Below are 275,804 nucleotides of genomic sequence, written 5' to 3' on the forward strand. Positions count from 1 at the left end.
CATACCAAAGACTTTTTAAAAAATGATCCTAAATTTGCTCAAAGAGCTAAAGGAAAACAAGGGCAAAGAACTAAATGAAATCAGGAAAATGAAAGATGAACACACAAAGAATATCAATGGAAAAATGGAAATTATGTAAAGGAACCAAGCAGAGCTAAAGACTTCAGTAACAGAAAGTAAAACTTCCCTAGAAGGGTTCAACAACAGATTGGAGCTAGAAAAAGAAAGAATTAGAGAACTTGAAGATAAAATCATCTGTCTGAAGAGAAAAAAGAAGAATGAAGAAAAGTGAATATAGTTGTGGAAGCCATGGAACACCATCAAGCATACCAATATATGCATTGTGGGAGTCCCGAAAGGGAGAAAGAGAGAAGGGCAGAGAGAATATTCAAAGAAATGGTGGCTGAAAAAATGTCCCAAATTTAATGAAAGACATGAATATACTCATCCAAGATGCGCAATGAACTCCAAACAGGATAAACCCAAATAGATCCATGCCATGGCATATTATAATAAAACGCCAAAAGATTATTGTCAAATGCCAAAGGCAAAAAGAGAATCCTCAAAATTGTAAGAGAGAAGCAATGTGTCACATAAAAGGGGGCCTCAATAAGACTAAGTGCCAATTTCCCATTGGAAACCATGGAGGCAAGAAGGCAGTGGTATGACAGATTTAAATTGCTGAAAGCAAAAAAAAACTGCCAATCAAAAATTCTATATCTGGCAAAACTGTCTTTCAGAAATGAAGGAGAGATTCAGACATTCCCAGATAAACAAAAGCTGAGGTAGTCTGTCACCATTAGATCAGTGCTTCAAGAAATGCTAAAGAGAATTCTGTAGGCTGACAGGAAAGGACAATAGACAATAGATCAAAGCCACAGGAAGAAATAAAGATCTCCAGTGAAGGTAACAACATGGGTAAATATAAATGTCATACTATTTGTGCCACTTTGAATGTATTATGTCCCCCAAATGCCATTATCTTTGATGCAATCTTGTGGTGCAGACATTTTAGTGCTGATTAGATTGGAATTCTTTGAGTGTTTCCATGGAATTTGCCCCACCCAACTGTAGGTGATAACTCTGATGAGATATTTCCATGGAGGTGTGGCCCCACCCATTCAGGGTGGGCCTTGATCAGTGGAGCCATATAAATGAGCTGATGGGCAGAGGGAACTCAGTGCAGCTGTGAGCGATGTTTTGAAGAGGAGCTACAGCCAAGAGGGACACTTTGAAGAAAGCACAGGAGCTGCAGATGAGAGACAGTTTGAAGACCGCTGTTGAAAGCAGACTCTTGCTCCAGAGAAGCTAAGAGAGGACAAATACTCCAAGTGCAACTGAGAGTGACATTTTTGAGGAACTGCAGCCTTGAGAGGAATGTCCTGGGAGAAAGCCATTTTGAAACCAGAACTTTGGAGCAGACACCAGCCACGTGCCTTCCCAGCTAACAGAGGTTTTCTGGACGCCACTGGCCATCTTCCAGTGAAGGTACCCGATTGCTGGTGTGTTACCATGGACACTTTATGGCCTTAAGACTGTAACTGTGGAACCAAATAAACCCCCTTTTATAAAAGCCAATCCATCTCTGGTGTTTTGCATTCTGGCAGCATTAGCAAACTAGAACACTATTGTAGTTTGGTTTGTAACTCCACTTTTTACTTCCTATAGGATCTAAAAGGCAAATGCATAAAAAGTTATGAAAAATCAGTGGTTTTGGATTTATAATGCCTAAACATGTAATTTGTGGCAAGAACTACATAAAGGTGAGGAAACAAAGGGGTCTAAGAACATAGTTTGTTTATACTATTGACTGTACGTTAGTATCAAAGCCAAGGAAGATTGTTATAGATTTAGGATGTTAAATTTAAGCTCCATGGTAATTAAAGAAAATATCAGAGAATATACAAACTCATAAGACATAAATTAGAGTACAGGTTGCCAGGTGGGGGTCATGGGGGAATGGGAGTTAATGCGTAATAAGTGTAGGGTTTCTGTTTGGGGAGATGGGTAAGTTTTACTAATGGAAAGTGGTAAGGGTACTGTGATATTGTGAATGTGATTAATCCCACTCAGTGGTATGCTTGGGAGTGGCTGAGATGGGAAAGTTGATATTGTATATATGTTCCCACAATTAAAAAAAAAAAAAGAAAGAAAAAGCAACTAAGGAGACAGTGACAATTAAATACAATACATGATCCTGGATGGGATCTAGCAAGGGAGGAGAAAAGGCTTATAGGGACATTATCAGGATAGATGAAAAATTAGAATAAAACCTGTAAGCTTTATATCAATGTTAAATTTCTTGAACTTTATATCTGCACTTAAGGTGGTAACATGAGTGAATATCCTTGTTCTTAAGAAATATACATGGCAATATTAAATGTATACTAAGTATATATCAAGGAGTACAATGTATACAACCTACACTTAAGTTTCAGAAAATGGATGGCAGACAGATAGAATGATATGACAAATGTGGTAAAATGTTAAACTGGTGGATCTGGGTGTCTGGGCGTGGGAGAGGGGTATATTGTATGGGGTTTATAACATTTTTGTAACAATTCTGTAAGTAGTTCACAATAAAAAGTAAAGGAAAAAAAAACAACTGTAATTGTTTCATTCTTTTATTTTGAAATATATTTTAAAACACTACCTAGCAAAAGTATTAAATTCTATTTTGTTATTTTTACAAGTCAGTATTTGTTTCCTCATTATTTTATTTTTATTTAAATCCACAATTACAAACTTACTGCTTCACCTACACGACTTCTCCTGAATTATGAGTCAACCATCATACAGAAAAATATCCAGCAAAAAGAATCATGTTGTGTAATTTAACTCAGTAGTTAATTCCCAGACAACCAAATGGTAAGAAGAATAAGGCTGTGGCTTTTGGCATGCAGTGTTGTTTTCAACTGATCTTCTGAATGAACTAGAAACCAAGACATTACATGGAATCAACAGGAAATGATGGCACTTTGGATAATCACAGTAACAGGTAGGTCAGAAAGGCACAATTATCATGCACATATTCCCAAGGTAATACCCTGAGAAGGACACAGAAGAACTGGAAAATGTTCAAATGAAGCGACCAGGATAGTGGAGATTTTCTTGTGATTCTAAAAGGTTTGTCTTTTTTCCATCCTACAGGTTTTATTTTAATGGCATTTGGGAAATTCTGAATTTTGTATACTAATTTTGTACCTTGACACATTACTACAACTTATTAATTCTAATAATACCTCAGTTTTATTCTCCTGAATTTTCTATGTATACAAACAATATAAATAATTACAATCTTCTCTCCTGCTTTCCAATATCTATAACCCATATTTTATTTTCTTATTGCATTGGCTTGAAGTTCTGTTAGGATGTTTCAGCAGGAGTGTGGAGAAGGAGTTTAAGCAGATGTATTTTTCTGGCTCTTCAACATACACAGTAATAAGAGTTTATTACAAAAATAAACTTTGTATAGTGAGGAAGGGATATTTTGTAATTTTTCATCAATATCTTGGGTCTTTTGGCTGCATCCAATATGGGGTACTCCCATTGGATAGGGTTTTAAGACAAGAATACTCTGAGCCACTGACTTTCTTCGAGTCCAGTAGTACAGCATTGCATTTGGCTCATAAAATAAAACATAGTCTAGTCAGCAGTCACCAGGAGGGAAGGGTTGATTTTACTCACTAACATACAGCATGAGCCACAGCTTCCCAGATTTACTGAATTATAGTCAACATACAATAAACGGCACGTAGGTAAAGCGTATAATTTGTTAAGTTTTACAAACCACTCCTGAAACCATCACCACAATCAAGATAATGAACATATCTATCATCTTCCAAAATTTCCTCACATCCCTTTGTAATTCTTCCAACTCTCCCCTCTCTGGCCCGCCTCACCTCCGTTCCCAAGCAACCACTCACCTGCTTTCTGTTCAGATAGATTATCACTTTCTGGAATTTTAGAAATGGAACTATACAGTACTCATTTTTTTTGTGGGTGGAGTCTGGCTTCTTTCACTCCAGATAATTATTTTGATATTCATCCATGTATGTATGTATGTATATCTATTCATGAATATATACATAGCTTGTCCCTTTTTATTGTTCAGTAGTGTTCCATTGTATAAACATAAAATTTGCTTATCTCTTCTTCTTGGGCATTTGTGCTGTTTCTAGTTTTTGGCCATTACAAGTGAAGATGCTATGTATATTCATGCATAAGACTTTGTGTGGACATATGCTTTTACTTCTCTTGGAGAAATACCTAGGAAAATAATAGTTAGGTCATATGGTATGTTTATGATTAACTTCTTAAGAAACTGCCAAATCATTTTCCAAAGATGTTGTACCATTTTACATTTCCTCAAGGCACATATGAGGGTTCCAGTTGCTCCAAATTCTCATCAACACTTTGCACACTCAGTCTATTTACCCATTCTAGTGCACAAGTACTGGCAGCTCATTGTTGCTTTAATTTCCACTTCTCTAATGCAGGATTTCTCAGCCTCATTACTATTAACATTTTGGATAAGACACTTCTTTATTGTGGGGGTCTCTCCCGTGCATTATAGGGAGTTCAGAAGCAACCCTGGCCTCTACTCTACTATGTGCCAGTAACATCCCCCACCCTAGGTGTGACAATTAAAAATGTCTCCAGATATTGCCAAGCATCTCTGGGGCTTGGGACAAAAGTGCCCCAATTGAAAACTGCTTTAATGACTTATGACATTGAATATCCTTAAGTACCTATTTGCTGTCAGTATATCTTCTTTGGTAAAATGTCTTTTGAAATATATATTTCGTCCATTTAAAAAATTGGGTTGTTTGTCTTGTTATTGTTAAGTTGTGAGAGTTCTTCATGTATTCTACATAAAAGTCATTTGTGGGATATATGTTTGAAAATAATTTCTCCCATTCAATGCTTTCCTTTTTTAGTTTTATAACATTTCCTTTTGAAGAGCAAAAGATTAATTTTGGTCAAGTCCAGTTTATTATTTTCTGTTAATATTTGTGATTTTATGCCCTATTTAAGAAAATTTGCTGAATTCAAGGTAACTAAAATTTTCTTCTATGTTTTCTTCTGGGAATTTTAGAGTTTTAACTATTATATTTAGGTCTATGATTGATTTTAAGTTAATTTTTGTGTATAGCGTGAGGTTAGGTCAAGGTTCATCTTTTTACATATGGATATCTAATTGTTTCAGCACCTACGTTGGGAAAAAAAATCCATTTCCCATTGAATTGCCTTGGCACTTTGGTTGAAAATACTTGACCATATATGTTTGGGGGTTTATTCTTGGACTCTATCACAGTGTCTTCATTACTGTAGATTCATAGTAAGTTTTGAAATCAGATAGCCTTCAAGTAGTTCCCAATCTATCATGGAAATCAAACAAGTCATTACAATAGTGCTTTTGATAAGTGCCATGATAAAGAAGGAGCAGGGCACTTTAAGGGGTAACAGAAAAAAAAGGTGTTGAGAATTAGGCAAACAGAAGAGAGGTAGAGTGTTAACCACTCACTCCTGCATGAAAAAACTTCTCTAGGTTCAATGACACCACATTTCTGAGTTTCCTCCTCCTTCTATGCTGATCCTTCTCAATTCCTCCTCCTATACCGAATGGTAAATGTTGGCAATTCCCAAGTCTTTCTCAATTTATTCTTTAGGCTATCCCCTTCATTCCCATGATTGAAAACAGCACTTCAGTGCTGAGGATTGCCAAGTCCAGCTCTCTCTTCTGAGCTCTGATTTCATATATTCAACTGCCTACTTCACAGCTCTACCTGCAAGTCTCACAGGTATCATATACTTATTATACCATGTCAACTCTTGCTTCTTCCCCCCACACCTACTCCTCCCACAATCTTCTCCCTCACAATAAAGGTTAGCACCATCCACCCAGTTGCTCAAACCAGAAACCCATGAGTCATTCTTAACAACTCCCTTTCCCTTGCCACCCACACCCAATATATCACCAAGTTGTACTGATGCACTTCCGAGTATCTCTCAAATCCATCCACTTCTCTCCATCTCCACTGCTACCACTGTGGTCTAAGCCACTGTTAACCCTTCTTGTGATCACTGGTTACTTTCTAACTGAGCTTCACTTCCACTCCTGCCCTCTCCACACAGCAGCCATAGTGATCTCCTAAAAGCATAAACAAGAATTGCTAAATATCCTTCAATGGACTGCATTGAATGTAGGTTAAAATTCAAAATGCTTAATATGACCCGCCAGTTCCTGTCTAACTGAGCTCCTACATACTTCTCCAACCTCATTTCTTGATGCTTACCTTCCAGTCTTTCCAAGATTCTTTGTTGGTCATCTCCAATTTATATTTTAAGTCTGAGTTTAATGTTACCTCAAGAGGCCTTCCCTATCCTTCTATCTAAATTACATTCCTCCATTCTTCTCTTAGATAGCACTTTGTTTTTATCCCTGTGACAGACTGCAAGTTGACCCTAAATTTCAAACTCTTTTCCTTTTATAATAATAGAATTTATCTGAGCATATGGCTACTCAGCTAAAGCCTATGTTTCTCTCCTTTGCATCCAGATGTGGCCATGTGACTAAATTCCAGCCAATAGGATATGAATGGATATGATATATGCAAATGCTGGGATTTCCCTTTAAGTGATTGAACTTGTGCTTCCCATCATGCTAGATCAGAGATTGAATTCATGCATTCTGCAGATGGTGAGGCCACACCAACAGCTTTGGACCCCCTGCTTCTGGACTATTACATGGGAAATAAATAAATTTCTAATCCTATTTAACTACTGGATTCTTGAATCTCTTTGTTAAAGTAAAGGGGACCTTGGATGCATTTTTTTCAATTAAGTTTTATTGAGATATATGCATATACCCTACAATCATCCACAGTGTACAATCAATTGTTCACTGTACCATCATATAGTTGTACATTCATCACCAAATTCAATTTTTAAACATTTTCATTACTCAAAAAATAATAAAAATAGGAATAAAAATACAAGAAGAACCACCAAACACTCCATCCTCCATCCCTCCTATTATTCATTTAATTTTTGTTCCCATTTTTCTACTCATCTGTCCATACACTGGATAGGAGTGTGAGTCACAAGGTTTTCACAATCACACAGTTGCATTGTGTAAGCTACATAGTTATACAATCATCTTCAAGGATCAAGGCTACCGGGTTGCAGTTCAACAGTTTCAGGTATTTCCTTCTAGCTATTCCAATACACTAAAAACTAAAAGGGATATCTATATAATGCATGAGAATAGCCTCCAGAATGATCTCTCAACACCATTTGAGATCTCTCAGCCACTGAAACTTTGTTTCATTTCTCTTCCCCTTTTTGGTCCAAGAAGACTTTCTCAATCCCACAATGCCAGGTCCAGGGTCTTCCCTGGGAGTCATGTCCCATGTGGTGGGGAGGGCAGTGTATTTACCTGCCGAGTGGGCTTAGAGAGAGAGAGGCCACATTTGTGCAACAAAAGAGGTTCTCTGGGAGTGACTCTCAGGCACAATTATAAGTAGGCTTAGCCTCTCCTTCACAGTAACAAGCTTCATAAGGGCAAGCCCCAAGATCAAGGGCTAGGACTTCTAAATTGGTAGTCCTCAATGTTTGTGAGAATATCAGTAACTCCCCAGGAGGGAATGTATATTTCTGCATTTTTCCCCAGTCCCTCAAGGGGGCTTTGCAAATATATTTTTATTCTCTGCCCAAATTACTTTGAGATGTATTGGAGTTTCACACTAACCTGTACAAACCAACCAGATCTCACTCCCTATTCAAAGTTCCAAGTAATGATGGTGTTTGAATAAACTTACGATACAAGTTAACTTATTTAGTGCACTATAGAAAATACAGATTTTGCACCAAATACACATCTCTCCCTTTGGTCTCACATAGAGGTGGAAGTTTTAAAATATGGTCAGTATCATCCTTTACCCTTTAGTCTGATTTACCTTAGGCCTAACCAGATCTGCTTCAGTCATATCTCTAATTGAAGTCTGAACTCTTCTTCAGCTTTTTTTAAACAGTTGCTTTATGGGGTTGGAGGGTTTTAAGTAGAGGAGAAAGGCTGCTGATTGCACATCTAGAAGGCACAGTACAAATGGGAATGGCATTCCCTTGAATTATACAACCCTGTGTAGCTGCAAAGAAGTTACATGGTCAGATGTATTTAAAGATAACTTTGGTTGCAAAACGGAAAATTTATTGCATAAGTGCACACTGAGGCAGAGAGGCCAGAGTAAAAGTTGTCACAAGGCAGAGGAATGAGAGCAACTTCACCTCATGGATTAGTGTAGCACAGGGATGGAGAAAAAAGCACAAATTCCAGAGTTATTTCAAAAGATGCATTCAAGAGTGCTTGGCATTTTGCTAGCTGAGATAGGCAGAGTAAAGGTCTCTAAAGATGTCCATGTCCCAATCACCAAAACCTCTGAATATATTACTTACATGGCAAAAGAGGTCTTGCAGATGTGATTAAGTTAAGACTCTTGAGATGGGAGAGTATCTTGAATTATTCAGATGAGCCCAATTAATCATAAGGGTCCTAATATGAGGAGGCAGGAGGGTCAGAGAGCAGGAGATGCAACTGAAGCAGAGGTCAGAGTGACGGCTGGCTGGGGGTCATGAGCCAAGGAATGTGGGCATCCTCTAAAGGTGGGAAACAAATTCTTCTCTAGAGCCTCCAGAGGGAATGTGGCCCTGCAGACCCCTTAATTTTAGCCCAATAATACCCATTTCTGACTTCTGATCTCCAGAACTCTGAGATGATAAATTTGTGTTGTTTGAAGACAATGAAATTTGTGATAATTTGTTACAGCAGCCATAGGAAACTAACACACTAAGTGTGGGGGTTAAGGGTAAAGGAAGCATCATGTATAAGGGCCTTGAACACCGGGGTGGACAATGGTTTGGGAACACAGAGTATGGGAATCCAGACGGAAGAATGAGTTGGGTAGTGGGGAGGAAGGGAGGTGTGGGAAGATGGTGGCATAGGGAGCTCCAGGACTCAGCCCCTCCACCAGAACTATACCAAACAGGCAGGAGCTGACTGAAACAACTATTTTGAAACTCCGGAGGCCAGAAGACCACCACTATACAGCATCCAGGGAAGAGCAGGAGGAAGAGGCAGATACATTATGATACAGAACAGTAAATTGCTCTCTCCACACAGCAGCTACCATGGCACATTTCCCACACTCGTGGCAGACCACAGTGGGATCCAGCCCCTGAGAAGCTCACTGGGGACAGAAACAGACATAGTATCCTCTTCCCCAAGACCCAGGGCAGGCACAGCCAATCACTGATGAAGGCTTTTGATTAGCAACTTTGGATCACTGGGGGCCCAGCTCTGAGGCTGGCCATTGTTTTAACATGTCCCAGACGAAGGCCATAGTAGAGGAGACTTAAAAATGCTAAGCTTCCTTAGGGCTGTGGGGGACAGTTAGTTGAAGGGCTACATTTTGTGGGCAGGCCAAGAAAGCTCAGCTTTGTGGAGCTGTGGGAAAAGGTTTGGCCCCCTTCCTGATCCCTTCCCCAGGGCATTTTGGAGCTAGTCTGTGCCCTCTTTGTGGGTCTCTGGCCCTGTTTCAGCTGGGAAAAACTGGCTTGGGAAAGTCTTCTCTGGCATGCTCCTCCTTCCAGAATTTGCCCTATGGCAAAAGCAGGTTGAGACAAGAAAAGAGTATAAGGAACTACAGAGGCAGATAATCTGGGGCAAAGACTTGCCTGCTTCAAACACCCAGGAGAGGGAGGTCTGTCTCCTGGGAAACAGAAGGGACAACCAAACTCCTGTGAACATGGGAACTCCAAAACAACTAACAAGCAAAAGCCCAGGACAAGACAGAATTCCAGAAATATAGGGAAGACCCTGCACACGGTATTTACCTGGGCAGACCTTCCTGATAGGAGGGCTGAAGCCCAAGAAAATATCTGTCTTATCACCAGCTGGTTACAAAATCAAGAAGCAAACATCTCAGGGAATAAATCCCAGAGTTAACATTTAAAAATATTAAAATGCACAGTGTGCAACAATAGATTACAGAAGAAACAAAGAAACAGTAAATAATGGTCCATCCAAAGGAAGAAGATAAATACCCAGAAAACATCAATGAAGAAGACCAGAATGTGGACATACTGAACAAAGCCTTTTAAAAAATGATCTTAAAAATACTCAAGGAGATGAAGGAAAATACAGAGAAAAAACTAAAGGATATCAGGAAAACAATGAGTGAGAAATAAGAGAATCTTAGAAAAGAGATAGAAATTTTAAAAAGGAACCAAACAGAACTACTGGAGTTGAAGGCCATAATAATTGAAAGAAAAATACCCAGGAGGGTTTCAAGAGCAGACTGAAGTTGGCAGAACCAGTGAACTTGAAGACACTCAAAGAATCCGTGGACTCAAAGACAAAACAATTGAAATGAATCGGGCTGAGGAGCAGAATGAAAAAAAAAGAGTTAATAAAAGAAAAACAGCCTAAGAAACCTCTGGAACACCATCAAGCATACCAATATATGTATTTTTGAAGTCCCAGAAGGAGAAGAAAGAGAGAAAGGGGCAGAAGGAATAGTCAAAGAAATAGAATGAAGGAAAGAAAAAACACCATCTCAGTTGATGCAGAAACAGAATTTGACAAAATCCAGAACCCCTTCCTGATAAAAACATTTAGAACACTAGGAACAGAAACTTCCTCAACTTGATAAAGGGCATTGTACCAGTTTGTATATATTATGTCCCCCAGAAAAAGCCATGTTCTTTGATTCAATCTTGTCGGGGCAGACATATTAGCAGGGATTAATTTGGAATGTTTGGATTAGGTTGTTTGCATGGAGATGTGACCCACCCAACTGTGCGTGATGACTCTGACTGGATGATTTCCATGGAGGTGTGGCCCTGCCCATTCAGCATGGGCCTTGGTTGGTTTGCTAGAGCATCATACAAGCTCAGGAAGAAGGAGTGAGCTTGCTACAGCCAATAAGGGCACTTTGGAGAATGCGCAGGAGCAGAGAGAGGAGCTTCAGCTTGCAGAGACACTTTGGAGATGGCCTTTGAAAGCAGACTTTTGCTCCAGAGAAGCTAAGAGAGGACAAACACCCCAAGAGCAACTGAGAGTGACTTTTTTGAAGAACTGCAGCCTAGAGAGGAAGGTCTTGGGAGAAAGCCATTTTGAAACCAGAACTTTGGAGCAGATGCCAGCCATGTGCCTTCCCAGCTAACAGAGGTTTTCCGGACACCACTGGCCATCCTCCAGTGAAGGTACCCGATTGTTGATGACTTACCTTGGACACTTTATGGCCTTAAGACTGTAACTTTGTAACCAAATGAACCCTCTTTTATAAAAGCCAATCCATTTATGGTGTTTTGCATTCTGGCAGCATTAGCAAACTAGGACAGGCATATATGAAAAGCCCCCAGCTAACATCCTACTTAATGGTGAAAGACTGAAAGCTTTCCCTCTAAGATCAGGAACAACACAAGGATGCTCACTGTCATCACTATTATTCAACTTTGAACTGGAAGTTCTTGCCAGAGCAATTAGGCAAGAAAAAAAATAAAAGATAACCAAATTGGAAAGAAAGAAGTAAAACTTTTCCTATTTGCAGATGACATGACAGAAAATCCTGAAAAAATTCACAACAAAGCTTCTAGAGCTAATAAATGAATTCAGCAAAATGGCAGGGTACACAATCAACATGCAAAAATTAGTCATGTTTATATACACAAGCAATGAACAATTAGAAAAAGAAATCAATAGAAAATTCCATTCACAATGGTCACCAAAGGAATCAAATATCTAGGAATAAATCTAACTAAGGAAGTAAATGATTTGTACACAGAGAACTACAAAACACTGCTAACAGAAATCAAAGAAGACCTAAATAGATAGAAGAATATTCTGTGTTCATGGATTGGAAGACTAAGTATCATTAAGATGTCAGTCCTACCCAAAGCAATTTATAGAGTCAAAGTAATCCAAATCAAAATTCCAATAGCCTACTCTGGAGGTTATTCTTATGGATTATATAGATATTTCTTCTTAGTTTCTAGTGTATTAGAATAGTTAGAATATTTAGAAGGCAGTACCTGAATCTGTTGAACTGTAATCCAGTAGACTTGATTCTTGATGATGATAGTATAACTATATAGCTTTTATCATGGGACTGTGTGATTGTGAAAACCTTCTGACTGACACTCCCTTTATCCAGTGTATGGGCAGATGAGTAACAAAATAAAGACAAAAAATAATGGGGGGGGGTATGGAATGTTTTAGGTGTTCTTTTTTATTTTAACTTTTTTATTTTTACTTTTTGAGTAATGAAAATGTTCTAAAATTGATTGTGGTGATGAATGCAAAAATATAATGATACTGTGAGCTACTGATTGTATACTTTGGATGAATTATATGGTGCATGAATATATCTCAATAGAACTGCACTTAAAAAAAATCCAAAAGCCTTCTTTGCAGAAATGGAAAAGCCAATCATCCAATTTATACAGAAAGATAAGGAGCCCCAAATAGCTAAAGCCATCTTGAAAAAGAACAAAGTTGGAGGACTCACACTTTCCAGATCTTAAAACTTATTACAAAGCTACAGTAATCAAACCAGCATGGTCCTTGCACAAGGACAGCTATATAAACCAATGGAATAGAATTGGGAGCTCAGAAATCAACCCTCACATCTCTGGCCAACTTATTTTTGACAAGTGGCAAAAACCACTCAATTAGGAAAGAATAGTCTCATCAACAAATGGTGCTAGGAAAACTGGATATCCATTTGCAGAAAAAAGGAGGAGGACCCCTACCTCATATCTTATACAAAAATCAACTCAAAATGGATCATAGACCTAAATATAAGAGCCAGAACTATCATACTCCTGGCAGTAAATGTAGGGAAGCATCTTTAGGCCCTTGGGTCAGGAAAATGTTTCTTAGGCTTTACACCCAAAGCACAAGCAATAAAAGAAAAAAATAAGTAAATGGAACCTCATTGTGCCGAGTTGGATTTTTTAACCCAATCTTCTTGAGTGAAACCTCTTGATTGTGTGTTTCCATGGAGATATGACTCACCCAACTGTAGGTGATACCTTTGATTAAAATTATTTCCATGGAGGTGTGGACCACTCACTCCGGGTGGGTCTTGATTTGTTCACTGGGTTACTTAAGATAACTCAACAGCTGACACAAATGCTTGCTGACACTCAGAGACACTTGGAAATGCAGACAGAAGGATGTTTGGAGATGTTAAGCTAAAGATGAAACCCAGAGTTTTCCCTGGAGAAGCTTAGAGAGGAACCCAGACATTTAGAGAGAAATGCCCTGGGAGAAAGAAGCAAGGATGCACAGGAGCTGAGAGAGAGCTGCTGAAACACAACCCAGACCAGCAGACACCAGCCACGTGCCTTCCCAGCTGACAGAGGTGATCTGGATTCCATCAGTCTTTCTTTAGTGAAGGCATCCTCTTGTTGATGCCTTAGTTTGGACACTTTTATGGCCATAGAACTATAAATTTGTAGCCAAATAAACCCCCTTTATAAAAACCAATCTATTTCTTTTATTTTGAATAATGGCAGAATTGGCAAACTGGAACATTTGTCAAAATAAAAAACTTTTGTTCCTCAAGTGACTTCATCATGAAAGTCAAACAACAGCCTATACAATAGGAGAAAATATCTGGAAACCATATAACTGATAAGGGTTTCAAAGACAGAATATATAAAGAAATCCTACAACTTAAACCAATTTTAAAATGGGCAAAAGACTAGAATGGACATCTTTCCAAAGAAGATATACAAATGGCCAAAAAGTACATGAAAAGATGCTCAACATCATTATCCATCAGGGAAATACAAATCAAAACCACAAAATAAGATACCATTTCACACGCATAAGGATGGCTGCTACTTAAAAAATGGAAAATAAGTGTTGCAGAGGATGTGGAGAAATTGGAACACTCATTCACTGCTGGTGGCAATGTATAATGGTGCTGCCACTGTGGAAGACAGTTTGGCAGTTCCTCAGAAAGATAAATGTAGAACTATCATGTGGCCCAGCTAACCCACTACTAGGTGTATATCCAAAAGAACTGAAAGCAGGGACTCAAACAGGTATTTGCACAAAAATGTTCATAGAGGCATTACTCACAATTGCCAAAAGATGGAAGCAACCCAAATGTCCATCAACTGATGAACAGATAAATAAAAGGTGATAAATATGTACAATGGAATATATTTCAGCTGTAAAAAGGAATGGAGGCCTGATACATGGAACAACATGAATGAACCTTGAAGATACCATGCTGAGTGAAATAAGCCAGACACAACGGGGCAAATATTGTATGATCTCACTGATTTGACATAATTAGAATAAGCAAACTCATAGAGCCAGAATCTAGAACCCAGGTAACCAGAGAACTGGGTGGGGGTGGAGTATGGGAAGTTAAGGTTTAAAATATACAGGGTTCCCAAATTAATTTGGAAGGGAAAGGGACCTCAAATAGCCAAAAAAAAACCTTGAAAAAGAATGAAGTTAGAGGACTTACACTTCCTGAATTTAAAGCTTATTATAAAGACATAGTGGCCAAAACAGCATGCTACTGGCATAAAGATAGATATATTGATCAATGGAATTGAATTGAGAGTTCAGAAATAGACCCTCAGACCTATGGTCAATTGATTTTTGACAAGGTGCCAAAATCCACTGAACTGAGACAAAATAGTCTCTTTAACAAATTTTGCTGGGAGAACTGGATATCCAAACCCAAGGAAAGGAAAGAGGACCCTGACCTTATACCCTACACAAAAATTAACTCAAAGTGTATCAGAGACCTATATATAAGAACCAGTACCATAAAACTCCTAGAAGAAAATATAGGGATGCATCTTCAAGACCTAGTAATAAGAGGTAGCTAATTAGACCTTATACCTAAAGCACAAGGAAGGAAAGAAAAAATAGATAAATGGGAACTCCTCAAGAATAAACACTTCTGTGCTTCAGAGGACATTGTCAAAAGGTTGAAAACGCAGCCAACTCAACAGGAGAAAATATTTGGTAATCACATATCAGATAAGGGTTTGATATCCAGTAAATATAAAGAAATCCTACAATTCAACAATAAAAGGACACACAACCCAATTATAAAATGGGCAAAAGACATGAATAGACATTTCTCCAAAGAAGAAATACAAACGGCTAAAAAGCATATGAAAAGATGTTCATCTTCATTAGCTAGTAGGGAAATGCAAATCAAAACCACAATGAGATATCATCTCACACTTACAAGAATGGCTGCTATTAAACAGGAAACTACAAGTGTTGGAGATGATGTGGAGAAATAGGAACTTATTCACTGCTGGTGGGAATGTAAAATGGTACAGCCACTGTGGAAAACAGTTTGACAGTTCCTCAGAAAACTAAATATTGAGTTGCCCTATGACCCAGCAGTTCTGCTACTTGGTATATACCCAGAAGATCTGAAAACAGGGACATGAACAGACATTTGCACACCAATTTTCATAGCAGCATTATTCACAATTGCCAAAAGCTTGAAACAATCCAAATGTACATCAACCGACCAATGGATAAACAAATGTGATATATATATATATACATAATGGAATACTATTCAGCAGTAAGAAGGAATGAGGTCCCAAAGCACGCAACAACATGGATGAACCTTGAGGACATAATGCTGAGTGAAATAAGCCAGACACAAAAGGATAGATATTGTATGATTTCACTAATATGAGCTAACTAGAATAAGTAAACTCAGAGTCTTAAAATGTAGAATACAGGGTACCCAGAGATAGAAGCTAGAGAAGGGGAGCAGTTACCTAATATGTACAGAATTTTTAACGAGGTTGACCTTAAACGTCTGGAAATGGGTAGAAGTGATGGTTATTAGGATTGTAAGTAATAGTGCTGAATTGTAGGTTAATTTGGTTGAAAGGGGTTGTTCAAAGTCTTGTATGTCACTGATTAACACTACAACATTTGTACAAAGGCTTAATAATAGAATGGTATATAGTGAAAAATTACCTAATCCAAGTTACAAACCAAAGTTAATAGCAATACCTTAATATTATTTCATCAACAGTAACAGGTATAACACACCGATACTAGGGGTCCATAATAGGGGGGAGATAAAGAGTAAAGGGTATTTTGGATTTTTTTAATATGTATCTGTTATTTTTCTTTTGGGAGCAATGAAAATGGTCTAAAATTGAGTCTGATGATGATTGCACAACTAGGTGATGATATTGTGAGACACTGATTGTATACTTCAGATGGATTATATAGTAAGTGAATAATATATCTCAATAAAATTTGCATCTTTAAAAAAAAGTACAGGGTTCCAATTCGGAATGATGGAAATATTTTGGTAATGGATGTAGTGATGGTAGCACAACATTGTGAATGTAATTAACAGCACTGAAATATATATCTAATGTGATTAAAGGGGGGAAATGTTAGATTATACATATGGTAACAGAATAAAAATCTTTAAAAAATCCATGGAACTGTACTACACAAACAGCAAACCCTATGTTAACTCATAGACTATAGTTAATAGTACAATTATAAAAATGTGCTATCAGTTGTAACAAATGTTCCACACCATTGCAAGTTGTTAATAATAGGGTGGCATACAGGAGTCCTGTATTTTATTGGGAAGAGGAAGAAGGTAATGAAGTGTTGATGTGGGACTTGGTGAATCTGAGGTGCTTGTGAAACATCCCACTGTTCAATTGGTCATATGCATCTGATGCTCAGAAAAGATGCTGCTCAGAGAGAGGGATTTTTTTGAGACATCCTCAAATATTCTGTTACTGAAGCCAAGGGAGTGGGTGAGAGCACTCACAGGAAGGACAGATGAAGGAAAACTAAAACCTAAGTGGAGCATACCAAGGGGGAGTGGCCAGAGAGGAAGAAGAAAACCCCATGGAAGGAGTTTCAAGACTGGGACAGTCTACAGTGTCCAGTGTTGCTGACAGGTGGAGAAAGAAAAGTGGATGACCCCATTTGTGTTTAAATAAAATCCCCAACCCTCTCTATGTGTATATACATGTTTATAAGTGTTTAAATGAGCAAGGAAGGAGGAGTGGTTAAGAGTGAGGGCCCTGAAGCCAGACTACCTAGGTTCAAATGCAGGCTCTGTTCCTCACTAGCAGGCTGATTGACTTGGTCAGGCTGCTTCGCTTCTATATGCACCAGTTTCTTATTTGTAAAAAGGGATAAAAATAGTATCTACCAATATATGACTGTAGTGAGAAATTAAGTGAATAAATATACTGAAAGTGCTTTGAACAGTGCCTGGCACATGGCAAGTCCTATATGTATTACTTATTGTGGTGGTTTGAAGCTGTGTGTACTCCAGAAAAACATACTCTTAAATCTAATCTATTCCTGTGAGTGTCAACCTATTCTAAGCAGGACCTCTTAATGAGGCTACTTCAGTTACAGTGTGACCCACCTCATTCAGAATAGGGCTTAATCCTATTACTGGAGTCCTTTACAAATGGAATGAAGAGAGAGAGAGAGAGAGAGAGAGAGAGAGAGAGAGAGAGAGAGAGAGAGAGAGAGAGAGAGAGGGAGAGAGAGAGAAGCTAAAAACAATAACCTGGAAGGGAAGGGAGAGATCAGCAGATACCACCATGTGCCTTGCCATGTGGCAGAGGAGCCAAGGATTTCTGATTTCTGGCAGCTAGTCTTCAGGAAGAAAGAATCACCTTGATGATGTCTTGATTTGGACATTTTCTCAGCCTCAAACTGTAAGCTAATAAATTCACATTGTTTAAAGCCAACCCATTTCATGGTATCTGCTTTAAGCAGCCTAGGAAACGAAACCAGCTATTATTACCCACTGAAATACATTTCCTTTATTATTTAAGAATACTCAAATCCATCAAAGGAAGCAAGAGAAACAAACACTATAAGGAGGATAAGTGAAATTAAGAGGGATGGAAGGACCAAGTAGGCACCAAATATTTTTGATACACTAAATATCTGCAGGGCAGTCAGTATTCACAAAGACTTAAAATGATCACCCACTGGTTATATTCATGTGGACTCCATTTGTCCTGTGCCTGAAAAATTCATATAAAATCCATAGCTACTCATCCGGCTAACTAGCAAGCTAGAACTGGCCAGGCATGCTTGCTTCTGTGTCTTTTAACAGAGCAGACGTGTTGGCTCTGGCACAGGCATCTTCTCTCTGCCAGGCCCCCTTATTCAACTCACTTCTGCTCTTCTTAACCATACCATCGGCAGGGAGTACTGATGAAGCAGAGAGAGGGAGACAGGATTGACGAATATTGCATAAAATATATTACCTGCTTGTAGCCTATCCTAAGTGTGTTAAATCTATCCATCTCTTTCCCCTTGCTTCTGTGTTTTAAATGGATTCAATAAACCATGTGATCTGAAGATCTTAATTTTATCTTTGAGTCTTTCTGTGCAATGACCTGTGGGAAAGCCTGACTAGCAGTGCACTGGGAGACTGATTTCCCACACCACGCCCATAACCTCGGGCTAGCTCATAGAGGGTGGGAATGTGGGAGAGGAGTGGCAGATCACTTTTTATTTATGCATACTGGCAATTTATCTGTTTTGTATTCAAAACATTAAGAAAAATTTAAATACAAAAATATTTAGTATATACATGATTGGAACAATGGCATACTGGGCGTGGCCAAAGAATCTGAGGATATTAAAAGGGATGTGGTTGTCAGGAAGAAATCCCTACCCCAACAATGCCCTCCACTATGTTGACCCTTGAGATTGACCTGTCCTATCTGAAAGAGAAATGCCCGCTCTAATCTCTGTGATCATTTGTCTTCACTTTGCAACATGATGCTGCTTTTGTGCAGCTTTAAATCAAGAACCACCATTTCGTGCCCGAGGTTCTTCCTGTTCTTCTTCTTCACCTTCTGCATACAGGAGAGAATGTAGTACCTGAACCTTGGTAGACCTGGGGTCTGGACACTCTTTTTTCTTTTTCTTTCTTTTTAAAAAAGTTTCTTGTTTAACAACAGGACAGATAAGAAGAATGATAACTCTATTATGAAAGCTACCATCTGGGTACTGTATGGGCCACTCAGTTCCAAGAAGTGCAGTAGGAAGCTGTCTCTAGGCCAGGCCAGCTCAGAGATCAGTCATTCTATTAAGTCCAAAAATCGTGAATAATCTTTCTTTGAAATGCCAGCACTCACTGTCATTAGCTGTTTCGCTTTTGTGTGTCAACACTGCCAGTGGATTTACCATGAGGCTAAAAGCTTAAGCTTCAGGGACACTTCCTAGGTTCCAGGAGGGGCTCTAGCGACATCCTATTTGTAATTTTGTTTTATTCTTCCTAAAGAAGAATTGTTAAAGAATTATAAAGCGTCAAGGCCTATTAAATCCCATGTCACTATGATTTAGTGATTAAGAGCTTAAACCCTGGAGTTAAAAGAAGCCTGCTCTCCCTTTTACTATTTAGTTACTTTGGATAGATTACATTACCTTCAGCCTTGGTTTCCTTAGCCGCAAAATGGGAATATTACCTATTCCATAAGATTATGGTAAGGCTCAAATAGTACCTAAACAGTGTTTCATATATATGTTCATAAATGTTAGCTGCCTTTATAATTACAATTATTGTTGTTACTGCTGCAAGAACCAGACCATAAACTCCCTGAAAATAAGGGGAGTCATTCCTGCCGTACCACGTCGTAGGCATACAAAATACTTGGTGAATGAATGATACTTTTTACAATTAACTCCACTCTCTCCACCCTCTCTGGTGTCTAACCAGAAAAACAGCTTTAAGTTTTTAGTGTGACACGCGGTCACCTCTTCAGCGAGGTGCCAGATACTCAGTAGCACCTTCCTAAAAACAGGTCTTTTAACCTCAGTATACCCATCCCTGGTGAGTCCTGAAATTTCCCCGTTATTTGCCTCCTGTCCTGCACCCAGTTTCTCTCTCCCAAGTCAAATGAGGACAGTCCGCCAAGGCTGGGCAAGAGACACTGAGATAACGCATTAATAGCGTTAGCATTGTGTCTGGGACATAATAAGCGCTCAATAAATGATGGCTCTTATTATTATTACAAACTCCAGATTAAACCGCGATCTCTCCTCCGCCCCGTCCCCAACCCCCCACCCCCACCCGCCATGCCCCAGCCGCGGTCCAGGCCTGCATCTTTTGCTCGGGTTCTCAGCCTTGAGCCGGTGGGGTATGTATGGGTGGAGGGAGGTGGGGGTAGGTCCTCGCCCGTCTGCTTTCCTCTTCCCAGAGCGCTTCCCCATCAGGGCTGGTCCCAAACGTCCCCCGGGACCGCGAGCAGGCGGGGAGACAGGGAGGAGGCGGCCGTCGCCGCATCCGCCGCCGCCGCCGCAGGAGGCGGAGCGCTGCACCTGGCGGCGGGTCCTCGCCACTCAAGCCCTGAAACGGGTCCAGCCGGCACAAGCGGCGGCGGCGACGGCGTCTGAGGGCCTGACCGGGAGAGGAGGAAGAAAAAAGGAGGTTGCGCCGGCGTGGGCGTCCAGCCTACCGCATTCCCTCGCCCCACCAGGCCCGCATCGCTTCGCCGCGCTGCGCCCCGCCTCTCCCGCTACAGCCCCGGAGGAGCGAACAACCCGCCTGAGATGGTGCGTGCCGCCCCGACAGCCGCCTCCTCGGCGCCCCGAGCCGCCGCCCCGCGCCCCGGGAAGGGGGCTCCCCGCGCCCAGCACAGCTGAGCGCCGCCGCCGCCCGCAGCAGGTGAGTCGCAGCCCGGGCCGCGGCCGGCGCGCTAGGAGAGAGGGCGCGCTCGGCGGGGGCGGCCCGACAGGCCCACCCCGGCCTCCTCCCGCGGGGGACGTGCCAGCCCCGGGAGCGGGGAGATCCCTCCGGCGCGCACAGCTGCTGTCGGAGGAAGGAGATTCAGGAAAGGGGCCCGGTAGAAGGGCGTGTGTGGGCGTCACCACTCCCTGCGCGGCTTCACTGCCGCTCTCTCCCCTAGGCTTCTGCGTCTGTTGTCATCTTTGTGGGTGCTGGGGGAGGCTGCAGGCGGCTCCCCCAGGGCGCCCGGCGCGGGCGGCACTTCCGCAAACGTAACTGGAGTCGGGAAAACAAAGGCGCTGCCCAGGGAGCCCTCGCCGGGCGCCGGCAGCTGCTGCCTGGGGTGGGAAGGGTGGGAAGGGTGGGCCCCAACGTGCAGGCCCTTCTTGGCCCAGCCCCACGCGCGCCTTGACATAAACATCCACGGAAAAAAGGGGGAGGCGAGAATGTCTTGTCTCCCCACGCTAGACAGACCCAATGACAAGGATATAGCCACTTGCGTGGCAAGAGGAGGAAATTGACACCGTCTGCCTTCCCAGGTGAATAAATACCAAACAGACCTTTCCACCAGCCTGCGGTCATCCTACGAGAAATCCCCCACCTCGCTCTTCTCCAACTTGATTTAAGACCTCCTGGAGTCCTTCTGAGATACTAATGGGGGGTGCTAGTCCTTCTGGGTCCTATTTAATTCCTTCACAGTCCCCGGTAAACTTAGGTAGGAAGGTGAAAAAATTCAAACCAAACTTTCTCCCTTATTTATGCCATCCCCACGAGGAGGGGCAGGTGGATTAACTGCCTTAAGGCCGGCACACAGTGCATCTTACCTCTCCCACACACATTTGCTACCACAAACACATCCTTTCATCCAAAAACTTTTAATAAGCACCTTACAGAGCTACTAGAGCAGATAAAGCCTTGCCTGTTAGCCATTGGAAAGAACCTTAAAGAGTTGAGGTTCTAATCCCAATTGGTCTAAATAGTTTTGCGTCCTGGGGCATGTCACATCTTCCTGAGCCCTAGTTTTCTCATACGTAAAAGGAGATAGTTGGGTAGTACCACTGCCAAGTTTCTTCCTAACAATTCTGAAAGTCCCAGGTTTGTGGAAATCTAACCTCTTCAATGTAGATGAATGTAAGGGGGTGGGGTTTGTGGACATACAGTTGGCCGACATTTAATAAAAGCATGCATCTTTGGTAGGTCCCTGCTATTGGCAGAACATTCTTTGCCAATAGCTAGCTAAGGTGTATACATCATTGATGGCCTTAAGTAAAAGGAGAAGATAGGAAGCCTCGTCTTTAGGTGGGAAGTATGACTTTTGCCACTTTAAGATGCTGATCATTAGCAACTATGGAGGATCTTTTCAGTTATTTAGTGGTAGTCATAGGGCTTTTGTTTACCACAAGTTTTAAATAAAATTTAGGATTGCTTAGGAGAAGGCTGAGACATTGCTAATGAGCCCTGTGCAAGACACCCTGAGGGAGTAGGAGGAGAGATCATATTTCAACAATGCATTCAACTACTAAGCATGTTTACGATAATTTATTTCTAAGGCACTTTCGGTGTTTATACAAATACGGGAAATATAAAAGCATGAAGGCAAACTAAGTCAGAAACCACAGCAAGGTTTCAGGTTTTGGGTCGTTTGGGATATTGGGTCCTCAAGTCCAACATCTAATTTCTGGATTATTGATATAAATAACGTATTTGGGGGGCACTTACTGTGTTCAAGCCACCATCTTAAATACTTAATTTCAAAATCTCTGTAAGGTACCTCCTTTTCCCCAGTTTTGTGGATGCTGAAAAGGGGACTCAGAAAGGTTAAACAACTTAAAACAAAACAAAACAAAACACATAATCAGTAAGAGTTGGAGTTAGATTTGCCCTTAGTCTCTGGCTGCACAGCCCAGGAAATTTCCACAGTATCTCTCCCTACTCAGGACCCATTGAGCCTCACCACCTTTACAGATACCTTCCTTTTTTTCTTGCCTTTGAAAATTAACTTCATTTCAATGTACTTATATTATAAATAACATTTATCTGTACATAACAAATTTATATATTTACAATGCATGCATATTAATACATGTTTACCCATTCGATCTCACCATTTTTAGACTGAAGATGGGTTTAAAATTAATATAACCAAAGATGTATTAACAGGTTTTTGTTTTACTCTCTTTTAATATTCAGTAAAGCTTGATTTAGCAATTCCTTGTAGGGCAGATGGATAAACGGAATAAATTTAAGTGTTTTTGCTAGGTGTTATGGCACATTGGCTTGGGAAAAATCAAGATATAGTAAGTGAAAGCAAGTTGCTGAAGAGATTTATATGCATATACTCTAAGCTGCATACAGGCACACATATACCTCTCATCTCCAAACTGTTAACAGTGGCTACCTTAAGGAAGTGGATGGTGTGGAGGGAAGAGGACACTTTAACTTTTTACCTTATAAAGTTATGTTTGGGCTTTTGCTTTTTAATTTTGCCACAAGCATGTGTTCTTTTATAATATAAACTAAAAAAGGAAAAATAGTAAGAATGTAATTATTTTATTAAAAAATTAAAAATTAAGTATGAATAAACTCTAATGTTAGGAAAGTGAAATGAGATTCAGGGAGATCAAAGAGAAACATAGTGTTCTGGGAATTGCAGGTGTGGGGGCAAAAGATAAAGAGCTTTAGATGACTGATTTTTGCCGTTTCTAATAACATCTACAACTTGTTCTTCAGTACCCTGATTTCCCTACTCAATAAGAATGCCTCAGTGCACACCCCAATGTCTCTGCTAGACTAAGGGGATAAGAATTTCTTTCCTTCTTTCACCACTTTTCTAGTGGTGGCTGTCTGTGGAAGCATGATTTTTCTCTACTTAGAAGGTAGGAGTAGGCGAAATCAATTTACCTGCTGTGTCATCTCATGAAATTATAGCATTATGGATGACTGCAGGGATAATTATTTTTAGTAACATAATTTCAGGAGCAGCAATTTTTCATCAAGTTAATCCAGTGTAATCCATATATATTTATTCTATACAATCCCATAATTCTGCCCAGTTCTGTAAAATTAACAAGTCACTGTTTATAATCTTTAAAAATTAATACATTTCCATGCTCAGACTTAGAAATCCAGAGCCAAATACATTCAGACTTTTTAGAATCAAGAAAAGAAAGCACATGCTTCTTGTGTTTTATCCATGAAGGAAATCTGAATAAACTTGGTCCACTATAAATGCAGGTAGGTAATGCTGAGAAACAGATAACTAAACTTATTTTATTTCATTGAAGATTCTAGTTATGTTTTAGGCAGTAAGAAATCTCAAACCTTTGATTTAGAAAGTTCTGTTTGTTCAACAGGTTCTCCTTAAACAGAGAAATCAAGTTCAAAATCCTACCTTCATACAAGTCAGTCGTGGTAAAACTTTGTTCCTCACTGCAAAACCAACTTGACATTTCACAGGACACAGCATTTTGTATTCCTGGGAAAAGCAAACATATACATCCAATGTGAAACTTGTGTGGGGCAATTAGAACACCTTAATGCCTCTGTCAAGAATGTTCCATTTGGGTTTATGATTCCTCCATTATCAATTGTCCAACATTTGCTGTCTGTGCCATTTGCTATACTTCACTGGTATTGAGGTGGGGGGCAGGGTAGGGAGTGATGAGAGGAACCTGTATCAGCCTGATTTGTTGTCCTAAATTCTGAATGGCATATTGTCCAGTACTTAGCCCCTTTGTTGAATTTCAGTAACATTTGCTCTGTAGCTGATTTTATTTCTACATATTTAGAAGATGTTTATTTACTGTTTTGTATAATGGGATTGTCTCAATGAAGTTGGCTAGGCAACTTTTGGAACTCTGAGAATCATTAGCTAAAACAAGTGACATTTGATGTACTGGTGCAGAGGCCAAAACCAGAAAACCAAACCAAACCAACACAAATAAAAAAAAACAGTGTAGAACCTAAATATTGAGAATATATATTAATATGTGTCTGCTGTAGATATTGCAACTCTAGATGCTAGTTTGTGGCTCTAAAGAGCACACATGCACACACACATGCCCATCCTTGCACAAACCCCCAGTCCTACCTCAGCACCAATAAAACATACCTCCAAGCATTGTGTGGATTAAATGTAGCCTCTATCTGTCTTGGTCAAGCATAATGTAATTGTAGCTGCATCATGGATATGCTGATGATTTTGTTGCAGGTATGTTAAGGCTTGGGAATGTGAAGGAGAACTTTGTATTACATTGGGACCTGGTGGTCTTGCTGTATATTAGGACAGGAGAGGTGTATTTTAGGATGGGAGAGAATGAGGCAAAAATGGGAAGAAATTAAGGCTTTTAGAAAAACGAAAATCAAGAAGTAGGAAAGAGGATTGAATTAAAGGGGCAGAGACATCTTTCTTTAACGTTTGTTCGGCGTGTATTTAAAGAATGGGAGACAAATTCAGGGAATATTCTGCAAGCAGAAAACAGTAAAGTCCAACTTTGAATGACTCTGAGGAAACGTTCTGATCTGAGAGTGAGCGTGGGACTTGGCGCGGAGTGTGTGTGAGGAGGAAGGGAAGGCCCGGAGACACCAGTGAGTCAGCAGTGGCCAAAGGGAACTCTGGTGTGGCTTTGCGGAGGATAAAAAGGAGAACTAGAAAGGGGAATTGGTGCTGCCTTAACATGTCTGATTTGTGTGTTAATTGTGCCAAGGGAAAGTGAGAAATAAGACAGGACTGGTAATCGCCTACCTGTGTGGTTAAGTAGAGAGACGGCCACTCCCCAGTCGGGTGACCTCCGCTGACCACGTGGCTGGCTGAGTGTGTGCGCAGGCGCAGAGAGATGTGTCCAGCAGAGCCTAGGACTCCCAGAGGAACTCCAATCCCTGGGGCAGTGGCAGGAATGGATCCCTCTGAGCCACATGGGGAATTCTCCTCTCATAAATGCTCTGGGCCTCGTAAAGTCAAGGTTGAGGTAGAACAGCCTAGGCAAACAAGACCTCTCTAGTACAAAGAGCAAAGCAGGAAGCCCCCAAAACAATGAACGATTAAAGCAGAACCACACAGAGAGAGACTTGCAGGTATCTATGACTTTTAAAGAAATGCACTGATGAACACAAGCTGATCCAGCATAGGCAAGCTTCTCTAGCTATCATGGAGCGTCTTAATTCTGTTTCGAAATAATTTCTTTGGAATTGCATTTAATTAATGAACAAATATGCCCAAATTCACCTTCTTGAAGGTGTTTAAATAAAAGACTCTATTGTTTTAGTTTCAAAGGGTAAAAATGATACACATTTAATTTTATTTTCTATATAATGCGGTTCCCTTTAATTTGAAAGTCTAGTATCTTGTAAGAGTGTCTCCAAGCCCTTGTAACAGTCTCTTCCAAGGAAGCACTAGGCATTAGGTGGATAGACTTCAATTAGGCAGCTCCATATCAAGCTTCAGGAACTCCAGGATCAGGGTCACTTAAATGCCAAATATTTTTAAATAATGCTTTTTAAAAATGTATATTATTAAAGCGATAAATGCTTATTGAGGAAAAATCCAGCAAAGTATAAGAAAAAAACAAAGTAAATCATAATTTTACCACTCAGAGAAAGCCCTAGTAACATTTAGTATATTTTTCTCCAAGATTTTTCTAAAATATGTGTCATATAAAGTACAGCATATCAATTTACAAATAAAAACTCTCGTTTCACATAGAGGCTTGTGTTTTGCCTTTTTCACTTAATGTGATGCATAGATTGTGAGCATTTCCCCATTTAATTAAGTTCTATTTTTCCTTCATATAGATATGAAACTCTGTTTTTCTCTTGTATATCCAAACCATAATTTACTTAATTGCTGCCAGTGGTGATCACTTCCTTGATTTATAGTTTAGATTATTATGAAAACTGGCTGTAATAGATAGCCTTACACTTATCTATTTGCCTTCTAGAAGGTTTATACTACTCTCAGCATGTGAGTGTGCCTGTCAATTCTCATTTTCACCAGCATTGAATTTTATTTTTATAATGTATAGGAATGGCATGTAATTAAAGTATCTTTTTTGAGTAATGGGCTAGGTAAAAAAATCTTTTTCTGAAAGAAGTCGTACCATTAGAATTGATAGTCTATGGTAACTCAATTTATCAGAGCCATGACAGCCTAAGAAATAAGTAAAACAAATTTTACACTACATCTGCAGTCTAGATACTGTTCTAGAATGTAAGGATATAAATTATTGTTTTAAACTTTAGTGCATTTAAGGGTTATAATTTAAAATCAAATTAGTAAAAATTATTGATGGTAGCTACATGAATAAAGAAAAACCCAATGTTATGATATTAATACCTGAAATTGTGTTTTTATTCCTCATTGCAATTCTTATTTTTCCACAGTCTGATTTTCCTGTGTTCATAATATTTTTAGATCTTGGATCCATGTCCTATATTCATTGTATTTACCTAAGCCAGTCCTTCTTTGAAAGGATTTTGAAGGGAAAAAAAAAAGACTACGTGTGTATAAAACACAGATTCACATAACTAAGTTGAAAAACAAACCAAAACATAAACCCAAAAAACTTTTAAATTGAATTTGTAATTTATATTTTACTAATATGCACTCTCTAGAAATTTCTTTTTAAAATATAGCAAGCAATAATTTATTGAGGAAGATCTTTCTGTAAAACCTAAGTTATGTAACTGCTTTCAATGTCAACTTTCAACAGCAACATTAAAAAAAATCCACTGTTTTATGTTGTGAAGAGATAAATCTGAGATTTTTATGTTAGTTTCTTGACAAAGACACATTTATTTTTTCATTAAAATGGTAAATAATTTGAAAATAAACGCAGTTTCCAAATGCTAAGTGTTAACTCCTTGCTGTGGCTCCCAGTTTTGCTGTGGCCTGTGTTGGTGCTGACCGGGTTTTTTCCTTCCCTTTTGCTCTTCTCTCCTAACCCTTTACTGATCCTATAGTAATTCTAAGGCACCACTTCAATGTTAAATAGATTTCCCAGGCTCCCACATGATTGTATTTGCCCTTTTAGGGTCTCCTAAGCTAAGAAAATGCATAATGATAGAAAGCTAATAAGAGTTCTAATAAATTATCATTTATTAGAGAAATAAATGTATGATGATAGCACTAATATACATTTGAAAATGAGTAGAACATATATGTGTGACATATTATTTGTTTAGGGCTTTCAAAGACCCCTGGCAATAACTTCCCCAGATTGGAGCCCTTGCCCTGGAGGAAGCTGGCATCTGGTCACCCCAGGTCCCATCCTCTCTGCTGTGGCTCAGGCCAGAGCGCAGTGAATAGGGCTCTGACACTCTGGGTGGGGCTGCCTTGGTGAGATATGTTGCTGGCATACCAGATTGAAAAGTAGAATTTCCTCTTAAAAATTATTCACTCTGTGACCTTTAGGTTCTTTTAGAACTCTTTGTTCAGTAATTTGAAGCATTCTGGGTTAAATGGGCTAAGCGCTGGACTGGATATCTACCACTATTTGTAATATTATTCCAATGGGGAAATGGTTTCCAAGCTTCAGGAATTGAAGTACATTGCATGTTGGAAACCTGGCCTGTTCATCAGTTTGGTTATCTTAAACAAACAGTTTCATTGCTCCTTCTTGCTGTTGGTGTTCGTTTAGTGAGAGATGACTGTGCATTGGTTCCGTTTTCACAAAGCTGCTGTGACTCCCCCACCCCCACCCCCAAATCGCTACATTGTATTCCTTCTTGACAAATAAATGCGGGGTATCAGCAGCAAATTAAATTAATTTCACTACCTATCTTGAGCATCTATTTAATTTTTGAGTTGGAGAAACTTGCCAGATGAAAATGTCTTTTTGCTTTGCTTTGATTTTTTTCATGCTGTAATACGAACTGTTACTTGTTCCTCTTGCCAGGCTTGTTTTAAGACAGGAAGTTTATTTGAGAGGTAGAAGGAAAATAAAGTTCTGGGGCCTGCCTCAAATTTATATTATAAGCTGTATTGGCCCAATATTTAATTCAAAACCTAAAGCAAATAAATAGGAACCAGCTTTTGTTATGGCTGAATAAGTCCAAAGGAACTTGAATTATAAAATGTTACTGACATTTAATTGTTTCTTTCCGCAAAGTGAAAGCAAAAATCCATTTGGCTTTTATTACTGAAACCACCTTTATGGTTAAAGGCTACCCACCTACCCCAACAGGACACTTTTAAGCGAGGAAAATAATTAGTTCCTTTTACCCTTTTTTCAAGTTGAAGGGAAGTATGTGAGAGAGGATTTCACTCCTTACTATGTCACAAATATAATTAAAATGTTCCTGCAGGGGACTATATTTTAAATGAATAATGTTTTCAGGTCTCAAAATAGTTATCATTCTAGTCTATAATTCGACAAAGTATTCTCAAGTGAGTTGAGTGCAGTCCCTCCCATCCTGAGCTGTTAGTCTCTGGACATGGACGTGAACATGAGTATAAATTCACGAGCACTGATGGATAAAATGCTACCCTTGATTCAGTGGTGAATGTACTAAAGAATTCGAGTACACACTGACTTGGGAAGAATAGTTTTGAAATAATAGCAAAATAAGGTCTTAAGAAGTATTAGGAATAAGATTACCAACAACAAGATGCTAATATGTTGCTTTTGAGTTTACACAACACTTTTTCATACATGACTTCATTTAAGCCTTACAACCCTTCTCTGAATTAGTTGACTTGGCTTTGTATTTTTATCCCAACTTTACAGATGAGGTAATGGCAACTCAGAGAAGCATTGATTTGTCCAAGTCAGGAGAAGAACTGGAACCCCTCTCTGCTGTACTCCCTAAACTTAATCTCTGATCAGATTAAACTTCAATAAAATCTCATAGGTCGGTCACCAGGTACTTGGCAAAATAACCAGTATTTATTGAGATTTTACAAGAGTAAAGGACAATATACTAAGTACTAGATTCCTCTGTCAAGGAGTTTATAATCTAGTTGGGCATACTGGAAATATCTATAAAAAGATGGCTGTAAAGTGACTCATACATCATGTAAGAGCTCAGGTGTGAGAGCAACCTAGAGAAAAAAAGGAAGAGTCAAGAAAATGCTGTAAGTTTATTCTATTTTCAGATGTTTTGAAAGGTTGCGTTAGATTCATAAAGTACTGTTTGTTCTAAAATTACACCATTGTAGGACATTAATACTTGCAATTAGTGTCAAGAGCAGGAAACTAAAACACAAGTTCAAATATTAGAAAATCCTTAGTAGGGGTTGTAGTAGCAAAACCCTGCCAGTCTATTTTCCATACTGTAATGATCTTTGTAAAATACAGATATGGCCTTCCCACTCTCCTGCATGATTCCCCATTGCTCTCAAAATAAATAATACCCTCTGTTCTCATCCCATATCTGTCTTCCACTGTCTCATTCTGCTCCACCTGGTCTTTTGTCTGTTCCTCAAAAATTCAACAAACTTGTTTTGTCCTCAAAGTGTCTACACAGTGTTGCATCTCCTTGGAATGTTCTTCTCCCAGATCTTCTCATGGCTGACTTCTTATTTCACTGCCAGCTCAGCTATAACCTTCTCAGAGAGGCTTTCTCTCCTCAGTCAGCATTAACGTATCATGTGTCCCCACATTCATGCTCTCGCATTAGCTTGACATGTTTTTTCCATACCATTATTCTTACTGAAAAGCAAGCAAGCCTACAAGTTCTTAGTGTCAGGCACTGTGCTAAGAGCTAAACACACATTATGTTTTTTTAATTCTCACAGCTACCCTGAAGGGAAAGTGTTATGATGTTCCTCATTTTGTAGATGAGAAGACAGAAGCTTAGAGAAGTTACTAGCTTTCCCAGGGTCAGAAAGCTAGTCATCGACAGAGCTAGGATTCACAGCTCTGCCAGTCTCTCGTGTCCACTCTTCAGGAACCCCCTGTGTTGTGTAAAGGCCCTTCGTGATCAGGCCTCCACCTGCTCCTCTTCTGGGTTGCCCTTACTCTGCTTCAAGATTTCCCTGAGGCCCCACCCTAGGGGCCCCTGGTCACCTGTGCTTGTTCATGCCTTAACATTTAGGACTCTATGTGACAAAGGCCGCCTTACCCCTGTCTCTCTTGCCACTGGACCTGACGACAGGGGCTATGTCTCCTTCACCATTGTGAACCGTTGATCACCAGGCGTGCATCCTATTGAGTGGTTGGTGCTAAACATGTATTTGTTAGAAAAAAATAAATCAATGTCTTTTTATTTTCAATATAACTCCTTAACATAGTGCTTTGTGTTCTATCGTCCCTTGGCCTGAAATTCAAGGCTCTCCATCATCTGGTGCTGTCTGGTAGCGTCATAGGCCTCCCAACCCCAGTATAAACCTTTCAAGGTTTATTTTCCTCCTCTTGGAATAGTTGTCTTACTTATCTCTTCCAAGGCAAATCCTACCCATCTTCCAAAGTTTAATTCAAGTCCCTTGTTCTCCGAAGTGCCCCTATTCTTTTAACGCTTTTTGGCAAGTATCCATGCAGTTCTATGTGGCTTCTTCTCTTTATCATTTTTTGACTTATTTAAATCTTGCACATTATTTAACATTCCCTTGTGTTTTAGGCTTATCTGGTCAATTACAAAGCAAATCTTTGTGGCCCGATGACCACATTTTTGGTCTCCCCATGTAGAAGCTGCATCAAGAGGCAGTATCTGCTGAGAGTCAGCCTCTGATGCCAGATGTCTGGGTTTGAATCCCAGCTCTGCTACTTAATACCTGTGTGACCCTGAGGTGATTATTTACCTTCTCTGTGCCTCAGTTTCCTCCTCTGTCGACTGGAAAAAGTAATCATACCCATTCCGGAGAACTGTTGTGAGGGTTAAATGAGTTAATTCACATTAAACCCATAGCAAATATTACTTAAGTATTGTGTTGTAGTTAGTGATAATGATAATGATTATATATCCCACTGAACCCCTATTAAAATACAAATATTTTGCCAAGATGAGGCAACCATAGGGTATGTATTAACCTCTTGTATGGATTGGTTTGTTACCCAGCAGACAAGTTTCCCTGGAAGCCTGAACAAGGTCCACCAAAAATGTCCCATATGGCAGATTCTGAGAGGAGTTTCAATACAAGTGGAATGCTGTTGGCAGCACCTGTGGGGTGCGAGGTACTGAGTGCCTGAAGGATTCAAGATGGAAACAGAAAAATCAACTGGGCTAGCAGAACTAGGACCAATTTTAACTCTTTCATGATTTACCTTCGCCGCAGCCATAAAGAAACCATGTCAGGTAGAGAAACTAAGATGGCGGCTAGATGAGACAGGGCAAAAAACACCTCGTGAAAAACACTAGCTAAAAACCAGAAGTGACCCAGAATACCGGTTACAGCGATGCGCCAGCTGGATGAGTTCTGCTAGTATCACAGGGGCCGTATACTTGGTGAAATCAGGAGTCTGCATTCTTAAACGAGTGAGTAAGCTGGCTGGAAGTCCTGCAGCCACGTGGTGTTGTGGGGAAGTCAGGGCTTGGCATTTGGAGACCGACTGGCTCTTTAAAAAAAAAAAAAGGGAAAAACCCAGGAGCGGCTGCAGTTGTGGGAGTGGGAACCACGCAGTAAAACACAGCAAGAGGGGGCTGGGCCAGCCTCTCGGTGTCTGGCCTGGAGGATAGTCTGCTGCAGATACCCTCGGGGCTGGGGGAATGGAGGGGAGAGCCGGAAGCTGAAAGAAACCCCGTGGCTCACAGCTGACTCCCCAGAGGGCTGGATAAACTCCTGCCCGGGGCCGTGCCCACAGCCCAGAGCCCCACCGGTTGTCCCGGAGCTGGGAAGGAGGAACTGTGCAAGGAGGAGGGGGTTGAGACACCCCGTTCGGCCATTTTTGCTTCAGGCTGAGAGCGCCGCTGCACGGCCCAGCGGCCTGGGGCTTCCCTTGAGGGACGGCGCACACTGGTGATGTAGCATGGCATTCCCTTGGCTGAGCTCCTGGAGGATTGCAGCTGGGAGGGGGGACCCACTCGGAGAACCCAGGGACGCTACGCCAAGTCCAGTGGTTTGTGGGACAGCGAGACAGAGGGTCTGGGGCTGAACTGAAATGAAGGTTTAGACTCTTGCAGCGGCCTTGAATCTCTGGGAACCTGGGGGATTTGAATATTAAAGCTGCCCTTCCTTTCTGGCCATCCGTACACATGCCCCACATCCAGGGCAGACGGCTCCAGCAACACACCCAAACTGAGTCCTCCAACTGAACCCCACAAGAATCATTTCCCCACACACTGCTGGAACAAGGTTGAGAAGTGACTTGAGGGGTATAGGTGACTTGCAGACGCCATCTGCTGGTTGGTTAGAGAAAGTGTACGTCACCAAACTGTGTTTCTGAAAAATTAGATCGATATCCCTTTTTTTTTTTTTTTACAACTTGAAAGAACCCTATCAAGCAAAACAAATGCCAAGAGGCCAAAAACAACAGAAAATCTTAATGCATATGATAAAACCAGATGATATGGAGAATTCAACTCCAAACACACAATTCAAGATATCGGAAGAGACTCAGTACTTGGCAGAATTAATCAAAGAACTACAATCAAGGAATGAAAACATGGCAAAGGATTTAAAGGACATCAAGAAGACCATGGCCCAGGATATAAGCGACATAAAGAAGGCCCTAGAAGAGCATAAAGAAGACATTGCAAGAGTAAATAAAAAACAGAAGATCTTATGGAAATAAAAGAAACTGTTGGCCAAATTAAACAGACTCTGGGTATTCACAATACAAGATTAGAGGAAGTTGAACAACGTCTCAGTGTCCTAGAAGTCCACAGAACAGAAAATGAAAGAAGAAAAGAAAGAATGGAGAAAAAAACCGAAAAAATTGAAATGGATCTCAGGGATACGATAGATGAAATAAAATGTCCAAACTTAAGACTCATTGGTATCCCAGAAGGGGAAGAGAAGGGTAAAGGTCTAGAAAGAATATTCAAAGAAATTGTTGGGGAAAACTTCCCCAACCTTCTACACAATATAAATACACAAAGCATAAATGCCCAGCGAACTCCAAATAGAATAAATCCAAGTAAACCCACTCTGAGACATATTCTGATCAGACTCTCAAATACTGAAGAGAAGGAGCAAGTTCTGAAAGCAGCAAGAGAAAAGCAATTCACCACATTCAAAGGAAACATAAGACTAAGTTGTGACTACTCAGCGGCCACCATGGAAGCGAGAAGGCAGTGGCATGACATATTTAAAATTCTGAGAGAGAAAAATTTCCAACCAAGAATACTTTATCCAGCAAAACTCTCCTTCAAATTTGAGGGAGAGCTTAAATTTTTCACAGACAAACAAATGCTGAGAGACTTTGCCAATAAAAGACGTGCCCTACTTCAGATTCTAAAGGGAGCCCTACCAACAGAGAAACAAAGAAATGAGAAAGAGATACAGAGAATTTTAACAGACATATATAGTACCTTACATCCCAAATCACCAGGACACTCATTTTTCTCTAGTGATCATGGATCTTTCTCCAGAAGGGACCATAAGCTGGGACATAAAACAAGCCTCAATAAATTTAAAAAAAAAAAAAAATTTGAATATACTCAAAGCACATTTTCCAACCACAATGGAATACAAATAGAAGTCAATAATTTTTGAACTGTAACTCCACTATTTACTTCCTACATGATAAAAAATACACAAACTCTAATGACAAATCAGTGGTTTTGAACTCAATGTAACATATGTAATTTTAGACAACTATATAAAAAGGTGGGGGAATGGAGAAGTATAGAAACAGTTTATGTGTCCTATTGAAATGAAGGTGGAATCAAAGAAAAACAAGATTGTTATGGATTTAAGAGGTTAATTTTAAGCCCCACAGTAAACACAGATAAATTATTAGAGAATATAACCATAGAGATGAAAAGTAGAGTATGGGTTAAGAGAAATGGGGGAAGGGGCAATGGGGAGTTAAGAAATGAGTGTAGGGTTGCTGTTTGAGGTGAAGGGAAATTTCTAGTAATGGATGGTGGGAAAGAGCATTACAACATTCTAAATGTGATTAATCCCACATAATGGAAGGCTAGGGAAGGGGTGGAATGCGAAGATTTAGGCTGTATATATGTTTCCACAATTGAAAAAAAAAAAAAAAAGACAGTCTAAATAGATGACAATTAAATGCCAAGGATGAAACTGGATGGGATTGGAGGATGGAGGACAGAAGGCTCAAAGGGTCACAGTTGAGACATAAGGAAAAGGAAGTATAGAATGTAAGCTTTGTATCATTGTTGAATCTCTTGTACTTCTTAGCTGCGCTTAATGGGATTGCATAAAAGAATTCTTATTCATGGGAAGTGTATATGTTAATTATAGTGTTTGTTCAAGGGTGTGAGCAGCCAGCTCTTATATGTTCAGAAGACAGAGCAATAGATGATGGATGATAGATAGGGAGGGAGGGAAAGAAATAGCGATGTGACAGCATGGTAAAGTTTGTGGATTGGGCTATTGGGGGAAGGGGGTCAGGGTATGATGGAATTCTGTGTATGGGGTTAGTATTGTTTTTGCAACTGTTCCTATAACTTTGAATTTATTTCAAAAAAAAAAAAAAAAAAGAAACCATGTCAGAATGTCCCAAAAAGAAGAATATTCCAAAAGTCATTCACCTTTGAACACTTTAAAGCCCTTGCAGCATCTGTGGCTGTTAAAACCAACCTTATATTTCTTTTTTATGATATTGGCTAAATGTCTAACAGATGGTAAAGGAATCCTTAATGAAAAAAGATCTGTTGAAACTGACTGAGCACTGTGCCTCCAAAGAAAACTCTTATTCTGGAAAATGCCGGGGGTTGAATCGAATGTTCAAGAGAGTAGTGAGTAAGTACCAAGACTCTGTATCTTAGCTGATAATAAATTGCGGCAGTAGTTAAAGACCTTTTCTGGTACTCACACATCACTCTAAGGCACAGAGAATGGCCAGTAGCAGCTGACAGGGTAGAGCCACCTCTGAGGGCTCAAGAAGTGGATTTCCTCTTTCCGCAGCTTCAGTCCTGGCTTCTTGGCAACACTGAGTTATGATGGCAGTGGTGTAAAGAAAGAGTGTCCCCTCTGTGGTTAAGTCACTGCTATGTTTTAGCAAACATTATCTTCGTGTTTGTAAATCTGACCTTTGGCAATTATTATTCCTACTAATATAATCAGGCCTAAGTTTGTTTTTTTTTTCCAAAACTTGAATACATTTTCATATTCTTATATCATATATATGTGGATAACTCAATATATGTTTGAGTATTTTTAATTTAAATATTTAATGAAGAAAGCTATCAATTTTAAAAAGAATGATTTCATTGCCTGTCATCAATAATTCAGATATACCTGCTATTTGAGTGACTCAGTATAGGCACTAGTAGAATCTTTTCAGCTTTTAAAGCAGCTGTTTTATATTTTTACAATGATGGTGTAGATTACTATCATTAGAGAGTACGAGGTGAGAAAATTTATCTGCTTCCTTTCTAATAAAGTCCAACAACCGACCTCCTAGGACAATTAGGATTAATGGCAAAACTACAACAAAGAAGATTCCCCAGAGAAGGTTCATAAATTTAATTCTGTTAAAATTTGAAATGTCTTCTATTTTTTTTTTTTTTGGTCTTTTTTTTAAAGTTTTACGATTGAGAAGTTTAAACAAAATATTAGCCGAAGTGCTGCATCACTTAAACAAAACCCCCCTCATTTTGTATTTGTCCAGCATATAAATATTTATAGTGCTCTTTATACTTGTTCTACCAGAACTATGGCAAGTTAAATCTAATCTAATTCATCCAAAGCCTGCCCTGCTTTGGGACTTATTTTAATATTATTAAAATACAGAGGTTTTTTGTTCGTTTTTGTTCCTTATCCTATGATTACACAGATGGCTGTGGTTAGTCTTTATTTCATTACAATCTTTACAATGTGATTTCTCCGTATTTTGTTTTCTCTCTTCGTTAAAATCTAAATATGACCTGAAAAGTTTGAGTCTAAAAATTCATGTGCTGAATTTAAATTCAAAGTTTTTATATTTAGATTTGAAATTTATATAAAAGTTACTGTGTGTGAATTCATATAAACTGAATTTTACATTACAAGAACATTTCCTTAGCTACTTTGCTTTTGTTGATACTTAGAAATCTACTTCTCATCTGGATTCATGTAACAAGAGGAACCTTGCATAACCTTATAATAAAAAAAAATCATTTGAATAAGATAGAGAGGAGAGCATGGTTAGAGAGAAAGTCACTTATCAAGTTTAAAGTAACATTCTAATGTAAGATATTTTGCAGCTTTGAATTAATATTTGGGCATCAGTTCTTTGTCATCACTTGGGCATTCAGAGAGTTATGCCCTTTAAAGACGACATTGTGTCCTTCTCTGACCTACTTGGTAAGAACTTGGCAATTGATTTCTGAGGATAATTGAAGGCCATTATAGGGCACCTGATTAGAATTCATGCAGTCAGACATTCTGTACAATTTCGAAAAATATTTTTAGTCAGTGACAGAAGGGTACTTAGTAGCTGGTTTTAATTGTTGTCTTTCACAAAGACATAGCTCATGTGACTATATATTTCTTTTTTAGTTTTAACTTTAATTTTTAAGTGAAGGTTGTGCATGTACGAAGTTTTCAAAAAATGTGTTTACAAGGTTTGTTTAAAAAAAGAACATATTTCTATACCCTCATTTCCTCTCCAGAGGCAATTACCTTCTCTGCCTTTAGGTGATTTTTTAAATGTGCACATATATGTCTTTAAATAAAATGTTAGTATTATTTCTTCTTGATTTTTAATTAGGCATTATCTATTGTCTTCCCACTATGGAAGGTAGAGAGGTACCCCTCTTTCCTGCCCCTGACTTTCTATACCTGCTCAATGTTCTCCTTTCCCCATCTTCCAGTGTAGGTACCTGGAATTTTGGTTAGCTCAGTATTGACTATTTACAGTAGTATGACTATGTAAACACAGCTGAGACATGTAGTAAACTCCGATTATTTTTCATTTTTGGTACAATTCTTTTTTTCCCATATTTATCAATATACCTATCTCCGTACTTATCACTTGTCACTAATTCATCCCTAAACTCTTTGCCAATTGTCTAAATTTCCTCTTAGGACTTTCAAATGTATTGGTATTATATGGTGTCATTTTGCTAAAAGATTCTCTCGTAGGTCCTTCAGGTTTGTTCCAAATCGACTGTTGCCCTTTGTGTCTGGTGCACAGTTGACATCGTGAGATCTCCAGTCATCATTATCCTTATAATCCCTTGGCCTCTCTCTCATGTTAGAACCCTTATTTTCTAAATGCCATATCTTATTCTTCTTAGTTTATTTCCTTCTTTGGGTGGAGTACAGCCTGAGAAAAGGTACATGAGAGGTACATTTTTTTGAGAAATTGTATTTCACCCATAAACTTGGATGATAATTTGGCAAGGTATAGCATCCAGTGTTGTTGAGAATCTGAAGCCTTCTGGTTCCTGACCCTTAGGATGTGACACATTTTATTCTCTTAAGAGCTTGTAAGGTCATTTGTTTGTCCCCAGTATTCTGAAATTTTGATGATGTGCTTTGACTTAGATCTATTTTTTATCCATTGTGTTAGATACTTAGTGGGTCATTTCAATCGTTTCTTAGAAAGTTTCTTGAAATTAAAACAAATTCCTTCCTTTGATTTTATCTATTCTGCCTTTTTGAAGTTCCTATTTTTCAGATATCCAAACTCCCAAGATGATTCTCTGTCTTTTCTTTTCTTCTCTATTTTCATGTCTTTTCTTTTCCCTCCATATTCTAAATCTTTCAGTTCACTTTTTTGTCAAAGAATGATATAGTTCAGTAACATTTTATAAAGTAAACACTTCCATATATTCAGAGCCCAGATTTTTAAAAAAACATAATATTGTCAGCACCCTGGAAACCCTTTTAGTCACTACCTCCTCTCAGGGTAACCACTACCCTAACTTTTTTTTCATTAAACTTTTTATTTTGAGATAGTTGTAGATTCAGATGCAGTTGTAAGAAATAATACAGAGATATCCCATGCATCCTGTACCCATTTTCCCTCAGTGTTAACGTGTTGCAAAACTGCAGTACACTAGCACAACTGGCATTTGGACACTGATACAGTCAAGACACATAACATTTCTATCACCAAAAGGATACCTCATGTTGCCCTTAATTAGACACCTCCACTTCCCTCCAGACCCCACTCTGTACTTAACCCCTGGCAATCACCAGTCTGTTCTCCATTTCAATAATTTTGCCATTTCTAGATTATTACATGAATGGAATACTTTAGTATGTAATCTTTTGAAATTGTCATTTTTTCACTCAGTATAATTCTCTGGAGATTCATCCTGGCTGTTGATGCATCAAGTGCTCCTTCATTTCATGGCTGCATAATATTCCACAATGTAGATATACCACCATTTGTTTAACCATTTCTGTATTGAAGGACATCTGGGTTGTTTCCAGGTTTGGGTTATTATGAATAAAGCTGCTATAAACATTTGTGTACAGGTTTTTGCATAAGCATAAGTTTTCATTTTTATGGGATAAATGCCCAGGAGTGCAATTGCTGTATTATATGCTAGTCACATAATTAGTTTTATAAGAAACTGCCAAACTGCTTTCTAGGGTGGCTGTACCATTTTACCTCGCCATCAGCAATGTATGAATGATCCAGTTTCTCCATATCCTTGCCAGAATTTGTTGTCACTATTTTTATTTTAGCCATTAGCTGTGATATCTCATCATAGTTTTAATTTTTATCTTCCCTAATGGCTAATAATGTTGAACATCTCTTCATGTGTTTACTTGGCATCTGGACATCATCTTCAGTGAAAGGTCTATTCATGTTTTTTGCCTATTTTGTAACTGAATTGTTTGTTTCTTTACTGAAGTTTTGAGAATTCTGTTTTCTAGATATGAATTCTTTATTGGTTATGTGATTTGTAAATATTTTATCCAAGTCTGTACCATGCCTTTCATTCTCTTAGTGGGGATTTTAATGGTGCAAAGGTTTTTAATTTTGGTGAAATTTAATTTATCAGTTTTCCTTTTATGATTTGTGCTTTTGGTGCAATGGCTAAGAACTCTTGGAGTCTGAAGATTTTCTCCTATGTTTTTTCCTAAAAGTTTTGTAGTTTTACATTTCACATTTATGTCCATGATCTAATTTGAGTTAATATTTGTATAAGGTTGAAGACTTAGGTTGAGGTCCCTTTTTTAAAAAAAATAAAAATAAAAATAAGAAGTTATAGGTATACAGAAAAGTCATGCAGAAAGTAGAGTTCCCATATAACCCTCTCAGACACAGAGTTTTCCTTATTATTAACACTTTGCATTACTCTGGTACCTTTGTTACAATTGATGAAACAATATCATTATATTATTAATTATAGTCCATAATTTACATTAGGCATTACTGTTTATGTTGTACAATTCTATGGTTTTCTAAAAATTTTTTTTCTGATAATATATATACAACCTAAAATTTCCCTTTTAAGCATATTCAAATATACAGTTCATTGGTGTTAATTACATTCACGATGTTGTGCTACCATCACCACTATCCATTACCAAAACTTTTCTATCACCCCAAACAGAAACTCTGTATTAATTAACCATTAACTCCCCATTTTCTATCCTACCCCGAGCCCTGGTATCCTGTATTCTAGTTTCTGATTGTGAATTCGTGTATTCTAATTACTTCGTATCAGTGAGCTCTTACTTTTGTATCTGGCTTATTTCACTCAACATGATGTCTTCAAGATTCATCCATGTTGTCATGTATATCAGGACTTCATTCTTTTTGACAGCTGAATAATATTCTAATGTATGTATATACATGTTCTTAATCTGTTCTTCAGTTGTGGGACACTTGGAATGCTTCTGTATTTTGTCAGTTTGAATAATTCCACTATGAAAATTAGTGTGCAGATACCTGTTTGGGTCCTTGCTTTCATTTCTTTTGGGTACATACCTAGAAGTGGGATTGCCAGGTGATATTGCCAGGTTTCTGAGGAACCACCATAGTGCTTTCCAGAGTGGCTGCACCATTTTCCATTCCCACTAACAATGAATGAGTGTTTTTATTTCTCCACATCTTCTCCAACGCTGATATTTTCTGTATTTTTCAAAGTAGCCATCCTAGTGGGTGTGAGATGGTATCTTATTGTGGTTTTGATTTACATTTCCCTAATGGCTAATGCTGTTGAGTATCTTTTCATGTGCTTTTTGGCCATTTGTTTATCTTCTTTGGAGTAAGGTCTATTCAGATCTTTTGCCCATTTTTAAATTGGGTTGTTTGTCTTTTTATTGTTGAGTTATAGGACTTCTTTATATACTCTGGATATTAAACTCTTATCAGATGTGTGTTTTGCAAATATTTTTTCCCATTTTGTAGGTTGTCTTTTTACTTTCATTATAAAGTCCTTGGATACAGAAAAGTTTTTAATTTTGATGACATTTCATTTATCTATTTTTTTTATTGTTGTTGCTCTGCTTTTGGTGTAAAGACTCAGAAACTATTGCAAAACACAAGGCCCTGAGGATGCTTCCCTATGTTTTCTTCTAGGAGTTTTATAGTTTTGGCTCTTAAATTTAGGCTGTTGATCCATTTGAGTTAATTTTCATAAATGGTGTGAGGTAGGTGTCCACCTTCATTCTTTTGCATGTGGTTATCCAGTTTTCTTAGCACCACTTGTTGAAGGGACTATTCTTTCTAAATTGAGTGGACTTGGCACCCTTGTCAAAAATCAGTTGGCCATAGATGTGAGGGTCTATTTCTGAACTTTTATTTTCCCTGTGTTGGTTTTGTTTGCTTCTTTCATTTGAGAGACTTTCCCTAAATGTATGTGTAATCCTTGGTGATGCCTCCTATTTAGTGGCAGGGCTTAGTGACTCTAAACTCCAGTGTACAGTGATCTGGTTGGGTTGTTTAGTTAGGGAGATTTCACTATCAGTATCTAGATGTCATTCCTCCTGAGTTAATCATATTCGCCACACAAGAGCCTTCCAGTTGCCTGCCTGGAGCCTGAACGTCTTGTCAGCCTCTGGGAACCAGGGAGGGTAGAGAGGCTGGGGAGAAAGCCAGGGCTCAGGGTCCAGGATGTGTATGTTCACTTCATGTCCCTGTTTTCAGCACCATGATCCTACTCTCAACTCTACCTGGTACCCCGTTACCTTAGACCTTCTGTTTTATCCTCTCCAGTAGAAAAATACTTTAGTTGTTTGGCCAGCTATGTGGAGAGGAAAAGGGGATTGGGCTTTCCTAGCTTGGACTCAGACTTTCATTCAGCTGTGTTTTAGCAGCACTCCCATACACACACAGATACTCTTAGTTGCAGATGAACCTAATATGGCCAACTCCTGAGTTTTTGAGGGATTCTGAGGAGTAAATTTTGGCTTTCCTGCTGTTAATTAGGGTTTCTGTTTTCTCAGATGTACTAAGTCATTTACCAACTGTCTTACTACTTTCTGGCTTCCAGAATTTTACTTTTATTATTTTGTGTCCTTTAATTCTCCCTGGCTTGGGTTATGACTTTTAAAATGTGTGTGTGTGTGTGTGTGTGTGTGTGTATTTTCAGTTTAGTAGCATATAGGGAAGGATTAAAATTAGTTATGCTCAATCTGACATCTTCATTCAGAACTGTCAGATAATTTTATACATTTCAAAAATAAGTATTTGTTTCAAGTTTGAGCTCAGAAATGAAAGCAATTTAGAAATTTAAGTCCAAAGGAGAAGTATTTGGTCTTTCTGGGTGATAAAATAGAGTTGGAGCTTTGTGCACACAACTGATTTAAGTGGGTAAAGGTAGTAATAATGAAGGAAAAGTTAGTGGGCAACATTGAAGGAAATCTTTCCTAGCTGGCAGCAAAACATTGGATTTTACTTTTCTTTAAGGTTTTCTGGGAGGAAAAAGTTTCCTTCCACCATTAAGAAAGACATGAACATTCTCAAAGCATATAGCTATGTTAATGCCTGGCTTTTGGGGACAAAAGATAAATTGACTCACTACACAAGCGTCGTTAATTAGTATTTCTTTTGGCTGCCTAGGAGCTTTGTAGAGATTAAAAAATGTTTGCAAGTGTGATTCTGGAAGATTTTCAGAAAGTTATGCTTCAATTTGAGGAAAGGGAGAGCAATTTGGGATAAAGGGTGGCAAGTGAAGTCAATATGTCTCTCTGGTAAAGAAGGTAAAAAATTAATTATTTTATCGAGGGGTATGTGGGGAAAATTGTATCTATTGCAAACTATGGACTATAGTTAACAGTAATATTTTAATATTCTTTCATCAACAGTGACAAATATATCACACCAACACTATGGGTGAATAATATGGGAGGATAAGGGGTATGGGAGGATTAGGGTTTTCTTTCTTATTTTTATTTCTTTTCTGGAGTAATGAAAATATTCTAAATTTGGTCATGGGGCTGTAGGCACAATCGTGATGATACAGTGAACAAGTTATTATATACCATGGGTGGTTTCTGTGCTGTGTGAATACATCTCAATAAAATTGCATTAAAAAAGGAATTAATAATTATTTAATGTATAAACCTCTTAACATCAGAATATACTTACACAGGCGGGGCAAGATGGCAGACTGGTGAGCTGTATGTTTTAGTTACTCCTCCAGGAAAGTAGGTAGAAAGCCAGGAACTGCGTGGACTGGAAACCACAGAGCAATCTGACTTTGGGCATACTTCATACAACACTCATGAAAACGTGGAACTGCTGAGATCAGTGAAATCTGTAAGTTTTTGCGGCCAGGGGACCCGCGCCCCTCCCTGCCAGGCTCAGTCCCGTGGGAGGAGGGGCTGTCAGTTCCGGGAAGGAGAAGGGAGAACTGCAGTGGCAGCCCTTATCGGAAACTCATTCTGCTGATCCAGACTCCAACCATAGATAGACGGAGACCAGACACCAGAGAATCTGAGAGCAGCCAGCCCAGCAGAGAGGAGACAGGCATAGAAAAAAGACAACACGAAAAACTCCAAAATAAAAGCGGAGGATTTTTGGAGTTCTGGTGAACATAGAAAGGGGAAGGGCAGAGCTCAGGCTCGAGCTCAGGCCCTGAGGTGCATATGCAAATCCCGAAGAAAAGCTGATCTCTCTGCCCTGTGGACCTTTCCTTAATGGCCCTGGTTGCTTTGTCTCTTAGCATTAAAATAACCCATTAGATCTCTGAGGAGGGCCCTTTTTTTTTTTTTTTTCATCCTTTTTTCTTTTTCTAAAACAATTACTCTAAGAAGCCCAATACAGAAAGCTTCAAAGACTTGCAATTTGGGCAGGTCAAGTCAAGAGCAGAACTAGGAGAGATCTGAGACAAAACGCAATAATCCAGTGGCTGAGAAAATTCACTAAACACCACAACTTCCCAAGGAAAGGGGGGTGTCCGCTCACAGCCATCATCCTGGTGGACAGGAAACACTCCTGCCCATCGCCAGCCCCATAGCCCAGAACTGCCCCAGACAACCCAGTGTGACGGAAGTGCTTCAAATAACAGGCACACACCACAAAACTGGGCGTGGACATTAGCCTTCCCTGCAACCACAGCTGATTGTCCCAGAGTTGGGAAGGTAGAGCAGTGTGAATTAACAAAGCCCCATTCAGCCATCGTTTCAGCAGACTGGGAGCCTCCCTACACAGCCCAGCAGCCCAGAACTGCCCTGGGTGGATGGCACTCACCTGTGACATAGCACAGTCTTCCCTCAACAGAGGACCCGGGGTGCACGGCCTGGAAGAGGGGCCCACTTGCAAGTCTCAGGAGCCATACGCCAATACCAAGGACTTGTGGGTCAGTGGCAGAGACAAACTGTGGCAGGACTGAACTGAAGGATTAGACTATTGCAGCAGCTTTAAAACTCTAGGATCACCAGGGAGATTTGATTGTTAGAGCCACCCCCCACTCCCTGACTGCCCAGAAACATGCCCCATATACAGGGCAGGCAACACCAACTACACACACAAGCTTGGTACACCAATTGGACCCCACAAGACTCACTCCCCCACACACCAAAAAGGCTAAGCAGGGGAGAACTGGCTTGTGGAGAACAGGTGGCTCGTGGACGCCACCTGCTGGTTAGTTAGAGAAAGTGTACTCCACGAAGCCGTAGATCTGATAAATTAGAGATAAGGACTTCAATTGGTCTACAAATCCTAAAAGAACCCTATCAAGTTCAGCAAATGCCACGAGGCCAGAAACAACAGAAAATTATAAAGCATATGAAAAAACCAGACGATATGGATAACCCAAGCCCAAGCACCCAAATCAGAAGATCAGAAGAGACACAGCACCTAGAGCAGCTACTCAAAGAACTAAAGATGAACAATGAGACCATAGTACGGGAGACAAAGGAAATCAAGAAGACCCTAGAAGAGCATAAAGAAGACATTGCAAGACTAAATAAAAAAATGGATGATCTTATGGAAATTAAAGAAACCGTTGACCAAATTAAAAAGATTCTGGACACTCATAGTACAAGACTAGAGGAAGTTGAACAACGAATCAGTGACCTCGAAGATGACAGAATGGAAAATGAAAGCATAAAAGAAAGAATGGGGAAAAAAATTGAAAAAATTGAAATGGACCTCAGGGATATGATAGATAATATGAAACGTCCAAATATAAGACTCATTGGTGTCCCAGAAGGGGAAGAAAAGGGTAAAGGTCTAGGAAGAGTATTCAAAGAAATTGTTGGGGAAAACTTCCCAAATCTTCTAAACAACATAAATACACAAATCTTAAATGCTCAGCGAACCCCAAATAGAATAAATCCAAATAAACCCACTCCGAGACATATACTGATCACACTGTCAAACACAGAAGAGAAGGAGCAAGTTCTGAAAGCAGCAAGAGAAAAGCAATTCACCACATACAAAGGAAACAGCATAAGACTAAGTAGTGACTACTCAGCAGCCACCATGGAGGCAAAAAGGCAGTGGCACGATATATTTAAAATTCTGAGTGAGAAAAATTTCCAGCCAAGAATACTTTATCCAGCAAAGCTCTCCTTCAAATTTGAGGGAGAGCTTAAATTTTTCACAGACAAACAAATGCTGAGAGAATTTGCTAACAAGAGACCTGCCCTACTGGAGATACTCAAGGGAGCCCTACAGACAGAGAAACAAAGGACAGAGAGACTTGGAGAAAGGTTCAGTACTAAAGAGATTCGGTATGGGTACAATAAAGGATATTAATAGACAGAGGGGAAAAATATGACAAACATAAACCAAAGGATAAGATGGCTGATTCAAGAAATGCCTTCACGGTTAGAACGTTGAATGTAAATGGATTAAACTCCCCAATTAAAAGATATAGATTCTCAGAATGGATCAAAAAAAATGAACCATCAATATGTTGCATACAAGAGACTCATCTTAGACACAGGGACACAAAGAAACTGAAAGTGGAAGGATGGAAAAAAATATTTCATGCCAGCTACAGCCAAAAGAAAGCAGGTGTAGCAATATTAATCTCAGATAAAATAGACTTCAAATGCAGGGATGTTTTGAGAGACAAAGAAGGCCACTACATACTAATAAAAGGGGCAATTCAGCAAGAAGAAATAACAATCGTAAATGTCTATGCACCCAATCAAGGTGCCACAAAATACATGAGAGAAACACTGGCAAAACTAAAGGAAGCAATTGATGTTTCCACAATAATTGTGGGAGACTTCAACACATCACTCTCTCCTATAGATAGATCAACCAGACAGAAGACCAATAAGGAAATTGAAAACCTAAACAATCTGATAAATGAATTAGATTTAACAGACATATACAGGACATTACATCCCAAATCACCAGGATACACATACTTTTCTAGTGCTCATGGAACTTTCTCCAGAATAGATCATATGCTGGGACATAAAACAAGCCTCAATAAATTTAAAAAGATTGAAATTATTCAAAGCACATTCTCTGACCACAATGGAATACAATTAGAAGTCAATAACCATCAGAGACTTAGAAAATTCACAAATACCTGGAGGTTAAACAACACACTCCTAAACAATCAGTGGGTTAAAGAAGAAATAGCAAGAGAAATTGCTAAATATATAGAGACGAATGAAAATGAGAACACAACATACCAAAACCTATGGGATACAGCAAAAGCAGTGCTGAGGGGGAAATTTATAGCACTAAACGCATATATTAAAAAGGAAGAAAGAGCCAAAATCAAAGAACTAATGGATCAACTGAAGAAGCTAGAAAATGAACAGCAAACCAATCCTAAGCCAAGTAGAAGAAAAGAAATAACAAGGATTAAAGCAGAAATAAATGACATAGAGAACAAAAAAACAATAGAGAGGATAAATATCACCAAAAGTTGGTTCTTTGAGAAGATCAACAAGATTGACAAGCCCCTAGCTAGACTGACAAAATCAAAAAGAGAGAAGACCCATATAAACAAAATAATGAATGAAAAAGGTGACATAACTGCAGATCCTGAAGAAATTAAAAAAATTGTAAGAGGATAGTATGAACAACTGTATGGCAACAAACTGGATAATGTAGAGGAAATGGACAATTTCCTGGAAACATATGAACAACCTAGACTGACCAGAGAAGAAATAGAAGACCTCAACCAACCCATCACAAGCAAAGAGATCCAATCAGTCATCAAAAATCTTCCCACAAATAAATGCCCAGGGCCAGATGGCTTCACAGGGGAATTCTACCAAACTTTCCAGAAAGAACTGACACCAATCTTACTCAAACTCTTTCAAAACATTGAAGAAAATGGAACACTACCTAACTCATTTTATGAAGCTAACATCAATCTAATACCAAAACCAGGCAAAGATGCTACAAAAAAGGAAAACTACCGGCCAATCTCCCTAATGAATATAGATGCAAAAATCCTCAACAAAATACTTGCAAATCGAATCCAAAGACACATTAAAAACATCATACACCATGACCAAGTGGGGTTCATTCCAGGCATGCAAGGATGGTTCAACATAAGAAAATCAATCAATGTATTACAACACATTAACAAGTCAAAAGGGAAAAATCAATTGATCATCTCAATAGATGCTGAAAAAGCATTTGACAAAACCCAACATCCGTTTTTGATAAAAACACTTCAAAAGGTAGGAATTGAAGGAAACTTCCTCAACATGATAAAGAGCATATATGAAAAACCCACAGCCAGCATAGTACTCAATGGTGAGAGACTGAAAGCCTTCCCTCTAAGATCAGGAACAAGACAAGGATGCCCGCTGTCACCACTGTTATTCAACATTGTGCTGGAAGTGCTAGCCAGGGCAATCCGGCAAGACAAAGAAATAAAAGGCATCCAAATTGGAAAAGAAGAAGTAAAACTGTCATTGTTTGCAGATGATATGATCTTATATCTAGAAAACCCTGAGAAATCGATGATACAGCTACTAGAGCTAATAAACAAATTTAGCAAAGTAGCGGGATACAAGGTTAATGCGCATAAGTCAGTAATGTTTCTATATGCTAGAAATGAACAAACTGAAGAGACACTCAAGAAAAAAATACCATTTTCAATAGCAACTAAAAAAATCAAGTACCTAGGAATAAACTTAACCAAAGATGTAAAAGACCTATACAAAGAAAACTACATAACTCTACTAAAAGAAATAGAAGGGGACCTTAAAAGATGGAAAAATATTCCATGTTCATGGATAGGAAGACTAAATGTCATTAAGATGTCAATTCTACCCAAACTCATCTACAGATTCAATGCAATCCCAATCAAAATTCCAACAGCCTACTTTGCAGACTTGGAAAAGCTAGTTATCAAATTTATTTGGAAAGGGAAGATGCCTCGAATTGCTAAAGACACTCTAAAAAAGAAAAACGAAGTGGGAGGACTTACACTCCCTGACTTTGAAGCTTATTATAAAGCCACAGTTGCCAAAACAGCATGGTACTGGCACAAAGATAGACATATAGATCAATGGAATCGAATTGAGAATTCGGAGATAGACCCTCAGATCTATGGCCGACTGATCTTTGATAAGGCCCCCAAAGTCACTGAACTGAGTCATAATGGTCTTTTCAACAAATGGGGCTGGGAGAGTTGGATATCCATATACAAAAGAATGAAAGAGGACCCCTACCTCACACCCTACACAAAAATTAACTCAAAATGGACCAAAGATCTCAATATAAAAGAAAGTACCATAAAACTCCTAGAAGATAATGTAGGAAAACATCTTCAAGACCTTGTATTAGGAGGCCACTTCCTAGACTTTACACCCAAAGCACAAGCAACAAAAGAGAAAATAGATAAATGGGAACTCCTCAAGCTTAGAAGTTTCTGCACCTCAAAGGAATTTCTCAAAAAGGTAAAGAGGCAGCCAACTCAATGGGAAAAAATTTTTGGAAACCATGTATCTGACAAAAGACTGATATCTTGCATATATAAAGAAATCCTACAACTCAATGACAATAGTACAGACAGCCCAATTATAAAATGGGCAAAAGATATGAAAAGACAGTTCTCTGAAGAGGAAATACAAATGGCCAAGAAAGACATGAAAAAATGTTCAGCTTCACTAGCTATTAGAGAGATGCAAATTAAGACCACAATGAGATACCATCTAACACCGGTTAGAATGGCTGCCATTAAACAAACAGGAAACTACAAATGCTGGAGGGGATGTGGAGAAATTGGAACTCTTATTCATTGTTGGTGGGACTGTATAATGGTTCAACCACTCTGGAAGTCAGTCTGGCAGTTCCTTAGAAAACTAGATATAGAGTTACCATTCGATCCAGTGATTGCACTTTTCGGTATATACCCGGAAGATCGGAAAGCAGTGACACGAACAGATATTTGCACGCCAATGTTCATAGCAGCATTATTCACAATTGCCAAGAGATGGAAACAACCCAAATGTCCTTCAACAGATGAGTGGATAAATAAAATGTGGTATATGCACACGATGGAATACTACGCGGCAGTAAGAAGGAACAATCTCGTGAAACATATGACAACATGGATGAACCTTGAAGACATAATGCTGAGCGAAATAAGCCAGGCACAAAAAGAGAAATATCATATGCTACCACTAATGTGAACTTTGAAAAATGTAAAACAAATGGTTTATAATGTAGAATGTAGGGGAACTAGCAATAGAGAGCAACTAAGGAAGGGGGAACAATAATCCAAGAAGAACAGATAAGCTATTTAATGTTCTGGGGATGCCCAGGAATGACTATGGTCTGTTCATTTCTGATGGATATAGTAGGAGCAAGTTCACAGAATTGTTGCTATATTAGGTAACTTTCTTGGGGTAAAGTAGGAACATGTTGGAAGTTAAGCAGTTATCTTAGGTTAGTTGTCTTTTTCTTACTCCCTTGTTATGGTCTCTTTGAAATGTTCTTTTATTGTATGTTTGTTTTCTTTTTAACTTGTTTTTCATACAGTTGATTTAAAAAAGAAGGGCAAGTTAAAAAAAAAAAAAAAAAAGAAAAAGAAAAACAAGGAAAAAAAAAAGATGTAGTGCCCCCTTGAGGAGCCTGTGGAGAATGCAGGGGTATTCGCCTACCCCACCTCCATGGTTGCTAACATGACCACAGACATAGGGCAGTGGTTGTTTGATGGGTTGAGCCCTCTACCACAGGTTTTACCCTTGGGAAGATGGTTGCTGCAAAGGAGAGGCTAGGCCTCCCTATGGTTGTGCCTAAGAGCCTCCTCCCGAATGCCTCTTTGTTGCTCAGATGTGGCCCTGTCTCTCTAGCTAAGCCAACTTGAAAGGTGAAATCACTGCCCCCCCCCCCCCATGTGGGATCAGACACCCAGGGGAGTGAATCTCCCTGGCAATGTGGAATATGACTCCCAGGGAGGAATGTAGACCTGGCATCGTGGGACGGAGAACATCTTCTTGACCAAAAGGGGGATGTGAAAGGAAATGAAATAAGCTTCAGTGGCAGAGAGATTCCAAAAGGAGCCGAGAGGTCACTCTGGTGGGCACTCTTATGCACACTTTAGACAACCCTTTTTAGGTTCTAAAGAATTGGGGTAGCTGGTGGTGGATACCTGAAACTATCAAACTACAACCCAGAACCCATGAATCTCGAAGACAGTTGTATAAAAATGTAGCTTATGAGGGGTGACAATGGGATTGGGAAAGCCATAAGGACCACACTCCACTTTGTCTAGTTTATGGATGGATGAGTAGAAAAATAGGGGAAGGAAACAAACAGACAAAGGTACCCAGTGTTCTTTTTTACTTCAATTGCTCTTTTTCACTCTAATTATTATTCTTGTTATTTTTGTGTGTGTGCTAATGAAGGTATCAGGGATTGATTTGGGTGATGAATGTACCACTATGTAATGGTACTGTAAACAATCGAAAGTACGATTTGTTTTGTATGACTGCGTGGTATGTGAATATATCTCAATAAAATGAAGATTAAAAAAAAAAAAAAAGAATATACTTACGGCAAATGGGCATTATAAATCTTGATGCAATCCAGACCCTGTGACTATTTAATAATTTGTATAATGGAATGTGGCACACTTCCTATAAATGTATACCATTGATATGTTACTAATCTCTCATATGACTCACCCTGTCTCTTAAAAAGTTTTGATAGCATTTTATTATCCCACACATGGTGTTTGGCAGTTTAGTGTGGTATATAAGAGCATACATCCTACAGCCAGAATATCAGGGTTCAAATCCTGGCTCAGCCACTGTGAGTTATTTAAACTCCCCATGCCTCAATTATCTCATCTGTAAAAAGGAAAAGATAATAGTGATATTGTGATGATTTGAATTAATACATATAAAGAACTTTAAATGGTACCTGGTACAAACAAAGTGTTCAGTAAATGTTATCTACTATTTTTCTTTCTTGAGGTTCTCTAGTACTGCAATCCACAAAAGCACATCTGGAGAAATATATGTAATATAAGCAACACGAAAACTGTATTTCCTTACCAGGATGTCTTTGTCACGGCTGTAGTGACCTAGTCCAGTGACAAATATGCAGTTGCTCCCTCTTTCTCATTACATTTATGGTAGTGGTTAAGAGTTTATTTCTATTTATTTCTAAAGAAACTGCATGGTTTTAGTTACATTTATTTACAGTGAATTCTAGACTTCATTGTGCAATGGATTTGTTTCAACAGTGGAATTGAAAAGAAATTAAATTTTACTTTTTGTTTTCAACTCCCCATCTTTAGTTTAGACATAATCCCTAGCATTTGTACATTTTCCCTAGGAATCAATGAAAAGATTGGGAGTGAACCTGAGCTATAAACATGCCATGTCATTAGTCAGTCACTGGCTCCGAGTATTGATTTTTTGAAAGCTGTTTTTCTTTATCAGTGTTTTGTGGCTGCAAATGATAAATGATAAGGATTCTTTCTTACAATTATTATTTTTTGGCTGTCATTTGAAACTCCTAAATTTTCCATAAGACGAAGCACAATGTTTAAATGGTATAATTTTCATCACTAAGCCATCTTTTAAATTTTACTTTACAGATCACAATCAAAATTCTGAAGGTCATAAGCTTGCTAATGGTGGTGGTGAGCCATGGCGACAGATGATAAAGTTGCCATCTTAACTGACGATGAAGAAGAGCAGAAGAGAAAATACGTGCTTGCTGATCCCTTTAACGGTATTTCCAGGGAACCAGAACCACCTTCAAATGAAACACCCTCCTCCTCAGAAACACCTGCTATCCCTGAGGAGGAACTAGATTGGATAGAGAAACACTGTGTTAAAATAAACAACGATCTTCTAATTTCCAAGGTCTTTTATTTTTTCTTTTACTCTGCATATGGCTCTCTTTACCCACTTTTGCCTGTGTATTATAAACAGCTGGGAATGTCGCCCAGCCAGAGCGGCCTGCTGGTAGGCATTAGATACTTCATAGAGTTCTGCAGCGCTCCCTTTTGGGGTGTAGTTGCAGATCGCTTTAAAAAAGGCAAAATTGTCCTCCTCTTTTCTCTTTTGTGTTGGGTTTTATTCAACTTGGGCATCGGATTTGTCAAACCTGCTACCTTGAGATGTGTACCAAAGATTCCCCCAACAGCTCACCCCACTAATTCAAGTCACCTGCTAACCACCCTGCCAACCAATTCTTCTGTTATATCTTCTCTTACCACACTTGGCTCCACATCACCAAAAATGCGTGAGAAAAGGAGCCTGCTTCCTTCCTCTAGCCCAGTGATGTTGGAAACAGGGCCCAATGTCTCAGAAACTGTTCTCTTATCAACAGCTCCAAACAAGATCATCGCACCCACTCTGCAGCCTCACACAGATGAAATTACTGACCATATTATGGACTTGACCTTGATTCCAAGCACAGCAACCCCCACCCCACCAGGAAATGTAATCAGGGAGACAACCACCTCTACTGTCACTACCCCCAAATCTTTACCTTCTGACCAGGTCATTCTTGTTTATGATCAACAAGAAGTTGAAGCTATATTCTTGGTAATCTTGGTAGTTGTCATAATAGGGGAATTTTTCAGTGCCTCTTCTGTCACTATTGTGGATACAGTAACACTTCAGTATCTGGGAAAGCACAGAGACCGCTACGGATTGCAGCGCATGTGGGGCTCCCTGGGCTGGGGCCTGGCCATGCTGTCTGTCGGCATCGGGATCGACTACACCCACATGGAGGTGCTCATCGATGGAAAGGGGTGTAAGCCCCCCGAGTACCGGAACTACCAGATCGTCTTCATCGTCTTCGGAGTTCTCATGACCATGGCTTTGATCGTCGCTACTCAGTTCCGGTTCCGCTACAACCACTTCAAAAACAATGATAACAAAGGGAAGGAGGTGGAGATCCCTCAGGTGGAGAGAAACAACTCCACAGAGTCCTCTGAGGAGACACCAACCACCACAAACTACTCACAAGCCTTCAACTTTTGGGACTTAATCAAACTGCTCTGCAGCGTGCAGTATGGTTCCGTGTTGTTCGTGGCTTGGTTTATGGGTTTTGGATATGGTTTCGTGTTCACCTTTCTCTACTGGCATTTGGAAGACCTGAATGGGACCACAACCCTCTTTGGGGTCTGTTCGGTCCTGAGTCATGTGTCTGAGCTGACAGCTTATTTTTTCAGTCACAAGCTTATTGAACTGATCGGCCACATCAGGTAAGAGAATACTTACTAACGTTGCCCATCAGTAGTTGAACTTCATCTTTTATAGTTTCTATCTCCTTTTAACACAGTTAAGGGTATTACAATTTGTGTTGGGCGTAGCGTTGGGGTGGGATTGGGATTTTCTGTTGTTCTTGTTCCTTAAAAGAGAAACAAAAGAGAAGGATATATTGAACTCAATTGGATTATCTACAAACAACCAAATAAATGGCTGTTGCCTTGCTCCCACCCCTCAGAAAAGATCTATGGATCACTTACTTGTGTGCTAAGACTCTAGAGTAAATGCTTTCATGTATAGGAGGACTAACTTAGCGAACTGTGTTACTACATTGACCTTGAAGGTCCATGAAGGTCCATATTACATGGACCTCTCAGGCGTTTATGAAGGAGGACTTGTTTAAGTGGATAAAACAGACTGTTTTTTCCACCTTCATTTATTCTCAGCCACTTGCTGTCACAGATAAAGCTTGACGAGATTGTGTATAAAGATGTCCATTATATTTAACAAGGCTGTGATCCATGGTAGTACATTAAGGAGATTCTTACATAATTTTTTTTAATGTTTCTTGGGTCTCTACCTTCTTGTCTGTCATGAAGACATGGGACATTTAAAAATCTTCCTAATACATAAAATTTTCCTAATCCTTTCTGTCAAAAATTCTATAAATGCCTAGTGTTTCTTGTTGTGTCATGTATCTCACCACTAACGTTTGCCTAAAGCTGGTAGAAGAGTACCTTTCTTTTTCTTGTCTTTCTGCTTTATGGTGGACTCTAAAATGTGGAGCCAGCTACAGTCATAGAAGAGGATGGCATGGCTGTCTTTAAAATTTGAAGTTACAGTAACTGAAAGAAAGCAACCGTGTGTGTGTTTGTGTCTGTGTATGGTAATCTTTAAATCTGCTGTTTCTCTGAGAAATTAAAAAGGAGAATTAGACATAGTGACAAACAAGAATTGAGAAACATTGATCTTTTTTCTTTTCATTTCTGTTCTCCTAAAGAAAGAACATATTTTCTAATTTAAAGTGTCAACCCTGTATCATCCTTTTCCCCAAACAATTGCGAATAATTTTCTTGTTTGGCTTGGTTTTGCTTTGGGAGACCATGGCCTGTTTCTTCTCTTTCTCAAATCTGTGACCCCTTTGTTGTCACTAAACAAAGTCAGGCACTGTGTGGAGGCTTCTCAGACCCATAGACAGCCCAAGGCGCATTTGGCAAGACCAATCTGAAAAGAGCCCTCTGATGTTAAGGACTTGGGATGTCCTTTGTCCTTGTTCGGGCGGTGTTTATATTCTCTGAGCTGTGTGGACTGATCATGATGCATTAGATCCTTCTCTTCAGCTTGGGTATATGAGCAGCATCTCACCTCAGCTGAGTGTATTTGAAATCACAGGTATTTTTTCCCTCAAATATATCCATTTACCAACAAGTGAATTCCTGAAAGTTATTATTTAAACGTCAAAACCATTAGTTGAACACTAACTCTCTAAAGAGTATGAAAATAGGTTGTATTTTCAAAGAAATTGTTAGGGTTTTCTCACATAGTAAAAAAAGAAGATTCTCATCTGCCTTTGCCTTTTGTCTGGGGTAGATATTTTCATATTAAAATCCTGGTAGGTTTACTCTTACTTTGGGTAATTACATGAGCTTACACTTGTGTTTGATTTCCTTTCCTGCCTATTATTAGTTAGTCATTACTTGAAAACCTAAAGTTCACTTAATAGGGGCAGTAACCTTATTCTGGTTTTGTGTAAAAAAAAAAAATCTTCCTTTTCTTATTTAATATGATTCATTGTGAAGGAAGAAGTTGGTTCCTGTAACCACATTGTTGCTCCCAAGAGTCTGTTGGCATCCATCAATATGTAGTCATTTATCTCTTTGCATTTTAATTCTGTCCACTAAAATTTATTAATTATTTAAAAATATATTTAAAATTCTGGTAACTGAAGTGAGATTATGATCGCATACCCCAGTAGAATGGATATGATACTTTTGAAGTAAAGTTTGGGAGTCTAATCAGGTTGCGGCTGTTGAAATTTGGGGGTTTAAAAGTGTAACGGTGACAGTTTAAACTTTTCATCGGAAGGAAATCATACATTAAACAGTTGATGAAAACAAAAATCTTTCTATGACTTTTAGTCTTTATGTATTCCTTGTAGGATCATAAAGAGAGATCTTTCTGAGGCCCTCATTGTTTTTCAGTATTATGTGCTTTATTGAGAGTTTGTTTTTAGGAGTCAGCACAACCATAAAACTTGTAAATATCTTAATGTATTCAGAAGTGGGTTTTAATGTATTCTTTATATAGATTAATAATGAACATTTCAAGTTTTTAAATTTGCATGTTCACTTTTTTAATCATTTTTATTGTGGAATATAACATATATACATAGAAGTAATAACTTTCCACGTGAAATTTAACAAGTAATTAGAGAACAAATTTCAAAGAATATTATAGGTTACAGTTCCACAGTTTCAGTTATTTCCTTATTGTGAAATATTAACATATATACAAAAATATATAGCTTTCAAATTACAATTTAACAAGTAGCTATAGAATAAATTTCAAAAGATGCTATGGGTTACAGTTCCACCATTTCAGTTCTTTCCTTCTACCTATTCTAATACCCTAGCAACTAAGAAAAATAAAATTATATAAAGATTCAGTGTTCATAATCCTTTGTTAAATTCCATCTTGTGTGTTGCAATCCCTTCCTCTAGTTAAATCACTTTCCTGATCTTCAGGGATGTCTAGGCAGTGACCACCTTAAGTTGTTCATGTTAAAAAGGGGTGTCAACTTTATGAGAAAATCTAGTTGATGTTCTTGAAGAGGCTGTTGCCTTCAAGAACTTAAATTCTTCAGAGAACTCCTATACATGTTCACTTTTGAGCCACTTATTATAACAATTTCAACCCAGTTTTTCAGGGAATAACCTATCGGTCTAAATACACACACATACACGCACAAATATGTGCAGAGTAAATGATTTTGGGTTTTGACCTTGGATTTTGTCCTTCTCTGAAAATGGTTTTCTTTGACAAGTAGTTAAATGCTTAATATTTCCATTTAAAAAGTAAATTTCTTTTGATTTTAAATCATAAGACTTTGGAATTTACCGAAAGTATATTTCTAGGCTGAATTATCTAAAGATAACTAGTCTTATTTAACTAGAGATAGAAATGGGTTTTAAGGAAGCAGTTACCCTGCTGAATGTTTCAGCAGCAATGAGCAGGGTTATGATCAAAATGAATTGCAATGAATCATTTATAATTTTGTAAGATGTCACTGTCAGTGTTAAGCCATCACCTATGCTGTTTGATTTAAATTTGTTTAAAATTTAAGATACACACAAAAAATCTACTGAAATAGTCTGTGACACTGTCCTGAAATTTTTACACTCAAAGGCAGTCTTATGTAGATGTTACCTGGATATTAAGTTGATATTAACCATTAATTAGTACTTAATAGTAGCTACATCAGGTAGTACATTTCCAATTTAATATTATTCCATCGCATAAACCAAAATGTGATCTTAATGATTAATCTCATCTGCTTAACGTTAATCAGTGCTAGAAAATGCAGTACTTTTATCTTTTAGATTTTGTAGTGTGTGTGTAAAAAACTGGCTATTTGCTCTTGTCTGGCTAGTTAATGAAGTAAAATGTACGACTGTTCTTTGTTACTTGGTAAAATAAGGCCCATGTTGTTGGCCTGTGTTTTCTCTGCCGAAACAGTACACCTAATTGATGTGGCTTGTAGCCAAGTTTATGATTACTCTTAGTCATAGCACCAGTTTTTAACAGAGGTAGGAACTTTCCATGTGAGCAGCTGCCAAGCTTCATATAGACATTATTTCTTATTGAAAATTGAATAGACCACTGTGTCCCCATGACTGCAGAATGTAGTTTAACCACAATATCATTTGTGCTGTAACATCTAGTGGCAGTTTTAAAAACTTGAAGTAAATGAGTGCTGTATTGCAGCAGACTGGGATTTTGCTCGTAAGATCTGAAGAAGGTGGATTTTCAGATTTAAAGTGACTCTGTTCTTTGCTTTTCAGTGTAAGTCATCATTACACTTCTATCAAAGTCATTAGTATCCACAGCAGTCCACATTTTCCACACCTCATTTTTGTTATTTTTTGAAAGTTGCTGGTCTTTGTTGTACAATTACAATTTTCTTAAAAAGAAAAAAGAGAGAACACATTTTCATTATGTATTGAATATTATATATTTTTTAAATAATGATAAAAAAGGATGGTTAAGTGCAAAAGAAAACAAATATAAAGCCACAATGTAACTCCTGAAATAGGTTATTAGCCAATAATTTCTATAAGGTTAACAATTATATCACTATGTGTTACTTTGTTGCTACAGCTATGAAAGTGGATACTTAAAATCAGCTGGATTTCTTTAAAAAGTAGTTGTTTCATAGTGATAATGTTTTCAGTCCTATTTTAAATTCATACCCTTTTGTACAAAAATTACATAATGAAAAGAAGTAGCATTACTGTTTTCCCTTTCTTCACACTATGTGTTTTGATAAATTAACTCTATCATGCTAGTCTGGAATAGATTAGAGATGAAGTAATTCAGACCCCATATTTGCAGCTGAGAAGTCATAGCTCGCTGAAGACACAAGGCCTGAAGCCTCCACCCCTGGTGAGGCCTCGGTACTAAGTGTGGCCTTTTGAGTTGAACTGACCTGGCTTCCATCCTGCTCCTGCTCCTTACTTAGCAGGGAAACCTTGAGCTTTAGTTTTCCTCGTTGTAATTGGGGATGGCAATAGTTATCTCACAGCGGTGTCAGAGAATCACATGGGAATTTCTGTAAAGCAGTTAAGCATGGAATCAGACAAATAGCAAAGATGTTGTAAGCAGCTGCTGCTGCTGCTGTTATTATTAGTGATGGGTATTTTTGAGGGGAAATGTTAGTTATTTGAAAACCGCAAACATCTTTTGTTGCAGCCTTAATGATCTGTATACGTCTTTTAATGCACTGTCTCTTATTCCAGCAGAGGAACAAGAGAATGTAGAATTTACTTATTTTACATGTTGAAAAGTAGAACCCAGATATGCTCTATGTTCCTATTCCAGAATATGCTTTTAAAGAAAAAAAAAAATTAAAGCGCATCACATTCTGTTTAAAGGACTAGAATCTTTTTGACTCTACCAGCCTTTCTCAAGCAGTGTTCTTCACCTGAAACACTGGATATAGAGGATGACTTGAGTGACTATTTTTTCAATTCCCCCAAGGATGGTACATAACTAAGTACTATTTTAGATGCATAAAAGAGAAGTTAATTCATTTCATACAGTAGATGCCTTAGAACATTAGGATGTATTTCACTCCAAGAATCCTGACTTAGAAAGATCTGCAGAGTCAGTTGGACAAAATGATTTAATGCTTCTCTTTTCATTAGAATTATTACCTTAAATTCAAATTAACAGCATGGTAACGGGTAAGGAGTTGACACTTCCTGTATTTGACTCTATGGACAAAAGAAGATCATTCTCCCCCTCCCCCCTTTCCCTTTAAGCCCTAAGGATTACTGCATTCTGATTTGAAAATAGTCTTCTCTTTTATGTGGGTAGGTGATTTGCCAAAGGAGATAGAACCACTCCCTCTTGAGTGGTTAAAGGATATGAATTCTAATATTTCTTAAATTTCCTTGTGAATTATGTTGTTTAAAAAATCCCACTCGTATAGTAGCACTTTCCAAAAATGATACAACTTTTAGTGACATCAAATGATCATTATTCTCACTTGTCCTATGATAAGGTTTAGTTCTTTGAGCCCTACTTTAGATTTAGCCTTGCTGAACTTTATCTATGTTTTAATCATAAGAGAATTATTACAAACTCCAAAGGAATTTTGAGATTGTAAGAGTACACTATTTTATAAACAAGAAAGCCAAGGTGGAGGCGGGCTATATCCAAGGTTGCACAGCTTGGGCAGCTCCCCAAATCTCTTGATTCCCTGAAAGAGTGTTCTGTATCTATCCACCAGTGAGGATATGGTGTTACTCCGTTCACTCTATTAAAGGCTTTGGTTCCAACTGCTGCAGCTTTCTAGCTTCCAGAAAAATTAAACAATTGAAAAAGTAGTTCTAACTGGGAGAGATATGTATCCCTAATAAGATCTGCCTAGTGACTCAGTGCATTGTGAATTTGAAAGAAAATTATTTGGCAATGTTATGATGCTTCTAAAACTGGGGGGAGGGAGCACATTCCATTTATAAAGAAGCTAATGAAATGTGGATTGTGGACTAGAAATTCCCAATTGGCCAAAGAGGGGAGATCTATAGTAGCTAGACATTTATTGATGTTTTCTCTGAACCTTCCCAACCCAGGAAAAGATACTGGTGGGAATGCAGGAGAGAAATACTTGGTTCTGGTCTTTCTGGCATTTATACTCGAGCTTTAAAGCTGAGCTTAAATGTCAGCCATCTAGAGACCATATAAGACTGTACTGATTCTAGTTTAAAATGGGCCAGATTTTATGGGGTCAGGGATTTGAGGGGGTCTGGGGATTCTCCCAGTTTACTGCTCTGATAACATGGCAGGCCCCGGGGAGCCTAGTGGAGAGACCCTCAGCCATCACTACAAATGCTTATTAAGAGACCCCATGGGCACAATGCTACACATTTTGGGGCTAACCAAGCAGATGCCCTCTCTCTGATTGAAATGCACAGTACAAAATAATTTTAAAAGGATGTCTTGACATGCAAGGTATAAAGATATTAGTGTTTTGAGGGGAATTGAGATGGAATTATTTTTAACACCATGAATATGAGAGAATGGAACTATTCCAATCAGAGGACACATAGTTAATGATTTCAAATTTTTTTGTTTTGTTTATTTCTAGCTGATGTCCAGTCAGCAGTGTTCTCTTGGACATGGGTGATAGGGTAAGAAAGTGAGGAGAGATTAGTGTGAATCTTTCACCTCTGGGTTTGTTTGCTGGTTGGTTGGTTGGTTTCTGTCCGTCTGTCTTTTCTGTCTTCCCTTTCTTTTTTTTAATTTTGCACAAACTGGAGGGCATAGGAGTTGTTAAAATCTGAGCAACTCTGGATTTTTCCTGTCTTGCTAAGTCCTCAAGGACTTATAAGAAGGACATGTGGGCCGTATCTCATACATCTAGTCCGTATCATAGTACTTAACAAAAAAAATAACCTTTCTAGTGATATGAAGAAGCTACATAAAAAGTAAATGTTCATATACCCCTTAATGCCATTTTTTAAGGTTTGGTGATTGTAAATTACCAACTCCTTAATAACTGGCATACAGAAATGATTGTAATTGTTGCTATTATTATTTATACATGGGTTGATTTCTGTTTTCCTATTTCTTTCCCACTTTGTTACCTTCAAAGATGTTGGCATCCATTTTTATAGGAAAAGCCTTTTAAAGCTATTTTGATTATAGATTCTCATTATTAAGGTATAAACCATAGAATCTCAAAAATAGAAGAATTTATGGTCAGGAGTTGGAAGAGTATAATTTAGCTTTTATAGTCCCTTGAAAAGAAGAGCATCTTTGCAAAGAAATATATTATATCATAGCTACCAAGCTGACTTGTTAATAACACCAATACTGATAATTGAGCTATTCATAGTTCAGAACAAAAGGCCATTGTTGCAAGGAAGTGTAAGTGAATCCAAGGCTTTTAGTTGTTGGTGTCACTTTTGGTTTTTCTCTTCCACCCTTTGTGACTGGGTTGATTGCAGCACTGAGTTAAAAAGAGCAGGACAAATTCCATATGAGCTCTAGCTTTTGTGGTTGCAGACTGAACCCCTCATCATCTCACTGGCAGAGATGGTGGTTGAGGAATGTCCTGGCCAGAGCAGAAGTGGCATCTAAAATTCATTACCTAGACAGCCACTGAGGAGACCAGCTCAGCAGTCTCTTATAATGCTCAATTTGGACATACCCTTTGGCTAGAAAATAGTAATATACCTGCATAGAGAAATTCTTGCATGCATGCAGAAAGGGCTATGCACAAGGAGGCTGACTGCAGCTTTATAAGAGTGAAAAAGAGAAACTGTCTAAATATCCTTAATTTCAATACTATATAGTTACAAAATGGAAAATTATGTAGCAGTTAAAAGGAATACACTACCTCAATATGTCAACATGGAAAGCTATCAAATATATGATGTTGAGGAAAGAAAAGTTTCAGAATGATATGCAGTTTGACACACATTTAAATTTTAAAAACATTTCAAAAGTTATACATATATATATTTATGGATACATTTAATGTATAGAAAGAGATTTAAATTTGGAGAGGAGGGATGTATTTTAAATTCATATTAGCCCTAGCTTTCAGGGCTGTGTATAAAGAAAAGAAGACCAGGATGAGGGACAAAGAGAACCTCAACTTTATCTGTAATATTTTATTTCTTTAAGCAACTATGGCAAAGTATTAATATTTTTCCATTCTTCGTGCTAGACACATGCATTCTCTAAATCTTTGTGTGTGTGTGTGTGTGTATTTTCTATTAGAAAATATTCCAAAGCCCAATTCTACATGTAGTAGATCAATACAATCATCCTCGTATAGAATGTATGTGTGTATATATATACATTATAATAATTATTTCTAGTATATTTGTTTTAAACAGACATAGATCCAAATATATCAGGTATGATTTTGTGTCCCCAGATGTATACTGCATAATTTTTCCCTAAATAGCATGACTATGAATGATTAAATTTCTGCTTTATATAATTACCATGGCCTCAAGTCTTATTTCCTTCTCCTTAAAATGTGATCAGGTGCAAAATCATAGTATCTTATTAATAATTAATATCAAACTGTGCTCAACAACCCTAATTTGGGCAGTCATTATGTCATCTCTTTACATAGAAATAGAAATTGTGATGCCAAAACCAAGTGATATCCCAAAGATCCCAAAGTATCTTCCTGGTCCTGTGGGTCCAGTCCAAGTGTGAGTGTTTGCACCAGCTATTTAAATATCTTGATTTCAAGTGTCTAGTTTACTATGTTTTTATTGTGCAAGTCAAAAACATGTAATTTGGCTAATTATATTTCTACATATCCATGGAAATATTTGATAGACTACATTTTTATGTATTTAATTCTGTAGGATACTTTGGAAAAGTGAGTAAGAAAAGAAATTCTCTTGGAGTTTGCTTCATAGCATAGCTTACCAAAGCCTTTCCAACTTGAAGAAAGAACACCGTCCCAGTTTTATTTATGAAATATTAAACATCCTTTCTTTGTCTTTTCTCTGCTGACAGCATCTTTGAATAGTAATCTATTACAACAAGCAGTAACTTGCTACCTTTTTCTTTCCTTGAAAACTTAACATATAGATTGAAGCCATGGCATTGACAAAAAGAATTAACTTAGTTACATTTGCCTAGGAACTCATTCTTTTGTTCATACTACTGCATGTTGTGACTGACTGCCGAGTGCTGTGTGGACTCCTCAGTGAGGGAGTGTTGGAAGATGGTCCTTGCTTGTAACTGTGAGATGTTGGCCAGGCATTTCATTCCTTTTAAGAGAATGAGAAAGAGAAGTGAGCAAATTGGTCTAGCCTTGACTCCGGTCATCTTCCTAAACCCTGGCTGGAGTGTTGGATAGTCTGGTAACTATCCTGTATCCTTTTATTCCTCTTGCCAGTTTACCTGTAAAGAAAGGATGTGGGTGTGCATATGTTTGACGTGGTTTCAAATCATACTCTTACCACATGTCTGACCTTGAATGAGCTAGTAATTTAACTTTCTTAAGCCTCAGGTTCCTGATTTGTAAAATTGGGGTCATAATTGTGCCTAACTTCATAGGATTGTTGTTAAGATTAAATGCTCAACCGTAAATGGTAGATGCTATTATTGGTATGGTTATTCATTTACTCCTTCAACAAGTGTTTATTAAGTACACATTAGATGACAGGCACTTTTCTAGGTTCTGGGGATATGTAGAGTGTGTAATTAGATAGTCAAAGGCCAGTCCTCATGTAGCCAACATTCTAGTGGGATAGAAAATAAACAGTGAAGAGATTATTTTATTTCCAATAATGATGAGTGGTATATGGCAAAAATTAGCAGGACAAGGGGTCCCCGAGTGATTGAGGAAAGGTGGCTGTTTTAAATTGTGTGGGCTGGGAGGCTCTTTGAGGAAGTGACGACTGAGTAGAGCCCTGCATGAGAAGCTGCCCTGTGACGAGCTGGAGACACAGGAAACCGTGGGTTTCTCCAACTGCAGGCCCTTAGGCTAGAGGGAGGGAAGTCAGCAAGGTGGGCAGAGGTCAGATCCCAGGGCCTTGAGGATCACGCCAAGAGTTGGTATGTTATTCTAAGAGAAGTGGGAGGCTGTTGGTGAGTTTGAGCAGAGGGTAACATGACCTGATTTCTGCTTTTACATTTTTAAAAACCTTCAGGGTAGCTAATTGCAGCAGAGTAAGCATGAGAGTAAGGTGATTAAGCTAATCCACACTGAATAGAAGTGACAAAACTAATGTTTCTAATGATTAGCACGTATCATAAAGAGAGTTAATTCACAATGAAATATTAAATATGTTCATTCAATATTTCTTTAAAGAAGGCTTTATTAAAAGCCCAGGTTCTGCTCTAGGGATACAGTGTTGAACAAGACAGACAAGATCCCTCTCTCATGGAGTCTACCTTCTGGCGGGGGTACAAGACAATTAACCGAAAGAAAATATCAGGTACTACAGATATTGCATTGTATATTGCATATACAGATATATGGCTAAGTGTTGAAGGCACTGGGAGTACAAATGGAGTAAAGCGAAAAAAATTGAGAGTTCTTTTGGGCAAGAACTGTTGTAGGTGGAGTGAGGGAGAAGAGTTGGAGTAGGAGGAGGGAAGGAAAGACGGGGTATCAGATGGGTGGTCGGGCCATTCCCCAAGGAAGGGAACCCCAGAAAAGATATATGTGTTTGGGTGGGAGAAGATGATACTTGAGATTGAAAGTTGTGGAATTCCTATGAGTTGGTGCAGATGCCCACTGATAAGTCTAGATCTTGGAAAAAAGGATGAGGCTGCTGATGTATTTTGGGAAACATTGGCACGGAGGTGGATCAGTCAGCTCTACCCCATGATGTCAGGTTATCCTTGATCATCTTAACCATCTTTCTTTCCCCCTCTCTGCTCCCCTTCCTTCGCTTCAGCTAGTAGATCCGTTTGTGAGGAATCTTCTTCCTCAGACAAGGACTGTGTTACTGTCAGTGTTCACACTTCTGGAAGCAGTGCCAGTGCAGCAGGACTGATGGCAAGAGACAAGTTCAATGTTCAGAGCCTGTAAGATAAGGCTAAGAATTATATCCTAAAAGTCAGAACATAAAGTCTTAATGAATATAGTTTTAATGGTCTCCTGATATTATTCATTTATAATTGAAGGCCTTCACGTGGCCTCGGGAATGTTGTTGAGGAATTTCTGTGGGATTGGAGAAGCCAGAACTGGAAGAATGTGAAGCCCAGAATAGCTGAATGACTTAGATGTGGTTTTATGTGCCTAGGGCTTACCTGATAAGTGCAGTGAAAACTGAGAAAGAAAACAAACCAAGGCTAGACCAGCAAACAAATCAATTATTGTTTTTTTTTAACACACAGGTATGAGAGTCAAATTGTTCTTCGCTGCCTTATCTCAAGAGTGCTACTGGTAGCAGACATATACCTTATTCCACAGAAAAATCTTCCATCTTTTACAGGGGACAATTTTATGCTCAGTTTCCCAAGGAGTCAGGCTAAAATCCGATAATCACTGTTTCCATTCCTAATTTCTAGATCACCAGTAAAAATAAATAAAAATAATATTGTGGGCTTTAGAGTTTATACAGTTTTTACAAATATTTTCATTGTTACCACAACCTCGTAAAACAGTTAAGTTTTATCATACCCATTTTATAGTGGCTTGATGACAGCCTGATATCCCCCACCGCTGGAACGATCAGGTTGATACCTGAGGCTGGAGTGGGATACAGCAGAATCTGCAGCCAGGGTTCATGGGACCCCAGGATAGGTCTGAAGATGAAGAAACCTACCTAAACTGGTAGTCAGAGCAAGAAGAGGGTGAGGCTATGGGAATAGAGTGCTGGGATTCCCGAAGATTTCAAGAGTTAGAGAAGACTGCAGTCGGGACCTGTGGCTTAACATGAGTGGAACAATAGTAGGAGGAAGTCCAGGAGTGGCAAACTTTTATTTTTCTGCACATGTTCACATTCCTTGTACATTGGTTGGGCAGCTCCACTCTGTAAGCCTAGAAAGGAACAGATTGTGACTTGCCCAAGATCTACCCTTCCGAGTGGTGGGACAGGATCTTCACCCAGGTTTTTTGTCTTATAATCCCTTTGTTTTTCAAAATATCAGATAGTAATGCTAGTGTCATTAAAGTAGATGAAAACTGGTATATTGTTACTACTAATTAAATTATTCTTTATTTTTGTTAGACTTTTTTTAGAAATCTAATTAGTTTTAAACATAGGTAGAATATTAAAGCAAACTTCTGTGATACAAGATTTTGGAGAAGAGTGGACATCAACCTTTTTGTTGAAAAAGAGCACCTTTAAAATTTCCCCACAGTTCTTATGATTGGGGGGGGAGGTTCTGCTAACAGTGGAAAGGGCGTGGAATTTGACAGCAGAAGACCTAGCTGGTTCTGCAATTTGTATAGCTGCATGACCTTGGCAACTTGGTTAGCTTTTCAGGGTCTTGATTTTCCTCAGCTGTAAAACAGGATTAAGGATAACCCTTGCCTTTCCTATTTCACAAGATTGTTGGCAGGAATAAGTGAGCTATAAGATGGAAAAAATGGTAAGCAATTGAGGAACATTATAGAAATGCTAGTATGGAGATGGGTTTGGGGAGGGGCCTGTTCAAGACCACTTATTGATGCTCTTTCCTCCTTAATGTCACAAAAAGAGGGACAGGACTGGTTTGATCAAAACCTGTTCTTCAGTTAGAGTTCCCTGTTTTAAAAAATAACAGAATAAAATTCCTATTCATAAAAGTTTGCCATTGACAAGCTTGGGGTAGAGGTTTATTGTAATTATATTTACACTATTTTTTCTTGCTTGCAAAATTCATAACTTAATTTTCACTTCAGACAGAGTGTTTAGCATTGTGAGTGTGGATCAGATTGAATTAAGTCTGAAAGCTAGTGAAAGGTCAAAAAAAGAGAAAGAGAGGGAGAGGACCCAAATATCTCAGAACTGGTTAAGACTCTCCACAGGGGGTTCTCTGGAACTGCATCTAGGGTCAAAGAGCGGAAAAGATCACCCAGCTCTGGAAACTTCCCAGACAGGTCTGGAGACTCTAGTGGGACCAGACCCTTTAAGATGGAGACTCTGGAGCAGCCCTTGTCTTTGCCGTTCTCCCTGTGGCCTGTCCCACTGCTCTCCCCTCACAGTCCTGTTTGAGTGTGTTTGCCACCCCCTACTTTCTGCTCCAAGTCCAAGCCCAGCAGTCAGCTTCTGGTTATTTGATTTCAGTGCCTGCCTGATGCAGCCTAAGACCAGCCTGGGGTGGAGGGTGGAAGCTCTGGCCCACACTGGGTCTGGCCTCGGCACTGACACCTGCAGTTCCTAGGGCTGCCTCAGGAGAAATCATCATTTGGCCCATTTCATTGCATAACACTACATTTTGCTTCTGGGTAAACTTTTCTTCTGTGACCCAGAATATTGCACAGCTGTTGGATGGCATTTGCTTTTCTACTTTGCTGTTTACTCCATTCCTCCTAAGGATTTATCATGCTTTAAAATGTTAACCATCATCTAAAGCCAACTTACACATACCTTCAACTTCCTTAATACAAATGCACGGCTGTATCAGCGGCATAACCACACCAGCACTGTCAGACACTGTCTCCTTTGAGTCAGTCTAGAGGTGTTTCTTTCTTCAAGCCCTTGTCTAATTTTGACTTTGTGTCGGGACCTTGGAGGAGGAACATGGCATGTTGTCACTACCTACAGAAAGAGCACCATGGGACGAGCGGGGCGCGGACGTGGACCTTCTACTGGCCGTCTGATTTTGTGGCCCATCCACAAAAAACTATCATTTTGTGGAGTTGAGAGGACATTCTGGAGGTTATTCTTATGCACTATATAGATATCCTTTTTTAGTTTTTAGTGTATCGGAATAGCTAGAAGGAAATACCTGAAACTTGAACGGCAACCCAGTAGCCTTCTTGAAGACGACTGTATAACTGTGTAGCTTACATGGTGCAACTGTGTGATTGTGGAAACTTTGTGGCTCACGCTGCCTCTATCCAGTGTATGGACAGATGAGTAGAAAAATGGAGACAAAAATTAAATGAAAAATAGGAGGGACTTGGGGGGTGGAATGTTTTGGGTGTTCTTTGCTTGTATTTTTATTCTTATTTCTGTTTGGTTTTTTTTTTTTTGGAGTCATGAAAATGTTCAAAAATTGATTGTGGTGATGAATGCACAACTATATGATGGTACTGTGAACAACTGAACACTGTGCATGATTGTAAGGTATGTGAGTATATCTCTAAAATTGAATTGACAAAAAACAAAAAACAAACAAACAAGAAACAAAACCTATCATTTTTTCCCTATAAAATGAGGGGATTGAACCTAATAATTGGGCTCTTTTGGCTCGGAGTCTCATGACCGAACTTTCTGCTTTGGTTGGCTTTAGTATGTTAGAAAGCACACCTCACCTCACCCTCCCTGCCTCCTTCCCATCCCCCAGGACTCCACCTTTGAGTGGTTTTTGCTGGTGGGTGGGAAGCGTGCACCGCTGTTCATTCACACAGTCCAGGCCGTGACGTGACAGCAGACCGCCTGGCCGGTCGTAGGGGCTGTGATCTATGATTGCAGTTTTGGGATCTCTATAGAGAAATTTCCTTTCTTCCAAGTCAGTTGACCTGAATGGAAGTTGGAATCCTCAACCTTAGGCCCGTCTCCATGTACTGGCTCAGACTGGATTTGTGAAAAGCCTGGCTGCTCCCCTAAAATATTTGCATTTTATTTAATGGCAAACTTAGCTATTTGCATGATGTTTTGTAGTTTGTCTCTACATGCTTTTTTGATCCTTCTAAAACTGCATATTTGGCGTCCCTGTGCCACAGGTTCCATCACCTCAGCCAAGCACACGCCCCACTGCACTGTCCACTGTGGAAGCGCACTCATCAGCACTGTTTGTAAAAGCCTTTCATTTTACATCAACCACAGGAAAAGTAAATAGCAATCCCCTAGATAACACAAATGAGTAAATATGGCCAGGTTAGGTTATACAAACTGCAAATAATCCTCCTTTAAGGATGCAGACTCGCTCTGACTTTAGAGGCCCGGGGAAGCTGCCACTGGCATCACATGCTGTATTTCTGGTCCACGAGTTAAATGGCTCTTGGAAAACATTGGCATTCTTTACTAAATCTTGCTTTATGTGGAAGTGGCTTCAAACTATCCCATTTAATAATAACCTGTCCCATTTAACAGCAATCTTTTGTTGAAACCACATTAAATGTTGATTCGTGCAAGCTGAAGAATAAATACATGGTCATTGAAATCCTTAATTTCTACTTTATCCATTTTTATTTATTGGGTTTTAGTGTTTTCCCACTAGCTTAAATCAGTTTGTTAGGATGTACTTAAAGTTTTTCAGCTCTAGATAACCTATGGTAACACAAATATATATTTAAGCTATACTGGAGTTGTTTCATAGTAACATTGATTGAAATGTTATTTTTTATTTGGAATTTAAATGGCGTTTTTATTTTCCTTATCCTTTCCTGCCCCCAAGTTATTCATATTCTCTATGTTTTTAAAAAATCCTTAATAACAATTCACTAATTGAGTGTTTCATTTCCTAAAGCATTCTGCAAGAAAATGTTTGACCTTTATATCCAGACTTTTTATTATTATTAGAGCAATTGTGAGTTTACAGAAACAACATGCTGGAAGTAGCGAGTTCCCATATACCCCCCTCTCACACACACAGCAGACTTGTTTCTGAAACCAGTTTTCTGGGTCTTTAACATACATGTGCCATGTGTTCTTTCAATAAAACAGAGTCAGCTAATTCTAAAGCTCAGGATGGGTAGGTTCTTCTTAATTTATTTTTCTGGTTAACTGAAGGCTACCAGTAAAACCTTTCTTTCAAGGATATTAGAAAATCTATCTAGAGTGTGAGTCTAATTTTTTATTTTAGAAAGCATAAGTATAGTGAGAATAGTTGAAATTTTCCTTGCTGATTCAGGGTCTTCTGTGTTTGGGGGCTTTAAAACATCATGGAACCTGGGAGTTGTAAATAACCTTGGCGAGCTTGTAGGCCTGGCTTCATTCCCGTGAGGACCCCCTCCCTGCCTGCCTTGACTGACGGCTACTCAGCCTTTGCTTGACCTCTCCAGTGATGTGTAACTTGCTGCTTCACAACATAGCTAAGATTTTGTGTCACTTAGGACACTTTCAGTTGAGGTGGCAGAAAACCTTACTCAAAGTGGCTTAAGCAAAGTAGGGAATGTGTTGTCTAATGGAACTGAAAAGTCCAGTGACTGGCCTGAGGCATAGCTTTCACCCAGTCTTAAAAGATGTGATCAGAACTCAGGTCTATCCATCTTATTAGTGCTGTCTCCTCTTGGGAAGGCTTCAGACCTAGGCCCACCCTGGAGGTCCCAGGCAGTTCCAGGCTCACATTTTTAGGTTCCAGACCCGCTGAAAAGAGGGAGTGCTGCTCTCCCTCACTGTCCATTCCCAGGTCTGACTTTGGGCTGTCAGAATGAGCCCCCACCCCCGCTTCAAAGGTAAAGTCTTTCACATACTTGAATGTCCCTTCTGTGTCTTTGCTTCTCTAATTCCCTCAGGGATTTTTCTCAGAAAACATTTTATCCAGGTCTCTCCTCTTTTTTTCCATTCCCCTCCTTATTCTGGGTGCATTTTTGTTTTGTTTTGTTTTTTTGTCAGTGATCTTCTGTAATTGGACGCATTCCTGCTGCAGTCTGGCCAGCATCAAATACAGTGGGATTATGATCTCCTTTTGATCTGGTCATGATATTCCCACAGCCTGAATTTTCATGAACTTGTTTAGTTCCTTCAGGTTTCTCTTACGGTCAACTAAAATCCTTGAGGCCTTTTTCAAATTAATTTCTATGCCGAAAGTTAGTGATTCTTGTGTGGAACTGCTGATTTGGCGTTCCAGAGTATTGTATGTATACCTCAGGCCACATTATGGAAAATAATTGTTTTTAACAAAATCATGTTGTGTGTGTGTAGGGGTGTATTCTGATTTGCTAAAGCTGCCGTTATGCAACATACCAGAAATGGATTGGCTTTTATAAAGTTACAGTTCTAAGGCCATAGAAGTGTCCAGACTGAGGCATCAACAAGATGATGCCTCCATGAAGAAAGGCCGATGGTGTCTGGAACACCTCTGCCAGCTGGGAAGGCACGTGGCTGGCATCTGCTGGTCCTTTGCTCCTGGGTTGTGTTTCAAAATGGCTATATGTCTCTGGGCATGTCTCTGTCTTAGCTCCTCTCTCTCAGATCCTCTGCATCCTTGCTTCTTTCTCCCAAGATGTTTCTCTCTAAGCATCTGGGGGTCCTCTCTTAGCTTCTCTAGGGCAATCTCTGGGCTTCATCTCTTAGCTTAGCATCTCCAAATGTCCTTGTGTCCACATCTCCAAGCATCTGCAAGCGTCAGCAAACATCTGGGTCTGTGTTGGCTCTTAGCTTCTCTCGTAAATACTCCAGTAAATTAACCAGGACCCATCCTAAATGGGTGGGGCCACACCTCCATCGAAATAATTCAGTCAAAAGGTATCACCCACAGTAGGGTGAGCCACATCTCCATGGAAACACTCAATCAAAAGTTTCCACCCAAAAAGATTGGATTGAATGATCATGGCTTGTCTGGGGTCTGTAACATTTCAAACTGGCACATTCCACCGCCTAGACCCCAGAAACACATGTTCCTTCCAAATGCAAAATTACTTTCATTCCATATTAATAAAGATAAGTACAAAATCTTATCAAAATCAGTTACAGGTGTGGTTTGTCCTAAGGCAGCATTCTCCTCTGTGCAACTTAGAGCAAGTTATCTGCTTCCATATACAAAGGAGCGACAGTCATAGGATAAACATTCCCATTGCATAGGGAGAAGCTGGGAGGAAGACAAGGTTCATGGGACCAAAACAGTTCCTAAAACCTGCAGGGCATACTTCATTAGATTTCAAAGTCTGAGAGTCATTTATAGAATGATGTTTTATCCTCAGGGCTTGAGAGAGCAGGAATCCAACCCTTTCCAAGGGCCTTCGCAGTAGCCCTTTTCTCTCCAAATGCTGGGGTGAGTGCTCCAATATATCCATGCACTGGGGAGACTACCTTCTTCTCAGCCTCACCCTCCTCAAGCTTTGGGGTGCCACCCGGACTCTGCCTCTCCAAGGCAAAGTCTCTTCCCTCTCAGAACCATGGAGTGGTAGCCAGGATCTCCCCAATCCCCAGGGAATATGCCCCACCCTCCATGAGGCCTGGGGTGGCAGCACTCTTCCTGAGCATCGAGGTAGAAAGCCCACCCTCTACCTCCAGGGCAAACTCACCCTGTCCACATGCATGGGTTGCTTTGCTCTCCTTGCCCAAGATTTCTTGGCTTCAGACCATGGCTCCCATGGTTCTGCCTTCTCTGAAGAAATTTTTCTTTCAAACTGTCCCTTTTCTATCCCTTTTAGTCCATATTGGCAGTGGTTCCATCTATACAGATCTCACAAAAAATTTGTTGGCTTGGCATGCAGCATACAGTGGTCAAAATCATCAGACAATAGGACTTTCCACAAATCCTTTCTTGATAACTCCATCTCCAATCCTGGCTTGTACTGAAATGGCTGGCTGGTTCTAGGTTTCGTTAAATCCTCATGTGGGGCTCTGGCCTCTGGGGTTTTACTTTCTGGAAGCCCAGAGTTTTCCAGACCATCAGTTCTTGTTTCTTTGTACCCAAGAGTTCAGTCCTCAGCTTATCTCTTTCATCACATTGTACTATAATCTGCAAGGAGAAATCAGGCTGCATTTTCTACACTTAGTTTGGAGATCTCTTCAGCTACTTATCCCAGTTAGTCATTTTCAAATTCTGCCTTCCATCTAACACAAGGACTCAATTTTTGCCTAATTCTCTGCCACTGTAAAACAACGATCACCTTCATTCCAGTTGGCAATGACACATTCATCATTTCTGTTTAGGGACATATCAGAAGTATCTTTAGAGTCCATATTTCTACCAACAGTCTCTTCAAAGAAATCTAGACATTTTCTATCAAGCTCCTTACAAGTCTTCCAGAATCTTCCCCTTATCCATTTAAAAGGCCATTCTAACATGTTTGGTATTTGCAAACTTAGCAGCACCCCACTTCTCTGGTGCCAAAATCTCTTCCTGTTCGCTAAAGCTGCTGTTATGCAAACTACGGGAAATGGGCTGGCTTTTATAAAGGGGATTTATGAGGTTACAAAGTTTCAGTTCTAAGGCCATAGAAGTGTCCAGACTGAGGCATCAACAAGATGATACCGTCACTGAAGAATGGCTGATAGCATCTGCCAGAATGGCTGGCATCTGCTAGTCCTTTCCTCCTGGGTTGTGTTTCAGAATGGCTTTCTCTATATGTCTCTGTCTTAGCTCCTCTCTCTCAGATCCTCTGCATCCTTGTTTCTTTCTCTCTAAGTGTCTGGGGGTCCTCTCTTAGCTTCTCCAGGGTAAACTCTGTGCTTCATCTCTTAGCTTAGCATCTCCCAAAGTCCTTCTGTCCACATCTCCAAGCATCTGCAAGCATCAGCAAGCATCTGGGTCTGTGTTGGCTCTTAGCTTCTCTCGTAAATACTCCAGTGAACTAATCAAGATCCACCTTGAATGGGTGGGGTCACACCTCCATGGAAGTAATTCAGTTGAAGTTATCACCCACAGTTGGGTGAGCCACATCTCCATGGAAACACTCAAATCAAAAGTTTCCACCCAACAAGATTGGATTAAATGATCATGGCTCATCTGGGGTCCATAACAGTTTCAAACCAGCACAGGGTGATCATTTGACTTTTCCTAAATGGAAAACATGATAACAAAAAAAATAGCATATTGTGTCTTCCAAGAGGCTGGGTTCCATTAATCAAAGTTCTATTTTGCTTTGAATGTTCTTCAGTTTCTACCTGGAGATATATACAATCTAAGAAAAAGTAGACAGATAAACTAAAAGAACAATGGAGAGCTAAATACAGCCAGGAACTAGCACATTGACCCAGCTGTCGCGGCAATAATCACACTCTTGGTTCAGCTTTTAGACCACTTAGAGAGGAAAGTTCTGAAGGCAGCCAAACAAAGAATGATTTTAAACCAGCAGAGACTTAGACTTTACTTTTACCTTTTTTTTTTTCCTACCAAAAACAATAGAAGGAAGTATTGGTAGCTGCATAAAATATACACAGCTAAATGAATATTCTTTTTCCCCCCATTCACTCTTCTGGCATACAATATGGTTCTTAAGTTCTGAGCCACAAGGATGTGCTAATGGCCCCTATACCTGGAGATAGAAACTTGGTGGCTTCCAGGATCTCTATGGGTGATCCCTTCAGCTATGCTACGGTTAGTTGCTGTGGGAATGCTACTGATTCTGGGCTTTGTGGTTTGTCTATTAGCTCTCACTCTTCTGGTGAGATAGGCCTGTGGGTACCCAAGAACCCTGTTATCTGCTAGGGCACATGTGTTGAGGTTTCATTGCACAGTGCTTCAGGATGCCCTAAATAAGCAGACGGTAGACAGCTATCCATTGAGCTTTTGCTTGTCCCTGTAAATGACTTAATATTTATCTTCAACCATAGCCTATTTTCATAGTAAAAAATGTTGCCAAATATGGGCATTTAAAAATCATCCTATTTCTAGGTCTGTTTTATAAGTCAGTTCATTCTTTCATATACTCATCATTTATTCCTATACTGTAAACAAGTATCTTAATACACATATGCATCTATAAGTATAATACAGGTATAGTATATATTTATATCTTGTTCACCACTGTTTGCTAACAGCACAGAGTGTGTTCAATAAATATTTGTTGAGTGAGGTTCTACGTAAAGTATTCATTTTCTCCCTCCAGTCCATGAACATACATTGAGTCAGGAATATATATGTGTCAGGCACTGCGGATGAAACTGAGCCAACACAATACAAAATGGTCCCCCATCCTCCATGGAGCATACAATCTGGTTGTAGATGTAAGGTTAGAACTGAGGAGGGGTGTGTGAAGCTGTGATCACAGATGATGCTGAGTGAGGCTTGAAGGGGGAAGGACAGCATGACACAATCAGGGAGGGGTGGTGGCAGTGGCACAGGGGGTCTGGTTGGCGTTTGTGTGACTAGGGGACAGAGACCTAGGCAGAGGATTGTGCCATATAGGTGACAAGGAAAGACATCATATGACAGTATCTTGTTTCTATCATTTGTTTTGATCCAAAGGTTCCCATTATGTAAGATATGCTTTTTGATGATCCTGAAGCAAACAAGCACTTTTCTTAAGCCTATCTCTAAAGACCATTGTTTTCTTTTGCCCTGAAATAATAGGACACTTAATACAATGGCAACAGCAATCATTCTTTCATGTGCCTTTCTTAACTCTTTGGAACACTATATGGTTTACCCACACCCAACCTCACAATGGATTCATGTTGAATATTAATATTAAAAATTAACTTAGCTAGGGTTCTTAGGTTGTTTTTAAGTCAAAATAGAAACCTAGATAATGATCCGTTCAGGCTGGAGAACCATGAGTCAAACATCATTGGCTGTATCTGGTTATAGCTACAGGGAAAACAGTGACTGCTTTTTATTCATTCTTTCAAAAGGCAGTATATGCACAGTGGAAAAAAGAGTATTAAAAGGTATCCAGTAAAGTCTTTATCCCACCCTGGGACAATCTCCCAAGTCCCCCCAATCTAGAGACAGTCAGTGATTCGAGGTTCAAGTGAATCCTTCCAGAGAGGTTCTATTCACATAGAAGTGCATCCATGTATATGTAAGTCCCCCTTTCCAAATGCTGGAATAGTCTAACTATAAATGTTAGAATGGTATACTTACTATTCTGCAGTGCCTTTTAGCTTGCTTCAGGTGAGAGCACAGAAAATGAGAAGTGGTTAATGATTGGATTAATGATAAAACATAACATATTTACATCTTAAACATTTTAAGGTTTGTCAATCTTTTGCTATAGGGCTAAAGCTTTTCTTTCAAAATAAGCCTGCTGATTGAGTTCAAATCACCTTTAATCTGTGATTTCCTGCAGTTTTGGTTTCTTTAGTGTGGAACAAGAATTTAAAGATACTTTTAAAACAATCTGAGAACAGAACTCTTAGTTTTTTATAAGTTTACTCCAGATTTTTTATGGTTGTCTTTCCCATGCCTAATTTGACGTTATTTACCTTTTAAATCTTTATTGTTATATGATTGTCAAAAGGTACATAACTCACTATAGAAACACTGAAAATCTACGGAAACAAACTCCTTAGAAAATGAAGGGCCCTCTAATGAAAAATCTCCAAGATAACCATTGTTCATGGTTTGGTGTCTGTCTCCTTCTAGATTTGGTTTTGTACTAATATAATTTGAATATGCACATGTACACATAGACATTTTAGGAAAAAAAAAATGGGACCAGAATAGCTGTCGTTTCAAGAGACTCACCCACTGGTTCTTAACAGGGGTGTTTAGCAATGTGAGAGGCATTTTTAGTTGTTTCAGAAATTGACATGTAGCACCCAAGGGTCAGAGATCCTAAAAGGCCTGCAGTGAATGGATGGGACCCACACAATAAAGAATCGTACCATCCAAAATTATGATAGTGGCCCATTGAAAAAACAACTTTTTCATGAGAACAGTGCTGCTTTTTGCACTCATATTTTATCAATTTACATAAGCTTGTATAAATTACATTATGATTGATCTATTGAGCACCTGAGCAAAGCAGCCTCCTTTTGAGTACAAAGATGAAAAAGACACAGCCTCCCCTCTCGGGAACTCACAATCTTCTGGGTGCAACAGTTGTAGACTGTGATAAGGACTCTAAGGAAGTGTGACAGAGGAAACAGTGGCAGATAGGGTTAATTATGCCTGGAGGTATCTGGGAAAGTTCTCAGAAGGATAATCCCTTTCAAGAGTAGGATTCTCACAATCAAAGGTGTGGTGCTTAAAGTTGTATCTTGGAAAAAGGGAGAAGCGTGTCATCAGCTCTGCCACCTGTAAGCACTTTTTCTGAGTGTGTGTGGAGGTGTTCATTAGAAGACTACACCATGGTGGGAGCTAGGACCACCTCTTTTGTGTCATATCTCCTGACAGTTCCAGGAAGTGCCAGCTGTGATCCATTCAAACCAGCCCACCCAGGGAGTGGAGCACAGGATGGCAGGAGACACCATGAAGAGGACAGGAAAGGGGAGGGAGGACAAGTTGTCCCAGGCAGTAGCAGTAAAACCCTATTCTGCTGGACAGGGACGCAGAAACCCTGGGCAGCGCACCCACTGTCACATCGCAGAGGTCGGTTGGGATATGTTTTCTTATATCCATCACAGAGGCTGGTCTGGAAGTAAAAAAGGAGACACAGGTTTGGGTAATTGTCTGTTTGTGTAGTGATTTTGCCTTTTAATTTCTTATGTTTTCCTTTTTTTGTCTAACAGGAGGAGGTCTGTAGCAAATTTGTTCAACAAATGTTTTCTCAAACAGGAATGAAACAAATACTTTTTTCTAGAACACGCAAGTGTCCACAGAATGAGATGACCCAGACCTTTTCAGTACTTGACTGAGGCTCTCCTAAATCCCTTCTAACAACCATTTCCTATCCCAACCCCTCCCTTTAACACTTTTTTTGTCTTCCCCCATCCTTTTGTTCCCTATTTACAGTTAATACCTGTTGGGTGCCTCAGAGCATTTTCTTTCCTTGATTCAATGTTGGAAAAAGAGTGTTTATAGGAATGATTTTTAACATAAAAAATTAGTTGGGCAAGATTAGGAAAATTACCACTGATTGTCATATTGGTGTATTTCTTCTACCCTTTAGTTTTCATCCACATGGGTTCAGAAAACAAAAAGACCATTAAGGTTAGGAAAATTAATAGAAAATGGAACATGACTGAGAAACAGAAATCCCTACCATCAGTTGTGTTTTGCTCAGAAAAGCAGACACCATTTGCTTCCAAACCAGCTTGTCCAGTTCAGAATGAGAGAGCAGCCTTAAAGTGAGAGATTTCTGTATCTTTATTAGTTTTGGATTTCTGAATCTTTATCAGTTTTGTAAACATATGATAATTTGAATCATGGATTTTAAAAATAATGAACATGTATCAATTGAATTGATAATAAAAAGTGTTTGATTTCCAAATGGTTTGTTATTCACCAATGGATGATAACGTTCAATGACCTTGAGGGTCTCCTTGTGAAACTGCTTTGTGTCTTGGTATTACGAGCAAGGCCACATTCAAGCTCACGTGGTCTCTTCTTTCTCGCATCCTTCCCCCTTCCTAGTGAAGCGGCTGCAGTCCCTGGCATATTTATCCCACAGCCACCTGGAAGGAAGTCAGTAATGTCATTACAGATGGCAGTGCGCCCAGACTATCTTAAAAAAGCATCATCTCTGCTACTAATTAAGTTTCAGAAACGGTGATGTTGGCGTTTATATTAACAAGCGTTTTGAAAAGGCTGAGGGCAGATATGTTAGAAGCAATGTTTTTATTCCTGAGAATTCATAGTTAAATTTAATTGTCCATTAGCTTCTCCACTCCTAAGTTCGGAACACTGTCTGCTGGATGACAGATGGCTTGGGGAGAGAAACAAAGGAGGTAATATTTGCATATTTTGTACATCATACCAGGCCCCAATTTCTTTTCCTTTGCTTTTTTAGGGTGCTGTACATTGGCCTGGCTTGCAACACTGCTCGCTATATTTATATTTCCTACTTGGAAAATGCCTGGACTGTTCTCCCCATGGAAGTTCTTCAAGGTAAGTTCACAGCTGGAATTAGATTAATTTCTCTACCCACCTTAGCTATCTGTAACAGCTCAGTGCCCTCTGACATCTGATTCTACAAAGGAAGGGGGGACCTACTGTTTTAGATGACTTTGAAATCATTGTTAAGGAAGAGGTGACGTCAGCGAGGTTGGTTCCTCAGTTACCCTGAATGCTATTCTGTATTTGTGGATCCAGCACAGCTAGATTTGACCCACACCCTGTGATTAAACAAAGACAGAAGAACTCTAGAATAAATTCCCACGTGCAGTTGTTAGGCATACACATCCAAAGGTGGTTTTAATATAAAAAAGGACTTATCTTAAAGGTTTTAGGGTTTGCAGAGGCTAAATACATTTATTAGAAAAAGTTTGTTCTCACGGTTATTTTATAGCCTTGATTATTTTTATTACACCTGATGATTTATAACTAATGCTTTATAGTATGGCTATTTTTTTTCCTGTGAACCTTATAAATATCCTCACCTGAATTCTCTTTGCTTTGGTATATTATTTCCCTTGAAGATGTAACTTTGAAATGATTTGTAGGAGGTTCTTGCTATGTGGCTTAAGCACGCTGAAAACATGGATTTCTATTCAAGGCTCATTGATTAGAGTAGAATAGATAAAATCCAGACTATTTCCTGAAAACCTCTGTTAGCAGGTTGGCTAAAACTTTTGATGGTTGGTATTATGATTAAAATACAGTTTTAGTACAAGATCATGGAGTTAAGGTTCTCCGGTGACAGCCCAGACCCCCAAATCATTAAACATAATAGTCTGTGATTGTTTACAATTTCATTGGCTTTATGGATGACCATTATCATTTTCCCTAACCCTCAAGGGTGCAAATGTAGCAGAATCAACATAATTAATTTCTTGTCATTTAACCCAGATGAAATATTCACAATTATACATCTGTATAAAACGTACAGAATGCAAGCGCATTCATTAAAGTCCATCATTGCAATGGTGAAAAAAAAACTATCCTAATTGAAAGGAGATATAATTTATGTTCACATTATTATTCTAAAATTCAAATATATACACACTAATAAAGGTGCTTTTTTTCAGATCTGATGCAATGGTGTAATTGATGAGGTGATTTTGTTTACAGGTATATAGAAAATGGAAATTTGGTTTTAAAATAGAAATTATTGTTTGTAAAAATTAAAATTTTTGCAAAAGTCTTTAGGTGGGGTACATGTTTCAGGATTGTGTCATTTAAGATTAACAGAGGTAGGGAATAGGGAATAAAGGCTTAAAATTTACAGAATTTCATTTGGGATGATAGAAAAGTTTGGTAAAGGATGGTGGTGATGGTAGCACAACACTGTGAATGTAATTAACAACACTGAATTATATATTTGAATGTGGCTAAAAGGGGAAATTTTACATTGTGTATATGGTACTAGAATAAAGAATTTTTAAATCCATGAAACTGTACAACATAGTGAACCCCAAGTTAAACCATGGACTGTGGTTAATAGTACAATTATAAAAATGTGCTTTCCTCAGTTGTAACACATGTACCACTCCACTGCAAGGTGTTAATACTAGGGTGGTATATGAGAATCCTGTATTTTATGCATGATTGTTCTGTAAACCGACAACTTCTGAAAAAAAAATAACAAAGCACTGAATATGAACCACAGGAAAGAATTGTGCAACAAGAAGGTATATGCAACACAGTTCTTAGAAGTCCCACTTCTAGTTTCTTTTCTATTCTATAAGGCAGGATCCTTGCCTGGCCTAACCACTTTATTTACTGGTTATGCCATGATGTGCCAACCCTATAAAAAGACTTGTATGCCTACAGAAAAGAAAGTGCATTGCAGTAATATAGGCATATACATTTCTCTTCTCTTCTCCTTTTAACTTAATATGAATTAAAATTGAATTTGTGTAAATGACTCAAGAAAAGAGAACATCCATGAAATGATTAAGGGGAAACAGATTTTTATAAGAAGGAAAAAATATATTCTGTTGTAAATTGAAAAACTCTTTTTTTTCTTGTTAGTCTATCAATAATATGTTAAGTGGCTCCTAAGGGCCAGGCACCATGCCTGCTGGGTGCTGAGAACGTAATGGGTAAAAAACAGTAACACATCAACTTAGGACCCAGCATCTCAAAGCCAGATGTGTAAATATAATCACTACACAGTGTGTTTGATAGAATCATAGAACCTGTACCAGGTACAGAGAAGGAGCTCTGCAGAGGGAGCGGTTAGCTTTGTGAATCAGGGAGGGGGAGGATGAGGATATTGTTGAAAGTCTCCCCTCTGGAAATCATGTATGAGCTGGATTTTGAAGTGTGAGTAGGAATCCACTAGGCGTCCTAAAGCGAGCAGGCATTCAGGCATAGGAGAAAGCCATGTGCCAAAGCACAGAAGCGGAAGCAGAATGTCACCGGCAGGGACCTAGCAGCATGACATGGCCAGGTCTCGATCGATTTGTCATTCCAAACTGCTGACCTGGGACGTATTTTATAATAACTTTTGTGCACCCCAGGGTATATTATCTCTGCACCTAGGGACCTGGCCATGTTCTGGATCTAAACAGGACTTATGCTTCCTGTGGCAGGCTACAATTTGTTCTTCTGTGTTTCATTTTATTCTCCCCTGTACCAGTAGAAACCTGGTTACTGATCTGAAGCAAGTAAAGGGGGGAATCTGTAAATATCTAGAGTTTCCTAGTCTGACAGAATGCTCGGTGTAACTGGTTTCCACAAAGCAATTTGTGTCTAAAACTGGAAGAGATGGTTTCATTCCCTGGCAGAGGTGACTGCTGAGTATTTTGGCTGCACAACAAAAATAAAATCCCTTGCTTTTGTTTGATCCATGCCCACCCCACGAAAACAGTGGATCATCCTTGTGGAATAAATCCTGCTCCACAGCAATACCCTTCTGACTGAAAAGGTTTGTTTTGCCAGCCTGGATCTTCCACCTTTCTAAGGCTTGACCAAATAACATTAAAGTCCCTATGCTTAAGGAGGTTCTGCTTAGGATGCAGAAAGGCAGGAAACAATAACAAAACACTGAAGGGCTTAATTATGGGACAGGCCCACTGTCTTGTTAGGCTCCTGTTAACTCCTTAACTGGAGTTGTTACCCAATGATTGCCAAAGATCTAGATTTGGCAGAGGAAGGATGAGGGGAAGGAGATGTTGTCTCTCATCACTGATGATTTTGACACTGAACAATCAGCACTTACATTATCTGATTCCCAACTTGCACAAAATATAGGTGACAAGGTCCATTTCTTCATTGTATTACCCCTTGCCTCATCCCCAAAACACCATGAGAACTAGTACTATGTAGTGGGCAGTCAAGGGGGAGGAGACAAAGGATATGCTGTGTTCCGTATCTCTGGCTACCCACCTCTTTCCCTTTTGAGTTGCATATAGCTAATGGCTGAGGATTCCTTGTTATCCTTCATTCCTTGGAATCCTTGATTCTCCTCTCAGCGTTCTGTCTCCTGAGGCCATGTTGGCAATAATTAGCAGATGGGATGGGGAAGAAGAAAGTTTCCTCCTCTAAGCCCCTGGGAATGAACGAAACAGTCATCTATTTGGGGCTCAAGGTAACCCAGCTGGATGCTATTGGAATTGTAAGGACATTTGTTTCCTGTGATCTTTCTCACATTTGCTAGCCAATATCCTCTTGCAGCCTTATCCTTTTAGCAGTTCAGCTATCATTTGCAGCAACTGTTCACCTTATAAATCATACGCTGTTCAGTAGGCAACTGGTGGCACCATATAAAGAATAAAAGACACATCCTCTGCCCATGGGGAGCCTGCAATTTATTTTCAAAAGAGACAGAGGGCGCAGGTGCCTTAAAATGTTGCTGGGTTGAAGGGAATAGTTTGTTTTTTTTCTCAAGATCTAACTAGAGAACTTGTAGATCTACAGAAAAATCATGTAAAAATACAGCATTCCCATAATCCCTCCCCTATTATTAACACTTTGCATTAGTGTAGTACTTTTGTTACAAATGATGGAAGAATAATATAATTGTAGTATTAACTATAGTCCATAGCTTACATTAGGGTGTGTTTTTTCCCAGTGTAATACCCTATTATTAACACCTTCCATTAGTGCAGTGCATTTGTTATAATTCATGAAAGAAGATTTTTATAATTGTACTATTAACTATAGTCCGTTGTTTACAGTAGGGTTCATTGTGTTGCACAGTCCTATGTTTATCTTTTAATTTTTATTCTAGTAAAATTTGCATTTAAACATTCATGTTTAAAATTCATGATTGTGATCAGGAATATAAACATTTGAGAAAATCAAGCCCAAATTTATTATGCTCCTTTCTCCCTGGGTACTGGTTGTGAATCTTTGAAAGACCCTTATATGACTGTGATCAAAATTATTCTTGCTAATAAAATGCATTAAGGAGAGTAAAGCCAGCCCAGGGACTGCTGTAACTAAAGAGGTCCTTTTGAGGTACTTGAATTAATGGCTCAAGCCCTGATGGGTGAAAATGAAGCCTGTGTCAGCTCAGTCAGTGGGAGCAGGGTTAAGATTTTGATGAAAGATGGCTTTTTAATGTCACCAGTAGGAGGGCTTGAACTGACATTTATGATCTGTCTTATTTAGCCTATTCAGCCAAACAAGAAACATGTTTTCCTTGCTTTTGGATTCTAGAAAAGCATGGAGAAATTGTAAGAGGATTACTATGCAGCCCTTATCTGACAGATGGAATTCTAGATTCTTATCCAAACCAAAATTCCAGTCTGCTATCCTCTATATTGGATGTTGACTGTTTAGACTGCTATGTGTATGGCTTAACCCTTTTAATGCAGATAGCTTGCTACATGAAAACATATGATAGACAAATGCCCTAAGACTAGCATTTAAACTGATAAACTGGCATATGAAAGTCATTGGTCTTACTATTAAAATTATTTTTTAATCAGCATAACCTTATTAATTGTAAAGAGCAATTTTATTCTTAGCTACCCTGTGGTTTATAATTACTAAAAGTTTTTATATAACATTTTCTTAAAAATAGAAATTACTTTGCCCACTTAGAGTCCATTTTAAATGTTTTCTGCTCCAATAATTCTTTTCTGGCAACTGCAGCCCACACTTGGTTCTCCCTTTTCTAAACTGTTCTCAGGCTTATGGACTATGTTACATAGTTTAGCACTTAATTGCTCCTTAATCATTTTACAAATATTAGTTTTACTTCCTAACTTAGTTTAAAGTCCTTAAGTGAAAAGACCGTGTATAACTTTCTGAATTCTCCAAATAGATGTGCACTAGGAAGGTGTACTATAAATGCTAGTAGTTTGATTGATTTTTACAGTCCCCTTTGTCATATACTATTGTTGATATTTTCTAATTTTTAAAGCTCTTGAGTAATACAGTTTTATTTCAAAAACTTCTAAGTATCTGAAGAAAATTTGTAAATATAAATTTAAAAGTGAACCTTCAAAACAAGGGTTCTTTTCCTTGGCTGATGTCCTATCATCCATTGCACATCTGTAAAAACATCAGTTTATTTTAATAATTTATTTACTTATGCTCCTACTTCATTCCACAAATTACTTGAGGCAGCTTACCAAAATATGCAATAATCTGGAAGCCATATGGTGTTCAGGCTTGAGTCACACCCTTTGGGTTTGAATTCTAGCTCCTCTACCTGCAAGCTCTGTGACTGGGCAAGATGCTTAATCTTTCTAAGCCTCAGAGGCCTGAGTAATAGGTCAAGTATTAAATAAACTAATCCATGTAAAGTATTTAGCACAGTACCAGGCACATAGTTTTAGTCCTCAAGAAATGTTAGAGTATATAAAATAACAATAAAGTGAAATAAAAATTATAAATAAATAAAAATCAGAAGGGACATAAGATCTTGGAAAATTCTATTTCAAGAAGTGAGGCTGCAATCATGCATTAAAGCCTGGCCATAAATTAGACTCTGAGGCCTGGTGACCATAGGGGAAACATGACTAGTCAAGTCACACTGTTTTTAAAGATATCATTGGGGGATTGAAATTTTTCCTGGCTTTGATATAAAAGCATATCTCCTAAGTGATTTTGTATGGGGAAACACAGAGCATGTGATAAACAGTGTTGCCAAGTCTTGACAATAAACACAGTCATTTTGGGGTGGTAGTTTCTTAAAAGCTGCTTTAAGGTATGCTGAGGGCATAATGCCAGCACTTCAGGAGGAGCTCAGCCCACTGTTGCATCAATTATAGAATAATTTGCTTATTTATTTATATTTTATTTTTTTTCTCCCCAAGGAGCTCAGTCTGCTCCTCCTTCAGGTAAATGCTTTCCCCTTTCACCCACCTGACTGTAAGTTCTGTGGTGACTGGGGCCATTTTTGTATACCTTCATGTTCTTAAAGCCTAGCCGGGTATTTGGCACATGGAATAGGTGCTCAATAAATACTGTTGCATGAAGGGGATTCTTCTTACAGTGCTGCATATTGGTGAATGTGGTAATGTTGTAATTCAACAATAGTTGTACGTCATATGAAAAGTCTCTTTCATGTGGTACACACAAGATCTGTGCAGCTGCTGCTGGGTTCCCTGCTCTTTGTTGGGTCCTCTGCCCCTTGGAAGGATCACTGCTGCTGCTCTGTTTCCTCTTCTTCCTGGATCCACATCTAATCTCTATTTCCCAGCCTCCCTTGCAGTTGGGTCTGACCATGTGACCAATTCTGGCCTGTAGAATATGGGCAAACTGATATGTGCCACCTCTTAACCTGGCCCATACAATCTCCCATGTGCCATCATCTCCTCCCTCCTCTGCCAGCTGGAAGTTGACATCCAGGGTGACCTTGAAAGCCATGTATTGAAGGTGGCAGAGTCTCTGCAGCCTCGACCCCTGAATGTCTATGTGGAGCAGAGCGGCCAGTCCTCCTGCCCCCTACCCATGGGACTTTATGTTAGCAAGAAAGAAACAAAAAAAAATCTAATTTATGAAGCTGCTAAGGTTCTGAGGTTTATCTAGTACAACAGCTAACATTTGACATTAACCAACCCAGATTCCTTCTCTTATTGCCTGCCTAGTGGAGGCATTTTCTTAGGAAGAACATTCTCTTATTGATTTTTAACCAGATTGATCTTTCAGAAGCTTTTTTTTTTTTTAAATCCCAGCATTTGAAAACTACATTAAACTAATTGAAATGTATGCTTTGGTCCATCGATGGAAAAGGTTTGTCACAGCTGATTCATGGGGCCAGTGCTAAACGGATACTTATGTTTTGTTCAGAGAGCCCAAATCAGTGGCAGAAGCAAGAAAAATAAACCAAAAAATCCGAGTTCTCCAATACTTTGTCATTTTTCACCTTTCCCAGTCATTATGATGTGACTTCCCCAAGCCATGCAGCATTTTATAAAGAGCAGCTGTCTACTCAGGAAGAAAAGTGTTTTGGTTTTTTTTTCTTGTTCATACATGCCATTTATTGCAATAGAGTATCTTGTGAGCCAAAACTGAATGACATGTTGCAGAATCAGAAACCAATGTTGAATATTATAAGGTCAGGAGTTTCCTGGAGCATATAAAAAACTTGATTAATTTGTATGTTATGATGGCTTTTTAGGGAGGAAGGGGAAGAAGGTAATAAGAATATCCATTTTCTGTTGGGTTAGCTATTTTGAGTTGATTTTTCAGAAGATCCTGAGGCACCCCAGTAAAGGTAAAGAAAGATTGAGAAGCTAAGTTTCTGTGACCTATTTGATCTTTAAGAGTCAACACATTTATTAAGCACCTATTTTGTGAGTTGTATTGAATTACCACTCAAGGTATATTAGTAGTTTTGTGACGATAGCCAGGGAAGGGTTAACACATTTGCAAAGAAAGCCAAAACAGTGTGCCCTTATTAATACTATCAGTCAAGGGGTAACATCTTTTTAGTCTTACTGCTGGTTCTGCCAACATAGTTCTCTCATACTAAAACATTTAAAAATTTATGCTCTTGTGTAAACACATTTACCTGTGCACTGAATAAAGGTGCATATTTATTTCATCACATAGAGAAAAATCATATACTACTTCCTCACAGTTCTCTAATAAGAAGTAAAGAAAGTAGAAGCATTCTCTTTGATGAACTTACATCTTTTTCTCCCTAAATTTTACAGGAAAATTGTATTAGGTAGCATAATTGACAAAATTTCCTTTCTTCTCTTATAAATATGGAAAATGGTGGAGGACTTTTAGATTTCTAGAATGGTTTTCTGTTATTTTAAAATTAGAGGATCAGAACACAACTTCAGCAAGAAATGGAATTATTAATAATTTCTCATATTAATATTATTAGTAGTATGTGATTTTTATTTGTATGAACAGTCCTTAGCTCTTGACTTAGCTTACAGCTTTTAAAAGAGCAGAGACTTTACGTATTTGATTGTGAAAAGAGTTTCTGCTATTAATCAGAAATAAGCCTTTCTTTCTGGCTTATTCCCTTCACAGAGGAATAGAATAAGCCAAAAATAAAATCAAAGGATACATTTCTTGACAGATAGATGAGAAAACAATAAAAGGAACATCCTGAATTCTAGATTTGACCCTTGCTGGTGAAGTACACCTTCAGCTTAGTCCTTTCTCCCAACAAAACATGAGGGAAAATCCTTAACACCCAATTCTTTGTGGGAAAATGATCTACTGGCCACTTCGCAGGCAACAGAAAAAAATAGAATTGGGTATCTTTCCCTGTGCAGGAATTTCTTATTATTAACAATTATTATTAATATGGTAACTAGAAAATTGCTTATGCAAGTTTAAGAACAAGAACCACAGCTGTCTTTTGGATACAAGTTGATGTGACCAACCCCATCCCTTCTTATGAATTGTTTCCTTTTGCTAATTGCTTTTCTAGGAGTGGGATGGATTTAACAGATTGTTCCATTTACATGATATTTTGAAATAAGTTATTTAAGAGAGATCAATTTTAATCCTACATCTGCCTTGGCAAATGTTGGAGTATACAAGCAGAGTGGCTTTCATTATTCTACTTTTAGTACTACAGAAATTTTTTTTTACTGTATACTTCACTATTTTTCCTTCAGTTAATGCCGAGTTGCTTTAAATAATATAGTTCCCAATTATCTTATTTGTCCCCCAAATCAATAAGGAAACCCTAGTTATCTAACTGTAGAGAATCTTTTACAATTGCCACTTAAAACCAGCCATCAAATTCTAAGAATAGTTTAAAAGCATCCTTAGTCATCTTGCTGAAAAAAGCTTTTCAGAAGATTCAAAATTTTAGAAAACACTTAGCTTTGGGAAAAAAAGAAAGAGACCCTGTTATTGGAAGAACTTGCCTGTGCCCAAGGACCTTCATACTTAGGAGAAAAACTTCTAGAATTATATTTGATCTGAAATTATAGCAACAATATGTTTTAATGTTTTGTTCACTTAAATACATAGGCCCATCTTTATCTACTTGTAAATCCTGCAATTGATGGTTCAGACAGAGACATGAGAATAGATTTGGAACCACTATTAAACCATTTGATGTGGTTTCAGTTCTTAAGTGATCCATCCTTAATGAAACCTATGTTGGACTTGATTATTGAATCTAATTAAATTTGAATAAATTAATTTTATTTCTTGGAATATTTTTTAGGGTTTTTTTAGTGTTATTAATGGAAAAAAATACACATATCTGAAAAGAAATGGAGTTAGCAACATCTTTTATAATAGAAATGAAAGTATTTAAAAATATTTCCATTGTGTACTACTATGTCAGCATTCACAATGAAGACTCTATCCAGGCATTATTCAATTGAAAAAGCTAGCATTATCTAGGGTTTTGCAGTTGTTTAACTAGGAAAAAATCAAGTACTTTATTTGACTTCTGTGGAAATTAAGTGTGCATACTATCTCTAATCATCTAGTCCATCTTTCTAGTTATAAAATAACCTAGTTGAAATGATGACTGAAACATATATAAGACCCATGAAACACTGATTTTGATGTTTTTCAGTAACTGACACTGACAGTAACAAGGCGTATAATCTAATGTAGTAAGTAAAAACAGTGTTTATTCCATTATGGATCTAAAGTATTATCATGCCTGGTGATTTCTGATTGGATGTCAAACACTGTGCATTTTCCCTTGTTGGGTGCTGGATATTTTTGTATGCTTTTATTCTTGAGCTTTGTTCTGGGACACAGTTAAGTTACTTGGAAACAGTATATTTTGGGACTCTTTTGAGTACTTTCTATCAACGGCCCATGCATAATGAGTTTTACCATTCTGGCTGGTGGGAATAGGTACTATTCCCAGCCCTGCTGGGTTCTGAATACTGACCTCTGTAATTCTTTTGGGGTGTTCTTTTTCTGGCTTTGGGTTGTTTCTTCATATACAAGAGGAGGGAATCCTGCAGCAGGGGCTATCAGGAAAGGTTTCACAGAGGAAGCAGAATTTGCACTAATCACTGAAGCATTTAGAGAAGATCATGTTTTTTGTGTGTGTGTTTTTTTTTTTTTCCTTCCTTTTCATCCTTCACCTCTGTGTGCCATCTTTGCTGATCCTGGATCTGCTGGCTCTCAGATCCTTTTCACAGCCTACATGGTGGAGGGCTGACTTCTTGCAGACTGTGTTTCTCTAGACCTGGTCTCCTGGCTTCTGCCTGAGTTCAGTTCAGCTAGTGCAGTGGTTCTTGACTATGAGACTCACCAGGAGAGCTTGTAAGGCTCCCGATGCCCAGGCTGCCCCCAGACTAAGTACATCAGAGTCTCTAGGTGTGTACACAGGCATTGGTACTTTTAAAGCTCCCCAGTTGTTTTCAACATGCAGCGAAGACTGATAATCACTGAGCTAATGAGAAGCACTGGTGGACTATTAGGAGAGAGGAGGGAAAAACAGGGCATTTCCCTTTTTCTAGCTCAAGCAGTGTCTTTGTGTGAGTTTTGGAGATTGTTCACTCTAATCCTTTCAGGTGCTTCCTGTATAGTTTCCGCACATGCACGTGCTGATCAGTACTCAGCTGAAGACTTGAGGGGCCCTCTGCAGATCTCTGGGGGTTCTCTCTTTCTGTCAAGTGCTCTTTCTGGTACTATGTCCTCTGAACCCCACCTGCCTTGATCACCCCAGACTCCTGCTCTATCACCTCCTCAACTCAGTAGTTCCCCTTCCTTGCCCTGTGGCCTGGAAATTCTACCCAGCAGTAAACTAGGGCTTCTTATTTGTTTTCTGTCTCTCAGGGATCACTGCCCTTGTTATCTGATGTCTATTGTCTTGGGGGCCATTGTTTCATATGTTTTGTCTGGTTTTTAACTGTTTCAGGAAGGAGGATAAACTCAGTCCCAGATACTCTATTTTGGCCAAAAGCAGACTAATCTCAGGTCAAATCTCGAAATGAATGTTGATCTTTTAGTTGAATTTTCCAGAACAAAAGTGAAGAGTTTTTGATGATATTGTCTCCAAATGAGAATATTTTTAAAGGAGTGAGCCCATGACAATCTAGGTGGAACCAGATGATATCGTAATCCCTTCTGGCTATAAAATCCAATGCAACAATATCTCTCTTACATTTAAAGCAGTGGCTTCCTAAGGATTTTAATTCAGACAGTGCACAATTACTGTATATTAAAATAATGACCAAAAAATTTTTTTTCACCTCTTATCTCCATTCACCACCACCCCATCCCCATCCCTTATATGGTGAAATGATAATGAAACTGATAATGAAGAGATTTATAAATTACCACCACACTCTTTTGGAAAACTAATTAGAACTATATATTAAAAGGGATAAAAATTATTGTATCATTTGTATCATTAACCCTGCTTGTAGAGTTCTAGCCTATGTAAATAAAGTATGTAAAAAGCTGTATCTCCAAAAACGTTAATCGTGGTGCTAATTATAATGAGGAAAAGGTTGAAAATAATCTTAATGTCAACAAATTGGTGCCTCGTTAAATAAATAATAGAATTCACATTTCAGAAAAGTAACCGCAGGCTGACCGGACAGTCCCTCCTTTCCTCGCCCTCTGCAGGAGTGACTCACGCGGCCATCTGGGCGGCATGCATTTCTTACCTCAGTGCAGCGGTCCCCCCTGAGCTGAGGACATCTGCTCAGGGCATCCTGCAGGGCCTTCACCTGGGTTTGGGGCGAGGCTGTGGTGCCATGATCGGAGGCGTGTTAGTCAATTATTTTGGTAAGAGTGTCTTTCTCTTTGTTTGGTTCATTGATGAAAACTTATGATTTTCAGCAATACTTCAATAAATACTCAGATTATTCCTGAAGACTGCAGAAACTAAACTCCAGTGTTCATATTCTCTTTCTAGTTTCATGATTGTCAGTTATAAAGCAGCGTGCTTAGGTGGTGAGCATGGTTAGAGCCAGCCTGAAACGGTACATTCTCCTCTGGCAAGTTGCTTAATGAGATGTTACAGATACCTCAGAGGAACCCAACATATGAATGAGTACATATGCTCTTGGTGTGAAGTAAGGTAACCTACACCTGCTGGTAATAATGCTAGGGGAAAGAAAATTCATCACTGTTATTCAATCAGGAGATTTTGAACCAGAACAATCTAACCGTTTGCTGGCTTTGGTAATATCAGTACATCGTGGTAACACAGACTGCCTTGTCAGGTAAACCTCATTGGAATATAGGGGCTGGGGTGGAAATGAAGATTATTCTCCTGTGGATTTTGACTATTCACTTATCTGTGGAAGGTGTCTGAATTTATAGCACCATTTGTGCTCTGCTTCAACTGCAGATTAATAGAGCTGTTTCTTAATAGTTGGGTAACTGGTCTTTATGAAGAGGTGAACACCACTGAATTTTACTGTGAAAGGCACTCAGAGACAATCTTTTGTAAATATGGTTAGATAATTAATCGGCAACAGATCCTGACATCTACCCATCCTTCTGTTTTTCTGCTATATAAAACTAATGGCCAGTTAGCTTTCTTCTGGCTCATCCCAAGCTCTGCTACCTTTGCCGTATACTTTAAAATTTAGATCATTGATAGCTTGAGAGGAGAGCTCTTTGGGTTTCCTGGAATTATCTTAGCGTGTGCTCTGTTTTCACAGGGGCTGCTGCAACCTTCCGAGGAATCGGCATGGCCTGCCTGGTGATCCTCCTGCTCTTTGCCCTGATCCAGTGGCTGGCAGTGCCACATGAGGAAGAAGGTAAACATTCCCATTCTTAATGGTTCTAAAGGTTCAATTCCATGGGGAATTCCAGACATATCCTGCAGAAACCCAGAAGTGGTAACAGGTGTACGACAGTTCTACTTAGGTTAGATTTTCTCAGTGTGTCGGTGAACTCATACACCATTGCTGGAGAAAAGCCACCTACCATGCTGAAAAGAATATGGATTATTTTGAGTAGCTTAGGGTTTTCTTGTTTTTGTTTTGTCTTATGGTACAGAGTTTTAGGGATGTATTGGTTTTAAATTTCTCTGGTAGTCTAAAGGGCTTTCAAATTTATGTCAAATGCATATAAGGCTATAAAGTAATTTTACCACCAGGGATAGGTAGCAGTATTAATCACTGTGCCTTTACCTTCATTTGAAAAATGTTCCAAGCCTTAAATCTGAAGTTTTCCCTGAACTAGGCATGGCCTTTATTAAAATTGCTATACAAAAAAGAGGTTTATCAAATATGAAGTGTAGATGAGAATAAATTGAATTAACTTTTTTTTTTTTTTTCATGTTCCTCTTTTCTATTGAGTTTTTTAATGCATTTTTAAATTGTGAACTTTAACATATATACATAACAGTGAAAACTTCCAAAGTATGATTTAACAAGCAGTTAACAAATTTCAAAGAATGTTATGGGTTACAGTTCCACAATTTCAGTTATTTCCATTATTGTAAAATATAACATATATACAGAAAGGTGTTAACTTTCAAAGTACAGCTCAAGAAGCAGATATATAGCTAATTTCAAAGAATGTTATGGCTTATAGTTCCACAGCTTCAGTTCTTTCCTTACTGTGAAATACAGGGTATTTACAGAAAGGTGAAAACTTTCAAAGCACAATTCAACGAATAGCTATAGAGCATGTTTCAAAGAATGTTATAGGTTACAGTTCCACCATTTCAGTTATTTCTTTCTAGCCATTCTAATACCCTAGCATCTAAATATATATCTATGTTTACATAAGGTTTCAGTATTCATAATCCTTTTTTTTTTTTTTTTTTTAATCATCATTTTATTGAGATATATTCACATACCACGCAGTCATACAAAACAAATTGTACTTTCGATTGTTTACAGTACCATTACATAGTTGTACATTCATCACCTAAATCAATCCCTGACACCTTCATTAGCACACACACAAAAATAACAAGAATAATAATTAGAGTGAAAAAGAGCAATTGAAGTAAAAAAGAACACTAGGTACCTTTGTCTGTTTGTTTGCTTCCCCTACTTTTCTACACATCGATCCATAAACTAGACAAAGTGGAGTTTGGTCCTTATGGCATTCCCAATCCCACTGTCACCCCTCATAAGCTACATTTTTATACAACTGTCTTCGAGATTCATGGGTTCTGGGTTGTAGTTTAATAGTTTCAGGTATCCACCACCAGCTACCCCAATTCTTTAGAACCTAAAAAAGGTTGTCTAAAGTGTGCGTAAGAGTGCCCACCAGAGTGATCTCTCGGCTCGTTTTGGAATCTCTCTGCCACTGAAGCTTATTTCATTTCCTTTCACATCCCCCTTTTGGTCAAGAAGATGTTCTCCATCCCACGATGCCGGGTCTACATTCCTCCCCGGGAGTCATATTCCACGTTGCCAGGGAGATTCACTTCCCTGGGTGTCTGATCCCACGTAGGGGGGAGGGCAGTGATTTCACCTTTCAAGTTGGCTTAGCCAGAGAGAGAGGGCCACATCTGAGCAACAAAGAGGCATTCAGGAGGAGACTCTTAGGCACAAATACAGGGAGGCCTAGCCTCTCCTTTGCAGCATCCGTCTTCCCAAGGGTAAAACTTATGGTAGAGGGCTCAACCCATCAAACCACCAGTCCCCTATGTCTGTGGTCATGTTAGCAACCATGGAGGTGGGGTAGGCGAATACCCCTGCATTCTCCACAGGCTCCTCAAGGGGGCACTACATCGTTTTTTTTTTTTTTTTTTTTTTTTTCCTTGTTTGTCTTTTTTCTTTTTTTTTTTTTTTTTAACTTTCCCTTCTTTTTTCAAATCAACTGTATGAAAAAAAAGTTAAAAAGAAAACAAAAAAAAAACAAACATACAATAAAAGAACATTTCAAAGAGACCATAGCAAGGGAGTAAGAAAAAGACAACTAACCTAAGATAACTGCTTAACTTCCAACATGTTCCTACTTTACCCCAAGAAAGTTACATACTATAGCAACATTTCAGTGAACTTGTTCCTACTACATCCATCAGAAATTAACAGACCATAGTCATTTCTGGGCATCCCCAGAACGTTAAATAGCTTATCTGTTCTTCTTGGATTATTGTTCCCCCTTCCTTAATTGCTCTCTACTGCTAGTTCCCCTACATTCTACATTATAAACCATTTGTTTTACATTTTTCAAAGTTCACATTAGTGGTAGCATATAATATTTCTCTTTTTGTGCCTGGCTTATTTCGCTCAGCATTATGTCTTCAAGGTTCATCCATGTTGTCATATGTTTCACCAGATCATTCCTTCTTACTGCCGCGTAGTATTCCATCGTGTGTATATACCACATTTTATTTATCCACTCATCTGTTGATGGACATTTGGGTTGTTTCCATCTCTTGGCAATTGTGAATAATGCTGCTATGAACATTGGCGTGCAGATATCTGTTCGTGTCACTGCTTTCCGATCTTCCGGGTATATCCCGAGAAGTGCAATCGCTGGATCGAATGGTAGCTCTATCTCTAGTTTTCTAAGGAACTGCCAGACTGACTTCCAGAGTGGCTGAACCATTATACAGTCCCACCAACAATGAATAAGAGTTCCAATTTCTCCACATCCCCTCCAGCATTTGTAGTTTCCTGTTTGTTTAATGGCAGCCATTCTAACCGGTGTTAGATGGTATCTCATTGTGGTCTTAATTTGCATCTCTCTAATAGCTAGTGAAGCTGAACATTTTTTCATGTGTTTCTTGGCCATTTGTATTTCCTCTTCAGAGAACTGTCTTTTCATATCTTTTGCCCATTTTATAATTGGGCCGACTGTACTATTGTCATTGAGTTGTAGGATTTCTTTGTATATGCAAGATATCAGTCTTTTGTCAGATACATGGTTTCCAAAAATTTTTTCCCATTGAGTTGGCTGCCTCTTTACCTTTTTGAGAAATTCCTTTGAGGTGCAGAAACTTCTAAGCTTGAGGAGTTCCCATTTATCTATTTTCTCTTTTGTTGCTTGTGCTTTGGGTGTAAAGTCTAGGAAGTGGCCTCCTAATACAAGGTCTTGAAGATGTTTTCCTACATTATCTTCTAGGAGTTTAATGGTACTTTCTTTTATATTGAGATCTTTGGTCCATTTTGAGTTAATTTTTGTGTAGGGGGTGAGGTAGGGGTCCTCTTTCATTCTTTTGGATATGGATATCCAACTCTCCCAGCCCCATTTGTTGAAAAGACCATTATGGCTCAGTTCGGTGACTTTGGGGGCCTTATCAAAGATCAGTCGGCCATAGATCTGAGGGTCTATCTCTGAATTCTCAATTCGATTCCATTGATCTATATGTCTATCTTTGTGCCAGTACCATGCTGTTTTGGCAACTGTGGCTTTATAATAAGCTTCAAAGTCAGGGAGTGTAAGTCCTCCCACTTCGTTTTTCTTTTTTAAAGTGTCTTTAGCAATTCGAGGCATCTTCCCTTTCCAAATAAATTTGATAACTAGCTTTTCCAAGTCTGCAAAGTAGGTTGTTGGAATTTTGATTGGGATTGCATTGAATCTGTAGATGAGTTTGGGTAGAATCGACATCTTAATGACATTTAGCCTTCCTATCCATGAACATGGAATATTTTTCCATCTTTTAAGGTCCCCTTCTATTTCTTTTAGTAGAGTTATGTAGTTTTCTTTGTATAGGTCTTTTACATCTTTGGTTAAGTTTATTCCTAGGTACTTGATTTTTTTAGTTGCTATTGAAAATGGTATCTTTTTCTTGAGTGTCTCTTCAGTTTGTTCATTTCTAGCATATAGAAACATTACTGACTTATGTGCATTAATCTTGTATCCCGCTACTTTGCTAAATTTGTTTATTAGCTCTAGTAGGTGTATCGTTGATTTCTCAGGGTTTTCTAGATATAAGATCATATCATCTGCAAACAATGACAGTTTTACTTCTTCTTTTCCAATTTGGATGCCTTTTATTTCTTTGTCTTGCCGGATTGCCCTGGCTAGCACTTCCAGCACAATGTTGAATAACAGTGGTGACAGCGGGCATCCTTGTCTTGTTCCTGATCTTAGAGGGAAGGCTTTCAGTCTCTCACCATTGAGTACTATGCTGGCTGTGGGTTTTTCATATATGCTCTTTATCATGTTGAGGAAGTTTCCTTCAATTCCTACCTTTTGAAGTGTTTTTATCAAAAACGGATGTTGGATTTTGTCAAATGCTTTTTCAGCATCTATTGAGATGATCAATTGATTTTTCCCTTTCGAGTTTTTAATGTGTTGTAATACATTGATTGTTTTTCTTATGTTGAACCATCCTTGCATGCCTGGAATGAACCCCACTTGGTCATGGTGTATGATTTTTTTAATGTGTCTTTGGATTCGATTTGCAAGTATTTTGTTGAGGATTTTTGCATCTATATTCATTAGGGAGATTGGCCGGTAGTTTTCCTTTTTTGTAGCATCTTTGCCTGGTTTTGGTATTAGATTGATGTTAGCTTCATAAAATGAATTAGGTAGTGTTCCATTTTTTTCAATGTTTTGAAAGAGTTTGAGTAAGATTGGTGTCAGTTCTTTCTGGAAAGTTTGGTAGAATTCTCCTGTGAAGCCATCTGGCCCTGGGCATTTATTTGTGGGAAGATTTTTGATGACTGATTGGATCTCTTTGCTTGTGATGGGTTGGTTGAGGTCTTCTATTTCTTCTCTGGTCAGTCTAGGTTGTTCGTATGTTTCCAGGAAATTGTCCATTTCTTCTACATTATCCAGTTTGTTGCCATACAGTTGTTCATAATATCCTCTTATAATTTTTTTAATTTCTTCAGGATCTGCAGTTATGTCACCTTTTTCATTCATTATTTTGTTTATATGGGTCTTCTCTCTTTTTGATTTTGTCAGTCTAGCTAGGGGCTTGTCAATCTTGTTGATCTTCTCAAAGAACCAACTTTTGGTGATATTTATCCTTTCTATTGTTTTTTTGTTCTCTATGTCATTTATTTCTGCTTTAATCCTTGTTATTTCTTTTCTTGTACTTGGTTTAGGATTGGTTTGCTGTTCATTTTCTAGCTTCTTCAGTTGATCCATTAGTTCTTTGATTTTGGCTCTTTCTTCCTTTTTAATATATGCGTTTAGTGCTATAAATTTCCCCCTTAGCACTGCTTTTGCTGCATCCCATAGGTTTTGGTATGTTGTGTTCTCATTTTCATTCGTCTCTATATATTTAGCAATTTCTCTTGCTATTTCTTCTTTAACCCACTGATTGTTTAGGAGTGTGTTGTTTAACCTCCAGGTATTTGTGAATTTTCTAAGTCTCTGATGGTTATTGACTTCTAATTGTATTCCATTGTGGTCAGAGAATGTGCTTTGAATAATTTCAATCTTTTTAAATTTATTGAGGCTTGTTTTATGTCCCAGCATATGATCTATTCTGGAGAAAGTTCCGTGAGCACTAGAAAAGTATGTGTATCCTGTTGATTTGGGATGTAATGTCCTGTAGATGTCTGTTAAATCTAATTCATTTATCAGATTGTTTAGGTTTTCAATTTCCTTATTGGTCTTCTGTCTGGTTGATCTATCTATAGGAGAGAGTGTTGTGTTGAAGTCTCCCACAATTATTGTGGAAACATCAATTGCTTCCTTTAGTTTTGCCAATGTTTCTCTCATGTATTTTGTGGCACCTTGATTGGGTGCATAGACATTTACGATTGTTATTTCTTCTTGCTGAATTGCCCCTTTTATTAGTATGTAGTGGCCTTCTTTGTCTCTCAAAACATCCCTGCATTTGAAGTCTATTTTATCTGAGATTAATATTGCTACACCTGCTTTCTTTTGGCTGTAGCTTGCATGAAATATTTTTTTCCATCCTTTCACTTTCAGTTTCTTTGTGTCCCTGTGTCTAAGATGAGTCTCTTGTATGCAACATATTGATGGTTCATTTTTTTTGATCCATTCTGCGAATCTATATCTTTTAATTGGGGAGTTTAATCCATTTACATTCAACGTTAAAACCGTGAAGGCATTTCTTGAATTGGCCATCTTATCCTTTGGATTATGTTTGCCATATTTTTCCCTCTCTCTATTAATATCCTTTATTGTACCCATACCGAATCTCTTTAGTACTGAACCTTTCTCCAGGTCTCTCTGTCCTGTCTTTGTTTCTCTGTCTGTAGGGCTCCCTTTAGTATCTCCAGTAGGGCAGGTCTCTTTTTAGCAAATTCTCTCAGCATTTCTTTGTCTGTGAAAAATTTAAGCTCTCCCTCAAATTTGAAGGAGAGCTTTGCTGGATAAAGTATTCTTGGCTGGAAATTCCTCTCACTCAGAATTTTAAATATATCGTGCCACTGCCTTCTCGCCTCCATGGTGGCTGCTGAGTAGTCAGTACTTAGTCTTATGCTGTTTCCTTTGTATGTGGTGAATTGCTTTTCTCTTGCTGCTTTCAGAACTTGCTCCTTCTCTTCTATGTTTGCCAGTGTGATCAGTATATGTCTCGGAGTGGGTTTTTTTGGATTTATTCTATTTGGAGTTCGCTGAGCATTTATGATTTGTGTATTTATGTTGTTTAGAAGATTTGGGAAGTTTTCCCCAACAATTTCTTTGAATACTCTTCCTAGACCTTTACCCTTTTCTTCCCCTTCTGGGACACCAATGAGTCTTATATTCGGACGTTTCATATTATCTATCATATCCCTGAGGTCCATTTCGAGTTTTTCAATTTTTTTCCCCATTCTTTCTTTTATGCTTTCATTTTCCATTCTGTCATCTTCCAGGTCACTGATTCGTTGTTCAACTTCCTCTAGTCTTGTACTATGAGTGTCCAGAATCTTTTTAATTTGGTCAACAGTTTCTTTAATTTCCATAAGATCATCCATTTTTTTATTTAGTCTTGCAATGTCTTCTTTATGCTCTTCTAGGGTCTTCTTGATTTCCTTCATATCCCGTACTAGGGTCTCATTGTTCATCTTTAGTTCTTTGAGTAGCTGCTCTAGGTGTGTCTCTTCTGGTCTTTTGAGTTGGGTGCTTGGGCTTGGGTTATCCATATCGTCTGGTTTTTTCATATGCTTTATAATTTTCTGTTGTTTTTGGCCTCGTGGCATTTGCTGACCTTGATAGGGTTCTTTTAGGGTTTGTAGACCAGTTGAAGTCCTTATCTCTAATTTATCAGATCTACAGCTTCGTGGAGTACACTTTCTCTAACTAACCAGCAGGTGGCGTCCACGAGCCACCTGTTCTCCACAAGCCAGATCTCCCCTGCTTAGCCTTTTTGGTGAGTGGGGGAGTGAGTCTTGTGGGGCCCAATTGGTGTCCCAAGCTTGCGTGTGTAGTTGGTGTTGCCTGCCCTGTATGTGGGGCGTGTTTCTGGGCAGTCGGGGAGGGGGGGTGGCCCTAACAATCAAATCTCCCTGATGATCCTAGAGTTTTAAAGCTACTGCAATAGTCTAATCCTTCAGTTCAGTCCTGCCACAGTTTGTCTCTGCCACTGACCCACAAGTCTTTGGTATTGGCGTATGGCTCCTGAGACTTGCAAGTGGGCCCCTCTTCCAGGCTGTGCACCCCGGGTCCTCTGTTGAGGGATGACTGTGCTATGTCGCAGGTGAGTGCCGTCCCCCCAGGGCAGTTCTGGGCTGCTGGGCTGTGTTGGGAGGCTCCCAGTCTGCTCAAATGATGGCTGAATGGGGCTCTGTTAAATCACACTGCTCCCCCTTCCCAGCTCTGGGACATTCAGCTGAGGTTGCAGGGAAGGCTAATGTCCACGCCCAGTTTTGTGGTGTGTGCCTGTTATTTGAAGCACTTCCGTCACACTGGGTTGTCTGGGGCAGCTCTGGGCTATGGGGCTGGCGATGGGCAGGAGTGTTTCCTGTCCACCAGGATGGTGGCTGTGAGCGGACACCCCCCTTTTCTTGGGAAGTTGTGTTGTTTAGTGAATTTTCTCAGCCACTGGATTATTGCCTTTTGTCTCAGAGCTCTCTTAGTTCTGCTCTTGACTTGCCGTGCCCAAATTTCAATTCTTTGAAGCTTTCTGTATTGAGCTTCTTAGAGTAATTGTTTTAGAAAAAGCAAAAAGGATTTAAAAAAAAAAAAAAAAAAAAAAAAAAAAAGGCCCTCCTCAGAGATCTAATGGGTTATTGAAATGCTAATAGACAAAGCAACCAGGGCCATTAAGGAAAAGTGCCCAGGGCAGAGAGATCAGCCTTGCTTCGGGATTTGCATATGCGCCTCAAGGCCTGATCTCCGCCCTTCCCCTTTCTGTGTTCACCAGAACTCCCAAAATCCTCTGCTTTTATTTTGGAGTTTTTCGTGTTGTTTTTTTTCTGTGCCTGTCTCCTCTCTGCTGGGCTGGCTGCTCTCAGAGTCTCTGGTGTCTGGCCTCAGTCTATCTATGGTTGGAGTTTGAATCAGTAGAATGAGTTTCCGGTAAGAGCAGCCACTGCAATTCTCCCTTCTCCTTCCTGGAGCTGACAGCCCCTCCTCCCCCGGGACTGAGCCTGGCAGGGAGGGGCGTGGGTCCCCTGGCCGCAAAAACTTACAGATTTCGCTGATCTCAGCAGTTCCACGTTTTCATGAGTGTTGTATGAAGTATGCCCAAAGACAGATTGCTCTGTGGTGTCCAGTCCACGCAGTTCCTGGCTTTTTACCTACTTTCCTGGAGGAGTAACTAAAACATACAGCTCACCAGTCTGCCATCTTGCCCCGCCTCTCATCTGAATTAACTTTTGTAATGAAGAAAGTCATCCAGGAGAGTAGAAATATTCTTGCTTAGCTCTTGAATCCCAGAACGGGGCTCATCTTTGGGTGTTCTATCCTTTGAGGAACCTTTGCCTCAGAACCTGAAGTGCTTCTGTTACGAGAAAAATTACCTTATTACAGAAACTCCAGAGACAGATTTTAATTCCGAGTAACTCAGAAGGGAAGATCAAACTGGTTTTTCTAACTCTTGCTCTTTTATAATCCTAATTGGATCATATCTCTTAAATAGCCTTGGTCCATGCCTTCCTTAAAAGGCCAATAAAACAACTATCACATGGCTTTTCCTGTTTTGTATTCACCTTTCAAATCACAGTCCTGTAAATGGGTTTAATACTCCAATATAACAGTGATGTTATATCTAAATACAATGAATAATAGATTTCATAAGTAAATGTAAACTTAATATAAGATAGTTCTCATAAGTTAATATAATTTATTCATAAGCTCTATAAAGGAGACCCTGAAAGATAAATGTCTTGTATATTTATTGAGTACTTGCACCAAGTAAAAAAAAAAAATCCCGGGTAAACAGCAATTTATTAATGTTGCTAAGCACACTAAAATACTTACAGTAGTGTTGGTTTATTTTATTATTATTTTTGGCTTTGTTTAAATATGAAGAAAACTCTGAAAAAGGATTTAAACATTATTTTCCCTCCAGACAAGACAATGTTGGCAGAAAGGATTCCTGTGCCCTCAAGCCCTGTTCCCATTGCAACCATCGACTTGGTACAGCAGCAGACAGAAGATGTCATGCCACGCATTGAGCCCCGACTTCCGCCCAAGAAAACCAAGCACCAGGAAGAACAGGAAGATGTGAACAAACCAGCCTGGGGAGTCAGCTCTTCTCCCTGGGTGACCTTTGTCTATGCGCTGTACCAGATTAAAGAGATGATGCAACTAACGAGAGAAAACCGTGCTTCAGAGATTCAGCCTTTACAGGTAAAATTCCTCTGCTGGGCTCTCAATATTACCCGTCACCGAGGACACCTTAAGCAGGCTCAGTGGTTTTAGTTTTTCAATTATTCATTTAAGATTTATTGAAGATCTGATGGGAAAATAGAGATGCAACAAATATTTCAGTTCTCTGCGATAAGTACATTTTAGAGGTAAATACAAGGTCCCATGGAGGGAAAATTCTGCCTTCTGGAACTCAGGAAGACTTCACAGAGGAGACAGTATTTCTTGAAAGAAATAAAATCCATTCTGATTTTGTGGATTTCTTAAACATTTCAGTGTTGGGGACATCAGTGGCTGTGAAATATGTAGTCTGCCTTGGGGCACCATATTTATTAATCTCTGTAATTCCAAAATTCTAGTGTTGGGGCATTATATATAATAGGGCCTCAATAAATGGAGTCAATAACCTGAGCCACTGTATGGATCTGATAGGACACCTAACCCAGTGGAAGTGTGGTTTAATTGGTGACCTCACCTGAAAAAAATTTAAAGTGTCATTTTTCTTGTCCCCAGAGGTATGTTCTCTCCTTAGTAAAGTCAGATCGTGCTGATAAAATGTATAGGCAATTGTGTATCTAAAGCTATATTCAGACTGGGAAAATGAATGTGAACTCTATGAACAGTTTGGCCTAAGTAATGAGTCTACTTTCTCCTTTTTTATATTAAATCACTCCCTTTTATTTGTATCATTATGTCATGTAAGCTCTATATTTAGTATAGCTTCAGAGGACACATAAGAAAAAAATTAAAAGGGACAAACTTTAAAGGGTGATTTGAGTAATTTCCTTTTTATAAAATTTGTTTGAACTACCTTGATTAAATTTATCATGACTCTGCAAACTAACATATAATCTTTGCATAATTTCAACCAAATCTGATTCTTCATAATGGTGGTTCATGCATGGTCCTATTCATTTATTTATTTACGTATTTTCTATTGAGATGATAAACTCACATGATTGCAGTCAAGAACTGGAATACAGAGTTGGGAGAAGCATATGAAAGATTTTAATATCTTGAAGCAGGGAGGTGGAGCAGGTGGAAGGATGATATCTGCTGCTTGAATAGCAATGTTTTCATTAATTTGGGTACTCATCCTTACTTTCACAAAAGCACGTTAGGCTTGAAATTTAAAATGTTATTTTTTTTTTTCCTGGTTGGTTAAGATTAAGCAGAACTGTCAGGTATGGCTTGGTTATTTTTATGAAGTCATCATACTAAGATTTTTTTTACATTTGAGAATCAAATCACAAAAGTGATTTACTTTTTCCCTCTGGTGCTCAGCTATTTGAAGCAATGAGTACTAATTCAGAGGAAGAATCTGTTGTTGTTTTTTTTTAACAAAAAAATAAAAACAAAGGAAAAAAACATGTTTCCTGGCTTGTAAAAACCAATATTGCATCTTATAGAAACTGCTGCAGGTAATCCACTGCAGCGAGTGTGTACTCACGGTTACATAAGTGCTTGTTTACATTCCCGTTAATGTGGACATTCTTATTTAACTTTTAAAGTGCACTGCGAAATACAAATATACATTAGGACTCTTAACTGTATGACATGCTTTTCCTGGCTCTGCCATACTGACTCACTGTTAGACAATGTGTCTTCCAGCTCCTGAATTCTGTGGTCCTAGCCAGTGGACTGCCTTTCAAATATTCAGTGACTTGACACAGTAGCTAAAGGGGCCTCAGTAAATACTTGCTGATGTAAATTGTTTGCCTGGTAGTAACTTGTATTTTGGTAGCAATGTTCCTTTGTCCACAAGATACATCTACTTATAGTGTTTGTGTTTTTCATGCGGCTCTGGCAGTTGCACATAGGGAAAGAGATGAAAGGTAAGACATTCTATCCTTATTCTGTTCCCTGAAGTGGGTACTCCAAGATGATTTCCCTCCCGTATCTTACTTGAGATCATATTAAAAAAAAGGTTGGATATATTTGCTGTCACTCACCGTGGGACATTTCCTGTTTTTCCCACCCAGGGGGCCAGTGAGAATCGAGAAAATCCTCCAGTTGGTGGAGCCCAGCCTGTCCCACCTGAGACTCACTCGGACTCACCTAAAGGTCGGCCAGCCCCTAAAGCAGCAGCATCCCACAACCAGGCCAGCCCCGCTCACCCTCATGTGCATCAGCGCATGGAGGAGAGCCAGGCCCAGCAGGCCTTGCCTGACCCCGGAGGACACTGAGGGATCCTGCTTGTCAAACTCCCTGCATGGAATTGGGCTCCTCCGCCAGGACACAGGGGGTGAGGCACCCCAAAGCCAGGACACACCTCACCTCGAGGATCACAGCACCGCATAAGCTTCTAAATATCTAAACTCATTAACATAGAACACACACACACGCAGGAGCTACAGTACATATTGGCAGGAATAGGTAAACTTTCCTAATCCCACTGGAGTTTCAGAAGGGAAATGGGGTTCAACGAGGACTTTCAGTTTTTGTTGGTTAGGTTAAAGTGCTACAAGATTTCTCTGCCAGTGCAGTTAAGAGTTGGAACCAGCAGTTACACTGAGTGGAGGGAAACTGTTCCAAAGTGAATGTTGATACAATTTCCCTTTTCTGATTACTTACTTGAATTACTTGATTCTTAAATCAAACTGGGAAGAAACAGAATGCATCTATAATTTTGTTTCTCTTGAGAATCATTTAAAAAATTATAAAACATTTAAAAAGTAACCAGATAAAAATTAGTAGCATATATGCTTTTGTTTAAAAAAAAGAGAAAGTTTCATGAGGAACTTTGCGTATCGCTAGCAAGTATATTTTTGTATGTCTATGGTGTATAAGGAAAATAGTTGATTCTTTGAGCAGCATAGCTGTTATTGACTACTGCAAGCTAAGCTGAATTCTAAAAAAAAGAAAAAAGAAAAAGGGCTTTAAGAAGGACCAGAAATTAGGGAGTATTTCAAATTAACCAACTCAGTATATCTTGTGGCTTGTTAGACAAGAGTTTACTAAATATACTGATACTGTAAAGAGCCTCTGTCACTATTTACACCATTTTATATAGTGATTTGGGCTCTGTTTAGCTGGTGGAATAAAACAACAACAAAAATCACTGTATTCCTAAGGGTGTCTTTAATTAAGCAGCACTATTTACAAATAACAGTATAAGATTTAAGTGCCTGGGGAAGAGATACAATTTTTAAAAAATTACACACTGGATCACTTTTTGTTTTGTTTTTGATGAGGGGAAAGGGCGGTGAATGGGATATCAGGAATTGGAAGGAAGAACATAAGAACTATTATTTCTAACTACTAAAGAAACAAATCTCAGTGCATTCTTTCCCACAAAGGTGTAGTCAGACACTGGACAGTTCAGATATGGGTATGCAAATGTAAATATTACAGCTACAGTCAGAACAATGGCTGGGTGAATCACGCATAAAGCTTGCTGCTAAAAATGAAAGCTGAGGTTAATAGGAAGCCTTGGTGGGGGGGGGGGAGCTGTGGAAAAGGGAACAGTACTCTAGCTGAAGGTCAATTATGGTGCATATCAGAGCTGTGGATAGGCACAGGTGAGAGTAAAGAAAAGAACAGCATTGAAAATGAGCCACTCATCTTACTCTCTGACCCTGATTAGTTAGGATCAGTTGTAAAGTGAGGGCCCCTCCATGACACCATAGTTCTGCCCAGTACTGCATCTGGGAGAAGGAAGTTCTATATTTGGATGTCCAGCTTCACAAAACACAGCTTAAAAATAAAATAGCTGAAAGAAATAGAATTAAGCAAATAGTTATTTTTGCACTTGAACTGAAACGTACTGTACTGTATATTATCATGACTCATTTTAAGTGACCTTTAAAATCAGATGTATTTATTATGCTTATGTAATTTCAGAAATAAAGAAATGGGTGACAAGCTGAACCTCACTATGAATGTATAGTAGTGGATTTGTGAAACCGATTGTAGGAAGTCAAAAACTTATACTGTATCTTGTGTTTACAGTTCTGATTTATTCTTTTGAAAAGCCTGCTGTTTTGGAAATGTACTGTTGATATGCTGAAATAAATATAAATACCATTTTTAAATATTTCTTAATGATAAAAGATGTGACCAAACAAAAAGTTCTTTCCTCTATAATGAATGAGACCAAATTCAACAGGCCTTTGTAATGAAATGTTTACTGTGAGAGCTTAATACTGCAGTAATCTCCAGTCTTTTTGGAGCTGACGTGCTCCTAGGTTTGTGGACTTTGTGACATTTTCTTCCTGTTCTCAAAATGCCATATGTCATTCTAAAAAAAAATTAAAGTGAATTCAAATTAAATTTTGATTTGAGAATTTTATAACCCCTCTTGAGATCCCTGGAAATACTCAAGGGTGTCACAAAGCCCAGGCTGATCATCACTGCCTTAATGACTTATTTCACACTGTTTCCCCAATTGTGGAAAAAGTAAATTACTCCTGAGTCCTGAGCTTGTGTGGATCTGAAGAGGTTAGAGGCTAATTATTAAACTAGTCCTCAAAGCCTTAAATAGGATAATAGATGATTTATGTCATCCAGTAGCCAGTAAACCTCGTGGAAAGCCTAAAGAATTCATAGGAAGAACAGTGCTCTTGGGAAAAAAAAAAAAAAGCTAGCTTGTTAATCTTGCCATGGTCCACATGAAGCTGACAGCTGGCAGAGTGTCCCTCTGATCTGCAGTTCCTTCCAGTTCTCCTGGGATGGTGGTGACCATTACTTAAGCAATATGCCTCTCAGCTGAGGTGGAGTGATGCAGAGAATCTGGGAGAAGGGGAACCATACCCATAGTTATTGGGTGCTTATGTGCAGATGAAATTATTGTCCTTACAACAATCTCATGTAGTACATATCACAATCCCCATTTTAAATATGGGGGTTCTGAAGCTAGCTTAAGTCACAAGACCAAGGTGTCCCAAAGCTAAGATTTAAACTCAAATCCGCCTGCAGATAAAGCCCAGGTCTGCCCAGCACCTCCGTGAACCCCAGGAAATAGGGAGGCCATTCTGTTTCTGCTGTGGTAGAGCAAGCCCCGGCCTGAACCACTCACTACCTCGTGCCTGATGCACTTATGTGTGTGGGTTCTATTTCTATTTAGGATTTCTAGATATTCCTAGATACCTAGAAATCTAGCGTCTTCAAAAGAGACTTCTACACTTTGTGAATTTTGGAAGAGGGCCAGATCCCTTACCTTCTGGAGGTGGCTTGGCTGGTTTTGCAACCCTGCAGAGAAAATCCAGAGGGACTCTGAAGACCAGTATCACGGGAGGCAGGAAGGGCAGGCAGATACTTCCACAGCCTGCGCCCCCAGCCACGGCACTGTACGGAGGAGCACTGCCCAAGAGAACTTTCTGTGACGATGGAAACATTCTCTATTTGCACTGTCCAGAGGAGCCATTAGTCACAGGTGACTGTAAGCACCTGAAATGCGGCACATACACCTGAAGAATCGGATTCTCATTTTATTTATTTTTATTTAAATTTAAACAGGCACACCCTGTGGCAACCACAGGTATAGAGGAACAGAGCACCTTGGGCAGATCTTGGGCCTCACAGCCTTCACTATGAGGCTGGACTCTAAACTTCAGTAGTTCTGTGAAGATGAGGGTGTGCTTGTGACAGAGCTGACTGCAGGAAAGTAGAAGATGGTTTTCCATTCAGTTGTTCTTCTGCCCTTGGGTGCATGGTGACAAGGTCCAGGTTACTTCTGAAGCCCCAAACCACTCCTACGCTATTTCAGCAAGGCTCTAAGAATATCTAGCTCAAGAATCCCAAACTATCGAGCAGACTGGAGAGAGGTTGGTGCTGGGATAGGGAGAGAACAAAAGAGATGGGAGAGGGGAGATTGGTTTCTCAAATCAGAGAGTGACTTACCTCAGGCCAGGACCAACTGTGGCTTAAGATAAGGGAGTAACTAGAAATTGCTGATGGCAAGGATGGGGAAGAAGCGAGCTAGTCCAGGTGGGTACCTAACTCTCACCTCCCACCTTCCTTTGGCTGCTAGTGGGGGACCACTTGCCCCACTGTAGCTCCAAGAAGATCCCAGTTTTTAGGTGGCAACTTGGGAACCTTACAGTCCTGGGTTCAGGAGGGGAGGCTCTGGAGTCAGACTGTCTGTACCTGAGTCCCATCTCTGCCAGTGAGAACTCACATATACCTGAGTCTGGGTCTCAGGTCTCTCCCCCTTAAATTGAAGTGATTGTGGTATCGATCTTTTAGGTGGTTTTGATGTTTAATTGAGATACTTGACACATAATGCAAGTGCCATAGACCATTACTGTTTTGTGGCAAATAACCCAGGGCAGGAGAAGTTCTTGCTCATTTTCCCAACCAGTAACTAGCCACTGGCTCTTGGTATTTTGTTGATGTTTAGATCTATAATCATATTCCATTCCTCCAAACTTCAGCAGCATGCTAAATATGTTTACCTAATAATCTGTACAAGAAAACATTCATTGCCAACATTTAAGTGGTTGGAGATAAGAGTTGGTTAAAAGACATGTTATAGGAAATTTGTTCCACAATTTCAACTTTTCTTTTTCTTCTAAGAGGTGCTAACAAATGTAAAAGCAGTACTTTATAATAATTTAACAAATTCAATACTGTGTTCTTTCCCCCAAGACTCAACTGAGGATGCTATTCTTTTCAACTGTGAACTTACATTTTAAAAAGGTCATGAATTTTTTATCCCCCGAAAAGATCAATATGGTCTCAGAAAAATAGCATCTAGACCCGTGCAACTCAAAGTATGGTCATGACTGGTGCTGTCCATACACTGTTCCTGGTGTGTGATGAGATAGAAATCAACCATTTGGAAACATTTAAGGCAATTTGATATGACACGACATCCCAGTACATGATTTTGGGCTTCTACATTTTATATGTCTTCTAAAAATTATTTCATTTTCCCAATAATTCAGTGTATTTTACAAAAGTAGTCTTCTGTACTGGATTGGGGGAGGGACTGGTCTATTGCCCCAGAGAGTTTGCATAGCTATAGAAGTCTATAGTATACACAGCTATAGTAGACATATACTTACTGTGCACAGACCACAATCTACAGTGTACATAGCTACGAGGCACATATGGTTGGCATGTGCAAAACATCAGCAGATGTGGTCCTCTCTTGAGTGGATTAGTCACCGGGCCATTTTCTTAACTAACTAACTTTTTTGTAAGATGGCACAAAGGGAAGTAGAAAGAACACAGGCCCTGGTAGCAAATACGCTTGGGCTGAGATTCTGATTCCACCACTTTAGCTAAATATCCTTCAGCCACCTCTCTTGCCTTCTCTGAGTCTTTCCTCAGCTGTAAAGTGGAAATAATACTAACACATTTTATAGAGTGGTTTTGAGATTCAAATGAGGAGGCAGGGAAAATGCCTAGGATAGTACCACAGGGACCTCCAGTAAATGTTCGTACTTTCCCCCTTTCCTCTTCTGATCACTGCCTTTTATGGAAAATGGACCACATCTAAAAAACAGATTCCCCAAATTATTTAAACAATAAAGAGCAGCTACCTCCACTGAATACATCTTCCAAGAATTATCCTGGTAAATATATACTCATCCCAAATTTCCGGTGAACTATTAAGGTATCACAGGCAGGGATCATAGCAAAAATATGCAATTATCTTAAAAAGACAGCCAATGTCCCCGGCCAGAGAAAAGTATTAACACATCTGCATAAAGAACAAAAGATTAGAAAAATAGCAGTCACAGAGAAGCAAACGTTGGCAGGGCCTCTGTTAAGGAAGGGTGGTCAGCAGACTGGGTATCACACAACCTTATCAAGGCTACCTTTAAGAGGGAGTAGATCCATTAGACTCTTTGACATGATGACACTAAACATGTGAATTATATAATAAACCCTCTTTATTCTGTTTCTGTTCACCAAGCAGCCTTCTTATTATAATTTGACCTCATGGATCCATCTTCCAAGAGAGAATCTGCTGGTTATATCAATTCAAGTATTTTTATCCTTATGTCAGTTATATATTTTTTTGCTGTGATGTATTAAACAGACAGACTCTATGACTTGGCTAATGTGAGACAGGTCTTCTGAAGGTGCAGTGATAAAATCCAAGGTTCTGAGTCAATAAGGCCAAGGTCACATCTGAATGGTTAGCTCATCTGTGTCATGCCACCCAGTGAAGCCTCTGGGAGCAGCTTGCTCCTGGGGTTGTCAAAAAATACCTTTGTCTAACTGCAGGCTTTTTCAGAATTCCACATCCATTATGTTATCTATGCATAGTATCCTTCTTTCAGTTGGACAAAAAGACCTGATTTTAAAAAGTGTATGTCTCTTAATTCTGGGAAATAGTCACACACAGAAAAATTTAAGATCCTATTCCTTTCCTTGACTTCATTTCAGGTTCTTACTTCATCCACATATTTAGATATAGTGATGCAATCCATTGTCTATTCCAAACCTCTTAAAATCTAAAATTGTTCAAACTTCCAGATTAAAAAAAAAGTCATGAATTCAAATATTGTCCTAAATGTCAGATGGATACTCCCCTGTAATTCAGCCCAAGTATTACTGGCAAACTACTAGTTCACAAAGCATTTTTTGTGATATGTAAAATGTGTTTTAAAACCTTTTAAAATAACATTTGAATGATACAATTGTTTAAGCATGGCCACCTACTCTATATCTCACCGACACATTTTGGTGTAGAATAGTCCAACTTGCTAAACAGTAAGCTTTTGAGGCGCCCAGTGTAAGCAATAACACAACAAAGGGTTCTGTTATGTTCGGTAATTGCACACCTACGGCGGTATGGAGCACGGAGGCAACTTTCAACTGCCTATGAAGGGCAGAGCCATTTCAATGAATGGTCATTTAAACTCTTTAAAAGCTTGAAGAATGAGAGAGAAACGGAGGAGAGGGGAGAGAGAGAGAGAGAAAAGGGAAGAGAGGGAAGGAGGGAAGAAAGATCTCTTAAAGAGTTATGGTTTGGTGGGGATTAGAACTCTGATCTATGGATCCATGTATTTATCTCCCCACCCTATAATAAACCCCAAATCAAATGAACAGAATGTAAGCACCACCACCCCCAATCATACAAGTAATGCTTTTAATTGTTTAGCTCCCACAGTTCTCACATAACAAAAACTGACAAATCCATGATTCCCTCCAAAAAGAAACACGAGAAACAAGATCCTGGAAGACTGTTGCTCCTTTCCTCCTTCTCTGGCTGTTTTATGGAGACGGCTGCACCCAGCTGCCCGCCCACGAGGAGCTGCTTCCTTCCATCACCAGCACTCCCCGCCCAGGTGGGGCCAGGCACTGCCTCGGACTGCAGGTCCCTCGGGAACGCACACAGCCTGTTTTCCAGTTTTCACACACCATTTCGTCCTAGACAAACTTTCTTTGGGAAGGTGAACGTGGTGGCCATAAGCACTGCTACATTTGACACTTTTATACCATATCACATTCAGAAAAAAATAAAAATCAGATTAAACTACAGCAAAAATGTTAGAGCTGTACTTTTGTTTATACAAATAAAACAGTCATTGTCATCGTAAGTCTGAAAGGAAGATGCTTTCTTTGATTTTTCAAAAATCAAAGTCTATGTAAGGCTCAGACTGAATTAACTGCATTTTAGAAAGAGAGCAAAGCTCCTAATAATAAAAGGTGCCCAACCCAAAGACTTACAAAGCACTAACGCTATGCTTTAAAGAGGAAACGTCATTTGAAAATCTATCTATGAAAGTTTCAAATTTTGGTAGCCATGCCCTTATTCAATAATTTAGAAAAACTCTACTAAATTTGACTCAGGAGAGCAAGTCTTTAATTCTCTGTATGCCACTCTCCATAACCCTTCCACTAAAAGAGGATTACTCAGGAATAGTTCTATTCGTTATGATCCCATCAGAGCAGAAAATGCCCAAGTTTGAGTCTGAAAGGGGATCAATTTATCAACACTTTTAACTCTTAAGGTTATTTTGCCATGTTCTCTTTTCTCAGATCTATCTTTTGGCCTCCTTTCCTCAGGATGAAACATACAATTAGTGGCTCATTTCATTCTGGAGTTGAACATCATGAACCAAGAAAAAGGATTTGTTCTCCATAAGAAAGATCACAAATCTGTTCTGTAGAAAATTGTTACAAAATGTATACAATCAAACAATTTAAATAAATGTGCCTGTCAACCCAAAATGTCACAAGAGGTTAAATGCCTTCAACTTTGTAATACAAAAACAATATAAAAAGTACATCTAATTTCTAATCCTTATATTTGTCTATAAAAATCTTACCAAAACTTAAAAAAAGTCTTAATACATGTTTCTCTTTGTAACAGTTATCAAGTAGCCAGTTTTCCATTATTTAAAAATAAATATTAAAAATCACCGCTGTTGTGAGACTTAAGGATCTAGGGAAATGGCCCCTTGGCTTGCCTGTAAGGGTCTCTATTTCTACCTGAGTCATAGCACCTGCTGGGGCTGGAGTTCTAGTCCAGTGCTGCTTTTAAATAGCTCTGTGGTCACGGACAAGTTATGTAACCTTCCCAAACCTCAATTCCTTCATTAGTAGAACAGAAGAGTGGGAATATATTAGCATTTGTGCTCTAAGGACTATTAATCTTCAGAAAAAGCATTCTATGATCAAATTAAATTGAAAACGACTGCACACAATATCCCTCCCTCTAGGAGATTCACAATGTGCATTAGCATTGGTAAAGGCTCTGGGAAGTCTTTCAACACTTAACTTGAACTTTGTATAAAACTTGGTTGACCTCAGAATCCCTTTACTGACTGGCACCTATGAGTATCCTGTAGACTATACTTTGGAAAGCACTGGTCCAGCACATCTCAGGCCTCCTCTAACACTTATATTGATGAAATGTAGGAACAGCAATGCAGTCTTTTGATACAAATTCTGGGGATTAAGAGAAGATTTAATGCCCTGGTGTTGACAAGGTACCTGTTCATGCTAATCGGTCCTTTGAAGAACATCAAAATTCCCTTGTTCCTAATGAAAGTCTTCATTCAATGAAAGTGGGAATGGCTCTGTCACTGGATCTTGACAGCCACCTACAGTATAAGTAGTAGAACTTGCCAAAAATAAGTTATCTTCAATATAGTTTAGCTTTCCTTTCCAATATAACCTGATTTTTCTCCATAGCAAATGCTTGTGCCACTGTGCCCTAGTTCTGCCAGCTTTAATAGGGTCCCTGCCTTTTATCCATTTCCTTGTCCAGAATGAAGTAAACTCGCAGGTAGCATTGTCAGGCAGTCCTCAGGTTAAAGAGCTGTTCTTCCAAGAAGGCACCTCCAAGGCCATATTGTTCTTCATGCAGACTAATTTCTTCAGGCGATAAGTGGCTTGCTCCAAGAACAAAGTCTGCAAATCTAATAATTTTTTTTGTTTTAAATAAAGTTAATGTTACCACAGAAAGGTTTATTTGGAAGATAACATGTTCCTTTAGTGCTTATCCCCTTTAATTAAATTTGACTTTGCATCAGTAGAGGATGGCATTTACACAGTGAGTTTAAAAACAGGAATGGCTTATGTGATCCTTCTAGAAATAGCTATTCAAGTAAAGGGTAGAGAAATAAGCAGACTTATAAGCACTGAATGCTTATAATGCATTGAATGCCACCAAATGTACTCATTCCTGTTTTCTAATTCCTTTGCTTCATTTTTCATTAGTTTTGATTTGTTTTGGCTTTTTTTTTTTTTTAACTGTCAATACTTTCACCTTCAATCTGCAATTTGAAGGCACTGTTATTTGGATTAAGCTATGAAGAAGAGAAAGCAGTAAGGGAAGATGTTGGGCAGAGATGTCTTTCTTGGTTAACTTAAAAATTATTTTCCACACCAGAAGAAGCCAGTTACTTATCCCATGCCACCTCTACCTTTCTCCTCCCCATATGGAAGTTATCTTTATAACTTTCCCTATAAAACATATCATGTCAATATTTAATGTAGCATCAGCAGTTTTACTGTGCAAGGGAGAGGAATGAAGAAAAAAAAAGTACTGCTGATAATGTCCACATACTCTGTTGTCCAGGAAAGTCATCTTTTCTAATCTCAAACATCTATTCCAAACTACCATATTATTTTCAAAATAATTCTAACCCATGCTATAGTCTAAGACACCGAGAGGGATTTATGAACCTTTAAATGCTTGCTTACTTTTTAGGCGCCTGGAGTCTGGACACCGCTAGCCAAGATGGGAAGTCAGGCCTGCGGCAGGCTTGGCGCAGGCCCTCCAGAGCGCTGGCCGTTTCAGCATCAGCTTGTTCCCTGTATTCTTCTTCAGTAATGTATTTAACCACGGGCTTTTCTGAAGTAAACCACTTCTTCACTTTCCTAAAACACGTAGCATTTGGTTATTAGATTCCTGGTTATATTTGATTGCTCAATTCAATTGCTAATATGAATAAAAATGTACTTCTTAAATAGGAGCAGTAATACTTTTCAAACTTCCTTTATGTATTATTGTACTTTTTTATTGTTGTTATCATTACTGAGGTATACAGAATGTATCATTTCGGTCTCACAGCACCCAAACTGTTAGAACTGTCTAGGAAGTTCCCTCTTCCTAGACCATCCTAAATTATATCCTAAGGCATTTGAGAATCAGTTGAGAGAGATGTTAATTGTATTTTTCTTCCTTGCTAATTTCTAATCACAAAATTGGAAGTCTGGTGTCTTTGTGTTTGGCTTGCTGATTTTCTAGGACATTAAAAGAAGCAAGCCTTTGAGCTGTCCTTCTACAGAGACCCAATGGAATCATTCACCACTTACTCCCTATACTGTAAAGCTGGGAGGGTTTATGAGGTATCACCTCCACCTAGTGGTGGTGATACTGACTAATCCCAGATAGAGGGAGTACATATTTTACAAGGGTCTTATATGTGCAATAATTTATTCTTCCTTTGCCACATGCTGAGGGGCTTACAACTGGAATATTGGTTTTACAACCAAGAAAGTCCTATATCTCATAAAAACAATGATGATGATAAGGTTTAAAAACTTATATTTGTCAATGAGTTTTAAAAAATGTTTTTGGATGATTTTAAATTTAATTTAACCAGAGATTTGAAAACCTGAATAAGCATCAAGAAAATATATTTCCTTGAGGGTTGGGACCTAAAAAACTTATATTTTATCTTTTAAAGCTTATATGGTGATTGATAAGCTGGATTTGGGAAGCGTTAACATTATTTTCTTCTTCTTTTCTGAATTCCCAGCCATGTTTTCCCTAAAAGAAGAAATTCCGTGGCCTCTGAGCCAGAAGATGGGGACAAAGTTCTGGCTTTGAGGTTTACTCACTGGGTAAAGTAAAGCAATTCTTTAACAGTTCTGAACCTCACTTTGCTCATCTGAAAAAATGAAAGCAATAATATCTATCTCATGCTTTGCTGTAAAAATTAAATGAGATATTGTGTATAAAGGGCCTAGGCACAGGGAGTTGCCTATTTTATCAGTTTTATCAGCTACCATATATTATTAAGATATATGGAAACAAGTCTTTGTAACCTAGAAAGGACTATACAAAATCGAGGCATTATTTCTCTGCTTTATTACTTAACCTAAAAGTTCCTGTTTTATCCCCTAGCTTTTCAAATAATTCTTAAGTAGCTAAATGGAAAGTTGAGCAAATCATAGTACATTTTGATTATTACTTGAATGTTATTAGAATACAAAGCATAAAAGAATCATTGTGCAGGTGACAGAACACACTTTGCTCTTGGAGAGCAGTTGGACAGTTAAACGGAAGGAGAAAGGAGTCCCATTCAAGGTTCCGCAGGCCCCAAGCTTGGCAATGGGCCAGAGGCTATTGGATGCAGAATGCACAGCCTCTTCCTAGAGGAGGGAACTCCAGGTTATCCCAGTCAACTGTCAGCCTCTGGAGGAAGAACCAGTCAGCATCAGCCCCTCCAACCCTGCCCGGCTACACTTCAGCCTCCTCTGGCATCCTCTGGATATGGGATTTCCTGTCACTGGTTTATTTTTAATCCTATTACATACACCGTCACCAGATCCATAAACTGCCAGTTATCACAGTCTTCTGCTTCCTCACAGTCAGTCAATTTTACTTCTTAAATACTGTCCAACTCCCTCTTCCAGCCCTTGGTCCCACTGCCCTACTCCAGAGCCCCTCATCATCTCTTGCTTGGACAACTGTGAGGTCTGATGACTGGTCTCCTGCCACAGAACCTCCCCTTATGTTCATCCTCTGTGCCAGAAGACAGACAAGCCATATACTGCTGGCTGTTGAGTGTTCGTGGTATCTAGTTTGATTTTTGCTTTTGGAATGTATTTTTGTTTTCAATTAGACTAGTTGCCAGCATTTAAAAAATAAGACTTCACATTCTAATCCACATTTCTGGCTTTTCTAGAAAACCAGAAGATCTGGAAACACAGGGCCCATATTCCCACATGGCAGCAATCTGCTCAAGCTGCATGGAAACTGCCTCCTTTTAGATGAGGCTGCATCGTAGAATTTCCCACCATCCTCATAATCACCCCACTTAACTGCCCAGGCCCTAAGCATTTGAATTTAGAACGCCTCTCAAGGTAGCAGTCAGAGAGGGCTAACTCAAATGCATACTGCTTAACCTCCACTGTGTCCAGGATCGGACTAAATTCTTCAGCATGGCCAGCTTGGCCTCCACGGTCTGGCCCATGCCCACCTCACTGGCTGCATCAGCAGGACTGCCTGCCTCGTGATGGCACCAAACTGGGTTTTCCCCAGTCAGGGAACACCCTTCCCACATTATTCATCTGGCTATTTTCATTCCTTCTTTAAGATTCAATCCTGTAATATCTCCTCCAGGAACAATTTCCAGAACTTCCTCTATATGCTCTTAGCTCCTGGGGAACCCTCTATTTTAACACTTAAAAGATACAGAAATTTATACCTCTGTCTCAGCAAGTGTACCTCAAAGGCACGTACCGTCTCCTTCATCTGTGCACCTGACCCAAAAACAGGTGCTCAAACTCAATGACTGCGACAAAAGAAGTTACCTCGTCTTGCTGTAGTTTGACAGAGATAAAGTCTTAACTTTTTTAAAACCTGAGAAGAGAGTCCTAAACGTAAATAATAACTTCTAATCATTTATGATTCATTTGTTTCCTAACTCTTATCTCATAAACACAACCAAGACCACTAAAGTAGCTTTGACTCATAATGAAGGAACTGCAGAATGAAAGTAGAAATTTTAGGCAACCCAGAGCCTGAGTAATTTTGCCACTGATTTTAGTAAACTCCGAGTGACTGTAATCACCTGGTGCACCTCTAAAAGATTAATGATGGCTAGAAATGGAGACAGAATCAGATACCTGAAGTTCTCTCTCCTTCCCCTTCTCTCATAGTGAAATCTCCAGATAAAATGTAATTATGAGATTATGATGTATTCAAAAAGTTCTCCAAAGCAATAAATAAGACCAAGGTCTAAAATGTCAATTTATCAAGGAAAAAAAAAATGATACGCACCAGCTCATATAAAAGAATACTTTCAGTGGGTAGCACAGCCTTCTGGAGGATGTGAGGAGGATCATAACTGCATATGCAAACTGAGGCACATTGACACCAGAATAAATCAGGACCAGGGAGAAGAACTGCAGTGTCCATGTCAAAAGATTTATGTTCTTTCTGTCAACAAGGGGTCCATGTTTGTAACAAATAGCAAAGCTGAAAAATCCAACTATCAAGACATAGCCTGTAAAAGCAGAGGGATATAAAATAACATAAATTTTAACTTGAAAAATTATGTGAAAAACTTGGCCAGAGCCTTGACTTAAAGCTAAGAACTTATCAGAAAACCTCATTTTTTATTTTCTTTTTCCAATGAAATAAGGTTGAAAAATGGATACAGAGCTAGTTAATCCTCCCATGTGAAATAATGGATTGACCTTTTTAATAATTTTGGATATATAATAATAAATTATTATGCTTTTTAAACATATCTGGTTTTTAGTTCAGTGGCCTCTATGGGCAAATGCTATCATGACTGCTTTGGTCAGGAATAACCCTTAGTATATGTCAATGTCTACTACAACCTTATTTTTTACTTTTACTTTCTAGTCACAAAAGGAAAATGTAATTTTATAGTGGAGGGATCAGGCTGTTGCCATCCTAATGCAGTGTTCAGTCTCAAGGTTACTAATGGTGGACTGTGAAATATTCTGGGTCTCCTGCTGTGAGCTATTGTAAAGTGCAAAACGTCACCTCTGATGTATTCCTCCAAAAGTGTTTAATTTGTATGTAAGCAAGCCCTAAGATCTAATAACCAGTTTATAGGAAATATGGGGGAGAGAGGAACAATTAAATTATACTATGAAGGAGTAATCAGAGAAATACAGAAAGTGGGACATTCTATAGAACAAATATCCTATTAACCATTAAGGATTAATAGAGACATATGGGCTATATCCAGGCATAAAGGATATTTGGGAAATTTGAACATGGCCTGGAGAATAGACGATTTTAAGGAATTATTGATTTTGTTAGATTTGATAGTTTTTTACCCTATAGAAAAATCCTCTTGTTCTTTAGAGATGCCTGGTGGAACACTTAGGGAACACCATGCTGGTGTGAAGCTGTTACGTACCCCATAAAAGGCCATGTTCTCTTAATCCATACCTGTGGGGGCACACCTATTGTTGGTTGGGACCTTTTGGTTAGGTTGTTTCCATGGAGATGTGTCCCTCCCCACTCAAGGTGGGTCTTAATCCCCTTCCTGGAGTCCTCTATGAGAGGATAAAAGACAGATGAAACTCAGAGAACTCAGAGAAGCTAAGAAAGAAAACACCCTGGAAGAAGCAAGAAGGACCCATAGAAGCTGAGGGAGCCATTTTGAAACCAGGGCTCAGGAGAGAAGGACCAGCAGACATTGCCGTGTGCCTTCCCATGTGACACAGGAACCCTGGATGCCAGCAGTCTTCCTCACAGAAGGTTTCTTCCACTTGATGCCTTAATGTGGACAATTTCCTGGCCTTAGAACTATAAATTTGTAACCTAAAAAACTCCACTGTAAAATCCAACCCATTTCTGGTATATTGCATTCTGGCAGCTTTAGCAAACTGAAACAAATACCATGGTGTCTGTAATTTACTTTAAAAATACTTTTGCATAAAAAGAAAAAATAGGATAAAACCATAAAATCTTCAAGTAAAACAAAAAATTAAATGCTTTTACTTTGGGGGAGGGCTTATTGTGAGAAGTTTGGTGCTAAGGGTTAAGAGAAAATCAGTGCCCTCTTTCTTCATTATATCCTGGTTAAAATGAACAAGCAAACAATGAAAAAGGTATCTACTTTTGTAATATGAAACAAGGAAAATGAGTGGTTTCTTAACAGGTTTTCTGTTTCTGAAAAGTCAAATTTTCAATTGTCATTTACAATTAGGATTCTCACCTTTCATACTGAATACATTAAGAAAAAGAAGAGTCACAGTTTAGAGAATTTGTTACTTTAGAAGTTAGATGAATTTAGAGTTTAATCACAAGTCAGAAGCATATGCAGACAAAGGGGACAAATAATTTTTTGCTCTTTTGATCATTATACAGAAAACTAAGAAAGAAATGGGGAAATAGTCTAAACTGAGATTATGAACTGAAATCAATTGTGGAAATAAACAAAATATTATTTTTAAAAGTACTGTATCTCTAGTTCAAAATGGAAATCTGGACATTGGACAAAACCATATGTCAAAAGAACTCCTCTAGTTGTACCTTTCAGTTTTCCCAATAATAGAATGTATTTTTTTTTTTAAATTTACCTACCTAATATATATATTCTCTTTTCATACCACAGCCACTTTAGATCTTCCAAGAATTGGCACACAATGCAAACTGAAGCAAACCAACAACCAACCATTAGAGCCCAAAACGTGCTATACTGTGTGAAAGAAAATAAATGACTTATTTTTTGGTGCATTTACTCTCATAAAAATAGAAGTAAATAAATAAACTCTTTGTTTAAACTTCTACATTAAACTGAATTGATAACTCAATTTAGATACTTTGTAGAGTCTCACTACTCAAGGTGTGGTCCATGAACCAGCAGCAGGGGCATCATGTGGGAGCTTGTTGGAAATGAAGTATCTCAGACCCACCCCAGACCTGCTGAATCAGAAACTGCATTTTAACAAGATCCTCAGGTGATGTGCATGCACAGTAAAGTTGGAGCAGCACTGCTCTAAAGAATAAATTTATCTCAAAATAATGCTGGGGTTACAACCTTCATCAGAGTAACTATGACATTATCATCATGTATTTTTATTTACCCTCAACTAAATGCAGGGTCTTGTTTTATTGAAGGTGTTTGGGGGAACTAATTACAATGAAGAAATCCTCAGATGTGGCAGTGCTATAATTCAAGGCCCTAATGGTTCAGTGTCATGAAATTCCTAGGCTGTCAAGATAAGTGAAATTTTCACTCAGTGTAGAAACAGACCTTAACACTCTTAAGCAAAAAATGCATTATCTAGAAAATAAAAGGGTCCCCCCAAAAGGGTCACCAAAACTTAATACTTAGTTATTTATACATATACAATGTTATTTGTAAACATATAAAACAAAGGCCCTAGAAAAAGATACATTTTAAAGCCAGTTTATATAATGAAGATTGAATTAGGAACCATCAAAATCAATGCAAATAAATTTTGATCAATATTTTGTGTCTACGATATCATGGTTTCCATTTTTTATTAACATGCACATAACATGCCCACCTTTGGAATACACCTTTTCACCAGCAGCAGGACAAAGACTAATGTCATCAGAACACCGAGCACGGTCCCTGAAGAGTAGTAGAAAATAGGGCTTCTGTCAAGACAAGCAGATAAAAGCTATGTAAATGCCATGTAGTACTTTAAGTATTAAAAACATGTTTAAATTGATGACAGTAGCAATAAATAATACTCAGATAGTAGCTCTAATTATATCCTGTACTCAAGAAATGATATCAGGAGAGGATTATGGGAAGATGGCAGAGTAGGAAGCTCCAGGAATCAGCTTCTCCACCAAAATAACTATTTTGAAACTCTGGAGTCTAACAGAAAGCTGTGCAGCATCTGGGAAGGAGTGGGAGGATGAAGCTAGTAAACTGTGATAAATACAGGTTGAGTTTCACCCTCCCTGCAGTGACTACCATCCCCATTCCCCCAGCCGGTGGCAGGCAGCAGTGGGGACTGGAGCTTGGGCTCTTGGTGAAGCTTGCTGGTGCCAGGGTGGGGCATAAAGACATAGTTCTCCAAACTCCAGGGGTACGTGGACTGATTGATATCTCTACTTTCGATCAGCTACTTGAGATCAGACAATGTTTCAGATTCCTAGGACACAGGCAGCAGAAGAATCTTAAAGACAGTAACATTCATCAAAACTACAGAAAACAGTTAAATGGCTGCATTAACTGGGCAAGTGAATAAGGAAAACACACCTAGAAGAAGTTCCTGGTGCCATAGTTGGCCCCCTACCCTCACCCTCCACAAAGCAGGGTAGAGCCAGCTTGCATTTCCTGGCTCTGTTCCAGAGGGAGCAGAGTGGCCCCTGTGCGCCTACTGAGGTGTACACATGCCATTGCAAATATATCCATGGAGGTCTGAGAGACTGAGCTGGGGAATATGTCTTGGGCTTTCCTGCAGAGAGTTTGTCCTGAAGGAAGACAAAAGGCTTGCAGACAGCTGGGAGAGTGTGAGAATTGATTAATCAACTAAGTTTAAGCCCCTGGGGCAAAGGACTACCTGCATTAAGTCACTCAAGAGAGCACCCAAGAAGGAAAGGAGGTCTATTTCAAAGAAAATAGAGGGGACACTCTCTCAAACTACTATAAACTGTAAACTGGGAATTCCTAAGGCCTCTAGCAAGCACAAGCCCAGAAAAAGAAGCAGGCTCCATGGCTCCCACTCCAGGCAGGTTCAGATAAGACAGAGAGGACCCTACACTTCCCATTTGCCTTGGGCTGATCTTCTGGATAGGAAGGCTAAGTGCTGAAGGAGACCATCCACCAAAGTAGAGACAATTTGCAGAGACAGTGAATCATGTTTTCTGCTTTGGTTTGTTTGCTTTGATTCCCTCCTGGCACTCAAGAAAATCTCTATCATAGCACTAGATGGATACAAACTAAAGTAATAAAAAGCTCAGGGACTAAATCTCAGAGTTAACACTTTAAAATATTAAAATATACAGCGTTCAACAAAAGATTACATGACAAACACAGGAAATGATGGCCTAGCCAAAGGACCAAGATAATAATCCAGAAACCGTCAACAAAAAGGACAAGACTTTGGACTTGCTGATCAGAGACTTTAAAAAAACGATCCTCAGTATGCTCAAGGAGAAAAGGAAAACATGGAGAACGAACTAGGATATGAGGAAAACAATGAATGCGACTCTTCTGAGAGTCTCAGCAGGAACGAAACAGAAATACTGGAGTTGAAGAACACAATAACTAAAATGAAAAATTCCCTAGATAGTTTCAACAGCAGATTGGAGGCAGCAGAAAGAATCAGTATCTTGAAGATAAAACAACTGAAATTATTCAGGCTAAGGAGCATAAAGAACACAGAATAAAAAAGAACTAACAGTCTAAAAGACCTGTGGGACACCATGAAGTGTACCAGAATATGCATTATGGGAGTCCCAGAAAGAGATGAAAGAGAGAAAGGTGCAGAAGGAATATTCAAAGAATTAATGGCAGAAAACTCCCCAAATTTAACGAACATTCAAGAATCCCAATGAACCCCAAACAGATAAACTCAAAGAGAACCACACCCAGACACATAGACAAACTGTTGAATGCTGAAGACAAGGAGAAAATTCTGAAAGTTGCAAGATAAAAACAATGTGTTATATACAAGGGAGTCCCAATTAAATGCCAATTTCTCATGGGAAATCATGGAGGCAAGAAGGCAGTGGGACAAAATATTTAAAATGCTGAAAGAAAACAATCGCCAACCAAAAATTTTATAATCAGTGAGACCACCTTTCAAAAATGGGGGAAAGATTAAGTCATTCTCAGATAAACAAAAGCTGAGGGAGTTTGTCACCATTAGCCCTGCCCTACAAGCACTGCTAAAGGGAGTTCTTCAGACTGAAAGGAAGGGACTATAGACACTAGATTGAAACATCATAAAGAAATAAAGACTTCTGGTAGAGGTAACCATTTGGGTAATTATAAATGCCAGTACTATTGTATTGTATTTTTTGTTATGTAACTACACTTTTTCTTCTTACAGGTGCTAAAATGCAAAGACATAAAAGTAATGATAATTAATGGTTTTTGACACATAATGTACAAAGACATAATTTGTAGCAAGTAAAAAAATGATGGGACAGAGGGGTTTAGGACAGTATGCATATGTTATTGAAGATAATTTGGTATTAAATCAAATATGATTGTTATAGATTTAGGATGTTAAATTTTAATCTCATAGTAACCACAAAGAGCATATATGAAAAACATATTCAGAAATATATTTTGAGAAGGGACTCAAAATGATGCAATATAAAATTCCAAATAAATATGGAAGTAGGCATTAACAGAAGAATTGAGGGTCAAAAAAGGTGTAAGACTTATAAAGACAAAATAGCAAAATGGTAGAAGAAAATATTGCATTATCAGTAGTTACTTTAAATGGATTGAACTCTCCAGTCAAAATAGAGTTTGGAAGAATGGAAGAAAAAAAACCATGACCCAACTATTTGCTCTTTACAAGAAACTCACCTTACATTCAGAGACATAAGTAGGATGAGAGTGAAAGGATGGAAAAAAATACACCATGTAAGAAGTAACCAGGAAAAAGCTGGGGTAGCTATACTAATGTCAGAAAAAAATAGACTCTAAGTAAAAAACTGTTACAAGGGACAAAGAATGTTATTATATACTGATAAAGGGGTCAATTCAAGATCAGGTGTAACAATTATAAGTACATATCCACCTAATAACAGAGCCCTAAAATATATGAAGGAAATATTGACAGATTTGAAGGGAGAAATACACAGTTCTACATTAACAGTAGGAGATTTCAAACACCACTTTCAACAATGGTTAGAACATCTTGATAAAAAATCTGTAAGGAAATAGAGGACTTGAACAATACTCTAAACCAGCTAGACACAACATACCAAAACTTATGGGATACAGCAAAGGCACTGGTGAGAGAGAAAATTATAGCTCCAAATGCTTATGTCAAGAAAAAAAAAAAGAGAGAAAGAGCTCAAATCAGAGTCCTAACCTCAAAACCGGAGAATCTAGAAAAGAACAAACTAAACCCAAAACAAGCAGAAGGAAGGAAATAACAAACATTAGAGCAGAAATAAAGAAAATGAGAATTTAAAAAAATAGAATTAAAAACCTGAAAGTTGGTTCTTTGAAAACGGTCAATAAAATTGACAAATCTTTAGCTAGACTGAAAAAGAAAAACAGAGAAGGGATGCAAATAATTAAAATCAGAAATGTATGGGGGGCGGGGCATTACTGCCAACCCCACAGAAATAAAAAGGATTTAAAGAGGATACTCCGAACAATGAACTGTAGACCAACAAATCAGATAATATAGATGAAATGGACAAATTTCTAGAAGCACACAAATTACCTACACTGACTCAAGAAGAAAGAGAAGACCACAACAGACTGATAATAAGTAAAAAGATTGAATTGGTCATCAAAAACCACCCAAAAAAGAAAAGCACAGGACCAGATGGCTTCACAAGGAAATTCTATCAAACATTCCAGGAAGAATTAACAACAATCCTGTTCAAACTTGTCCAAAAAATTGAAGAGGAGGGAATGGTCCCTAACTCAATCTATGAAGCCAACATCACCCTAATACCAAAGCCAGATAAAGATACCACAAGAAAATTATAGACCAATACCTCTTATGAATATAGATGCAAAAATCCTCAACAAATTGCTAGCAAACCTAATTCAACAGCACATCAAAAGAATTAATACACAGTAATCAAATGGGATATATCCCAAGAATGTAAGGGAATCAATTAATGTAATATACCACATTAACAGGACAAAGGGGAAAAAACATAGGATCATCTTAATTGATGCAGAAAAGGCATTTAACAAAATCCAGGATCCCTTGTTGATAAAAACACTCATAAAACTAGGAATAGAAGGAAACCTCCTCAACATGATAAAAGCATATATGAAAAACCAACAGCTAACATCATACTCAATGGTGAAAGACTGAAAGCTTCCCCTGTAAGATCTGGAACAAGACAAGGCTGACCACTGTCACCACTGTTATTCAACATTATACTGGAAGGTCTACCCAAAGCAAGAAAAAGAAATAAAAGGCATCCAAATAGGAAAGGAGGAAGTGAACCTTTCTGTATTTGCAGATGACATGACTCTATATTCAGAAAATCCTGAAAAAAGCCACAACAAAGCTACTGGAACTAATAAATGAATTAGCAAAGAGGTACAGTACAAAAATCAACATGTGAAAATCAGTAATGTTTCTATACACTAGCAATGGACAATATGAAGAAGAAATCAAGAAAAAAAATACCATTTTCAATAGTAACTAAATCAAATATCTAGGAATAAATCTAACCAAGGAGGTAAATGACTTGTACACAGCAAAACACAAAACACAGCTAAAAAAAAATCAAAGATGACCTAAATAAATGGAAGGACATTCCATGTTCACGGATTGAAAGACTAAATATTTTTAAGATGTCAATTCTACTCAAAGCAATTTACATATACAATGCAATCTCAATCAAAATGTCAACAGACTTCTTTTCAGAAATGGAAAAGCCAATCATTAAATTTACATGGAAGAGTATAGGGTCCCAAATAGTCAAAGCTATCTTGAAAAAAAAAAGAATGACGTTGGAGGACTCACACTTCCCAATCTTAGAACTTAGTACAAAGCCAAGATAATCAAAACAGCATGGAACTGACACAAGACAGATATATAGACCAATGGAGTCAAACTGAGACTTCAGAAACCCTTACATTTATGGACAACTGATTTTTGACATAGGTGCCAAGTCCACTCAATTGAGAAAAACAGTCTCTTCACAAATGGTGGTGGGAACTGGATACCCATATGCAAAAGAATGAAGGTGGACCCATACCTCACACGATATACAAAATTCAACTCAAAATGGATCAAAGACCTACATATAGAAACCAGAACTATAAAAGAAAACACAGGGAAGCATCTTCAGGACCTTATGTTAGGCAACTCTTTCTTAGACCTTACGCCCAAAGGACAAGCAACAAAAGTAAAAATAGATAAATGGGACCTCATCAAATAAAAAAATTTTGTGCACCAAAAGACTTTATTATGAAAGTAAAACAACAACCTACACAAGGGGAAAAATATCTGAAACCCACATATCCAACAAGGGTTTAAAACACGGAATAAAAAAAGAAATCTTACTACTCAACAATCCAATTTAAAAATGGGAAAAAGACTTGAATAGACATTTCTCTAACGAAGATATACAAATGGCCAAAAAGCACATGAAAAGATACTCAACATCATTAGCCATAAAGGAAATGCAAATCAAAACCACAATGAGATCCCACTTCACACCCACTAGAATGGCTACTATTTAAAAAATGGAAAATTAAAAATGTTGGAGAGAATGCAGAGAAATGAAAACTCTCATTTATTGCTGGTAGGAATGTAAAATGGTACAACTGCTGTGGCAGACAGTTCAGCAGTACCTAAGGAAAGTTAAGTATAGAATTATCTTGTGACCTGGCAATCTTACTTCTCAATATATATCCCTCCCAAATTGAAAGCAAAGACTCAAAAAGATATTTTCACAGTGATGTTCATGGTGGCATTATTTACAATTGCCAAAAGACAGAAGTAACTCAAGTGTCCATGAACCAATGAACGGATAAACAAAATGTGGTATACACTTAAAATGGAGTATTATTCAGCTGTGAAAAGGATTCAAGTTCTGATCCATGTGGCAACATGGATGAACCTTGAACACATCATGCTGAATGAAATAAGCCAAACACAAAAGGACAAATATTGGATGGTCTCACTGATATGATGTAATTAGAATAAGCAAACTTATAGAGTCAGAAACTAGAATATAGGTTACCAGGGACTGGGGCGTAGATAAGGAATGGGGGGTTAATGCTTAAATTGTACAGTTTCTATTTGGGTTGATGGAAAAGCTGCAGTAATGGAACAGTGTTAAACAGCACTGAATTATATATTTGAATGTGGTTAAGGGGAAATTTTACTTTCTAAATGGTACTAGAATAAAAATTAAAAATATAAAAGCAAAAAAACAGGATTGTATAACACTAACAGTGAACCCTAATGTAGACCATAGACTATAGTTAACAGTACAATTATAAAAACATTCTTTATGAATTGTAACACATGTACAACACTAATGCAAGGTGTTAATTATAGGGTGGTATATGGGACTATTTTATGCATGATTTTTTGGTAAACCAACAACTTCTCTACTAAAAAATTTTTCAAAACTGAAATCAGTACTTGAAATTTATGATAAATAGCTCACCACTAACTCCAAACAGAAGATCTGAATTACCTTCTATACTCACAATCTGATTCAACAATGATTATTAAGCACCTGTTACATAGCAGGCCCTCGGCTGAGAGCTTTATATGCATTCAGAAACACTTGAGACAGCTATTCCTATCTAAATTTTACAACAGGGAAAACCAAAGCATGAAGAAGTTAAAACACCTTCCAAAGACAGTATCTGCTAAGTGGAGAATTCAAGGTTTCAACCCAGCTTCTCTGATTCCAAGCTTTACTCTTCATGCTGTGTTTGCATCATATGGTTTATAAAGACCATGGATGACATTAAACACACTTGATTACTATAATGAAAAGCCAAAAATGAACAATGTTAAGAATAGTTAACAAATGTTTGGTCCCAATTAGCATAAGCAAGGTAAGCAGTAAATTATTATCAGAAAAGAGATTCTTTTTTTCAGGATAGAAATGGTAAGAAACAAAGTATCAGAAAATATGTTTATCCAGGAGTCAGGTATTTGTTAAATTCACCCTTCTGTGTCAGAGCCACAAATCTAGGAGGAATCTCTAACATATTTAAGAGAATAAGGCACTTGGCACCAAAAAACCTGACTATGTATCTTGGCCCAGGCAAGAATTAGTTGTGTGACGATGGACATTGATTTTCTCATCTAATAAAATAAGAACAATAATACAGAGCTCGCATAATTGTTAAGAGGATAAAATCAAATGAGAAATGTACATCAATATATAAAATAAAAGAATGAGTGTGAAATCACTTTATAACATATACATATCATGCTATATGAATATCTCTTCCTGTTTTAAAAGGCCTTGCAGCACTATCTTCAGACCTATCCATAAAACCTAAAGTAAGAAGCTGCAAACAAGAACTACAAAAGCACACTAATGTAGAAATATAAAGCTATAGAGTCAAAAACGTCCTATACTTTTTTGATTCACAAAATTAAGAAAGTAAAAATTAATACTTACTGACTCAAGGTCTTTGCATAAAAGAAGAGGAAAACACCCGCCACAAACACAAGGAAGAGTTTAAAATCCATGACTGGCATAAAAGAAAAAAAGAGAAAAAGAAAAAGCAGAACAAACATAAAAATTTTGTGTCTGTAGGATTAGGGAAAGACGAGAAACATCAATTTATTAAAATGTCACCCCAGAAAAACTGAACCCAGAAAGTCAAGTATAACAAAAATAGACTTACTGTTTCGATTCACTTTTATTGTATAGTCAAATATATTCCTGAGAGGCTTCACAGAGAAACACACAGTCTCCCCAAATGGATTGACAATTATGGTTATTTCATTAGACTCCTTTGGTATCCAAAAGTTATGAATCACACATTTGATAAAAGTTATAATGGTTTCCGGATACTGGCATTTATGACTTTCTGTAATATGTACAATACTGAGCAGGCCTGAACTGGCAATTTTCACCTATAAAACATGAACAAACAAATCCATTAAAGACATAAGTAAAAGCTTCCTAAAAACGAGCAGAGGAGTAAAGAGAACCCAGAATTGGCTGAGTGAAGAGCACTCAGGTACAAATGAGCACAGTCTGCTCCCAAGAACGAGACCTGTGTTTAGTACCAAACACACACCAGACCACACACACTTCTGAAAGTGAATGTTTTGTCTCCTGGATTGTGATAGACTTAATTCCTTCTTCTAGCAAGTTACTATGGCTAAGGGACATGTAAAAAGGATAAGACAGAAAGCAACAGATAGCAAACTACTTGGTAATAAACATAACGAAAACAGGGTTTACATCTCCACTGTGATTAAGAAAAACCATTTCCTTCTTCTGTATCAGTTGAGCACATATAATTCAGGCTTCTGTCACCACGCTTCCTGAAGAAGCACCAGAACCCAACCTTGGGTCCTATGCAAATCTCACAATGGCAAGCAGATGGTGACAACCCACTGATCATTACGACTCTGCTGCTGCCCTTCTCTGCTTCTCTCTATATATATTCCTCTTCTTTGCCCAAGAAGAGAGCAACCTTGAAAAGGGTAGTGAAAGCACCAGCTTTGAATCTCAGCCATCAGATGACAGCACCATCTACCAGCCCCAGGTCATTCCCCCTCATCTCTCTCTCTTTTTTTAAATTCAATTTCATTGAGATATATTCACAAACCATATAATCATCCACAGTGTACAACTGTTCACAGTATACCATTATATAGTTGTGCATTCATCACAATCAATTTTTAATTCAATTTTATTGAGATATATTCACACACCATACAATCATCCAAAGTATATAATCAATTGTTCACAGACCACAATTTTTCAACATTTTCATTACCACACAAAAAAGAATAAAAACAAAAATTAAAGTAAAAAAGAACACCCAAAACATCTCATACCCCCATCCCTCCCTATTATTCATTTACTTTTTCCCTCATTTTTCTACACATCTGTCCATACACTGGATAAAGAGGGTGGGAGCCACAAGGTTTTCACAATCACATGGTCACACAGTGAAAGCTATATAGTTACATGATTGTCTTCAAGAACAAGGCTACTGGATTGCAGTTAAATAGTTTCAGGTATTTCCTTCTGGCTATTCCAATACACCAAAAACTAAAAAGGGATGTCTATATAATGCATAAGAATAACCTCCAGAGTGACCTCTTGACTCTATTTGATATCTCTCAACCACTGAAACTATTTTGTTTCGTTTTTCTTCCCCTTTTTGGTCCAAGAAGGCTTTCTCAATCCCACAATGCCAAGGCCAAGCTCATCACAGTGAGTCATGTCTCACGTTCTCAGGGAGATTTACACTCTTGGGAGTCATGTCTCACGTAGGAAGGAGGGCAGTGAGTTTACCTACAGAGTTGGCTTAGAGAGAGAGGCCACAAAAGCAACAAAAGAGGTACTCTGGGGGTGACCCTCAGACACAATTTCAAGTAGGTTTAACCTCTCCTTTGCGGTAACAAACTTCATGAGGGCAATCCCCAAGATAGAGGGCTTGGTCTTCTAAATTGGTAGTCCCCAGTGCTTGTGAGAATATCAGTAATTCCCCAGGTGGAGAAGTTTAATATTTCCACATTTTCCCCCAATCCCTCAAGGGGCTTTGCAAATACTTTTTTACTGTCTGCCAAAATTACTCTGGGATGTATTGCGGCTTCACACTAACCTGTACAAACCAACCAGATTTCACTCCCTATTCAAAGTTCCATGTAATTACAGCATTTGAATAAACTGACCATACAAGTTAAATTATAGTGTGCTACAAGAAATATAGATTTTGCACCTAATAAACATCTCTTTCTTTGGTCTCACACAGAAGTTGAAGTTTCAAAACACCTTCAATATCTTCCTTTACTCTTTAGTTTGATTTACCTTAGTCCTATCCAAGTTCATTTCATTCATCTCTCTAATTGAAGTCTGATCTCTTTTTCAGACTCTTTAACATTTGCTGTATGGGGTAATGCTGACATTCATAGCTGCTGGACTCTGGCTCTGAATCTCAGGTGTCACACAGATAACCAGCGTTCCAGGGACTGACCAGTTTATACACAAAGAGCTCAGCATCTCAGAATTTAGAAATAGCCATTACAACACAGGAATAGATGTAACTGCTGTAAGAGCTTATAATTTAGGAACCTTTACCATAAGCCTTTCCTTTATAACCTATGCTCTCAGTTTCAATTCTCAGAGTTTGCACATTATAGCTAGTCCATATTAGTGAGTTATTATAATGTTTGTGTTTTCATTTTTGGTTTATTTCACTCAACATACTATCCTCAATTCCATTCACCTAGTTGCATACTTCACAACTTCATTCCTTCTTGTAGCAGCTCAATATTCCATTGTATGTATACACCACAGTTCTCCATTCCGCTCATCAGTCCATGTACCCTTAGGGCACCCCTATCCATTGTGAATCGTGAATACTAACACCACAAACCCTACTGGGCAAATGTCCATTCGAGTCCCTCTTTTCAGTTCTTCCAAGTATATACCCAATAACAGGGTTGCAGGACCATATGGCAACCCCATGAATAGCTTCCTGTGGAACCACCACACTCTCCTCCTTATGGGCTGCACCATTCTACTTCCCTACCAATGGTGATTAGGCACATTCCACTCTCCACATTTTCTCCAGCATTTGTATTCCTCTGTTTATTTTTTAGACAGTTTTACTGATACATCACATATTCCATCCTAAGTAAACAATCAATGATTCCCTGTATAATCACATAGTTATGCATTCACTGCCATTATCTGTAAGAGGCATTTCCATTTCTTCCACAAATAAAGAGGAAGAAGCTAAAAAAAAAAAAAGAAAGAAAAAAAATGACAACTAAAAAGCAACAAAAGAAAAAATAAAATTAAAATACAATACAATAAAAAGCTCAGACAATAACACCAATCTAAGAATCCCATGCCCCTTCCATTTAGCTTTGGTATATTGCCTTTGTTATAATTAATGGAAGCATATTACAATGTTACCATTAACTGTAGACTCTAGTTTGCATTGATTTTATTTTCCCCCAAAACCATCCCATTTTCAACACCTTGCAAAGTTGACATTCATTTGTTCTCCCTCATGTAAAAACATTCTTATATTTGTACATTTAGTCACAATCATTGACTACTCTAGGTTTCACTAAGTTACACCATCCCAATCTTCATATCCTATATTTCCTTCTGGTGTCCTACATGCCAGTAACCTTTCTCTTTCAACTATATGCACAGTCATCTCTGTTCAATGTACTTACAATATTGTGCTACCATTACCCAGTATTGTGCTATCCATTTCTGGATCTATATAATCAATCCTCTTGAAAATTCTGTACTCCTTCAGCATCAAATGCCCAATCTTTACCCTTTTTCTATCCCCTGGTATTTTCATTTCTATACTCTTCTCCAAACCTCTCTCTCCAGTCTTTTCCTGTCTGCCTGTAGCACTCCCTTTAGTATGTCTTGTAGAGGAGGTCTCCTGGTCATGATCAATCTCAGTATCTGTTTATCTGCAAATATTGTAAACTCTCCCTCATCTTTGATGGACAGTTTTTCTGGATATAGGATTCTTGGTTGGCAATTTTTCCTCTTTCAGTATCTTGAATGTATCATACCACTACCTTCTTGCCTCTGTGGTTTCTATTGAGAAATCTGCACTGTCTTATTGAGATAACCTTATATGTGATGGATTGCTTTTCTCTTGCTGCTTTCAGAATTCTTTCTTTGTCCTTGACATTTGACAATCTGATTAGTAAGTGTCTTAGAGTAGGTCTATTTGGATCAATTCTGTTTGGGGTACACTGTGCTTCTTGAACCTATAATTTTATGCCTCTCTTAGAAGTTGGAAAATTTTCATTGATTATTTCTCTATTATTCTTTCTGCTCCTTTTCCCTTCTCCTCTGGGACATGTATAACAAGTATATTTGTGCACTTCATGTTGTCATTCAGTTCCCTGAGCCCCTGCTCCTATTTTTCCATTCTTTTCCCTATCTGTTCTTTCATGTGTAGCTCTTCAGATGTGTTGACATCTAGTTCTGTAATCCTTTCTTCTGCTTCTCTAAGTCTGATGTTGTATGTCTCCATTGTGTTTTTTATCTCTTCTATTGTGCCGTTCACCCCCATAAGTTCTGCCATTTGTTTTTTGGAGCTTACAAACTCTTCCTTATGGTCACCCAGTGTCTTCTTTATATCCGCCATCTCTTTTGTCACATTTTCTTTCAACTCGATTTTATTTAGATTTGTTTGAACATCTTTAATTAGTTGTTTCAACTCCTGAATCTCAGTTGAAGTATTAGTTTGTTTCTTTGATTGGACCATATCTTTGTGTTTCCTGGTGTGGCTTGTGATTTTTTTGCTGTCTAGGCATCTGATTTTCTTGATTAGTTTAGTATGGAGGTTGTTTTTTCTCTTTTGCCTTGGGTTTTCTTGTTGGTTTTCTGTGATCTCTGTATTTCTTTGTTTCTCTTACTGGTCAGTTGCCAGATTAGCTCTGCCCCCAGTCTTACCCCCAAATCAGGCACCCACAATGGCCTGCCACAGGGATGGGAGGTAGGCACTGCACACCTCAGCAAGTTCTCTGTGTGTGGTGATGGCTCTGCTGGCTTCCAATGCTGCTCTGTTTTCTACTGTTCAGCAAGACCTGGGTTTGTTTTATAGCCCTGCTTTGACAGTTGGGTTGTCTGTATTTCTCAGCCAAAACCAGGCTGAGTTTATGTGCAGGGCATACAGACCAGCTTCTATGGTCCTACTAAAGAGTCTGGAGCATCTTTTTTTAAAGTGTTTTTTTTCCCTTGCACTTTCTGGACTTCCATCACAAGGTGCTGTTCGATAACTTAACGGTTCTCAGAGGCTGCTTTGCCTCCAAGCACAGGCTACATGTACACGAGTAAGCTGAAACTGCAGGATCCCTATGCCCCTACTTTGCTGGCCAAAATCTGGCTCAATGTGGGTACTCCCTCAGCTAACCCAGTACTCCAGTTGTCCCCAAGGTAAGGATATAGCCACTGGCTGCTGCTTCCCTCAAAGGTGGGGAAGGGTTTTCAGACCTAGTGCTAGAAATGTAGTCTCTGTCCCCAGGTCTTCAAACAGTCAGGTTGTCTCACTGTTATGAGAGATTTTAAAATCTGTGTCCCTGGTGGGAGGGTTCCCATCTGCTGATTCTGTGCCTTTTCCACACTGAGCCCGAGTGAGGGGGAGGGGAGAGGACCAGCTGGTCTGGGATGGAAGATTCCTACCTGATATTTTTTCTCTTTCTCCAATTCAGCATCTGCAGGGTCTTTCTCTAGTCTATATCCTCCTCCAGAATTTCAACCAATTCAGAACAGTCCTTTTTTTTAGTTGAATCTCTGGAGGAGTTTTAATAGCTGTTTACATCACCATGTTGTCAACGTCACCCCCTCCCCCCCATTTCTCTTTGATTTTAGCTGCTGGCTCACTGTTGCTTCCTCTCCACTACTACTCCCTGCCCTACTTCTTGAGGGTTTAAAAATATATGATATATACACCAAAACTCCTTCCAATGCCCTGGCCTCTCAGTTCCTTGAATTCCCCTTTTATTCTCTCACCCTCCACCCTGCCTCAGCTAATCATTCCCACGGTCATACTCTAGGCCTTGTTAGTCCCAAAACTGCAGCCCCTCCAAATGCTGTTTCATGCATCCCACTGGCTGACCACTACCCCCATCTTTCCAGCTGCTCCCTCTTGCACCCTGACCCAGTATGTCTTTGATACCACCAAAGATCCAATTATCTTCCCACTGTTCCTCACCCCTTGATGTCCTCAGCCCCTTCTTTCCAAGTTAAATTTCCCAATCTGTCATTATAAATGACTCCTTTGCTTGAATCCTTTGCATATCTTTTGCTTTGACACACTCACCTGCAAAATCATACCTTGGTTAAATACAATTCTCCACCTTCTCCACTCTTGCATTTGTACTACTGAATGTGCTGGAGAAACCCACACTGGTTTCACTTCAAATCTATGACTACAAACCTTAAGTGGGTCTTGAAAGCTGAGACAATCATACTGCACACTGTTGCCCATTTACTCTTCCACTCTCTTCAACAATGATTTCAAAACTTTTCCTTCCTCAATACCCCAACAGCTGCTCCCCATCCTTACCTGTCATTCTACCTTCCTGCTTCTCTATAATAATGGATGAAATCAGAAGAGAATGTCCACTGGCTCCTTCTTCCACATCCACCCACCTGTTAGCATCTGCAGGGACATGCTCTGCTTCCTTCCTGTTTCCAGAGAGGAAATTTGCATGTTCTGTTCTAAAGGCAAGCCCCAGATCTGGGCACTGAATACTATCTATTTCTGCCTACTCAAAGGCATCCCACCAGCATTCCCTCCTCTCTCTCTCTCAACTCTCTACAAGATCTTTTTTTTAATCAACACAGATATTTTTCCCATTAAAAACACAAAAACAAAAGCATTCTATCAACCCCAATTGCCCCTCCAGCTATCATCCCATTTCTTTGCTTCAGGTTGCAATAAAAGTTCCTTTAAGAAATGTCTTTATCTGCAGCTTGCAATTCCTCTTCTCCGTCTCTCTTCAAAGCACTCCAAATAGGCCTTTGCCCCCAAAGGGTTTATCAAAACTGCCCTTGACAAGCTTACCAATGCCCTCCACATTGCTAAATTTAATAGTCAATCAATTCTCAGTCACCTTACTTGACCCATCAAGGGCATCTGGCACTCCTTCTTTTTGTTACATTTTCTTCCCTGGGCTTCCAGGATATCACACTTTCTTGGTTTTCTTCCTTTTTCACCGTTGCTCTCTCTCTCTCCTCTGATGGCTCTTTCTTTCTCCCAGGCCTCTTAATATCAGTCTGACCCAGGCTCGATTATTGGGCCTCCACTCCTTAGTGAGCACATCAAGTTTCATGGCCATAAGTGCCTACTATATTAACATACATTGCTCTTTACTTTTGCAAAAAGAAACATAGGAAAGACATACCAGAAATTAATAAGACTGATTATCAACAGAGATTGGATAGAAACTGGGTAGCAGGGATGAGGGGGAGTAAAAAAAATACCTTTCTGTAAGTTATGACTTATGAGCAATGTTAATGCTGTACATATTCAAAAATGATGATAATAAAATCAACCAGGATGTGGAAAAATCCTGAAATGGAATACAGACAGAAACAAACCTAACTATATTTCAAATGAATAAAATAACCACATTGAAGGGAAGTACTTGGTGGGAAGAAATTAATCTAAGAAACTTCTGAGCAAGACTATGTACACTCAATCTACAGATAAAAATATACTGTAAACAAATACTGAATTCCAGTTTCTAGGTTTGTCTGTCACAGTGGTATGGCTTAGCAATTCTGAAACTACTTTCATATTCTAGGATTAAGCAAATAAATATCTTGATGCTAATGGGAACCAGGTTTCTCATTAACAGAGAAGGGAGTTACAAATATGGAAAGGGGGAAGACTAGAACAAACTCAGAGGTTTGCAGAGCTCAGAACTCATTGTTTTTGATAGTTAGACAGACAGATAGGTGTCAGAAATAGATATGTATATAGGTGTATGGGTGTGTATGTGTGTGTGTACACACATATGATAATGATATGCCAGTAGCCATAAAACACCTAGCACCAAGTTCTGAAAAAATTATTCCAGAGCTGGGTCTAAGAAAGTACAAGATAAGCCAGGAACGTCTTATTGCCAGAAAGTAAAGAAGTGTTTTTACAAAATGGTAAAGACAAATTAAAAGGACACAGCTTGTTTGAAGGGGCTCCTACTGGCCAAATATGGGACAATCTGAGTATCAAAATAAATAACGAGAGTACAGGTTTGTAGTCTACTGAATGGATTAGCAATCCCTGAGACTATATGGATGTAAATAAACAAACAAACAAACAAATAAATAAAACTCTAGCTTACAGAAGAATGCCAACAAATAAATGCAGAAGAAATAATGGCATTAGAAAATCAGCATTTGACAAACATCATGACAATTGATTCAGACAAGGATCATCAATGGATGATAAAACTGATGGCTGAAAAGTTTGATGAGGAATAGGATATCTACACACTGTCAAATTATCTTCTCAAAACACTCATTCATTATAAAGTATAAAGAGTAATTTATAGTGGAACAACCTAGCAGATACTACCTTAACCAAGTGATCAAAGTTTGTATCATCCATAATGGTACAAATCAACATCATGTGCCTCCTGTTATAATGCTCTAGCTATTCCCTTAGCCCAGAATATTCCCCCACCCCCACCCATATTCTCTTGGGTACCTTGTTCACATCCTTGAAATCTTTCTCAAATGTCACCTTCTCAATAAGAAATACCCTAACCATTCTTTTTAACAAAGCAACTTGCCCCCTACTCTCCACCTCTCAATCCCACTTATCTTACTTTATATTTTCTTTTTTCATAGCACTTAATAGTTTTACAATTTTCTTCTCTATTATGTTTATGGTTTATTATCTGTCCCTCCTCACTTGCCTCCTTGCTCCAACATAAACATCCATAGTGGCAGGAATGTGGTTTATTCACTGATGTATTCCAAAAGCGTAGAACAGTTCCTGCTACTTATATTAGGTGCTCAATACATATTTGTTGAATGTTGTGTGAAGGAAAGTACTAGGCTTCTGAAAGCAACTGCTATCTTGTCCATACCTAGGATTAGAGGTAATTCCAGAATTTTTAGGGAGAGACCTGGGATAGCAATTATTTTGTAAAGTAGAAGGATGGGTGTTGTCTTGAGCTGTGCTTGAACAGCAAGCCCACTATATTCACTTAGACAGGATATTTATTTGAAGCGGCTTGGGGAGGAGCCGATGAAACGTATTAAGGAGTTCATGCTCCTCCAGACCAGCTACCCCTTGGAACCACTGCTTGTGATGCCCAAGCCCACTTTCATTCTGATACCAGCTCTGTATCATAATAAACCTATTTTCTATTCTTGAAATGGTATATTTTAATTCCCTGCCCCTAAGACATGATTTAAAAGTACCCCTTACCTTCACAGTTGACCACATGTATTTCCACTTCATTTGGGCATTTCGATTGTAGCAGTAACAATCTGACTCAGAAGTTGTAATTAAATCCATTTCCTTCAAAGTTTTACACCTTGGAACTAAGAAATGAGAAAGAAAATATATTTCTTAAATATTTAATTGCCCAGAATCTTATCTTTTTCATCCTCCACACACGCACACCTCCCACAGGGCTAATGGTGGCAGTTTTAACATTCTATGACCAACAAAGTCTTCTCCTCAGTAACTATAATACTTGAGCATTTCCAACCTAGTAGGAGAAAGACAAAAAATTACAGTCTGATATCAATATTCTTATGACATACAGAGGGAACTATCAGAGCACAGAGAACAGGCACTTTCACCATTCTGGAGCAGAGGGCAAGAAGGGAGAGCAGCTTCCCAGATGACAAGTGAAAGGCACTCTAAAGTATAAATAGAAAGCAACATGATGGAAGTTGGGAACCAGAGGTATGGGTATGGAAGTGTATACACTATCATGGCAATGAGAGAAATCATGTTAGTGATTCAGCCAATCACAAGGATGGAGTGTAAAGAATATCTGAGGACACTTCAACACCTGGAACTAGAGAGGTAAGCAGTGGGCACTACTACACTAAGGAATTCGGACTTCATCTTGAAAGCAGAGCACGGAAGAATTTTAAGTAAGGATGAGTCCCAGCAGGAAACTGCAGACACTCAAAAGGGTTTAAGTGAAAAGAGTTCAGAGAACGTGTGGGCAGGATTAAGAGAACCCGTAAGGCACCGTGAAGCTCTCAGGGACCAGCAATAGTAGGAAACCTTTATCACCCTAGGCTGGAACCCACAATGGGAGGTCCTGATGTCACTGAAGCTAGTAGAACCAAGAGAACAACAGTCGAAGGCAATGCTGTCACTGCCAGAACATCAGTGAAATGGTGAGGGGATAAGGTACCTCAACCTCTGTCTCCTGTCCTCTTCCCAGTGCTTCTCACTGGTTAAACCCAAGAGAAGTCAGAGGGCAAAGAGGCCCAGGTGATGCAGTTCACAGAGATCAGCTTCCAGGCACAGAACAGAAAAGAGAAGGGCTGAGAATGAATCTGTGGGAACAAAGAATAACCAGCTCAGTAAGGAAGTGACAGGAGCACTTTTGTGTTTTAGAAAGAAAATTCTATTAGCAATGTGGAAATATTAGAGGGGAAGAAGACTGAAAGCAACTACCAAGGAGACTACTGAAGAATCTAAGCAAGAAATGAACTAAATGAGGAGGGAGAAGGAACAGATCAAAGACCACTGAGGAAGCAGAATAGACTTTGGAGATTTATTAGATGAGGGAGAATAAGATAACATGAAGGTTTCTGGTGAGGAGACAGATGGTGAGGCCCTTCACCCAGATGAGAAATAATGGAGAAAAAAGCAAGCTTGGAAAGGGAAGATGAGTTCAATTTTGGACATACTGAGTTTTGATTGGTGGGACTAAGTAATGATTGGACAGATCTGTAGCTCAGGAGAAATTTGGCTAGAGACAGATGTAGATACATAAATCTGTGTGTATATAAATATATGTGTGTGTTATATGTAATATATAAATACTATAAAGTAATACAACACAATATATAAAGTAATACAACACAATAAAATTACAGAGAGAGAGGTGCTGTAGTACAGTATGGACAATTAGGTTATTTCAATTGAAATGTGATATACCTTATTCGAGGTAGGTCTTAATCCCCTTACTGGAGCCCTTTAGAAAAAGATAGAGGACACATAGAAAAGGCCTAGAGAGCTCAGAGAAACTCAAGAAAAGCTGAGAGATGAGGACCCACCCACAGATACTGAGAAAGGAAGACAGTGAAGCCAGAAGATGGAAGCAATGAAACCCGGGAGAGAGGGACCAGCAGATGTTGCCATGTGCCTTGCTACCTGACAAAGGAGCCCAAGCTCGATTGTAACCAGTCTTCAGAAAAGGTATCATCCTGTTGATAACTTAATTGGGAAATTTTCACAGCCTTAGAACTGTAAATTTGTAAGCTAATAAATCCCCATTGTTAAAAGTCATTCCATTTCCAGTATATTGCATTCTGGCAGCTTTAGCAAACCAAAAAAGGTGGCTATATAAAGCAGGTAAGTTACAGGAGGACCTGGTATATTCCATTGTGACACTGTCAAATTATTCAGTCTTCACTCTTAACATTGTGAGGAAATGCCTAAATATTTATACTTACAAACAAATTTACAGAGCTTGAGAGTCTGAGAAGCAAATAAAGAATACAGTTTAAAAGGTGGTTTCAAAAAGATATGAGAAGAAAGCTCTTAGGGGACCTCTGTTAAATACAGGATTCTAAAAATTACAAATGCATTCCTGCATGGTCTATCTATACACTAGAGTCGGCAACAAAATGCAGAACCAGTGCTACCAAAACACAAAACAACCATTGCTGAGGTACATTCTTGGGTATATCTGAGATGCAAATGACTCCCAGTCAAGGCTACACAAGGAAAAGGGCATTGCGGGACATCAAAGTGCTGGCAGCTTGCTATATAAAAGATGAATGTCAAAGAAGGCAGCACAGAAACTGGAAGAGCCTGAGTAAACTGTGATGAGAATACATTAAAACGCATTAAAGCCCTCAGCTAGTGAACAGCAGAGGTGGGACTAGAACAAGGCCTCCTGACCCGCCTTCCTATATCCCATGTTCTGCCTCTGCAGGCCTCCTCTGGGGTCTCTGAGAGGAATGAGGGCAAACATAAGTGGCTAGAGTTGAGAGCTTTATACTGGGAGTTCTGAATTTTGGAGCGGAATGCCTACCTATCACTGGAGTGCATTCCAGCTGGGCAAGGCAAGAGCAGAGCCCCAACAGCCCCAGATGCTTAGAAGAACTTTACTTACAGCCAGTTCTTCAGGGTTACTCCTAAGTTTGTGCAATGCTCTGGTGGTGGCTGTTTTTGTCAGTGCCTCCAGGGCCCCTCACTGTAATCCCTCTCCTCGTGGACTCTGTTGCTTCAAGGGCTTGAATCAATTGCCAGAACAGTGAACTACTCTAATGTTAGTGGTCCAAAGGGACATCCTTCGTGGGCCCTGAGCTTTGCAAATAAATGCTACCTTCACATAAGGTTTCTCCATTTGGTTCCAAGACTGTCTCCTAAATCATTTGATACTAGTAGCTCTAAAATAAGACCAATTTAAGTACTGAGCAGTTAATTTCCACAGCTAACTGCCAGCCCTTTGATATCCTAGTTTTAGTTTGAATTTATGACTAACTGTTTCTCTGTTGTCCGAGCTGCTGCCACCTTGCCTGTGGATTACTGTTAATAGCCTACTAGCTGAGGTTTCTGATTCCAGAATTTCCCTGATTCCTCTCTACAGCCTATTCTCTGCTCAGCACATAGATCTTTTAAAAGCATCAACAGCAGCACATATTACCTGCTCAGAACCCTCCAAAGACTTCCCATTGCACACATAATAAAATCCACCCTCCCTTCCAAGGACCCCTGTGTACCTCGCCAACCTTTCTCTACACTTCCCCTACTGCTTCACCTGCTCCAGCCACACCTACCCTCCTGCTCCTCCTCAAAGTGCCAATCCCACTCCACTCAAGTTTTCATACTGCCCCCAAATCTTGACAAAGCTTGCTTCTTCTGGTAATTTATGCCTTTGCTCAAATGTCACCATTTCAAAAAGACCTTCTCTGACCCCACTGTCTAAAACAGCACATGCCAACCACTTTTACCCACTTTCTTCTTAATCAGCTTTATTTTTTCCTTCATATTATATATGAATTTGTTTATACTGCCTCCCCATGAAGTCAGAGTTCATTGCTGTATCCCAGCATTTAAAAAGCACTGAACTGAATATTTTTGTGTGTGAGGTGTCATTTGAGAGGATTAGTGGATTATTTGAGCATGCAAAGCCTAGCTGGTGAAAGTCGGGCCAATCTTCATGAGCCTTGCTAGTGCCAGTTAGTACCACAAAAGGAGGCTCCCTCTGGCCGTCCCTTGAGACAATATGATGTAATAGTACACTCTTTCCAATCTGTACCATCCTACCTAAAGAACCTGCAACACAATGAGGACTATTTGGAAACACATGGGCTACAGACATGGACCCCTTACCCTACCCCAATATCAATATACCTTTAACTGGAGCGTTGAGAGTTGTGCCTATTGGGCTAGAGACCCTTCCTCTTCTCCCCATCAGGAGAGGGAGTAGGGGGAAGCAAGAGGTGGCAGTAAGCTTGTTTTTGATTTACTCACATACGGTTAATCACTGTATTGTGTAAGGGATCTCCAGGATTACACCTTAGTCTTCAACCAGATTAAGGAAAGCACAGCTGGAATAAGTTGCCCTAACTAATGATACCTATGGGAACACTACAAAAAGCATGCTGCAAACAGTGTTCACCCTGGAATTCTCCAGAGTGGCCTCTGGCTTTTGAAGTAAAGCTGATACAGAGTTCACACAATATGTGAGAACAGAGGCACAGACAAGTTGTCAGCATTTTGTAGCGTTCTCTAGCTGCCATCCAATCTTATTGCTCCTGAGGTGAACACACCTCAATCAACTCACGCAAAAGTTCCTAAATATCTTAAGGACTAGAAACTCGTCAGCCACAAGAAGCCACAAGCCTCACTCCAAATAGATTCAAGTGAACCTTGAACCATGGGCTAGTTGGACTAGGCAAGAGACAGTGACTTGTGACAATCAAGACTGTCATCATAGCTGGACTACTGCCTTCCTAGAGAGAACTAGATATTTCCATCTTAGATTGACTATAAAGGTTACGTCTTTCCTAGACCTCTCCTCCCTTGAGCAACCTGCTTCTGGAGGCATTTCACTATGCAGTTTCTACTTCCTCTACCTCTATCTGAGTGTGGAAAATAGAAAATGTGGCCAGTTGGCTTATTTGCAATTTATCACCTGATTTACCCAAGTGAAGGCTATGAGGCTGCCTACATGTCTGTAGGTTTCTTTTACTCATGCTGCTCAGTCTTTGCTGGTTAATTCTTCTGGGATGGAACCTCCCATCAGTAGCTGTAGGCGAACACAAGTATATCACACCAACAATCTCCTTAGGATGCAATGATGAAAATAAAACAGACTTTCCAGGAACTTATAAAAATGTTATAATAATCACTCATTTAGTCAGAAGACAAGGATACTTGCCTAGGAAGAGCTACTGTTCCCACGTGACGCTGAAACATGTCCCTACGATGTTGGGTGCTCTATAACCTAGCTATTCACATCCTCAAACCTGATTCAGATCAGGAGAAAGATCTGGAAGTGTGGATTATCCCGGCTCTAATTTATTCTCAAGCATTTAGTAGTATCTGTGGGACCAACCCTGCATGCTATCCTCACTATGGCTACTCTAGGAAGGCTGTGTCTCCAAGCCCTGGAATGAGAATCTCCTTCCTTAACTCCTGCAGTCCTCAGCAGGTTCTCTTGATATTTTCACAACAAGCCTGACTTCTGGAGAACAGTGTATTTCTGGACATTTGTGCCCAAACTGCTAAGACAAGTACAAGAGCCATGTACTTTTTATATTATCAAAGGATACAAGTTAGGTTTACCTTAACCAGTGAGATCCCTTATTTCATTTTAAATACCAATCAATTAATAAATATTCAATTAATCTAATTTTAGGACTGCATGTCTTATATAAAAAAGACAGCTGCATATCATCTGCTTCAATTAACAAATTAAATTTAAAATTACTCCTCTGAAGTACTTTTGCCATTTATTAGTTTTCCTAAATGCATAGGATATATTTAAGCTAGAGTTTAGTCATACATAAAAATATTAAGTCAAAACTTCAGAAAGCAGCAAGGTAGTACTTAAACCTGCTTATAGAATATACTCAAAATGAAAAGTGCTAACTCTTGTCAAATCTTAGCAGATCTTAACTTTCAACATAAAAATATTTTAGCAACGCTCCTCCTAAAAACTTAACCCTTAGATGGGCCCTCATCTTCAGATGAGACTATTATAGAATACTATAATTACTTCTTAATGGAACCATTTCCCCTATTTAACCTGTAACTTTTTCTTTTAGGGAAATAGAAGGGGAGGGAGAAGAGTAGGAAAAAGACAAGAAAAAAAAACAAAAAAACCTTGCTTGTGAGAGCTCAAATGGAAGAAGGATTTCTCTTTCTCTCTTTTTTTTTTTTTTTGGTAAATTCTCATTTTCAAAGGAGTCAGCATGCAGTACAAAAGTTACACATTAACTTCTATATTCTATTAAACCCAGTTTTTAAAAACCTGACTTCGACAGAAATCTTGATTTTATTTTTCCAAGAACATGCATAAAAAACGAAACTGAAAGTAGTATATGCTAATGGTCTGATTTTAACTTCAAGCACAGATTGTTGTTCTCCACCGATGAATTTGAACTCTGTGGTTTCCAACAGCCTATCATTATGGTTTAAGCCTGGGAAACCACTTCAGTGGCCTGAACTTCATCTCAGGACATCACATGGTTTCCAGGGACCTCACCCATTGGTTGCAAACAGTGGATTGCTCTTAGCTTGAAGTTTCTCTTCCTCTCAGCAGACAACCACCTGCCCCTCCTGCATCAACTGCTTCTGACTTTCCTCCAAACAGGTGACAGAGAGCTGGCCTTGGTCTGGATGTTCTATATTCCACAGAAATTTAGAACAGGAAGGGCCCGTAAGTATTATCCAATCAAAGCCTCTTATGTTACAGACAGGCCCTACTCTATGGAAGGAAGTACCAGCTGTTCACCTCTGCGTTCCTCCATAGACTTTTAGATCAGCAATGATTCTTAGCCTTAGTCTAGCCCAGAGGCTCCAATACAATGTCATGAGCACAGTCGTGAACACACCTCAGGTTAAAGTCATTCTGTAATGGTGTCACTATAAGCCTACAGGTTCCCATTTTTCTTAGCTGTGGAAGAGAATTTTGTCAACTCAGTAGGCATCCTGCATGTCTCAGGCAGATTGGAAGCTTTGATAAGCATTTATATATGTCCCTAATAAACAAAATAGAGAAGGCAATTGTCAACACTAATGTGGTAAAGCAAAACTTGAAAAACATGGGGCTTGTTAGGGCAAATAAAAAGGGTTCCCCACTGAGGAAAATATTAGAAACCATTCAGTCAATAGAACATCTGCATTCTACTGACGAGAAAACTATAGTCCATAAAGATTATGTGTCTGGACCAAGGTTATACAAGTGGGTGGCTGAATGTAATGACTAAACTAGCACCCAAGGTTCTACTTCCAATTTTCTGGCTGCTGCAATGCCCAGAGACCCCACCCCCTACACAGATCAGTGTTTTATTCTTACTCTGAGCCTTCATTTCCTCATTTGTAAAACGGATATGTTAACAGTATCTACCCCCATAGCACTACTATGGATATTAAATAAGATAATGCAGTTAAAGCACTTTCAACACTGCCTGCCATGTAGTAAACACTCAACAAATGTCTGTTCAATGAAAGCTGGTAGGGAAAGGCTTCCCAAGGTCTAAGTCACATTAACAATCTCTTGGATTGACAGCTGTGGCAGAGTCTGGAAACTGCCTACCCAACATCCTTAGACAAGGAATGCCCAATTTGATTGCAGGAAGGACACATGCCCAGCTAAAAGATCGCACTTGGCAGCTTTCCTTAAAACCAGGTGTGGCCAGTGAGAGGAAAGGAAGTTGGAGATACATCCAGGAAATCCAATTTTAAAAGATTTTATGGGAAAAATGAAACACAGAGATGTTAAGCTCATAGCAAATTAATAGCAGTTCTGGATTAGAACTAGTTTCCTGCCTTCCCCCTCTGTGCCAAAATCTTGAGGTCACTCCATGGACTGCCTGTAACAACACTATATGCAGCTACCACATCTTATTTCCTATGTACCAGGCACTGGGCACACGTTAAAAAGTCACAATAATCCCAGGAGGAATTATCTGTATTTTACATGTCCAGTTAGGTGACTTACTCAAGGTCATACAGCTAAACTGGGGCTGTGGAATTTTGGTCTGATTATATAGACAAAGCTCTTACCTTCCTAGTGTTGTGTCCAAGGGAATTGCTAGACAGAGAAATAATAAGGTTTTCAATATAAACTGATAAAATGTACAAAAAGCCCTGTGCTGAAAGTCAAAGACCTAAATTCCAGGGTCAGCTGTGCCAGTGACCAGCTGTGTGACCTCGGACAAATCATAACATTTCTGAGCTTCGTTGCTTCCGTAAAACGAAAAAATCGGGCCAGCCTTTGAACTTCGCGGTGCTTCTGGCCTTAAAATCATAACCCGCCCAAGTGCTGCTGACAGAGAGACCAGGGAAGCCCAAGAAGGCGGGAAAGGAGGACCAGGCCTGTTCCCGCGCAGGCCGCACCCGCGGAGCGGCCCTCACTGAGAAAGGGAAGCGCCCACCCGCCTCCAAGTGCCTCTCCGCTGCAGGCGGGGAGCGCGCCCTCGGGGCGGCCGGAGACACTGAGCGAGTGCGCGCCCGCCGCCGGGTGCCCGCGATTACCTGACAACGCCTCTGCCTCCCGGCGCACCGCGCCTGCGGCCAGTGTAGCCGGGAACCACAGCCAGAGCAGCAGCCACCACGGGCTCGGGGGCGGCCGCATTCCACCCGAGAGTCAGCTCCGCGCGGCGCGGCGCGGCTGCGGCCCGAGCCCCTGGGGGGTGGGGGGTGGAGGGAAGCGCCGCAAATGGTGCGGGGCGGAGGAGGAGGCCGAGTAGACGGGGAGACCCGTACCCCGGAAGGCGGAGACCCCGCCTTCCCGGGGCGTAGGACGGGCTTCGGCCCTCGGTGCCGACTCCGCCCGCTTCCCCCGGACCCGGCCCGCTAAGGCCGGCGCTGCTCCGCTCGAGCATTTACGGCCCCTCCGGGCCTCCAGCAACTCCGGGCTTCCCACGCCTCCGGCGCCTCCCCGGCCTCCGGCGCCTTCGAGCCTCCGGACCTCTTGGCTTCGCCCTTCTTCCCAGGGAAGTTCAGGAACGTCCCACCGCTCTAAGTGCCCGGGAGTGAGGGGGAGGAATGGGAGCGACCTGAGTTTTGCCCAAAACTTGCCAGACCCGTGATCTGCGGAGGTTTGGGAAAGTCGTCAGCAACCATCTCCCACCCCCTTTATATAAATGAAATCCGTGCCTTTATTTTTCCTATGTTTTTCCATTTTGTTAGTAATAAGCAATAACAGATGGTAAAGTAGGTTGGTGAAATAACATTGATTTAATAACGTTGATTTATATGTCTAGGCTCATAAACACCACATTTCTGGGTATGAAAAGGCTGTAAAATGTTCCCTCACCAATCTTAGGATCCCTTACAATTAGATTGCGTCTATACAGTGTGTGTGTATATCTTAAAGTTAATTAGTATAGAATTTACAGCCTTGAATAAACAGTACTAAAAAAAAAGTGAGAGAGAGCCTCCTCAAATCCTGCGAAGCCATTCATGTGATTCAATATCCCATACTTCACTTACTATGCCAGACGGTCATTTCCTCTTCTCTAATTCTGGTCTTCTGCTGAGGTACCTCAGGGAACCCAATTGTGACAGAGATTGTACTCTAATTAGTACAAACATTTTTTCCTAAAGGTCTGAGTAGGGCCTACTAAAAGCTTTCCCTGGTCTCAAAGTTTAACCAACAACCCTTAAGTTCCTGGCACCATGTGTACACTCCGTGTGTGGCCTTCAGAAAGTTCATAAATTTCCTAAGGGACTCTTCAGAGGAATGATTTTTACAAATAAACTATCACTACTTAAAATTCCACCATGTCTGACCCCTGCAGACTGTCTCCAGAAAAGTGGCAGAGCCCTTGATCCTATTCTTCGTTGTGTTCCATTGAGAGGTGTGTACTTGCCTCTGGTTTGGCCCTCTTTTACCCACCTAACCACATTCATTTTGATTTAGTTTAATTTTGTATGGCACCATGGAAAGTGGCTAAAAGAAATGGGTGAATTCTTGAATAACAAATGTGTTTTCATGTAGCTGTATCTGGTAGAGGAATGAAAAAGTAAGTGGCAGGGTACCAAATTAGAGCAATAGGTAAAATGACATGCCTGCAGTAGCCGCTTAGTAAATATCTGTAAAGAAGCTAAATTGAAACACTGCATTCTTCTCTATGGCATAGCAATACATAGTTTTCTAGAGATAACAAGAGTGATAGGCTGCCCATTGGAAGACAATCATAAAATCCCACTCCACTTCCCAGAACCTTTTTTTCATAAGAAAACCTAATCTACAGGGGGAGGGGCAGGAAACACTACCATCAACAAGGCTCTGGCAAAGACCCACTGCTTGGGGGCGGGAGGGCACAGAAACACAAAGCTGCAGGAAATGCTCATGATCAGTGTCCTGAACTGATAGAAAGTAGAGGTCTGCTGCTGCTGGGAAACTGTCACTCAAGACACACCACAGATACAAGCAGGATTTGACTGCAGTGAGCAAGAGGAGGCAAGAATACTAGGAGAGCCCCACCTCCAAGCCTTAGGTGGTGGGACCTGCCTAAGGCTAAGGCTGGACTGGGAGTACTGAGAACCCTTTACCCCCACCACAGGACCAGGAGTATTGAGAACCCCCTACCCCCACCACAAGTCAAGCACCAGGAACCAGCAACGTCAGTGTGCTGTTGAGGAGCAGAAAGAGTGTGGAGAGATCCCTATGTCACACAGGCATAAAAACTGTGTCCCTGAAAGCTGAGGGACACTGAGAAAAACCTCCAATACTGTAAGGCCTCACACTAAAAACAAGGTAATAGCAGCCCACTGTTAGAGGAATCTGAAGCCTGGGGTGCACTGAAGGTAATAAATAGCAACAATAAAACTCAAATCAGCTTAACTCCTGACTAAATAGATTCAACCTAACATTAACCTGACACAAAAAGAGGCATGTACATTTCTGGGTATAAATATTATTTACCTCAATCCTTACTGTTCTTCTACACATGATATCCAGCAATATCAAATTTATTGAATTTTATTCAATAAAAAATTACAAGACTCCCTCACCCCTCAAAAAAAACAACAGGGAAAAATAATCTATTATTAAGAGAGGAAACAATCTATAGAGCCAAATTCAGAGATGACCCAGATTTTGGGACTATGACTAATATGTTAAAGGATCTAGTGGAAAAGGTAGAAAACATGCATGAACAGGCAGACAATTTCAGCAGAGAGATGCACGCTATTAAAAAAAAAAAGTGAAATGGATATGCTAGAAAGTCAGAACACATGAGAACTGAAAAATTCCTTCAATGGGCATATTAGTAGACTAAACACAGCTGGTGAAAGAACCAGTGAACTTAAATATAGGTCAATAGAAATAATCCAAATTGAAATGCAACAACAAAAAAAAAAAAAAAAAAAATGAAGGAAGAGAGGGATGAAGGAAAGGAAGGGGTATCTAAGAGCTGCAAAACAGTATCAAGTGGTTTAACCACCAAGTAACTGGAGTCCCAGAAGGAGAATAAGGAGAATGAGGCAAGGGAAACATTTGAATATATAAAGTTGAGAATTTTCCAAAATTATTGAAAGTCAAAGATAAAATCTTGAAGGTGGCCAGAGAAAAATGACACATTATACACAAAGCACCAGAGATAAGATAACGGCATACTTCTTGTCAGACACTACATAAGCCAGAAGACAAGGGAGTGCATCTTTAAAATACTGGAAGAAAAAATAATACTGTCAACCCAGAATTCTATACCCAGCAACAATATCTTACAAAATGAAGGCAAGATGAAGATTTTTTTTCACTGCCAGCAAACCTGAACTTCCAGAAATGTTAAAAAGAAGTTCTTCAGGGATGGAAGCTAGGATTCCAAGAGTGCAGAGCGATTGGCAGGTCAGGGTAGCCCCTTGCCTGGCTCCATGTCCCGGAACCTGCACACCATGCTCATTTTCAGTGGCTCTGTCTCCTTGATCGGTGTTGCCTTCCACCCCATCTTCTTCCGGCTCCTCATGCAGCAGGAGGAATACTGGTTAAAAGTGTGGTCTGATCCATTTGGCAGAAAATGAGAAGGCTGTCACCAACTCTGACTGTGAAAGTAGATATCTTCATGTTTTCAGTTCTGCAGCAAGTAAAAATCATCTCCGTGTGGAACGATGGCTGGAGCTGAAAGAGGAGTTTTAGGGGTGAGTATAACACCAGAAGGAAAGATAGAGGATAAAGACAGGAACTGTATAACTTAGTGAAACCCAGAGTGGTCAATGATGGTGACTAAATGTACAAATATAAAAATGTTACATGTGGGAGAACAAATGAATGTCAACTTTGCAAGGTGTTGAAAAAGGGATGGTATTGGGGAAAAATACAATCAAAGCAAACGGGAGTCTATAGTTAACAGTAATATTGTAACACGCTTCCATTAAATCTAACAAAGGCAATATACCAAAGCTAAATGTCTATGAGAGGGGGATATAAGGCAGGGGTATGAGATTCTTGGTAGTGATGTTGTTGTCTGGCATTACTATTGTATTGTATGGTATTTTAATTTTTTTTAATCTTTTTTGTTATTCTTTAAAAAAGTTTTTTTGAAGTAATGAATATGTTCAAGTGCTGATTGTGGTGATGAATGCACAACTATGATGATACTGTGAACAACTGATTGTACACTGTGGATGATTGTATGGTATGTGAATATATCTCTATAAAATTGCCGGGAAAGATCGAGCCTTGACCCGCAGCTTTGCTGGAGGCCACAGCCAGTCCCACAACCATGTTTCAGAACCGTGTTTCGCAACCAGTATGACAATGATGTCACTGTTTGGAGCCCTCAGGGCAGAATTCATCAAATTGAATATGCAACAGAAGCTGTCAAGCAAGATTCAGCCACAGTTGGGCTGAAATCGAAAACCCATGCACTGTTGGTTGCATTGAAGAGGGCACAATCAGAGCCTGCAGCCCATCAAAAAAAAATTCTCCATGTTGACAGCCATATTGGAATCCCAATTGCAGGACTTACTGTTGATGCTAGGCTGTTATGTAATTTCATGCACCAGGGGTGTTTGGATTCCAGATTTGTATTTGACAGACCTCTTCCTGTGTCTCATCTTGTACTGCGAATTGGAAGCAAGACCCAGATACCAACCCAACGATATGGCCGAAGAGCATATGGTGTGGGACTGCTCATTGCTGGTTATGATGATATGGGCCCTCATATTTTCCAAACCTATCCATCTGCTAACTATTTTCACTGCAGAGCTATGTCCATTGGAGCCCGTTCTCAGTCAGCACGTACTTACTTGGAGAGACGTATGTCTGAGTTTATGGAGTGTAATTTGAATGAACTGGTTAAACATGGTCTACGTGCCTTAAGAGAGACACTTCCTGCAAAGCAGGACCTCACTACAAAGAATGTTTCCATTGGAATCGTTGGTAAAGACTTGTAGTTTACAATCTATGATGATGATGATGTGTCTCCATTCCTGGAAAGTCTTGAAGAAAGACCACAGAGAAAAACACAGCCTGCTCAGCCTTCTGATGAACCTGCAGAAAAGGCTGATGAACCAATGGAAAATTAAATGATAAACCAGAATATATGTGTATTGTCATATATGTAGCAATGCAGGAACATGTACCAAAATGACAATTATCTATACTTTGAACCAAAAGATGCACAGTGGTGGAGGGGTTTGTTTTAGGAAGTGAGTTTTTTCCAAGTAACCTAATTGAAATCACATAATGGGGTGCTTTTTTTCTTTGAAAGGGGCTATATAATAATTTTCTAGAAAGTATAGGGTATCTGTACTACTGTTTTTATATGAAGAACCTAGGGTCTTTGTGGTTTTAAATTCAATTGTGAAATAAAATTGTTTCACCTGCAAAAAAAATTGCAGGGAAAAATATAAACAAAGGGAATACAAGTGCTGGAGAAAACAGAAAACATGGAGAGAGGGATGTACCTATTTACTGCTGGTGGGGAAGTAGAAGGAGTAACCTATCTGGAGGACAGTGTGGTGGTTCCACAAGAAGCTAAGTATGTGGGTGCCACAAGGTCCTGCAATCTCATTATGGCTATACACCTGAAAGATCTAAGAGCAGGGACATGAATGGACATTTGCACACTGGTGTTTATGGTGGCAGTATTTGTGATTTGTAATGGATGGAGTTGTCCTAAGGGTACATCTACTGATGAACAGAGTGGTGAACTGTGGTGTATGTTTACAATAGAATGTTGTAGAGCTGCAAGAAGGAATGAAGCTGTGAGACATGCAGCTAGGTGAATGGATCTTGAGTACAGCATTTGAGTGAAATACACCAGAAAAGAAAAAACAGACATTATAATGCCTCACTAACATAAACTCTGAGAATTGAATCTTAGAGCACAGCTTATCAGGGGAATGCTTATTGTAATAGTCCCTAGATTGTAAGCTCTTACAGCGGTCACATCTATTCCTGAGTTGTAACGGTTATCTCTAAATTCTGAGGTGCTGACCTCTTTGTGGATAACCTGGTTATACACAAGTTTGTGGATAACCTACCTGATTATACAAAGTTTTCTGGAACTTTCGGTATCTGTGTGACACCTGAAACTCAGAGCTATAGAGTGTGGCAGCTATTAATGTCAGTATTACCTCATAGAGCAACTGTTAAAAAAGCTGATAAAGAGTTCAGACCTCAATTAGAGACATGAATGATGCAGATCTGGTTAGGACTAAGGCAAATCAGACCAAAGGGTAAAGGTCGATACTGACTATGTTACAAAACTTCAATTTCTGTATGAGAATAAGGGAAGACATATTTATTTGGTGCAGGATCTGTATTTTCTGCAGCACACTAAATAATTTAACTTGTACAGTCAGTTTATTCAAACACCATAAGTACATGGAACTTTGAATAGGAAGTGAGATCTGGTAGGTTTGTACAGGTTAGTGTGAAATTCCAATATATCCCAAAGGAATTTGGGCAGAGAAGGAACTCACTGCCCTCCCCGCTACGTGGGACATGACTCCCCAGGGTATAAATCTCCTTGGCAATGTGGGACAGGGCTCCTGCGTATGAGAGTCTGGACATGGCATCATGGGATTGAGATAATCTTGACCAAAAGGGGGAAGTGAAATGAAACAAAGTTTCAGTGGCTGAGAGATTTAAAATGGAGTCCAGAGGTCACTCACTCTGGAGGGCATTCTTATGCACTACATAGATCTCCCTATAAAGGGATATCTATAGTATATTGGATATAGTGTATTCTATCAGTGTATTAGAATAGCTAGAAGGAAATAACCTGAAACTGTCTAACTGCAACCCAGTAGCCTTGATTCTTGAAGACAATTGCATAACTATGTAGTCACAGTCACATGGTGTGACTGTGTCATTGTGAAAACCTTGTGGCTCACACTCCCTTTGTCCAGTGTATGGACAGATAAGTAGAAAAATGGGGACAAAAATTAAATGAAAAATAGGGTGGGATGGGGGCGATGGAATGTTTTGGGTGTTCTTTTTTACTTTTTTTTTTTTTTGGAGTAAGGAAAATGTTCAAAAGTTGATTCTGGTGATGGATGCACAACCATATGATGGTACTGTGAATAGTTGATTATGCACGTGGATGATTGTAGGGTATGTGAAAATATCTCAATAGAAGTGTATTATTAAAAAAGTTCTTCAGTCTGAAGGAGTATGATAGCAAAGGATTTCACTGGGCTAACCATGTTCCCTATCATCCTGAAGCAGCTGGATTGACAGACTGGTGGAATGGTCTTTTTTTAAAAATCAAATTAAGTTTTGTTGACATATATTCACATACCATACGATCAACCATAGTGAACAATCAACTGTTCATAGTACCATCACATAGTTGTGCATCTATGGCTGATTATATCTACAACCAAAAATGGTGATTCCCTTCAACAATGAAAGGAATCTCATCCAATCAGTTGGAGCCTTAAAGTTAGAACTGAGGATTTCAGCAGTCAGAAGGAACAATTTCTCTCTACTTCAGCCAGCCAGTTTCTCCTGGTGAATTCACTGTCACTTTCTTTGGAGTTTCCAAGCTGTGGCTTCTCCTAGGGAATTTAGCTTCACCTTCATCAAATTTCCAATATGTAGCCTGCTCTATGGGATTTGGATTTGCCAATCCCCATGGTCTCATGAGCCAATTCTTATAATAAATTACTTAAAATTTACATATATGTCTCCTGTCAGTTTTCTCTGGAGAACCCTGACTTTTACAGATAGCTAATACAACCCTTGTTTAACTTTCTCTAACAGCACTTAGACCCAAGGATTGGTTAGTTCTACTCACTGACGCTGCTCTGTTTCAATAATAATCTTTCTTGGTATCAAGGAATTGCAGGTGAGATATTTGGTTCGTCTTTGTACTCCAGCAAAACTTAAGCCTGGTTACTATTTTTTTCCCCAATAAAATCTACCAACTCATGCACACACAGTATGGAAAAGAATATGCTTAATCTTTAGTAAACTCTTCTTTAAAAGTCATGTTTCAGCTGTATAAAAAGGTATAGAATGCTTGGGTCAGAGTGTTGAAGGTGTTAACACATGAGTATCATGTCTAAGCTTTAAGGTGTTAATGGCAATGAGCCAAAAAGAGACATCAAGGAAGAAGGAGAAATACAGGGAGACAAAATCGGGAGTATGGTCTGATTTAGGAAAACTCTTAGGTCCTTTGACACCATCCTGTAAAATGCTTCCTTCTCATGAGCAGCTGGAATTTACAAATTGTGAATATTGCAGTCTATTGTTCTTAATTTACACCAAAATTTGTGGGCCTCTTTCTTGGCGATGAACAATACTGAGTAAATAAACCAAACTAACCAAATAAACAAAACATACCATAAAAACAGAACATCCACAGAATTTTCTGCTCAATGACTCCTGGTATTACATAAGCTTGCTTTCTATGTTTGCATTAGATAATAGAGAAAAAGCTTGCCCATCAGTGGATTCACTGAGGTGAGAAAGTTGTATTTGGGGTCACTATGAAACTTGCCTGGATGATGTAAAAAGATCATAACTGGATTTTAACGCAAGCACATAAATTTCTACACTAAAAGAGATGATTTTAAAAAGAACAGAATTCATCCCCTCTCTGAAGCAGTCTACCAATTGTGCCTACATATCTAGGCTGTGAATTCCTGCCAAACATCCCTTTGTACCCCTCTAGGACAGAATAACCCAAGGCAGCTTGGGTGATCTGGATCTCATAGATAGTGAAAAAGTTGATGCCCTTGCTAGAAGCTAGCAGTAGAATTGATAATAAGTGAAAGTTTAACACTGTAAATGCAGATTCCCAGGTCATACCTTCCAGAGATTCTGAGTTGGTCGGCCTGGGGGGGGGGGGGTGCTCAAAATGTGCCTTCTTACAACGTACCCCAAGTGATTTGGGATTTACTGGTTTCATGCTTGACAGTATGTATCATTTTGAGCAAGTTTGTAATCACAGCTAAACTATTGTGTATGCATTTTATGTAATTCGTATTACTATAACATGACAGTATCTTTATTGACAAAAACCCCACAATGTATAATAGAAAGCTCTTCCTTTAAGGTTATTTTAGTGACCCAAGTTCTTTGATTCCATTTGACTATTTCCATGTGGTGTGAAAAAGATTACAATTCAATCATCAGCCTCTGCATTTTTATTTCTAGAGTTCTTGTCCTTTATAGCTAATTAATTTTCAGTAATTGTCATAGAGCTATAATCAGTCACTATGAATCAGAAGTAAAATTCAAATCATTTCAGAAATTACTTAGGAGTTTTCACTTGGTTTCTAGGTAGAACATTTAATTAATTGAATTACATAATCGATTAGGCACTGTTCTACTACTTTGGGTTCTTTCATAAAGGAAGATTTAATCTGTTACTGCACTAATACCAGCCAATGTCATAAAGATTAGAGAGGGTATATATCATCATTTATTCCTTAAAATCACCATTTTTAGAATTTTACAAATCAAGAGACTGCCCAAGACTTCTCCATAAAGAAAAAGAATTTTTTTAAAAGTTGACTTGTTGGATCATGTTTTTCTTAGCATATTCATTTAGGAAATATTTTGAAATTGATTTGCCATAGTCTAGTTCAGTAATTTTAGTAATAATTAATTCATAGTGAAACTAAAAGAGTTATGAATGATATTGGGAAGGACTGGAATAAACATAACATTAAGAAATGGGTAATATATCCACTACACTAAATTGCCAAATCCCCTGGTAAAATACAATTGGTCAAATTCCTGTAAATTGAGAGAAGTGGAATTCTTTAGAGTAGAGGTTCTCAAACCTTGGTGGGGATAAGTCCCATCTCCATAGAGCCTTATTCTGCAAGTCTGGTGTTGCATGGCCTGGGAATCCACATATGATTCTAAGCTGGTGGCCTTTTGCCATGTTGTATTAGAGATGGGAAGAAATATTGAAAGTGGTTATGTTTTCAAAGGCAAGAGCAAAAAAAAAAAAAGGAACCAAACTATAACCACAGTGCCTAAACTTTAGGACAGTATTCATTCCCTCTCTCTACATTTTCCCAGAATTGGGACCTGTGCTGATTTAGATCTATTATGTACCCCCAAAAGCCATGTTATTTAATCCAATCTTGTGGTTGCAGACTTATTGTGGATGAGATTTTTTGATTAGGTTATTTTCATGAAGATGTGACCCCACCCATTCAAGGTAGGTCTTAATTAGTTTACTGGAGTCCTTAAGAGAACTCAGGGCCAACAAAGACCCAGACATTTGGAGATGCTAAGCTAAGAGATGAAGCCCAGAGTTTGCCCTGAAGAAGCTAAGTGAGAACCCACAGATGCTTAAGAGAAAGCCACTGGAATCAGAAGCTGAAAGCAATGCAACTCAGGAGCAAAGGACCAGCAGACTCCAGCCACAGGCCTTCCCAGCTGACAGAGGTGTTCCAGACACCTACGGCCTTTTTCTCAGAGAGGGTATCTACCTCTTGTTGATGCCTTCGTTTGGACACTATTATGGTGTTAGAACTGTAAATTTGTGAACCAATAAACCCCCACTGTAAGAGCCAATCCATTTCTGGTATTTTGCATAAAGGCAGTTTTAGCAAACTGAAACAAGACCCTAGTTTATCTGTTGCCTGGACACCAACCAATTCTGCCTCTCCACTTCAGTTGATTCCTAAACAGCCTCTGTCAAAGTTTTATTTGACATTGACAAACCCTTAAGAAGTATTTTTCTTAATCTACCATTCTCTACAAGCTGTTTTTTTGCTTCTGCCACTGGGGTAATTTCTGCTAAAATGATTTATGGTATGAGGTGAATTATATTTTAAAGTCTTTTTTTTTTCTCCCAGGGAAGGCTATAGAGAGCTTGTATCCTTTTAGTTTAAGCTGTTTAACTGTCTTTATTAGTCATTTACTGACAATGAAAAAGATTTGTGTATGACTCAGGAGCCCTTCCATTTGGTTAAAACATGGGCATTTTCTCTTTGTTGCTCAGATGTGGCCCTCTCTCTCTAGCTAAGCAAACTTGGCAGGTGAAATCACTGCCCCTCTCCCCCCAACGTGGGATCTCACACACAGGTGTAAATCCCCCTGGCAATGTGGAATATGACTCCCCGGGAGGAATCTAGACCCAGCATTGTGGGATGGAGAACATCTTCTTGACCGAAAGGGGGATGTGAAATGAAATGAAACAAGTTTCAGTGGCTGAGAGATTCCAAAAGGAGCCGAGAGGTCACTCTGGTGGGCACTCTTACACACAATATAGATAACCCTTTTTAGGTTCCAATGACTTGGAATAGCTAGGAGTAAATAACTATCAAATTGCAGCCCAGGACCCTTGAATCTTGAGGACCATTATATAACAATGTAGCTTATGAGGGGTGACAATGTGACTGGGAAGGCCATGTTGATCACACTCCCCTTTGTCCAGTGTATGAATGGATGAGTAGAAACACTGGGGCAAAAAAAAAAAAAAAAAGAAAGCACTCAGTGTTCTTTTTTACTTTAATTGTTCTTTTACTTTAATTTTTATTCTTATTACTTTTGTATGTGTGGTAATGAAAAGGTTCAAAATTGATTTTGGCAACGGACGCACAACTGTATGATGGTACTATGAACAACTGATTGTACACTTTGTATGACTGCAAGGTATGTGAATACATCTCAATAAAATTGAATTATTAAAAAAAAAATGGGCATTTTCTCTTGTAGCTTTCAGTGCCTAAACACATATTTTAGAATATCCCCAGTGGTCACAGCCTATTCTGAAAATTCTTCAATCTAGTTTCTTTCATGTGTTTTTGGAAAGAATTCACCAATGTAAATAACTGAGTCTCATATTTTGCTCTTATGCTTGTATGTTTTTTCTTTCTCTCTTTCTTTTTAAAGTTAGATCTCAATAGCCTCTTTTTCTGATGTTGCTGTCTCTGTATTCTATATCTGGCTAGACTCAAGTGTATTATGAAGTTATTATTTTTTTTTTTTGGCTCTCATTTTTCTAGGATGCTGCTGTTGGTCATGGAAGCAGAATGTCGAAGAAAGTGTAAGCAATGTAGAGAAGAAACTTATAATCTAGATACTCTTACTATTCTATTTTATGAAGAAAAACTACACAAGAGAGTCTGTTCTGATGAACTGTTTCTGTAACAAAATCATAATTTCTAGATTAGTTATGTGTCAAAGATTATGAAAAGTGAAGAGTATAAATAATTCATCTAACATACTTCTGTTTTTTTGTCAGTTAATTGGAATTTGCCTATAAAGTCTATCTACTAAAAATCAGATACATTTTTGTTTGCCTTAAGCAATGTCTACAAAATTAGATGAAAAAGAATAATTATTATTTAGTACATCTCAAAAACTTTCCCATTCTGTTACTTTTGTTTCCTGTGATCTGCAGTCTCTGTCTTTATCAACAAGGTCAAGATATGTACCAAGGGTTGCCCATATTTTCAGGATATGTATTAAGATGCTTCCAATACAACAGAATTTCCAACAAAAAGTATCCTAAACAACAAAGACTTTCATTTTGTCACATGGCAGTAAGCCCCAAGGCAGGTGGATTCAGCAGCATAACCATGCAACAAAGGACTGAGGCTGTTTTCATCTTTGTAATCTACTACCCTCAGCTTGTTGGACTTTGACCTTACGCTTTTCCCTCATGACTGAAAAAGACTGCCATTGCTGCTGACACTGGGTCCTCACACAAGTGTGACCAAAGGCAGGGGAGAGACTATCTCACCTTCCAGCTCTTGAATAGGGAAGTAAAGCCTTTCTTAGAAGTTATCTTCACTCCCTCTACAGAAGATTCTCTCTTGTCCCATTGGCAAATTCCTAGTAGAGGCCCTTGCCAAAGGGGTGAGTCATTTACAGCCTCTATCACGGGAAGTGGTTTCATAAAGACAAAAACTGGAATAGCAATAGGCAGGGAAAAAATCATGATGGTGTTATTTTTGACAGTTCCCAAAAGCCTTCATCGGTGTGTGAAAACAGTAATCTGAAATTTTATGCTGACTTGATAAATGAGTTTTATTTATTATCCTAAACTTTGATAAGCATGTTTCCTATTTTGGAATTTGTACACTGACTCAAAATGGGAGTTGCTTCTATACCAATTATGTACTTTTCCTTCTGTTTATGTTGTTCAGTAGATTTTCCTAACATCCTTATTCTAATGTATTCACTTTCCTAAATAGCAAATACTTTCTATTCTAATAATGAGAGAAGAAAAATTAGACAAAGGAGGATGGGGAAAACAAGGAGAGGATGGTAGAAAACAGAAGGAGGGGCAAAGTTGAATGAACAGTGACTAGTCTGGATGATCTAAAGTGAGAGAATCCAATTAACTAGCTCACTTGCCACTTGGAATGATGAGCAGGATGAGCCACGGAGATGCTGGAGCCAACAGAAGGAAAGGGTGAGGAAGCAGATATATTTTTCAGGCATGCATTCTGCAGGTTAGAATTTGTCTCTCCTAAACAACATTGGAGGTATGTCCCTGGAAAAGCATGTTCATACAGCTTGGCATTAGTATTCTGATGACACTCCTTCCCACCCCCACCCCCGCCACTTATGGATAATTCTCCTAATAACGGTGCTTAAAATAATCCATCTAAATATTTAACTTCCTTCAACAATAATTGATTCAGGGCCAGAATAGGCCAAGGTAATTTTTATTAGTTCCACAGGGTCAGAGCTTCCAAGCAATCGAGGCTTTACAAAGATTTATTCCACCATGTAAAATCTAAGCCCATTTTAGAGCACACAGCTCACCTAAACCCACTAGTATTTCTTGGATTTGTTTAAGGAATTAGAGGTTACTCTTCCTACTTTCCACTTCACTATTTCACCTGGCTCTTTCATGGCCTTTTCCTAGTTTTCCCTTTTTTTACTCTTTGCCAGATAGAATAATCACTAGAAATATAGATACTTTTCGGGACTTCATCAGTCTTGAGTAATACACATGTGAAAATCCTGTTGACATTCTCCCTTTGTTGTAATAGATATCCCTTACAATAAATGGATTTTTATTACTTTTAACCATTATATTGCAAAATAAAACACAAATTAGAAAGCAATACAAAGTAAATTTATACCTTAGTGCCTTATTATAAGGCAAACACCCTTGTAACCCAACACCTAAGTCAAAAAGTAGAATTTTCCAGCTATTACGGAAGTCCTCCAATGCCCCCTCCCAATCTCAAGCCCTTTCCTCCACCACCAATACCCACCATCCTGATTTTTATAGTAATCACTTCTTTGTGTTTCTTTATAATCATATGACCCACATGTACATCTATAGATTGACCATTAAAATTTTTTTATACACTTTAAGTCTCTGTAAATCTACAGATTCGCCCTTCCACTGATTCTTTTTCTTACGAGTTATCTGTTGAAGAATCCAAGTTGTTTGACTTATAGAGTCCCACAATCTGGATTTTGCTGTTTTCATACTCACACTGCAGTTTGGCATGTTCCTCTGTCTTCTGTATATTCTGCAAACTGGCAACTATATTTGTAGGCTTCATCAGACTCTTACTTTATCCCTTTGGGCAAGACCATAGGTTGTTGTGTTGTGGTTTTGTTTTGTTTTTTTTTTTTAGCATCTGTTGAATTTATTCAGCATAACCACAGAGATATTGTCTTCATGCTGTCATACACAGACACAAACAGAGAGATAACACAATATCCATAGTTAGCCCAAGTGCATTCCTTCTGAGGCTCACTTATATGTCTTCATATGCCACAGCCCATCATTTAAATAATGGATATTTTCAATGCCAATTCCTTTGTTGACTTTCTCAATATCTTCTGCTGACATCTTCATGACTCCAACACACAGAGCATGTTGTTTTCCTTCTGCCATTATTGCAACAATCGTATCTATTGCAGCAGCGTAAAGTTTAGCTCCGGGAGAAGTTAAACCTGGGCACATGATATTTGCTCCACTGAGTACAAATTTGATGGCTCCTTTATCAACCTGCTGGTGTGGCAGGATAAAAGGATATTTGTGAAGTAGTCTTAGGGTTGGATAAAAAGGGCCTTCTCTTTGCCTAAAAAATAGTAACTCTCCATTTACCGTAAGGAGTTCTATATGTTCATGGCAGCGCACTATTCTGACAGGATCTTTCTTAGGCATGATTTGATTAAGCCATGTTTCAATACCTGGAAATTGCTCTATCAGTTGGTTCTTAATACCCTTAATAACAGAGGTTTTCAACTGGATGCAGTTGGATACATTTTCCTTTTCATCAAATTTCTTGAACATGATCCCAAGGTGGAGGGGGCGACGACAGAGAAAAGCCCGGAAAAGGAAGAAATTGAATTACGAAGGGTCCAGCAGATCCCCTTACAGAAAGAAAGCCGGCACCGACCCTCGGAGATGTTGTCGTTAGCCGGAAAACGAGGCAGCCTGTCGTGCTTTACGGCTTGGTGAAATCTGATTACTTCTACTCTTCTCAACGCCGCGAGAACGCTTTCGTCCACTCTTTTTTAGGTTCTGTGTTGTGTTCTTTTACCAAGAAGCATATAATGCCTGATTGTCTCTCTTTTTGCAATGTTAGATTCATTCATTCATCAGGGTTTGCAAAATAGTGGTAACCAATTCCATTATCTCCTTTTCACTTATAAAAGTTGGAATACTTTTATAAGTAGACACATTTCCTTATCTATTCTTTGGCTACCCAATAGTATAGTTCATATGGGAGAGCAGGATAAATGTTTGGTTCTTTCCCTCTATTTATCAGTTTTCAAAATAATTGCTTATTATCACTTTTTGAAGGTGATCAATTCTTTTTTTAAAGTACTATCATGAACTCATTGATTTCAACATATTTGGTGAGGTTTCAACCAATATTTTTTTTTTAAAGCTTACATTGTCCTAACTTGGGCCAGTGGGATTCTCTTCAAGTTGGCTTCTGAACCTTTTGACATACCCTAGTACTTGTTGATAGCTTTCTTGATATATAATGTAAGGTATTCCAGCTCATTTTATATGCTTTGTGCCTTGGATATGGAATCAGCCATCTCTACAAGAAATCCTGATTTATTTCAGTGGAAAGTAGTGTTTCAAGAATACAATCTGGTTGCTAATGCTCACTGTTACTGGGTTGGTTATTGTTTCTAGGCCTTTTCAGTAAAATCTATCTATTCATCTATTGATATGTATACATACAGATAGAATTTTACAGATAAAATACCTAATTAGTTCATACTGATATTTCCAATTGAAAGTCAGGACTACAGGATTATTTCCAAATCCTTTTTTATACTCCATCTGTATTTCTTTTCTTCCACATCAAGAATCCTGGTTTCCAACCATACAATGGATGACAGAATTAGAATATCTCATAATTACTCACTTACTTTGTTCCACATTGTACACACAACAGGCTCAATACAAACATTACTGCCACCAATATAATTACAAAAAACAGCTTAAAATATTTTTTCCTGTGATATCTGCACTCTCACCCCATTTTTTATAGTATCTATGTTATATGAGAATACTGCCTTTATATATTACACTCTCTTTTAACTCTCATTTGGTCCTAGTTCCTCAGGTAAATGTATCTGATACATACCACCAGTCCTTACGTTTATGTCCCTAATAATTTCGGTTGTTTTAAACTTATTCTCTAGTAGATTCCTCAGGAAAGGCTAATGAGAACAATATTTTCTGAGTTTTTGCATATTGATAATGGCTGTTCTGTGCCTTTTATAATTGAAGGTCAGTTTTGCTGAATATAAAATTCTTGGTTCACATTGTATTCCTCGAGTCTCTTAAATATGCTACTCTGTTTTTCCTGGCACAAAGCACCACTGTCAAAAAAATTCTGATGATAATCTAATTTTCTTACACTTATAAGTCCTTTTCTTTAAAGTCCATTAATTTTACTAGAAATATGTCTTGGTGTTGGTTGCTCTGGGTCAGTACTTTTAGGTATAGGATGTGCTTTTTCAATATGTAGTTGTAAATCATTTTTATTTAAGGGAAGTTTTCTTTACAGATTTTAGTATTTGTTTTGTCCCTTTGTTTTGCTTTTCCACTTCAGAAGTTTCTGTTATCTGTGGTTGAATCTCCTTTGTACGTCTTCAATATATGTCACTTTCCCTCAAATCCTTATCTTTTTTTAAATTTATATTTGACTTTAAAAATATTTCCTCCCTTTTATCTTCTATTTCTCTCAAGGCATAATCTGTTTTATTTTATTTGCTCTGTGTTCCTTCTAGTTTAGTTTCACATCTGGATTGATTTTTGTTTTATTTCTAATTGTCTCCTGAGTTCTGCCATCTCATTTCTGAGTTAAATTTTTTTATTAATGTTGTCATTTCATGTCTTGAATCATTTTCTTAAAATATTTTAGCTTCTTTCCAAATAGCTTATAATTTTGATCTATTCTGTGAGCATGTCTTTCTGTGTAGGGATGTTATTCTGCTCCTTACTGTTTTTCTTAGAAATAACTTTGCAAGGGATTTGACCTCAACACTTTTCTGTTTCTCATTTTTGCAAAAATGATTTTTCAGAACTTTCAGCAGGAGGAATGTCTTTTAGTAACTTTTCTAACTTCACAAACTCCCTCTTCTATTGTTTTCATGCAGTGTTAAAAATGTCAGCTTGCTTTATGAGATTTCCTGGTTCTGTTACTTTTCCCCACTTTTATCTGGGCCTCTTTTGCCCATTATCTCTATCACCTCTGCCAGCTCAATTTAGATTCTACTCTCAGAATTTCTCTTCCTCTTGTGAGGGTCTGTCCTGGAAGAGAATCTGGTGGGTCAGTTTCTAGAGGAGGTTCAGAGGGGCTAGACTGCTCAAGTGTCTTCAGCCTTGACAACAATCCCCTTGTATTCACCATCTATTGGATTAGGCAAAACCTACCCACATGCTTTCCAGTGAATACTGGTGCTACTTTGGGTTTTTCCCCTTCTCAAGTCTGTCAAAGTCTATCAAGCTTCATTGCTTCTTTCTGCTTTCTTCTGCTCAAATGCTGACACAATTTAGGTCTTAAGCCTGTACATGGTTTGTCCTCAGAAGAAGTTGGTGTGGATGTCATTGTAAATGTTGACCATGGGTTTTTGTTTTTGCTAAGTAGTTGCTCTGTATTTTTATGTTGAGATTTGGATTTACACTCTGCCACTGTCATCATCTTTGCAGAACCACTAAAAAGATTTATAACATTCTCTAAGTTGAATCCACATTTCCACAAGAATTGGAAATGGAAAATTGCTAACAGTTTCCTAAGCTTTGATAGTTTTATTATAACTTCAGAAATGATTAGGGAATGTACTCTCAATGTTTTGAGATCCTCTGAGCACTTTATAGCAGGGCATTTTTCAGTCTACTTCTGGTATGATTGAATAATGAAATTCTGCATGTCCTAAAACTAGTTTAAAAAATAGGCGTTTCAGGTATTAATGCAAACCTACTTTACATACAACTTTGGTACAAAGCTGTTTAAAGCTGAATATTATAAAAATAATCATAGTAATTCTTATTGTATAAGAGGTATGTTTACACAGTTTTTATGTACATTACCTCGTTTAATCTTCAGAATAACCCATTATGAGTCCTGTTCTTCAGAAGAAGAAATTGTGCTTAGAGGACTTAAAAGATTTGATTTAAGATTCTAGCAGGGAGGGTAGCTACTTTTCAACTCTTACCACCTTTATCTGCAAAGGACTTGTTATTCAAACAAGGGCTCAGCTTTGGAGAGGTCCCTGTGCCACATGAGGAGGGATCCGGAAACCTGCCAAGGCAGCTCCATCAGTTGCAGACTTCCTGGGGTGAGGTGACAGGTACTGCAAGCAAATCTCTCTCAGAGTCTGGTTAAATGCCTTATCTAGGACCTTAGAGGCTGTGACCAGTGGCATTTGACTCTAGGTCTTCTGACTCCTGATCCCACGCTTTACTTTTTCTGACTAGCTAACATCAGAATCAGCAGTGTGCTTTGTGTGCCTTGCAGGGCACTTATGGAACATAGTAGTTCCACGTGGCATCACGATACTTACATATTGCCAGACATGAGTTGCTTCAATTCAAGGCAGGTGTAAGAGGACAGGGTCCAAGCATTTGTGGTGATGGCAGCAGTGCTTCGTAAATGTTTCCTCCTGAGTACCTGAACAGCATAGAATAACCTTGTCCCATACCTTCAGGGAATCGTGCATTACATTCTAATATTTTATCTTAAAATTCAGGCAACTTTCAAATTCTACTTTGTAATATATATGTGCTATTTGAATACAAAAATAATATCTTACATTACTAGCCAGCAGGTAAAATTGTCATTACAGGGAGATGTAGATGTTTTTCCAATGGCTCTTAACACCTGCTGGCATACCAATATGTACCCCTAAAGTGTTCGACAGGATGAAAGCTTGAGAGGAAGTGGAGAGATGCAGGCTGTGGCCCCATCATGGGGGGCTGAAGGTTTTGCTAAACATTTGGACTTTATTCTGTAAACTCTGAGGAGCCAACAAAGTATTTCAAGAAAAAAAAGTGACCTGATCCATTTTGTGTTTTTGAGGAATGGCTTTTAAACTTCTGGCGATTATCTGTAGTAAGAAATACATTTTACATGGTAATTCTCACATAGAATATATATGAGCATGTATATGAATAAATATATGAAGTAAAAATTGGATGAAAATTTACTTTTCCTTAAATTTTCCATTCTAATCTATTTCTAGAAAAAGTTAATGCAACCCAGTACACTGGCTGCAAAACCTTTTGATGGGTTACATCTCATAATTTTTTATTACTTGTTGTAGTATGGAGAAAGGATGGTGTGAGGAAGACAGTGAGAGCATTCAAAATCCAGATAGACAAGAGATAATTAGGCTATAAATAACGCACGGTGGTGGCAGCGAGGCTGGAGCTACAGTCCATAGGAATTGGTTACCAATCACCCACGAAGGTGATTTTGTGTTTCTGGCTTGAGTGAATGGCCATTCTATTCACTGAAACCAGGAAAGCAGAAAATACAAGTTGGAATTTGGAAGGAAAGATAATTGAATTCTGGTTGGAAGTGATTTTGAAGTACATGCAAGACATCTAATAGGTAGCTCAACAGGAGAGCTGGAGCTCAGGAAGGAGAGTTGAGCAGGAGATAAAGATCTGGAACTCTTGAGCATAAGGGGCCTAACTGGAACCAAGGGAATGGGGATGAGATTGCCAGGGTAAGTGTAATGAGTTAAATGAGAAGAGGGCCGAGGACAGAACCCTAAAATAAACCTTCATTTAAGAGTAGGACAGAAGGAGGAGCCTGCAACAGAAGCTGAGGAGCAAATCCAGAAAGTATAGTGTCACATCAGCCAAGGGACGTGCACTTTTCAAGGAGGGAGCGGTCATCAGTGTCCAATGCTGGAGGAAGGTCTAGTAAGATGAGATTTAGTAATTAGGAGGCTATTATATACTGAGAGTTATCAACAAAAAGAGGTAGTGGTTTAGGCAAGCGGTTGAGGGGAAACAGTCATAAAGAATAACAGGTATGTCCTGCGAGGTGGGTGGAGAGGAGTATCCTGACCCCTGACAGAAGGTCCAGAAGTAGGTGAGGTTTGGCTGCTCCAGGGAGGTAGGTGGTGCCCTGGAAATCTGCAGTAAATTGTAGAATTGCAGACTTTGGTCTGGGATTTAGGGACAGTTCACCAGTTTCTGAACAGGAGTATGGTAAAGGGAGGTAGGAGCTTAGTCCTAAAGGGCTAGCAGTTCTAGCCAGGTCTCCAAAACTGCGATTGAGACCAGGGTTTCAAGCAGGTACCAGCTCTGGTATAAAATGTGTCAGTTGTGAGTACTAAAGCACAAGTTCAGGGCAAAATGAGAAGTTACAAGACTTAATTGCTGAGTCCCAGAGTTTTCAGACAAGAACCATTTATATTTCCCCAGCCTGGAAAAAGTACTGAATTAAGGTATGAGCCTGCAGGTAGGAGACAAGTGGTTCCTGCTGTTGGGGCATGAATGCTTCAGAAGGTTAGAATCAGTAGCAAGGTGCTAAAAATGAAAGCAGTGGTATGCAGGATAGTTGCAACCACCAGACCACACTTCCTCCTCCTTCATTAAATTGCCAATCTACACCTAGCTCCTCAAGGGCTCACTGAGCTGGTCATCTTACTATTCCTTCATTTTTAATGTACCGAACAAAATTCTTATACGTGTTTATTTACTATTTCCAGGCTAGTCATTTTCTCTTTTTGAAAATTATACTCTAACAGTTTACATAATCCAAAATTAAAAAAAAGATGATGTTTGCTCTAACCATTATAGACTGTCTTCTTTTAAAAACAAACTGGACATCTGGATTACATCTTGAACTTCTGGAAAAATATACCACTTGATTTTAGGTGTTGTCTGCCCTTTAATTCAACAAAGTATTTATTGAGAGCCTACACAGGGAAGGAGTTTGTTATATCTATTAACTGCTGACCAAAAAGAATGTTAAATTTATGTTATTCAATAGTGCCATAGATTTATATGTGAATTCAGTTCATTCACATGGCACATCCCAACGTACATGGTAAATTTAGCTGCTTTGATTTAATCCTGTAAACTGTAAGAGTCGCGGGTAGAATTGAAATATCAATTTTCGCATTCCCGGCTTTGGGGAGGGGTGGGGCTCTGGAAAGCGGCGGGGCGCTCTCACTGCGCCGCTTCTTCCTTGAGGCTGCTTCCTGGGGCCCGCGGCTGGAGAAGGGCTCCATGCGCAGGGGCTCAAACGTGTCATCTGCCCGGAAAGCACCACCGTGGCTGGGGCCTGAGGCCGTGCCGTTTGGCTGGTGAAGCCGTGCTCACCCAGCCTCCTGCCGTCGTCCAGGAGCCGGTGGTCCTTGTACAGCCACCGCTCCCCGGGCCTCCGCTGTCGGATGCCCTCCGCTCTGCGCTTTAGTTCCAAGACTGTGCTACACTCCTTGGCGAGCCTTGCGGTGCGACATTCTGAGGAATACTTCCATCGCAGCCTCTGCCTCTCTTGACCCCAAGGTATTCTTAAAGTAATTAAGTATTGGTATTTGTATTGGTACACTATCATTCAGAAATCTGAATCATTTATGTTTTAAGAGGTAACCCCAAATTTAAACACTGCACCAATATTTTAAGTAGAACAAAGTGCACTTATTTAAGAAGCATTTTAGTCACTTCTTCCAGGACGATTAGGAGAGGATATCTGACAGGAAAAGGAAAGGAGGTTCCCAGACCCCATTACCAATCCTTCCCCAGGAGTCTGCCCACCTCTTTTATCTGGGGCTGGATTCTCACTGTTCCCCTCAGGAATATTTGTTCTTTTGGAGTCTGGCCTCTACTTTTCTAGGATAATATGTTTCATAAGGACTTTCTTCTCCAATCATCCTATTTAGAGAGACTCAAAAAGTGGGAGAGCAACTTTAAAACTTATTTTCAGTGGTCAGAAGAGCATGATACAGGCACAAGGTTAGATATATCAACCAACAGAATCTAACTGAGAGTTCAGAACTGATTTTTTTAAAAAATTCAATTTTATTGAGATATATTTACATACCATATAGTCATCCAAAGTGTACAATTAGTTGTTCACAGTACCATCATATAGTTGTGCATTCATTACCCCAGTTTCTTTTTGAACATTTTCTTTGTACCAGAAAAAGTGAAAATAAGAATAAAAAAATAAAAGTAAAAAAGAACACCCAAATCATTTCCCCCCCACCTATTTTTCATTTAGTTTTTGTCCCCATTTTTCTACTCATCCATCCATACACTGGATAAAGGAAGTGTGATCCACAAGGCTTTCACAATCACACTGTCACCCCTTGTAAGCTACACTGCTATACAATCGTCTTCAAGAGTCAAGGCTACTGGGTTGCAGTTTGATAGTTTCAGGTATTTACTTCTAGCTATTCCAATACATTAAAAACTAAAAAGGGGTAGCTATATAATGCATAAGAAAGCCCATCAGAGTGACCTCTCAGCTCCATTTGGAATCTCTCAGCCACTGAAACTTTGTTTCGTTTCATTTCGCATTTCCCTTTTGGTGACTAAGGTGTTCTCAATCCCACAATGTTGGGTCCGGATTCATCCCCGGGATTCATATCCTGCGTTGCAGGAAGATCTCACATAGGGGGAGGCAGTGAGTTCACCTGCCAAGTTGGCTTAGCTAGAGAGAGAATATGGTCAACTGATTTTTGACAACGGTGTCAAGTCTACTCAATTGGGAAAGAATAGTCTCTTCAGTAGATGGTGCTGGGAGAACTGGATATCCATATGCACAAGAATGAAAGAGGACCCCTATCTCATGCCATATACAAACATTAACTCAAAATGGATTGAAGACATAAATAGCCAGGACTATAAAACTCCTAGACGATATACAGAAACATCTTCAGGATCTTGTGGTAGGCAATGGTTTCTTAGACTTAACACCCAAAACACAAGCAACCAAAGATAAAATACAGAAATGCTACCTCTTCAAAATTAAAAAAACTTTTTTTTCATCAAAGGATTGTATCACAAAAGTGAAAAGACAACCAACTCAATGGGAGAAAATATTTGGAAATCACATATCTGATAAAAGTTCAATATCCAGAATATATAAAGAAATCCTAGAGCTCAATAATAAAAAGACAAACAAACAACCCATTTAAAAATGGGCAGAAGACTTGAATAGATATCTTCCAAAGAAGATATACAAATGGCCAAAAAGCACATGAAAAGACACTCAACATCATTGGCTATTAGGGAAATGAAAATCAAAACCACAATGAGGCACCATTTTACACTCACTAGAATGGCTACTATTAACAATATGGAAAATTACAAGTGTTGGAAAGGATGTGAAGAAATAAAAACACTCATTTGTTGTTAGTGGGAATGTAAAATGTTGTAGCTGCTGTGGAAGACAGTTCAGCAGTTCCTCAGAAAGTTAAATACAGAATTATCTTATGACCCAGCAATCCTACTTCTAGGTATATACCCAAAAGATTTGAAAGCAGGAACTTGAACAGATATTTGCATAGCAATGTTCATAGAGGCATTATTCACAATTACCAGAAGATGGAAGCAACCCAAGTGTCCATCAACTGATGAATGGATAAATAAAATGTGGTATATACATATACATACAGTGAAATTCAGCTGTAAAAAGGAATGAAGTTCTAATGCATGTGACAATGTGGATGAACCTTGATGACATCATGTTGTATGGAATAAGCCAGACACAAAAGGACAAATATATGATCTCATTGACATGAAATAATTAGAATAAGCAAACTCATAGAGTCAGAATATAGAATACAGGTTACCAGGGGCCAGAATGGGGACATAAGGCTTAGATTGTACAGTTTCTATTTGGGTTGACCGTAAAGTTTTGGTAATGGATGGGGGTGATGGTAGCACAACATCGTGAATGTAGTTAACAGCACTGAATTATATATATGAATGTGGTTAAAAGGAAAATTTTAGGTTGTATATATATTGCTAGAATAAAAATTTAAAACCAACAAACATAGGTCTGTAAACAAGAAGTGTGAACCCTATTGTAAACAATGGGCTATATATAAAAATGTTCATTCATGAATTATAACAAATGTATCACACTAATGCAAGGTGTATATGGTAGCATATGGAATGTTTGTATTTTATGCATGATTTTTCTGTAAACCTACAACTTCTCTAATAAAAAAATTTTTTAAAAAAGATATGCGGCAAGGTAACTCTTTCAGATAGAAAGCAGCTGAGCAAAGTGTGGAAAATAATGGAAACCATGTATGTCTAATTTTAAAAATCAAATGCTGGCATTTATATATTCTGAAAAATAAATGCCAAAATGCCAGATTGCAATTAATTCCACAAGGTCCTCATATAATGAATTCAGTTACTTAATTGTATTCAGAGTAGACAGATTTTCTACTATAGTGACCCCTGTAAGTGTCTCAGAGGCTACTAGATTGATTTTTTAAATTTTTAATTCAATTTTATTGAGATATATTCACATACCATACAGTCATCAACAGTGTACAATCAGTTGTTCACAGCACCATTATAAAGTTGGGCATTCTTTGCCACAATGAATTTTTGAACATTTTCATTACTGCACACAAAAAAGAGTAAGAATAAAAGTTAAAGTAAAAAAGAACACCCAAAACATCCCATACCCCCCGTCCCTCCTATTATTCATTTACTTTTTGTCCTCATTTTTATATTCATCTGTCCATACACTATATAAAGGGAGTGGGAGCCACAAAGTTTTCACAATCACACAGTCACACAGTGTAAGCTATACAGTTATACAAGCATCTTCAAGAATCAAGGCTACTGGGTTGTGTTCAACAGTTTCAGGTATTTCCTTCTAGCTATTCCAATACACTAAAAACTAAAAAGGGATATCTATATAATTGTATTAGTTAGGGTTCTCTAGGGAAACAGAATCAATGAGAGGTGTCTCTGACTATCAAATTGTAAAAGTGACTCACGCAACTATGGGTATGCACGAGTCCAAATTCTGTGGAGCAGTCAGCAAACTGTCAACGCCAAGGATGTCCGATGAACTCCTCAGGAAACGAACCGGCAACTTCAACGAACTTCTCTGGAAATGAACTGGGATCTTCGATGAACGTGTTCGATGAACTCCTCAGGAAACGAACCAGCAACTTCGACGAACTCCTCAGGAAATGCTTCACTGGGCAGCCGAAGAAGAAGTGAAGGTTCTCTATCTGTCTTGCTTATAAGTGATTAATTGGATTAAATCTAGCCAATTGCATTCTCTCATTGTGGAAGGCATGCCCTTTGGTGAGTCATCAGTCACAGCTGCAGTCAATTGACCAATGATTTAATAAACCAGCCTGTCGGTTTATTAACCAGCCTCAAATGTCCTCACAGCAATTGTTAGGCCAGTGTTTGCTTGACCAGACAGCTGGGTGCTATCACCTGGCCAAGTTGACACATGAACCTAACCATCACAATAATGCATAAGAATAACCTCCAGAATGACCTCTCCATTCTATTTGAAATCTCTCAGCCACTGAAACTTTATTTTGTTTCATTTCTCTTCCCCCTTTTGGTCCAAGAAGGTTTTCTCAATCCCACGATGCCAGAGCTAAGCACATCCCCACAAGTCATGTCCCACATTTCCAGGGAGATTTACACCTCTAGGAGTCATGCCCCATGAAGCAGGGAGGGCAGTGAATTTACATGCAGATTTGGCTGAGAGACAGAGGCCACATCTGAGCAACAAAAGAGGTTCTCTAAGGATGACTCTTAGGCACAATTTTAAGGAGGCTTAGCCTCTCCTTTGCAGTAACAACCTTCATAAGGGCAAGCCCCACGATTGAGGGCTCAGTCTTCTAAATTGGTAGCCCCCAATGCTTGTGAGAATGTCATTAATTCCCCAGTTGGGGAAATTTAATATTTCCATATGTTCCCCCAGTTCCACAAGGGGGCTTTGCAAATACATTTTTATTCTCTGCCCAGATTACTCTGAGATGTTTTGGGGCTTCACAGTAATCTGTACAAACCAACCAGATTTTACTCCCTATTCAATGTTCCCTGTAATTATGTTGTTTGACTAAACTGACCATACAAATTAAATTATATAGTGTGTTACAAAAAATATAGATTTTGCACCTAATAAACATCTCTTCTTTGGTCTCACACAGAAGTTGAAGTTTTAAAAACACCATCAATATCTTCCTTTACCCTTTAGTCTGATTTACCTTAGTCCTAACCAAGTCCATTTCATTCATATCTCTAATTGAAGTCTTATCTCTTTTTTCAGACTCCTTAACATTTGCTGTATGGGGTAATGCTGACATTCATAGCTGCTGGACTCTGGCTCTGAATCTCAGGTGTCACACAGATACCCAAAGTTCCAGGGACCAGCCAGGTTATAAACAAAGAGCTCAGCATCTCGGAATTTAGAAATAGCCATTACAACTCAGAAATATATGTAGCTGCTGTAAGAGCTTACAATCTAGGAACTTTTACAATAAGCCTTCCCTTGATAATCTATGCTGTCAGTCTCAATTCTGAGTTTGCACATTACAGTTAGTCCATATTAGTGAGGCATTATAATATTTTTCTTTTCATTTCTGATTTTTTTCACTCAACATACTATCCTCAATGTCCATTCACCTCACAACTTCACTCCTTCCTGTAGCAGCTCAAAATTCCATTGTATGTATATATCACAGTTCACCATTCTGTTCATCAGTCGATGTACCCTTAGGGCACCTCCATCCACTGCAAATCATGAACATTGACACCATAAACCCCACTGTGCAAATGTCCATTTGTGTCCCTCTTTTCAGTTCTTCCAAGTATATACCCAACGAGTGAGATGCAAGACCATGTGGCAACCCCATGCTTAGCTTCCTGTGGAAACACCACACTGCCCTCTATATGGGCTGCACCATTCTACTTCCCCACCAATGGTGATTAGGTACATCCCTTTCTCCACATTTTCTCCAGCACCTGTATCCCTCTGTTTGTATTTTAGCCAGTTTTATTCACACACCATACATTCCATCCTAGGTAAACAATCAACGGTTCCCTAGTCACATAGTTATGTATTCACCACCACTACCTATATAAGGACATTCCCATTTCTTCCACAAAGAAAGAGGAAGAGGCAAAAAAAGAAAAAGAAAAAAGAAAAAGAAAGAGAAAAATGACAACTAAAAAGCAACGAAAGAACAACTTAAACTTAAAAACAATAAAAAAGTCAGACAACACCATCAATGCCAAAAATCCCATACCCCTCCCTTATACCCACCTCTTACAGACATTTAGCTTTGGTATATTACCTTTGTAATTAAAACCGCAGTTGAAGTTTGGTTGAGTTACTTTCCCTCACTCCAGGTAACCTGCTTTTTTCCACAGGCAAGTTTTCTAATTCAGCCTGTCCTGCTGGTGGGGGAGGGGTGCCAGCTCCACAGTTTGGGGAGCTTTACTTACAGTTTTATGCTGCAATCTTAGCCATTCCACCCATTTCAGACTGGTGTACGATGTGTGTCCAGACAGGATGGCCCCCCATAGTTGTTCCAGACAATTTAATAGTTGTTCCTGGCTATTTACTAGCTGCTCTAGAGGACTAACTGAATTCCACACCTCTCTATGCCACCATGTTACTAGCTTTCTTTTTAACAAATAGGTAGGGATCTTAGTTTTTATTTTACTGTGTAATTACTGTTACTCAACAATTTCCTTTTTTCCTTGACTGGCTGTCCTCATCCTCAACACATAGATAACATTTGCATGAAATGTCTTTTTAAAAGGGCAATTAAAGAACATCTGTAAAATAGAAAAGGCAAGAAATCTTTGGTTTGGGAATCACTTGGCACACTGAATAGAGAAAATGCAAACAATCCTTTCTCTCTTTTGGAAATCTTAGCAAGTAGCAAGGTCAGCAGGTCTGAATTAGCTTAAAAGGGAAACAAAGACTGAGAGTAGCACTGGGACATAACTCCTCAACTAAGCTCTGGCCAGATAAGGCCACAGTGGACTAGGTGTTCCCATCCCCTCTCCCAGTGGCCCATGGATATGTGTAGCACCAGTGGGGGCCCTTTCTATTCTGCATCGAACTGTGCCAGCCCATGTACCTCAACTCTCTGCGGAATCATGAACACTCCCCAGCTTCTGTCTCCAGGTTTCCCACTTTGCATTTACAGCATGAGGCTGCTGTGGGCCTGTGTCAGTGCCCCTTGCATCCCATCCTTGTTCGGTTATTGATTGATTCATTCATTCATGAAACTCTACAGACTCCCCAACCCACTTCTTGGCCAAATCCTTTTAAGCAATCTGAGCCTCGGTTAAATTCATTTTGTAAAATGTGAGAGTTGGTCAAAATGTTCTCTATGATTCCCTCTAAGCTTAACATTGTATGAATCAATGCTGCAGTTTCAGACTTTAATGAAGATTTAAAAAAATATTCCATTTATAGTTATGAAAGAAATTTAACATAAATGCCCTTGCCTAAGACGTATGGAAGAAAGTAACCCTTTCTTCCTAGGGTTTTAAGGCTTATTTTAGATGGAAAATTTAAGCTTAACTCAACCATGAATCTTCAACTCATTTCCCTGCTCTGCCTTGGGCCACTTGTTTGTAGAGGCAACTCTGGGATCACTCTTAAAACCACATATAACCTAAGATATTCTTTGTCAATGAGGTTGGCAGGTTTGCCACCAATTATCAGGCTAAATGCATATACAAAATTCTAAAAAAAAATAGCTTTAACATTCAAAACGATCTGCTGTAAGATGGCATTATCAGCAAAGCTTTGCATTTCTTCTTTTGATGAGAATTGCTAGTTAATTGTTTTCGGATGCTCAATTAATTATCTTCTGATGCTCTTTTGTGCAGTCCTGTGGGGTATTTCCTTAAGACATTCACATTTACAAAGTGGCTTTGTACTGTTTTCTCCTTTAGCCTACTCATCACCCACACATACCTGCCCTTCTAGTCCTGCTGACTCACCAACCCAGCCTCCTCTCACACATGCTCAATGACCTGGCACCCACTTATCCACCCTCTCATTTGTTCTCCCACAAGTCCACCCACTCATCTTGTTCTCTCTTTCACACAGGTAGACATATTCACACGCCCACTGCTCAGCAGCCAAAGCACAGTAATGGCCTAGGAAAAAAGAAAATAATAATTTTTCTTATGACCATTATGATTTTTCTTAATAAGCCTTACTCACAAATGAGGAATTGATAAACAGCTCTTTCCCTTCTTAGATTATATTGTCAAAACTCCCTTATGCACAATAATTGGATTTTCTATTCTTGAAAACTACCAAAATGTATGTAAATTTTGAGTGCTGCAACTTTTTTTCAGCGAAACAGATGTCTTTATCTTTTGTCCTAATTGAAATGTTTTATTCACATTTTGAAATAAATGGGTACACAAATGACACAAAGGTTCATTGGGATGATTATTTGTAATGACAGTGTCTGAGCGATAGCTGGAATCAAAACAGGTTACCTGACAAGATTAATTAGCTAGGAATTACACCAGAGAAATTCCAGAGCCAACCCCAGGAACTCGGCCAGCCCACTCACCGAAGCTGGCCAAGGCCTCCGGGGAAGGTGGGAGGCCAGCCTCTGTTGCTTGAAGACTACCAGAAAGGCCTCCCCCAAATCACCCTCACCATGATGTTGCTTTGCCTAAAATTCCAGCATTAGAGAGTCATTCCTGAACCTTCTTAGTTTTTAAAGTACGGAGAAATAGAAAGATATTGCTAAAGTTTCTTTCCATTGTTGGCAACTATTTTTATCCTTTGGAGGAGCTCAGATTATATGCTACATGGTATGAACAGAATCAATTTGGCAGTATCACAAATCCAATCTTTAATAAGAAATATGAATCTGAGAGTGGATTTTAAGGAGCATGCACAATTGAAGGACTTTGTATTATTATTTTTTTTTGTTTTTCTGTTTCATTTTCTCAATATCCTAATTGGTGTAAACTCCTTGAGGGAAGGCAGCAACCATTTCTCCTCATTTAATGTCTCCAAGGTCTAGCGCTATGCCGGATGTGTAGTGACTCTTAATCCATGATTGGAAAATTGCTTCATATCCCTAGTAATTTCTTTTCAGTACTAAGTCTTAGGTTCAATTTTTTCCTACTTTATTCTCACCAATATCTTACTGTTTATTCTGAATATAGCTACTCTTTCCTTTAGAGTTCCATAATACTTTATCTGCTCTCTTATGTTTTTTATCACTTTCTCTTGTCATATTCAATCTTAGTGTCCTTAATGGCTCATAAGGTCTTTGAAGGAAGATCCTTATATGATTTAACTTTCTATTTTCACGTGAAGAAAAGCTCTTCATGTAAAAAAGCTCCTTACATTAAAAAATGCAAAAAGCAAGAAACAGATATTTCCTAGCCCAGTCCATAGTCACAGTAGAGCTGTGGTAACTACCAAGTTTCTATTGCTGACTTCTGGCTAAAGATGGCAAAATGAACATAGGCAGAGCTCTCCTCTTAATAGAGACTAGGAGAGAGGTTATGAGAAGATGAGAGAATTCAGCAATGTTTGGTGCAAACAGAATGGAGAAGGGTTGGCTGACTTCATGGGAGAGGAAGCCACAATATAAAGTGTATGCAGTGGGAGATACTGAAGGTAAGCAAGACAGTTCACCTTGAAGAACCTGGAAGAGGCTCAGGATTGGGAGTCACCAGATTTAACAGAGTGGGGATGAGTGGAGGTGTGTGGGGGTGTAAAACATGAGATAAATTGAGTCTATATATTGAACATTCAATCCCTCTTGTACCCCCAGGCACAGAAAATCAGCAGCCAAGCTCCTCCTTCCCATGAGGAAATGGGAAGTTTATTCTCTGCAGACATTCGATAGAAGAGACCTGGCATCAAGGACAGCAGACCTGATAGATAAGCAAGGTAATGTAAAGAAAGGAATGAATTCTAAGTTTGCATTGGGAATGGCTGGGTCATCTGTGCTCTCTCCTCTGCCCCACAATCAAACACTGTTAATCAGACCACTCACCCCTAAGGCAGTGTTTTCAAACTGAGTGAAGAAATCAGTTATGATCAGTGGATTATGAAATAAGTTTAACAGGTCATAACCAACATTGTCATGGGTTGGGTTCCCCAGGAAGCAGACTCAGGCAGAGCTGAGACTTGAGAATCTTTATTAGGGAGTGCCCTTGGGATCAACACCTATGGAACGAATCAGACTTGGGCAAAAGGAGAAGTGAAGTTGGGGTGCAAGGACCAGTGAACACTTCGGCCAACTCCATAGGGAGCACTGAAGAGTTGTCCCAAGTCAGACCAAGATGGCCAGGCTTCTATACTCCTTCACTGGATGTGATCACCCCAGGAAGGGGTGGGACCTTGGGCAAGGCAGCTCTCTACAGCTGAGGCAATCCCTGAAGAAGCTGGCAGCTGATGGTTGCCCTCGTTGCAGTGTGATCTGATTGGAGTATCACAATGTCCACTACAAACATTTAAAAAAATAATAAAACTGAACAGACTATATAGAAAATATCACAGTGCATCATATATAGAGAAGTATCGTTTCATGTAACTTTTTTGCCTTTATATATGTGTGTGTGGACTGAGGATGGGAAATTTCCAAAATAGCAAGGCAAAAAAATCAGAGAAATTTTTTCTCAAAAAGAGAAACAGTCCCAGGGAAGAAACAGAGTGGTATCTCCACCATCCAACAGTGAAGAGCATCATTCTGTAAACCCCTTCTACCTCCACAGAGCTCCTCAGCAGCTTTCTAGCATCCCATTCTTAAATGTGAATGGACAAAAAAGACAACCAGGAATATAAGGGATACCTGTAACCTAAAAGAGAGAAATCAAAATGAAAAATGGAATACAAAGGTAAACTACAGACAATAGAAAGAAACACTTTTAAATGCTAATTTATATTCTCACAAATTATGAGAATATTTGTAAATATAAAACAGAATGCTATAAGAGAATAATATAAAAATGAAAGGGGCTCTTGGAAATTAAAACTATATTTACAAAAACTCTCAATAGGATTAGAAGACAAAGTCAAGGAAATCAGCTAAAAATAAACCAAAAGATAAGTAGATGAATAATAAGAAAGACAAGATAAGAGACTCAGAGAATCAGTCCAATAGGTACAATATCTGACTAGGAGGAGCTCCAGAAAGAGAAGGAATGGAGGAAAAATTATACAAGAAAAATTCCTAGAACGGGAGGGCACAAGTCTCAAAATTGCAAGTGTCTACCACGTACTCTGGACAACAAATAAAAAATGGCCCACACCAAGGTACATCATTGAGAAGTGTTAGACCACTAGAAATAAAGAAAAAAAAATCTCAACAATGTCTGGAGAGGATGAGCTAAGATGGCAGCATAGAGAGGAGTGGAAGCCAGTTAGTCCCCCTAGAACAATTCATAAATGACAGAAAAATTAGTAAATAACCTGAAATAACTGCAGGGAGACAAACATGACTGCCCACTCATCATACATCAACCTGAATTCGGAGGAATGCCTGAGACTGCAGCATAAAATCTATAAGTAGAAACTGTGGACCCATTGAGAGCCAAGAGCCCCTCCCTCACGGAAGCCTTGCGGTGCTGGAGAGCAGCACCCTTTGAACAAGCGAGTGTACCTCAGCCCAGCTCCAACTGGGGTTTTAATGTTAACTGCTCAATACAGACAACGAATGCCCAACAAGCAGACAGAGGCTTTTGGTGACGACTGACCTTGGGAGAGTCAGTGGACATAACTGCCTCAGGACGGGAAGCCCAGAGGATTAGGTGCTATCTCTGGCTGACGGGTGAATCTGGGGGCTTTCTGTCCCTTTCTCTCTCTGTCAACCTGGGCAGCTCAGGGGAGAAGCCTCAGCCATTTTCAGCTCGCAGTGCTTTGCAGTAGAGAAAGCCTCAGCCATTTTAAAATTGCAGCACTCTGACCCCAGACAAGGGTGGAGAGAGCGGAGTCAGAGAAACAAAGAATCTATTTATATGCAATGACCTCTGTAGAGAGAGGAAAGAGGAAAGAGGAGGGGCCCAGTCCTACTACCTGCCTTACATTCAGAACCAGACCCCAGAGCCCGGAGGAGAAGAGCTGCAGGCCACACCACCTTACACCAGCCCACGACAGGCTGACAGGCACCACCTGCTGGGCAGAAAATAACAGGGTGTCTCAAGCCTCTAAGACACAACATCAGGGAAACCGGATGCTGAATATTTCCTCCTTCTGTGACCTGAGCTTGTTCTCATCTGGGAAAATCTGATTGGGGTGGCCTAGGAGGTCAGATGCCTAGACAACAGAAAACTACAACCCACACTAAGAAAAACAGTTATGGCCCAGTCAAAGGAACAAACTTACACTTCAACTGGGATACAGGAATTTAAACAACTAATGCTAAATCAATTAAAAAAGTTTAGAGAAGATATGGCAAAAGAGATAAAGGCTATAAAGAAAACACTAGGCATACATAAGGCAGAGATCAAAAAACAACTGGCAAAATCTATGGGAATAAAAGGCACAACACAAGAGACAAAAGACACAATGGAAACATACAACAGCAGATCTCAAGAGGCAGAAGAAAACACTTAGGAACTGGAGAACAAAACACCTGAAAGCCTACAAGCAAAGCAGCAGATGTAGAAAAGAATGAAAAAATATGAGCAACATCTCCGGGAACTTAAGGACGAAATGAAATACAAGAATGTATGTATCATTGGTGTCCCAGAAGGAGAAGAGAAGGGAAAAGGGGCAGAAGCAATAATAGAGGAAATAATCAATGAAAATTTCCCATCTCTTATGAAAGACATAAAATTACAGATCCAAAAAGCGCAGCGTACTCCAAACAGAATAGATCTGAATAGGCCTACGTCAAGACACTTAATAATCAGATTATCAAACGTCAAAGACAGAGAATCCTGAAAGCAGCAAGAGAAAAGCAATCCACCACGTACAAAGGAAGCTTAATAAGACTATGTGCAGATCTCTCAGCAGAAACCATGGAGGCAAGAAGGTGTGATGTATTTAAGACATTGAAAGAGAAAAACTGCCAACCAAGAATCCTATATACAGCAAAACTGTCCTTCAAATATGAGGGAGAGTTCAAAATATTTTCCAACAAACAGACAATTAGAGACATTGTGAACAAGATACCCACCCTACAGGAAACACTAAAGGGAGCACTACAGAATGACAGGAGAAGACAAGAGTGAGAGGTTTAGAACACCATTTTGGGAGATGGTAGCACAGCAATGTAAGTACACTGAACAAAGATAACTATGAATATGGTTGAAAGAGGAAGGTTAGGAGCATGTGGGACACCAGAAGAAAAGAGGAAAGATAAAGACTGGGACTGTGTAACTCGGTGAAACCTAGAGTGTTCAACAATTGTGATAAAATGTACAAATATGTTCTTTCACAAGGGAGAACAAATGAATGTCAAACTTGCAAGGTGTTAAAAATAGGGAGGCATTGGGGGAAGATACAATCAACATAAACTAGAGACTATAATTAACAGAATCATTGTATTATGCTTCCTTGAATGTAACAAAGGTGATTATATCAAGGTAAATGCAGATAAGAGGGGGACTGGGGGAGCGGTGTGAGACACTTGGCATTGGTGGTGTCTGACTCTTTATTCTACTTTGATTTAAGGTTATCTTTCCTTTTTCTGCTTCTTAGCTGTCATGTTTTTTTTTTTTCTTTTTCTTTTGCCTCTCTACCTTCTTTCACTCTTCCTCCTGCCTTGTGGAAGAAATGTAGATGCCCTTATATAGATAGTGGTGAGGGTGGTGAACACATAAATATGTGACTATACAGGGAACCATTGATTGTTTACTTAGGATGGAATGTACAGCATGTGAACAAAACCATCTTAAAAAAAAAAATGGGTTGACGATGAAACTTGAGGGCAATATGCTGAGTGAAATAAGCCAGACACATAAGGACAAATATTGCAGGGTCTCACTGATAGGAACTAATTATAATATGTAAACTCATAGACATGAAATATAAGTTACCAAGATATAGAATGAGGCTAAAGAATAGGGAGCAGTTGCTTAGTATGAGCAGAATGTTCAACTAGGATGAACTTAAATGTTTGGAAACGAACAGAGGTGACGGTAGCACATTGTGAGAGTAACTAACAGTGCTGACTGGTGTGTGAATGTGGTGGAAAGGGGAAGCTCAGAGTCATGTATGTCACCAGAAGGAAAGTTGGAGGTCAAAAGATGGGAATGTATAAAACTGAATCCTATGGTGGGCAATGTCCGTGATTAACTGTACAAATATTAGAAATCTCTTCCATGAACCAGAACAAATGTATGACAATACAACTAGAAGTTAATAATAGAGGGGCATATAGCGAAGAAATATATACCTATTGCAAACTATATACTACAGTTAGTAGTATTTCAACATTCTTTCATAAACAGTAACAAATGTACTATACCAATACTACGAGTCAACAATGGAGGGGGTGTGGTTAGGGATATGGGAGGATTTCAGTTTCCTTTCCTTTTCTTTTTTCCTTTTCTTTCTTTCTTTTTTTTTTTTTTTTTTTTTTTTTTTTTTTTTTTGCTTCTTTGTCTCTATTTCTTGTCTGGAGTAATGAAAAGGTTCTAAAAACTGAACAAAAATTAATTGTGGTGATGAATGCACAGCTGTATGAGGGTACCAGGGGCAATTGATTGTACACTTTGTATCTTTGGATAATTGTATGGTATGTGAACAATCTCAATAAAAATTAAAATTAAAAAAAAACAATGTCTGGAAAAAATAAAAATGAATGGGTCTTATACAAAAAAGTAGAAATCAAAATGCATCAGACTTTGCAACTACAATATTGGACTAGAGAAAACAATGGAGCAATGCCTCAAGAATTATGAGAAATAATTTTTTTTCAAGCTGGAATATAATATCCAGCCAAACTATTAATCAAGTGTGAGGGGCAGAATAAAGGTATTTTCAGATATAGGAGAATTCAGAAAATGTACTTCCCATGTACTGCAGGACATGGTCTAGAGAAATAAGGGGGAAAAACAAGAAAGAAGAAGACATCAGATCCAAGAAATACGGTATCCAACCCAGTAGAGATGAAAGGGAACCCAGCTGATCACTGTGAAGCTGATTTGATCATAGCAGCTCTGGGGGAAGCCTAGAGAGCATCAGGTTCACATTGATGCAGGAGGATGTAGGGCTCCAGTAAAGATATCTCCAAGAAAATAAATAAATGTGTACATATTTTATGAACTTGGATGTCTTGAGGGGAGATTCATATTTTTGGAAGAGAAATGAGTTAATCATTAATTCCAGGGAAAACAAAGATTGTACCAAGAAAGTAAATATAATCATAGTATCTTACATGTCTCAGCCCTTAATAATGTTGACATCATCTTAATTACGTAAAAATTGAATAATGATCTAAGGAAAACATTAAGATATAATTGTACTGGGAGAATAAGATGAAGGTGTAAGAGACTAAATTCATACCTTCCATAGAAGGAAGTCATAGATAAGAAATCAAGAAACAGCAGTTAGAATTATGGAGAAAAATACCAGAAGAAACAGCAGAAGGATTTGAGAGTGATTGTCTTTAGGATTGGAAATAGAACATGTGATGGTGCAGGGAAAGGGACTGTTCTTTTCCTTTTAGGCTTTGAAGAGCTATTTGACTTTCTAAACTCTATACATTGATAATTTAGATGAAAATATAAACAATTTTAAAAGAAAAAAATAACAATATGAGCATATTATTTTTGAGATACGAAGGTGTTTTTGTTTCCTAGCTGCTAAAACAAATCTCATACAATGGACTGGCATCACAACAGGAATTGGTTAGCTTACAGTTTCTGAGGCTAAAAGGCTTGCTTCCTCCTGGGGTTGGTGTCTTCTGGCTGGCTGGCAAACTTTGGTGCTCCTTGGCTCTTCTGTCATATGGCAATGCACACAGCAGCTTATTTTCCTTTCTCTTCCAAGTTCCAAAGCAGGGAGCAGTTTCTGACTGCTCCCTGTGGCTTCTTTTTCCATTTGACTTTCGTTCACTCTGCTTATAAAGGGCTCCAGTAATCCAGATTAAAGCCCAACCAGATTCAGTTGGGACACACCTTAACTGAAGTAACATCTTGAAGAGATCTTATTTATACCTGGTCCACACCAACCAGATTGTGGATCAAGACCAAGAACATGTCCAAACTGGGGTAAACAGTTCAATCCACATCAGAAGGTAATCATCCTAAAAGCTAAAGACAGAAAAGCTTGCAAATAAATGGTTCCTTTTGGGGAGCAGGACTCGGATTGAGTTCCGATGTAAGCACTACAAAACCATTTGACATTTGATTTTGTAGACTTGGGATGACATTACTTTGAAGGGAAATTTAAAATACAAAATGAAAGCAATAAATTGCAGAAATGAATTCAGGCACATGGACATTTAAGAAGGGCTTTGAATTCTGGCTCTGCTGTCTGCAGGTCTGTAACCTTTAAAATTTTTTAACATCTTCCTTATAGGAGATAAAGATTAGGTGAGAATACACACTGGAAGCTCTTGGATATTGAACATGATCCATGCATCTTCCCTTCATTCTTCCTACAGATAAAACCAGGGCACTAGTTTTTAATAGTAGAAACTTGTTCTTTGAAATCCGTCTTTCCCTGGACTTACAGGACTTTTCCATTATACCTTATATATAAAAGGAATACTTAGTGTACCTGTGAACAATGAAATCACTTTTTAAAATGTCCTGTATGAAATTAGAAATCCCCTTTGTGTAATCTAACTAGCCTTGCAAATGGATGTTTTTTGCTACAATAAAGTGCAATAGATAGTTTACTTACTTGACTTTTCTCAACCCTTAATGATTTTTGAATGGATCTCCAGATTCAAATTTGTATTGTAATTACTAATCTAATAATAATTAGAACTATTTCACCCAGCGTGAAATGCCATTAAAACTGAGCAGAGTGGCGAAAGGATTAGGGGTGATAAACTATGAAATTGATCCTCATAGCTCTTGGGGTAGCCAGCATCCCCCCGGATCAGTAGCCTCTGGCCAAGAGCAGCCTATTTTACATGGTACTGTACAATTATTATTATTTTCTTTGCATGCCATGTCATGAAAAATGTTGGAAAGTAGAGCCTTCAATGGGTGCCATTATAAGTTAAAATGGTAAATGGTAGTTTTATATGTTACTACCACAAAAATCTTTTAAAATCCATTATAAGGACTGAGGGTCATTTAGGTAAAGTCTTTTTCAGTTGTTTACTTATTCACTTTATAAAAGAAGTAGTTAAATTTGCAAGTCCTTAAATGATTTTTAATGTTTCCAAATTTGAATTGAAATCATTCATTTTATTCTTTCTGAAGGTAACGAATCAAAGAGAAATAAACTTACATATCTATATTTATATCTATGTATTAGTTTGTATTAGGTTCAACTTCAAGTAATTTTCATAGAGACCCCAATATAGTAGTTTAAACAATTAGATCATTACTTTCTCCTGTAAAAAGTATACTGGAGACAGCCAGCTCAAATCTAGCTCAGTGTCTTCAAAAATCATTAAAGATCCCAGCTAGTGTCAGCTTTTACTTTCTGTTTAAGGAGAGTTCCTGAAAGTCACCAACCTCTTGCCATTTTTGTCTCATTGTGTGGAACTTAGTCACATGACCACACAGAGCTTCCAGCATGCTTGCAAATTGACAGCAGCTGTCCTTGCACACACCCCTTCCGAGTCATGCTCCCTAATAATATCTGGCTTTTCAAAATTATAAAATTTTAGTTTTATATTAATTGTAATTTTAATTTTATAAGTACAATATAAAATTATTAAATTGCCCAAATTGAGCAAAACTGTCATACACTGGTGCTTCTTTCTTCTTTTTATTGGGGGGAAGGGGTCAGGTTTTCCTCAAATATTTCCATAAATATGAAAAGGTCTATTTCTTTTTAGAGAAGCAATATTTAAGGAAAAAATTTGATGATTCATTGTATCAAAAATATAGGTAAAATACATTCTCACCTTTCTTCTAATAAAAAATACATTAAGGAGGTTTTAGAAAAAAGGAAAAAAAATTATATTCCTATCAACTTGGCTTTCATCTTTGGTCCTAAAATAGCTGCTTGAGTTGTTGTTATTTTCTTTCCAGAGAGAGAATATAACAAAGGCATGAACACAAGCCTTATCATTTTATGGGCAAAACTGGGACGCTGCGTGCATCACTTCTACTCATATTCTATTGGTAAGAACTTTGTCATATGGTGATTTCTACATTCAGTGAGGCTGGGAAATGTAATCAGTTGCTGGGAAGCCCTGTGACCTGAAACTGGGGTGGAGGTTCTATTTTTCTAAAAGGGGGAAGGGGAGAATGAGTGGGGAATGTTAACCATATTTGCTAGGCTAATATATCACATAGTTGCAATAGAGTAAAAAAGAACTTTAGGTTGTTATTTAATATAACATTATATCAAAAGCATTTTTCATATTACTACATGGTCATTGTAAGTATAGATGGCTATAATTATAGATGGCTTTATATTAATTCATTGAGTGGATAGTCAATAATTTATTTAACTCTTCCTATTGTTGCAAATGTAGATTTTTCCAGTTCTTCACAACTACAAACAATATCATATAGATCTTTTCATGAGTATATATTTTTTTATCTTCTTGAGGTAATTCCCTTGGGATGAATTCCCAGAATTAGAATTACTAGGTCAAAGGGTAGGTAAACATTTTATGATTCTTTATTTTTTTCCAAACTGGTTTCTCAGAAGATAGTCCCAATTTGTTCCCAAAAGAAATGTGCTCATTTTTCTATAAATGTGGGGTGGGAGACATATTCAGATCTCCTTGTAGGTAGAATATTTTGTTTTCTGGGTCTGGCTGGAATGATCAGGAGACAACACAGGACTTGGGTTTGAAAACTTATTCTGCCACTTCTTAGCTGCATAACTGTAGGCAAGTACTTAATCCCCACCGTGCTTCATTCCTTATTTTAAAATTGAGGAGAAAGCTATTTCCCTCATAAGGTGGCGTGCTAATCATTACAGTTGCTCACAAATATTCTGTTTTCTCTTCTTCTATGCACGTTAGGAATGCAATTCCCTGCCCCTTGAAGTCGGGTATGGTCACTTTGACCAGTGAGATGAAAGCAGAAATAATGTTTGTCATTTCCAGGCATACATGTTAAGAATCAGCGTGTGATCTGCCACACTTTTTCCCTTGGCTACATGACTGTATATGTTCCAGATCATAGCAGCAATTTGAACCTGAGTCCCCGTGTAAGGATGGTACAAAGGAAAACCCTAAGTCAACCTGTGTTGGATATTGAGTGAGAAATAAATCCTTTTCTTTCCCCCCAAGCCACTGAGATTTTTTTTCTGTCATTGTATCATAATTAATGCAGATATTGGGTTAATGAGGTATTGGGTCAATGGCAGAACCTTAATATATGTCTTTTAAAATAATAATAGCTACCCTTCATTCAATGTATGCTATGTGTCAGATATTTGTATACGTTATCTCTAATGTTTGTAACAACCTCCATTTTATAAAGGGGAAAAACAGAGTTCAGAATTGTTAGATATTTTGCTTAAAGGCAACCAGCTAGAAAGTGGCAGAACTAGGATCTAAACCTGGTGTGCTTCTCCCCATCTTTATCTCTTTTCCTTGTCTTTGGAAGGTTATGGCAGTATTTTATGTTATTATTATTTACATCGTGTGAATTTTCTTACATTTGTTTATGAGCTTCACATTTATTCCTGCAATCAAATCTCTATTTTCTTAAACTTATTGCAAAATGAACAGGAATAATTTGAGTCAAAGTTACAGTAGATTGCTATTCAAGCCCCTGCTTGTTCCCCAGAAGAAAGCTTATGAACTCAAGTACCTTTTACATTTTTCTTGGCTTGAATATACTTGAGAGCAGTTAAGATTTGCATGCTTCTTAAAGGAAAAAAAAAAATGGTTTGAAAATTGGAATGGAATGAGTCAGATTAGGAAAGTAAATTTTCAAACCCCAACATTTACTGACTCTCTCTTTTTAATAGCTTTATTGAAATATAAATCACATACCATACAATTCATTCATTTAAACTGTACAATTAAATGGCTTTTAGTATATGCACAGTGCTGTGCACCCATCACTACAGTACATTTCAGAACATTTTTATTAGCCCCCAAATAAACCTCACACTCCTTAATCATCACCCCCCCATCTCCCTCCCAGTTCTATGCAACCACCAATCTCCTTTCTGGACTGTCTCTTTTTACAATGGCTCCCAGAATGTCAGTTCCTACAATTCCCAACAAACGGCTTTTCCTTCTGCCCATCCCATTCTCACCCACAACCAACTATACAAAACTTTGATCATTTAAATTTGAAGCTTAAATTCAGAAATATCTGGTATATAAAAGCATTTTTTTCTATTTCCTTTTTACTTACTCTATCAAACTTAGAATTTCCTTACATATAAAACTAAAGTTTTTAAAAAAAACAACATGATTTTTCTAAGCTCCCATTTCTTTGTGAGTATCCAGTATGTGTGGAGCTTTCAAAATCTACTCTTTCATTGTTCCCTTATGAGCCATTTCACAGCTTGTTAGTATCCTTAACTGATTATATAGAGTGGTCAACTATATTAAATTAAATTAAATTAAAATTGGTCTCTTATATAACTCATTTGTAAAAAGTGTTGGTTGGAGGCTAGGCAGGAATTGAAATTAATGGTTAATATGATATTAAGGATCATCTGTACATTTTAGTGACCTATATTCGCAATTACTGTGGATAGTTTCTGGTTTCTTTTTCATAGTGTTCATTGCCATGGAAAATGATTGATAGCTTGTTGAGTCTGGTTGTGTTCATTACCATGAGACTCAAATTATCTGGACCATATGGTTGGAAGCAATGTCTAGAACTGGCACCAGCTTCCAAGGTTTGCTGATGGAAGGTAGTCTTTATGTTAATACATTTTACTGATATTAAATAAAACAGGAAGCATCAAAATGCAGCTAAGCTTTAAAAGGAATAGTCGATCTGTGGGAGAGATGAATCCATTCCCTAGGAAGAGAGAAATTAATCAGACATTTGAATCTTTACACACCTTGAAGTGTTTCTAAAGCATAATAAATTGAAGGTAAATTAAATAGTGTGTCTGGGTCAAGTCTTTACTTGGGCTGTGCTGACTTGTTTTCTGTATGTTTTGGATACGTGTGGTGATGGCAACCTGTTAGTTGCTGGTATAGACCAGGCCAAAGATATGTGAGGCCTGGACATGTGAGGCTGAATAAACACATCCTAGAGCCATGAAATATATTAACATTGTTGGGCAGTTATGGCAACAGAAAAACAATGTTGATGAACAAGAATACTTACAGGGCCATGGCTTAATCTAAGGAAAAAGCAGGCATTTTATAGGCAAAGAAGGCATACTGTTTCTTTATTCAATAAGCTTTGCAAATTCTAACCCTGCCATAATTATAGCTGCCCTGTTCTCATGAAGCAAATGTTAATTCAGCAACCACAATATTATGCATAAGGTGCTGGGTTAGGAACTGTGAGTGGTACAATGTGCAATGAGAAGACCCCTGGCTTCAAGAGTCTGTGGGAAAGCACAGACTGGGTCTGGGAAGCAATGAATAAGGGGTATAGACTACTGCATTAGTGGGAAAAATGGAAGATGGGGTTGAAAAGTCGTATTGGACCCAGATTGTGAGGTTTTTTGGTGCCAGATTTATATGTTAGGACTTTATTCTTTGGGAAGTGTGGATCAACTGATTGTATTTTTTTAACATGAAAAGAAGGTGATCAAAACTATTTCTGGCTATGATATTTTTTTTCAAGGTGGTAAACTTTCAGTAAAGAAAAACAGTATCTATTTTACTTGCATTTTAATGTTCAATGCAATGTTGTAGGCTATATTTAATATTTATTCCATGTAAACAGTGGCCACGGTACTCACCAGAAGCAGATGTGATTAAAAATTCATGCGTCATTAGTATGGAGTGAATAAAGAACCCTCATTGTTCTGCATATTTATTTAGTTAAACTACCATCTACTTCACCAAGGAAAAACAAGAAATCCAGGCAACATTTGCCCAAGTTTATCCCTTTTAAATCCTAATGAAGTTATCAGGAAATGCTATCAACTGATATGTTCTATGTTTCATTGATTCAGCATTTTCTTCAAGTTTAACATGTCTATAGATAGATTCCAGGGGATTAGCATATATTTAAATTATCTAAGGTTCCCAATGAACACAAGCTTATCTGCCTCCTTCATTGTTCTTTACATCTGCTGTGAGGTCTCCCGGCCTTGAGTAGGTTGTCATAACGGACAGGGTCGGCTAGGCCACCTGGGCAGCCACCCCTGTGAACGACACCACACAGCACTATATTGTAAAGGCATCTGAAGAAAGGACAGGGAAATGGCAACAGGGTTAGAGGAAAGGAGGAATGATGGTGACTACTGTGAACGTGGAATGGTTCCTTTAGGAATTTAAAGAGGAAAAACAAGAGTTTTTGTAGTTTCCAGAAATATGACTGACTGCCAGCTTCTTCCCGTCCTCCCTCTTAGCCGAGCTGCAGGAGAACAGGCAGGCACATGCTGACTGACTGCTTTCTGGCTTGTGACAGCTCCAGATTACAAATGTACAGAACAAGACTGCAGTGCCAGCATTCTCAGGCCCACAGGGCAGAGTGGAGTGGGCTGGGATGAGGTGAAAGAAAATAAAATAAAACAAAATAGAGGAGATAGAAGAGGAGGAAGTGTGGGGCGGCAGATACAGTACTAAGAAGCTATGAGAAGGATGAGTGACAGAAAGGATGAGGGCATCAGACAGAAAGCTTTGTGCTGCCTGGGTGTGTGTCTGAAAGATACATGGGCGTGTTTGTAGAGGAAGTTCTGGGGGCATGTGGGTGTGCAGAATGTGTGTTAGGGCAGGGTTTTATTGATGTAGGAGTGGGAGGGTGTGTGCGGTAGGGTGTGGAGTGTGGGAGTGGAGAGAAAAAAGAGTGCGGAGGGAGGAAGGGAGGGCTTTTATGGAGTGCCAGGAACACCCATTTCACAAAGGAAAATTGCCAACTGCCAGACAGTCAAATCTCCTTTGTGGGAATGGATCAGCTCCCCACAGTGGATTCTGGCCTCAGATCTTACCCCAGGATGTTTGCCAGATGTTTGACCCATGAAGGGAGGGACACAGTTTCTGGATTTTTACCACACCCTGACCTTTCCCAGGGACTGATGTTTTTGCTTACATACTATCATAGCGTTGGTCACAGAGCAGCATTTCTTCACAGATGGTTCAGTAAATAGAGCTGAAAATTAGAAATGAATGCTTTCAAGTCTTGGTTGCTTCATGTGCTTTTTGATGGCCTTTGGAACCCTACTATAATATTTCTGTGCCTTGGTTCTCCAATTTTCCTAATGGCAAGAAAATATATTGGCCTGCTTAGGGAAATACCATGTAGAAAATAATTGCAGTGAATAGTTAGAAAGACCAATGGGTGGCAAATTTTAATCCAGTATGAGAGACAGCTTCTACTAATTAGAATTGCTCAAAACCAGAAGGGGTTGATGTAGGAAACAGTATGTTTCATGTCATTAAAAGTATTCAGACATAGGCAGGTGACCAGTAGTTTTGTGTTTTAGGGGGTAATTCCAGCAGCAAATAAGAGGCAGACTTAAGGTTCCCTGAAGAATTATGTAAAAACTCTGAGATGATATTATTTTAGGACCATACAGTACTTTAAGTAATATAGCATTACTTTGAATATTAAAGCCTTAGATATGAAATAATCAATATATTAAATGATCACCAACAAAGAATGTCTGCTGGGTGATTAGCATTGTTCTTGGACAGGTTGTATACACAACATATAAATGCAAAGAGAACTTGAGGTCAAAAGACTCAACAGTAACCCCAAGACAAACTAAATATCGAGAAAGAAGGCTATGCTCTGTACCAAGGTGAAGTATTGAATAAAAACGGCCTAGAACTCTGATCAGTCATTCCTGAATATCTCTATTTCTGTGAAAGATCCAGTCCAACTCTGTGTAGTACTAGAAGAATGTTAGTAGTTTTCTCTTCAGTTATAAAAACTTTCAGACCTTTGTTGAGTGCCCAGTACAGATACATGCCAGGTGCTTAATCGACAGATGGAGCAGAAGTCCTCAGAGCTTCTTTAGCTTTCCAAATACTGTTGATAAGGCTTCTCAGACTTTAATATGCTTTAGGATCTCCTGGGATCCTATTAAAATGAAGAATCTGATTCAACAGGTCTGTGGTGGAGCCTAAGGTTCTGTTTTTCTAACAACTAAGAGATGCTGATGATGCGTGTCCACAGGCCACATGGAGTAGCAAGACTGCAGAGGAAAGCAGTTGGGGAACACTAGGTACTCACCTATTTTCCTGGCAAAGGCACACAATGCATTAGAGGAATAAGAGTCAATACTATCCCATCCCTGGAATCACAAAATCGATAGCATAAAAGGAGAGGAGCCTTGTGATGCCATCTAAAAACCCTCCTTTGGCTCTTTTTAGTGGCCTATGTGAGGGAATATGAGATCTGTGAGGGCTGGATTAGGGTCTACTAGGATGGGAATAATACAGTCTATTAAGGCAAATGTCAGGGATCAAATTATCAAGCAGACAAAGTTTGTCTCAGCCCCCTCTTGCCTGCTTCTCTCACCCTTCCTAAAACACGCCCCTTCATAATCTCTCAGGATCTTGACCTCAACTAGTTGTCATAATCTCCTCTAAGAAATCAGAAGATTAAGAATTTAGGTTGTGGCCTTCCCTAGGAAGGTCTGGACTTTCAAGACTCTGGATTTTCAAGACACAAAAGGCTGAAGCTATATCAGTGAAATGTCAGACTCCGTGACAGGTAGGAAAGTATATTGTAGTAGGAGGGTTGCTTAAATGGTCTTAGATTTCTCCATAAACTGACTTTACCGAGCAATAAAAGGAATGGGGAGAAGACTCAGTGTTGGTTAGAGTCTCAAGCTCAGTTTAAGTTGTTCAGGATTGAGAAAGCTGCAGGATGAAAGTCTAGATTTGAAGGAAAGACATTTGGGGAGACAGAGTAGCTAAGGTGTGCTAGATTGAGTTATGTACCATAGCAAAAACATCTCCTTAATCTTAATCTGCATTCCTTTGAGTGTGAACCCATTGTGAATAGGACCTCTTGAAGATATTATTTTTAGTTAAAGTGTGAAACTGAATGAGAGTGGGTCTTAATCTAGATTACTGGGGGCCTTTAAAGAGGACCCAGAAATCACAGAATCCAGAAAGGAGAGGACATCGCCATGTGACCTAGAAGCCGAGGAACCCCAAAGATTGTCAGCAGCCAGCACTAGGATGCTACAGTCTTCAGGGAGAAAGCAAGCCTTGTTGATATCTTCATTTTGGACTTCTAGCTCCTGAAACCATGAGCCTTTAATAAATTCTTATTTAAACCAACCCATAGTGTGGTATTTGTGACAGCAGCTCTGGCAAACTAAGACAGTTAACCATTCTTAGAATGGTTATTTTGTTTGAATGAATCAGAAATAACTGGATTCCATTCTCTCACCTCAGAATAGATACTAACTCATTCTGTACCATTTATTTTAAACTATACCAGGAATGTATACAGAAATACTTGCTTCCACCATCCACAACTTAGCTTTCCCGCAGTGCTGTCCATCTGGAGCACAACTAAAAACTAAGAGTTATGCAAAAACTTCCCTGAACAGGCAAAATAGATGTTATTAAATCCATGCACAAAAGCTTGTAAGAGCTCAAGCTATAGTATTTACATAATCAACATCTCCCACTTAATGTCAGTAATCCATTACTACAAATCAGATGTTCTGCATGAAGAATATTGACTGGGAGCCTATTTTCCATTATTTTAAATGGCAAAACTTATAATGTGTTACACATCAGCCCTAAACCACCAAATAATTTCTTAAAATGTAACTAAAACATTTAAAATGCATATATGTAAGTAAAAAACTACCATATTATGATGTAAAATCATTAAACAATATTGGCTGATCATCAAAGAATTGGTTGGTTGACCGCTACTTTGTATGCTGTGATGTCTGTCATACTACCAGAACCAGAGAAATTTCCCTTTATTGACAGTGCACACTTTTAAAAGTTTATGTGCATGATTTTTACTTCCTACCAATTATATTTATTTTCCCGCACATGTTGCTTATTAAACATGTTGCACTGAGTTTTGAATATGTAAATGTTCAGCTTTCCTATAAAAACATCAGCCAAAAAATGATATATTGAGAGACACATATATTCTATAATGCTGGGTATTAAAAACCAAGAGGTGTTCTATCAGGAAAATATTAACTGGGGAGATGTTTGTGGTATATGCCCAGTGGTTTGCTGAAGCCCTCTTGTATTAGATGACAAGAGCCCATTGTTATATTTTCAGGAGTTCTGTGAGGTGGTTGACATCACATTGATAGCTTGAAATTGGCCATGGTGGAAGCATTTGCAACAACAACAACAAAAAAATAATAAATAATAATAATAATAATAAAATTTTAAAAAATGTAGGCAAACACTATAAATCAGGGGCTTTTCCTGCTCATGCGAGCTGGTTGTTAAACATTTACCAGCACACCACCGAGTATGTCTATACTGGTATTTCATCAAATGTACACCACCACTGGTGGCTAGATGGCATTACTCTATTAGCGAGGATATGATAGACTTATATCTTAGTGACAAGCAACCCCCAAACATCAATGACTTAAAGAACAAAAGTTTATTTCATGCTACAATGAAGATCACTTGGAGCCTCTGCTCTACTCATTCAGGAACCACATGCTGATGGAGGCTCGATCATCCCTACAGGAGGAATCTAGGTTTATTTGACAAGAGAAAAGACATCTGGCATTCAACAGCTAGTTTTTCTATGCTTTGGTCAGAAGTAACCCAAGTCACTTCTCCACATCCCACTGACTTGAACTATTCACATGGCCCAGCCTATCTACAAGACGGCTGAGAGGTCAGGAAGAATCGGGGAGCAGATGGAATAAGGTGCAGGCACCATCCTGCCACACACCATTATTTCACATCTCTAAAAAACAAAAACAAAAAACAAAATCAAAAACACTACCAATGACTAAACTATGTCTTAAGATTTTCTTATACTTTAGAATGAATTATTTATAATAGATTTTTAAAAATCATCTATCATTCTTTTGCATACCAAGGAAGGTAAATTAATCAAAATAAATGGATTACAGTATTTTCTAACACTTCTGCACATTCAGAGGCAGACTCTTCTGAATCACTTTTGGATCCAGTGTTGCTGGCATCTGTTTTTCTATGAAGTATCATACATTGTGTCACCAAAAGCATTAATGAGGCAGCATATCTTAAAACAGTGCTCCATTATTGTCTCCAAGATTTTTTTCCAAAACCACTGACTCTCATTATGCAAGTTTTAATTGTGAAGTCTTAATTGATCTTACTGGAAGGTTTTCATGGAAGGTATTCAGACAACAACAGATTCGTGCTCCTTGCTTAAATATCCCCTAACAGTTTGTTGTCTGGAGTTGTGCAATTGTCCAGTCAGACCCTGACAGTAACAGTCAAGTCACTGCATTTTCAGCAAGCTTGTTCTTTAATGGACCAAGTTCTCACATATGCAGGAAACTATGTCATGAATGCTGTTTGGCTGAGTGTGATGGTGAGGCACCATAGATTATAAGACATGTCCTCATTTCAGAGAAACTGAAATGTAAAATTAAAGTATACTGATTTTAGAATCTATTAAATACACTTACCTAAGAAGGTGCTTGGACTGAAACTCAGTTTTAAAGATTTTTTAAAACTTGGGCAGGAGAGGGAAAAGCCTTAGGATTTAAAAGCTATAATGCAGTTTTTCCTCTCTAGAGATGGCTTCTGGAGTTCAACTGCTGGGAAGATCATTGTTTTTTGGGGGGAAAATGATCAAGATGAGTCCTTCAGATACTCAAGCATAAGCAAAGGCTTTGTTCCAAATTTGTGATTTTCAATCAGGGGTGCCTCAGAGTTGCTAAAATCTCTTTATTATAAATCAACAGCAAACACCTGCTTTATATTCTGAGTATTGCATCTCTGCACATTTTGTTTCCCTTAGGTAAATATTTATTTTCTTCAAAGTGTGAATTTAGACTATATTGTTCCTGAAAAGTATCGCTTATTCATTTGAAGATTTGTGTGCATTCTTATTCAGAAGCAAAATCTGCAGATCGCATGAAGGATGAGCAGGTAAGATCTTCTCATGTTAACAGACAGACCACACAAAAGAACTTGGTCGAGCTCATCCAGACCTGGACTGTTAACCTTTGTGGGCTATAACAGGGTGAATAATCTAGAATGTATTGATGGTGGACTACTGTGTTTTGATGTATTATCTTACACCAATTTGATGATCGGAGAAGTGGGCCTTGGACTGGAGGGAAGAAGATTCTTCTTATCCCTGGAGGCTGGCCATGGGCTTGTGCTTGGTGTTGTGGATACACTTGGACTGCTCTCAGAGTTGGATTTAGCTGGACAGGGTGGGAGGAAGACAGGAATATATAATATACCCTAAGGAGAGCACATGCCCTAAGAATGGGCCTGAGCCTCCTTAAGTTCAGGGGTGAGCTCATCTGGTAGCCCACCAAGCAGTAGCACTAAAATGTTCTCCACCCACCCCACCCCCTTCCACTTAAGCTTGTTAAAAGTGCAGTCTGGTCTCCAGGAACTGTAGTGAATTACGGGAAGGCTCTGTTTCACACCTGAGATAATATGTCAAAGAAGAGAATAGGGCCCTTTCTTCTGAGGTCAAAGAGGTGGGTGCAGCGTATTAGAAGTGAAAGGGTTTTCTGCAAGCCCATTCACATTAGAAGAAAAAAAGAAGAAGCAGTGCCACACATTTCAGTTGACCTAAGATATCACTCCATTACAGCCAAGTACAATAATGAATGTTCATCCTGACAACTCCAGTTCTCTCCAAAGGAGGTTAAGTTTGGCAAACTCAGTTAAGATCACATGATAGTTCATACTGCCGTTTAGAAAGATTTTTATACATTTTGGTTAATATAAAGAAAATACTTGGTTATTATGGATGTTGATTTTTCTGAGAAACCTGAATGGCCAGAGATTAACTGTGTTCAGCTTATGGCACCAGCACTATAGCACATTTAGAAGAAAACATGTTTTTCCTGAAAGCATTTGGAGATGTTCCCTGTGTATTTCTAACAATGCTTTAGCAGCTCATCCAACGAATCTAACAAGCATGAATTTATCTAAATCTTTCTTTATCCTATTTATATTTGTGGACTGTGCAACATCTTGAGGATAATGAGTTCCATATGTTTACTACCCACTGTACAAAGTAATGCCATCTTTTATTTATCTTTAAACTACTTTCATAGAATTTCAAATGGATGCCCCTGAGTTTTAGCATTCTAGGATTTAAGGATTTTCTCACTCCAGGTCCACAGCTAGCACATACTGGCCTTTTTGTAGATAAGTAAATGGCTTCTGAGTGCTCAGTTTAGGAAAGGGTGCCCTTCTTTTCGGCAGAGGCAGCCCTGTGCCAGGTGCATGGCTTGGTTGGCAGAGCACAGGCTAGATTTCAGCCTGCACTTGCTTTCCCCTGCCTGCCCTCCTCCCCTGCCCTTGGCTGGGTGCTCTTGCAGGGTACAACAGGTTCAGCTGCCTACAGCAGCCCTGGGGCTCAACATGTAGGCCTTACAAAGATTTTACAGATGTTAATAATATCCTCTCTTCCTGAGGAATCTTAGTCTCTATTCATTCTTAATTTAGAGCCCAATGACCCTTCTCTTCCTTTCTTGATATGTGGAGCTCAGGCTGAAGAGCAGCTAGGCCCTCTGCACTCTCTTTTCATATCCTCTGGATTCAGTGACAGCTTTTGGGCTTTGGGGCAGCTATAAAATTGGAGCCAGAAAAACAAATTGTTAATGGATTCCATTTCGAGGGTTTCAGATGGATAATTCAGAGACAATCATTTTATAATCATAGTTTAGGTTAATTTTTCCTAGACTCACTGTCAGGTCATTGACCATGCTGAGAATTATTGGATACTTTTCAAGCCATTTTCCAAGCTTCGTGAGGTCTTCCTTCATTTTATCGTCATCAGCTCAGAATTCTACCCACTATACCTGTCACTTTACAGAGTCCATTCTGTATTTCTTTTATACTGAAGATCTTGAGTAACCCCCTCCTTTAAAAGAATTTTTAAGTTTGTTGATTTTCAGATATACTCACCTAGCATAGTGCCTGGAAGTTGGGTGATAATTAATGAACGAATAACTAGATTTCCCTTAAAGTCAGTTTTGTTTTAGTTTCTTCAGTTGTTATTTATTATAAGCAGCCTCTGATGTGAACATTTGCAAGACCCTCATTTGCTTGTTCTGCTCAGTGAACACTGGAACTTCAGTCATGCATAGTTTGTGTTAGATTCTGCTAGTATGTTGAACACAGCGGTTAGTCATACAGCGAAATTTAATGAAATCATTCAACTTTCATCCCAGGTCTTTGTCCCTATATTTTAAATATATCAAGTATTTTTTTTAAACTAAGATTTAAATTTAAATTATATCTAGAGATAAAATGCTTACATATTTTTCTTCTTTCTAAAAGAGTAGAAGTTTTCTTGGGGAAAAACATTCTATACCAACTCCATTTTGCTATTTTCAACTATTTTAATTAAAGATTTTTAAAAATTGTATTATAAAAAATGTAAGCATATAAAAATGGAATAGAAAAGGAACTCTCAGATATCCATCACCCAGCTTCAACAATTATCAACAGCTCTTGAATCTAATTTTTTTTTTAAAAAACATGCCCTGACTTCTATTTTCCCTTATAAAATGAAATTCTCGAATTTTTCATCCTCTCACATGAATTTTAATTTTAGCCTCTTGTGGAAGGTTGCACATTTATTTATGTAATCATAAGTTCCCAACATCTCCATGTGTCTTATTCACATAACAACATGAGCTAATGACTCAACTCCTAGTCACCTGGTGTTGAGTGCCATTTCCATCGTATTGCTGGATATCTCTCTGGGCTAATGGAGACAATTCTCCATGGATCTCTCATATTTCTGCACATCTTGCAAGCAAAGCACTGATTTCCCTTTGTTCCATTGGAAGGATGTTTGTATAGTTAGATGTTTGAAAGTTAGAGGTAGTGTCTCTATGGAGAAAAGGGCAAGTATCCTTACCCTTACTGACCCATTATAAAAGGATCCAGGTTCCCTAAGCTCAGTCTGTTCAGGTGTTACCCGATCTCCTTGGTATCATCCTGTGGGAATTGGGGCTTGAGGAACTAATGCAACAGTGCTGATACTTGGGTTGTTGCTACTGCTGTGAGTAACAAACTATCCTTTTTTTCATCTTTGGCTTAGGAATTTCAGGTTTTCTTCCAGCATCCTGGCAGAAACTATGGCAGGCTAACTTATAGGTTTCCAAGTACGGTAAAACCTCAGACCTTCCACGGTTTTGGACAGTTTTGGTAACAGTGGTGGGATGCTAACAAGGATACAGCTTTCTGGAAGAGGAAGAATGAGGCCAGTTAACAGGATTTGTGGAAAGTCCACAGGAGTGGCCCTGAATTGACTAAACTGTATGCCCAACTGGGCCATAAACTGTGCTCTACTTTATTGTCTGTTAATGAGAAGGAATTGAGAAGGTGGTTGCAGGAAGTAGGTTCGCAGATTGTTACTTGAACACTACCCTGCTTGTTGCTAATGCTTCTCTGGGTGGGGGGACTTCCTCCCCAATCTAGGAGTCAACCCCAAATCTGCCCCACTGTAGCAGCTAGTACTAAGATTCATTCTGGGTGTACAGAAGATTCCACTGTCTTTCAGAGAAGTTACAGAGACACAAAACTACACTGAGCATGAAAGGAGGGAAATTTACTACCACTATGGGCAAAAAACAGGCAAATCATTAGAACGTTGGCCAGTTCCCTTGGGAGGTGAAGGGGTGATGCTAATTAAGAAAGAATGGTAACAGCTCACCTCTCCTGTAATCTGTAATGCTAACCTTAGGTCTATTAAGAGATAAAAGTAGATCTCCAAATATTGGCAGTGGATCCTGGCTGCTGTAGGCAGCTTTGGCCTTCCTTCAGAGACAGCAAAACTCCTGTGGGAAACCATGGATGAGGCATTGACTAGTATCCCGGCTCCTACTGGCCTACACAGGCCAGTACAATGTTGATGAACGAGAATGAGAAAATCATCCCTCTCGCCCCCTATCCCCTGGCCTCAGCCACATTAAGGAGAAATAATTAGATGTGGGGTAGAGGTCTTCCATGTGTATCCAGTATCTCAGAATGCTGGGATACTTTTGAAAACTTAATGGGCAGTTTTTATGGCTTTTATGGCCATAAACTTTTATGACTTGGTTGGATATGGAAACCCAATTCATTATCCTACCTGAACCGGTGGAAGGAAAAGGCATGCAGATTCAGCTAATGGGGCTTGGACAGTGTTCACAGGAGGGAAAGGTAGTTAACCTGACCTTCTGGGTGGGGCCCTTTGGGCCAATTCAATGTACTGTTGTTCCTGCTTCTACATCTCAATGCATAATAGGAATTGGTGCTTCCCTGTCTCCTAAGTGTCAGAGAGGATTCTCCCAATTGGCAAGAGGTACTTGTAGAGAAATACTAATGGGACACGTAACATTTTTATTGGTGGCTAGAGAGTTTAGGTACCTCTCAAGGAGCATTAGAAACATTCTGGAGGCGTTGCCATGTGAAAGAGACTGATCTTGATGCTCAAGTGCCAGTGGCATGATGTGCCATCAGTCTGTACAGTGGATTCAGCTGCAGCCATGATGTCTGGAACAGTGGTGCTGTGGAAGCAACAACTGAATTTGTTGCCAGTGTGTGCATCATGATTTAGTGTGAGTGCCTCTACCCTCTTCCATCCAAAGCTTTCACTGTATAGATGATGTCCTGTTGATTGGCAAATTGGAAGCATCCATTCAATGGCCCTGGCTTCAGTATTATCATACCTCCATTAGCAAGGGTGGCTGAAAAACCTTGACAAAATTCAAAGGCCTCCGGAACTAGGTGGGTGGATTTTCTCTGGCAGTCAAGGAAAAACTGCTGACTCTTTGGCCCCTGACCACCATAAGGAGGTTCATATCGGACTAGCTGAGTATTGAAGAGAGTGTGAACCTAGCTTGGGGATTCTATTTGGTTCTTTATATCAACAAACCAGCAAATCAGCATCCTATGAGTTATGCCTAAACCATAGGCTGTTTTGAAAGCTGTCTAGCAAGCTTTGGCCTGCTCTCTACTTTTGTGGCCCAGAATGACCTAATGACCTAATGACCCCTTTGAGCTAGAAGTCTCGGTGACTGATGATTTTGCCAATTAGAGCCTTTGGTAAAGGGAGGCAGCACCCACCCAGAGATCCCTCTTGGGGTTTTGGACTCTGCCTCCCTGACACAGCTACCAGCAATATCCCTTTTGGAAAGCAGTTATTAACTGGCTACTATGCTCTTGCCAAAACTGAATGCCTAACCTATGGAAGCCTTGGGACTCTCTGACATGATATTCCTATCTTGGGGTGAGTCATCTCAGACCACTGACTAACAAGTGGGGAAGGGCCCAGCAAGTTCACTTGTCAATGGAAATGATACACTGAAGGACAAAACTAGCTTGGCCTCAGCAGTATCTAGGCTTTTTATGTAAAAAGAGTTTTAGGGGAAACTCTATTCCCCACTTTGCCGATGAAGCAAAGTCACTGGCTTAACAGAGCCCTCATTTCACAGAGGTTTCCCTAAATACCTGGGCTTGGTTCATTGATGGTTTGGTTAAGTTGAAACCTGATAGTATTCACTGGGCTTCTGTGCTGTTCAATCTCCCTGCCAAAAATGCAAAACCAAAAATGAAAGAAGTTGCTCCATTCCATACGCCAATTTTTAATGCAATTTTATTGAGATATACTCACACATCATACAATCAACAAAAGTGTGCAATCAGTTGTTCACAGTATCATCATATAGTTGTGCACTCATCACCACAATCAATTTTTTGAGCATTTTCATTACTCAAAAAAAAAAAAAAATAAAAATAAGAATAAATATAAAAATAAAAAAGAACACCCAAAACATCTTGTACTCCTTTTCCCCCCTATTATTCATTTATTTTTTGTCCCCCTTTTTTCTACTCATCTGTCCATACACTGGATAAAGGGATTGTGAGCCACAAGGTTTTCACAATCACACAGTCACACTGTATAATCTATATAGTTACATGATTGTCTTCAGGAAGCAAGGTTATTGGGTTGCAGCTCAACAGTTTCAGGTATTTCCTTCTAGCTATTTTAATACACTAAAAACTAAAAGAGATATCTATATAATGCATAAGAATAACCTCTAGAATGACCTCTCTACCCTATTTGAGTTCTTTCAGCCACTGAAACTTTATTTTGTTTCCCCTTTTGGTCAGGAAGGTTTTCTCAATCCCATGATGCAGGATCCAGCTCATCCCCGGGAGTCTTGTCCCACGTTGCCAGGGGGATTTACACCCCTGGGAGTCATATTCTCATTAAGTTCTTGATGAACTTTGCTATATTTTTACTGACTTCTGAATTACTGCCCATGGCCTAGCTGTTTGACCTGCCCCTTAGAAATTACAGAGTGACAATAAAGACAATCCTCTTGGGGGCTGCAACTGTGGAAATAAATTGTGGCTGCTGATCAAACTGTCTGACTGAAGCCTATGCCAAGAGTACATTCTCTGATTAGATCAAATGGATTCAAGCTGCTGATCTAGCCTGTACTGCCCAGATTGTCACCACTGCTGCCTAGATCCATATGGTCCTGAACACGGCAACACCTCCACCATCATACATTGGGCACCAAGTAAAAGCCTCTACGTTTGTGAAGCAGAACTACTACTGCATGCCAGACTTAGACTCCTGACAGGTGACACATCTGTTTTGCAATGAGGGACGATATATCACATAGGTATTGACCCCACACACTCCTGGCAGATTGACATCTGACCATTGATCTCCTTCCTCTCAGGACTATTGGTGGGGCCTCACCACTGTTGATACTTTTTTCAGGTTATGGTGTTTCTGTTTCAGCCTGATTAGCCACATTTGTCCTAATTGTGACTTTGAAACTAATCCACTTCATGTTTTTGGTCATCTGGGCCATTTTCAGTCTGACGATGGTGTAACTTTTATGACAAAAGCCACTCAACAATGGACTGACAGTCAAGTTATTTGATGGCCATTCCATGCTCTCTACCATCCATAGGCACTGGTATTGTTGGGCAGTGGTGTGGCCTTCTCAGCAATTGACTCAATAAGATTTCTGACTCTCCCTCCCACACTTCCTCCTGATCCATAACTTTAATAAGATGGTTTCAACATTGAATGCCCCTCCCTAGAAAGGGATCATCTACTCTCAGCTGCTTCCTGGGTAAGGATTAGGATGAAAGAGTAGCTAGTTATATATACCTATTTTGAGGATTCAAGACTCTGCTCTGACCTTTAATGGGCATGATGCTTTTATTTTTCTCCTAATGGCAACCCCAGGCTAGTTTGATTGGTTCACCTGCTATTGCTGTGAGTAATAAATTATCCTTTGTCTCTGATCCAGGAGTCTTATTTCTCCTATAAGAATCTAGGAAATTATGGCAGGTTAAATTGTCAGCTTGCAGGTAGGGTAAAATAAAAGACTCTATAGTTCTTGACACTATTCCCATATTGAGGAACAGTCTATCACTGCATACAATTCCATAGAAATGATGTTTGGTTTTTACCTTTATGCCTGGTGTTGTCCAAACTGATAGTGGTATCTCTGTTACATGCTCTTATAGACTCAGCAAGATTATACTAACATTTTGACAAAAAATGGAAATGAGTAGGATCCAGGCACTATTTGTTCCCTTTACATTACCATGCAGGGGGAGGACCTTGTATTTTCTTTGCCAGTTGCCATCAAAGTTAGAGGGTCAAGCATGTGATCACTTATAGGAGTTAGCCTTAATGACCCTTCCTCAGGGTTAACATAATATGCAGAACAAAGAAGTTAATTACAGTAAAGAGTGTATGCAGCCCAGATCAAGGTCTCCTAATTGAATCTCGAATTGTTGCTGATAGACATAAATATGTTTAAAGAATTTGTTGTGAAAGCTTCTCTTATGTTTACTAGAATGAGTCAGCCTCCATGCAGTGAGATTACAGCTCAGGAGATTCCTGGAACTGTAGGGATAATGCTGCCTTGCACTGCATATACATGCATGTGTGTGTATGTGTGTGCCTGCTGCCCTTCAGAACCTTTTCATGAAAGAGCTGTTTTCTCATTTACTAAGAAAGGTTTCTGTGGTTATCATAAAGCACAACCCCCAAAGGTCTTTGATTATATTAGTCAATGTTTGACAGCTCTGACACACAGTTCTTCATGTCTTTGCACACACTCAATGCTTACTGCTCATGGAAACCCCATGTGGCTTAGGAGGGCCCGGAGACAGAAGAGATCTCAAAGATACACCTGAAATTGTCATGGGCAACTGCTCAGCAACTGGACCCTGACACATCACTGCTGTTAGGGCATTTCTGGATAATTCAATAAACATCTGTGGAGTGCCAACTATGTGCAGGTATTGTGCTACACAGCAAGAATACACAGTTGTGAAAATGCTTGCCCATGAATAGCTTAGCAATGTAGTGAGGGCAACCATGAATAAGCCCGCAAACCAATAATTACTCATATGTGGACATGGATACAAATGGTTAAATGGGAATACAGAGGAGGAAATGATTAATCTGCCTGGGATTAAAGAAAATTGAGAGTATAAAGTGATTTGGGTCTATTACTGTGTTTGGGAGTGTTAAATATGACCTTACATTCTGTGTACCACGAGGCTCAGACCTCTCCAGAGGGACAAAGGAAAAGATGAGCTTTGGAGTCATGTAGCCCTGGGTTTGAATTTTAGAGCCACTCTTCAACCACTTATTATTTATGTGACTAAGATACTCAACTTCTACTGAGGCCCAGTTTCTTTATCATTAAAATAGGAATGATGGTACCCCTTCATCGAGTTATGATGATCAAAGGAGATAACCAAGCTAAAATGTACACATGGGAGGTGCTAACACCATCAATAATAATTTTGCTGGTTGCTTTATACATATTATCTTTTTTAATCCTCACAAAAACCCTATATAGAAAAATTATTTTTTGTACCTACCATTCTACTTAGTATTCTGTAATTAATTTTTTTTTTTTTCTAGTAAGGCTCCCAAGTTTAGGTATGCAGGCATACCTCATTTTATTGCACTTCACTTTATTGCACATCACAGATATTGTGGTGGTTTCTTTTGTGTGTGTGTGTGTTTTTTTTTTTTTACAAATTGAAGGTCTGTGGCAACCCGTCATCAAGCAAGTCTATTGGTGACATTTTTCCAACAGCCTATGCTCACTTTATGTCTCTGTGTCACATTTTGGTAGTTCTCTCAGTATTTCAAATTTTTTCCCATTATTATATGTGTTATGGTGATCTGTGATCAGTGATCTTTCATATTATTATTGTGATTGTTTAGGGGCGCCACAAACTGCGCCCATGTAAGACGGCAAACAATAAATGTGTGTGCTCCAACTGCTCCATTTGTAGGCTGTTCCCATCTCTCTCCCTCTCCTCAGGCCTCCTTATTCCCTGAAACGCAACAATTTTGAAATTAGACCAATTAATAACCCTAAAATGGCCTCTAAGTGTTCAAGTGAAAGGAAGAGTTCCACATCTCTTACTTTAAATGGGTGGTCATTAAAAAAACATAGAATAAGGTTTGCAAAGACACATCTATCAACAGCTAGATGTATGCATCATGCCAAGGGCCCTGTGTAGAGGAGGGAAAGAAAGAATTCCCTAAAAAAGTTTATCAAGCCTGAGATGCTGTTTATTTTCATTTTAATCTAAATGTCCTTCCTTTCCACAGAAAACATTGGTTGTTAGAACTTTTATCTGTTCTAGTGAAATGGTGAATATTGCTGGGAAAAAACTTTCAAGACATATTTTTACCTTTACTATAAACTTGATATAATGCAAATGTATGGTTATGGTGAAACTATTAAAATGTCAGGGTATCTTGTAGGTTTAAAATAATTTCAAAATTAAAAGTTTGAAGAAAAATAAATCAGGGTTTTATCTTCCTGGGAAGTGAGAGAAAACAACTAGATTCGGAAATCTGGTATATGAACATATATGAATACACAAATGACATTTATATCTCCAAACATACCCATCCACCCATGCATATATATAGTTGGCATCAAGTCACTAAGTATAAAAATATCGTGGGTGTTTACAACAATGTTTTTTTTAAAAAAAGGTACTATTTGCATTTTTCAAAAATGTTACCTTTAATTTCCAAAAATAGTACAAGGAGTTGGGGACTTGGGCTAAGAGATACAAGGGAGGAAAAGAACCACCAGGGAAAAAAGTTGGAAAAGTATGTATATAAATATAAAAGTCTTCTGTGTTTTATATAGAGAGGAAGATTCATGTTGTTGCTTCCAATTCTGATTTTCCCTACCCCCTGCATGAGCTTGGTTAAGTCACTTCCCATCCTGGACCCTTCATTTCTTCATCACCAAAATAAAGCAAGAGAGAATAAAAGAAACCCAGGAATAGTCTATCATATAGCTCCTCTAAGCAGTATAGGATGTCTCATTTAGCTCTAGCATTCCACGATTCTTAGTGTTAAAAAATATCTTGTGTTCTTTATAATTACAGGTTAATTATAGAGCTCATTGTTATTTTTTTCTCTTGCCTTTTTGTTTGTTTGTTTGAATGACATTTGTGGGTAGTTTTGCTAACTGGTCTTTTATCTGCTTAAACTTTCTTGTTTGGTATCTCTCAACATGACTGACAATTCTAGTGACTAGCCTCTGAGGCTGGTTCAAGTTTTAGTGGAGCCCAAACCCTTCTCAAGTGGGTTTTCCGTGGTTGGAAACTGTTCATCAAAGGAGGTGGCGACCTGCCCAAAGAAGGCTGTGGTGGAGAGCATAGTCATTTCAGAGCTCCAGCAGGCGAGATCAGGGAAGGCAGCTGCATGGCTTTCATGAGAGAAAAGGTACTTGCCATAACTGATGGTGGCTTTGTGAAACTAAAATTATGCTGAAGTCCCCTAAAGCTTGTGAATGCTAATGACTGCATTACAATCCACAACACAGCTCTCTTGAAAGTGACGCATTACCCAAAAATTACCTGCTGTCTTGAACAAGGGCTTAGAAAGTGAAAAGAAAAGAACAACATCTAACCAAAAGGGATGAAATAAAGAATGCCCACATAGCAGTTAAAATATAGTTATAACATTTAGGACAGAAGGAAAAATCATGCAGGTGCCCAGTGCAGAGGTTGGGAATCCCAGGCTAAGGCACAGCCACACTTCTAAAAACAGATTTACAACAATGCTTCCTTTAGAACTTTTACTTGGGGGAGGAAGAAGGGAGTTGGGGTGGGGCAAGGAATAAACAACCCTTCCTGAGCATTCCTCCATATCCAATTTGAAAACAGAATTGCTTTACTGGAACTGCTGATCTGTTTTTGTGGGTTTCAAAGGGTTTTAAAGTTCAGCTATGGAAACATCCTACTTGTTGGTATGCCAGGATTTCCCCTCCGTCCCATTTATACCCCTAGGCCAGGGTTTCTCAACCTCAGCACTACTGACATTTTGGAGCCAGATAACTCTGTTGCAGGGGAGAGTGGGGGCGGGGGTGGGGTGGGGTGGGAGGGCACTGTCATTCATGTGCTCTGTAGGATATTTAGCAGTATCCCTGGCCTCTACTCACTAGATGCCAGTAGCAACCCCTCCCCACCTCTCGCCTCCCCTTCCAGGTCTTAAGAACCAAAAATGTCCCCTGGGGGGTAAAATTGCCCAACTTGGAAACCACTGCTCTAGGCTGAAAGTAGGACCAATAGTGAGGGGAATAAAAAGAAGCAGAGAATGGAGACAGTGAGGCTTTCTCCAGGATTCACAGATTTATTGTCCAAATTATTCTATTTATGGAAGCTATTCAAAGATGTTTACAACTGTTTTCAGGAAATTGGTGTTATTCCAAGCCAATATAACAAATATTATTTAAAACTCACTTATAACTGCTTTTCTATGGATGTCTTAAATTTGAGCATTTGTTTTGGAGAATGCTATCGATTTATTCATTGTTTTTATAACTTGTGGCCCTGCCGGCCTTCCACTTGGAATTGTATCAAGGGGTGTTTTTCTTTCCTCCCCCAAACTTTGCAGAAGAAATAGGTTAAAGACCAACCAGAAGATATTGGGAAAGGAAAGGGGATTGGCTAGGGTGGGGTAGGTAGGGTAGGGTAGGGTAGGGTAGGGTAGGGTATGTAGGGAGCACTTTAATGCACTGCTGAAAGTACATTTTAGCAGAATAAATTATTTTTTTATTGTCATTCGCAAAGTAAAGGACCCACTTTATTTACTAGCTAGGAGAGTAACTAATCTTAATCTAAATGTAGATCGAGGCATAGCTACCTAGATCCATTTTACTATGCTGCCACATGGACTTAAAATATTTTACTACCAACAAAAATTGTGGTTTGTATACAATAGTGACCTTACAGAATAACCTTATGACCAAACTTTATATCTTAAAACTTTGAGAAATGAACATCTGATGTTTAAGAACTCACGCTTATTTAGTGTTTACATCAAACCTTGACTTGTATTTTGCTTACAAAGCATAGAAAAATACTATGAATGGTGAGCTTTTTTTGTAGGATCATCCCAGGCCCCCCCACTTCTACAATTTGTTTTAACCAACATTTATTGAACACTGAATGTGTGCTAGGATTTGTGCCAATTTTAAGTAAATGATTTAGCACTGAAATCATATGTGTTTCATTTAAAACTGTGCTTTAATTCATCTTTTTCCATTATTTCAGTACTACAGAAGTCATTGGTGGCTGTACTTTCTCCACCCATAAGTGCAGACAGAAATTCAGAATAGGAGAGAGAGAATGTACAGAAGTCAGGGTTGGTTTTCATGAAGCCAAACATCAAGCATTATATAATTAACATCTATGGTCAGAATTCTGTTTCCTATTGCTTTACTATTTGGCATCAAGTAGACAAAAAAAAAAACAACAAAAAAAAAACCTGAAGCTCTTGGGTTAAACTTTTATTTTCATCTGGATAGATGGCAGTCCTAAAAAAACATCACAGGTAGAACTCTTGAAATGTCTGAAATTTCAGTTGAGTTCTGGGAAAAACATATCCTTGCTGATACGTTCAGTTACTGATTTATTAGTAATATGTTTAATATTAGTTGAAATAGCAAAATCATTGCAAATGCATTTTAAAGCTTAGATTTTAACTTTAATTCTTACTTGCTTCTAGATTCTGTGGCTTTTGTATTAGGTGCTGGCCCCCTAAGCTGTTACTGATTTATGTTTCTATGTAGGAGTTGTATACAATTATCCAACTGATATAAGCCAGGTGTTCACAGCTCTTTATGCATCAGGGGCTACACTGGAAGCTTTCCAAGAGTAGGTGTATGTGACCTATAGCAAGCATGGCAAAGATGGCATGTGGGCCTATTTTCAGTGTTCCTTAAGCAAGCTGTCCTCCTTGTAGCTCCCCTGCATCCCAGTTACATTCTCTCTCCTCAGTACCTGGGAGAACTGTCTTCAGCAAGAGGATCTGACGGCCTCTCCTTGCACTGAGAAGGCGTGTCTGCAGCAGAACGATCTTCGATCTTCGTGCTTTCCCTCAGCAGGGTGCTGGCTGCTGCTATGAGCTTCACCTCCTACACCTGTGGCCCGAGTGGCACAAAGCAGATAGACCTTTGAAAATTATTTTTCAAAGGTTTCTAACCTCATTTTCTATGCAACACAAAAGCATACATTTGCCATCTTTTTTTTTTTTATTAAATTCAGTTTTATTGAAATACATTCACATACCATACAATCATCCATGACATACAATCCACTGTCCACAGTATGATAACATAGTTAGGCATTCATCACCACAATCTATCTCTGAACATTTTCCTTACATCAGAAAGAACCAGAACAAGAATAAAAAATAAAAGTGAAAAAAGAACACCCAAATCATCCCCCCATCCCACCCCATTTGTCCTTTAGTTTTTATCCCCATTCCTCCACTCATCCATACACTAGATAAAAGGGGTGTGATCCACAAGGTCTTCACAATCACACTGTCACTCCTTGTAATCTACATTATTATATAATTGTCTTCAGGAGTCCAGACTGCTGGGTTGGAGTTTGGTAGTTTCAGGTATTTACTTCTAGCTATTCCAATACATTAAAGCCTAAGAGGTGTTATCTATACAGTGCATAAGAATGTCCACCAGAGTGACCTCTCGACTCCATTTGGAATCTCTCAGCCACTGAAACCATCTCGTCTCATTTTGCATCCCCTTTTTGGTCAAGAAGATACTCTCAGTCCCACGATGCTGGGTCCACATTCATCCCCAGTAGTCATACTCTGCGATGCCAGGGAGATTTACACCCCTGGGAGTCGGGTCCCACGTAGGGGGGAGGGCAGCAAGTTCACCTGTCGAGATGGCTCAGTTAGAGAGAGAGAGGGCCACATCTGAGCAACAAAGAGGTACTCAGGGGGAGACTCTTAGGCACCATTACATACAACTTTAGACTCTCCTTTGTGGTAATGAGCTTCATAAGGGCAAGTCCCATGCTCGAGGGCTCAGCACATCAAACCGCCAGTCCCAATGTATGTGACAACATCAACACCAGTCCAGGTGAGGATGTCCAACACATCCGCACCTTCCCCCAGATCCTCGGGGCTGGGGAGGGAGAGGCTGTAAATATGCTTTTTATTATCTGCCCAGATTACTCTAGGATGTGTCACTATTTCACTCCAGCCTATACTACATTTGCCATCTTTAACAAAGAGTATTATTATTTTTTAACTTCTCTCTTCCTTTTCTCTCATTCCATTCTTTTTCTGTCATTTCTAATTCTTGTTTCTTGATTATTCTTTTCAAGTAAGGAGAAGAAATAGGTTAAAGACCCACTAGACGATATTGGGGAAGGAAAGGGGATTGGCTAGGGTAGGGTACAAGGGGAGGGCTATCAGTATTATTCTTGGGATAAGTCTGGTGCTGCCAGAATATAAATCAGCTGGTGGGCACAGGAACGTGTAGCAGCAATCGTGTAACCAACAAGTGGGCAGCATATTAGACATGTGTTCCTTGTTCTGGCTGCCAGCATTCCTGCCCTCCTGAAACTCACACTGCCCTGGTGCCTTCCTGTGAAGGCTGCTCAGGAATGAGTTGAGGAAGTATAAACAGTGTGGCAGTGATGGACCTGTCCTGGTTTGACCAGAGTCCCCTGAGAGGATGTGGTCCGATGGGGCTAAGAAGTGTGCACAATTCTATCCAAGAACCTAGAATGAAACCTGTTTGTACTGATAAGAGACATATACATGTAAGGACACAATCAAAAATATGTTGCAATAATTTCTAAGCAATTTCATGGAAGTCATAATTGCTGACCTACTTGCTCTGTTACTTAACCAAACTATAAATACCTGTGGTCACTCTTAGTTCTCTTAAGTATCAAAGGATCTGTATTTCCAGGTACCAGGGCAACCCCAGGGCCTGAGCACTCCAGGCCACTTCCACCTACAATTCAGTTCAATCAACATTTATTAAATTGACTATGTGCCAGGAATTCTAAGCAATGGGAATGGAGAGAAGACAAGACACTATCCTTGTTCTTAAGTAGCTTGTTCCATAGTAAGTAATAAGGCAGAATTCTGGAAAATTTTTCACTTATTAACCTGTAGGGGATTCCATCCATCCACTTATATCCAGGATTGTTCAACACTCCTTTTGTTATGGGTGATAGAAACACAACTCAAACTGGCCAAAAACAAAAAACAAAAACAAACACACACAAACACACACACACACACACAAAGGGGCAAACATATAAAACCCTGGGTAGTTCCAGAGTGAAAATCTGACTTTAGGTAGAGTGAAATCCAGGGAACACCTGATCATCATCAGGACTCTACCCCTCCCCATCTCTCTACCCTGCTTCTTCCTTGGAGAGAAAGTTATGACTGACCCGCTTCTAGTACATGCCCATCCTGAACCAATCACCAAAGGAATGCAATCCCTGACTGGGGCAGAAGATGGGAGAAAGGCTGTTCTGTTACAGAATGCGGGATATTGGGCAGGCAAAATCAAAAGCCGTTCATTAGAAGAATCCCACCAATCAGAGGTAATGGTAGAGGAGCAGCGCTTTTGATGGAAAAGAAAAACATTTTGTGCAAAACCAGTGTTGTCTTTGGGTACGTAAATGTGGGAAAGAGAAGAGAACAAGGAGAGACTGACTGTGAGAAATGCTGGCTCTTGCTGGGGTGTCCTATATGCTCCTGCTGTTGGAGCCAGGAATATCAGAGCTGCTCATTAGAAGGATCCCACCAAGCAGAGGCAAGGGGTAGGGGAGATCAGTGGTCACAGAGACCACATGTAACTGATGGGCTTATATCACATCGCTTTTTAAACTACCTTTGAATCTCATGAAATTTTCCTTTGAGGAAAATTTAGCTTTTTCTCATTGATTAAAAGACAGAAATTTCTATTCCTCTGAATACAGAATTGTTTTTAATGACACATGCATGACATTTAAAATTATTTAAATACAAATATTTTTACACCAAGGGGTGTGGAATGTGGGATGTGGGATGTGGGGATGGAAGCAAGGAATTTTTTTCCTGTGCAAAACCCTGTGGGGGAAAAATATTTTCCCTTAGTCATCATTCTGAAAATCATCCCTCTCAGGGATGCTTGTTATTTAAAATTAAATGGAAATGGCATTTGGAATTGGAGAATTTTGAATAATTTAGCTGGATTTGATCCAGTGATTACATAATGGTTGCAAATGGGGTAAGACCCCGTCAGGTTGGGGAATTAATAAAGGTATTTGTTTATGTGGCCATTGTCATCTGCCTCTCCCACCCTCATCTTCTACCTCCACCCCCATCCCTAACCCTACTCCTCTCCAGCCTGGAAGCTCCATGAGGACAGAGACTGTCTTATTCCTCTTATTCCCCGGTGTGGGGTTTGGCATATAATGTGCAATGTATCGGTGTGTACCAAATTGCACTGAACACTGATGTCTGGGGAGTGGGGGCATTTGGGAAGGTAGTGCTGTGATGGTTCTGTTAAGTTCTCCATGGATAAAGTTCCTTTAGAACGAAAGTCAACCTCCTTATAACAATAACAGCTTCACAAATTTCTAGATGCACAGCTACCATTGTGGCAAAATCTTACATGAATGCCTGTCAAAATCGGAAACCAATTCTAGGCAAACCCTGAAGTGTGGCGTCCATGTCTCCTCTCTTCACCTTTTTATAGCCTCCAGGAGCAACCCTCCCCACTGTCCTTCTCTTTTTAATGCTCAAGTTTCCCTTACCATTTTCATTCCTTCCTTTTATCAAAATAGGAAATGATCTCATTTAAATCATTTTTTGAGTGTAACCTAATCAACTGACTGTAATTTGGGATTAGTTTTATTTGACTTTTTTCCTCTATTATAAAATGTGTCATCCATGAGAGGAAATCCAGATATGAACAAGCAGATGTCCACCTCTAGGGACTCCCTCCTCCCTCTCTTCCTCCCTTTCTTCCTTCTGGGGGAGTGGGTGGGAAAGGGGCATATAGACTAACCTCCTGAAGACCAACCTTAACAGTGCAATTACTTTAATCTTTTGAGGCTGACTAAAGGGGAATAAATGCAAAATATGGTCATGGTCTTTCTCCCACTCTAAACACCTACTTCTGAGATCTAAAGAGAGCTATAGATTCTGAAAAATCATTTCTCTTGGGATGGGAAATCCACTTTGCCTTACCCTAGGCACTTTAGGCAAATAACGTCCCCATCCCTCGCTCCCCCTTCCCCCACAGCAACCTCTGATTTCTTTTGAACACAGGTCAGTCCCCTCACCTAACTTTAACCCAACCCTTCCACTCATTTGCCTTAACAACAAAACTATGTGCCAACTCAGGAGTTTGTATACATTACTGCCAATCTGAATGTTAAGTAATATGGTAATACTGTTTCCATTTTACATGTGAGATTCAGAAAGGCTAGGATAGTATTTTTATTCTGCAGCCTCCCTACCTGACATCCTCATTACTTCTGTATTATTTCTGTCTCCACCTGAACGTCCCATTGGGCACTTCCCATTCCATGTGATCAAAACCCATGTAAAACTGCTCCTATGTTCCTAATCTTTGTTAATTCGATCAAGTCATATAGTTGCTTAAACTAGACATCTGGTACCCTTAACTTTCCCCTTTTCTTCACTCTCCTTTTTCAACTGGTCACTGAGTCCTATAAATTCTTTTCCTCACTCTGTCTATAAAGCAAATCTATGCTCAGATTTTCATGTTTCACACAGATGATTGCAAGAGTCTTAACTGTCCTCTCATTCAAACTCCCATGTTGCCATCAGAAAATTTTTTTTCTAAATACAGATCTAATTGTCACTCTCTTGCTTACAAATTCACAGGGTAAGGTCAGATCTTCTCATCCCACTATTCCCTGCCAAGATCCTGTCTCTGACCAGTGACACCCTCACAGTTTCCCAACCTACCACATCCTTTGATTCTATGCTTTTTCATCTTTCTACACTTGCTGAGTGTATGCTTTTACATTTCCTAGGCCAACTGCAAATGTCAGCTCTGCTGAAAAACCCTCCCTGATGTCTCTGAAAAATTTAGCCCCTCTGTGCTCCCAGAGCTTTTGACACATACATTGATCATAAGAACACACATCACTGTACTTGGAGTGTCTGGTGATGGTGTACCTCCCGCCCCCACTAGATGAGAACTCCTTATGGGCAAGACGGGCAAGGATCTAGTGGTGTCTGTGCTTGGAACTCTGGCATCTTGCACTGTTCCTGGCACGTGACAGAGCCTCAATAAATATTGTCGGGTTGAACTTAACTGAATTGCATCTGAGACTCCACAGTGCCCACTTCCAGCCTGTGCTTGTGATTCAAATATCTACTCACAGTTAAGCTGAAGCCTTAGGCAAATGGGGAAGTTTTTTTTTTTTTCTTTTCCCTACCAGTAACAGCCTGTCTCCTCTTTATAGATTCCTACCTTTTTACTCTGTCTCTTTCCCCAAACGGAAGGATCTGGAATCATTACTTGTATCTCAACTGAAACTCCCAACTCTGCTAGCTGTGACCCTGGGCATGTTCTTAGTCTGTCTGAAATTGTTTCTTCGTGTATTGCATGAGAATGATAATACTTGCCTCCTAGGTTTACTGTGATGATAATACTTGCCTCCTAGGTTTACTGTGGGGATTCAATAAGTAACTCTAAGTAAAGCATTAGCACAGTCCCAGGCACATAATAATGGCTCAATTAATGCTACTTTAAAAAAAAACCTGCCTTATTTATACCAATATGTTAGTTCTTCCAATTGCATTTACTTCAAAAATCGCTATTTAACTATGGTATGAATTATCTCCTATTAAAGAAATCTGTTCAACTAATATTTATTGAGAACTTCCTTGGTTCCTTGTTTCATACCTTGCACTGGGAATTCAGAGAAAAAGACTCAATCCTGTGCTGGGGAGTGTGATGAGCAGCCTCTGTGATAAGGTGCTTATACATGAGGAGTTTCCAGAGTTCAAAGGAGCAGCACTTGGCACAGCCTAGAGAGAAGCGCTGAGGGCAAGTTTCCCAGAGAAGGAGTCCACTAAGACTGAAATCAGCCAGAGAAGGGTAGTCTTATCAGAGGAAATACGAGCAAAGGGACAGAAGTCAGACAGGGTTTGACAGGAGAGGATAAACAACACATCATTTGGTCCAGTCATACCTTTGGTGTGTGTAGGAGGTGGGGAGTTGGAAAGATGAGGCTAGAAAGTAAAGCAGGAGACAAATCCTCAGGGGCAATAGCAAATGGGTGTGGAAGATGTGGGCTGGGGTTCTCCTAGCCAAGTGATTCTTAACCAAGACTGCATATTGGAATCACCAGGAGCTTTTAAAAATACTAAAGTCTAAGCCCTTAGAAAATCATATCAATTGCTGTGGGTTGAACCAAAGCATCATTTTTTTTTTAAGCTCCCAAAGTGATTTTAATATTCAGCCAAGACTGAGAACCACTTTAGCACCTGAAATCATACCAACCCAAACTTGGCTGCAAAGGTAATTCAATTTACATGGATTTGAGAAGGGGGAGGAAACATGAAGCACATCTGGTTCTACCCCTGAATTTTGTAGATGCACACTCATTCCCTGTCACAGATGCGGCTCCCTAGGGAGCACACTCTGAGATGCAGACTAGTGTACAGGAATGTATTATGAGCGGCTCTTGGCCTGACCACCTGCAGAAGAGAAAGGAAGGAAGCATGGACAGAGGAAAAGATAGGTTATGATGAAGCCTCAAATCAAGTGACCCTACAGAGATATCCCTTGTTGGGTAGAAGAGGTTGACCTTTATCTTTGACCAGTCACTAGAAAAGGCTGCCCCAAGAAGGGAGTGTGACCATAAGTGAGGTAGTTCTCTTCAGCCCAGGCAATTCCAAAGAGGGATGATAGCTGTGGGTTATCTTTCCCCAGCATCTGGGAGAGTAAGACCTTTACTCCTAAAGGGAGATCTGGGTAACACATCACATCATCCACTACCATTCCAAAGAAGTCTCTTCTGGCTTGGTCTCCTAGTGCTGGGGTGCAACTGGCACTTTACTACAATTTAGAGCAGAATCCAAGATCTTGAGGAATCCCCAGCCGATTCTTCACCATGCCCACTCCCCCCCTTCCCTTCTTCACTCTCCATTTTGCCACCCCTGATACCTCTCTTTCCCATCAACAACATAGTAATGTTAAATTTGCCCTTTCCTGTTGAAGACTGCAGTTTAATTTCATGTCACCTCAAGTCTTTCATTACCCAACATACAATGAGAAGGGATGAGGCAGAAAGCAACTGCCAAATCCCCCAGTACAGGTGGATAGGGTGAGGGAATAGCAGAAGCATGTTGGGATACAATCCGTAGGCACAGAGAACCTCAGCCCGAGGTCCCAGGTACTGAGGAGCAGACATTGAATCATATAAACATGCACATAACGAAAAAGAAAAGAAAAGAAGAAAAAGGATGATGGTTAAATGGTACCTTGCATTAGGGACATAATATACATGGACCTTGGTTGAAGAAATGACAAAATGAGAAGAGAAGATAATACAGAGTTAATATCTGCATCTAATTATCAAGCAGCACAATAATTAAGTATATAATAATATGTGTTAAAAACTTAATTCTACCTCGTTTTATTTGATTAGAACAGTAGGCCCTTACATACAACTACTGAACTTCATGAACTGTGGCTCACATAGTATGAAACCTAAAACATCAGAGGGAATTCTCGCTGCAACATACCCTCTTTTGAATAGAAGAAAATTGTACTTTTGGCTCTTCTCCTCCCATCCCTTCCAACAGATTCAGAATCATTTGCCAAGTTCCTAACCGTAAACACTGAAACTTGTTTCTCATTAAAATGTCTCCTTAATAGTCCTATTAGTATACTGTAACTATGTTTTGTGACTTTTCCCCTAAAAATAATTTTAGAATGTTTCAATCATTGGGTTTATGAACATTTCGATTCCTAGCTCTCGGGTAACCCACTCGAGTTTTAATTAACTGTCCATTACCCCAGGTCTTTCAAAGGCCTTTATGTCCTTTGAAGTAAGGCTCTATTTAGAGGCTGTGTTATCCCTTTTTTCCCCTAAGAATTCCTGAGAAAGTCTTATCTATTTGGAATTGGTTTCGGAAACTCTAAATGGAGGAACAAAGGGTGGATTTTACATTCTTCCTGCACCTTTCTAGTTGTATGATTTTAGGGCTATCAGAATTTCCTCCCAACCCCATTCTACCCACCACACCCAAAATATCAGAAAGATTAGGAATGTTCACTAGACTAAAAAACATTTTGCCTGCACAGAATTTCATTTGACTCCACTTCCATTTTTGGTTCTGACCTCTTTGATCATCTCCATACCCCCAGACTAAAAGAATAAAACAATTCTCCAGAGAAATTTACTCAGAAGAAACCCACAAATTCAAATTATCTAAGAAACAATAAAGTTATTCATTTTCATAAATACAAATTTTGATATTTCCTTTAGGCTAGATTCTCATTTCTTAGGACAGCCATGAGGGAATCGAATGATTTCTTTGTTGCAGTACAGACTTCCTTATCCTCAGCATCATGATTGTCGCTATTAAGTATTTAGCCTACATGTTTGTGAGTCAATCTTGGAAGTGGTTTTTAGATTTTCGTGATCATTTCTGCAATAGTTTCCATTCTTCAGGCTTTTACTATGGCATCTGGTACTGCCCTTTCTTTAAACTGCCTGAAAATCAGAACTTCAATTTTATTATCAAGTAGCTAAATGGAATAATCTCTCTTCTGGGATCTATAGTGGGGGCCACACAAGAGACCTCTGAGGATAGGCTGCTCATCATAGAGGTAGCACAGAAGCCAAAGACCTGATCAGGTTCTCCACTTCATGCATAACTTTTCAGTGTGATATCTCATCAAGGCCTCAGCAAAATCATCCCACCTTTCAACTGTTCTGCCTCTTTGGTTAGCATAGGCCAAGTTTCAAATCAAGTCTCATATCCCTTTGTCTGTCAGTTCTTCACCCTTTGCCCAGTGTTCTTGGTATTTGCTTAGGTCCTATACTTAGTTTCTAGCAGTTCTTGGGCTCTCTAGATAGCGTGGCATGCTACAAATATATCTCTCATAGGGATCAATGGCACTTTATGAGAAACATCAACACTCCCAGCCAAGACCCCAAAAAGGTGTAACATTGTTGTGACTTTTCATGTATTCCAAAACCTACTTCTTCCCCCGTCTGTCCTTCCCTCCCTCTGTTCCACTGAGTAGAAGTTGTTGGGTAGGAACAAACGATGTCATCTTTGAACAAAGGAAATCATTCCCAATTACCTGACTTCTAAGTTACTCTGTGATTACTCTGAAAGCGGAGGAAGATTCTTTGCTCCTTTAAAGTTCTTTGATTCCTACTATTCTTTTTTTTCCTTTGATTATGAAGCATAATAAAATAAACACACATAAACCCACCACCCAATTTATGAACTAGAATACCACCATACTCTGAAGCCCTCATGGGCTTCTCCTAGATCCCAATCCCCTGTCTTCCCCCATAATCTTTATTTATTTTTCTGTTTTTCTTTAAATTTTTATTTTTTTAACAGTTTTATTCACACACCATACAATCCATCCTAAGGGTACAATTAGTGGCTCTTGGTATAATCACAGAGTTATGCACTCACCACCACAATCAATATGAGAACATTCTCATTTCTTCTGAAAAAAAAAATCCCATACTCCTTATACCCACCTACTGATGTTTAGTTTTGGTATAATGCCTTTGTTACAACTGATGAAAGAATATTACAAGATTATAATTAACTATAGACCTTAGTTTGCATAAATTGTATTTTTCCCATATACCACCCTATTAATACCTCGTAATAGTGACGTATGTTTGTTCTACGTAAGATCTTTCTTATATTTGTACAATTAACCACAGTCATTGTCCACTATCAGTTTCACTATGTTATACAGTCCTGTGTTTTATTCGCCAGCTTTCCTTCTAGTGACAAACTTGACCATAGCCTTTCCCTTTCAACTGTAATCACACTCAGCATTGTTAATTACACATACAGTATTGTGCTATCATCATATAGCATTGTGCTATTTCCAAACATTTACAATTAACCTGATTAAACATTCTGTACCCCTAAAGTGTCACTTGCCCAATCTCTACCCTCTTCCTATCTCCTGATAGCCTTTTCTCTCAAATATAACACCCAGAGTTTGCTTGTTATAATTAGTTCATATTAGTGAAACCATATATTTGTCCTTTTGTTTCTGGCTTATTTTGCTCAACATAAAGTCCTCAAGGTTCATCCATGTTGCATGCATCATGTCTTCATTCCATCTTATGTATATACCACAGTTTGTTTATCCCCTCATCAGTTGATGGACATATGGGCTGTTTCCATCTAATTGGCATCTATTCGCTATAAACATCAGCGTGCAAATGTCTGTTCCTGTCCCTGCTTTCAGTTCTTCCAAGTATATACCAAGTAATGGGATTGTTGGATCATGTCAGTTCTATACTTAGCTTCCTAAGGAACCACCAAACTGTGTTCCACAGTGGCTGCACCATTCTACATTCCCACCAACAGTGAATAAGTGTATCTATTTCTCCACATCCTCTCCAGAAATTGTAGTTTTCTGTTTTTTTGATAATGGCCATTCTAATAGGTATGAAATGGTATCTCATTTTGGTTTTGATTTGCATTTCCCTAAAAACCAGGGAAGCTGAGCATCTTTTCATATGACATTTGTATTTCCTCTTCAGAAAAGTTTCTGTCCATATCTTTTGCCCATTTTTAAATTGGACTATTTGTCTTTTTGTTGTTGAGTTGTAGGATTTCTTTATATATTCTGGATATTAAACCCTTATCAGATATGTGTTTCTGAATATTTTCCCCCAGCGTAGGCTGCCTTTTTACTTTCTTGACAAAGTCCTTTGATGCACAAAAGTAATCAATTTTGAGGAAATCCCATATATCTATTTCTTCTTTCATTGCTTGCACTTTGGGCGTAAAGTGTAAGAAACCATTTCCTACCATAAGATCTTTAAAATTTTTCCCTACATTTTCTTCTAGGAGTTTTAGGTCCTTGCTCTAATGTTTAAGTCTTTGATCCATTTTGAGTTAATTTTTGTATAAAGTGTGAGATAGGGATCCTCTTTTATTCTTTTTCACATGGATATCCATTTCTCCCAGCACTATTTGTTGAGGAGACTATTCTGTCCCAGTTGAGTGAACTTGGCTGCCTTGTCAAAAATCAATTGGCCAAAGATGAGAGGGTCTATTTCTGAACTCCCAACTCGATTCCATTGGTCAATATATCTATCCTTATGCCAGTACCATGCTGTTTTGACCACTGTAGCTTTATAATATGCTTTAAACTCAGGAGGTGTGAGACCTCCAAATTCATTTGTCCTTCTCAAGATGTCTGTAGCTATTCGGGGCAACTTGCCCTTCCAAATAAATTTGATTATTGGCTTTTCTATTTCTGCAAAGTAAGCTGTTGGGATTTTGATGGGTATTGCATTGAATCTGTAGATCAATTTGGGTAGAATTGACATCTTAATGATATTTAGTCTTCCAATCCATGAGCACAGTCTGTCCTTCCATCTATTTAAGACTTCCATGATTTCTTTTAGCAATGTTTGTAGTTCTGTGTATAGGTCCTTTACATCCTTGGTTAAATTCATTCCTAGATATTTGAGTCTTTTGGTTGCTATTGTAAATGGAATTTTTTCCTTAATTTCCTCCTCAGGTTGCTCCTTACTAGTGTATAGAAACACTACTGACTTTTGTGTGCTGATCTTGTATCCTACCACTTTGCTGAACTTATTTATTAGCTCCAGTTGCTTTGTAGATTTTTCAGGACTTTCTAAATATAGGATCATGTCATCTGCAAATAGTGAAAGTTTTATCTCTTCCTTTCCTATTTGGATGACTTTTATTTCTTCTTCTTCCCTAATTGTTCTAGTTAGAACTTTCACCACAATGCTGAATAACAATGGTGACAATGGGCATCCTTGTCTTGTTCCAGATCTTAGGGGGAAGACTTTCAGTCTTTCCCCATTGAGTATGATGTTAGCTGTGGGTTTTTCATATATGCCCTTTATATTCCTACAATTCTTGTAAAAAATGTTGGGTGTTGGTGGAATGGAAATAAGCAAAGACTACTCTCTCTTCCATCAAAGATAGCAAAGCTAGTTCTCAGTTCAAAGAGCAGAACTGAGCTTGCTATTAAGACTCATAACAATTTGTTACTTGGCTCTGGAACCACATGAGATGGCTTTTAAAGATGTTTTTTAATGCTACGGTTTGCTTTCAGATTGTAATTTTCATACACAAATAATGCAAACATGAGCTGAGTCAAATCTAGGGTGTGTGCAAGGTCACTTCAAGAAAACAGAAGACACATGGGGCTTCTATTCTACCATCTAAAGGGGAGATTCATGGGGCAACCAAGGGCAGATTTATTACTCCCTCGGCATCACATAAAGCTAAAGGCAAGGTACTAAAAGTTGAAGTTGAGAATGGTTGCTGAGAACTGGCCACTAGGGAAAATGGCAAGCTAATAGGCAATAGAAAGTTGGAGAACAGTCATCAGGGTCATCCAATTACTTCTGCCATACTGTGTCTTCCTTGGCTGGGAATGTTATTACCTGGTGCTCAGTCCTGTATTGGATCTTGCACCTCAGCTTCTAAAAGGTGCTGTTTAGCTGATACCTGGCAGCTCTTATACTGTAAACTAATGGTGCATCATCATTTATCATTATTATCATCATTACCACCAACATCAGATCATAATTCTTTTTCCAGGATGCAGACTGTCTTAATTTGCCAGGTCCCCTGGTAACTAAACTCTCCATTGGGTTTGATAATGCCTTGTTTTAAAGCTTGTTGAGATGGTTTTCTGGAGTTGACTCCTTTACTTGCTTCCTGCAGCTTATTTTATATAACATTCATAGCATATATGCTATCAGAATGCATACACAAATGTACTGCATCCCACAATTATAAGGACAGGATGGAAAAAAGCTATTGAATTTACCTGCAAAATGAGTTGTTTGCTCTTACATGAAGGGTGCTAAAGGTGAATGCTTGGGGAAAAGGAAAAAGAGAGATAGAAAAGTTCCTTCTGCAATATCTAGCCTTATCGAGAAAAAACAATTGAGAGCCTGTCTCTAGTGAGCATTGTTTCTTCACCTTATCACAAATATTAAAAAGGACGTGAAGTCCCAAAGAAATTAAGTTCTCATGACTTTTAACAATTCAGCCCTGCCCATCAGTAGCTATTTAGGGAACTCCTCAACCTGACAAAGGTCATCTACCTAAACCTCACAAGTTTCATTCTACTTAATGACAAAAGACTGAATGCTTTCCGCCTAAAATCAGGAACAAGACAAGGATGATGACTCTTGCTCAATAGTGTAATGGAGGTTTTAGCTAGGACAATTAGGTAAGAAAAAGAAATAAAAGACATTCAGAATTTAAAGTAAAAAGTACATAGACTATCCTGGGAGAGGGGGAAGGGAACCAGTAGAACTCATAAAGGAAGGCTGTCATATTTAAAATCAATATATAAATACAGATATATTTCTATACACTGAAAATGAAATTAATAAAACAATTTCATTTACAATGGCTTCAAAAAGAATAAAATAGGAATATTTTAACAAAAGAAGTACAATATTTGTATACTGAAAACTATAAAACATCACAGAAAGAAATTAAATAAGGTCTAGATAAATAGAAAGCATCCCATTTTCCTGGATTGGAAGACAATACAGTTAAAACTGCAATACTCCCATTGAAACAGTGGAATATTATTCAGCTGTAAAAGGGAATGATGTCGTAATACATGTGACAACATGGATGAACCTTGAAGACATCATGTTGAATGAAATATGCCAGATACTAAAGGACAAATATTGTATGATCTCACCACTTTGAAACACTTAGGATTATCAAACTCATAGAGTTAGAATCTAGAATATAGGTTACCAGGAATGGGGTGGGGCTTGGGAATGGGAAATTGAGGCCTAAAATAAACAGGGTTCCTATTTGGAATGATGGAAATGTTTTGGTAATGGATGGTGGTGATGGCAGCACAACACTGTGAACGCAATGAACAGCACTGAAATATGTATCTGAATGAGATTATGAAGGGGGAAGTGTTGGATTGTATATATGGCAACAGAATGAAAATTTCTGAAAATCCATAGAACTGCACTGCACAGACAGTGAACCCAAGGTTAAACCATGGACTTTAGAAAAATAAAATATATAAAATAAAACAAAACAAAATGGCAATACTCCCCAAATTGATCTACAGATTCAGCACAATAATCAAAATTCCAGCTGGCTTTTTTTTTTTCCAGAAATTAGCTTGTACTTCCCAATTTCAAAACTTACCTCAAAGCTACAGTAATCAAGATAGTGTGGTACTGGCATGAAGATAGACATATAGATCAATGGAATGGAATTATCCAGAAATAAACCCTCATATTTATTGTCAATTGATTTTCTACAAAGGACCCAAGACAATTCAAGAGGAAGGAATAGTCTTTTTAACAAATGTTACTAGGACAACTGGTTACCCACATACAAAATAATAAAATAGATTCCTACCTCACATCATATACAATAATGAACTCAAAATAGATCAAAGATCTAAATGTAAGAGGTAAAACTAACTCTTAGATGAAAACATAAGAGTAAATCTTTGTGAGTCTGGTTTGGGCAATGGTTTCTTACATATGACATCAAAAGCACAAGCAACAAAAGAAGAAATAGACAAATTAAACATTATCAAAATTAAAATCCTTTGTGCTTCAAAAGACACTATCAAGTTTGAAAAGACTACCCACAGGATGGGAGAAAATATTTTTAATCATATATCTGATATGGAACTTGTATCCAAGACATATAAAGAACTTCTAAAACACAACACTGAAAAAGATAATTTAAAAATCAGCAAAGGATTTGAGTAGACATTTCTTCAAAGAAAATATACAAATAACCAATAATCACATGAAAAAATGCTCAACATTATTAGTAATTAGGGAAATGCAAATCAAAACAATAATGAGATACTACTTGACACACACTGGGACGGCAATCATCAAAATGATGGACAATAATGTGTTGGTGAAGATTTACAGAAATTAAAACTTTCATTCATTGTTGGTGGGAATGTAAACTGAAAAGACACTTTGGAAAATAGTTTAGCAGCTCCTCAAAAGTAAACATAGAGTTATCATATGACCTAGTAATTCTAGATCTTGGTATATAATCCAAGAGAATTGAAAACATATGTCCAAATAAAATCATGTACATTGATATTCGTATTAAAGAAAATGTGGAAGCATTCATAGTAGCCGAAATGTGGAAACAACCCAAATTTCTATCAACTGATGAACACATAAACAAAATGTAGTGTATCCATACAATGGATGGAGGAACCTTGAAAGCAGTATGCTGAATGAAGAAAGCCAGACATAAAAGGCCAATGTTCAGAATAGGCAAATCCATACAGACAGAAAGTAGATTAGTGGTTCTCAGGGGCTAGGGGACAGAGGGAATGGGGAGTGACTGCTAAAGGATATGGAGTTTCTTTGGGGGGGTGATGTAAATGTTCTGGAATTAAATAGTGTTGATGGTTGCACAACTTTGTGAACATACTAAAAATAATGAATTAACACACTTTACAAGACTGAATTTTTTTGTATGTCAAAAACATCTCAATAAAGCTGTGAAAGAAATAAGGAAGGGAAGGAGGGAGGAAGGAAGGAAGGAAAGAAAAGAAAAGGAAAAAGAACAGAAAGGGAAAGAAAGAAGAAAGAGAGAGAGAAACATAAAGAGAGCTATACAGAAACTAATCTATGATGGTCTAAATCACTGTCATCCCTGCTTCAATACTGTCAGGTATTTGCATCTATTGGCTTTATTCAATTGTGTTTCTTTCTCTCTTTCTTTTTCTTTTTTTTAGTATTGAGACGTGAATCCAAGTCATCTAGCCAAATAGATTCCCAAACATGTGTTTCTAATATATCTGATTCCATGGCCAAATGATCCAGATTGAGATAGGAAATTTGACAACTTTCATTTTAGATACAGATTAGCAGACAGGGGACCTCCAGTGACCCAAATACTTCTCTTTTTCAAACATGGTGACATATAATTTTTTAAATTGGTGATAGAGTCTCTTTAGTGCCAGATTAATAACCTGAAAATAATAATCAATTTAAAAGTTAGGGTGAATAACAAATGGAATGAAACACACACAGACATTTAAAGGCACCCTGATGAATGCCCTTTTATATTACCATATTAAGCGTACCAAAAAAAAAAAGCTGTACCTGTGGGTGTAAAATGATTTGGGGGTAATTATGCAGCACCCTTCTTTTGAATTGCTCAGAATCCTTTATAGCATTTACTTCAGCAATTGTCACAACACCCTTGTGGGAGACAGGCTAACAGTGCAATACAACTGCAGGTTGGACAAGCCAAGGGAGGCACCATTATCACACAGTCTAGGGCACAGGTAGGTGTGAAACCCAGATGGTCCATCTAATAATGTCTCATCTACATCTGACCTAAGTGGCATCTTCTTTGACCAAAAATCTCTCTAACCAACAATGACGCTGAGCTCTTGTTATTCTGGATTTTCCATGTGTGTCTGCAATACCCTAAACAGATGGTCAGTATCACACAAAATGACTGTTTTTGACAGTAATGGGAATCACATGGCTAACACTTCCTTGAAAAAAACTGGAATAGATACTGAAAATTCGATTTTTTTAAAATTTGATTTCCTGTTTCATTTCCAGAAAAGCACAGAAAAATTTGAGAGCTTGTAAAAGTATTTTGAAATGGATTAATATCTAGATTTGTTATATATCATACAATTTGAGAATTTTAAAAGGACCTGTAAGACAAGAAGTGCTGCTTTTAGAGAGCAAAAATAGAGAAGCCAAGAGCACAGCCAGTTTCACTTATAGCACAGTTTTGGGGTCTCAGTTTCCTCACTTGGGAGATAAAGTGATCTTCTAAGACCATCTAGCTATTTAATTTTGTGATTATGTATTTTTCCCTGCTCAGCTCAAAGCTCTGGCAGAGACAAGAGTTTAGGGACAGCATTCATCTGGTTTACCAGCATATTCCCAAGGCTTAGCACAGCACCTGGCACACAGCATGCGCTCAAAAATATTTTTTTGAATAGTGAATATCTATAGTATTTAGTTTTCTAAGATTTTCTTTGATTTGTGTGGCACTATCATATTCAACATAATAATACATTAAATTTATCATATAACAACGCTTTCCAGGAATATATTTGTTATATTGATGGCATTATTATTTCAGATTTCTTTCATTCCTAATTTACTCTGACTGACCATTCACAAAAGGATATTAAGCTTTTCGAGATTCCCAGACACCTCTGGTGAGGGTAGTTCTGTAAATGTTCACATATTTCTTGATTAAATTTTAAAAGGTTATTTATATCTGCAATATTACTAACAGATAATCACATACTCATTTTACATCAACACTTACTTCATTGTTTTTCTTTTCAAATTTCCTTTTTTAAAATTTCAACATATTCCTTGGTTTTATTTCTCTCAACTCTATTAGTTACCAGTTACATTTCTTGCCCTTGCAGGTTTTACTCTTGTTGACATTATTTCTCCGGAAAACTGAGAGAAGACGACCTATTTGTCCTTGGTATTTCCTTCCAGGGATGGGCTACCAAAGAATAGAAACTTACATAAAATGCATTCGCTTTAGGGGCATCTGTCTCTGTCTTTAACTTTACAAAAATAAAATAATACAGTTTTGTGTTTCCTTCACACATTTAAAAGCCAGAAATAGATTCAGACGTACATTGTTCAATCTGTGTGCCAACGTAATAAGAAGAGCGAAGCAGACTGCAGTGAGGCCGACCCTCGCCATAGGCGCCCGGGCGTTGTGCACTGCCTCCCCCGCTGCCTCGCGACCCGTCGGAGCCCGGCCAGCTGCTTCCTTGGCAGCTTCAGAATCGCCTCTGGGTCTGTCGTGCCGCCGCGTGTTCCTATAATTAAAATCAAGGAATCACAGCGTTTTAGAGCGGAGTGACTTTGGTCTGGGCTCCTTGTATACCACTGAATTCCTGCAGGTATATACTCTGATTTAGCCTCTTAACACCCCATCATCCGGAGGAGCTTGGAGAAGGCAGAAGGACGCGCGCTTAATGTCTGCTGCGTTATCCTGAGCGCGATCCGTCTTGTGGGAAAGCCAAGGGCAAGAAATGTTCAAGGTGCCCGGAGGGACCGGCCCGGATGGGAAGGACCCCTGTTACTGCTTCTTCGCCCTTCCAGGAAGCCTCTTAGACTTCTGAGCATATACAGGCCAGCAGTATGACATGGTTTTAACTAAGTGTACCTACAATACACATTTTTCCTCAGGAAATATATATAACCAGTTCTGTAATGGCCGTTTCTCCAGTCTCTGTTAACACAAAATATTAATGGCCTGAACTGGGCGGATCAGTCTCTTCCTCCGGGAGTTTGGAATTGAGAAAGAAATGCTCATCTGAGTCTGTCCTGGTTTCTCAAACAGAGATGTGCGTTGGAGAGCTGTGCATCAGCAGTTGTGTGTGTGTGTGTGGGGGGGGGGAGGTGCTCTGAGGCAGTAGCAACATCTGCAGAAAGAAGGAAAGAAAAATAAAATGACAGAGAAAAGCAGAGATGAGAAATAGAGCATGCGTCCCAGCTCCTTGGTACTTCCTAGTTCTAGATTGTAGTCCCTCCTGAGGTTAGGTTGTCTGTCACCCCTGGGGCTGAACTTTGTTTGTCACATGCAGTGACGATTCTTTCCTAAGACATTTGCACCACGTTTTCTGCCAAGAAAGAACAATCATAATTTTCACATCAAGCTCAATTATCCAAAACATCAAGAATCTGAACTACAACTAGAATCTAGAAAAAAATCATATGACATATCCAATTAGTGGAAGGTAGTTTTTAGTCCTAGCTTCACCTGATCCTGCTAACTATCCCTTCCTCAAAAAACAATAATTCATCAAAGATTGGGCAGCTGCTATGTACCGGGTACCAGTTCAAATGGCTGGGGGTTCAAAAGTCAGCAAGACTCGGCCCCTGCCTTCTAGGAGTTCTCAATCTAGTACAATCTTGTTCTCTATCAGACAAGTAGAGAGGCAGTTTTAATACCATGGTAAATGACGTGAAAAGGTAAGTACCAGATCCTACAGGAATACCTGGAACATCCGACCTGGTCTTGGGAATTAGGGAAGTCCTCCCAGAGGAAATGACTAAGCTAAAGGAGGAGAAGCAGTTAACCAGACAGAGGAAAAGGGGAAATGTTCCAAGGGATAGTCTATACAAAAGCAGTAGTCTCCATTTCCACAATACTGGGCCTACATCTTACATTTCTCACCACTCTTTTTTTCCTTTTTTTTGTTTTTTAAACCACTTTGCTCCCTTGAAGTTTAGGCATTGCTCATTCCTGATGTTTAGTTTACATTTGGTCTCATTTCCTGCCTCTTCCCTCTGTGCATCCCAGCTACTCTTGAACACTGGCTTGCTCTTTTATTGATGCGTTTGCTCTTGGGCTGTCCTTTGCCTGAAATTTGTCCTCCTCCTGTCAAACTCTGACCCACCTGTCAAATCCCAGCTCAGATGTCAATGTTGGCATTCTTTTGAGGGGGTCAATAAAACCCTATTTCCACCTAAGTCTGATACTATGAGAGGTAGACACAGGAATTAGGTCTGTTGCTGTTAAAATCTAGACTGCAGAACGTGCTTTAGATCTACGTTAACACTTCACCCCAGGATTAAGCTTACTCATTCAATAATAGGCCAAGCTCCCCAGTGGGCTGTTCTTATAATACTTAAGGATTGGGGAGCAGGAAGCACGGCTCACTCCTGTAAAGCAGCCTGACTCCCAAAGAGAGAACTCCCAAAGCCTGACTTCCAAAGCTGAACCAATAGGATCAACAACTTTTGTTAAACTTACCAACTGGGAGGGCAAGAGAGAGTGGAGTAAGATGGAGAAGTGTTCCTCTGGTGGAGGTCCATCCCCACAAAAACACAAAGTGTACAGGAGTGAGTAGCCCCCTAACAGTTATGTCCACCCTGAAGTCTTTTCTAAAATCTCCCCTAGCACCCAACAACTCTCAAACTATAGAATCAATCATTCATACTTTTGCCCCAAGAGCATTCATTTATTCATTCATTCATTCAATAAATATTTATTACATACCTATTATATGCCAGCAACTATTCTAGGCACTGGGAAAACAACAGGGAAGTAAACAGAAAAAAAACACATTTTTGTGCTCACAGAGCATTTGATTTAGTGGGGACGTTAGATAATAAAATAAGTAATTAAATATAGTTTGATGATGATAAATGCTATGAAGCAAAAGTAGGACAAGAGGAAAAGGAGTGTTACACGGGAGAGTGGGGGTGGTGGTCAGGGAGACCTCATTGGAAAGGTGACATTTGAGCAAAGACTTGAAAGAGATGAGCAAACCAGAGGAGGGAAGAGAGTTCTAGGCAGAGAGAAGAGCAAGTGCAAATGCCTACCTAATGATGTTAAGCATCTTTTCATGTACTTTTTAGCCATTTGTATATCCTCTTTGGAGAAATGTCTCAACTCTTTAGCCCATTTTTTAACTGGGTTGTTTGTCTTTTTATTGTTGAATCGTAGAATTTCTTTATATATTCTGATTATTAAATGCTCATCAGATATGTGGTTTCCAAATATTTTCTCCCATTGAGTAGGTTGTCTTTTCACTTTCATGATAAAGTCCTTTGAAGCATAAATGTTTTTAATTTTGAGGAGGTCCCATTTCTTTATTTTTTCTTGATTGTTTATGCTTTGAGTATAAAGTCAAAGAAACCATTGCATACCACATGATCCTGAAGATGCTTCCCTACATTTCTTCTAGGAGTTTTATAGTTTCGACTCTTCGATCCATTTTGAGTTAATGTTTGTATATATTGTGAGATAGGGGTCCTCTTTCATTCCTTTGCATATGGATATCCAGTTCTCCTAGCACCATCTGCTGAAAAGACTGTTCTTTCCCAATTGAGTGGACTTGGCACCCTTGTCAAAAATCAATTGGCCATAGATGTGAGGGTCTATTTCTGAACTTTCAATTCAATTTTATTGGTCAATATATCTATCCTTGTGCCAATACCATTCTCTTTTGACCGCTGTAGTTTTGTAATAAGATTTAAAAAGTCAGGATGTGTGAGTCCTCCAACTTCATTCTTTTTCAAGATGTTTTTGGCTATTCGGGGCCCCTTACCCTTCCAAATAAATTTGATAATCAGCTTTTCTATTTCCCCAAAATAGGCTGTTGGGATTTTCATTGAGATTGTGTTGAATCTGTAAATCTTTTGGATAGAATTGACATCTTAACCATCTCCCAATTCATGAGCATGAAATGTCCTTCTATTTATTTAGGTCTTCTTTGACTTTTATTAGCATTGTTTTGTAATTTTCTGCATTTAAGTCCTTTGCATCCTTGGATAAATTTATTCTTACATATTTGATTCTTCTAGTTGCTACTATAAATGGATTTTTTTCTTTATTTCCTCCTCAGATTGCTCATTGCTAGTTATAGAAACACTACTGAGTGTTGATCTGGTACACTGCCACTTTGCTGAATTCATTTATTAACTCTAGAAGCTTCATTGTAAATTTTTCAGCACTTTCTATATACAGGATCATGTCTTCTGCAAAAAGGGAAAGTTGTTTTTGTCCCACTTAACATTTTGTATGTCTATTATCAGGAAATATGCCTTTTTCTTGTTCAACTGTATACTGACTCTTATAGTAATAAAGGAGTAGAGTTGTCAATTGAGGCTACAGAACTATTGAGTTTTGTATTTACCTTTTTAGTTACCCTTACTGATGATCTTCATTTCTTCATTTATTTACTTCTATAAGGCACTCTATCTTTTCCTGTCAACCTGCAGAACTCCGTTTAGTAATTCTTGTATGGCAGGTCTTTTGTTGATCATCTCTTAGTTTCTGTTTTATCTTTGAATATTTTAAACTCTTCTTCATTTTTGAAGGACAGTTTTGCTGGATAAAGAATTTTTGGCTGGCAGTTTTTCTCTTTCGGTACCTTAAATATATCATACCACTGCCTTCTCAACTTCATGACTTCTGATGATAAATTGACATCCAATCTTATTGTAGTTCCCTTGTATGTGACAAATCATCCTTCTCTTGCTGCTTTCAGGATTCTCTCTTTATCTTTGGTATTTTACTTTCTGATTAGTATGTGTCTCAGAGTGGGTCTCTTAGGATTTGTTCTGTTTGGAGTATGTTGCACTTCTTGCACATGCATATCTATGTCTTTCATAAGAGTTGGGAAATTTTTGACTATCATTTCCTCAAATATTCTTTCTGCCCCTTTTCCCTTCTCTTCTCCTTCTGGGATACCATGACACATATGTTTGTGTACTTCATGATGTCACTCAAATCCCTGAGACGCTGCTCAATTTTTTCCATTCTTTTGTCTGTTCTTCTGACTATGATTTTGATTGTTTTCTCTTCCTGCTCACTGATTCCTTCTTTTGCCTGTTTATATCTTCTCTTGTATGCCTTTAGTGTATTTTTAATCTCCACTATTGTGCTTTTCATCCCACAGTTTTTGTTATTTTTTTTTATATAGTGGTACCTCGGTGCTCGACTGCTTTGAAACTCGTCGAATTTGGTACTTGATGCATTATGATATGAAAATTTTGTCCCGGTACTCATTTGTTTGGTACTCAATGTGCAAGCTAGAATTTGTCAGTGTCGGTTGCCTCGTGACTCGCTACCCTTTCCAGCCGAAACAAACGGTCACGGGGTAGCTCTTGCCCTGTGCACATCCCCTTGCAGTCTTAGCTTCTGTGGTCATTTTGTGTATTTTTGTGTGTTTTTTTCCATCATGGGTCCTAAGAAAATAAGCAGGGATAGCACTGAGCAGAAAAGAAAATTACCTCGCACCACTATTGAGCAAAAAGAAGAAATAATAGGCAAATATGAGAGCAGTATTCACATTACTGATGTTGCAAGGGAATATGGTATGCCTAGAACAATGGTCTCCACCATCATTAATAATAAAGAAGCAAGAAAAAAGGCTGATGTTGTGAAAGGAGTTAAAGCAGCAACAAAGCAGTATTCCCAAACACTTGAGGAGCTGCAGAAACTACAGAAAGAGCAGGAACAGAAAGGGCTGAAGAGATTTCTTAAGGTGAGGAGGAGATAAGGGAGGATGATCCCAGTTTCTTGATAAAAGAAATGTGTGCAAAATGGGCAGAACTTCAAAACTTTGTGGAGAAGTACCATCCAGACAAAGCTCTGACAAGCAGAAATGTGAATTTATTGAATGACCAAACAATTTCACATTTTCAAGGAATTCTTAAAAGAAGACAGAAGCAGTCTTTAATACGATAAGTTTTTAGTGACGGTGACAAAAAGTGTGTCAAGAGTCTGTGGTGCAAGTTGAAAAAAGGCAAAAAAGAGAAAGAACACTTGAAGTGCAAGTGTCTGATGTTCTATTGGAGGGGGACCCTCCTTCCAAGCAACACTCCAGGTAACCTCTCCTCCTCACCACTCTCCTCCCACCATCCCATTAGGCCATGGACTCTTCTCAGTACAGGTAAAGTGAAGGTTTTATTTTATTTAATCTAAGTATTTATTAACTTCTAGGTTTACTTCTCATGTAAATTAATGATATACAACCATGTCTTTTTACATATTGCCTTAAAAATGTGCATTGTCTTTGGTTTGGGAACACATCAAGTTTAATTACATTATTCCTTATGGGAAAAATCTGTTTGGTACTTGTTTTTGGTACCTACTCCTCCTGGAACCAATTAACAATGAGTACCGAGGTACCACTGTACTTTCAAATTCTTCTTTTTTTTTTTTTTTTTAATCATTTTATTGAGATATATTCACAAACCACGCAGTCATACAAAACAAATCGTACTTTCGATTGTTTACAGTACCATTACATAGTTGTACATTCATCACCTAAATCAATCCCTGACACCTTCATTAGCACCCACACAAAAATAACAAGAATAATAATTAGAGTGAAAAAGAGCAATTGAAGTAAAAAAGAACACTGGGTACCTTTGTCTGTTTGTTTCCTTCCCCTATTTTTCTACTCATCCATCCTTAAACTAGACAAAGTGGAGTGTGGTCCTTATGGCTTTCCCAATCCCATTATCACCCCTCATAAGCTACATTTTTATACATCTGTCTTCGAGATTCATGGGTTCTGGGTTGTAGTTTGATAGTTTCAGGTATCCACCACCAGCTACCCCAATTCTTTAGAACCTAAAAAGGGTTGTCTAAAGTGTGCGTAAGAGTGCCCACCATAGTGACCTCTCGGCTCGTTTTGGAATCTCTCTGCCACTGAAGCTTATTTCATTTCCTTTCACATCCCCCTTTTGGTCAAGAAGATGTTCTCCGTCCCACGATGCTGGGTCTACATTCCTCCCCAGGAGTCATATTCCACGTTGCCAGGGAGATTCACTCCCCTGGGTGTCTGATCCCACGTAGGGGGGAGGGCAGTGATTTCACCTTTCAAGTTGGCTTAGCCAGAGAGAGAGGGCCACATCTGAGCAACAAAGAGGCATTCAGGAGGAGACTCTTAGGCACAAATATAGGGAGGCCTAGCCTCTCCTTTGCAGCAACCGTCTTCCCAAGGGTAAAACTTATGGTAGAGGGCTCAACCCATCAAACCACCAGTCCCCTATGTCTGTGGTCATGTTAGCAACCATGGAGGTGGGGTAAGCGAATACCCCTGCATTCTCCACAGGCTCCTCAAGGGGGCACTACATCATTTTTTTTCCTTGTTTTTCTTTCTTTCTTTTTTTTTTTTTTAACTTTCCCTTCTTTTTTAAATCAACTGTATGAAAAAAAAAGTTAAAAAGAAAACAAACATACAATAAAAGGACATTTCAAAGAGACCATAACAAGGGAGTAAGAAGAAGACAACTAACCTAAGATAACTGCTTAACTTCCAACATGTTCCTACTTTACCCCAAGAAAGTTACATAATATAGCAACCTTTCTGTGAACTTGTTCCTACTATATCCATCAGAAATTAACAGACCATAGTCATTTCTGGGCATCCCCAGAACGTTAAAAAGCTTATCTGTTCTTCTTGGATTAATGTTCCCCCTTCCTTAATTACTCTCTACTGCTAGTTCCCCTACATTCTACATTATAAACCATTTGTTTTACATTTTTGAAAGTTCACATTAGTGGTAGCATATAATATTTCTCTTTTTGTGCCTGGCTTATTTCACTCAGCATTATGTCTTCAGGGTTCATCCATGTTGTCATATGTTTCACGAGATCATTCCTTCTTACTGCCGCGTAGTATTCCATCGTGTGTATATACCACATTTTATTTATCCACTCATCTGTTGAAGGACATTTGGGTTGTTTCCATCTCTTGGCAATTGTGAATAATGCTGCTATGAACATTGGCGTGCAGATATCTGTTCGTGTCACTGCTTTCCGATCTTCCGGGTATATACCGAGAAGTGCAATCGCCGGATCGAATGGTAGCTCTATATCTAGTTTTCTAAGGAACTGCCAGACTGACTTCCAGAGTGGCTGAACCATTATACAGTCCCACCAACAGTGAATAAGAGTTCCAATTTCTCCACATCCCCTCCAGCATTTGTAGTTTCCTGTTTGTTTAATGGCAGCCATTCTAACCGGTGTTAGATGGTATCTCATTGTGGTCTTAATTTGCATCTCTCTAATAGCTAGTGAAGCTGAACATTTTTTCATGTGTTTCTTGGCCATTTGTATTTCCTCTTCAGAGAACTGTCTTTTCATATCTTTTGCCCATTTTATAATTGGGCTGTCTGTACTATTGTCATTGAGTCGTAGGATTTCTTTGTATATGCAAGATATCAGTCTTTAGTCAGATACATGGTTTCCAAAAATTTTTTCCCATTCAGTTGGCTGCCTCTTTACCTTTTTGAGAAATTCCTTTGAGGTGCAGAAACTTCTAAGCTTGAGGAGTTCCCATTTATCTATTTTCTCTTTTATTGCTTGTGCTTTGGGTGTAAAGTCTAGGAAGTGGCCGCCTAATACAAGGTCTTGAAGATGTTTTCCTACATTATCTTCTAGGAGTTTTATGGTACTTTCTTTTATATTGAGATCTTTGGTCCATTTTGAGTTAATTTTTGTGTAGGGGGTGAGGTAGGGGTCCTCTTTCATTCTTTTGGATATGGATATCCAACTCTCCCAGCCCCATTTGTTGAAAAGACCATTATGGCTCAGTTCAGTGACTTTGGGGGCCTTATCAAAGATCAGTCGGCCATAGATCTGAGGGTCTATCTCTGAATTCTCAATTCGATTCCATTGATCTATATGTCTATCTTTGTGCCAGTACCATGCTGTTTTGGCAACTGTGGCTTTATAATAAGCTTCAAAGTCAGGGAGGGGAAGTCCTCCCACTTCGTTTTTCTTTTTTAGAGTGTCTTTAGCAATTCGAGGCATCTTCCCTTTCCAAATAAATTTGATAACTAGCTTTTCCAAGTCTGCAAAGTAGGTTGTTGGAATTTTGATTGGGATTGCATTGAATCTGTAGATGAGTTTGGGTAGAATCGACATCTTAATGACATTTAGCCTTCCTATCCATGAACATGGAATATTTTTCCATCTTTTAAGGTCCCCTTCTATTTCTTTTAGTAGAGTTATGTAGTTTTCTTTGTATAGGTCTTTTACATCTTTGGTTAAGTTGATTCCTAGGTACTTGATTTTTTTAGTTGCTATTGAAAATGGTATCTTTTTCTTGAGTGTCTCTTCAGTTTGTTCATTTCTAGCATATAGAAACATTACTGACTTATGTACATTAATCTTGTATCCCGCTACTTTGCTAAATTTGTTTATTAGCTCTAGTAGCTGTATCGTCGATTTCTCAGGGTTTTCTAGATATAAGATCATATCGTCTGCAAACAATGACAGTTTTACTTCTTCTTTTCCAATTTGGATGCCTTTTATTTCTTTGTCTTGCCAGATTGCCCTGGCTAGCACTTCCAGCACAATGTTGAATAACAGTGGTGACAGCGGGCATCCTTGTCTTGTTCCTGATCTTAGAGGGAAGGCTTTCAGTCTCTCACCATTGAGTACTATGCTGGCTGTGGGTTTTTCATATATGCTCTTTATCATGTTGAGGAAGTTTCCTTCAATTCCTACCTTTTGAAGTGTTTTTATCAAAAACGGATGTTGGATTTTGTCAAATGCTTTTTCAGCATCTATTGAGATGATCAATTGATTTTTCCCTTTCGAGTTTTTAATGTGTTGTAATACATTGATTGTTTTTCTTATGTTGAACCATCCTTGCATGCCTGGAATGAACCCCACTTGGTCATGGTGTATGATTTTTTTAATGTGTCTTTGGATTCGAATTGCAAGTATTTTGTTGAGGATTTTTGCATCTATATTCATTAGGGAGATTGGCCGGTAGTTTTCCTTTTTTGTAGCATCTTTGCCTGGTTTTGGTATTAGATTGATGTTAGCTTCATAAAATGAGTTATGTAGTGTTCCATTTTCTTCACTGTTTTGAAAGTGTTTGAGTAAGATTGGTGTCAGTTCTTTCTGGAAAGTTTGGTAGAATTCCCCTGTGAAGCCATCTGGCCCTGGGCATTTATTTGTGGGAAGATTTTTGATGACTGATTGGATCTCTTTGCTTGTGATGGGTTGGTTGAGGTCTTCTATTTCTTCTCTGGTCAGTCCAGGTTGTTCATATGTTTCCAGGAAATTGTCCATTTCTTCTACATTATCCAGTTTGTTGCCATACAGTTGTTCATAATATCCTCTTATAATTTTTTTAATTTCTTCAGGATCTGCAGTTATGTCACCTTTTTCATTCATTATTTTGTTTATATGGGACTTCTCTCTTTTTGATTTTGTCAGTCTAGCTAGGGGCTTGTCAATCTTGTTGATCTTCTCAAAGAACCAACTTTTGGTGATACTTATCTTCTCTATTGTTTTTTTGTTCTCTATGTCATTTATTTCTGCTTTAATCCTTGTTATTTCTTTTCTTGTACTTGGTTTAGGATTGGTTTGCTGTTCATTTTCTAGCTTCTTCAGTTGATCCATTAGTTCTTTGATTTTGGCTCTTTCTTCCTTTTTAATATATGCGTTTAGTGCTATAAATTTCCCCCTTAGCACTGCTTTTGCTGCATCCCATAGGTTTTGGTATGTTGTGTTCTCATTTTCGTTCGTCTCTATATATTTAACAATTTCTCTTGCTATTTCTTCTTTAACCCACTGATTGTTTAGGAGTGTGTTGTTTAACCTCCAGGTATTTGTGAATTTTCTAAGTCTCTGATGGTTATTGACTTCTAATTGTATTCCATTGTGGTCAGAGAATGTGCTTTGAATAATTTCAATCTTTTTAAATTTATTGAGGCTTGTTTTATGTCCCAGCATATGATCTATTCTGGAGAAAGTTCCATGAGCACTAGAAAAGTATGTGTATCCTGGTGATTTGGGATGTAATGTCCTGTATATGTCTGTTAAATCTAATTCATTTATCAGATTGTTTAGGTTTTCAATTTCCTTATTGGTCTTCTGTCTGGTTGATCTATCTATAGGAGAGAGTGATGTGTTGAAGTCTCCCACAATTATTGTGGAAACATCAATTGCTTCCTTTAGTTTTGCCAGTGTTTCTCTCATGTATTTTGTGGCACCTTGATTGGGTGCATAGACATTTACGATTGTTATTTCTTCTTGCTGAATTGCCCCTTTTATTAGTATGTAGTGGCCTTCTTTGTCTCTCAAAACATCCCTGCATTTGAAGTCTATTTTATCTGAGATTAATATTGCTACACCTGCTTTCTTTTGGCTGTAGCTTGCATGAAATATTTTTTTCCATCCTTTCACTTTCAGTTTCTTTGTGTCCCTATGTCTAAGATGAGTCTCTTGTATGCAACATATTGATGGTTCATTTTTTTTGATCCATTCTGCGAATCTATATCTTTTAATTGGGGAGTTTAATCCATTTACATTCAACGTTATAACCGTGAAGGCATTTCTTGAATCAGCCATCTTATCCTTTGGTTTATGTTTGCCATATTTTTCCCCTCTCTCTATTAATATCCTTTATTGTACCCATACCGAATCTCTTTAGTACTGAACCTTTCTCCAAGTCTCTCTGTCCTGTCTTTGTTTCTCTGTCTGTAGGGCTCCCTTTAGTATCTCCAGTAGGGCAGGTCTCTTGTTAGCAAATTCTCTCAGCATTTGTTTGTCTGTGAAAAATTTAAGCTCTCCCTCAAATTTGAAGGAGAGCTTTGCTGGATAAAGTATTCTTGGCTGGAAATTTTTCTCACTCAGAATTTTAAATATATCGTGCCACTGCCTTCTCGCCTCCATGGTGGCTGCTGAGTAGTCACTACTTAGTCTTATGCTGTTTCCTTTGTATGTGGTGAATTGCTTTTCTCTTGCTGCTTTCAGAACTTGCTCCTTCTCTTCTGTGTTTGACAGTGTGATCAGTATATGTCTCGGAGTGGGTTTATTTGGATTTATTCTATTTGGAGTTCGCTGAGCATTTATGATTTGTGTATTTATGTTGTTTAGAAGATTTGGGAAGTTTTCCCCAACAATTTGTTTGAATACTCTTCCTAGACCTTTACCCTTTTCTTCCCCTTCTGGGACACCAATGAGTCTTATATTTGGACGTTTCATATTATCTATCATATCCCTGAGGTCCATTTCGATTTTTTCAATTTTTTTCCCCATTCTTTCTTTTATGCTTTCATTTTCCATTCTGTCATCTTCCAGGTCACTGATTCGTTGTTCAACTTCCTCTAGTCTTGTACTATGAGTGTCCAGAATCTTTTTAATTTGGTCAACAGTTTCTTTAATTTCCATAAGATCATCCATTTTTTTATTTAGTCTTGCAATGTCTTCTTTATGCTCTTCTAGAGTCTTCTTGATTTCCTTCATATCCCGTACTATGGTCTCATTGTTCATCTTTAGTTCTTTGAGTAGCTGCTCTAGGTGCTGTGTCTCTTCTGGTCTTTTGATTTGGGTGTTTGGGCTTGGGTTATGCATATCGTCTGGTTTTTTCATATGCTTTATAATTTTCTGTTGTTTTTGGCCTCGTGGCATTTGCTGAACTTGATAGGGTTCTTTTAGGGTTTGTAGACCTATTGAAGTCCTTATCTCTAATTTATCAGATCTACAGCTTCGTGGAGTACACTTTCTCTAACTAACCAGCAGGTGGCGTCCACGAGCCACCTGTTCTCCACAAGCCAGTTCTCCCCTGCTTAGCCTTTTTGGTGAGTGGGGGAGTGAGTCTTGTGGGGCCCAATTGGTGTACCAAGCTTGCGTGTGTAGTTGGTGTTGCCTGCCCTGTATGTGGGGCGTGTTTCTGGGCAGTCGGGGAGGGGGGGTGGCCCTAACAATCAAATCTCCCTGGTGATCCTAGAGTTTTAAAGCTGGTGCAATAGTCTAATCCTTCAGTTCAGTCCTGCCACAGTTTGTCTCTGCCACTGACCCACAAGTCCTTGGTATTGGCGTATGGCTCCTGAGACTTGCAAGTGGGCCCCTCTTCCAGGCTGTGCACCCCAGGTCCTCTGTTGAGGGGTGACTGTGCTATGTCACAGGTGAGTGCCGTCCCCTCAGGGCAGTTCTGGGCTGCTGGGCTGTGTAGGGAGGCTCCCAGTCTGCTCAAATGATGGCTGAATGGGGCTTTGTTAATTCACACTGCTCCACCTTCCCAACTCTGGGACAATCAGCTGAGGTTTCAGGGAAGGCTAATGTCCATGCCCAGTTTTGTGGTGTGTGCCTGTTATTTGAAGCCCTTCCGTCACACTGGGTTGTCTGGGGCAGCTCTGGGCTATGGGGCTGGCGATGGGCAGGAGTGTTTCCTGTCCACCAGGATGGTGGCTGTGAGCGGACACCCCCGTTTTCTTGGGAAGTTGTGGTGTTTAGTGAATTTTCTCAGCCACTGAATTATTGCCTTTTGTCTCAGAGCTCTCTTAGTTCTGCTCTTGACTTGACGTGCCCAAATTGAAAGTCTTTGAAGCTTTCTGTATTGGGCTTCTTAGAGTAATTGTTTTAGAAAAAGAAAAAAGGATTAAAAAAAAAAAAAAAAAAAAGGGTCCTCCTCAGAGATCTAATGGGTTATTGAAATGCTAAGAGACAAAGCAACCAGGGCCATTAAGGAAAGGTCCACAGGGCAGAGAGATCGGCTTTTCTTCGGGATTTGCATATGCGCCTTAGGGCCTGAGCTCCGCCCTTCCCCTTTCTGTGTTCACCAGAACTCTAAAACTCCTCTGCTTTTATTTTGGAGTTTTTCGTGTTGTCTTTTTTTTTCTATGCCTGTCTCCTCTCTGCTGGGCTGGCTGCTCACAGATTCTCTGGTGTCTGGTCTCTGTCTATCTATGGTTGGAGTCTGTATCAATAGAATGAGTTTCCGATAAGAGCAGCCACTGCAGTTCTCCCTTCTCCTTCCCGGAGCTGACAGCCCCTCCTCCCACGGGACTGAGCCTGGCAGGGAGGGGCGCAGGTCCCCTGGCCGCAAAAACTTACAGATTTCGCTGATCTCAGCAGTTCGACATTTTCATGAGTGTTGTATGAAGTATGTCCAAAGACAGATTGCTCTGTGGTGTCCAGTCCACGCAGTTCCTGGCTTTCTACCTACTTTCCTGGAGGAGTAACTAAAACATACAGCTCACCAGTCTTCCATCTTGCCCCGCCTCCTCAAATTCTTCTTTATGTTCACACATTATCTTTTTAATATCCTTTAGCTTTTTATCCATATTTTCCTTCATCTTCTTGAAATGATTTAGGAGATTTGTTTGAATTTCTTTGATTAGGTGTTCCAAATCCTGTACCTCCTCTGAAGTTTTAATTTGTTCCCTTGACTGAGCCATAACTTCCTGTTTTCTAGCATGGCTTGTAATTTTCTGCTGATATCTGGAAATCTGATTATCTTAAGGAGTTAATCCTGAAGGTCAGTTTCTCCCTCTTGTCTAGGGTTTTATTGTTAATATGCTTTATGTTAAGGTTCTTCTTTGACACTTCGTCTAACTTATTGTAAATCTTTAGAGTAGCCCGTGTGTAACTGTTCAGATTTTCTCAGCTTTTTTTCATCTGATTTGTGCCCTGGATATGTGGTACATTTTTTAAGATTATACTTTTTGTGCAATTGGTTTCACCTCCAGGAGAAAGCTTCCTTTCCTCTGTTCCTTCTCTGGGGATCTTAACCTCTTCTGTTTGTTTTTATGCAGAATTTTCTCCCCAGTCCTATGATTTGGTTCAAATTCTCCCCCTCACTCAATGCCCCCTTTTCCTTACACTTTTCAAAGTCCTCCTGTCTTGCAGCAGTTCAGTTTAACCACCTCCTTTTCCATTCCTATAAGGCTTTTCTGCCTCCGGTTTCTTCTCTGCTAGGGTGTCCCAGGAAGCCAGATGGAGGCAATTCAGAAACGGTGGGTCCCTCCAGAAAAGTTCATTTTGTGTTTAGGTATCAAGCCAACAGAAACAGCTTTAGTAAGTGCACCACTTGCCAACATTTCTGCCGCGGCCTCTCTCTTTTTTGCCCCTGGGGATCCTTTCACATGCAGCATGACTTAGCAGCTTGTGTTCCACCACAAGAACAGATTTGGATTTGCAGATTTGGGTCCCTGTGCTTGGATATGTGTGGGGTTCTAACTAGCTGCTGTGAGTGGCTTTATAGTCTGTATCCTTGGCGGGAGGGAGCCAGCTTCTCTGCCTCTGCGTGACTTCCAAGCTGCACTGGGCAGAGTGAGGGGTAGGGGTAGGGACCTGCAGGTCTCAGATGGAAATTTTTTACCTGCTTTTGTAGTTTATTCTTTTTCTTTGATTCAGCATTTATGGAATCCTTTTCCATTCTCTATCATCCTCCAAAGTTCTAAGCAAGTGGGATATATCCTTTTATTAGCTGATTTTGAGGAAGACTTTTCCATGGGCTATCTTTTGTTGCCATATTGATGATATTGCAGACCCACTCTTGACATAGGAAACTGGTCAAGTTGCTGATCCCTAACACCCCATGCTTATTTCTCTGGCTGGTATTTCCTGAAATACTTTCCTTGCTAACTTTGTCAATTAAAATTGACTTCTTCCAAAAACCAGATCAAATGTCACCTCCCTCTGGAAGGCATTTGGATCTCAATATGTGCTAGAAGCTTTACCCTACTCTGATCTCTCAAATTTATACCTTTCTTAAGGTATTTACTTACATTGTGCTCTTATACCGTACTTATTTCTTACACTAGTTTCAACACCCAGACCAAATTGCAAGCTACTTGTAAGAATCATTTTACTCAATTTTTCATCCTCTATATCAACTGGTGCAATGCCTTTCTTGCAAATGGTACATACTCAGCAAATACATATTGAATAATGTATGAATGGATGAGCAATAGAAAGATGATATACATATTCAGTTAACCCAAATTTTTCTTTATTAAAATCAAAATGATATGAATCAAGCATTTAATATATGAAAGACACCAAGTATTTACACTTTTTTTTTCATTTGTATTGAGATTGTTCAGATACCATACAATTATCCAAAGATCCAAAGTGTACAATCACTTGCCCCTGGGTACCCTCATACAGCTGTGCATTCATCACACTTAATTTTTGTTCAATTTTCAGAAACTTTTCATTACTCCAGACAAGAAATAAAGTGAAAAATGAAAAAAGAAAAAAAGAAAAGGAAACTCTAAACCTCCCCTATCCCTAACCAACCACCCTCAATTGTTGACTCCTAGTATTGATATAGTACATTTGTTACTGTTTATGAAAAAATGTTGAAATAATACTAACTGTAGTATATAGTTTGTAATAGGTATATAGTTCTTCCCTATATGCCCCTCTATTATTAACTTCTAATTGTATTGTCATACATTTGTTCTGGTTCATGAAGTGATTTCTAGTATTTGTACAGTTGATCATGGACATTGCCCACCACAGGATTCAGTTTTATACATTTCCATCTTTTGACCTCCAACTTTCCTTCTGGTGACATATACGACTCTGAGCTTCCCCTTTCCACCTCATCCACACACCATTCGGCGCTGTTAGTTATTCTCACATCTTGCTACCAACACCCCTGTTCATTTCCAAACATTTAAGTTCATCCTAATTGAACATTCTGCTCATACTAAGCAAGAGCATCTACATTTCTTCCACAAGGCAGGGGGGAGAGTCAAAGAAGGTAGAGAGGCAAAAGAAAGAGGAAACAAAAAAAATGACAGCTAGGAAGCAGCAAAAGGAAAAATAACCTTAAATCAAAGTAGAATAAAGAATCAGATAATACCACCAATGTCAAGTGTCTAACATGCCTCCCCTATCCCCCCCTCTTATCTGCATTCACCTTGTTATATCACCTTTGTTACATTAAAGGAAGCATAATACAATGATTCTATTAGTTGCAGTCTCTAGTTTATGCTGATTGCATCCCTCCCCCAATGCCTCCCCATTTTTAACACCTTGCAAGGTTGACATTTGCTTGCTCTCCCTTGTAAAAGAACATATTTGTACATTTTATCACAATTGTTGAATACTCTAGATTTCACCAAGTTACACAGTCCCAGTCGTTATCTTTCCTCCTTTCTTGTGGTGTCTCACATGCTCCCCATCTTCCTCTCTCAACTGTATTCGTAGTTACCTTTGTTCAGTGTACTTACGTTGTTGTGCTACCATCTCCCAAAATTGTGTTCCAAACCACACACTCCTGTCTTCTATCACCCTGTAGTGCTCCCTTTAGTATTTCCTGTAGGGCAGGTGTCTTGTTCACAAAGTCTCTCATTGTCTGTTTGTCAGAAAATATTTTGAGCTCTCCCTCATATTTGAAGGACAGCTTTGCTGGATACAGGATTCTTGGTTGGTGGTTTTTCTCTTTCAGTATCTTAAATATATCACACCACTTCCTTCTTGCCTCCATGGTTTCTGCTGAGAGATCCGCACGTAGCCTTATTAAGCTTCCTTTGTATGTAATGGATCGCTTTTCTCTTGCTGCTTTCAGGATTCTCTCTTTGTCTTTGACATTTGATAATCCGATTATTAAATGTCTCGGCGTAGGCCTATTCTTATCTCTTCTGTTTGGAGTATGCTGCGCTTCTTGGATCTGTAATTGTATGTCTTTCATAAGAGATGGGAAATTTTCATTAATTATTTCCTCTATTATTGCTTCTGCCCCCTTTCCCTTCTCTTCTCCTTCTGGGACACCAATGATACGTACATTATTGTACTTTGTTTCATCCTTGAGTTCCCGGAGACGTTGCTCATATTTTTTCATTCTTTTCTCCATCTGCTCCTTTGCGTGCAGGCTTTCAGGTGTTTTGTTCTCCAGTTCCTGAGTGTTTTCTTCTGCCTCTTGAGATCTGCTGTTGTATGTTTCCATTGTGTCTTTCATCTCTTGTCTTGTGCCTTTCATTTCCATAGATTCTACTAGTAAGTTTTTTGAACTTTTGATTTCTGTCGTATACATGTCCAGTGCTTCCTTTACAGCCTCTATCTCTTTTGCAATATCTTCTCTAAACTTTTTGAATTGATTTAGCATTAGTTGTTTAAATTCCTGTATCTCAGTTGAAGTGTACGTTTGTTCCTTTGACTGGGCCATAACTTTGTTTTTCTTAGTGTAGGTTGTAATTTTCTGTTGTCTAGGCTTGGTTTCCTTGGTTATCCAAATCAGGTTTTCCCAGACCAGAACAGGCTCAGGTCCCAGAGGGAAGAAATATTCAGTATCTGGTTTCCCTGTGGGTGTGTCTTAGAAAATTGCTCCACCCTTTGATGCCTCGGGTCACTGTGCTTTTCTGCCCAGCAGGTGACTCCTGTTAGCCTATAATTCTTGACTGGTGTGAGGAGGTATGGCCGTGTTCCCCCAGGCTCTGGGGTCTGGTTCTGAATGGAAAGGGCCCCACCCCTTTCCTCCTAGAGAAGACAGACCCCTCAGGTGGAGGTCATTAGCATTTCAATGGTCTTGCTCTCTGCTTGTGCTGTCTCCACCCTTCCCGGAGTCACAGCCCTGGAAACTGAAAATGACTGGGGCTTTCTCCACTGAGCTGAGAAAGAAACAGATAGTCCCCTTCAGACCCAGTCCAAGGCAACCCTCCGGCTCTCCCAGGTCAGTCGTCACCCAAAGCCTCTGTCTGTTTTTGGGGGCTGTGTACCTGTAGTGAGCAGTTCACACTCGCTACTTAAAACCCCAGTTGGAGCTCAGCTGAGCTGTATTCGCTTGCTGGGAGAGAGCTTCTCTGTGGCACCACGCGGCTCTGCAGCTCGGGCTATGGGGGAGGGGGTCTCGCGACCTGGTTCCGCAGGTTTTACTTACAGATTTTATGCTGTGTTCTCGGGCATTCCTCCCAATTCAGGTTGGTGTATGATGAGTGGATGGTCTCGTTTGTCCCCCCGCAGTTATTCTGGATTATTTACTAGTTGTTTCTGGTTTTTTGTAGTTGTTCCAGGGGGACTACTTAGCTTCCACTCCTCTCTATGCCGCCATCTTGCCCAATCCATCAGTATTTACACTTTCAAACTTTTCTTAAATATATTTTGAAAATGTTCAGAGGTGCAAACATTATAAAGAATTACATAAAGAACTCCCATACACCCACCATCCATATTAAGAAATAGAACATTACCAATATAATTAAAGCCCTGTGAACCCTACCCCAAACACATCCCTACCCCTTTCCACCATAGTTAGTCAAATCCTGGACTTGAGCTTTACCATTCTCAAGCATTTATTTATATTCTTATCATATTATACATGCATTTGTAATGTGTATTTGCTGAATGATTTAAGAACATTCAACTCTGCTATAGAAAATAAGAGAAATAAATAGGGAGAAAAATGACATAAAAATAGAAGCAAGTAGCTTATGAGAGAGGTAATATTGTAAAATATGTTAAATAAGAATTAACAAGTTAGCGAGACATTAGACATTTATGTAATGAGCATAATTAGAAAGGGATAGAAAGACGAAGAGGTATGATAATAACAGCCATTAAATACTAAATATAGATGAAGCCCTGAATCATCTCACTTTCATGATGTATTGAATTTGAAGATACATGAAACTATAAGGCATTAACTATTCACAAGGTCTTAATTTGTCTGTCCATTGGCTTTTCACATCCTCTGAACAAAAAATGGAAATAAAATCCATAGCTGCTCAATCAGACGAATTGGTGAGCTATAACTACCAGAGCACATGTGTGTTTTGACCCCAGGCACCTTCTGCATGTTGGGCCACTTTGCTCAAATCTCAACTCTGGTCCTTGCAAGCAATATACCCTCAGCAAACAAGGCTGTTGTGGCACAGAGAGACATAGATTCAGCTAATGTGGTCCTCCCACCCTGCTTATATGATATCTTAAATGTGTTAACTTTGCCCCATCTTCCACCTTGGTTCTTGCTATGTGTTTTAAATTGATTTAATAAACCATGTGATTTAAGCATCTTGTTTGGGTTGGTGAGCCTTTCTGTTCTGTAAACTCTTGGATACCTTGCCAGGCCATGTATTTAGAGGCTAACATTTCAGCAAGGTAATTTCCCACACTACAGTATTTATCTCTAAATGGTAGTTAATATCTATAAGTTTTTAACCTGGATATAAACAGTATCTTTTTGTACATATTCATTTACAACTTGTTTTTTTTTTTTTTTTCAACATCATATTTGTGGGATTATTCCATAGGAGATATTTAGCACTATTTCATTCATTTTCACAGTCAAATTCATTGCATGGATGTATCACAATTTATTCGTGAATTCTCCTCTTGATCTAATGTAGTTATTTTTACTACTGTAATCAATGCTGTTGTGAATATTCTTGTACATATTTCCTTGTGCACATGAGAGAGAATTTCTTTGAGAATATACCTAGGAGTGCAATTTCTGGATCAAAGAGTATGCCCATGTTTAACTTGACAAAATATCGCCAAACTGTTCTCCAGAATACTTGTACCAATTTATTCTCTCACCAAAAGTTTGTGAGTTCCCATGTTCTTAATCACAGACAACACTATACATTGTCAGACTTAAAAATTTTTGCTGATCTGATGAACGGATGCACTCTGCTCACAAAGAAGTAATGATCGTGGCAATTTAAAAATCTTATGGCATTTTCTCAGTACTCCAATTATGGCAAAAATCTGGGCAAATTGTGTCAGATTTTTGGACTTTTTAATTTTGTGTTTAAAGCCAAGTAAAGTTGCCCTTTCCTCTTTCCAACATTGCAAGCACCAAAGGAAAAACAACTTTGCAATGAAATTTCTCATATTTTTAATGTAGGGATTAGGGTTTGCAAGAATATCACATTGGGATGCTTCATGCCACAAATATATCTCTCTAACTATAAATGGGCCCAAGAAAAAGATTTTAGCTGCATCCATGCAAATCAGTCAGCACTAAGCACATGTCATAATGATGGGAGGTCAGTAGAACGAATATTACTGATAGTCTGAGAACACATTCATTTAAAAAGTTCTAGAAAGATACTCCCTGCTCCAGAATATCTACCACAAGGACCTGTTCCATGCCTTAAATTTGACTATTAGAAAACTAATATACTGAGGTCAAGTTTGTTCATATTTATACAACCTCCAAAAGAAAATACATCTCAAAAAGTAATTTAGTACTTATAAGTAATTAACACCTTATTTGTCACCTCTTTTTTTCACAGAACAAAAGGAATGAGACACGAGATCTGCAAGTTTTAATAGGGATGGAGGACATCATCAACTTCTTCCTTTCCCTTAACCTGCACATTTGGATAGGCAAGTCTGTATTCTTCATATCTCGCTTAAACCCTTTGGGTGGCTCCTCAAGACCTCTAACAGTGTTCTCAAAGGGTAATGGAGTAATCTTTTCTGGCATCACCTAAGCTAACTTTTTTAAATGCAGATTCCTGAGGCCCAGGTCAGACCTGCTCAATCAGAACATCTTCGAGTGAGACCCAAAAATATGTTTTTCAAAAAATTACTCAGCTTGATTTTTTAAACTTTTGTTTTTTACATTTGTAAAATGTACATGTGCCAGTTTGAATGTATTATGTCCCCAAACACCATAATCTTTGATGCAGTCATGTGTGGGCAGGAAATGTATTGGTGTTGATTGGGTTGGAAACTTTTGATTGGATGTTTCCATGGAGATGTGATCACTCAACTGTGGGTGAGATATTTCATTGGATAATTTCCACGGAAGTATGGCCCTGCCCATTCAGCATGGGCCTTGATTAGTCTACTGGAGCCCTATATAAGCTCAGACAGAAGGAGCGGGCTTGCTACAGCCAAGAGGGACACTTTGAGACAGTAGCTGCAGATGAGAGACAGTTTGAAGATGGCTGTTGAAAGCAGACTCTTGCTCTGGAGAAGCTAAGAGAAGAAAAATGCCCCAAGAGCAACCGAGAGTGACATTTTGAAGAGAAGCTGTAGCCTAGCGAAGAATGTCCTAGGAGAAAGCCATTTTGAAACCAGAACTTGGAGCAAACACCAGCCACGTGCCTTTCCAGCTAATACAGGTTTTCTGGACACCATTGGCCATCCTCCAATGAAGGTACCTGATTGTTGATTTGTTACCTTGGACACTTCATGGCCTTAAGACTGTAACTGCGTAACCAAATAAACCCCCTTTATAAAAGCAGATCTATTTCTGATGTTTCGCATTTCAGCAGCATTAGCAAACTGGAACAGTATACATTAAGAAAAATACAGAGAAAGACTTCTGGGGAAGAAGGCGAAGTAGGGAGCTCCAGGACTTAGTCCTTTCACCCAAACAACTAGCAAACAGGCAGGAACTGTCTGAAACAACTATTTTGAAACTCCAGAGGCCAGAAGAACAGTGTACAACATCCAGGGAAGAGCAGAAGAGGCTGATCAACTACAGGAAAGGACAGTAAATTGCTTTCTCTGTATGGCAGCTACCAGTACCCATCCCCCACTTTCATGGCAGGCTGCCTTGGGTCCATCCCCTGGCTAGCTCACTGGTGACAGAAAGGGACATAAATATCCTCTTCACTAAGAACAGGGCTGGGATGGCGGATCACTGCTCACGGCTTTTGATTAGTGAATTCGGATCACTGGGGGCCCCATTCTGAGGGCAGCTATTATTTCAACCTGCCACGGATATAGGCAGCAGCAGCCATTGTTTCAACCCGACTTGGACAATGGAAGTGGCAGCCATTGTTTCAACACTTCCCAGACAGGGGCAGAGGCAGTAGAGGTTTAAAGACAGAACAATTCCTCATGGCTATGGGGGACAGTTAGTTGCATTAGGGAGCTCAGCTTTGGAGAGGCTTTGAAGAGCATTTTGGGGCCCTTCCTGATCCCCTCTCAGAGTACTTTGGAGCCAGTCTGCACCACCTTCATGGGTCCCTGGCCCTGGTCTGGCTGGGAAAGTCTGAGTTAGGAAAGTCCTCTCCAGTGTAAACCTCTACCCAGAATTTGCCCTTTAGGCAAAAGCAGCTTGAGATAACCAGAGGAGTGTGAAAAACTATGAAGGTGGACAGCCTAGAACAAAGGTCTGCTGGCTTCAAACACCAGGGAGAGGGGGGATCTGTCTCCTGGCAAACAGAGGGGGACAACCAAGCTCCCTATTAACAGAAAAACACCAAAACAACTAACAACCAAAAGCCCAGGACAAGACAGAGCCCAAAAAGACAGGAAACCTGCACACTGCATTCACTTTGAGGAGAACTTTCTGATACAAGTGCTGAAGCTCAAGAAAATCTCTGTTTATCACTACCTGGTTATACAACCAAGAAATACACATCTCAGGGAATAAATCCCAGAGTTAACATTTTAAAATATTAAAATGTACAGTGTGCAACAAAAGACTACAAGACAAACGAAACAGGAAATGATGGCCCATCCAAAGGAAGAAGAAAAAAATACAGAAAACACAAAGACAACTGAACAAAGACCTTTAAAAAATGACCTTAAAAATGCTCAAGGAGATGAAGGAAAGTACAGGGAAAGAACTAAATGATATCAGGAAATAATGAACGAGCAATATGAGAGTCTAAGTAAAGAGGTATAAATTTTAAAAAGGAACCAAACATAACTACTGGTGTTGAGAAGACCACAGTAACTCAAATGAAAAATGCCCAGGGGGGTTTCCAAAAGTAGACTGGTGTCTGCAGAAGAAAGCATCAGTGAACTTGAAGACAACAAAATTGAAAAAAGTCAGGCTGAGGAGCAGAAAGAAAAAAGAAATTTAAAATTTTTTTTAATTTTGAAAAATTTAAAAGTGAAAATAGTCTAAGACAGTGATGAAACACCTTCTGGCACACCTTCAAGCATACCAATGCATTAAGCGAGTCCCAGAATGAGAAGAAAGAGAGAAAGGGGAAGAAGAAATACCCAAAGAAATAATAGCTGAGAACCTCCCAAACTTAGCAAAAGACATGAGTATGCATACCCAAAAGCTCAAAGAACACCTAACAGGATAAACATTAAAAAAAACACACCCTGTCATATATTGATTACACTGTTGAATGCAAAAGACAAGGAGAGAATTCTGAAAACTGCAAAAGAAAAGCAACATGTTATATACAAGGGAGTTCCAATTAGATTAAGTGCCAATTTCTCATCAGAAACCATGGAAGCAAGAAGGCAGTGGGTTGAAATATATACAGTGCTGAAGGAAAACAACTAGCAGCCAAGAATTTTATAACCATGAGACTTTCTTTCAAAACTGAGGGAGAGATTAAGCCATCCTCAGATAAACAAAACCTGAGGGATTTCATCATCATTAGACCAGCACTACAAGCAATACTAAAGGGAGTTCTTCAGAATGAAAGGAAAGGACACTAGACAGATGGTTCAAAGCATAAAGAAATGAAGACCTGCAGTACCGGTAACCATTGGGTAATTCTAAATGCCAGTATTATTGTAGTCTGTTGTTTAGTATGTAACTCAACTTCTTCCTACAGGTGCTAAAATGCAAATGAATAAAAATTAATAATAAATCTTTGTTTTGGATGTACAATGTAAGAAAATATAAGACATACACAGTACAAAAAATGGTGGGGGGACAGAGGGGTATACGAAAACTGTATGAGCATGCTATTAAAGTTAAGTAGGTATCAAACCAAATATGATTGTAATATATTTAGGCTGTTAAGTTTTAACCCCATGGTAGCCACATAGATGAAAACATATCCATGTGGAAATGGGAAAGCCCTCAATATGGTACAACACTAAAAACCAAATAAATATAAAAGTAGGCATTAATGGAAGTGAGGGACAAAAAAGTTATGATTTACAAAGGCTAAATAGCAAAATGGCAGAATAACATCCCATATTATCATTAGCAATTGAAAATGTAAATGGATTAAATTCTCCAATCAAAAGGCAGAGGTTGGTGGAATGGATAAGAAAACATGATACAACTATATGCTGTCTGCCAGAGACTCACCTTAATTCAAATATACAAGTAGTCTGAAGATGAAAGGATGGAAAAAATTTACCAAGCAATAATAACAAAAAGAGAGCTGGGGTGGCTATACTAATATCTGATAAAATAGACTTTAAGTCAGAAACAGTTACAAGGGACAAAGATTGTCATTATATACTGATAAAGTATATCAGGAAGATGTAATAATTATAAATATATATTCACCTATCAGCAGAGCCCCAAAATATATGAAGTACTGATAGTTTTGAAGGGAGAAACTGACGTACCTACATTAATAGTAGGAGACTTTAATACACCACTCTTAATAATGGATAGAACATCTAGTAAGAAGATCAATAAGGAAGTACAGGAATTGAATGACACACTAAACAAACTAGACCTAACAGACATATATAGAACACTGCACCCAACACAAACAGTACACATTCTTCTCAAGTGCACATGAATCATTCTCCAGGATACACCATATGTTGGGTCACAAAACCAGTTTCAATAAATTCAAAAATATTGAAATCATACAATGTATATTCTCCAACCACAACAGAAGGAGGCTAATAGTCAATAGCAGAGGAAGAAATGGAAAATTCACAAATATGTGGAAATTAAACAACATACTCTTAAAAAACCAAAGGGTTAAAGAGGAAATCAGAAGCAAAATTAGGAAATATCTTGAGGTGAGTGAATATAAAACTACAACATACCAAAACTTATGAGATGCAGAGAAGGCAGTGCTGCGAGGGAAACTTATAGCTCTAAATGCTTACACTAAAAAAGAAGAAAAACCTCAAATCAGAGACCTAACCTCAAAACTGGAGAATTAGAAAGAGAAGAGCAAACTAAATTCAAGTGAGCAGAAGGAAGGAAATAAAATGAGAGCAGAGATAAATGAAATCGAAATTTAAAAAAAAAATAGAATTAACAAAACCAAAAGTTGGTTCTTTGAAAAGGTAAATAAAATTGACAAACCTTTAGCTAGGCTGACAAAGAGAGAAGATGCAAATAATGAAAATCAGAAATGAAAACAGGTTCATTATTACTGACCCTGCTGAAATAAAAAGGACTATAAGAGGATACTATGAACAATTGTATACTAATAAATTAGATTACCTAGATGAAATGGGCAAATTCTTAGAAACACAAAAAACTACCCAGAATGACTCAAGAAGAAACAGAATAGCTCAACAAACCAATCATTGGTAAACAGATAAAATCAGTAATCAAAAATTTCCAAACAAAGAAAAACTCAGGACCAGGTGACTTCACAGGGGAATTCTACCAAACATTGCAAGAAGACTACTCTAATTCTGCTCAAAATATTCCAAAATATTGAAGAGGATATGTTTTGGTTTGATAAAGCTGCCAGAATGCAATATACCAGAAATGGGTTGGCTTTTAACAACAGGGATTTATTAAGTTACAAGTTACAATTCTAAGGCAGTGCAAATGTCCAAGTTAAGGCATCAACAAGAGGATACCTTCTCTGAAGAAAGGCTGCTGGCATACAGGGTTCCTCTGTCAGATAGCAAGGCACATGACCAGCATCTGCTTGTCCTACACTCCTGGGTTTCTTTGCTTTCAACTTCTGATTCCAGCAGCTTTTCGCTTAGCTTCTGTGGACCCTCTCTTAGCATCTTTGGGGTGTTTCTCTCTCCCTCTCTGAGCTCTCTTCAAACATCTCTGGCTGTGTTCTCTCTGAGCTCTCTTATCCTCATAAAGGACCCCAGTAAAGGTATTAAGACCCACCTTGAATGGGCTGGGCCACATCTCAATTGAACCAAAAGGTCCCACACACAATAGGCCTGCACCCACAAGAATGGATTAAAAGAACATAGCCTTTTCTGCGGTAGATAACAGCTCCAAACTACAACAGGAGGGAACAGTCCCAAACTCATCCTATGAAGCCAACATCCCTGTCCTAGTTTGCTAATGCTGCAGAATGCAAAACACCAGAGATGGATTGGCTTTTATAAAACGGGGATTTATTTCGCTACACAGTTACAGTCTTAAGGCCACAAAGCATCCAAGGTAACACCTCAGCAATCGGGTACCTTCACCGGAGGACAGCCAGTGGTCATCTGCTCCAAAGCTCCGGCCTCAAAACGGCTTTCTCCCAGGACGTTCCTCTCTAGCAAGCTTGCTCCTCTTCAAAACATCACTCCCAGCTCCACTCACTTTTCTCCCCGCAAGTTAGCTCATTTATATAGCTCCACCGATCAAGGCCCACCCCGAATGGGTGGGGCCATGCCTCCATGGGAACATCTCATCAAAATTATCTCCCACAGCTGGGTGGGGCACACTCCAAGCAAATCTAACCAACACCAAAACTTCTGCCCCACACAAGACTACAAAGATAATGGCATTTGGGGGACACAGTACAGTCAAACCGGCACAATCCCCCTCATACCAAAGCTGGATAAAGTTACCACAAGAAAAGAAAACTACTGATGAATACCTCTTATGAATATAGATTCAGAAATCTTCAACAAAATACTAACAATTAACTGAATCCAACCACATATTAAAAGAATCATACACCATGATCAAGTGGAATTTATCCTTGGTACGCAAGATTGGTTCAACATAAGAAAATCAATTAAAGCAATACACAACATTAACACAATGAAGGAAAAAAACCACATGATCATCTCAATTGATGAAGAAAAAGGATTTGGCAAAATACAGCATCACTTCTTGATAAAAACTCTTAGAACACTGGGAATAGAAGGAAACTTCCTCAACATGATAAAAGGCATACGTGTAAAAAAACCACAGCTAACATCCTACTAATGGCAAGTGACTGAAAGCTTTCCCTTTAAGACAAAGAATAAGACAAGGATGCCCACTGTGATGACTGTTATTCAGCAATATACTGGAAGTTTTTTCCAGGGAAATTAGGCAAGAAAAATAAATAAAAGGTATCCAAATTGGAAAGGAAGAAGTGAAACATTCCCTATTTGCAGATGATATGATCCTACATACAGAAAAACCATAAAAAAATCCACAACAAAGTTCCTCAAGCTAATAAACGAATTCAGCAAAGTGATGGGGTACAAGATCAACACACAAAATTTAGTAGTGCTTCTATACATAAGCAATGAACAATTGGAACAAGAAATCAAGAAAAAAAATCTATTCATAGTAGCAACTAAAAGAATCAAATATCTAGGAATAAATCTAACAAGCAAAGATGTAAAGAACTTGTACAGAGAAAACTACAAAACACTGCCAATAGAAATTAAAGACCTGAATAAATAGAAGCACATTCCATATTCATGGATTGGAAGACTAAATATCATTAAGATGTCAATCCTACTCAAAGCAATTTATAGAGTCAATGCAACTGCAATCAAAATTCCAACAACATTCTTTGCAAAAATGAAAAAGCCAATCATCAAATTTATATGGAAGGGTAAGTGGCCCTGAATAACTAAAGCCATCTTTAAAAAGAAGAATGAAGTTGGAGGACTCACACTTCCCAATCTTGAAAATTATAAAGCCTCAGTAATCAAAACAGTATGGTACTGGCATAAGAGCAGACATATAGACCCATGGAATAGAATTGAGAGCTCAGAAATCAACCTTCACATTTACGGCCAACTGATTTTTGACAAGGTGGCAAAGATCACTCAATTTGGAAAGAATAGTCTCTTCAACAAATGGCACTGGGAAAACTGGATCTCCATTTGGAAAAAAAAAAAAAGAAGTAGGAACTTTACCTCACACCATATAGAAAAATCAACTAAAAATGAATCAAAGAACTATCAAACTCCTAGAAGAAAATGTAAGGAAGCATCTTCAGGACTTTGTGTTAGGCAATGGTTTCTTAGACTTTACACCCAAAGCACAAGCAATGAAAGAAAAAAAATAGATAAATGAGACTTTATCAAAATTAAAAACTTTTGTTCCTCAAAGGACTTTATCATGAAAGTAAAATGACAACCTATACAATTGGAGAGAATATTGGGAAACCACTTATCTGATAGGGATTATATTCAGAATATATAAAGAAATCCTTCAACTTAACAACAAAAAAACAAACAACCCTATTTAAAAATGGGCAAAAGACTTGAACATCTCTTCAAAGAAGATATAAAAATGGACGGAAAGTACATGAAAATATGTTCAACCTCAATAGCCATCAGAGAAATTAAAATCAAAACTACAATGAAATATCGTTCATACCAAGTAAAATGGCTGCTATTTTAAAAACACAGAAAATTACAAGTATTGGAGAGGATGCAGAGAAATAGGAACACTCGTTCATTGCTGGTGGCAATGTAAAATAGTGCAGCCACTGCGTAGGACAGTTTGGCGGTTCAGAAAGCTAAAGATAGAACTACCGTATTACCCGGCAATCCCACTAGTAGGTATATTCACAAAAGAATTGAAAGCAGAGACTCAAACAGGTGTTTCCACACCGATAATTAATAGTGGCATTATTCTCAATTGCCAAAAGATGGAAGAAACCCTAGTGTCCATCAGCTGATGAATGTATAAATAAAATGTGGTACATACAATGGAATATTATTCAACCATAAAAAGGAATGAAGCCCTGATACATGCGACACCATGGATGAACCTTGAAGACATCATGTTGAGTGAAATAAGCCAGACACAAAAAAAATAAATATTGTATTATCTCACTGATTTGAAACAATAAGAATAAGTAAACTCATACAGTCAGAATCTAGAATATAGGTTACCAGGTGACAGGGTGGGGATAGGGAATGGGAAATTAAGGCTTAAAATGTATAGCGTTTCTATTTGGAATGATGGAAATGTTTTGGTAATGGATGGTGGTGATGATAGCACAACATTATGAATGCAATTAACTATACTGAATTAACTGTACTGAAATATATATATATCTGAATATGATTAAAAGGGGAAATGTTAGATTGTAAATATAATGCAGAATAAAATTTTTTTAAAGTGCATGGAACTACACTACACAAAGAGTGAACTCTAAGTTAAACCATGGACTTCAATTAATAGTACAATTATAAAAATGTAGTATCATCAATTTTAACAAATTTCTACACCAATGCAAGGTCTTGGTGGTGGGGTGATGTATAGGAATCCTGTATTTTATGTATGATTGTTTTATAATCACACAACTCCTCTAAGAAAAAAAAATGAAAAAAATTAGAGCATGATATAAATAGATACAAGCACAATCAAAATGTTTCAAAAGTATAAAGTCAAATACTGATGGGAGGTAGGGAAAAGAGGAGGAATGAGTTGCGGAGCTGAGAAAATAGCATAGAAAATTTTTAAAAATATGCATACCTGGCTATTATCTCCTGTCACATGATGTTTCCCTAAAATGGCTGAAGATGAAAAAAAACTACAGAAAATATAAATACGCAGTTCAATGAATTTCAAAGTGAATCTTGCCAGCACTTTAGAAGTCCCCATTGTGCCCTTCCAATCACCTTCCTCTTTCCTAATTGTAACTACTATTCTGTTGTCTAACACTCCAGCTTGATTCTTGCCCTCTCTGAAGAAGAGAACTATAGCTACAGGACAAAACCCATACTCTTTAGCATGTCATATGAGGCACCTACATTAGGTGGTTTCTACAACCTCTGCCTCTGACACTGCCCTCTTCACATCACATTCTCAAGTCATTTGGAACTATTTATGTTTCCTTTTACAATTATTTTCCTAATTCATGCCCTAATGCATTTCACTGCCTCTGTGCTTCAGTAGGTTCTGAGGAGTGCCCTAGGAACTGAGCCTTTCTATTAGATTCATCTTTCAAGATCTATCCCATTGTCACTTGTTTTTGATGCCTCATGCCTTTCATCCTTCCACGCTATCCAAGGCAGAACCTTTACTCTTTCTGTTTTGTGACTAAGAACGTCTTATACTACAGCAAACTATTTGTTTACATGTCTGTTCTCCTTTGTAGACTAGGAATTAGGACACAGATTATTTTTCTTCTAATTCTCTTGAGTAAATAGGCCTAGCGTGTGTTCCCCAGTAGGTGCTTAACTTTTGAACAAATGAATAGTCTTCAGGTGTAGACATCTTTGGGAAAGTAGCACATTGCAGCATTAACACCTCTGGGTATATTTGGATCAGATCACTTTCTTCTTTGTCAGGAAATAAACTCAGACATCAGGAGAACACTGCATTCCTGAGAATGTGGTGAAAGCAAGTGAAACAAGTGGGAAAGAGGGATGGAAAGGGGGGAGGTGGGGAGTTGGAGTGATATTGTTTAGATCTCAATGGGACTACTAAACAGTAAGCAGCCATTAGAGAGCTCCAGGCAGCACTGGGATGCTGAGTCCCCTCTTCAGAAAGGACTCCTAGTTGTCACACCATTGCATTATGTGGGAAGACTGGACTATTCCAACTTCTTTACAACATCTTCCCCTGCCTCTAATTGTCCTCACACTAACCAGCTGCTTCTCTGAGTGCCAATTCTTGCTTGAGAAATGCTTCCTTATAAAAAAGTAGCCTGCCTATTTCTTGACCTTAGCATACAAGGAAGGTACAGTGCTCAGTTCTTTGAGACCTCTACCCATCCATAGTATGTGTGAGTAGGAGTAGAGGGTGACAGTGCAATACAAAGAGTCTTTGTAACTGCCCTGGTGCTCAGAGGATCTGGATCATAAGCATCTGGGCAGCCTGCCACAGGAACCTGCACAGCGATGTAAATAATCCTTATGCAAATGAACCTCAACTGTTAGGCTAACTGAGACAGATGAAGAGCAGGATGAGAAGACTACTCAAACTATTTAAGCCAGAAAAAGATACTGTAAAACAAAATTAAAATCTATCAAAAAGTAGCAAAATATAATTCAGAACACTTCCATTTTAAGAGTTTGAAAGAAAACCCGTGGTAGTGGTTTGATACCTGGGATGGGGGTATGTGGGAGTCATTTTGGTTTGGAGATGAGCAAGACCAGTATGGAGCTGGCACTCTTAGGAGATGATTGTATTTGTGAAATGAAGGAAGAGCTAAGCCCTGAAAGTTGCAGTCTTAGAGAGCGTGGGCTCCTCTGTCCTTCCCTAAGGAATCATAGCAGCCTGTAGAAGGGGCTCAAGCAACACTGGCCCAGCAAGGCACATGGTAGGACCATTTTTCTGCATCAAACAGGGGCAACAAGAAACAATGGCATGGAAGTGGAAATCCAACAAACCTCACTTTTTGACTGCATTACTCCTCAGACTGCATATATCCCCAAGAAGAAGATATCAGACTTCCTACTGATAAATGCTTAAAGAATTAATCAAAAAAGTAAAAGAGATATGACCATATTTGAAACATCAGACTACAGCAGTTCAAGCTAGCTATATACACATACTTATATATGTATATATATATATATATGTATATACATGTGTGGAGACCCAGGGCCTGGGCCCAACCCTCCACAGTGAAAGTAAATTATTGTACATAGCTGCCTATTTGACTGGGACAGACATTAAAGGTCATCAAACTTCCACCGCAGTGGGAAGTAGTATTGTAAACAAAGCATTAAAACTTCCCTCCCCTGATCACTGCTGACAACAAATCTCCACACTCCTGTGTCACAAGACCCTGCTGAAACTCTGTTCTCACATCCTGTGGAATGTGTTTGTCCTAACCCTTATAAAACACCCCCTGGAACCCCGTACTCTTTGCAGAGGACTAACTTCCATTTTTCCTGGCCAGCTGCCACCATGGAACCATCTCCTATTTCTAAGTCCTAATTAAACTTGTGTCTAACTCCATGCCTGGCATGTTCTTTGGTCTTGGGTCTGAGCCAGGTTGGAACAATTGGCAAGCCAGCTAGGAGACCAAAGAGCCCCTGGCAGTAGCAGACATGATCCCGGGAAGGGAGAATCAATGGGGGCAATCCCAAATTGGCCTGTGTCATCCATGTGGGGAGGGGTGGCTGCCCTCCTGGATGAACAGGGACAAATGCAAGAGTATGGGGATGCCCTGAAAACTCCAGCAGGGTTGCTAGCTATTTTGAAACAAATAGGACAACTAAATTTGAATAAAAAGAAAAGAGACCACCAAATGGCAGCAATAGCATCGTCCCTGTTAGGAGCCTTGCAGATGGCTACTGAGCAGAACAAGTGGTGAAAGCTACTTTTTAGAGGAGAAAGTAAAACCAGAAAGAGATATGTGCCTTGCCCAGGTGGAAGTAAAGGACTCTCTGACTGATCACCTGCTCTGAGTGGACAATCAGAGACTCTGGCAGGCAGATATGCCCAAGGCAAAGGCCATAAGTTGCCTCAGGCTTGAATCTGGAGGATTTTAGCTACTCGGGGATGGGACCACAAAGCGTGGGACCCCACAGACTCCTCAGAAGAGGAAGGGGAGGAAGAATGGGAAATAGAGAAGGATGAAGAGCCCCAACATGTGTGCCCCACAATACAACAGAAATGGAAAGTGTCATGAGATCAACCCCCTGAGGTTCAGCAATTCCAACTCCTGACAGAAATTACATGTTACTATGAGAGACTATATTGCTGCTAATTTGGATGATTTACGGCAGTGGTATAGAAAAAAACTAGGGAGTCTCTACCCAACTGGCTTCTGAGGTTATGGGACACTGGAGCAGAGGGAATAGTACTTTCTAGGGTAGAGATGAGTAAATTGGCATCTATTACAACCCACCCAGTTCTACAACAATGTTTATATGCTACCTCAGCTAATGCGAAAACCGCCTCCTTATTGGTATGGCTTGTTGATGGGTGTAAGGCTGTGTGGCCTAATGATGGGGATATACCACATAATAACCCCCAACAGCAAAATATGGAGGAGCTACAAGATGTGTTAAGGGGGCTAGGAAGGAATAACACCATTTATGCCATAGCTTTCGTAAGTCCTGACTGAAACTTTTACCACAGGAATGAAAGACAGAGTATTGCATACTGCCCCAAGCCATTACTATGGCTCTCATGTCTATCATAAGTCTGCTGTTGGACAGCCCATTTCTCTTGCTGCTCAGGCTATAGCCAACCTTGGAAAGTTGCATAGGCTGCAGAAAGAGGGGGCTGGAGTAAGGGCAATGGGGAAGGCTCCCTGTGAGCATGACAGCCCTAGTTGGATATCCCGCAAGCAGGTGTGGGTAGATCTAATCTCTGCAGGCACAGAAATAAAAGCTACAGATAAGCAACCTACTGCAGTCCTAGTAAAGCTACGGAGCAAACTGCCTAAAGTCCAGAGATTTACTAAAGTGAGTTCCCAAGCCTCCAAGGCAGAAAGGAAGTCAGGAATGAAACTGCCTTCAGCTCCCCCAGAAGAGGTGTGGTAAGCCCCTCTCCCTCTCCTTAGGGGGGAGGTCAAGATCCCTGGGTGCAAACAATAGTTGGGGACCCCCGGGATCAGAGACCACAGGTAGAATTTAACATTTACTACTAGCCAGCAGCAAGTGTTTAGCATAATAGATACGGGAGCTGAATGTGCCTTAGTCTATGGGAATGTAGCCCAATTCCATGAGCCAGTACTGGCTGTAGATGGCTATGGGGGGAAAACAATCCAGGCAAAGCAGCACAGTCTAACTTTACAAGTTGGGAGATGGCCCTCCCAAGTGTTTATGGTATATATTTCCCCTATACTGGTATACATTTTAGGAATTGATCTTGTACAGAATGCCACACTGTAGAACATTATAGGGGGATTCCACCTTCAGTGTAGTGATCAAAGTGGTCTTAAAGGGGCAGGCAAAATGGTCCCCTGTAAAAGTACCCTGCCTCAGAAGGGTGTGGCCACAAAATAATATAGACTTCTGGCACCAAGAAATCTCAGCTACTGTCAAAGAGTTGGAGCAGGTGGGGATAATAATACCCACCCATAGCCTTTTCAATAGTCCTGTATGGCCAGTATGAAACCTGATGGAACGTGGTGCATGACAGTAGATTACTGGGAGTTAAACAAGGTAACACCACCATTGTATGCCACAGTCCAGAGCATCACTGGTTTATTACAAGAAATTAATACCCACTTGTGTCAATATCATTTTCTACTGGGTCTTGCTAATGCTTTCTTTAGTACCTCTCTAGAAAAATCAAGTCAGTCTGCATTCACCTTCACTTGGAGAGGCTGACAGTGGACTTTTACTGTGCTTCCCCAAGGCTCTGTACATAGCCTGACCATCTGCCACCGTCTTGTGGCAAAGGAGGTGGCTAAGTGGCAAAGTCCCACAAGTGTAACTCTATTACATTATACTGATGATATCATGTTAACCAGTAACTCTCTTTCAGAATTTAAAGAAGCCTCAGGCTTATTGCTATCTCACCTTGAGAGTCAGGGATGGGTAGTCAATCACAACAAATTGCAAGGCCCTGACTCCTCTGGGTGTTGTATGGTTGGGTAAGACAAAAACTGTACCTTCTGCTTTATTGATGAGGTGCAATGTTTCCCACACTGCAAATGCCAAAACAACTAATGGCCTTCTTGGAGTTGTTGGGGTATTGGAGACCTTTTTCCTCACTTAGCCCAAATGTTAAAACCTTTGTATGTTTTAATTAGGAAAGGCCATCCCTGGGAATGGGATACCTCCCAACAGGCTGTGTTTAAAAAGGCAAAAAGGGTAATAGCACAAGCACAAGCACTGGGGGTTGGGGGGAGGTATAGATCCAGACCTGTCCTGTGAATTGGATGTAGCCAGCACTGACACTGGCTTTGGGTGGGGTCTGTGGCAGATACAACATTCTAAATGAATGCCCCTTGGCTTTTGGTCACAGTTATGCAAAGGGGCCATACAGAGGGACGGCCCCCTGGAAAAGAAATTTTGTGCTGTACATAATGTCTTACTGCAAGCAGAGCAACTGATGCAAAGATGCCCAGTTACCTTGAAAACAGCCGTCACTATTCAGGGGTGGATAAATGACATGGCTTCTAAGCCACACTCTGGCAGTGCCCAACTAAGCACACTGACCAAATGGAAAGCCCACCTGCTACAGTGCAGCATTTTCAATACCAGCTCTCTGAGTGCAGAAATGCACAAGATTCTCAGACCAATGTCCTATATAGAAGATTCTGCACCTGAAATAGCTGTTGAAATGCCTACTATAGAAGGCACAGGTACCATTCCTGAGGCAACCTCCCATGTGAACAGCTGTGGCAGTGCAACTCAGTACTGATAGTATATGCTGAGAGATTGGTGCTATGCAAAGCAGTCAATGGGCTGAATTAAGAGCAGTGTGGATGTTAACAGTGCATGAACCAGGAAATGTGCTGTTTGTACCAACATCTGGGCTGTTTATAAAGGCCTTACGACCTGGATGGCAACCTGGAAACAGGAACAATGGACAATCATAGGTAGCCCCCTCTGAGGACAAGAATTGTGGAAAGACTGCTGGGATGCCTGCCAATGAGTATCCCTGCCCACACTCTCAACACATTACCTGGGAATGTAGAAGCAGATGCACTTGCATGGGTTTGGAGCAGTACAGCTGAAACCAGGGAAGTGGTGGAGTGGCTTCACTGGAAACACGGACACTGAGGGTATCAAGCCCTGTGGCATCTGACTCAGCAGTTCCAGCTGCCAACCACATGCCAGCAGGTAGTAGATATCACTAGAGAGTGCACTTCATGCTCCCTGTGTCAACCATGTAGGCTACCACACCAGTGGGAAACACTGGCAGTCACAAATCCTGGTGACTCGGTGGCAAGTAGACTACATCAGTCCCTTCGGCTCTTGGAGGGGGTGGGGTATGCTTTTACTGCTGTGAACATGGCTACAGGAATTTTTTTTAGCTTTCCCGGTGGGGAAGGTGAACCAGCAGGCCACCATATGTTTGTTTGGAAAGAATGAGTGCTCTGTGTGGCATATGTATACAGATAGACAGTGACTGGGGGACCCCTTTCACTGGGCAAATGGCCCAATCCTGGGTCACGGATCAGGACATCATGTGGACATTCCATCTGCCCTACAATCCCACAGGTGTGGCCCTTATTAAAAAAATGAATGGTTTGTTAAAGGATCAGTTAAAAGATAAAAGGTCCTTGTAGCAGTGGACTAAAAGGCTCTATCAGGACTCCCAGACCTATGGTCAACTGATCTTTGATAAAGCCCCCAAAACCACTGATCTGGGGCACAACAGTCACTTCAACAAATGGGGCTGGGAGAACTGGATATCCATATCCAAAAGAATGAAAGAGGACCCCTACGTTACATACTATACAAAAATTAACTCGAAGTGGATTAAAGACCTCAATATAAGAGACAGCACCAAAAACTCCTAGAAGATACTGCAGGGATTCACCTTCAAGACCTTGTATTAAGAGGTCACTTCTTATACCTTATACCCAAAACACAAGCAACGAAAGAAAAAATAGATAAACGGGAACTCCTCAAAATTAAAAGCTTCTGTACCTCAAAGGAATTTATCAAAAAAGTGAAGAGGCAGCCAACTCAATGGGAAAAAATATTTGGAAACCATGTATCTGACAAAAGACTGATATCTTGCATATATAAAGAAATCCTACAACTCAATGACAATAGTACAAACAGCCCAATTATAAAATGGGCAAAAGATATGAAAAGACATTTCACCGAAGAGGATATACAAATATCTAAAAAACCCATGAAAAAAATGTTCATCTTCACTAGCTATTAGGGAGATGCAAATTAAGACCACAATGAGACACTGGAAGACAGTCTGGCAGTTCCTTAGAAAACTAGGTATCAAGTTACCCTTCAATTCAGCAATTTCACTTTTCGGTATATACCCAGGAAATCTGAAAGCAGTGACACAGATATTTCCACACCAATGTTCACAGCGCACTATTCACAACTGCCAAGAAATGGAAACAATCCAAATGCCCTTCAACAGATGAGTGGATAAACAAAATGTGGTATGATACACACGATGGAATACGATGCAGCAGTAAGAAGAAACAAGGTCGTGAAACATATGACAACATGGATGAACCTTGAAGACATAATGCTGAGTGAAATAAGCCAGACCCAAAAAGAGAGATATTGTATGTTACAACTAATGTGAACTCTGTGAAAAATGTAAAATAAATATTTTATATTGTAGAATGTAGGAGACATAAACAGCAACTAGTGAAGGGGGAACGATAATCTAATAAGAACAGATAAGCTATTAAGGGTAATCTTAATGTTACAGGAATGCTCAGGAATGACTATGGTTTGCAAATTTTCGTGGGTATGGTAGGATCATGTTGGAAACAATGTAGTTATTTTAGGTTATTTGTTTTTCATAATCCTTTGTTTTGTTTTGTTTGAATTGTTTTTTTTATTTTTTGATAAAGTAAAAAAAGCTATTGCCTTTAAAAAGTAGCTTCAATGTAGTTATTTTAGGTTATTTGGTTTTTCTTATACCTTTGATTATGGTTTGTAATTTTTCTTGGGGTATGGTAGGAACATGATGAGAGCAATGTAGTTATTTTAGATTATTTGTTTTTCTTATTCCTTTGTTTGGATACGATTTATTAATTTTCTTGGGGTATGATAGGAACATGTTCGAAGCAAAGTAGTTATTTTAGATTATTTGTTTTTCTTAATCCTTGTTTTGTTTGAAATGTGTTTTTTGTCGTTGTTTAATTTTTCAATAAAGTTAAAAAAATAAAAAAATAAAAATAAATTTTTAAAAAAAGGCTCTATCAGGCCTTAACTTGCTGGAATGCAACACCAAGGGCTGCTGCACCTCCCCCCTTCCACCCATTGAAATGCTAATGGTGGGACCCATGCAAGCACACAGAATCCAAATTAAAGGGCCAGTTGCCTTACAGTCTAAGTAAGGAAATAGTAATAACTTGTTGCCTGTGCCTCAGATCATACAAAATGGGAAAAATCAAGTCCTTTGGCCTTGGTGCTTGCCTATGCAGCTGCATTGGTTGGGAATCCTAAGTCACTGGGGAATAAGGGTTACCCAAAATACTGTAATAAGATCTCAGTTTATTCAGAATATGCCTATTAAAATCTTTATCATCAATCCAGGGGACTCCTATTCCCATGGGAACCTTATGAATGCCCAGAACCTTATGTGGACCCTTCTTATGCCCAGATTATTAGTTGATGTAAAGGTAGAGGACTCTCAAGATTTGCAGGGGACGTGGAATGTGACTCCTGGGGAGGAATGTAGACCTGGCATCGTGGGATGGAGAACATCTTCTTGACCAAAACGGGGATGTGAAAGGAAATGAAATAAGCTTCAGTGGCAGAGAGATTCCAAAAGGAGCCGAGAGGTCACTCTGGTGGGCACTCTTACGCACAATTTAGACAACCCTTTTTAGGTTCTAAAGAAATGGGGTGGCTGGTGGTGGATACCTGAAACTATCAAACTACAACCCAGAACCCATGAATCTCGAAGACAATGGTATAAAAACGTAGCTTATGAGGGGTGACAATGGGATTGGGAAAGCCATAAGGACCACACTCCACTTTGTTTAGTTTATGGATGGATGAGTAGAAAAATAGGGGAAGGAAACAAACAAACAAACAGACAAAGGTACCCAGTGTTCTTTTTTACTTCAATTGCTCTTTTTCACTTTAATTATTATTCTTGTTATTTTTGTGTGTATGCTAATGAAGGTGTCAGGGATTGATTTAGGTGATGAATGTACAACTATGTAATGGTACTGTGAACAATCGAATGTACTATTTGTTTTGTATGACTGCGTGGTATGTGAATATATCTCAATAAAATGAAGATTAAAAAAATAAATAAAAATTTAAAAAAAAAGATTTGCAGGGGGAGAATATCTGGTATTTAAAACCTCCCCATAATGTTCCTCTGCCTGATACCTTGTTTCAACCAATGCAACTCTAGCATGTATATTGTTAAATCAGCAGGAATTACCCGCCATTTTTCCCATAAGCATCTTAATTTTTGCCCATAGTGCCCTAGCAAATACCTTCCTACAGAAGGCTTCAGCAGTAACTCATGAACAATGAAACCCAATGTTGGGTTTGCATGGACTTGCCATCTTCAGGCGCTACCGGCCTTACTTGGATGGTGACCCCTGTGAATTGGACTGCATGGAATACCCTGCTGGCCTGGCAGAATTCAGTGCATCAGAAATCCAGAAAAGAATCTTCTCATTTAAGACTGAAATCCAACTACCACCCTATAATGAGACTACGGTTTACATCTCCTCCCTTGTACGGAAACAGGTGAATAGCCCCGACCTGTATTGGGGTATGCTGTATGTGATGGTTTAGGGTGGCTGATGGCAGAAGGTGTAACAGTAGACCATGTTGCCCCTGTCTTTATGGAACAACTTGATGGAATTCATGATGTGGGGTTGCTACCCCCCAAATTGTGTAATTTTACTGTTAAATTACAAAACAATAGACTTTTCCACTGGCAAACTATCTCTAACCAATATGAGGTGTAACTTTCCCCTAAGGGATGACCATGGATCTGTGTATAACTGGATAGGATGTTGTATGCTGGGACAGTGCTATGTTCCCACTACCTTGTATGACTCTACCCCATACTCCTAGTAACTGAGAAATGGTTAAAGCTAGATATAGAATCAAATGCACTCCCTGGTGGTATTATCCTTTAGCAATTCTTGTACCAGGTGGAGCCGTAATAGTGAAAAACATGTGGCAGCTTTAGCCAATCACAGTGCCCAAGCACTTAACGATTCCAACAGAGCTACATCCTTGCTAAATGAAGAAACCACACAGCTTAGAAAGGTAGTTTTACAAAATAGAATGGCCTTAGATAGCCTTACTGCAGCACAAGTGGCACCTGTGCCTTAATTAATGCACAGTGCTGCATATATATTCCTGATCATTTGCACAATGTTTCAGAAGTTTTAAATAATATGCAAAAGCACATACATAATATTGATCAATTATAAGTAGATCCTTTGTCTAAATGGTTTAATTCCCCTTCTTGGCCATAGTGGCATCTCTTTGTGGGATTGTTATCTCTGTGTGGGTGTGCTGGTTTGAACCTGTTATGGACTCCAGAAGAGCCACGATCTTTTAATCCAATATTGTGGGGTGGGACCTTTTGATTGAAAGTTTCCTTGGAGATGTGACCCACCCAACTGTGGGTGAGACGTTGAATAAATTATTTCCACATAGGTGTGACCCCACCCATTCATGGTGGGTCTTAACTATGTGGCTGAAGTCCTTAAAAGAGCTGAAAGCCCACACAGATGCAGATGCTTGGAGATGCTTGCAGACGCAAACAGAAAAGACATTTGGAGATGCTAAGCTAAAAGATGAAGCATCATATAGATGCAATGCAACTTATTTAACTAATGTATTATTTTGGATGCTTTTTTCAATTTAATAAATACTACTGTGATAAATATCTTAAATGTTTCTAAACTCAGGATAATATCTTAGAAATGAAACTGTTGGATCAAATCATATGAACACTTCAAAACTCTTGTTCAATTTGGCAGTCTGCCCTTCTAAAGGTTGTTTACCTTTATACAATCAATTTTTGTAAGAGCCCCTAACCTCACCAATACCAGGATTATTTGAAATGTTTTTATTTAAGGAATATGTATTATAGTTGGATTAAACCTCAGTCTGCCAATATTAAAGATTGTGGTTATAGTAGGAAATGAAAGCATGCTACAAAAGATAGAAAATGAAGAAATCAAGGTCCTAAAATGTTTTGACTATCATATATTGTTGTCAATCCTTGACAAGCAGATGAGTCACTAATTTCCCAGTAAGTAAAACAATATAATTCAAACTGTAAAGATATACCTTTACAATTATATAGGAACAGAACTACATTTGACTTACTTTTATTTCAATTGTTTTAAATATCTTATAGTATAATACATGCATTGCACACTGTCCTTTCAAAGTGTCTGCTCCTAAAAGGCAGTCAATTTTGAGTAATTTGTTGTGACAATTGGCCCAACTTATTAATGTTAACTCAATTTTTTGTAGCTGGTGGAGTGATAAGGCAACTGAACCAACACGGTGAAAGCAGTTGGTATGTTAGGGTGTTTTTTGAACCTATTCTGCTTTTCTTTCCCTTTCTATCTCTATTCTACTTTGCTAATGCTGCCAGAATGCAAAACACCAGAGATGGATTGGCTTTTATAAAAGGGGGTTTATTTGGTTACACAGTTACAGTCTTAAGGCCATAAACTGTCCAAGATAACACATCAGCAATCGGGTACCTTCACTGGAGGATGGCCAATGGTGTCCGGAAAACCTCTGTTAGCTGGGAAGGCACGTGGCTGGTGTCTGCTCCAAAGTTCTGGTTTCAAAATGGCTTTCTCCCAGGGCGTTCCTCTCTAGGCTGCAGTTCCTCAAAAATGTCACTCTCAGTTGCTCTTGGGGTGTTTGTCCTCTCTTAGCTTCTCCAGAGCAAGAGTCTACTTTCAACGGCTGTCTTCAAACTGTCTCTCATCTGCAGCTACCCTCTCAGCTACTGTGCATTCTTCAAAGTGTACCTCTTGGCTGTAGCAAGCTTGCTCCTTCTGTCTGAGCTTATATAGTTCTCCAGTAAACTCATCAAGGCCCATGCTGAATGGGTGGGGCCACACCTCCATGGAAATTATCCAGAGTTATTACCCCCAGTTGGGTGGGGTGCATTTCCATGGAAACAACCTAATCTAAATGTTCCAACTTAATCCCCACTAATATGTCTGCCCCAATAAGATTGCATCAAAAAATATGGCTTTTTCTGGGGACATAATACATTCAAACTGGCACAACCTCTACCTCTTCCAATCCAGCTACAAGATAATATACAGACTCTCTTCAAGTGTGTTGGTTTGTAGATGTGCTGGGCATGTAAATAGCAGGTTGAACACTGTTTCTCTGTCCCCATTGCCTACAGATTTGCCTCAACCACTCCACTGCCATCATCCCCATGGGTCCCACATCAAGAGCACGATTAGAGGAATTTATGTGAGGATGGTCTCTCCTTCTTCCTCCTCCTCCTCTTCCTCTTCTTGTTCCTCTTCCTCTTCTTCTTCTTCTTCTGTTTCAGGAGAATCATGTATTTGAAAACTTTTTTCCTTTGGTTTCAACTTCTTCAGAATAGTTATGTCCACCTTAGCTTCTCAGATACATAGATTCTTCTTTAATCATCTTACTCTTACCCCACTTTCTTCCAATTCTTGCCCATTTAGTTCAAGAAAGGTGCATTTCCTTTACATGCTCTCTTATTTTCTTGCTCCTTTCATGAGCTTAAGAAAGCCCCACTTTCTTAGCTGACAAGAGATGTCCAAGGAACAAACCAAATCCTCCATCCCCCCTTTTGTGGAGTGCTTAAAAGGGGTACCTCAGCTGATAGGTCCTTTGCTGGCAGAGTGTAGACCTAGAAAAAGGGATAAGCTCAGAGAGGAGCTGGGATAGTGAATACATACTTGCCAATCTCAGCAAAACCAAACGTGGGATTATGAGGAACAAGAAAGCCAAGAACCAAGTGGGCAAATGGAAGATGATCTGGATAAATTCCAGAGACAGTGAGCAGAGCAATTTTTTTAAAAAATCTACTCTTCCTCCTGGCTTGTGTAGTTTGCCAAGAAGTATGAATGGCTGGGGATGAGCTAACAGTAGCCTTGAGACCTGAAACAATATCACAGAAGAGTTAACTGTACAAGTCCAGCATAATGGACATCAGAACAAAAGGGGTGGGGAGACAAATGGAACAGTAGCTGAGTTGTAACCACTGTTGTCAAAGAGAGAGGGTAGAGGAGGAAGAAAAACAAGGCTCTAATCCTTAAAAAATGTCCAGAAACTCTCTTTCAGAGTCTTTTCAAAAATTTCCGTTTACACTCCTTTCCATCTCAAAAATAAACTTTAAAAATAAAACCAAAATTACCCTTCATTCAACTGAGCATTTGGTTGTACTTAGTGCCTAATATTATATTAATATTTTTCTGATCTCTACATTAGCAAAGCAGAGTATAAGTTTCCTTATCTGTAGAAGAAGTCAATTGGTTTAGATGACTTCTAAAGTCCTATCTAGCCCCCCCCAAAGTCTATAATTCTATTTTTCCACTTGTGTTTTATGAGCATTAGTAGTCTATCCTGGGAATCTAACCATCTCTTCTTTTTTTTCTTCCAATAGAGATTGCATTTCAAGTTCAAAGTAACCAACTTATAACTACTGGAAACTAACCTAGCTGTATGTTGGGGAGTTTCTGCACAGTATTTGAGCCTAGTTACCTTCATTATAAAGGAGGTTGAACTAGATGAACTTTATAATCCTTTACACCCTACAGACTTCATAGTATCTTGTAATGACATGCAATGCATGAAGATTTGCAAGTATTTTTTAAGTTATGGTTTTCTAAATTATCAGTTATATATTTCTATTAACTTACCTTTAAGAAACTTGTTTATAATTACCTTATATTTTTAAATGTTCAAACCTTCATGCATTTAAAACCTCTATTTAATCCTGATCCAAAATTTGACTGCAGCACACTTCCAAAATTTTAAATTTTGCAATTGCAAAATAAGAGAAATTTTAATTATATTTGTGGCAATATGAGTATTGCCTATGATTCAGTTAATTGTAGGGCCACCACCACACAGAGTGGAAGATATGTTAAGTACAGAATTGTTCTGAGGCAACAACAGGAAAATCAGACGATAGAATTATATCATATCTTAGATCTTAAGTCATAAATTGTAATGTTATTCTTTCCTCTTAGCACATTTTAGATCTAATATGCTTTCTTTTGTTCTGAATCACTGAAGCATTTTAAAGCAAGAGATCTTTCTGAAAGTAATATATGAAGCTCTTTCAGTAAAATTTCACTCAAATCTGAGAATCACTACCAATTTTCTAGAGTTTTTGTTTTTTTTTTTTTACCAAAAACTTTCTTTTTACTTTCAAAATGTGGAGGGAAACGTTTTTGTCTAAAGGACTCCTTACTTTTGCAAATGCTACATACATAACTTAAATGAACTAATCATGGAAGTATTTGTTACTAATAAATTTTTAAAAACCTATTAAACTATACAGTTACTGAGTTCAAGAGAACTATAAGACATAGTTCCTATTCTCAAGGCGCTTACAATATATTTAGGAAGATGAAACATCAAGCAACTAAAGAAATTAAGATGAGTAGAGAACCAGGAGCTTTCCATGTAGCAAAAGAGATAAGTAAAATGGGAGTTAAGGGAAGTAGAAGCCATTGAGGGATGTGGCTGTTAGAAATCTTCACAGAAGGTGCAGCTGGGATGCGGGGGTCAGTGAAACATTCAGGGAGGGTGCAGTCGGACCTTTAAGGATAGCAGAAACACCTCCAGCTCTGACTTGGCACCTTGGGGCTGTTGGTGCAATGGGCAGGAAGTAGTCTCTGGAACAGACTTCTTGGCCTCAGGGCTTAGCTCTCCCATGTGACCTTGCAGGGTTATTTCAGTATACCACATCTTGGTTTCCTCACAGGTGTACTACCATGATGAAAATAATAGTACACACCGCATAGTGCTGTTGCTAGAATCAGTGGAATTAATACCTATAAAGTGCTATGGCACATAACAGGTACTCAATAAATGCCAGTTACTACTGTTTTCTTATGCCACTAAAATGTTATTTACTTAATAGTTTTCTTTAAAACATTTGACTTTTTTGTTTTACTAAAATTAGCCTATTTAGAATATCTTGAATCATTATTCTAAATGGACAATGAATCTCACTTGCTTTAATAGAAGAAAACCATAAAAATAAATACATGGAAAACAAAGTTAGTAAATCCTAGCTATATACTAACAACTGCCAAAGGATCTGAGCTGAAGCCTCTTTGTAAAAAATACAATTCACTAAGTGTTAGAGGGGCTAGAGACACATTGGCACCAACTGAGATTTCCTTCGTAAGTAGATTAGAAGGGAAAGAAGAGATTAGAAGGGAAATAATTTGTTCAGTATGAGATTCACTGTCCATTTTCCATCTGGAACCATCTCAGCATGCTTCCCATGCTTGGGAGGTCCATTAGAAGATAAAGGGTAGGAGTAAACTATCATTTACTATCGAGAAGTGTTGTTTTCAAAGGTGTGTTATGTGCACCGATTGCATATTTTCAGTGGTGCCCATTATGTTCTATTTTCTATCAATTTCAACTCCCATTCAGAAGCAGAAAAAAAATTATTCTTTCTAATTTTTATATCAAAAGGGGTTTCTAATGCGTATAAACTAGATTTGGCTGTGTGCTGTAACACAAGTGTGTGCACTCCACAAAACTGGTTAAAATTAGGAATGGAAATGTAAGCTTCTCCCAAATCCATTCCCTTCAGGTAAAAACAAAAAACTGAGTCAGCATACTGGAAGAAGACTTTCAAATTTTTAAAAAAGTGTTTTCAAAATATAAAACTGTATAAATGACGTACATTAGAGCCATTTAGAGGTAGCTCTGTATCACCCTTATTTTTCTAGATAAGGAATTGAACTTAAGATGATATTTTGCAAGTGGTATTCCTAAAATAGGCACAGATTAATAATGAGTAGAATTTGAGATATTCCTCAGACCACTTTCCAAATGGTGTTAAAATTCAGAATTTGATGTACAGATTAACCCTTTGTAACATTTAAAGAGACTTGTGTCAGAAAATCTAACATGAATTATTCTAGTAACATTTTAAAATTACTTAGCAATTTACACAATGCTTTTAGCATTTCTTATTCTTAATATTTGATTAGAATTGTTATATATTTCAGAAGTAGCTATTGCCAATTTTAGATACTTCAAGTAGGAAATTTTCTAAGTGACTAGTACATGTCAGCCACCATTCTAGGCACTGAAGATGCATCAGTGAACAGGACAAAACAAATAAAAACTTCTATTGTCTTGGAAATTACATTCCATGTCCTTTTATATACTTATCGAAATACAATGTGAAACATGATTTTTCCATTTTTAAGAAAATTGTTTTTATTTTATTGGGATTTGTGTACAAAGGGTGTTATAAAAAGAGTATCATTTTAGTTACTCCTTAGTAATTAACAGTCTGCATACTGCATTCATCTTTTAGACTTATGAAATAAATACTAAAAGTAATGAAAAGAAACACAAACCATTTTACGTGGTCTGTTAAACTTCCTTTTGTTCTCCTTTTCACACTTTGATTTTTACATAAAAGCACTTTGTTTCCTAAGCACCCTGCTCCAAAACTGGCACATAATTGTTGCTCAAAAAAAAAAAAAAAAGTACTGAATATTTAAATGACTTGAATATATAGGTATATTTATAGTAAAGTAAAATCAGAAGAAACTAAAACTATTGCATGGATGCTTAACAAAAGATTTCCAAAGTGTAATTATTTGTGTCGCCACATTTTCTTTCTCCTACACCTGAGACTGCTTCCAAGAAAACTCTGAAACCCAAAAACTATTTGATCTCTACAAAAGGGCCTTCATAGAATAATCAGATACCTTAATTGTTACTTACAGGATGGAACGTTCACACCTTTGCTTTCTCTTAACAACCCTCCCGGCCTGACAATGAGGAAAGACTGTGTGGGCATGTTGGAGGAGGGGTAAGTGGTGTTTAGGGATGTCATGGGTGACAAAAAGTAGTAAAGTAGTGAATAAGAATTAATGCTTCTTAATCTGAGTTGTCTCAGATACTGGTACATGCCTTGATCCTCTTTCTAAGCAACCATATTGACTCCAGTGTTGTCATTTGGACATTCAGACTCAAATATCTAAAAGCTTACAATTTCATCTTTCTTTCAGGTTCTTGCCTCCCAACACCTCCCCAAGCATCATACTGCACTTAAGGCAAAGCAAAGTGGGTCAAAATGCCATTGTTAATTTGGGAAGAACAAATAATTTAAATGTGACCAGAAAACAAACAAGGCAAGTGTTAAACTGCAGCAACGACCAGTTACTAGTTAGGAGAAGTATCTGCCCTGACACATTTCCTTTTTAGCATCATGCTTAGTGCTCGCCAGACTATACAGCTCAATAAAAGGATTTAATGTCCTGTATTCCAACTCTGGAAACAATTCCACTGGAAGGCTCAATAGTCCAGATAAGACTACTCACTTCCTGACTCATGAATTATTGATTGTACATCTTTACAGAAGAAAGTTATTTTTCTCTTGCTGTTCACAACCAACAATGTTTGCAAAACTTCAGAACTCCAGAGAGGAATTAGAAGAGTAGAATTTTGCAGATATCATTGCCTGGAAATTCTTAACCTGTGCCTTCCCCATCCAACCAAGAAATTGCCTAAGTAGACTTTACTGTACCATAACATAGGACTGTTAGCCAAGTTAACTTTCTCTTTAGAAGCTCAGGATCCACAGCTGTAAAATTGTGATAATGAAAGGATGACAGAAAGAGCAGTGATTTCCTCAGTTGAAGAAGAATGTGAGCAAGTAAGCATGTGTATTCATTTGAAATATCAACTCAACTCCACCAGAGAGAACCTTTTACTGACACTGGAGAAAGAGGGTTAATTTTAATTATATATATACCATTGCAGCATTACTCATTCCTATAACATGTTTTTGAAGGAAAAAAAAAAAAAGGTTCAGTGCTTTTAGTAAGGTATTTTTCTTTCAATGTTATCATCATCATCCACTGCTGCAAGATAAAGTTGTGGTATGAAGAATTCCCCATCTCAAAGAATGCCTTGTGTCCCCTCAGCAAAGTAGGCACACTCTGGGAGGCCAGCCAGGATGTGGGAATGGCCTTCTACATAACTGGATTTTTATGTTTGTTAAAACGGGATTCTACCTGTTTTCGCAGCAGTTTTACACTAAAGCCCCCCATCCTTCAAGAACATAATGCTAAAATTCCGAGAATTCTTTCATTCTTCCGTTTTTGCAAAGAAAGGAAAAACAGATTCTAAAACAGATTTCCAAATTTTTGGCAATAGTTTACATTTTTGGAGGTGTTTTAATACTTTTTTGATTAGAAGAGTTTACGCAAACCTAACTAAAAAATTCCATAACGTGCCTTGGTAACTCTATTCGACACACCCCAATGCTGTACTAGTGCCATCGGATTTCTTCACCATGGAAATCGAAAATATTAACCAGTAAAATAACAAGCAGGCTTTCAAGACGGTTGAGAAGGTTGGAATTAAGTTACTCGGCAAGCGAGACAGCTGTCAAAACCGCGCTCCGGGTTTGTCGGTTCCCATACCGCACTCCCCCTCCCACCGCGCCCCCACCATCCGCGCCAATGAGTGGTGGGCGGAGGGGGCAGCACAGGCGAGGCAGAGATTC

General features: G+C 38.9%; 3 protein-coding genes and 1 pseudogene across 4 annotated transcripts; 2 read left to right on the top strand and 2 right to left on the bottom strand.

The window, feature by feature from the left end:
- The first annotated feature begins 20,682 nt into the window (after positions 1–20,682).
- On the top strand, positions 20,683–106,104 carry MFSD6 (major facilitator superfamily domain containing 6). 2 transcript variants are annotated; one of them, XM_037849232.1, is made up of 8 exons: positions 20,683–20,747; positions 52,248–53,870; positions 78,743–78,840; positions 90,817–90,978; positions 91,863–91,961; positions 101,534–101,814; positions 103,643–103,667; positions 103,815–103,958. In XM_037849232.1, the coding sequence occupies exons 2-8, from the start codon at positions 52,300–52,302 to the stop codon at positions 103,823–103,825; spliced, it is 2,247 nt and encodes a 748-aa protein (XP_037705160.1). In that variant the 5' UTR covers positions 20,683–20,747; positions 52,248–52,299; the 3' UTR covers positions 103,826–103,958. The 2 variants fall into 2 exon arrangements, with proteins under 2 accessions (XP_037705160.1, XP_037705159.1); XM_037849231.1 differs by lacking the exon at positions 103,643–103,667 and having other exon boundaries at positions 103,815–106,104.
- A 4,760-nt stretch (positions 106,105–110,864) lies between these two features.
- Positions 110,865–146,598, bottom strand: NEMP2 (nuclear envelope integral membrane protein 2). Its single transcript, XM_037849233.1, has 9 exons — positions 146,238–146,598; positions 137,757–137,872; positions 128,487–128,718; positions 128,258–128,330; positions 120,493–120,586; positions 119,543–119,657; positions 117,254–117,479; positions 113,944–114,120; positions 110,865–113,156 (listed from the first exon to the last, which is right to left on the bottom strand). Exons 1-9 carry the CDS (start codon positions 146,335–146,337, stop codon positions 113,033–113,035), a joined length of 1,257 nt encoding a protein of 418 aa, XP_037705161.1. The 5' UTR covers positions 146,338–146,598; the 3' UTR covers positions 110,865–113,032.
- A 3,221-nt stretch (positions 146,599–149,819) lies between these two features.
- Positions 149,820–151,238, top strand: LOC119543781 (annotated as a pseudogene).
- A 9,586-nt stretch (positions 151,239–160,824) lies between these two features.
- Positions 160,825–161,458, bottom strand: LOC119544666 (malignant T-cell-amplified sequence 1-like). Its single transcript, XM_037850156.1, has one exon. It carries the CDS (start codon positions 161,399–161,401, stop codon positions 160,856–160,858), a length of 546 nt encoding a protein of 181 aa, XP_037706084.1. The 5' UTR covers positions 161,402–161,458; the 3' UTR covers positions 160,825–160,855.
- Between the last annotated feature and the right edge of the window lie 114,346 nt (positions 161,459–275,804).

Source organism: Choloepus didactylus, chromosome 9, assembly GCF_015220235.1.
Source record: "Choloepus didactylus isolate mChoDid1 chromosome 9, mChoDid1.pri, whole genome shotgun sequence".
Taxonomy (NCBI): Eukaryota; Metazoa; Chordata; class Mammalia; order Pilosa; family Megalonychidae; genus Choloepus; species Choloepus didactylus.

What these genes read in the sequence shown, in the direction of transcription:
- NEMP2 (XM_037849233.1), bottom strand. Translation starts at nt 146,337, where the DNA reads ATGCGGCCGCCCCCGAGCCCGTGGTGGCTGCTGCTCTGGCTGTGGTTC. An exon ending in ACATGTGGTCAACTGTGAAG is followed by an intron (nt 128,719 to 137,756) that starts GTAAGGGGTACT and finishes CATGTTTTATAG; the next exon opens with GTGAAAATTGCCAGTTCAGG. An exon ending in AAAGAGAATATATATATTAG is followed by an intron (nt 117,480 to 119,542) that starts GTAGGTAAATTT and finishes CTGCTTTTACAG; the next exon opens with GCTATGTCTTGATAGTTGGA.
- LOC119544666 (XM_037850156.1), bottom strand. Translation starts at nt 161,401, where the DNA reads ATGTTCAAGAAATTTGATGAAAAGGAAAATGTATCCAACTGCATCCAG.
- MFSD6 (XM_037849231.1), top strand. Translation starts at nt 52,300, where the DNA reads ATGGCGACAGATGATAAAGTTGCCATCTTAACTGACGATGAAGAAGAG. An exon ending in GAACTGATCGGCCACATCAG is followed by an intron (nt 53,871 to 78,742) that starts GTAAGAGAATAC and finishes TTGCTTTTTTAG; the next exon opens with GGTGCTGTACATTGGCCTGG. An exon ending in AGTGCCACATGAGGAAGAAG is followed by an intron (nt 91,962 to 101,533) that starts GTAAACATTCCC and finishes TTTTCCCTCCAG; the next exon opens with ACAAGACAATGTTGGCAGAA.